Here is a 288,358-nt window from a genome sequence, read left to right on the forward strand (position 1 = left end):
AGCTCACGACAGATCCAAGGGACCAGTTTAGCACCCTCTCTGTTAGACGCAGATGAAAGGAGGCCACAGGAGAAACATTCTAGGCCTGGACTTCTAGGTGGATATTTTGATGATACTTACAGAATAACATTTTGTTTCAAATGGAAGATGGATTAGTTGATGACTCAGGTATATTTTATTTGGTTTCTAAAGGGAACAAAGTTTATGTAATTATACTATTTGTCTGTCAATCCCAGACTGTGTTCTGGGACATGCCTTATTTCAACCAAATCTGACAGACAAGAGATGTCTCAAGACTAATGATGTTCCTAACACGTTTGTTCTGTGTTAGGGTTTGTTATGTTTGTGTGGTTGGTTTTTTTTTTTTTGACAAGAGATGTCTCAAGACTAATGATGTTCCTAACACATGGTTGTTCTGGGTTAGGGTTTGTTACGTTTGTGTGGTTTTTTGTGGGGGTTTTGTTGTGTTTGTTTGGGATTTTTTTTGTTTGTTGCTGATTTTTGTTTATTTTGAATCAGAGATCATGAAAAGAAGAAAGAGTTTGAGGTTAAAATTTCATGCAAGAGACACAGAAGAGTTTGGTTAATAATTGAATTCAGAAAGGGAGGGCTGAAGCAGGGAACATTATCAGTACTGGATGATGTTTCCATGTTATTTTTGAGGTAGGTGTCTGATATGTTCATAACCTGAAATCTGAAGCACCTCCAACTCCAAAATTTCCCCTTAACTTTAGATTTGACCTCCCATTTCATAGCTCTGACTACAATTCTTGTGCAAAAACTGAAGATACAGGTATAAAGATTTCATATTGTGCTGCATAAGATTTGACAAAGAAACAATGCACAAATTATTTATAAATCTCCATGTAGCAGTCTAGCTTTTTTCTTACTTTTTTCCTACTGCACATCTAGTGACTTTTACTATTCTGACTTTGTGCTTGGCTCTGTAGGACATTGCACTATAGGGGGAAAAAAATCTCTATTTTCTTTCTTTTATTTTCCCCTCTCCAGTCCTTCCCTATTGCAAACCCATGTTTCAATGATTGGCAGCTGCTTCCAGGATGTAGTAGCAGATAGGCTTGGAGACACGGCCAGCATATCAGCATAGAGGACACAGCCTGCTGCAATGGGTTTTTTCTTTGTAGGCTGGTGAATTAGGGGAGCTAGGAAGGAGCTGGTGTTTTGGTAATTCTAAAAATTGTTTGAAAGACGATTAATTTAATCTGGAACAGGCCAGTGTTATTGGGAGGTTAAAAAGATCTGCCCATTTGAGTGTTTTGTCAATTCCTAGAGAAAGCAAGTTAGGCTGAGCTAGGTAAGCAGGTGACAGTTCCCTTCCCACCCGGCTGCCAGACCCAGCACTGCTTCTGGAGCTGATGTAAGTCACAGTGCTCTGACTGGACAGCAGCTGAAACCTGCAAGGCAATTGCTGCCTGCTGTTTTGGTCAGGTGTGGTACATTCTAAAAAGTGGGTCAGTGCTTGTGTGCAGCCCAGCTCTGCATTAGAAATTAGTACTTTGTATGGAGGCTTTGAATCTATTACAGGTGCATGCATGCAAGTATTGCTATGCAACCAAAATAAAGTTTTGCTATAGGAGTTTTTATAGTTTTAGGTATATGTCATTTCCTGATAAAAGGTCTAAGGTTCTTGTACATATGTTGAATCGCTAGAACCCCTTCATTAAAAAAAAATGTGTTTAGAAAGCTGGAGCACAGGGAGGAGGTCCTTTAAAATTTATCTAGATAAGATTTTTGGAAGAAATAGAAGCTGTCTTTTTAAAAAAGTAAATCTGTTGAAGCCCTACCTACATGTTTCCACTTATATCCTAATTTTCTTTGTATTGGCCTGAGTTAACTCTGCCCCCTACAGCATTCATCCTGTTGGTATAGAAAATGAAAAATTCTGTAGATTGCTTTAAAGGAGTTCCTCTGAATCTTGATAAGATGGGCAGCGAATTGAAGAAAATTGTAGCCTGAACCATGGTAAGGTAAAATCATATAATGAATGATATGCATGACTTGCATCTATTGCTAATTATATAATTGTGATGTTTGTAATTTCACTCATCCTTGCTGCTATAGTCATCTGGGTTTGGAAGCAAAGGGCCTTGACAGGAGCAGGTGTTTGGGTAATTCTGAAAATTGCATAGAAGAGAAAGACAGCAGTTTAATCCAGCTCATACAGCCAACTGAAATTGCTTATCTACTACAGAACTGATTGAATTTTAATGAGTTGAATTATCTTTGAATTAAGTTGGTTGATATGCTTGTGGTTGTTTGAACAAAACTAGGGTGGGGTTTGCATAGATCTAACCTGGAAATAAACTGGAAAACAAAATCTGGAAAACAGCTCTTTACTCTTTTCAAATTAGATTAATAACCATGTATTCACTAGGGACTGACATTGTATTCTTAGCTTATTACTTTGCCTGAGTAAAATTTTTATGAAAACACAATAATTTATAGTCATTAGATTACGTTTTCCCACTAGAAATCTTTTCGGCTTGGGGTCAGCAAGCAAGAAAGGCTTAGCAAGCATAGCTTGTTCGCATGATTTTAACAGACTTTTTCCAGGCTTCTTTTTTTGCCTTTTCTCTCTCATTCCTAGTGAGAGTAGGACTGGGATAATAATAATGTTGGCAGTAGTAGTAGTAGAAAGCAGCACACCTACATGTCAAAGAGGGCGTTTGGAAAGAGAAGCAAACTCTCTCTTTATAGCCTAGAGGCTAAAAGCAACTTTAGGACTCCATTATCTGGCTGTCCTGGAAAGGCAGAAAGATGTTCCTCTGGCAGTTGAGAAGGTCTGCTGGTAGTTTAGCCAGGGAAGGTAGGATAAATTAACCCTACCCAATAGCTAACTAAAAAGCCTTAATGAAGTACATATGGGGGAATGACACAATGCCTTGTACTCAAGTAAAGTGGCACATTGATTCTGTTACAGTATTAAGGGATGGGGAGCAAAGCAGGTGGCAACTGCAAAGTGACACTAACTTTTCTTTATGAATAGCTGCAAGCAGCAAAACCAAGAAAGATCAGAAGGATAAAGAAAAGGTTGAAGTGCTTCAGGTACTGCTAGACAAATAATGTGAAAATTCTTATGCAAAAGCAGCATAAAGCAGGCTCTCCTGATTTATAGCACATGCAGTTTTTCTAAGAACACTATATATATATGTATGTATATGTACACCTGTTGGGATATTATATATTTGAAGAAACACAGAGGCTCTTTTGTTTTCCCTTCTTTTCCTTTCTTCTGACTGAATGTATGCATTTATTCCAGTCCTTTGGGAATAGGTGCATGTATGAGCATATAGAATTCCTAAATGGGCGTCTGCAGCTCAAGATCAGTTCAGCAGATCTCTAATCAAGTTATTCTGTGTGAGCTCAAAACTGCTGCAGCTGAGATGTGCCATACATTAAATCTCAGTGCCTTCCAGTGTGTCCTGCATGCAGCAGGATCACATAGGTCTCATTCTTGATCCAGGTGTTTTGAGGCTGTATTGACAATCCTGAAATACCTACATTTCCTAACTGAAGAAACTAGAAAGTTATTAGAAAGAAAACTACAAGCCCTTTATATTGGTGAGTTAAAAGTATATAATATTGATGGTTCTGGTTGTTAGCATTTTGTTACACTCATTTTTGTAGTAGTATTTAGGTAAGGATTTTGAAATTGTGTTTCTAGTTTTAGAGGAAGATGCTGTAATTTATGTTCCTATCAAACCTCCACTACTGTTCAGTTTATTTTTCCAGTATTTCACAAATATACTAGTATTATCTATTATAAATAACCCTCACTTATGAGTTATGATGTGAGTTTTGCCTTATCTTTACAATTTTAACAGGAAAAAATTAATTATCTGTCTGGTTTCTGGCCGTTATTTTACAGTAATAAACCTTAAATCCAATCATAAGGATATTTTAAATTTGCCTTTTCATCAGATGGAAGTAGCGCTCACTGTAGATCAAGTGATTAGCTGAGGGCCCCTCTGTAATTTTTGCAGAAATTTGTCTGGTTGAACTTCTTTACCATTCAAAGGCTATTATCAGTTAACTGCATTCGAGTGTAGACCTCTAGTTCAGCATCCCTTTATTAGAATAGCGACATCAGTGTAGTTGGGTAGCAGGGAAAAAAAAAAAAATCTGCAGATGCTGATGTATCAATCATACATACTCAGAGTCACCTATTTCCAAAGGACTGGAATATATGCAAACACTTGCCTGATGACAAATATTGACCAGGAAACTGAAATGTTGTTCTGAGCTCCAGTAAATATTTCTTGATGCGCAGTGTGAGAAAGTTTTCTTGTCTATGCCTAATATAGCTTTACAGAGTGTGTGGGCAATTAGCGAGGTGGCTTTTCATAGTGTGAAAAAGGAAAGTCCTTTTTTCTGCTGAAACACGTTTGTGCTAAATAGCAACACACATCAACTTCTACTAAAAGAGGTGGCAGCGGACTATAGAAACCACCCTAGAAGGTCTTTTTATTTAGTGAGAGAAATCCTAGATGCAAGGGATCTACGAATGTGGACATCCCAGCGACCTTGTCCATCGGGACCACAGAAGAGGTTCGGTTCCTGAGGTCTGGTGCCGGCTGAGCCGCTGCGGCGGCGGGGGCTTCCAGGCGGGACTCGGAGCCGAGCCGGGGCTTTCTCCTCCTGGTCAGGCGAGGTGCGCTCGTGGCTGCCCCGGCGAAAGGGCCGGCAGCTCGGTCTGGCTACGCCCGAGAGAGCCGTGAGCCCCTGCCCAGGGAGGAGGGGACGCGGTGACGGCGAGGTGCTGCGGGAGGGAGAGGCGGGCGCGGTGCCCCGGCGGCCGCAGCCCCGCCGCCCCCGCCGGCCGCGGCGGGGCCGGGCGGCGTGAGGGGCACAGCCCACCCCGGGATGCGCTGGGCAGGGCAGCGGGCGGCGGCCCCGGGAGCTCCGCCGAGGGGAGATCGGACAAAGGCTTCCAGGAGAGGGAGTGGCAAGCGGCCGCCCAGCCCTCGGCGGGCTGCGGGCGGGTCGGTGCCGCCGGGACGAGGGCAGAGCAGACGAGACAACTTCCCCAGGGGTACGGGGGGCCCCAGGAGGGCGGCGGCGGCAGCTCCTGTCAAAAGGAAGGGGCTCTCCCGTGCCGCTGGCTGCTCCCCCGAAGGTGGCTGCGGGGAGGGGAGGCGGGGGAGGAGCCGGGCTCATCCCCAGGCGGGCGGCGGCCCCTCCACTGCGCCAACCTGCAGGCGGGCTGGAGGCGGCAGCCCCGCCCGGCCTCGGCTGCCGGGGCCGCGCCGCCCCTCGCCTCCGTCCCGGGCAGAGCCGCAGGCTGCCGCTTCCCGCTGCGTCGCTCCTGGACTGCAGCTTCCTGGCGGCCAGGGCAACAAGCAGCGGCATCTTGGAGCGTCTTCTTTCCCGAGTGCCCCTTCATCTCTCCCAGCCCGCTCCTCTCTCGTACCTGCAGCCTTCCTTTCTTTCTCTCTCCACTCCTACCTTATCTCTGCTTGTCTCCCCCTTCTCTTACCATTTTCTGGTTTTAAGGGATTTTTTGATTTCCTTTTCTTTCTTCTTCTCCCATTCTGTCCCTTTCTGGACCATCTTCGTTTAGTACCTCTTAATTTCTTGATTTCTTCTGATTTTTTTCCCTTGGACTTTGCCTTGTCATGTCAAGATGGAAGTCAGGCATGACTGGCTCTCCTCATCCCCCCATGAGGGCTTCGAGCAGATGAGGCTGAAGAGCAGACCCAGGGAGCCTTCCCCAAGCCTCACCAGAGTAGGTGCGAACTTCTACAGCACTGTCAAGCAGCAGGACTACAGTGCCAGTGTCTGGCTGAGGAGGAAAGACAAACTGGAGCACGTAAGCCAGCTTCTTTGTCCCCCCCACTTTTTATTTATTTATTTATTTATTTTAATTTCTAGGTACTCTGTTAGGCTGTCTGTCAGCTGGGACTCCAGAAGAAAAGTGTTGCTCCAGTAGTTGGGCATGGCATTTCCCAAATGATAGAGAAAGGAGCTATTTAGAGGTCCCATAGTGGTCAGATCTGAGATGAATGGGATGTCAGTACTGTTCCAGACTACATGCAAGTCTCCTTCTAATTGGAAATATTTTTTTAACATTCTTGGCTGATTCCTTCTTCTACTCCAGCAAATTCAGCACTGATGTGGGAGGAGAAAGATTGGGATTGTGCAGATGGAGGTTAGAACATTTATCTCATGGTGATTATAATGTAGTTCTAGAATAGCTAAAAGAACTGGTGGTTGGTTTTTTGTTTATTTGTTTTGTTTTTAATTTTAGATGTGATTTTCATCTTCCCCCTCCCCCATCTTTTCCTTCTCCGTGCATGGGACTTTGAACATGCTCTACCTATGTGGGGTAGAGATTTCCTTCAGGACTTTTCTTGCTGCAGCAGTAGTACATGACTTAACTGTGTTTGAGGCCACAATAGGACTGATACTGTGGATAGCTCTAGTGAATATTTTATGAGAATTTAAGGTGCTTCAAAGTGTTCCTGTCTCAGATGATGTTTGAAAGCATTCTTCATGTTACTTGTAACAGCAAGGAAATGGATTGAGATGACCTGCATGCTATGTAAGTTTCCTGAATAGCTTATTAGGTGAAACCCATTGTTAGAGTGTACAGTACAATCAAGACAGGAAAGTAGCTGCATTTACAGGGATGCAAAAGAATGTGGATGGGCTTGCATAATGCAACAGTCTGCTGTTCTTTACATTAGTAATTTGCAATCACAGTCACATTGACTTCAAGAGGCACAGGAAAATATTTCTTCTGGTACAGCCACCTCAACTCTCTTTGAATAGAAATGGTCTGATAAGAAGGATAAATTGTCTTTATTACATGAAAATCCTAGATGGCATAGTAGAGTCCTTTAAAGAGGAAACCTGAAAGAAGGTCCTTTACCAAGTAGTTCATAGACTGTAACCCTCTCTTCCCCCTAACCTGCAGAGAGTATTTTATCCCTCTTAGTGAAATCTCAAACTTGAGTTGTTTATACTTCCAGGGAAATGACAAGAACTGATGATCTTTTGGAAAGATCACATTTCAAATGCTGAGGAAGGTACTGAATTCTGTCTGCCTTTTAACACAATTTTGTGATTCTTGACACTGACAAGCCTTCTGTAGTAAGCTTGTGGTTGAAGTATTCTCCCATTGTCAATCAAGAATAAAGGTCAGTGCCTTATCTTTGTACAGCTAAAACATCAAAAGCACAGAAATCTGAGCTGTGCCTTTTGTAACAGATTTTGCTACATGTTGATATCTGTGATCAAATTAATAATTATTAATTGCAGGGGGGATTAATCTATCAACAGTTTGATATCTGGTAGCTGAATGGTCAGGTACCTGTATATTTAACCTTATCACAGTATTAGCAGGAAGAAAGAAAATAGCCTTTAACTTGCCTGAAGATTGAAAGTGCAAAACCTTTATTTTGTGAGTGGTTTTGTTGCATTTTTTTTAGTTGTTGTTGTTCCTGGGGGTTATTATTATTTTTATTAAGTCAGTATTTTGTCACAAGAGTAGTCCCTGCAGCATTTGTGTGAAAAGCTGTTTCTGTAATCTGTAATGCATGTTCTTCTGGGGGTTTCCCTCTCATTTGATCCAGTTATTTTTACTCCCACAGCCTATTTAAACAATGCAAAGAGAAACAAATTGGAGCACTGATATCCCTTGCTTCCAATAAAATATTTATTTAATTTACATTTATTGTGACTACCCCAAAGTACACTGATATGCTAACAGTAGATACATGAAAATACTTTTTTTATTATTTAAGGCAACTGTATTACTCATGAGTGTTTAACAGATAGGCTATTGCATGAATATAAATAAAATGTCTATTTAATTATAAATTATATTTTGCTTATACAGTTTTAGAGCAAGGTTATTTTTTGTATTCAGATGAATTTTTGAGGGTTTTGAGTGTTCTCTTGCAAAAGAAGTTATTTCCTACACTCCACTCTTCCATTCCAGGAGACAAACCAATTACTTTGAGACACATCATTTTGAATGGATAGTCTTTGACATATGATCGCTTATGGCCAATAATGAAGATATTCATATCCTCTATCCACCTCACAAAGTTTGCATAACATTTCATTACAGCTCCCTCTGAGATAATCATGTTACTTGAAACCTACAAAGAAAATCAAAATCCAGGAAGTGAGCATTCATGGAGGCACTGAATTTAAAAGTGTATAATCACAGACTTGATGCTGTACAATGACAGGTTAGGCAGAAGAGGGGTATATAGTGAGTGCAAGTCAAGGTACACATGAACAGATTTTGAAGTTTCATATGTACTCTTTCAGTATTGTGGAGAGGATTGAGTTTTACTTCATTGAAACGATTTCTTAAATTGATTTCTGTTGTAACAGGGATGAAATTGGGCCAGCATCTTTTGTTCATTACTTACAGTAAGACCTTGTAGGCCACAGTAGGTATTTTATACTGACTTTTTGTCGAAGTGAATAGCCTAACTTAATCATGTGCAACACTTAGTAATCCACATCCAGTTCGATGAGTTAAAAAACATCTTCTGATGCCAATTTGTATCAAATTGTTTATGTAAAAAGATTCTCAAATATAGAAACAGTTTGTTTCTAGATCTCAAAACTGTAGCAAAGTTGTGGGGTTTGGTGTTTTGGTTTTTGGTTTGTTTTAGGCTTTTTCTTATACAGATGTCAAGTTGAGGACTGTGATAGGTTCAAGAGCATGGTAAAGAGGTTCAAAATTCAACTGTTTTATCTCTTCTGAAAGCACAGGACAAGTTCAGATGAACAAATATGATCTGGTTTCTTTAAAACTGATCAATATTTAATTATTGACTGACCACAGAGGAAGTAAAAATCTGTAACATCCTACTGGTGTCTTCCTAATTAATTGTTCAAATGGATCTTAATATAGTGTGGCTCATTGGCTTGCTGATTTTGTAGGGTTTTCTTTTTCCAAGTGGCAGCAACACAGCTTGTACTATAAAAGATTTGAACACAACCCACCTCTGTTCTTTTGTGAACTCAGATGCTGTATTTAAGATTAAATGAATTTGTTGCAACCTGTTTGAAGGCCCAATGAGGAGTTTTTGCTGAAGTGAGGCCTCAGGGTACATGCATGCTGTACCCTGAGTGCTGAAGAGCCATTCTGTTAATGGAGGAATTTACAAGAGATGTGGGGAACTCCAACTGTAGATGTGGCCACAGTGATGTTTGCCTGAAATTCCTGCAGAGCTGAAATTGTTCTGATTCCATGTATTTGCTTCAACTAGTTCCTTGTGCTTCTTAGTGAAATTGTTTGCCTGGTATTGGAAGTGTTGGAGAGAAAACGGATGAGTGAAATATTCTTAAATTCTTCTTTGCATAGTATTTTTTTTTTAATTTGTTTGTTTCTTTCTCTTTGTCTGGAGCCTTTTAAAATTAATTGTGAATTCATTAAGAGTAAAAGGAGGCGGTAGGGATTGGGAAAAAGTAGCTAACGTGGTAAGCTTTGGCTGATAGGAGTTATTGGGTCTGGTTTAATTTGCAGCAGCTCTCCATCATGTCCCTGCATCCCACAGTAATGACAGTTATTGAATAGCTGCTTTCCTGGTACCTCAGCAAAGAATTCTAGAGAACTTAATTTTAGATAATAAAAGGTTCAAACTGGACAGATTTCTTTCTGAGGTACAAGAGAAATGCTTCAAGCATATATTTGTTTTTGACAAATACAGGTATTCATTCTTAAGGATGTAGTGGTAGTCTTTCTCTAATAATGTCTAAATTTAATTAATTGCTTAATTATGCTAAAGGATTTTAAAAATTTTCTTTTAAGAAAATGGTTCAAAACTAACTTCTGGGGAGACCTGACATTAGGACAGTGTTATTTCCTGGCAATCCTCAGTCTGTTGTTTTTGAAGAATCATAATTAGGAGAAGTTATTGACAATTACTGTATAATTTTTTTTTGTTTTTTTTGTTTTTTTTAATTGAAGATCTGATCAGCAGCAAGGGCAATGTTGGATTTTCCAATTCTAAGTGCTCTTGCTGTTATTTGACCAGTTGATGTTGTTGCTCAGCACACTGTTATGCCTTTGACAGCATTGCTGCCCAGGGAGAAAAGTGGCCATGAGGTACAGGGATAGCAGTGTCACTTGGCAGCAGAGGCAGATATCTAATATGCAACTGTTAGGCTTAAGACAGTTTACAAAAGTGCCTGACAAGCGTAGCCAGAATATTTCTCAGAGATGCATGAGCAAATAATAAATAAAATACAGCTTTAATTCACCTGTCATAATACCTTTATAAAAGTTGAAATTCCAAATCCCATTTTGCCAGTTCATTTTTATTATTCAAAAATTAGTAAGTCTGTTAGGCAGCTTTTGGTTTTCTCTTCTTTTCTTATGATATTGGAAATCCTTAACAAAAGCTTTGTTGGACAGTTTCCAAGTGCATTTCTGCTCTTACATTAAAATTAACACTAATGTTAAAAGTCAGAAGACAGATTTGTAATCTCTAGAAGGATGCAGAAGACATGATGTGCATAGCTATAATTTGCAATACCTAAACAAAGAAGGTGGACATAGTTTGATGTGACACACAGCAGGAGTACAACCCAGTGGAGCCAAATCAGTTGCTGGACAGTGGCAATGGCTTCAGTTTAAGGAAGAATAATGCAAGGATGTAAATCAGATTTCAAAAAACATTCCCATATTCCCAAAACGGCCCTAGTCTTGAAATAGATGCAAACACATGTCTTCCTTTGAGTTAAATGAGTTCATAGAATCACTGGCTATCCTGATATGGAAATGATTCACAGGAATCATGCACAAGTCCAACTCCTGGTCCAGCACAGGACACCCCAAGGTTCACACCAAGTACCTGAGAGTGTTGTCCAAACGCCTGTAGAACTCTGTCAGGCTGGTGCTGTGACCACTTCCCTGGGAAGCCTGTTCCAGCCCAACCACCCTCTGGGAGAAGAGCCTTTATCTAATATCCAACCTAAACTTCCCCTGACACAACTTCTGGCCATTTGCTCAGGTCCTGTTGCTGGTCACCAGAGAAAAGAGCTTGCTCCTCTCCGTCATGAGGAAGTTGTAGATGGCTGTGGGGTTTCCACTCAATCTTCTCCAGGCTGAACAATCCAAATGACCTCAGCCACTTCTTTTATGGCTTTCCCTCCAGGCTTTTCACCATGTTCATTGCCCTCCTTTGACTCACTTTCGGAGCTTTATATCTTTCTTATATTGTGGCACCCAGAGCTGCACCCAGCACTCGAGGTCAGGCTGCAGCAGAGCAGAGCAGGACAATCCCCTGCCTTCCCTGACAAGCGATGCTGTGCTTGGTGCAGTTGTCAGATCTTTTGCACCACGCAGGTATAAATAATTTGTCATCTGCAATAATGTTAGATACCAAAGTGCATGGCTTGTGCCATGTAGGATACATAGATGGGGACAATTCAGAGGGTTCTACAGAGTTAGTTTCCAATATTTGAAGCTTTTTGATGGTGTGGTTGCAGATTATAATTTCAAATATCTGTCTAGTCCTGGAGATAGATATCTATATTTAGGTTTTGTCATTAAAACCAAAGGAACAAACTCAATTAAGTTAGAGGGATTTGGGCTTTTTCTCAGCAGGAGACTGGTATGTGGATTGCCTGCCTGGAGCAGTGGTACTTAGCATGAGTTGTGACTCTTGCTGAAGTAGTAGCATGCAGTTTGCTTCACTGCTGACAGACTGTGTGTGGAGGGGAATTTTTATGTTGAAATGCTGATTTCCTTGCAGGTGTCTTTCTTCACGAATGTTTTGTAGACAAACATAATTAGAGAAAATAAATGTTCAGAAAAGTGGAAAAAGGGGACCAAAATAATTGAGTAGTGTTGGGAGATACTGAATAACATTTTAGAGCAAAAAAATATAAAATGCTTTCTTTTGAAAGTAGTATGGAGGATTTAAAATCCTGAGTAATTTATTACTGTAGTTGCCACACACAAAAGTAATTTTGTATTGCAAATCAGTGAAAATACAATACCTAATAGTTTGGTTTTTTTCTCTTTTTAGTCACAGTGGGTTAGCCTTGGTTTTCTGCCAGCTTCCCACCAAGCCACTCTCTCCCCCTTCTCAACAGGACAGGGGGAGAACATGAGATAAAAAATCTTGTAGCTTGAGATAAAGATGGAGAGATGACCAATTACTGTCACAGGCAAAACAGACTCAACTTGGGGAACATTAATTTCATCTCTTTCCAATTAAATATAGGATAGTGAGAAACAAGGACAAGACTAAAATCACCTTCTCTCCTCCCCCAATTTTTCCAGACTCAGCTTCAGTCCTTTGTTCCTGAATTGTCGACCTCTTTCCCCTCAATGCCCCAAGCGGCGCAGGGTATTGGGAAATGGGGCCTGCAGTCAGTTCATAACACTCTGTCACTCTGTCTTCTTCTCCCTGATGTGGTGTGGGATCCCTGCCATGGGATATAGTCTCTCTCAAATGATTCCAATGTGGGTCCTCCACACAAGCTGTAGCTCTTCAAAAGCTACCAGTATGGGTCCTCTCTATGGGGTGCACTCCAGGAATGGACTGCTCCAGCTTGGGCTGCACTTCCTGCTCCTTTGTGGGCTCTCCACAGGCTACAGCTTCCTTCAGAGCGCATCCACCTGCTCTGGCATGGGCTGCAGTGGATTGCTGCTCTACCTGCTCTGGTGTGGCTCTCCATGGGCTGCAGGGGGACAACCTGCTCTCTTTGTGGGCAGCAGCAGAATCTCTGCTGCAGCACCTGGTGTGCCTCCTTGCTGTTCTCCTTCACTGACCTTGGTGTCTGCAGGGCTGTTTCTCTCACATTTTTCTTGCTCCTCTCCCATAGCTCCTGGACAGCAGGTTTTTTTATCCTTATATGTGTTGTCAACAGAGGCACCAGCCTGTCCTATTGATGGGTCCAGTTTTGGCAAAGAGCAGGCTTGTCATGGAGCCAGCTGGAACTGGCGGTGGCCAGCATGGGGCAGCCAATGGTCTCACAGAGGCCACCTCTGCAGTGTCCCCTTGCCACCCAAAACCTAGCCATGTAAACCAAATACACTAATCCTAGGAGCAGCTCTTCTTTTTCTGGTGTATGAGAAAATCATTCAACATTGCATTAATTTAACAAATCAATTCTGATGATTTCAACATCAGTCACTTTCAAAGTCCAAATCTCTAAAGCTAAATTTAAAATATTTGAGAGGCATATTCGCTGTAACAAGCTTAATTTATAGTGTCTGACTATGTTGTTGCACAGGAATACAAAATAAAGTTTCAAAGTTGTTTTTAGAATTAATTTCTATATGCATATAGAAATTAATTTATAATTCAGTTCAGCCCATTCAAGACTTCTTAGAAATGAAGATTTCTGGTTTCTGGAAAAAACCCATATATCTTAGTCTACAGTTCTTCCAGATGTTAACTTCAGTGTATGTATAGGAAAGGTGCTTTCCCCTACTTTGCTTGTCCTAATGCTACCAGCATTAAAGAAAATCCAAATTAGTTTGTTGCTACTGTCATAATTTATTTTAACAGCATTTACCATCCTTGTTTAAGCATTTTAAAAAAGGAGCTGCAGAAACTTGCAACTTAATCTCCTTGTCTGTTACACAACCAAATACTCTGCAGTCTTCAGTGATTTGGTCTTGTAGCTGACCATTGACTGTAACACACCTAAGGGTAGTGGCAGTATTTATAACACTGGGAAGATTATGCTTCATGAATATCTCCTCACAGATGCTATCAGTTCACTGTCTGTGGATGATGCCCAAAGAAGCTACGTGCTATGACTGGTTGTGTGTTTAGCTTAAGCCTTCTTCCATTCCATAAGCAGGAATGCTAAAATACTGAAGTAAAATAACTTTACCAGACTATCAAAAGGATGGAAACAACTGGCCAGCACATGCCAATGATTAATAAACCCTGCTTTATTGCTGTTCACAATGGGAAATCATAGACTCCTCACTGCTCCTGAAAAAGTCCTGTGCTGGCAGTAGACTCTCTAGATCTGTTTCCCCTGATGGAATGTTTTCTTGAGGCACAAGAGGTGGGTTTCTAACAGCCCACCTCTTGCTTTGCTTTTTTTGTAACACTATTTCAGGTCTGATTTCCATGCCTTTTTATAGTTTCATTACTGAGAGGAAAAAAAAATAGGCACCCTGCTAATGTCTTACAAGGTCCATATATCCATATATACCAAATAGCTCCTCTGCTGCATTTCAGAGTCTGAAAAGAGGTTTCTTAAAATGAAATTTGGATGCAATTTTTAAAGATTTTGCACTCCTAGGTGACAGCTGGTAGAGTGAAAAAGCGTAACATTCATTTTCCCATGCAGTGACACTCCTCTGATGTCAGTAAGATTGTGTAGTCTGAGTGGACAACCAAGTTGTTTTCAACTTGCCCCTCACAGTTTCTGGGAACAAAAGTAGATTGCCTGAGGATCTGTCTCTGCTAGGCAATAAGTGTCTGCTGGGATCCATATTCCCTGAGCAGCCAAATCCAGCACGTGTGCTGCTGCTTGCTTGAGATCTGCCTGCCCACGTGGCAGAGGTGAGCTGGGTGTGTACCTAGGTGCCCCCTTGCCTGGTGGGGATGCAGTTGATCCATTCATTGACAAATGAGGACTCACAGATTCTGTGGTCATTTGTGTTTCAAGGGAAGGCAGTTAACCCACTGTCACCTCAAGTGACAAACTTCTTGCGGTTGCTTGTGGGCAGAGTGGCCACTCAGCTAAAGAAATGTGTGCAGAGAGAAGCTCAGAAATTCAGGAGGGGGAAGAGAGGAAATGAATGATTGGTGCCTCTTAAGTGCACTGATTTAATCAGAAAATATTTTTTATTAGATTAGAAACTTATTCCTAGGGTTTGTTTGAGTGCTTATCCATCAAAAGTTAGTTTAATTTTTTTTCTTAATAGGATTTTCTCCTCAGAATTCTTTAACTTTTATAAAGGCTTTCCAAATATAACATAGGATTTGAATATTTTTATAGGGATTTGTCTTCTTTTGTTTTGATCAATGCACTGTGAATTTGACTGTGTAGATAGCATCTAGCCCTGGACAAAGAAATATCAGAGTGGTATTTTTAGTAATACTACTTTGGCTTGTCTCTGAAGATGAAAAAAATTTCCCTATTTTTCCTCACTTTTGCGCAGCAGGTAAAATCCTCTATGTGCAGTATTTGTAGGTGAATTTTATTAATTTCTCATCTTAAAACCAAAATTTTGAGAGAGCTTCGTAAGTCTCATTTTTGGCTGCATGATGTCAACATAATCAGCAGCTTATTTTGTGACTGATAAAGTTGTTGCAGCTCATAAATACCAGTCATTCTATTTTTATTTTTGTTGCTATTCATGTATGTTTATTTACAGTTGTAATTAAATGTTTAATGGAATAAAAAAGCGCATTTATTTGAGAATTGCTGCTAATAAAACAAATAGGGATTTAGATAATTCCTGGCATTCTGATACATTAAATAGGCTGGATTTCCCTGAGGCATTTTTTAACTGTTTGGGGCAGTAATGTGGAGCAGTGACAAGATAGTGATACTGACCAGCTTAAAATTTGTGATCCTGTTGTTACTGCAGGAAAGGCATATGTACTTGGGGTTGTACTCTAACTTAGTTTTCTAAAAGCCAGTTTATGCTGTAAAAAGCCTGCCATAATGAGCAGATTTGTATTTGTTTTGAAACACAGGAATGTGTAATAGTTAATAAGGTCTTCAGCAGTTCCAGCCACAATAAACATGCCTTACTCTGCTTTTCATGTTACAGAAATTCTGCTGCTGTCCATTAACTTTCATGACTGTTCTTTTCTAGGCAGGGTTTTGTTTTGTTAAGGGAATATGCTTTATGGGCTGAACAAACTTCAGGCGTTACCTCAGCTGAGGCTATTTGCTTCTGAGAATGGTGTTTAAGGTGACACTATTTCCTAAATGCAGCTTGTGCACTTCTGTTTGATTTTGTTCCAAAACCATGATCCATTGACTTCATTACTGTGGATTCAAGTTGCGTATGAGCTCCTTGAGAGAAGACTGTAAAGACTACATCAGCTCGGCTGTCATGGATTTGGAGCTAAAAAACAAGTTCAGTATCTCATGCTAAGCAGCTGGAGGAAAAATCTGTTTTGGAATCTTCACTTTTTCTTGAGATTTAAGGCTCAGGATCATCAGGCTGATTGCTGTATAAATTATTTGAGAACACTTTGCAGTTACCACAGGGCCATCAGAAGAACAGAAGAATCCCAATAGAACAGAAGGGATGTAAAAAACAGAAATATCTATGTGAATATGAAAACAAATATAGATTTAAGCAAATTTTAAGGTGTTTCAGAAAGGAGAATATACAAGGAAGTCAGATGGGTACAGGGTGCATTTGAAACTGCAATTATGTGCCAAGAGTAATGAATGGATATCTTAAGACAACTCAGCAAAACAAAGCTACCTGTGAAATTATTTCTTTGTTCCCCAGTAGAATACTTCTGTACTTCTGTAGAAAGTGTAAGTGAAAAACAGTGCTGATCATGCTAAAAAGCAAATCAAACCTAAACTGGAATATAATTGCAGATTAATGATAGCAGGTATAATCTGTTTTCATGTTTTGTGTTCATTTAAGTAGAAATGTTCACCTACTTCAATGGTAATAATTGGGGGGGAAAAAAAGACAGATAACCAAAACACCCTATTGACTCTTGTGAAAAATTAGGTGAGCAAATAGAAGAATGTCCATTGGAGTGGGACAATAAAGATGGGGTCCGAGGTTCTGCTATTTCCCCATAGTTATTTGTTAGAGAGCACACATGAACATCTAGGCTTGTATTCCTGGAATGTTAAAAAGAAACACAAGTAATATGGGATCTTATAGAAATTATTGTGGCTTTCTGGCAGCTGCTGCCAGAAGTTGGCCTGTTTAGTCCCTTCCTGGGCTGTGATAAAATAGCCAGCATAGAAAAGGTTGGGAAGATGAGTGAAATGCACTAAGTTAGAGCTAATGCTCTGCTCTAGAGTGGGAATAGCTCTAACAGCCTTTGTAGTACAGTGGGTGGGGATTTCTGTCTTCTGAAACAGAAGCTGATGTGCATTTGTAACCCTGTGCTGCCCATTTGCTATTACCTTATGGAACAAAGTGTTTCAAAGGTTCCAAGCCAATGGGTTGGCAGAGAGTGCACTGTTTTCTTTCTTCCCCTGACTCAGTGCATTCCATAACTTCTTCCTGCTTATTAAAGAATTGTCTTAGGCCTGCAACTGTGTGTTTAGCCCTATATGCTCTAATACTGAAGGCAGCTTTCTACTTACTTTTGTGATCTTGGATGCCTTGCGGAAAAATAATTTCCCTGAGTTTTCAACAGGATACATAATGCTAAATTCGGGTAGCATAGTGATACTTTGCATCATTTAGATGTGGCTTCAGTCATGGTTTGAAGTGTTTGCTAAACTGTACAAGTTCTCTCCGTATCTTTTCTTGGAAAACCAGTGAGGTAGTGTGACATCTGACTTTTGCTATTGTCTAGGTAAAGAGTTGCTCTGAGTCATGCATGCAATCCTGTACATAAGTGCTGCTTAAAACAATATGGGATGAAATATATTCAATTCTGCTTCTCTGTTGGAACTGTGCTTTTCAGATCCTTGAGAAGATGCATCTTTTGAGTAACTCCTGTTACATCAATAAAGACTACATATTTCCCCTGATTAGTGCAATGGATGAGATGGTTATAAGAAAAGATGACTTGAAAATTAATTACTTAAAACATGCAGACAAAAAGATTGTTGATAAATGAAAGCCAAACAATTTTGAAATTATTTGCAATTTTAAACTATTTTTGAGTGACTTATTTGTAGAATGTGAACCAAGTCTATGATGCTGAAGACTGATTGGTGCTTATTTGGAATGTTGTGAGCATCAAAATACATCAATACACCAAATGCTGTTTTCAGGCTTTTACAGTGTAAACAATTTATTGTTTGAATAACAATTCCTTTGTGTCTAGTGTGAAACAAAACCCTTAAGTGTTTTGGACAACGTTACCCTTTTGAACAATGCAATTTCCTTTGCCAGCGTGAGCTGCTGGCCCTGCAGACTTTTCTTTCAATTCCCCATTGGGCTTGTGGCGGGCAGCTAACCCCTTCTATGTTACTTTATCCCATTTTCTGCAATATTGTTCTCTTTAAGCCTTTTTGTCATGGCTTAGCTGCATCAGACTCCTGCTGTGGAAAGGTGGAATGTGCCACACTGTATTCTCTGGCTCTGTTTATATGATCTTAATGCACATCAGCCTAGATCAGTTTGTTTCTGCTACCATATGACAACTGAGACCTTAGTCTGCTGGAAATTTCAATTTTTAAAAAATACTTTTTTTTTCCGTTTATGCACTTTGTTCCTCTAGTGTGTGTCTGTGCTAGGGCTCTTTCAGGCATTCTGTTTGTCTTTAAATTACTGTTGCTCATATCTATTTTTTACAAGACACTGTGTTGCACAACTGTTTCCATTTTTACTTCTCCAAGGTTGGGTTTACCTACCCAAGGCCCTTGTTGTTTTTTGTTTTTTTTTCCTATTTATATAATCTCATTAATTCTTTCATGATGCTTATTTTTAAATTATTTTTCTTTATTCCCTTGTCCCCATGCTCTTGCTCTGTCATCTCAAACTCCTCTAACAAATCCAAAGCCTTGTTTTGATATTACATGCCATATTCTGCAATGCACCTTGTGTGAAACACCCAGGGAAAATATGGTGAGCAAAATATATGTAGAATTTGCAAGAATGAACTTCTCTTACAATATTTATACATAATTTTTGTGCTGGCAGGGCAACACTTTCTGAAGTTCATAAGTGATTTAAGCTCATAAATCCCAAATATGCACTTCTGAAAACCCTGAAGTTGTGAGGAAGATGGAAGTTTGAGTTGTGAGTGTGAGCTGGCTGACTGCCTTACAAGTGTGGTCTATGGATCTGGTAATATAAAGGGCAATGATTACCTGAAGAGCAATAAAACTTTTCACCACCACTGTGACTTCATCGTGTCAGCCAACAGCATGTTCTTTCAGAACGTCTTTTCTTTTAAGTAAATAAGGATTCTGATTTTTTTTTTTTCAGAGAAATACAAGCAATTATACCATTGTGTCTTGAAAGGGATGAAAAAGCTGTTTCTTTTTCTTATGGAATCTGTTTTTCAAGTGATTGTACATTTATTTCTGTTTTTCAGGAATAGAAAACTGAGAATGCATCTTTTCAAGTTAGTTTGTGCAGGTAGTAAATAGGATTTTCTCTGATCAAGTGAGAAATTTGTAGCAGATGTAGAAATACCTGTTTATTATGGAAGTACCACGGTATAGTAATACCTTCTGATTTGCAGGCCACAGTACCTAAGACACACATGAAGTACTTGAAATTTTTGTACGTTTTAGCTCTCAGGTTACCACTGTATGTTGTATTTTTGTTGTTTTGGGCTTTTTTAATATATTGCTTTATAAGGGGGGGTGAGCAGTGTGGTTTTTTGAAAGGCTGTAAGATCCCTTCCTGTTTGGACTAAATCTGCTTGTTGTATTTGAGCTGATGCTCCCTATGATTTCTTTTTTGCTAAAAGTCTCTCCCTAACAGCTGTTTGCATTTTGGGTTTTTTAAATATGTGTTTCTCCAGTATTTGCAAGATTAAAAATATTTTATGAGAACCTTTGGGAATACTTGTTGCTTTGTTTATTTACTTTATGATTCTGTGTGGCATCAGATGTTCTCAGTTTATTTCTGGGCATTATTAATTTTTGATAACATATCTGGCTAATTTATTCAGGCTCATAATGTGGAATTCCTGACTTGAGTACAACAGCTTGATGAGGAACCAGTTACTGATGGGTGTTCAATTGTTCCCACCATGAAGGAAACACCTTCCCAAAACACCATTCTAGATAATAATTGCAAGTCTAATTTGAGATATGATGATGGCATTGTAGTCTGAAAACAACAAAACTGCTGGCAGTGCCCTCTCTTCTGTGAGTTACTTTGGTTTTACAGTAGCTTGTTCTAGCTCTACTTAATTAAATTTAATTTCTATATATGTGCATACCTTTAATTATTGAATATTATATTGTAATAGTTAGCTTTGTTTAGTTGTATTTATTGCATATTTACTATTCATTGTGTTGCTTTCTTCTTTTAAAAACAAAACAAAACCGATGGCTTGGCAGCAGAAGAAGGGTTCTCTTGTTATATTGTCCTGGCTCTGCTGTGAAGGGAGAGATGAGTGATTTTTTGAAAGCAACTGAGCCATGAAGGTCAGAGAAGCTTTTAAGGTGGAGGTGGGGCAGGCAGAGAGGGAGAGGAACAATGAAGCTTGAAAAAACCAAGAGAAACCATAGGCTGGAAGGTTGCTGAAAGGAGCAGAGAACTTGCTTGTAGGAGTACACAGAAAAATGCTACTCCCAGCTCTTTTAGGGTTCTGGAGTAGAAAACATGATTGCTCAACTCAGCCTTTGAAAGTTTTGACTTGGATAGCCAAATCAGAGGAAAAGACCTGCTGTGCAAGATGAGAAGGCCAAAATCTGGATTTTTCCAGATTTTTCCATGCAGTAGATTTGCGTTCTGGATTCTGTTTTAGGTTAATACATTTGGGGAAGCAATTAGAAATAGAATTGTGTAGGTTTGGTTTTTGTTTTTTTTTCTTCTTGCTGTTTGGTTTTGTCTGTTCTTTTGCTATACTCACAGTGGCAGACTCACTGATTTCCCCTGAAGGCTCTGCCTGAAACTCCACCATTAATCTCCACATACAAACTGGCCAAATATTGCAACAAGACAAGAACAGCAAAAGCAATTTTTGTGGTTGACTCCTTGGAATAGTGGGCTCTAAAAACATACATGGATGTTGATGTAGAGATTGATTTTCTTTTTTCAATGTATTAGTATAATGGACACTAGTATTTTCCTGAGACATGTGGAGTCATTGGTTCATTGAACCAACTTCTGTTACATACTTTTAAGTGAAGGATATGGAAGCTACAGGAACCACCAAAAAAGGGGAATATTAAGTATTTAGAGTGAATAGGGGTCACTCTTACTTTCTACAAACTGGGGATATTCTAATTGTGAGTTAATTTTATCAAAGTCATAATGCATTTGACAAGTTCTTTAGGATTTTCTGATGGTTTAAATTATTTATTTGCAGTTTTCTGCGTATGACTGGACACAAATAATGCTGTCTTTGCCTTTCTCTCTATTTTTTTATATTTTCTGTTTGCAGAGAAAGCACATGAGTAATTTCTAGATGGCCATATGAACGCTTTAGACATAAGTCTTTGCAAATGTACATTTGCGCAAACATTTCTGAGGTGAGGTCTTTTATCAGCCCTAAAAAGTTTGTATGTATGGATGCCACCTGAAAACAGAGGTAAAACGTAATGGTGTCACCTGATTTATTTAAACATACTTATTCTGAGATACAGGGTTTTTGGTTTCTTGCTGTGGTCTTTATGTCAGGCAAGTTGTCATTTATTTATGTAAAGATTCATTCAGTTTTCATACCACTTTGCAGTGGTAAGTCTAATTTAATCCTACATTAAAAGTAGAATTTCTTTCTGAGGACTCTAAAGCAAAGATTACGGAAATGAAATAGTAATTTTTTCTTTGTTATTGTCTACCATATAGTCTGTAAGGTTGTTGTTCTACTTGAAGCATGTAGGGCGAACAATGCAGTCACTTCAGTCATGATTTTTTAAATGTCAATAACCCATTACATGCTATGACTAGTCTCCTTTTGTCATTTGAGTGACAACATTGTCTTTCTGAGAACTGAAATGCCTTCCTTTCTATGGTGTTTCATGAGCACTTTCACTTGATAAGGGAAACAGGAGTTGATGCTGATATTTCAGATAATCAGGAAGCTTTTATTTTCTTCCTTCCTCTCCTTTATGTTGTGGGACAGGAAGATATAAAGAGTACAGATAAGAACATCAGGCTGATGGGGAAAATGTGTTTTATGACCTAGAGTTGCGCCCAAATACAGTATCGTATGTGCATATGTCAATAGCAAGGGTTTCAAATCTTATATTGCTTTCACAAAGTTTGCATTTTAAATAAAATTAATTGTTGGTTGCAGATAAAAAGCATTGTAGTTCTTTCATTTCCTTTCAATCCCAAATTCCTGACTGTGTATGCATCCTAATGGACTAATTTCAGAGGGAGGGGAAGGTATTATTTAAAGTCCAACCTGTTTGCAAAAAGTTCTTCAACACTCTTAGGAAGCTGTGTTCTCCCCTCTGTAATAAGGTTTGAGGGAATAAAGGTGTGCATTTCAAACTGGCCTTTTCCTTTTATCTTGTCTTTTGGGATCTTAAACATAGGACTAGTTTATTTTCTTTCCTATTCCAGAGGCAGACTATCTTATTCTTGCAGACCTCAAGTTATCTACCACTTGGAAAACCTCTTCCTGAGATTTTTTAAAGTTTTGTTATCTGATTTAATTTGGTGTGCCTTTTAGAGTCTATGGTGTTGTTACACCACTGCAACTTTTTATACTCGTTGGATTGTATGGGAGACTGCCAGAAGCCTTGCCAATGTCCAGCAATGCAATAAGATTGCTTTCCTCTTGGCCATGGAGTTCACAGTCATATCACACAGAGGGCATTCAGGTTAGTTGAATACAATTTGCTCTTGGTAAATCCAGGTGATGTCCACATCATCTTCCTCATTTGTTACCTTCCCTTTTCAAGTGTGAAAACTCTGGCCTCTCAGTCTGACCAATTCAGTCTGGCCAATTCCTGAGCTTGACTTCACTTTGAATGTGGGCAATGTTTGCTATTTCCAACTCTAATAAAGAAGTGGGTGTCATTCCTCCCCTGCACCTGATCTTAAGTGCACCTGGCTATTATCTTTCTGAGATTACTCCCAAGGCAAGCTGCCTGCAGTTAGGCTGACTGTAACTTTGCTTGAGAGATTTCAGAACATTTTTGTGACTAATTCTTTTTGTAGTAGAGAAAAGAGTATCTAATAGTAGAAGTACTTATTTGAGAATCAAAATGCTGACCCAGTTTCCTCATATGCCAGAAGTTTCTTCTGTTGCAAAGTTAGCTTTGCTTAGCTTCCCTGAATTTACCAGGAAAATGGCTAGTCTTTGAAAGAGCGATGGAAATGAGCAGGGAAAGTATTACTCAATTTTCACTTCATTATGCTTTTATATTCCGTTTCTAGATTCAGTCTCTTGAAGTTGGCCTAGTGTAAAGAAATGTTTTGGGCATGGACAGGGAATAAAATCTCAAGACAGTATCTCAGGACTACTCCTTTTAAAGATAGAGTGGAAACAGGTTTTGTGTTTGTCTTGTGACCTTGGACAAGGTACCACACTCTTACTGCAACTTGTTTCTCTCTATATATAATGGACTATTACCATTACTCAGCTTTCTATAAGGGTTCTGGGGATGTATCCAGTAAAGATGATAAAATATACACATAGACAAGTTGTAAAACATGTGAATAATTACCAGCTCACCACAATAGATGGTACACTGGAAATTTTAGATGCAATTCTAAGCATGTCTCCTCCGTGGGTTGATAGTGAAATGGGGTTGGCCACATTCCTTGTGGTGCTGCTGGTGATCTTGTGACCAACTTGCTGACTTTTATCAAAAGTTTAATTCATTTTCTTGCCAAATGGAATTGCTTACTTTTTTTCAGATGGGTGAAATTATGTAGCATTCATGTTGCTGAAGAGTGAGCAAATTTGATGAAAAGAAGGGAGCAGGAATGTGAGAATAGAAGAGGACCTGATCAAAAACCTCCCTTTTGATGGTTGGTTGAAATGCAAAGCAATTTGGCATCTTTAGAGATATGTTTGACTTCATCTTGGCCTCACACAGAGTATGCTTTTTGGTCTCTTTTTTTTTTTTCAGAGTAGGAACCTGGATGGATGCCTGTGGCAGGCTGTTGCAGTACACAATGATATTTGAGGACAAATTACTTCAATTACTTGTTTGTTCCATGTCAATATGAACATTAGCCATTAAGCAGTTAGCTTTCATAAAGTGAAATTTGACTTACCCTAATCCAAAGCATAAAAGGTAAAATATTTCTCAAAGTGACAGGACTAGGTTATTTTTGTAGATGTGCCTACTGACTTTTGAGGTAGGGCTCTGATGTGCTTGGGACTTCTTGAATTTACAAGATGTGTCCTCACTGCATTGCAGGACTTGGGGCTAAGAGCAAATTGAAGCACATAATTATGTTCTGACAGGTGGAATCTTAAATGCTATCATAGTACATTTTAGCATTTTGCTAGGGCTCCTTCTTAGGCTTATTTATCTGAGCAAGGGCTTTTGTTTGGCTTCAGGGTAAAGGACAGTCTAGGTCTTAGTTTTGAAAGGCAATATTAATATTAACAATTCTTAATAACAGCTGCTTCAGAGAGCCTTAATATGATGTTATGCAAGTTCAAATTTCTTGTCTTCTAGCATACTGATTTAGCTATTGTTTCCTTTAAAGAAGGGTGAAACTTTGAGGCATGTGTTATTAGACTTTTTTGATTAAACTTGCATTGCTAGTACAAATTCATAATATTACTTACCAGTCACTTCATTTCCCACATAAAGTACTTCTTATCTGTCTCCTTTGAGGAGTGCACTTATTAAAACAGGCACACAGGACACACACGCTCCAATAACTTTGATAGCATTTATTAGTATTGCATATTCTGTGTGGCCATAGCTTCACACAGGTAGGACAGCTTATCTTCAAATACTTGGATAAACAGTGCAAGATGTCACTGGACACCTCTGATAACTCTCTGTCCATTGTCTTTACATCTGCTTCTCTTCAGACATTTTTACAAACTGATAAATTCCCTTAACTGTCTTCTTCATAGCTCTTTGCTTGACTCTCTGCAGCAGCCCCATATTTCTGGGGAGCCCAGGATTGGACACAGCACTGCAGCTGTGGCCTCACCAGGGCTGAGGAGAGGGGGAAGGATCCCCTCTCTTGACCTGGCAGCAATGCTTCTGATGTAGCTCAGGATACTGGTGGTCCTGTTAGCCTCAAGGGCATCTTGGTGTCTATCAGCATCCCCAGGGCCTCTTCTGCAAAGCAGCTTTCCAGCTGCCTGCCCCCAGCACATACTGACACAGGAACTCCTGAGGTTGTCCCTCTTCAGGCACTGGAATTTGCAGTTCCTTTTGTTGAACTTCTTGAGGTTCCTCCAGGTTGTCAGTGTTCCTCTGGATGGCAGCACAACCCTCCAGCATATCAGCCACTCCTCCCAGTTCTGTATCACCTGCAGACTTGCTGAGGCATACTCTGCTCTGTTATCCACCACCGCTCTCTGGGCCTGACCCTTCAGCCACTTTTCAGTCCTCACTGTCTGCTCATCCAGCCCATATTTAATCAGATTCCCTCTGAGGATCTTGCAGGAGACTGTGAAAGATCAAGCACCAAACCATGTTTACTCTTGAACAGATCTGTAAAATGGAAACAAATTACCAGCTCATTTAATTTTTCTCAAGTCATTGGAGCAATTTAAATCAACAGGTGGTCTTTAAGAGATAGTTTTTAAAATATTTAGTTACATTTCTCTGTAATTTTATAAAATACTTTTTTTTCATTAAATTGTAACTTACATATGCAAACAGTGTGGCACAGAAACCTATTAACTATTAAGCTGATAAAAGATCTGTGCAACAGCTGATCAAACTCAACAAAAATACATGTAGTAGGTGTATTTTCTGAGAATATAAAGGTTGCTTTGCTGGGAAATGAAAAAGAAGAAAAATTGCATAATAAGATAATGTATATACTTTCTGTCAACTTTTACAGTCATGTATGTTTTATAATTGGATTGCTGGAAGCATGCCCATGAAATATGTCCCTCTTTTAAGTAAATCATAAAAAACAAGACTGAAAGGAAGATTGGCAGTCACAAAGTTCATGCTTATACCTCTGGAATACATTAGCTATAACTAAGTGTAATACTGAATGATGGATAAGATTATATTATATCATCAGTGTAAAGACTTAATCATCAAGTTAAAGACTTAAAATAGTCGTTTCCTGTAAAAAATATTTAGAACTTAGTATTCTTGCATTTTTGCCGGAGTTATGACTAATGTATCTAATCTTTTTCATTACAGTTCATATAAAAATGGTGATATTTTGTTCTTTGCTTACAAAATTACCAAGTCCCTGTAGGTTATAATACATTTATTATTACTTTTTTATGTTTGGTTTTATTGTTTTATCTTGAAATAAGCTGGAGATCTTCAGTTCAAAGAAACTGCTGCCTCTTGCACGCAAATGTAGCCTGCAGTATAATTGTATTAGGATTTTGAAATAAAGCAGGTGTGCAAATTGTTTCTGAGGAAATAAAGTAAGCTCATTCTTACTGTTAATGTGTTTTTCTGTTACCTTGTCTTATATTCCAGTCTACCTGTGCCTGCTTATTTCTCTAGGACATAATCCAAAGCCATTGAAAACTCTGCTAATTCCAATGAACTTGAGATCAAGGCCTTAAAATTATCCATTTTAGACTCTGTGGGAAGAAATGTTGATGGCTTACATGGTGCTGATTACTGTGGAGCCCTTGTCTTGATGGCTTTAGGCTGTGTTTCATTTCCAAGTTTATATTCAGCACAGACACTGACTTGGTCTTTAATTTGTCATAGTTTGAAATGGAGTCCTTCTCTTTGTAAGTGTGTTGCATTACATTTAGGGGTTGGGGCTTTGGTCATGGTGTGCTTTTTGCATTTGTTTGTTGGTTTCTTTTCTTGCTATTTGAACATGAATGAGTAACCCTGTTCTTAAAGTATACCTTTCCCCCCTCTATTAAAACACTTTAATAATAACAGCCACAGAAACACTTTAATAATAGCAGAAAGCCATGTTTTATGTGAGGCTGTTAACACCTGACATAATTACATTACCATTTTTTCAGAAAATGAATGTTACCTTTATTTCATTTTAGAAAATGGTGCAAGTAGGGCATATAGTTTTAAGTACTTTTACACTTCCATGAGTCTGTATGCTAAAGCAAGCAAGTACTAGTTTGTGATTTTAAAAAATAAAATGTAAAAATATAACAAGATGACTTGTCCTGCCTGCCTAACACCTACCTTGATCTCTTCAGGTGATTTATAACCTGTTTACATTCTGCACTGTTTGCCATCTGGAGTCCCAGTGTTTCCAGTTCCTATAGGTTTGGAGTACTGCAGAGTAGGGGGTCATAGTGCAGTAGGTGAGGGACTGTATAAATCAGGCAGTATTCAAAGAACCTTTATGGTGGCTGCACTCCTATTCTTCAGAGAGATAATTCTGTTTATTTAATTTTTCAGAAAACTGAATCATTCAGTCATTTTTTAGTAAGATGGAATTTGAAAAAGCAGCTTGGTAAAAATGTATTGTTATCAATCAGCAATTGTAGTTTTTGTCTAAGTAAAAAAAGGTAGAGACTAGGTAAAAATGCATGAGTACAGTAATTCAAAGAATGATTGACTGTCTTGAGTTACAGGCTACAACAAATATGCTTTGCTTACAAAGTATATCAGACAACACGTGTTTTATGTTCATTCTTATCAAACTTCTATTACAGAAAGGGTGTTTTTTCACTTTGGTTGTTGGGATTTTTTTCATTGAAAAATAGTGATTTGATTTGTTGTACACCTCTGTGCAGGCACATATGCCAGTTAAAACAAAAAACAACCATTCTTGTCTCATTTGATAATGCTGTCAGACTACTTCGGGTTGCCGACTTCCTTATTTCCTATTTTTAAGGCTATATTTTCACTTTTTTTTTTTTTTTTTTTTTAATACCTGTTAAAGATACCTGTGCAGTAACACAGAGTTTGACAGTTTTTTACATTGCTACAGATTTGTCCATGTTGTGGTAGATGTCCAAAGGATCATGTTACAAATAAAGGCAGAAAAGTATGAAAACCATGCCTTTATTTTGGATAGAAGGAGAACCTGAACAATTTCAGATGATTCACTTTATCTTCACATTAAGAAAAGCCCCATAGCTCAGGAGACTGTGATAGCAACTTAATATAATATTTAGTATGTATTCAGGGTTGGAAAATGTGAAGGTTACCATTGAAGCATGTGTCTATTCTGTGAAATTGTTTTCTGGTTTTTATTCAACTGCAAAAGTTGCTTTGGTTCAAACTGAGTAGTAAACCTGCATTTAACTCTACGAATTTGAAGATATGCAGACATCTATCATCAATTTTGCAGTTCTAGTAGCAGTGGAGATGGAGGGACTTGACTCTGGGATTATCTTTAGAACACATTCAGAGATTTGGACTGGCTTCACAGGTCATAGCAACAAAGTTGGACAGGTTCCATGCTCACTGTATGACACAATCTTAATTTATGAACGTATGTATCCTAATCTCACAGAAATTGAACTGTTTAAAAGCATGTAGAGAAAGTTGGAGGTCACCTTTATGTTTTTAACAGCACATTGTATAATGTGGATTAGTATTCTCTACCAAGATTAGGGCCTTTTATGCAGCATGCTGTGCAAACGCCATGAGAGGCCTTGTCAGGAAGGCTGAGGAGGTGAAATAAAGGCAGGGAATGGCAATTTGTCTCAGTTTGTTTGGTTTGGATTTAAATTAGCTCTCTAACTCCTAGATTAATGTCCTAGCCACTATATTTCACTTTTGGGCTTGTTTTTCTTTATTGCGTCTGTAAGAAGAGGCACACTGCCCTCACTTTTCATCTGGCCCTGGCACTTGCACAGACTTATGTCTACAATCACAAATAGTACGAAGCAATATAAAATTCTAATTAAGGTACACTCATCATTTAGCTAGAAATAAACTCTTCAGGAAAACAAAGGGTGCATTTTTATAACATACATTACAATTTCAGCTCATGGGATTGAAGCTCTGGTACTTGGATTGGGGAGGACATGGTTTTGGTTTTTTCCCACAGAAATAGATTCTGTTTTCTTCTTTGATCAAGACTGAGTTAGCTGGAGATTCTCCTGTGTTCAGAGAGCTCAATAAAGTTTTGAAAGCAGCCTACTGAAAAGTGGGCAGAAGAGATTGCCAATGGGAATATGTTGAAGTATAACTTTCTTCCCTGAGAGACTGGTTTTCATGAAGTAATGAACTACCTTGTTTTGAGAGAAAGAGATAGAATATAAAACTGGTGTCAACAATTCCCTTCAGGTTATAAGAGATTAGAATATAATCCAAATGTAGTTAGTTTAATTGTAAAGATACAGCAAAGAAAAAATTCAAATATTTAGATCTGTGGGAAGAAATGTACAACTCAGACTAGTCTGATTTGTGGGTTTCAATAGTTCCTGTAATGTATGTTCATGCTGTGGCTTTTTCTCCAATTAGTGGTCAAATTATTTATAGCAGATTCAAAGGCTGATACTGTCTTAAGGAAATTCATATATACAGGAAGCTTTATTTTGTTGACTACATAAACATTACATGTAACTCTTGAAAATAATGAAAATTATTACATTTCCCTCTCTCCTGCCCAAAAAAGACTTACCAAGACAGGAAGTATTATATATATCCTACAGAAGATTTTAATTAATTTTAAAATGAAGTCTGAGCGTTGGATCTTTGAAGTTCTTTATTCAAGAAGATGCCTTTAGAGACAGGCTTTTCTCTGCTGTAAAACAATGTGTGCAGGAACCAGGTGCAATGTGGATGTGTTTCCAAGCACGTTTTTACTATTCAGATGTCTGACTTGTTGGTTCTTCAACCCCTTGTGTGAGGTATTGGGTCTGTCCCATTGAAGCTTATCCAGTAGAAGCTGAAAAGACAACATGAAACAAATGTAATATGGAGAGCACTACTGGATGCTACTTTAGTATGCTGTTAAATTTAGTAGTCATAGTTTTTGCATGTCATCAGGGCAGAATCTTCCAATACTTTGGAAGTAGTGGTGGTATTGCTCTTGCAATGTGTGGCATTCTCTCTGTGTATTTCTCAGTCCTTAGTTTTTCAAAGATTATTTTTGTTTTCCTGGCAGGTCACTCTCAATCTCACCACACCATATTTTCCAGCTGTGTAAACAATTGGAACATAGCAACAAGTAAAACACAGTAGAAACTCCTGAGACTGTATATGCCCTATGGCAGGAAAGAATTGGGCCAGGAAGAATACCTAGGCCTTAATTACCTCTGGATGCCTTAAAATCATTAGATGATTAAGCTATTAATGAACTTAAGCTGTGCCTTCGGTTCAGCTTGACCAGTAATAAGTTCATTAAGTTACTCATCACCCAACATTAAATTTCAGCTACACTGCTAAAAAGTGGGTATTAATTTAAATTACTATAAATGCATATTATTCCTTTATTCCTCTGCCAGTACAGTGTAATGACTGTATGCACCAGGCACAGTATATTCTTGTTTTTGTATATTCTTTATTTGTCTCATGCTGCACTGCAAAATTTTTTTTACTTTGCTACTCAACCACTATTCCACTGTCCAGTCACTTCCTGCTAGCCTGAAAAGCATGGCCTTACAAGCAGTGATCACTTTTCATCTGAAAGATACGTCCAGAGAAGTTAAGCAGCCTTGATTTTGGCTTTGGGTTTTTGCTGCCTTATTGATCACTTTTCTTTCTCACTTTTCTTTCCTAACTGAAGCTCTTACGTCATCCTACCAGCTGACTCCAGAGAAGCACTAGACACATTTCATTTGAGAAGTAAGCAATGCTTTGGCGACAAACAGCAAGTCTGAGAATGTTCACATATTAAGTTATATCTGATTTAATAATTTATTTCTCTATAGAGTCTTTTGAGTTCAACACCAACTCATCTATGGTCGCTTCAGGCAGATTGCAGCATTCTCTCTTTGTTAAGACCTGTCTAACATGAAGTTCTGCATATTATCCAGATTGCTCTCTTTTTCTGGTTGCCTGTCCTGACAATCAGCTTTCTTACAAAATAGTTGTATTGTGTCCATCTGGGATGTAATTAATTTTTTTTCACAGTGCTGTGTGTTACTGTGTTTTGGATATATAGCTAAAACAGTGCTGATAATGTACTAATTGGCTATTGCTGAAGAGTGTTTGCACAGCACAGAGGTCTTTGTTTCTTCATCTCCCCTAAAAATCAGTAGGAAAGTAGGTGGGGAGGAGGCTGGCATGGGATACAGCTAAGACTGCTTACTTGGCAATAGAAACTGGGGGTAAAAGAAGGAGGGTGTGGGGGTGTGTGAGTGTTTTCCATGGTGGTTGTTGCTTGAAGGGTATCCACACTTGTGGGAAGTAGTGAGTGACTTCCAGTCACTTGCTGCTTTGGAGGTGGTGTGTCCCCTCTTTTCTTAACCTGTCAAGCTGTCTTTATTTGATCCACAAGTTTCCTTGCTTTGTTCTTCGTTTTGTCTCCTGTCTGCCACAGAGATGGGGGAAGTGAGTGAAGAGTGAAGAGTATGGGTGTTGATCTTGGGACCAGTGTCATCCCCCCACAATAGTTTATGTAAGCATAAACCATTTGCAGACCTGTGGTTGGAGCAGTCTTGCTCCCCAGGCGCCTGTCTCTTGTGACTGTTAGGCCAAGAGTATCTGTATGTAAGCAGATGGTCACTCTTATTTGTGTGGGTCTGTACTTTGAAGCTCTTGGCTGTTAGACTGGCAGCTCAGTGCATCAGCCTCCAGAGTGAGATAACCTGTTCTTTCTCAGCAACTTCTTTTGTTTTAAAAACATAGATTTACAGAGTTCATTGTAAGACTATTGACTTCATTTTTTCATAGGTCAGAGTCTCTTACCTCTCAGGACATGGAATAATCCATCTTGTGATCCTGTGTGAAATGGACAGGTTTTAAGCTGGGTCAAATGAGTGAAAGAATTGGTCTGTTGATCTCAACTGTATTTGGTCTTAATTAGTTTAGGGTAAAGCCATAATAACTCACTGTTCCTCTATCTTTTAAGCCAGCGGTCCATCCCTTAAATGTTTTCTCCTTTTTTGCAACATGGATAATATTTTGGTGAAAGAATTTAGTTCAGAAGCTTGTGCAGAGTTCTTAGAATCTTTTCAAAGACCTTGCGACTAAAATCAGCTCTTCCCTATTCTTCCTTCTTGTATTCTTAGCACAAGTGAGCCAGATTGTCATCCACCGCTATGATCAGTTTTTCAAATGATCTGTCATTTCCAGAGCTTGTTTCTGTTCAGCTGTCTGGCTACTTGCTGTGTCTTTTCACAAAATGCTATCAGGTAAGGGGGATATTGAGCTTGCATATGTCTTTCAGCACTGTGCAGGTCCATTTTTTGCTCAGCCTGTGCTGAAGATGCATATTGTGTACACCTACACTTCTCAAGTTTTCACAAATCTGTAGCAGTCATTTGCCTGCTTGATTTCTTGCTCATGACTCTTCATTTGGAAGTGGGTTTAAATCAGCATCACCTGCTTCATAGTGTCTGGTACCTGAGCAAGTGCTGGTGCTGTTTCCATTTCTTTCTTAAGACTGGTTCCTTCCCTGAGAACCACTTGTGCAGACTCACGTGTTGCTTTTCAAAGTAGGTTATATCTGTTACTGAGCTTTTTGCACTGGAATAGTTTGGCACTCTCCTGGCCCTGTTGCTTGGGATTTGCCATGTCTGACAGGCACTGTGTCACACAGGAATAGAATATGAGCCTTAGGCATCCAGTTCCTTTCTGAGCATTTTCTTGTGCATGTGACTTTGCTGTAGTACTCTGCTGTGCCTCCCATTCCATCGGGAGTTTTCCAGAGCCATCCATCTCTAACATGTGTGTCAGGCATTTGCTTTCTTGGGACAATTTTGGAGAGGTGCTATGGTCAAGGAAGTCCAACAGATATAGGTCACCTTTATCTATAGTAACCCTGAGGTCACAGAAAGCTCTGAAAATCTCCTTGGAGGCTAATCCATTTTCTCCACTTCTGTATTTGACTATTTTCAACTTAGTGGTAGCGCCTTTTCTCTTTCTGCCATTTCGTCCCTCTTCCACCAAAGTTTGAGACTGGCATTAGGCAGAGTATTGCAGCAGAATGAAATGTCTTTTATGATCCCGTAAAATCATATTAACTGTAATTTCACATGGAAACAAAAGGTAATTACATCAACACAGCTAATGTTGTTACACGGGAGGCCAAATACTAATTGGCTATTTTTAGTGTCTGCATTACGTAGGCTCTTTCCATAAAACCGCTGCCTTATTAAGCACCCGCGACAGCGCGGTGTGGCGATGGCTGCTGCCCGGGCTGCGGGAGCAGCTCCGGTGCCGCCGGCGGCAGCGCGCCCGCGGTGCTGCACCGCCCCCCGGCGGCCGCGGGCCCGGGCCAGCGCGTCCGCTCCTCCGCTTCCCGCCCGCAATTCGGACACTTGTAAGGGAAGCGCTGTCCTGGCAACCTTATTTCTCTGTGACCGAAATGGATTGTTTGCTGAGTTACGCTGGTTGTACTCTCAGTGTTTAAAGGCTGTGTCCGATCTTCACTGATGATGAAAAAAGCAAATTTTTGTTTCCTTTTGCATAAAATTATAGGATCATGCTCTTTGTACTTGGCTTTTTTGTTGAAATGTCTCTTGAGCTACTTTGTGATGGAAGGATTGCTGCAAACTTGCAAAATGTAATTTCTGATTAGTGCTCAAAACACCATAAACTTCTTTAAATTTAACTCCTTCAACATCTGCTTTTGGCTTTAAAATATCATTACAGTGTGTGCTAATTTCAGTGGTTAGATCAAGAAATGCTGTGCTGCTCTGAGTAGTTTGACTGCAGCCTGCAGAGAAACAGTAGCATCGCCTCTGTTGGCAGTGATGACAGAAAGTGGAAGCTGCCACTGCTCAGAGCATCTCTGCATCTCGCTCTGTGCCCCATGTCCCCCAGCTGTCTCCCTGGAGGGAGTGGCTCTTGGAGCCCACCTGGCTGCTCCAGGGGCAGGAGTGCTGGGAGACTGAGTCTCTGTGCAGTATTCTCAGGACCTGTGCAGAGACGGGGGTCTATTAACTCTGTTTTCCTTTATGAGATTTTGAGGGCAGGGATTCATGTGCATATGAGAGAAAGAGATGAATTCAGCTCTGTTTTGAAGTTGATACCTGTCTCTGCTGTTTAGGCAATACACAGGCCCAAATCTATATGAAACTTGAGCTGGGGTGGTGTGACCCCTCAGAACAGTGGCAGAAAGAGATTGTAATTATTGTTTCTTGTCCCTTGGAGATTTCCTTGGCCATTGAATCACTGTAAAAATAGAAAGACTTTTTCCAGGCAGCTGGACTCTGGGAGGCAGCACTCATATGTTTTTTCAGCTGCATCAGTTAGATTAGGAGGCTTTCTATTTCTCTGTCTCCTTTTTTGTCTTTTTTTTTTTTAATGCAATGGTCTTTATTTTACAACTGTTCTTACCTTTAACTCACACCTTCAGCTCCTCAAAAATAAAGGGAAAATATTTTTTTGAAACATGTAAGCATTGTTTGTGCTTGATGGCAATGACAGCTCATCATCCTCTGTGTATTGATACTGCTCATTTAAGTAGCTGCCACCTGCTCCAGTTGTGATCTGTGAGCTGGCACATCATTTTAGGGCTGGGCAATGTTAAGCATCCAGGGCCATGTTTTAATCTTTGGTTACTGCTTGAGCAGAGTTGAATTGGTAAGGAGCCTCTTCTGTTCTGTAGATGCTGTACCAATTTCATAAGATCTGAATGTATTCCTGCTGTGTGAGGTCCAAATCTCTACAAGCAGAATTTTGCATGAAAGTTTTCTTTCCTGCAAGGCCAGTTGAGCATCTTAATCTTTTTTCTGCTTCAGAACATTATTTGAAGTATTTGCGGCTGTTCTTTTATAGGTTCTCTTGAAGAGCAGGATTTTACCACTGGAAAGCTTCATTGATATTCATATATGAATTGTGAGTGAGTGATTTCAGGATGTAGCTTATATCTGAGATTTTGGTGAAGCTTCTTGCAAGATGAAAGACTGCTGTGTTTGTGGAAGAGTAACAGACTAGGTTGGGATATCAGTCTTTGATTTTTAGTGTTGTTGGTTGTTTTTTGAGCTAGCTATTCATTTGTAGGTCTACCAAGTCTTGAAAGTGAAAATCTCCCAGACTGAGATACTGTGAAGTTCTGCCCCTCTATGCACCCTACCCTGCCCCTGCCAGCTCTCTTCTTCTGTCTTTCTGCTTTCTCTCTCTTTCTTTCCTACAACTTTTTTTCCTGCAAATCCTGTTGCTTTTTGATATTGCTAATGAAACATTCAGAGTGCACTTTGGACATATTTATTCACAACAAAAAAATGTCATCAAAGTCTTTTATTGATAAATTTCAGGTTTTGTCTAGCTGTCTTTGAAGTTTTGTATCTGTTTTGGTTGCTGACTTTTAGAATTCCTGCAGATATAGATAATCTTGTTTGTTTTCATTCTGTGATGCCAAATAATATTGCATGGTTTTGTCTTATTACTTATCAAGCTGTGGTTTATTTTTATCTATTTACAACAAATTGTTCATAGATACTTTCATTATTTTTTACAACTTATGGGGAGAGAAAATGCTTCATAACTCTAGGGACCATTTGGACAGACTTACAGAGTGCCCCAAGAGAGCCATAACTGTATGTCCCTGAGGCATTGTGGCATCTCAAGCAAATCCAAAACAACTCAACAATTATGCATTTTAATTTATGAGGATTTTTCATTTAATGAAAGACTGAATTTTTTAAAACTATTCTCTCCAGACAACAATCAAATGCCAAAATAAAAGAAATTCTATCAGGACAAAAATTCAGTTCTTTGATCAGTTGCTTTGTGTTTGGTACCAGTTCGTGCAACCATTCAGTTGTTGCAGATTGAGGGCTCCAGTCTGAGTGGTGACGTGTTGCAAAGAACACTTGTGAAATAACTTCTATTGCCATATCTAACCTATTTTCATCACAAAAGATAGATTACTTTTAATCTAATTTAAGTTTTTTTCAGCTTTGTAATGTATTCCTTGATCATTTAGAGCATTCAAGGGCATCCTTATGTCATCTAAATAAGTGTTTAAATTATGTGGCCTGCTAACTACATTTCTACAGGGACCTAAAGAATGTGTCAGATGCCTTTGAGAGCTTTATTTTTATTTTTGAAATAGCCTCCAAAGCAAGGAGCTCATATTGGCAGTTAATATGGTGAGAGGGGTGAAGTCTGGCAATAGGGTTGTAACCAGTCAGCAAGGATTAAAGTTTTAACTGTTTTAACTCAAACTTGGGAAGGAATTGGTTTCCTCATAAAAAGGAGAAATTCTGAACGTCTCTGGAAAATTTAAGCTCCCATTGCTTGTGAATCTTTCAAGAATTGAAGGGAGAGAAAAAAAATTAATCTTTAAGGCTCATAGGTGTAGAAGTGGGAGTTCACATTGAAACTTTTGCAGTTATATCAGTACATAACTCTTTCCCTTGGTGGTGACTTCTTTTTCTGTGTTAGGAGTTCAAAGTAAATGGAAAAGGTGGCTTTGTTTTGAAGCAGGTGTGCTAATGTTGAAGTTAGTCGACTTGAATTTTTTTTCTGCCTGTATAGGTGCATGACAGTATTTTTTCTGTATAGTAATATCTTTTAGTTGAATTCAGGAGGTGATATTTATGCTTGAATTTGGGAGGTGCATGTTTTAATTGTGAGAAGACTGGCAGAATTCATTCTGAAATTTGTGTGCATTCAATAATTAAATTTAAATTTTGTCTGATGCAAAATTAAAATTTTTCGTAAAAAATGGAAGTATTCTGGCTTCATTGACTGAAAGGCAGAGTTGTTGCATGTGTGCATAGGGCCATGCTACCCTGTCCCATACACATTTTATGTAGAAACATGCAGGAGCACTAATTGGCTGCATGTATTCATCTGCATCTGATCTCTATCCCAGCAGATATCTTTGTGACCATAAGGGTTTCATAAATTTCAGGGATTATAGGAAAGGTTTGTGTAGACTCATAAGATGACTGAAAACTTTCTGATGGAAAAGTTTTCACTTCTGTGGGCAGATTGACTGCAATCAAATTGTTTCACAGATTTCCCTGTTGGGTCTCAGTGAGTTGTTTATGGACACTGCCCGAGTTCTGGTGTGGCACTGGGGACTGACCAATCCATGCATCTTCTGCTCCTTCCATGCTGCTGACACTGCTCAAGACAAGGTATCTGTAGACAGCTTTCTGGTCAAACAATGAAACTAGGGTTGTCTACTGATTTTCTTTGTCCTGTAACCTAGCTTGTATACTGCTGTTCATTTTTCTTCCTGAAATTTTGTCTCTTGGTTTCGTAGAACCTGGTTTCCTTGTTTTTTTACCCTTCTATCTTCTTAATCAGCCTTTCAATACCTCTTTCCACTTCATCTTGCTATTTTTCTTAGGGATTGGACTGTGGTCCTTTTATTTGCATCAGACAAGTTAATCTGTAAATACAAGTCAAATTCATCTTTGCCATGATGCCTTGCAAATGAGTTTTTTTAGCTCTGGCTGAAGAAGAAGGGCCTGGAATAAAGAGAGCTTCTTGTGGCTGTTCAACTGGATGTCAACAGCTCAACATGGATAAAACAGGCCTCCTGCAGACTCCCCTCCTGCTGCTTCCTTGTCACTCTAGAAAACAACCTAATCTTGCCATGGTGTTCATAACACATGTCATTTATTACTTTGTTCTTTCTCTAAGTGCAGAAACTACACTGTCAGTGTTATTGATGATTAAATCTTATTTTTAATGTATTTTCTTGAAGTAAGTTCATTGCTGTTTCAACAAACATTTGAATATTCCATCCAGCTCTTCTTCACCTATTAAACAGGCTTGCCAATTAGTCTAGCATCCTTTTCCTTGCATTCTTCAGGTCAGTCCTGCACTTTCATGCCCATTCAGATTCAGTGAAAATCATTATTGTTTCCTTTTCCAAATAGAATAGAAAAAACCCACAGACATCTCTTCTGAATTTATTTTCCCTCCTTGCATAGAACATGGTCTTTGCTTTTCTAGACCTTTATAAACTCTCAGTTGTTGCAGAACCTTCACTCCATCCTCTTTCATTATTCATTAAAATTTCAGGCTCAGTTTTACACTCTCTTAGTACAATAATATGCTTTCTTCTTGAGAGCATCTCCAAAGTAGTCTCCATAGCCTTTTGATAAGCCTTTCTTTAAAATGCCATTATTGTAAGGCCCAAAAAGCTTGGGAATTATTCTAAGTACTTGTTAAACTAGCCAGTAATCTGACTTGGTTTCCTTTGCCTCCCTCTTTATCACATCTTACTGTGAGGTGTTATTTGATAACACCATGGAGTCAGGACTACCTACTTAGTTAGCTTTTGGGCTTGTGGGTTTTTGTATTGTTTTTTTTTTTTTTTTGTTTGTTTGTTTGTTTGCTTTGGTTTTGTTTGGACTTTTTCAAATTTTAATTTATTACACAAAACACAGAAGCATCCTGAGCTACCATTGAGAACATTAAGATGGGTATAATGTTAACTGAATAATTAATCATAGTAGTAGCATTGCAGGGAAATATGCTGTGAAATATGCTGTGTGAAATTTGTTCTTGAGAGGAGTGGCAGTAGAAGTGCCAGTTGATCGTTTCATCCCTTTGGAACTCACCACCTTATCTTTCCTAGGGAAAAAGGTGTTAAAAAAAAAAAAAAGAAAAGCCAACAAAGAGCAACCACATTGCAAATAAAAGATGCTCTTAGCTAATCTGAAGGGGCATTTGGCTGCCTCACAAAAACACTGTGTATTTTGGCAGTTAGGAGCTTTGGCTTAGGAAGATCCATGTTTGGAATAACAGGGTGTGTTGCAAGTCAAAATTCAGGTATCTTGGCTGAGATGTATGCGTAATCTGGCACAATGCCTTTCTGCACTGTGCCTGGCTATAGCAAATGCCAAAGTCCCTTGTGAACAATATATGAATCTCATTTTAGGGGAAAAAAAAGAGAAGGAGGGAAAAGGGAGCCAGGATTTATTTTAATATTTAGTGGATATAAAAAAACAAGTATCAAGAAGCAAAACATTTCCATGAAGCATTCACTGTGGAAATTCTGCAACTTCTTGTTGCAAACCTCTTTATCACTTGGATTGGCTGATTTCCAGAGCATCAAGGCTAGGAATTGAGGGACTGAAATATAATCAGTGGTGATACATTTTAACCACATAAAACATTCTCTGCTTCCAAAGCCTCCAGTGTCTCTAGTAAGCAGTGCAACAGCAACAGCTCCTTGCTGCTGAACTCCAGAGACGTGGAAAATACTGGATCAGGATGGTAAGAAGCTCTTTACTTTTTCACCAGATCAAGGTTATTACTCTGTAAAAAATGTTTAAAATATGATGAAATTAGTAAGGGTCAGTATTTAAAACAAAAAACCCAGTATGTAGATGCAAAGGAATTATGATTTTTTTCTGCAAGAGAACAGCAATGCAAGTTGGTGACAAATATATCTGGCACTGAACATGTTGTGCAGCTTATATAAAATCTTTTAAAACTGGGAAAGATTGCTGATGAGTATTTGATGTAAATTATAAGTCTGTCAACTTGGTTTATTTCAGAAGGACAGCTGTATGAGCTTTAAAGATGATTTTGGATTAATAATCTCTGACAGAGACTTTATGCATAAAAATATAAATAAACCTATGCAAATCACTCATGCAGGCTGTATGTTTATATGGTTTCTTTTGTAGGGGTTTTGGGGTTTTGTTTTTTATAAAGAAGCAGATCTGCTCAGTACATGTCTTTGACTATTAGAGAGCTATGAAGTTTTTATTTTTCTGGGTTTTCAGTCCATGAAAACCTGTTATTTACATTGTTTCTCTAGTGCATTTATTTGGTGGGAAAAATAACCAGGGAAAAGTTTTTAGAATAATGATTGTATTATTTATACCAATTTAAATATTCTGATCTAAGCATTGAAACAATAGAAGTAGAATATAAAGAACATAAATATGGGATCTAAATATAGTGTAAATTGATACCAGTGCTGTCAATGGTTTAAAAAAATGCCTGAGAATAGAATAAAAATATGCATATTAGCATTTTTCTACGTATTAAAGGATTGGAGGGAGCAAACATATCTTGGGAGTGTTTACTTCCAAGACTCATTGTCAAGACTGTTTTGTTGGGGTTTTTTGGGGGTTGGGGGTGGATGTTGACTGAAATAAACATCAAGCCCAGTCTCCTGTATGGAAACTCAGCTGTTCATTTTAGGGGCATACTAAGTCCAGGAATTTATTGATTAGTGCATTACAGTACATCATAGTGAAAGGTAAACAAATTACTAAATAAGTCTGAAGAGCACTGAAATACATTTACTTGACAGTCCAGTTTGATGTGTAGGGAATCATTCTCTTTGTGATTCAAATGGAAGAGAAGATTTTTACCAGAATAACTACGAGAGTTTGAAAAGTGTACAGCAAATGTGAAACAACATTAGATTTATATTTTCTATCTTTGTTGTGTATTTTGTTCTTTCTCAGCAGTACAAAAATTAAAAAACCCTAAAACTATCACTAAATTCTTTCTGATCTTTTCCTTTTCTAAGTGGTTTCACTGAAATAAAGTCATTAAGCCAATCATGTTATCGTAGCCTATATGTTTCATGTTAGACATTGCACTTTGGTGTGTTAAAAATTTATGGCTTTCCTCCTCAGAATGCAGAATAGATTGCAAAATCAATAATTGAATGGCAAGCAGGCTGTAAGGTTCTTGGAAAGATGTTTAGTGTGAATCTATGTGTGGTGGTTGTTGTTGTTATTATTATTATTAATATTGGTTGTTGTTGTTGTTAATATTATTATTGCTTTTTTTTGGACAAAAATCCCCTATGTTGAGTAACCATTAAACTGTACTGTTGTACTGAAGAGACTTGAGTATACTGTTTCTTGTCAGAGAAGACTGTGCCCATAGTTACTTCTATCTTGCATCTAAATTTTCTTACAGGAAAATGCTGGAGGCAAGAGTTCAGGCTTAATTTGCCTATTGTGATCACAGAACATAATTAATAACAAATGATGTTACATATATTTCCACTTTTGTGGTTTTCTAGTTCCTACATAAGTCAAATGCAGATGATGCATCTGTACCAGCAAGTTAATAAAAACATTTCTTCTAGAAAAATAACATTCATGTACTGCCACATACTTGCTGTTAATAAAGTTTTAGCCAATGTAAACTTACATTGTGTCTTGCTTGACATGGATTAGTTCAGTAACTAAAGCAGTGACTTCACAAGGGATCTATTTCTTTCAATTTGGATGGCCTGGGCAAGGATCTTGCATAAGTTACTGAAGGAAAAAAAAGTAAAAAAAGAAAATAAACCTACACCACACACATCTCCCAAAGGTGTACCCTAAATAGTAGTCAGCAATGTAATAAATTACATTACTAGTCCAGAGGGAACAGCCTCTCACTTAAAATTTTTAGATGATATGATGTCTTGTAGAATGTAAATAGTAAATGGTCTTCAAAAAGCCCAAATTGCAAGCTGTCAAATGCATTAGATATCAGGTTTAATTATTCAAAGTGTTTTTTCTAGTTAGTCTAAAGAACAAAAGTAAAATTATAAATAATGTATTGGCTTTACCGGAAAAACTAAAAAGTTGTAGACATGACTATCACAGTGCTAAATTCTAATAAAGTGAAATTAGTGAAAGGGATATGTTTGGCATGGCAAATTTCATTTGCAGTGTCTTTCTGGTGCAGAATTTAAAAAAGCTTATTCAACAATTGGATGTATTATTCCTCCAGATGAATTTAGGCTAAACATTTTTTTTTCATTTCAGTAACTAAACTGCAGTCTGATAATCTGCCTGAAAATGTAATCCCTATTTAAAGAGGTATATTATAAATATGTAAGATGTGGACTTTATATGTAATATAAAATATGTTTAAGGAAAGGAAATATAGCTTTGCATCTGCTATGAACTTGATTCAAGACTTAATAATATTCTCAGATTTTGTTCTTTTATGTTATTCTGCCAGTTTTCTGCTAAAAAATAAGTTTGTTCATTCAGAAGTACTCATGCTGACAGTAGTCAGAAGGAATCTGCTGCAATATAACTTTGTGCATGTGTTTGGTATTAACTACCATGTCCCAAGTAACTGTTGGCACAGTTTGGTTTAGGTTAAAAAACTGCTTGTCAGGCTATTTACCATGCCAGTAAGTCTGGCATCCTTCTAGAGTGAAATACACTCTTGCATACTCCATAAATATTGTTTGTGAAAGATGAAAATAAACCATATTGAACTTTTATTGAAATATAATGTTGAAATATCTCCAGATATACCTATGTATGTATTAGCATTTACATGTAATGAAATAAGTTTTTATTTTAAAATCTCAGCATCCGTGTTTATGGGGCATGAATACTTTCAGTGAATAAAATATATCAGCAGGCAAGGTTTATGCAAGAAGAGTATTTTTTTTTGGTGATGGGGGATTATGTTTTTAAGCCATTTGCCTTTTGATTCTACAATCAACCTACTATGCAGATCAGGTTTTGCTCACTGAAATCCATCTTTTAAGCTGTGCCATTACGCTGGTAGCATAACTTAAAATGAGTTGCTTTCAGGAAGTTATAAATTATTTGCTGTGTTTTGCATTATGTATTGGCATGCCTGCTGCATCTATGTTCAAGACAGGGTTTTATTCCTTCAGCCATGGGATATATGAAAAACTGTTTAAAATGGATGCTTTTAGCATTAGTCTGTCCTTTTGGCTTTGAGCTGGTTGTGCCATCAGAAATGAAATTGATGAAAATGAAGGCAGGGAAAAAGGTCATTCTGGTCTCTAGGTGAAATAATTGATGGGAGCAGCTTCCAGAGGAATACGGCTTTAGTGAGAAGGTGGCTGGATAATACATATTTTTCTGTATCTGCTTAATGTTTGCATTGTGGTGTTTGCAGTGTTTTGAAATATCAGGACAGAATTATGTTTCCCATATATCTTAGGACCCTCATAGCAACATGGTGTTTTGCCTCACATAATTGTTCTTGTACTTCATGACTATACTGAGAATACTGAAAACAATTAAGGTTGAGACTTACCATGGACCTTTTATGTAAAAGTCTAGAGAAGATAAAAAGGTACTGACAACTTTATACCCACCTGATACTGTACAGATGCAAGAAGAGCAAGTTATGGAGTTGTGCCCTGAAGGATATGTTTCCAGTGCTTGTGTAAGGTGTGTGCCCTAAGCAGAGCTGAGGATGGGTAATATGTAGTGGTGGGAGACATGGTGCAGTTTGGGTAGATTTTCTGGTTTGCTTCCCTGCACAGAGTGCTGATGAGAAGCTGTCATTTCTAAAGGAATTCTCTAGATGTTGTACTGGAGTTTTCAGTCTACTCTAAATCTGCTGTTATGAATATTTCATTTAGATGTTTTTCAGTGTTGTGGTGTGACCTGGGGATACACAGCCCATAGTCAGCGCTATTGTATCTTTTGATTATGAAGTTTCAGCTTGGAGGCGAGAGCTGTCTACTCCCCTGGCCCTGTGCTGGGGCACCACTTCACTCTTCTCACCAATATACACCTTGCATATCTGACTAGAGGTTTTGGATTCATTAAGATTTTTGGAACCCGCAGCAGAAGGTTGGTAATCTCTGGTGTTGATCCTCAGTCAGAGGTGGTAGATAAACCTGGTGGTGAAATCCTCAACACTTCTGACTCTATTACCATAATAGGGTCATTTTTTTAATAGCGATGGCTTTAAGTTCATAGTGCTAACTTTTTTAATAACTCAGAGAATTTGAGATCTTCTGTTGCAGCCTTTTTTCCCCTTATGTGATGTGGCTTTCATGACAGGACTTCTGTGATAATTTTCCCTGTCATAGGATAGGAGGTGGTGCATGTGTGTCAGGCTACCAGACTAAAGGCTCTAGAGGCTGCTGACATGTTCTTCCTGTTAACTGGACATACACATGTCTAGTAACAGGGAGAGCTCTATCTTAGCCATATAATGGGGATTTATTTGGTCAGGTAATGACTAATACTACATAGTCATTTGGAAGAAATGGCAAGTAAGAAGATGTTATAAGACTACACCTCTGATTTAGCTTCTTTTCCTGTAAATACCTACTTTTAGCAGGTTTTGTTGTGGTTCTTCCTTTTCAGAAAGAAAAAATTCTATCTAATGTGGTAGAGATTTTACCAGCAGTAATTCTAGATTAAGTTTTGAAAAAAATATATACTTGATTTGGGACAGACATGCTGTCTGGGCCATTTGGTCTTGAGTAACTAAAGAGGTACTGCAGACCTGTAAATCATTCACATAAAAATGATCTTCCAAGAACTCAAACTGGCCTACAAAATTTATGTCAGAAAAAGAAATGAGCCTCATGTATTTTTTTCTTTTCATTGAAGAAATAGAAGGGACTAATTTTAGAGAGTGCTTGATAACTTGAAAAAAGGTCTTTTAAGTCAAATAAACTTTTAGATTCTCTTCTGACTAAACTTGTTGTATTCACTACTGTTAATTTTCTTATTTTTCTCTTTGAAGGATTGTCAAAAGTATTAGGCATGTTTAAAAAACTTTTTTTTTGGTCCTGCTCCGCATTCCACTATTACAGAAGATCAATCACAAAATCAGCATTCTAATAATTCCTCTGGTATGGCACAGATAGAAGAAAAATGGTTTCCTTGTACATGCAAAGCATGAAAAAGTGAGTTCTATGTGAAGGATGAATACAGCACACTAGGGGTGTTTTAGGCAGAATATATGAAGGTCTCTAGAACATTTGTTTGCTGCAGAGGTTGTAATGAAATGATGCTTGTAGCTGGCTGTTACCTCTTTGTGCACCAGGTCTGCTCGTGGACTGCATTTCCTCTGCCCATCGATGCTGGTGTGGTCCTGTAGTCAGCAAGTTCCCTTTTCTCCAGCTGTGCTTTTTGTTTACAAGGTCATTCATATATTCATCATCCAAAGCCAACTGCTTAGTTTGGTCTTCTAGGAAGTTGAAGAAGAGCTTGAAAGACTGAGTCCCAAAAGAGTTTTCTGTCTTAGTGATCCTGGTGGGTTTGACAGGTTTGAGATTGACAGGTAATTGCCATGTTGCTAGGTTCCAAGAAAGGACCCAGTCATAATTCTGGGTTTAAGTGTGTTAAAACAAACCAGAAACTACTAGGAAACTTTTATTGTGGATATAGTTTTGTATGGTGTGGATTGAGAACACATGCTGTAGGGTGGCAGCAGTTTAATCCTTTGGTGCTTGCACTTAACAGCATTTGTTGTGTGCCATAGAACAAACATGTTGAGTGTTCTTTCCTTTTGAGGAAAATAAAAACAAAACACCTCCATGAGTTTAATATTTGTAACTTTCACCAAATGTGTATTTATGTATTTTGCTTCAGATAGGAAGTAGTTCCACAGCCTAATAAGACACATTAATTTAGAGTGACTTGCTTGGCAAAACATAAACAGATTTAAGAGTGTACAACCATAAACATGAATCCTTCTGTGGCATCATTTTCAGAACTCTTTGAAGTCATGGCAAATGCAAGACAAATGAATAAAACAGTTTTAATATAGTGCATCATAACACAGAACATGCAATTTATAAACTGTTATAGAAAGAAGTTTATTATACAATATTTTAAAATTTTATATAACTTTGTGAAACATTCGTTTTTGTAGCAGGTTTTGGGTTGTCAGCATATCACCAGTCCCCAAAATGCTACACCTCTTTTATAAATTTACTAATGGAGTTGGCTTCACTGTTGATTAAGTCTCTTTTTAGTAAAAAGAAATGTAAAAATATTTGTGGGAGAATCTAAAAGGTGAAAAAAGGCTAAAATACTTCAAATTCTTATTAATGTAGAGTGACCTTAATAGTTTTACTGGTTGTTTCAGCCTCATGGATTTTCTAGTCCAGGTTCATGGAAGTCATGCATTTGCTGTGGATCATTTTAATGCTCCAGTGAAAAATTCTCTCTGATCTGTGTCAGTGGGGGTAGGGAAGCACATAAAATATATGCTTCCAGTCAGTGATGAGAGAGTAGGAGGATTTTTCATGAACAATATAATTAAATTCATGCATGTAAAAGATACCTGAAAGATGCTGCTTGAGAAAGTACTTTATAGCAATAGATAATTATAGGGAAAAAATGCTTTCCTAGAATGATAGTACATAATACTAATTTATCAGTGGTATAAAGGTTTTCTAAGTAGTTTTTTTCCCATCTGTAACACAACTTTTTTTTTTTTTCTAATAATCATTGTCTTCAGCAAAAGAATTTTTGATCAAAATTTTTGTTGAACATATTACACTGGAATTTTAATACAGCCCTAATATAGGCCACTGTTGTAAACATTTGTTTCATGGCTTAGAATTGTTTTGCTCTTCCAGAAGTATGAGAACATGGAAATTCTCCAAAGTCTAGATTTTCCTGTACGTTTAATACAGTTTTAATTACATGCATATTTGCCACTGCTGTGGATCATACCCATGTTTGTTTAAAGGTATCCAGAAGAGGTGACGATGTTAATTCACCTGCTGATAAATACTCTCCTACTTAGAAAGTAACTCAGCAGTGACTCAGACTTAAGAAATGAAAACAGAGTCAGTTGCTTAGGGCAAGTGCTCACTGCTGGGCATGATGTGTTGAGAGGTTCCTGGGATTAATTGCATCCTAAGCCAAGAAAAAATGTGTTCAGTTCTCCTCCTCCTCCCCACTACTTCTTCATTTTCTGTGGGAAGAAAAAGGCTTCAGTAGATTTTAACTGTCTCCAAACGAAGCTGTAGGTAAGAGCTGTAGGTAACCACAGTTTGTGTGGTAACATTGTTTGTAAGAATGGACAGCTTAGATACACCTGGAAGTTCTTGGTCAAAAATACATGTTGTGGGCTGTGCTCTTAGTGTTGCTCAAAGAAATCCTTGTTGTGAGAAGCTGGAGTCTCCTGGGGGTGCTCTGTGATGCACTGACCCTCAGCTAGGAGCTCTGACAGGAGATGAGGGGCCAAGGCTGCCACTCTCTGCCCTGACCTCCTGGGCCCATGGCTGGGGCATCTTCACTGTGGAACATTCTGGTTCTAGGCCTGATTGAAGTGCTGTGGAGAGTATATGGTGAAAAGTAATTAGCACAGCGGTTAATCTTTGGGGGAGATTCATTGAAAGATGTTACTTTGAGTCAGCATTAATTTCAAGGAGGAATCCTGACCACAAACGATGAAGCTCATTTTTTTCAGGAATTAAGAGGCCATCTCACCTTAAAAAAGTCAATGCTGTTAGTTTTAATGGTCAAAGTGAGACCCACAGCTGAATATGGCAAATTTGCAGAATCTCTTCTATTTTCAGTAGTGACACGTATATTTTCTCCTGAGTCTCTGATCTCAGACAACGTTGTGTAAATGCAAATGTATTTTTTTTTAAATCAAAAGCACAATTTCTGAATGGACAGTGTAGTCTAAGGAAATAGATATAGCAGAAGACCATGCTTAGCTTAAGTTTTTTACTATCTTTAGGGCCTGGCACTCACTAGGCTGCAGTGAGAAGCATATTATTTTTTGTCATAAACACCCTTCTATGTTAAATTCCAAAATAGTTGTTTCCTGGAGGAGGTTTGGAATAGAAACTGATGTACCTGATAGTTAATTAAAATTCAGTGTTGTTTGTTCTTGCTTAAATTAGTGAAAAAACCCCAAACCTTGCAGGAAACACCACAGAGAATAACATTCTGACATTTCAAATTATTTTTAAAGATGAGAATTCCCATGGCTCAATTCTTTAAAGAGTTGGAACATAATTCAAATTCTTCTTTGCCACCTGCCACTTTTTTTTTTTCATTTTTTCATTTTTAGCATGTGTATTTTCTCTCATAGAGAAATAAAGGGAATGAACACCTCGTTTCCCTTTTTACACAGGTTTTTCTGAATCCTAGTTATTGAACTACTTGCACACATCACTTCTATTATAAGACTGTAAACCACCTGCACAAATGCATACCTAGCAGGAGACCAATTGTTTCATTAAGTTACACCAGAATCTGGCTGGTATTGTTGTACAAACCAGAGAAAACCATGTGTAACTGGTTTTGTTTGTAATGCGAAGTTACTGATTAGCCAGCTAATATTTTCTTTCCCATGCTCACAGCCTCCCACACACATAAAGATGCGAAAAACTAGTATAAAAATAAGGTTTTAAGCTATGACAATGAGATCTCCAGATGTCTGATTCCTTGGTTTAGAAAACTGCACAAGAGCTTATCTATTCTTGAAATAAAGATGATTTAGATAGTCCAAACCGTCTTTCACAATCTCCCATCTGCTAGGGTGTGCATTTCATTTTCATGTAAATAAAGTTTCTAAGTAATTCTTCAAATCCTTGCTGCACAGTTCATTACAGAGATCTCATGCTTGCTAATACTTACTGCCAGAAGGCAAAAGGACTGATAAACTGTGTGGAGCACTCATTGGAGGCTTGCAAGGCAGGAACTCTCTCATGAAGAGGGGAATATTACAGTGAATTTATGTCCAGCATTAACCACTTCACCTGTATTATTTCCCTGTTGTCCCTTTCAAGAAATGCAGATACCTAGTGAGTGGGATGGTAAAGGAAATTTTCCAGGCTTCATTTTTGTATTTCTGCCATGAATTTCACTGCTAAGTCAGACAACTGGATTTTAGGCTGTCCTTTCATGTCATGTACTCTCTCACAGTGGACTGGATTCATACCTGTGTTTAGGTAGGCAGACCTCTAGTCTTAATGCTTAAATTGAGAGTCTTATATTGTGATCTTTGCTTTCACTTCAGTCTGACAGTTTATGAGACATGTTGGGAAATCAAGCTCTTTTTGTACTTTATACCGAAGTCAAAACTGGAGAAGAGGAAGACTCATACTGACTTACATTTCCAAAACTGGACTGATTTGCTCTACTTTGATAGAGGTGCAGTTAATCAAAACAGCTGCAACTCAGAACACCTGGATGTTGTGCAACTCTCAAATGTCTAAATGTAGATTTTAAGAATCTAATTTTAAGCAGGCAGATTTGATCAGTTTGCCCCATCGTTACCCAGGAAACCACTTAATTACTATGCCTTTGCTTCAGCCCTCTGCATGTAGCTTTTAAAACATTTTGTTATATTTTTTCTTTTCTTTTGTCTTAAGCTAGTGTTTGTAGAAAGGGCTGGCTTGACAGCTCTGGCAAATGAAATAGTCTGCCTGCCCACGGAATATATGCTCCCTAGACAGTGGCAGTCCAAAATTCCACATGCTGTTTTTTCAGTGTGCCACAACTTTTCTTGGGGGAGTGGAGACAGGAGGGAGGAAGTAGGGCCCTTTTGCATTCAGATCTTTGCCACCAAAATGTGCAAGTGTCGTCAGGAAAAATGTCCTCTATTTTCCTTCTAGCACAGAAAACAGGCAGCTCAAGAATGGATGAGCTCAAGCTTTGGAAAACCCATAAGTAGTCTGTAAGCTATTGTCAAGATCACAAATTCAATCCTGCTGTGTTGCAGTTAAGCATTGATGACAGATGATCTTGTGAACTGAACAGAGTTTTCCTTGCTCAGTGCCAAGACAAAAGGATTTTTTGAAGAGTTCTGAGTTCTGCTGAGCCTTCAACAAAAACTCCAGGAGTGATATTTGCATGGATGTGGGAAATAGAGGAATTTAAAATATTAAGACTGCATCTTCTTGTGTTTCCCTTTAAGAATGCTAATCTTAGCACATACAGTTCATTACTTCAGTTTGTCTTGGTGATGACTTTTTTTGAGATACATGTATTAGATGAACTATGATAGCTGCAAATCACCTAGTGTTCCTAGAAATATCACCCAAGAGACAGTCAGTCTTTTCAGCACAGGACTGTGTATTTGATTTCCAAGTGGTTTACAGGCTTCCTGGTTCATTTAGCTAGTAGCCTGAAAATCATGGAAGATCACTGACAGAATCATATGGATGTTCTTAGTGATCAATGTGAATTCACAAATGTTTCAACAAAACTAGCAAGGCAGTACAAATTTAACATATCCATGACATCTTTCAATTTCAGAAATCTTTGCTCTGCTATGACTGAAAATGGAAATACAGGACCATTTACATCATCCAGAATAAAGCATCTGGCTTAAATAGCTACAATACTTCATAATCACGGTTGTTCTCTGTAGTTACACAAGAGGTTATCCAGGAATTTGTCAAGACCACCTCTACTCAAAGCAGCTGAAATGATTCAGTCCAGGCTCATGTTGCTGCCATGCCCCAGGCCATGCAACCCCATCCTTTTGTCCAGTCAATGCCATCGCTTGTAATGAACTAATTCCAGGAGTTGCTTGCTTGAAAACTAACCATGAGGTCTGGACTTTTGAGGAGAAAGACATTGTCTGCTGCGAGGGAGAGTTTTGCAGACTTTGATTTGGCAAGGAATCTGTGATTGGGCTTGTAAAGGCGAAAGTATTGCTAAGCAGAAATGAAAATGACAGTATGTTAAGACTGTGAAAGCACAAAAGAAATGGAATTTACTCTCTGGTCATGAAAGTCACTTGGGGTACTTTCATTCTCTGAATGCTGTTTTGACTTAGAGAATAATTTCTCATAGCTTTTTGTGTCAGACTATGCTAGCAGTCTGAGAAACAGATGGAAATTCTAATGGTTTTCCTTCTGCAGACTGTAAAACAAAGATGCTTAAATTACTGGTGCTCTGAACTAATGAACCTTTTCAGCATCTAAGTCCAAGATTCATTGCTGCTTTTAATGTTACTTTGAGAAATTCATGGTTCATTTATATAACTCTAACTGTGCTATCAGCATTGGTCTCGTACATTCTGCTCTCCTTTAAATGAAGAGAAGTAGGGACAGTGCATAGGAGAAAATGGAACACATCTCACTCATCGTCTGGATTATATAATTCCTACCTGAAGAATGAATATTTTAGAAAGCAAACAGCATTATGTTTTGCTGTCTTGATGCCTACGTATTGTTCTTAAGTTTTAGAAAGCAGTAATCCAGAAAAGATCTACAGAGTGAGTTTGCATTTGAAGGTATAAACAATATGGTTCTGTTGTGGATATGTTCGAATGTAATTATAAATTAGAATTGATATCCTTCTTCATAACACTAAAATTTTTCATTTTTTCAAACCTAATAAACCCTTTTGTGTGTGTCTGTAACTAATTTGTTACTTTTCTCCTGTTCAAATAGCTTCATTTTTTACTGGCTCTCTGATTCTAAAATTGTGGCTAGATAAACTCTGAATTATTCACAGAATTGATGTAGATTGTATGTTTTTACTGCTGAGTGGTTTGTCTACTGTAAGTACCCCTCATATCTGAACAAGCAAGAAAGAGACTAGATTTAGAGCATGGCAGTGCTGAAAAAATGCAGAACAGTCTAGAATATCTTCTTTGCTTTGTTGAGATTGGCTTAAGAAATAGCCAGAAATTGCCCAGCTGCAATGGATTGCCTGTATTTATTTCTTCTCTGTGTTGGTCAACCATCAGCAGATGCATTTTGCGGAGCCATAAGATGGTGATGACAGTTTTCTTCTCTAGGCAGTTTATTAGTTGCTAATTCTGTTTAGTAGGAACTTGGATCAATTACAGCCTTGTCAGGTTTCCAGTGGGACTAGCAGACCTTTTTCATTCACTTTAATGATATTGACATAGTGAATTTTGTGCCAGTTCCATTAATTTCTGTGAAACTTGCTTTGCCCACTGACATTGAGTGTATGTTTTGTCCTATTTGCTGAAACATTTACAAGCCTTTCATAATTATACTAACTTAACGAGCTTGAAACATATCCTTTTAACTGTTCTTTCCCAGTAGAGATGAGTATCTCTTCCATTTGTTGTAATCAGAATCTATTCAAAATGAGCAAAAACTGAGTTTGTGTTATAGGCAAAATAGAGATAATAGAGACTTCTCAGGTGGCTGTGGAGTACTGCCAAAATTAGTTAATCTTCTGTTATTATTTGGGAAAGAAGAGCAGGCCATATAGCCAAAGTACACAGTACCTTTGTGTATGCAGTTATTGAGACTCGTTTGCATTGCTGCTTGTGTTTATATGAAAGGTTTCTATAAATCACATAAACCCATAGATGTAAGAGCTCTTCTTATAGTGGACAAGTTCTACTTTTTCTAGATAAACTTAATTCTTAAAGTAGAAAGCAAGGAGAAAATCAGTCTGCTGTCTTTATGAATCTAATGTATTTGCTAGCTGGAAGCTGAGTTTTGGCGCAGAACACGTGGCAGTGTGTGGCACTGGGGAGCTCCAAGGTCTTGTACAATAATAAAGAAAAAGTGTCCTCTGAAGGCTAGGACTAATACATTAGTAGCTGGATTTAGATTTCTTCTTTGATGGATATTATCAGCTGTTGTTTGCATTACATCAGACAGTGTTAACTCTAGTTTTATTTTTTAACATATGAGCCAGTTTGTTGAATGTTGGTGCTGTTTGTATGTAGTTGTAATTGCTGTTGTTTTTACTGAAGTCATAAACTTTAATGAACCCATATAACTTGTCATAAATTAAATACAAATGGTTTTAAATTTTGACAGATTTATGTAAAGGAGTTTCTCTGTCTTTCTTCTCTTCCTATGTCACAAATAAAATCTACTGATCAGCTCTAAGTTTTAATTTTTCATACAAGTATTACTTCTCCTTTGTAATGGTGACTGGATAAAGCTGACAAGTTAATGTTCACTGTACTATGATGTGCAGGAAGAAAGTAATCTTGAAAATGTTCTTCAGAGTAGTTATGCAGGAGGGTAGGAGAAGGTATTTCCATGAAAGCCTCCTGGACAGTGAGACTTCAGGCTCACTAAAAGCTTAACACACTGATCCCTAATGACCCTCTGAAATTGTGAGAAATGCAAGACAGTTCAGCTAAACATTTTTTACCATTTTTTGCAATCTTAGGGCATAGAAAGAGTGTGACTTCATTGATGTGTTTAAGGTAAATTAAATTGTATGGTCATTCTTCATGTAAAACCTTAGGGCAGCTTACATGTCATCACTCAGCAGTGCGATCTCTGGATCCCTAAAGCAGGAGCAGCTGAGGCCTCGCTGTCACCCATCACAGCCTGTGTGCAGTGCAGTACCTCTCCTTTGTGCCTGTCCTCTGGTGCAGATTTTCAGGGATCAATGCCTGCATTGCCTTTCTGTGGGAGGTGTAGGCTGCTTTGTGCAGTGGGCCCCACTGGCCAGAGTGCCACATGTGCCAGGGGCACCCCTGGGAAGCAGAGTCCAGCAGGAATGGGGCTGTTACTGGTGGGGGTCTGTCAGGGCAGGGCCTGACGACCAGGCCCCCTCTCACCAGCCCAGCCAGGGAGGAGAGGGCAGCTCCATGTTGTGCTGCAGGCAGCCCTGGCTCAGCAGTGCCAGGGCAGGGCAGGGCTGTAGGGAGCTGGAGCCCAGCCCTGTTGGGGCAAGGACTGCCATCTCTGGTAGCTGACATGGGCTCCTGGACTGTGGGCTGGTAGGAGGAGACGTGGGGTCTGGTTGGGACCTGTAATATTCTGTTACATTCTTTGAAGCTCTTGAATGCAAATTCTAGAAAATCCTGTGTTTGGATTTTTTGCCATAAGTGACTGTGTTACTAATATTGAGTGAGCAGTGTGTCTTACAACAATATTGCCGTGAAATACAGTCTTGGAGTGTTTACCCAGAGTTGTTCTCCAGGAAAGGACTACCAAGGATCTCAAGAGTAGCTGTATTGTTCTGGCTAAACATCTGGCCAGCCTTGTATCCTATCTTTGACAAAACCCTGGCAAAGTGGGGAGAATATAGACCCAATCATGTAATTTCCAGTTTCTGGAGTTGGCATTTCTCTTTACTACCTCCCAGGGCTTTTCTTTCCATGAAAAAAACCCAAAGATACTCACTTTCAAATCTATGTAAGCTTCTCTCACCTGTGTGTCTCATGGCCTAGTGTTCTACAGCTTAACAATGCCTTGAGTACCCTTTTTTTGTTTGTTCATTCAAGCTTGCCAACAAAATTAATTTAATGCCCTCTAATGTGTTTATTGGAAGAGACAGTGAATAACTGTTTCATAGTCATCCTTTCCATGCTGCTTATGAATTTGTAGTTCTGTCACATTCCTCTGTTAGTCATGTCTTTTTCCAAGCTGAAGATTACCAGTTTATTTAATCTTTCTTTATATAGAAACATTGTATGCTTTGATTGTCCTTTTTACCTATTTCTATACCTCTTCCAGTTGTTCTGTGGTTTTTGAAACGAGTGAACCAGAACTTTGTGACTTTCAGTGTTTAGATCCACAAATGTGTAAAAATTCACAATGTGAAGAAATTTTCTTTGGTGTTCTGCTCCCTTTCTAGTAAATTCAGCTTGCCTTTTTTACCTCCAGACACTAAGTTGATGTTTCCATAAGTTTACATGCTAAATCTGTCATCTTGCTCATAGATGGTTATAGTTTAAAAATAATTTAGAGGCAAATAAAATCAGAAATGTTATGTGCGTTTTTCTGCACTATAAGTAGCATTCGATGTTGGACTGGTATTTTGGAATTAGGTGTCACTGCTGCATAGGTTTTTGTATATTATTATAGATGGAATAAGTTGTAAGAGTCATAAGAGCTGTAGTCATGGACTGGGACATGCTGAAACTATTGGAAGTTTCCAGGTGTTTATTGAAAATGACAATCTAAAATGGTAGATGGAAATTGCTTATGCTACTCCTCCTGTTTTGGCACTGTCCTGTATTCTTAGGGGACTTTGATGTTGTTTTCTGACACTTCTGACAGCAGTCAAAAATTTTTTGTAGAACATACTGAAGCCTTCCAGGCTATTTGAGTGAAGGTGTTGAGGCATGCTACAAAGCCTCAATGCATCTTTATTCTCCTGTGCAAATATATCTGTTCAGAGATGAGACAGGGAACTTGCTGGAATTGAGGGAGAATCAGTGAGTGGTAGCAAAAAGATAATAACATTGCAGAAGAAATAGCAAAATTTACTGTGATTGTTATATGAAAATATTGGAATTTATTCCTTGGTTGTGCCAGAGGAATACGAAAGGATACCTTCTGAAGATATATTAATAGAGGTATACCAGACACAGATAAACAGGGGAAAATAGATAAAAGAAATTTGTGCATAGCTTCTTTGTGGAAGAATTCTTTGAATATCAGATGCACCATGACAGGATTTTTTTTTCCTTCATTATGCTCTATGCTCCAACATCAAGGCCATGGAGAGTGAGCACGGTTACAGTAGTTCCTGTGATAGTGCTGAAGCCCTCATCCTGGGCATCCTTGGGGATACAAGCATGTGGCTTTAGATCTTTTGCTAGACTTGCCTGAAAGTCAGTATATCATTTTCAGGGAAATTCAGCAACAAATACAAAGTAATATTTTTGTAGTGTTCATCTTTTCACTTTTCTAAAAGTAGTTCTTTAAATTTACTTGTCTTAACACTATAGTTAGTGATACGCATATAACAATCCAACTTTTGTCTTCCTTTTCTTTTCTTTTCTCTTCAATCCCATAGACCTGCCTCATTCTAATCCACAGAGCAATGTTCTGTCAGAGAGGCTGAAAAGGATGGGTTGTAACCTGTAATATTACATACGGGAACCACATTCTTAATTTCTCTGTGTGTACCTTGGAGAAATAAATAATAAAGATTTTTCAAATTTTTTTCTTAGCATCACTGGTTGTTACAGACCCACTACCTCCCATCTCAATTTTAATCACCTCATAGAATAAGCCAAGATTACTGTTCAGAAAGATGGCCTTAAATGACTTCATTATCCTAAACTGCCTTTGGAATGCCATCATCCTAGTGAACATTAATTCACTTTGATGGCTTTTTGGTGTTGTCCTAAAGACGTTCCAGCTCTTTGAATAATGATTAGGCAGGGCTCTTCTCTTCCCCTGTCTTACCACAGCAGAGTGGCTTGGTTTATCTACACATTAGGTACCCTCCCTGAAGTAGCCCTGTGAGCTTTATGACAGCTCAGCATAGAGGCTGGAGAGGAGACAGGGCTTGCTTTTCAGAAAGAGTGCTGTCCAAATAATTAGTTAAATTTTTAAACAACTGTTGGACCACATGCTGTGTTCAGTCTTGTGATTAACTAAAGTAAGATGACTGCAATTTTTTCAAACTGTTTCTTGTTTTTGTATTTTTTTTTAATTCTGTTGAATGTTTTTTTAACCTTCAGAAAGTTTTCTTTTCTCTCTCAAACGTGTAGATCTTCATTCCAGTTGAGAAGGTTACCTGGGTGCTTTCTTTCAGCTTGTGATTCTTCAGAGTCTAACAGAGAACAGAGTACTGGAAAATTCTTGCATCAAGCCAAAAAACCTGAGATGCTTTTAGTCAAGTAATCATTTACAGTCTCTGAGCCCATTCTTACATAGCAAAGAGATAAATTGCCAATCTTGCCATCTACAAAGCAATTTGCACAGCTACAAAACATCAGAAAGGGAATATATTAATTTCTGCAGATATAGCAAATAGATGCAATGTCCTTGGAGGGATCTCTGGGTAAGCATGAGCATATTTATTGAATTTATAAATTGCTAGGTAATTTCCTTTAGTTTGAATTATTGTGGCTTTGATGGAAACTAATTATTTTTCCCCTCATGTTTAATAAAATAGTTTATATACTTCACTGCTATATATACTATCTATATACTATAGACTGCTAAGCTCTATAATAACCTTTCACAAACTAGTTCAGTTTATTATTAATATGTAGTTGAGATAGCAAGCTTAGTTAGCTTCCAGTTTACCCTTTTTTTAATGTAAGAATGGAGCTGAAAGCCATGCAAGAAGCAGATAGATCAGAATGACATGTATTTAAATGTTTGCATCTTTTCTAAATAACTGTATAGAAGTTGCAGCCATGAAGCAGCTAAGAACAAGGGCTGAAATCTGTTCATGGTTATATTAGCACAAGTTTTGAAGAAAGTCCATGAACTTTATAGGTTATTATGGCAGTACCTATATGATAGCAGTACACAGTTGCAAACAGAAAAAGAAGTTACTGTAACATTTTATTGTTCAGGTTGTTCACTTAGTAACTCAGCAGCTGAGTGCAAAGCTAATGTTTAGAAATTGAACCTTGCAGTCCTAGCAGACAAAGGGAGTTGTTTTGCCATTTGGTGTTTCCCCAAGAGAAGCAAAGTTGTCATAAGAAAAACATATCTAGAACTTTTGCATGTTGTGGAAAGTTTCCTAAAGAGTATAGAGAAGAAAGGGACAAAGAAAACTATAAACCTGTTAAAAAGTCTTAGCAGCAAATGAAAATGAAATTGCAGTCTATTCATGGTAATATGTCACAGGGTAAATATGTAATTGGGTAGTATCTAAATATTCCATGAAATGCCAGATGCTTTGAAGCATCAATTAAATTTTGATCAAGTCTTTTGTATTCAAAGTATAAATCAAGCTGATGACTGTACGCCATATCTTTATATATTTAGTGTAATCTCAAAATGGGATCAAGAGGTTTGTCTAGCAGAGAGCCATGTCAAACAGAATTGCTTGAGCTATGAGTGTGCCACCTGCCTGTATAATATGAATGTGGCAAAATGAATGTGGTAGATCATAGCCACAATTTCATGTCCTTGGAAAAATCTGAATTTGAGCTCAGTGACATGGATGAGTTTTAGCTTGGGCATACATCTAATTGTACACTTAGGGAAAACTGTTCATAGACAGATAGAACAGACAGGAGAAAAGGCAAAGAAATTAAACAATGAATTGCATATTACCCCTGAAAAGGTTGTTTTGAATGAGTGACTTTTATGTGATCATAGTCTGCATTTTAATGCCCCTGAAAAAGAAAGGCCACAGTTTTATTATTTGAAGGAAATTTATCACATTTTTATAGTGTATTTATGGCTTTTGCAATATAAATCCAGCTGTATTCTTTCTGAAGGTTGAGCTTAGCCTTGTTCCTTTTAAAGACAGTGGCAAAATTCTTATAACACACAGAGGCTTTTTCAAAGCCAATAGCAAATTCAATACAAAAGAAAGGTGGTAGCCAAGAAAGGCAGGAGCAGATGGGCAGTTTGCCATCAGTATAACAATGGGGAATGTGAGAAATGTCATAGATCATGGCTCATACTGTGAATTAAATCTGCCTTGGGGGAGTGCTAGCAAGCGTGGTGGCTGTTTAGTAGGTAAAGACAGCCTTTCAGAGCAACCCTCTCCCCAGTGACTCCTTACTGAATGCAACCAGTGTGGTGAGCTTAGAGCAAAGCAAGTGTCATTTTTAGTGATAGAATATTTTGGTGCATTTGTGGACATTTCTGTCTGTAATGCATGCACATGCACATTTTTAGGTCAGAGCTGCTACAAGATTTTGTCCTTTGCTGTATATTTAGAATACATGTTCCAAGCATCTCTGCTGTATGTTTGCAGAGTTAGGTTGTAATGAGGTCTGTGCATCTTCCCCATATCTCTCCATAGATAGAAGAAAAGGGAATTTTGACCCCAGATCATTAAGCTCTCTCTGTGAAATTTGTTTGGATGTAGTCTGGACTTCACTGATGACTTAAAAAAGCTATGGTAAGTGATCTGTAGCTGACCCCCTGAACTGTATTAAATATTACTGCTTACTTGACTTTCTTTGCAATTACAATTCTTTGATAAAAAAATAGTTGTGGGTTTCCACTGTAGCTCTTGATATTTGGCAAGGTTTCAGTGACCAAGAAAGTTTGGGAACTATTACATGCTTTTGATATACAATGACATTTTTCCAGAAATAAACACTGTAGGAAATATATGATATGTGTACACATACATAAATGCCAGCAAAGATATCTGTTGATTTGCGTGGCTACCAGGAGTTCAGTGCATGTCGGTCCACAAAATGAAACTTTTTTTAGTTTATGTTCCACGGCTCTCTGTGTAACTGTTTTTGTGGAAATCTCTTAATAGATTAATATGGGAATAAATTCCTATAATTAAAAAGTAATCTCTACATAGACATGAACATGGAGTATCCATCAGCTGATAATATGAGCACATGTGGCCTTTCATATAGCTTCTGCCCCTGTTCAAATGTTGTCTATTATCTCAGAAAAAAAATAATAGTTTATTTTCAATGTGCTGTGGAAGAACCACATACCTAGTGTGTCTATACCACTGGAGATTTTATTATTTTTTATAAATAGCTAGGAAACTAAGAAAAGCAATTAGAGTTACATTTCCTATACTGAGGGAATCTGGATGTGAAGAATTATGGAATCACTGTTGTCTCAACAAGTGTGTGCCAGGACACATGGTGACACAGAGTAATGTGGAAATGTTACCAGTTTATACTGAGTTTGCTATTTTTGAGAAGCAGAGTATCTATGTACATTGCTTAAAATTATACTTGTTAAAATATTACATATTCAGAAAACAAATATGGACCAAATTTTACTTGAATTTCATAGGTTATTTTAGCAGAATACACAGTAAACACTGTATTGATTTTTATTCATATGGAATATATTTAAGCTATAAGCAACATGTGCAAAAATTATTAGGACTAAGCATTTTTTTGTAAGTACAAGGTGCATGTGTTACACAGCTATTGCTTTCAGGAAATAATTTAAAATGCAAATTAATATGACAGTTTAAGATCTGCATATCTCCAAATATTTCCAAAATGCTAGGAATTTGTTTGCATTTTGCTGCTTTCTGAGAAGTGAGGAAACTTCCATATTTTGAGACCTCTTTGAACATTATTTTATGAACATTTCTGATAGTGTGGGAATATAAATGCAGATGTCTGTGTAAATTTTATAGAACTTAGCAAATTGGATGCTTTCTTCAGTGAGAGCGTCTAATAAATTGTTGCTATTACTTCTAGATTGGGAATGAGTCTGTCACCCTGAGACTGAAATTTCACAGATAAATCTCTTCATCTTTCTCTGGGTGCTTTGCAGTGTTACGGCTTGATACTGTTTGAAAACTTAAGCTGCACTTTATATTTCATTTTAGAAAGGGCTTGTACGGTATTGTAAGACAAACCTGTGCCCATAACCATTTGCATCAGTTGATAGCCTGCCATAATAGGCTTTTGTTCCAAAAAATTTAGTTTCTTTTCCTCCTAATAAAGTATTCTTGAAGAAAGTCTGTTGTCAAAAAAAAAAAAAAAAAAAAAAAAAGGAGAGGGAAAAAAAGTACCTGCACCAGAAAAACACTGGACTTCAGAGTAGGATGAAAGGTGATAATGGTTAGTGGCACTCTTTGGCATGCAGTCACTCTTTCCTGGAACTCTGTCTGGTCCATCATCATCTCTGTTGGTGAGGTGCAATACACCTCCTCTGCTTTCAGGAACATTGAATCTTCACTGAGGTATTTCTACCACCACCATGTCAAATTGCAGTGTGGCTGTTTTATATTCAAGGTTCATCTTCAACTCTCTCACTATTTTTACTTTTTTGGGATTCTCTGCTACAGAACTGAGAATAAGAAGACAGAATTTCACTGTACCTTCATCCCATGTTTTATTTTACAGAATAATTAAAATTCCAAATTGGCAATCATTAAAAAAATCTGTAGTGGTTGCCTACTTTAAAACAATAATAAAACTAGACACACATTCAGGTAGGCCAGAATGTTTTATGGTTTTCATGGAAACAGCCATGTCCCTGGACAGATATTTTAATTAATTTATTTTTAATCAGTAATGTATATTGGATATCGTATTTAATCTCTAAGATTCTCTTCCTATTGAACTGAGACTTTTGTGGTCATGGTTGCACACGTAAATATGTGTATTCATGTGAATTTATAGTTTTCCTTCTGAATAGCTTCCAAATTCATAGGTTGACTTAAACGTTATGTAATACAAAGGAGGAGTCCTTCCATTTTCAATTCAGATGTCATGATATTTGAAAGTGAGATGAGGGAAGGATATTCTCTGCCACCTAGTAATGGGAAATGTTTATATAACTGGGCTCTGTTTTATCTAGATTTTTGATTATTTGACTGCAAAAAACATTGAAGGACAAATAGAAAATATAGGAAGCCAAGTTAACATTTTTTTATGTCTGCCCAGTCAGTTATAATATTGATAGATTGCCCTTATATATCTTGTTGAGAAGCTTTCTATTTTTTAAAAATATTTTATTTATCCTATAAACAGACTAAGAAAATAAAAATAAATATTTTGTCTCAGTAGTAGAACAATGGGCAATAAGCCCAATTCAGTAGAATGCTATAGTAATATATTAAACAAAGAAAAGAGTAGGACAAAGACTTTTCCACAAAGGTAGCAAATGAGAAAAACAAGCTGTGAAATCAAACCTGACAAAATGCCGTAAATCAGGACACCTTGATATCTCAACACATCAGAAGGAGTCTGACCTTATTAATATGGAAATAAGGCAGCACAGGAAGGGCAAACAGCAGGGAGCATTGCTGCTGGTAGAAGAGGTATCTGGTAATTCCAGTGAGAGGTGAAAAGTTAATCAGAGTCCAGTAGTTTTCACTCTACTGCTGCAGGAACCTGGTTGCAGCTCTCTCCAGAAAAATAATCTCTTTGATCCTTCAAAACTAGGTCCTGCTGGTGCTGATTTTTTTTTCTCCCCTCAAGATATCCATTATCTTCTGCTGGTTCTGAAACCTGGTGTTGATGTTGTGCAGCTTTTGTCTGCACCATATGAAGGCAGAAACGTGTGAGATGGCAGAATAGAGTGGGGGTGGTTAGCTGGAGTGAGACAATGGCAGCAATGAATTGTTTTTTGCTGTTTGGTGAAACAGGGAAAGGGGAAAGGATTAATATAGTTGAAATAGTGAAAAAAGAAAACCTCCAGGAACAACCTACTTTGCCCAGTTAACTTGATTATCTTACCTTTATCTCTTCCACTCATAACAGTGTGTGCTTACTCCACTAGAGTAGAAAAAATACTTCTACAACAATGAGGACAAATGGAACAAATAAGAGACTATGGTAGAGGGAAGTAGAAGATGAAGGTCTTAAATGCCTGCTGCTGTTTGTTTCTTGTCTTTGTTTCTCTTGGTGCTCTTTTTTGCTTGCTTGGTATATATTTGTGTGTGCTTATGAATTTATTGTATTTGTAAATATTCAAATATTTGTTCATTACTTGTGATTCAGGGAAGCTGAAGTCAATATGGCAGTCCCAGCTTTACTCATAATATTACATATTACTCAGCCAGTAAAGAATTTTCAGTCAAGTAGAATTACTTTAAATATAGTATGAACACTGTCATTTAATTCAAATACAGAATTCTGTAGGATAAAACCCATGGTACCTAAATTACCTCTTGAGTCTTTCACAGGAAAGAAACCATAGATCGGATACACTTAATCACTATAATTAACTAGTTTACCTTTATATCTCTGATTAGCTGCAGATCATAAGCCTCTGTTTTCCTTTATCTCTCTTTACAGTAGAATATAATTCCTATTGTGAATGTCACATTGGTTGTGCTCTCTGTGACAATGGAATTAACTTCTTGGCCAGATGGCAAATCTATTAGTTCAACATGTACTTGCAGTGTAATTAAAAATTCAGAATGAGCTAAAATTAAATGCTTTCTATGCGAGATAATTTCTTTTCCTGAACTTGTGTTAATTTATGACAGAGTTAATAAAACTTTTTCTTTAAGTGTGTCTTGTCAGAATGAGTGAAAGCAAACTTTTTAAAAAATTAATTTGAAATATTCTCAATTTGCTGTTTACACTTTATGAAAGAGAAACCAGTAATTTGTGATTTATATGCCAAAATTTGTTAGTGTGTCCAGGTTCAGTTGCACCACCTGCCTTTGACTTACTGCTAAAGAATTATTGCGTTATAGGAACTTAATGTGATAATGCTGTAATTAATGGTAGATGCATTCTTAGCCTGTTCCAGTCACAGGATTAAATGCTAAAATCTCATTGCAAATCTTTAATGTAATGTATTTTGCCCTGCTAATTTGGATAAGAAGACACATGCTCCAGGTAGAGTGATGAATTTGTAATTCTACAGAACTGCACTTGAGCTCAAATTTGTGTCTAACAGCCTCCCTGATGGAGTCTATGTGCCAGTAGCCACAACTTTTTATTTTTAGTCTTTTTTTTTTTTTTTGGTCTTGTCTCATTTTGAAAGTATCTTAGCAAAACAAAGCTGTGTCTATGAAGCTTGAGCAGACTGTACATATGATCATTTAATGTGCCAAAAAGGACGTATGCAAATACTGTGAATAAACTTTCTTCATTGCTTTAAAATCGCGCTTAGTTTCTCTTAAAGCCTTATTAGAAGCACTGTTATATAAAACACTTTTCTTGAAAGAAAGTGACTTGTAGTTGAAGCTGTGCTGTTGGCATCTTGCATTACTTGAGTACATTACTAGAATTTTTTTCTATAGTTACTAATCATACAAAAGTAAATTATAGTCAATTTTGAGCATAACAGAGGCATTGCCATTTGTAAATTGGAGTATTGTAATGTAATGTAATTGTAATGTAAATTAGTGTAAATCAGTGTATTCATCTGTATAGAGTCTGGTCTGCCTTCATGCTGCTACTTCGCACTGCCTACTTCTAATTTGTCTTTGTGGCTTAGAGACAGATTTATGTTGGATGTTTATGGTCATTATTACAAGTCTGTGTGTATAAATATACATATTTAAGAATATAGATATATACACAGACACACACACAGAGATTAATAACTGTTCTGCAACAAGAATGCTCACTGATTTCAGGAACCATGGCACACACGTGGGTAAGACACACACAGATATTTTGGTGCTTTTTGGATGTGTCAGTGATGTGGAGTGATCTGTCACAGACATGCTTCCACTGATACTGTTAGGTTTACTGTATTTTCTTTTAAAAAGGTCCTTAGCACATTAAAATTTATTTATCCTGTGCTCAGAAAATAGCTGCCCAACATTTTGCTGATCTCCTTTGTCAGGGAGTCTGAAACTCTTTGATGTTGCAATGGTAGATACCATAGCTTGCCAGAGTACACCCTGTCCTCTGTTCCCAAATGCTTCCTGTCCTGTACTCAGCCTGTTAAAATATACTGAATATCTGGATGTTGCCATCTAAATAGACTGCCTTTAGTCTGGAATGTGCCTTAATAGCATGGCAGGGTTATCATTAAAATTTAGAACATTTATAGCTGTTATATATTGCTCCTTTAGGAGCCTTATCTGAAAACCTAAAGCGGTCTTAGTTATTGCAGTCCTGCCTAGTTTGGTGCAGAATTCTGCTGCCAGAACAGCATGTATTAAACTGATCCAGGGGAACGGGGATGAAATCCCTCTGGAGTCATTGTAGCCAATGTTCTATGTTCTAGCTCATTTTTGTATTCAAAAGCAACCAGATGAAAATAAAAGCTGAAATAAAACTTGAAATAGAAGCATGACTTCAAGTACTTCGAATGTGGGATGTCCTCACTTTTTTGATGAGACATTTAAAATTACTCTGAAATATCTAAGAGGAAAAGTTTTGAGCCTGTTTAACCGGCAACTAAGAAAAAATTACAATTTTCCCCTTCTTTTTAACTTAAAACATTCCATTTAAATTTTGTAGAAATATAATTAATCTTTAGATTAAAAATTGAACATATACAATAAACAATTAATTCCACAAGAGATTTAAGAAATTCTTGAGTTAGGGGTAGTACAAAAATGTGATTTTGATGAATGCAAGCAAAGTATGGAAAAGTGACTATTACTGTAGACTATTTTTTTTTTTTTTTTTGCCTGTTGACATTGAAAACAAAAGAATTTTTGCCTAGGGACAGATGCAATATGGCAAGTTACTGCAACTCCTTGTTTTATGTCCATGGAAGATTCTAATTTTTAGAGATTCTGATATTCCTGTCTAGTTTTTCGTCAGGAATTAAGACTTTCAGCATCAAAATTAAACTGAGTGTTGAAAGAAGTAGGCCTATAATTCAGAGTAGGGCTTTTTAACTGCTTGCTTTGCATGCTGTATACTCCAGAAAGATACACAATGGGTGTGAAATTTCAAAGAGCATTTTCTGCTAGAAAATGGACTTCCACAGGCCAGCCTTTTTATCATCTGCTATATACCCCCCAGTCAGTTGTCCTCTGATGATTATAATTTATTTTAAATGGACTGTTCTGCAATATATTAATGGTTTGCTTCTTCACGTAGTTATTAATCTCATTCTTTCTCAAAATACTGTCTTATGGGATCCACATCTTGATGGCAAATAATAGACCAAATGTTTGTTTGCTCAGTTATTAGTTGCTGGGTTTCACCTGATTTTTGAAGAGTTCAGTTTTTAATTGTATTTGTGAAATAAAGTTGTACAGAGAAAGTCTATCTGTAAAAGATGTAATATATTAAAGTACTGTATGTGGAACACAATTTTTTGGTGCTTTTTTTGTTTGATTTTGTCCTGGTGAAGTAATGGCTGTAATGCTAGCTGTGGTAGGAGTCTTAGAGGGTCCAGGTTTAAAGATGCGCAGAGATATTGGAATATAGAAATCTTACTTGCACTGTTTTTTCATACTAATGAAGAATTAATATTCTTCTGAATTGCCTGTTCAGGCCAGGTTCAGATTGTTCAATACCTTATTTATTTTTCTCTTTTCAGGAGACAATAGATTTGAGTAGAATGTTATTTTTAGGGTAGACAATGGCCTTTTTTTAATGTTGCCAAATTATAATACTGCCTTACATTATGCTGAAGGCTGAGTCGATATATCATGATGAGAAGTCAGGGCCCAATTTCGGGAAAATGGCACATGAACACTTAAAGGCTTTTCACCCCTTCTCTTATTCCAGTTTTGGTTGACAAATTGTATCAGAGGTTAGTTGGTTATGTGCTGGAAACCTTTTTTTCTTACAGACATCACGTTCTGAATGTTAATGTCTTTCTGCAGTATAGAACCCTGTGTGGAGGAGGTCCAGATAAGTAACCTCTGAAGCCTTGGATTTCTTCCAAAGTAGTTTATTGGTTTTCTATTTATAGCCTGTCCATGTGTTATGTGCCTGAGCTGTTGGATCAAAGGTTTGTTCAGAGAGCAGTGAAGCTAAAGCAGCTGCCTCACTGAGTGTGTGCTCAGGGACCACAGCCCCCACCCAGGACAGGGATTCTTCCTGCCCCTGTTCCACGAGGCTGCTTGCTGCTGAGCCCCAGCTATGGGGGAAGGCAAAACTTTGGGCTGTCTTTCCCTTGGTAGAGGCATTTATTTGTGTCTTTCTCATTCAAGTCTGCCTGCATATGTATCTTCAAAAATTTCTGAGATAATTATATTGTTTTAATCCTTCTATATGAATCCGATTCAAAAGAAACTGAGCAGACAGGGAAGCTGCTGGACAGTGTTATCTTCTTGTTTGTTTGGAAAACACATTAAAGGATGTGTTGTTTGAAGAATTAGTTGGTGATTCTCTTTTTTAAGTGGGTAACTATAGGACTAAATATTTACTGTTGACTCTGCTTTGGCATTCAGTCTTGAAAGGTAAACAAAATATGCCAACTTGAAGTAGAGGCTAAGGATTAGTTTTGCCTTGCATGCAGTTCAGGCATTATAGCAGGATATAGAAATTGAAGTCAACAGAATGTGACATGATGTGACATGATCAGGTTGTTCTCTGCTATAATTCTTGATTCCTTCTACAGAAAAATATAACTATTTAAGAATGTAGAAAATATATTCTGCAGCTCGCACTCACAGTGTGTCTAGTCCTGTACTGTGTGCCTACCAGTGGGCAATGGCATGTTTCCCATCATCTCTAGCAGAGGGCACATCCCGGCCTGTTTTCTCTAGCATCTGATGAGGATGTATTTTTGAAAGCTTTGTCTAATCTCTTTTTAAACCTCCTGCTGCTGTTTGCTTTCACGGCCTCCCGTGGCAACAAATTCCAGATGCTTAATATCATCTTCATAAAAAAGTACTTTATCTTTTTGAAACTTAACTCCTGAAGTTTGAATAAACATCCACTATTTCTGGAATTGTAGTACTTGGTGGATAATTCTGCCTTCACTATACCTGATGTTCATGTGTAAATATTGTACCCCTTGGTCATATTTCTTCTTCTCTCCAAACTATGAACTCCTACCCTTTTTTGGCCTGTCTTCCTAAAACATCTGTTCCAGCCTGTTAATAATTTTGGTTATTCTTTTTCCTAGTGGTTTCTCAGTTCCTATATATGCAACTGCTTTATCCTACCTGCTTCTAGCTCTTTTCCTTCATTGAAATGTATCATATTTTTGTTGACATACTCTCTAAAGAGTCAAGAACATTTTAACATTCTAACCTGGTCTTCAATTTGTACTGCTTTGGTTTCGATTGAAAACTTAATAAGCACTTTCCATTTCTATTCCAGAATTTAGATTGTTCATGGAGACATGAGCAAAACCAGATACAAAGCAGAATCCTCTGAATCCATTCTAAATGCAGAATCCATTCTAAAATGTCCTCCCATTTTTTAAATGAGCTTGATTTTTCAGCCAGCTTTATACCTCTCCTGTGATAATCTGGAAATAGTTGCACTGATTTGTAAGAAAGTTTTTAATAAAGGTGAGTGTATACATTATTTTCAGCTTCTCCAGCAGGACAATAGGGCTTGTGACTAGGAAAGATAGAAATAAGACTTGATCAATGTGACTTTTGCATGACAAAGCTTCTTACCTGCTAGATATCTCTAGATATTTTCTAGAGACTGAAGATAGAATAACTATTGTTTCCCAACCTCTACTCTCTGATCACCATTTTTTCCTGAATATGGGTAACACTTTTGCTTTTTCCAGGCTTCTGATACTTCACTCAGGCTTGTGAGTTTTCAGAGGCGAGTCCTAAAGGTTATGTTAGTTTCAGCCACTACCTTAAATGGCCAAGGATGAAACTAACTAGGCATAGCCAGTTTTAAAATATTTAATTTACCTTAGCAATCTGTTCCTTTTAAAGAGGATTTTAAGTGTTGATTGGCATTAATCATACTAGCTGGGAGAATCAAGGCTGAAATGAAGATTTTTAATGTATGCAGATTCCAGATTAAGGGGAAATAGTATTTATAGTAATGTTAATAGTAATACTGTTAAAATGGTAATAATGTTATAGTAATCTTATTAATAGTAATAGTAATGTTTTTCTCTAATAAACGCACATGACCAAGGGTAATCAGGAATGATTGCTAATTCTTCAAGTCCAGTTCCTTGCTATCTTTGGCAGGTGTATTGCATCACCCCATAGAACCTGACTCATAAACACCTCTTTGAGGTCTGTCAAACAGTCATGGGTGTTGCAGATGAGTGCTTTTGTTGTCGCATTTTTGTTCATGTGTGTTGCAGGAAGGAGCAGACTAATGAAATGACCAAAGATGTGAAAGCCTGCCTCTTAGAGCCTGTATTAGTGTGGTGTATAAGTATTGCTTCTTCAGTCTGTAAATAGGTCTAAAAAAATAAAGCACAAGTTCAAAGCCATGATATGTTCTGTTATATAGTCAGTTTTATCAGTAGACGGAGCATTGCAATTTCATGGTTCCTTTTTTTGGGAGAAGACATTCTTGTACTGCATTGGAGGAAGAATAAATTCCTGATTAAAATCCCAGTCTCAAAGAAATGCCTGTTGTTTGTGAAGAAGCTGAAAGCTTCAGGAGCCAATGTAGTGTTCTTAACAGCTTTTGAGCAATCTGTGTACAGTAAAGATGGAGACCTTTTTCTTGCTCTTATTCTCAATTCTGCATGGGTATCACAGGCTCTGATAAGCTTAATTGACATAGGCTATCCTTTCTCATAATAATAAACAACCAGGTCCTTCACAGATTAAACTTTAGTCTGAATAGTACTGTACTGAATAACCATTGTGCAGCTTTTGGCTTTTCTTCTCACTCTCTCCGTAGAGCTATAACAGCATGAAAAAATCCCCATGATTTGTTTTAGAAATTAGTGTTTCGGTGGATTTATTTTAACTTAGGTATTGTTTAAGCTAGTTGAGCTAGGTTAAAGAAACACATTTTACTGACAGTATTTTTGATAGTCTTTGTTCCTGTAGGAGTTTTTTCCCAATCTTCCTTACACCCCGAACAAATTTTTCTTTCATGCAACAGAATTTCTGTCCATCAGTATAGTCAAACTTGTAGGGGGTCTGGACCCAGGCCTCTTAGCATCTATAGCAGCCTTTAAATATGTAAGAGAGAATGAAATGCTCTCTTCACTGTTTTTGATGAGTACAGGAACGAAAAAAAGGATTGTTGCAGCATAAGAGACTTAAGTTAGGCATCAGTCAAGTGCTTAGATATGGGATGGGGTTGCCTGAAAAGACTACAGGATCTCTTTCAACTCTAGATTTTTTAGGACAGGCTAAATAAATATCTGTTGGAATTAATATTTGTACAAATTAATTATATATATGGATAGAGGGATGGCATAAGTTTTAGAGATCCCTATATTCTGTAATTAAGGGTTGAAGACTGAAGGCTTGAATGCTGGGTCATTTACTGGAGGAAACAGAAGGATAGATCTCATAAGCTCAGAGGGATCCCAATTGCCAAGGGGATGTGCAACAAGACAGCATCAAACAGTCTGCCCAAGCCCACTGACACAGGGGTCTGAGGAGCAGCCTAGTGGGTCCCTTCTACTCTGTCAGTGGTGTGAGCACTTTGATTTTGGATTCTTTAATGATGCCTGCTATTCCTTGCGCATAGATGCACACAGAGGCATGCATGGATGGTATAATAGATCAGGGATATGGTCTACCCTCATCTGTTTCAATTAGAATAAGGTTATTTTAAAATGGTCAGCATTATGGCAAAGTGTGTGAAAATAAAGACTTATTACCGTTGCGAAACGATAGGCTCAGAAGACTGATTTGATGCAAGTAGCTGTTTTTTATTCTTTCTTTTCTAGTATAAATATGAATTTTAGTATAAACAATTTCCAAACATTAATTTGTAATGTAGTATATGCAATGACAAACCCATCACTCAGCAGGAGTAAGTTCAACATGAACTGTGAAACTTTTTTAAATCTTCTTTACTCTCTTTACATTTTTTTTACTTGCTTTTACTTAACCCTTCAGACCTGTGGCTGAAAATGTAGAGTTAGGAGGATCACAAACGTGGAATCTTTGCTTTATGTTATTTACTGTTTTGCACTGTCTTGAGTTCAAAGAAAAACTACTGTCATCACAGGGGTTTTTTTGAATTTTGATTTAAAAGATTCCCTATGCTATTTGTAACCATACAGTTAAGCTGGTACTTAGGAAGAAGTGAGATAATTAATTCATTACACTTGTCAAAGACAACTGCATAATATAAAGGATCTGTGAAATAAGAGCAGTAAAATAGGTTTGTGTGGTTCTGTCTTTATTTTAGTGCTGGTAGAATAGCAGTGTTCTTACTAATGGTACTAAGCTTGTGCTGCTTGCAGTGAGCAGTACTCACAAAATGCAGAGCTTGACAAGCTGTATCCATGAAAAGACAAGGATTTAAACTTCATACAATTTTCAGCTTTGATACAGAAGTCAAGAAACCTTGAATACATTTCCCAAAATTATGCGGAATGGAAATTAAAGTTAGATTAGGAGGATCCATTCAGAATTATTTTGACTTCCCCTTTCCATAGTGCTTTACCATGAGCACCTAGAAATTGCTGCCATACGATTTCCTGGTATTTAACTTTAAGCATCTGTTGCAGATGCCCTTTTTCCCCCACACCCTCTCCTCCTTGTGATACCATGTTATTGTTGGTTCTCTGTAGGTTTTATATTGATTGGGCCTTCGAGCTTTAAGCAGGCTGAGAGGTTTCTAGAGGTGTGTTGTGACTTACAACACGGTGGCCACCTTTCAGTGAAACATCTCCTGCTGTCTCTGTGAGTACTGGCCAGCCTCGGAGGCTGATGCGGTCCCTGCTGGTCCACTACTCTCTGTGGTTGTTGTGCAGCTTGCATAGCAGTGTAACAAGATGGGAATTACTCCCTGGAGCAATAGCATGAAGTCTTTCTTTCACACAGTGTGGCAGCTAGGATGCTCGTGCTACAGATTTATCCAGAGTAACTCAAAATTAGTCCCAGTGTGTAGAATGGCGGCATTTAGCCTGATGTGGGAGGAAAAAGAGCCCTATGGTTGTGAGCCCTGCTGTGTCACATCCCCTGATCCTAGGGACTAGAAAACAAGCCCAGGCTCTTTTTGGTTTGCCGGTTATGGGAGTAGCTTTGCTGTATTGCTGCCAAGACATACGTTCAGCATGTGGAGGAACCTGCATCAAAGAATTTCTGTGAATGCACTTGCAGTACTGCAGAAACCTGCATGAGACAATGGTCATCCTAACAGCAGTCTGAAGTGTCCTGGTGAAGAAATGGCATACAGCCATGTCCCAGACCTGAATACCTGCTTTTCTTCGGCACTTCTTAGTTTTTCTTGCTAGTAGTATGAAGCAATGAGAGTGTTTAACAGCTTTCTCCTAAGTCCCACTGTGCAGCCTTAGTTCTGGACACCCAGGTGCAGTAATTTACAACTCTTTTCCAATGTTGCCATGATTCTACTTAGCAGCAGGAAAAAAAAAAAAAACTTTCCAAATTTTCTTTCATGAGTTGGCTTTGTTATGGCTGAAGAACATTTTTTTATGCTGTATTCTGGTAAGATTTTAGTTTATATAATAGAAATACAGATTTAAATATATATTTGAAATGTATAAAAGTGTCTAATATGTATTGCATTTAAAACACGCTTATAAACTGAACCACACATTTGGTATTACTGTTAAAAGCTACATTGGTCACTAAATTTTGGATGAGTTTTTCCTGTTTGTCTGAAGAAGTTGTTTGCTGTGTTTTGTATTTTCACAGATTAAAATAAAATCTTTATATCTTATTTATTCTGAAATGAAACATGAGCATGTTTCTCCTAAGAAGTGCACTAGCTAGGAAGTATTGGAAATTTTATTTAAAATAAAACTTAGACTTTTCTGTAGGTGTATGGGAAAATGTTCCTACTACTCTGAAACTTACTGCCTCTTAAACAAAAATAAGGAACAATGGAAATATTGTGAAATGGGTTATCAGCTGCTAGTGTAATGTTTTTTTTCTTTCCCTTACATTTTTCATGCTTTCCTGCTTTCCCATTCCTTTATGAGGCCTTTTCCTTCATGTGACATTTTAATTATGGAGCAATAATGAAAATTAAGAAAATTCCTATTGCAACAGAAATTAGACATTGATGTTTTTTATATATGGGTGTGGTCTTGTTTAAATTTACTTCAGTAGGAAAATGCACAGTATATTTGTTTGAACATTTGGTTTCAGAACAGAATGTACTTTATGTTTATGCAGCTATGTAAATTGCATGTCAAGAAACTGTCTTTAGGAGGTTTCACATTTATTTAGGGCGCTACCAGGTGCATCTGATTTATTACTGCAAGATTTCATAAGGTAGTGCTATGCCATGTTTTAATATTTAATCTGAGATGTGGAAGGCATTGCCTATTGTACTGAGCAACAGCCTCCCATTGTTTCCTTGAATCCCATTCATAATCTGTGAATTTGTGTTCATTATATTATAGATATTGTGCGGCAAGGACTTCCCAAAATGTCTGAGTGGCTGTGACAGTCATAGTGACAACGTCAGGTACTTTTTGTAGCAATAGGAAAAAAAAGACTTTGCTCTTCAGTCTTCTTGCAACGACATGTTTTATTTCAACCAAACACAACAAAATTTTAAGTGCCATCCCGAGTGTGTACTTTACCTGTGAGCTGCAATCAGAAAATACGTAGTTAATGTAGGAGTCATTATTTTAATGCGTAATGCTTTCCTTGTGGTACAAACAGAAAGCAGTTTAAATTATGAATATTATTTGTGATATGAATTATTAAACAGTGTCTGAGAGATTTAAAATACATCTCAAGGTGATACATGAAGGACAGTTTTGAGAGTGTTTTCATCTTGAGGTGTGTTTCATGTTGACAGCTATTGCAGTAAGGTCTTCAGAGAAATTTAGATCTTATGTAAAATTTCAGAGTCACAAGTCGTTGACTAGAATGTGCTCATGCCATTAAAACTTTTTTTTAATCTTAATCTCTTTCAGTCCCAGCAAAGATGCATTGTGATCTTTGCACTGGTATGCTGCTTTGCAATTCTGGTTGCACTGATATTTTCGGCAGTGGATATTATGGGAGAAGATGAGGATGGACTCTCAGAAAAGAACTGTCAAAATAACTGTCGGTAAGAGGTAACAAACAAAACTTCTCTTTTGGGGTGGAAAGGAACATACGTGTGTTACATAAGGGCATGAAGTAATTGCCATGGTCCTTTGGTGTTATTGGGAAGAGCACCTAACAGGAAGAAATGGTTTCTCATTTTGGAGGTTAGTTAAACAAAGCACACTTTTTGAAGTTATTTTTTGTGGTGTGTTTTGAGCAAGACCCTTATGTTAGATCAATTATTTTGAAATCCTAAGCCAAAGCACATTAAGTTTCAGTAATGGAGTACTGAGGTGGATCACATAGTTCCCAATTCTTTCATGTCTATTTCTCATCAAGACTGCCTCTTTCTTTCTTTCCCCAGAAAGGTCAGTGATGCCTTTTGACCTAAGATTGCTGTCCCTTCTGTGTAGGAGGAGCTTTAGCTTTTTATTTCCTTCTTGATGCATTCCTGTTATAGACACAGTGGCTTACCTACGAACTGTAGAGGAAACTAGTGATATTATCACAAAGATGAGTATTGACAGTGTTCAATTAAGATTTGCCTCAGACACCTGCCATGGCTGTGTATATCTCTTAACTTTTGGTCCTGTTAGTTTTAAGTAGGTGATTAGTTTTTTGGGCCTTTCATTTCCTGACTGTGAATTTCATTTTGCTGCTCCTCACTGTCAGCTTCCTCCATTAATCTTTTCATTAGTGATGACCGGTGCTTTTCCTGAGTCATCTTCTTGGCCTCTTCTGTCCACCAGGCAGATGTAAAAATCATTTGTAGGCTTCGTTCCCAGTTGTATTTTGTTTGGTATTTTATCAAAACTTTTAATTTCATACAGAGCACCCTCTCTGATCCACTGTGTGAAAAAACCCATCATTGTTAAATAATTTCACAAAAAATCCATTTTAATCTTATCATGGAATTGCTGGACTGGAGGATGCCTCTGGGCATCCTCCAGTCCATGATCCCACTCAGAACAGTCAGCTCCAGCAGGTTCCTCAGGCATGTGCATAGTCATGCCCTGTGTAGGTAGCTTCAAGGATGGACTCCACAGCCTTTCTGGACAGCCTGTTCCAGTGTTTCTGCAGAACCTGCCTTCCAATGGTTGGGTATACATTGGGTAGGAGCTAATTGACATTTGCATTTCAGAATAATTTAGTGAAGGATTAATGTTTCTTTGAGCTTTTGATCCTTATTTCTGTTATTCTTTGTTCATTTTGTGTGAAGACTCTTTTGGGACAGTACCTTTTTGTAATATGCTGCACCTGTTAAATTGCAGACAGCACTAATTCAGAATCCAGAAAATTTTGTAATGTCTTTTTAATTATAATGGGGTTCTAAAATATTATTTGCATGCTGCTTAAGAAAGAAAAAAACAAACCAAGAGGATTCTTTAAATCTGTATCTCCTTCCAAATGGAATATACTTGCAGCATCAGGTAGCTTTGTCCTGAAACCAACTGTCCATCTGGCACTTCTCGCCATAATTGTTTTTAGGTTTGGTTTTGTTCACTTCATGGTACTCCTACAGGTCTGGGCAGGCTTCTGATATCTTCTCTGAATTTTCTAGAGTTCAGCCAGCTTTCTTTTCTCCATCAAAGTCTTAAGTGTCTTTTACTGTGAGGTGTTGCCTTCCAAATTTTAGAAGATACTGCATGTGTCACCTCTACACCCACTGTCTCCATGTGTGAATCCTTGACAGAACTAGGTCAGATCAGGGGAAAGTCTTTCTGCTCATTGGCTTCAGTGTGCACACACGACTTCAACACAGTCAGAAATTACTGCACCATGCTTCCTTTTAGTTGTATCAACTAATGGTTCCCATTCTGTTCTGGGTAGCTGTGTAGGCCTAGCCAAGGAAAGACTTCATCTTCTTCACTTTTTATTCTTCAAAGGAGAAAAAAATCAGAGTAGAAGTAATACATAATACTAAGAAAAATGGGGATGTTAATTTTTTTCCATGTCAGAGATTGATTTCTTCTGTCTGTTTGTGTGGGTTACAGCAACCTGCCTTTCCAAAGAATGCTTACCTTTGCTTAGTGTTCTGTTGGTTCACATGTGTCAGTCTTGTCCCCTCCTGGATTGTGTTAGAGGAGCCTGAGACTAAATTCAGCACCTTGACTTTAAACATAAGAGTCAATTAAACTGCTCTGTGTTTACAGGGCTAAAAGTGAACCCAGACCCCAGCTCTATTTTAAGGTGCCTTTCATTGAGTGATTCAAGAGTGTGATCTAGCTACTAATGCCTGAACAAGAAGGCGCATAAATGCTGTGCGTATAAACTGCCGAAACCAGTTCTAATGACAGTATTCAAGTGCTGGAAGCTGCTACCTGCTAACATTGAGTCCTTCTCTCCACGATGAAACTGGAGTCTTTTATGTGTTAAATACATCACAGAGTTAGCTGAAGTATCACAAATCAATTGCTGCCAGTGGCATATATTTAGTACTTGGGCTAAGCACTTCTAAGAGTTTCTTACATTTCGGCTGTATGAGTACTTTCCCTGACATTCAGGAAGAGGTGCTTACATTTTCAGGATGTGCTGAGACTGAATGGTAATAGATGATTTCTTAACTTTTTTTGTAATGAAATGTTTGTCAAATATAAGTTTATATGCATGAGCCTATAACTCTTTTTTTGGTTTTAACTGATTGAATTTGTGAAGAATGTTGATGAGAAAGGATGCTGTGGATTTGAGAAGAACTTTGATGATAGTTTTTAATGGCTCTTTTCTTTGGAAAATTTAATTTCCATGTTTTTTATTTTAAAGGAAAATACACTTGAAATAGAACTGTGATCTAAAAAAGCTCTCTGGCTAGCAAGTTTTGGAGCTTGTGTGGAAGAATAGAATTTTAAGAGAAAGAAAGAGAATGTAAAAAGACTTTATAGAATCTAAATTTTTGCAAGTGGTGTTTTCCAGTAAAGCTTACATCTCTCTTTGTTATTGTGATTGGATTGTTCAGGAACACAAATGCAGCTCTTCTGATCTGCTTGTAATTCATCATGAGGCTCCTCTTCTATAAACCATTTCTTAAGCTCTTATTACATGGGGAATACTTACTGCATATGTTCCCAGAATGACCTTACTCTTTATTGATGTATTTATTTCTCTTGGGGGCTTTGTAACAAAAATAAGTCAGGGAATGGGAAATCAAGCTTTTTTGCATATCTTCTCTGATTGCTGGAGAGACTGATGCTACCCATCCTATTAAAAGGAATGTCAACTGATTGAAATTAAAGGAAAAAAAAGTAGCAGTGACTGTGAAAAGTTGAGGTTTTGCAGTTTGTGCTCGGTATGTGATGGAAATTATTCTCTTGAGACATCCACAGCAATGCTGTTCGGCAGCCCTGATGGATGAGACTGGTTAAGAGGATATGCTTAGCAGTCTGGGAATGTTGCCTGTCTTGCTGTGGGTCCATTAGACACTGAATCTATAAAATTAGATTATTGTAATTTGAAAATAGTACATTTTAATGGCTGATCTATTGTGAATAAATCTTGGCTAGCCTCTGATGTAACTCTGTGCAGTAAGACTTACTTAACTTTGTTGGATTTGACCGATAAACTCTAAAAACAGCAATTTGGGAAACTGAAGAAAGTACAACTATTAAGAGATTGTCTCTGCTACCCAAACTATTTGAACCAAGGTTGTTTTGATTTATTAATGGTAACTTGAGCTGTTCAAGGCTCAACTTGAGCCTCTTCTCCTGCTTGTTGATGCTGATAGCCATGCTAGGGATCCTACAGAGTTTTCACAATGCCCTTAGTTATCCTTGTCTCACTGGCTTTTCCAATATCTGTTGAAGCAGTGGTAGCAGCTGGCATAGCTCCTACCTCTGGCTGTGGGTTTGGCCCTGTCTCTTGAGAGGGACTACAGAACAAGGAAAAAAGGGAAGCAATGGTGGCTACTTTCCATACTTACCAAGCTAAAGCTAAAACTGTTGTAATGATATTTTTTTTCAATATTGCCTTTCTCTGATGATAATTGGAAGGATTTTCTTGCTTTCTGTTTTTGTGTGTTTTTATGGCAGATTCTGTCTTGCATTCTGTTCCAGTGATCCTCTTTTGATAATTTCTCTTCTCCTCGGAGTCATATATAATGAAGGCACTTGCTCTTTTGTGTTTGGATTTGTGTTGGAAGAATTTGCTGTTGTTTATGACAGGAGTGGCAAAGCCTATTTAGTTCACTTCTTGATTGTAGGGAGGCTTTAACCAGTGCTGCCCTATAACAAGTGTGCGATGACACCTGAGCAATGTTTGTGATTTCTTTAGATATTGCTTGGATTGTTTTGAATAAGGATTGGCATCCTGGGGAGGAGCTGAATATTCCTGTTGATGTGCAAAGCTTTAGAATTCAACCGTACCCTACAACACTGAGTTTTAGAGATTAAATCTACTTGTATACAATAATTACTTATATTGAACAATTACTGTGTGTTGCATGCATTGCTTTCAATTTCATTAGGTGATTATTCTCTGGTTGTGAAAAAGGGCCCACAATTGATTTTTTTCTGTTGCTTTATAAATCTTTCTTTCAACTACTCTGCTATTTCACTAAGTAGGGTTTTGCAGCACTGTTAAATAAGCATACTGCAGCACAGGCTTACATTCATTTACCTTGGAAGTGCTTTGCCCCTGGCTTATTGTGGAGGAGATTTTCTCTGTGCTGCGTGGGTTCTGAACATAGCAAGGTTTATATTGACTGGTTTCTATTTAATAAACAAAGTATGACAAGCATAATAGTTAAATGTCTAAACAGAACAAGATGCTCAGATTTTGAAAAGCCTGTTAAAGAGCAACTGAAGATTTCTATTTACAAAACAACTACTCCACTTGGCATAAAAATGCTTTCTGTCAACATGATGGACTAGAGGATCAAGTCTACCGTCAGTCAGTTTGCAGACACACTGATTGGAGCAGGATTGTTGATCTTCTGGAGGTTCTGCAAAGGAATCTGGAGAGTCTGGATCAATGGGCCAAGGCCAAAGGTATGAAGTTCACTGAGGCAAAGTGCTGGATCCTGCCCTTGGGTCACAACAACCCCTTGCAGCACCACAGGCTGGGGCAGAGTGGCTGGAAAGCTGCCCAGCAGCAAAGGACCTGGGATTGACAGCAGCTGAACATGAGCCAGTGTCTGCCCAGGGGACCAGGAAGGCCGATGGCATCCTGGCCTGTACCAGCATCAGTGTGGACAGCAGGAGCAGGACAGGGATTGTCCCCCTGTACTCGGCACTGGTGAGGCCTCACCCTGAATCCAGTACTCAGTTCTGGGCCCCTCACTGCAAGAAGGACATTGAGGTGCTGGAGATTGTCCAGAGGAGGGCTACAGGGCTGGTGAAGGGTCTGGAGTACCAGCTCTTGTGAGGAATGGCTGGGGTTGCTTAGTGTGGAGAACAGGAGGCTCAGGGCTGACCTAACTGCTCTCTTCAACCACCTGAAACAGGCTGCAGCCAGGTGAGGGTCAGTCTCTTCTCCCTCATGGCAAGTGGTAGAGGAAATGGCTTCGGGTTATGTTAGGGGAGGTTCAGGTGGGATATTAAAAACTATTTAGTCACCGAGAAGGTTATGAAGCATTGAAACAAGTTGCTCAGGAAAGTGGGAGAATCATCATCCCTGCAGGTAGCTAAAAGAGATATAAATACAGGGCTCAGGGCTATAGTTTAGTGGTGAATAGGGTTAACAGTGGTGCTGGGTTAATGGTTGGACTTTGTGATTTTCTTCTTGGTTTTGGGTGATACAGAGAATGAACTATAAAACCTCCTAATTTTTCAGATGATTTCTATTTGAGGTAATTTTTATTTTTGCATCCAAAGAAGGAATACTCTTTCAATTGAAGTTTCTTGGCTGGGCACTGCAAAGGCCTGGTGTACCTCCTGCAAGTCCATTCAACATCTGAAGCCGGGGAGGGAAATAAAAAATTTAACTTGCACAAGAAATTCTACTTATTCTACCTTTTATTTTTCATTTTTCGAAATGCATTTCAATGGAAAAGAGAGTGTATTAACAGTACAGTAGCTGTACAGAGTACAATTTTTTTCCTGTGTTTCAGCACAAAATACAAAAAACAAAGGATTTTTTGTTTTGTTTTGTTTTGCATTTACTTTCAGCTATAGAGAATGTCTTCACAGATAAAAAATGAGTGACAAAACTCATGATCTGTGTAGATCGTTTTCTGTCTGCATTACTCCCAGTAGATAGTTCATGGTTAATTACATTGTGTCAAATAGGTCTGGGCTTCCACTCATTTTATTCAAACATACAAACCTATTATTTTTCCTACTCTTTGTTCCATTAAGTCAAATTATTTTCTGTGGAGTTTAGGGCAGAGGGCTTTAAAGTCTCCTTAAGGCAGATTTTCCTGCCATGATACGTGTTTCTTAGGATGTAAAACAGAGATTAACATGTTTTGTGTTCTTGAAGTTGCCTTTTAAAGTATGTGCTCATTTCTCCTTTTATGACTTACAATTTGTGAATTGATACCACAGAGAATGTTCCAAGCACATAGAAATCAAATTCCTATTACTTTAAGGTTCCTAGATAATGCAGGTGGGATAAAGGAGCAATTAATGTGTTAGAGTAGCCTATCTCCTGTGTAGTTTTCTGGAGCTTCTCTGTGATTAAATATTTTTATTTTCTCTTTTTTTCCCTCTCTTTCTCCTTTCTCAGCTTAATTTGTTCTTTTCTCTTTTCACGTTAATGTCTTCAGAAGACTGAAATTATTTCATCCAAGCAGAACTCAAAAGATTTCTGAGGTCATTTTCTATACCAGATTGTAAGGCTATACTAAACAGAGTTATTAAATCTAAAATTACTGGTCATTCTCATGATCTTGAAAACCAATTTATGACATTTCAGAGAGGTTTTTATTCTGCCTGGTGAGAATAGCCACACAGCTTAATAAAGCTCCCTGTTAAATCGTTCTTCCTTTTGCTTGTGGGAAAGGCATTAAAAGTAGCTAAAAATTGTAGTAGTGTCTGTCTGAATTCATGCTCCATTTCAGGGTGACTTGTTCGTTCAGCCAGAGCTGACTTTGCATCAGATCCTAGCAAGCACCTGTTCCAGTGACACCATTTATTTTTAATTGCTTCTCCACCCTCACAGCAGTATATGAAAAAGATACTTATTATACTGTCAGGTTGCATTAGATGTATTGGGTTCTGCAGCTAATCCTAGGGCAGCACTGTGTGTCCTCTGGGCTACCGTGGTTTGATACTCCTCAGAAGTGTATGGTGCTGGATGGTTTTTGTGACGTGCCGAGTAGGTGGCTGAGCCTGCCTTTCCGAGCACCGGGGCAGTGCTGTGTTCAAGAGGAAGCAGGTGTGGTGCCTGCTGAAGCCCAAAGCCCTGTGCAGAGCTGGTGGGCCTGGGGGCCTTGAGCTGACTCTGCTGTTCAGCCACGAGCAGCTCACTTCCCTGTGGGGCCCTGAGGTTGCACACCAAGGGCAGCGGCTCCTGGCGTTAGTGCCCTGCAGGGAGGCATCAGGCAGAGCTGGTGGTTGCTGGCTTTTCCCAAAGCTCTTTACATTTGAGGAAATGTTTGGGGTTTTTCTTTGTTGTTCTGAAGATTTTCTTCCTGGTTTATTTTCCTCTGAACACGTGGGTGAAATCCAGGTGATGCCAGAGTCACCTCTCAGTGGTCTCTGATATGGTGTCCATATGTCCGTGGCTCTCTAGTTAGTCAGAGCATCGTTGTGAGTAACACTTCAGATACAGATTGCTCTCGCATGCTGGGCAAGATGTCAATTGCCTGTGTTAATCAGGACGGTGTGAGTTTTCTTCCTTTATTCAACCTACCCACATCCAATTGTCTTGACCAAGGGTAAAAAATGCACTGGAGTAATGTTTCATTAGCATTATTATTTTTTTCATTTTACATTTTAAGGTTTGTTTTTTTCTTTTTTTTTCCCATAATTAATTTGCTTCCTGCCAACCAGACTGAAACCAAAAAATATACTAATGTGCAAAAGCAGGTTTGGCATGTGCCAGATGCAGATCTGTCATTTGTTCTCTATTTAATGACCAGTCCTTTCCAAATAAGACTATTTCAAAATTATTATACAGCTGAGAGTTCTTATGACTGACAGCATCACAATGTGGTGAGTTTAAAGCTGATTTCTTTACATACTAAGTGTTGAAATGGCTCTTCTGAGAACCATCAGTGATTTGCATGCCTTCTGACATGAGGGGGAGGATTCATCTTGCCTCAGACTAAACTTTTAATGGATATTTGATAGCACATTGGAAGCGTTGGCTTTGACTTTTTACTCTAGATCTGATTGTAACTCTTGGAATAAGTAGGTGACATTCATATATATGACCATGTATGGTATCTGATATCTTCTGCCAGTTTGGCAGGTATAGAGTTAATTGATTTTCAGTAATTTATCAAAACATTTCTTTAAAGAACCTGTTGGGGAAATAAAGTGATTTTTAAAAATTTTCTTTGTTGTAATTTATGGAATAGCTCCTCAAGTTAGCTGGGCTTGAATAAGAATAATTTTTAGAACTCTTCTACTGGCTCAGTATTGGAGAAAAATGCACTTTTACCAGTAGTTTAGTAAAATATGAACATGCATAAGCTTCAGTACTGATCATGACACTTTAAGGCAAGATGAATGTGTCACCAGCATCAGGCAGGCAGCCGTGATTTGGATTTTGTTCAAACACTGTCAGAAACCCTAGTCCTTTTCTCAGCCAGTTTTGGATCACTTATATGAGCTTGGCAGTGCATGTTTTACAGTTCATTGCAGATGCTGGTGGAGCGTATGGTTCAATAAATGCACTAGAGGATACTTGAGGTGATGTATTTGGTCCAGTGGAGATGGAAGTGCTGGACTAGTGGAAGTGTCTCCTCAAAGATGCAGCCAGTGCCAGTGGGACAGTGACAGACTGCAAGAGCTGTCCCATCTGCTGTGTTTCATAAATGCATGTGAGACACCTCAAAGATATCCCCATACACCTTCCAGTTTTGGGCCAAGACAGGCTGCCAAAACTGGAGGCAGTCCATCACTACAGCAGCTTTGGGGAACAGTGCGGGAAAGCAGTAGAGATGTAACCTCTGTAGGACAACAGTCAATCTATTATTTTCCCTAGTGGTACATCTCTTTGCACGTGAAAAGACTTCTTCAGGACTGACTAGAGAGGAGACAACAATGAATTTTTCAATTTGATCTTGAGAAGAGTCACGCAAATACCTAAAATGGGCAGCCAACTGATCCTGTGTCAGAGGTACTGCTCTGGCCAGGTACACATGGCAGAATTTCCAAAGAAAAATGTGCTTCTCATATTTGAGGGGGGTTTTATGTTTTCAGGCCTTCTTTGAGAATCCAGATTTTGCTATTAAAATGTATTCCCATAGAGTAAATACCAATAAGTCAGTTAATGCTTTCTATTAAGACCTAAAGAGGTGTTTGGTTTAGTTTGTTGTTTTGGTTTTTTTTTCCCTTTGGTGTTCTTAAAACACTGCTTTATCAATCTAGATAGCTTGTGTCTGTTAAGGGAAGAGGTTCCTGACTTTGTTCATCTTGGCCAGAAATGTACCCATCAATTTTCCTTTATCCCCTGCCCTGGTTTTGACTTGAATGCAACAAGTTTATAAAGATGCATTTTTAATCAGATGCAATTCTAGATGGACCTAACTTAATCACCATTTAAAAAAAAAACCTAAAAACAAAGAAACCACACAACCAAAACCAAAATTAAATAAACAACAAAAGAGAAATACAAATAGATACCACATAAAGCCATCTGACAGTAGTTAAACCTATCTTAGTACTCCTGAGGTGTCCTGGAACCTTTCCATAGATTCTTGCCTCTGTAATTTGATCGCTGCAGTGTCCTTTGGGAATGGATACTTTAGGTACTTTATTCTTTTCATCTGTGGATTTTTATTACTGTTCCTACCTTGACTATATCTGCTGAATTTGCAGTGCTGATTTCAAATAGTTGCTGACTACAGTTTTTACCTTCAATTTTCCTTTGCTGTTTTGCAAAGCAGTTTTGTTTGTTCTTGCTGGACAGGAAGGGCATTAATTAAGTTTAGGGTATTGTTGGATTGTGTAAATGCCAACATCATAGAATATAATTTAATTTCTATTCTGGATAAGAGAGCTCTTACCTAGAAAATTCTCATTCAATTATTAACACCATAAAATCATGCTTATTTATGAGGAAAAAGAATATTTTGATTCTTGATTGGTTTCTACGACCATAAGCTAACACATTTATCCATTCCAAGTCACACCAAGATAATCAGAGCCTTTTAGAAAGATGCATGGGCCAAAAGAAAAATAGTAGCAATCAAATTCCTGCTTCTTGTGTATTGATATGTGATTATTCAGTCCGAATTAATGTTCCTCTTTGCAGTTACAAAATATGCGTATGAGAAGATCAGAGGTTGTGTGGAAGGAAATAAAAAAGCAACATAAATTCCGTTATTAAAAAAAAAAAGGCCTAGTTTTGTCTGTAATAATTTGGCATTTTCAAGCCTTATAAAAAGTTTAATATGAACATAGACACAAACTAAATGTAAAAATAAAATAAAAACATCTGGTTAACTAATTAATGTATATGAGAGGGACTATTTATACAATACTTTTTGTTCTTCTGAGAAGCTTTTTAAAGTTGTTATGTTAGGATATTTTAGTGTATTTTACAGATGGGTGAACAGTGAATGGGCTGCTGCTTAAAAGAGCTAAATAGGCATAACAGCTGATGAGGGGCTCTCGTGGCTGCTATATGGCTTTGTACAGGACTGACTAAATACCTCAGCTGTTGAATTTTACACAATTTAAAAGTCATGGTAATGGTATTTACCCAAGACGTAAACATGGTACAAACAAAGGAATGAGGCTGATATTTCTTCCAGTGACTAAACAGGTACCGAGTGAGCACTTACTGTTGTGCTGGGAAGTCTCAGCTCCTGATTCCTGACTGATGCACATGCAGGGTGTTTCCTGATGTGTGCAGCTGGGTTTCCTTAGCCATTTCAGGGGCAAGAGTGGCTTCACCTAAGGAGGGCAGCGTTGCTGTCCTCATTTCTGTCAGGAAGAAAGCTGCATGCCATGGACTGGGGGCAGAGCTTCCCCAGCTGCCGTTTGGGTGCATTGCCTGGAGTCAGGAAACAGGCACTTCATATGGGCCAAACTGCTGTATGTTATGTATTTGAAAGACTTTTTCTATAACATTTGTAGATAGTGAATGTTGAAAACAGCTAAAATTAAGAATTTATGAACAAATAAGATGTTGAGAAAACAAACTTGATAGTACGAGGGATTTTTATTTTTTTTTGTGTAGAAACTGAGGATATGTTAGAACTGTGGCATGAAAATGAAGATATTTAGAAGTATAGGAATAAAACTAGTCCAGCCTTTCTATATTCCTAGTAAGGGGTCAGCAATCTAACAGGCAAAAAGATATTAAATAAAATGGAAATTGGCTTGTCCTTTCTCAAAACTAAGGAGAAAGTGGGAGGAGTAAAATAGTGTGCTTAGTAACTAAAACTGACGTTTAAAAAAAGTTTCTGTTCTGATGGTGTCCTTGTCCTTTTAATGTCTAAAGATTAAACATGAACTTTTGAAAGATGCAGACAACACAGTTGTGTAGGTTTTTTGATAAGCATATCCTGGAGATCTTCAATTACAGTATGGTAGTGAACAGAGAAGACTAAATGATGTAGTGCCTCTTGGTTAATGGTATATATGGCATTCTAGATAATAAACAGACATGACAGATAGATTTGTTATTCTAAGTCCAACAGAATTGGGTCACCGTTTTTTGGGGGTTTTTTTAGTAGAAGTTTTGCAAAATGTACCTTATCTTTTTTCATTTCAATTCACCTCAGATCTTCAGGATCCTCATGTTTTTGCAGTTTATCCTTCAATGTAGCACCTAGCTGTCTACAATGTGATAATGTGAGCTACAGATCTGCTTTTTACAAGGGTAAGGTTTTAATTTTTTTTAAGCCCTGAGTGATGTAGCACCTTGATGTTGTGAAGACAGAGGCACTGTGGCTGTCGCATAGGCAGGATACTGGCAAGCCTGAATGCAGGGAATACTCTTCCTCTCATTAACATCAAACCTGAGAGGCAAGCTGGATTTCAAGAACTTTCATGTGAGTGTGGATGTTTTGAATAATGAATGGTGGTGTGTTAAATTGTTAATGCTTTATCTACAAACTCTGACTTGAAATAGTTCATCTTACTGCTTGTGTGTACTTCATTTTTCGTGACTTACACACTGATTAAATCTTGCATGCAACAAAGATGTTTCCTTATTGCTTTCTTACTTCTTGAGCTTTTTAAAATTTATTTTTCTTCCCCTTGACAGACATCTGTAACTTGTTTTCCTTCTCTCCTTCTTTACCTTGTCGTTTGGGTTTGGCTTTGTGAGATTCTGGTGGTGTGCTTGCCCTTCCCTTGGGCTTTTCATTACAGGCCTGTTTGTGGTCTTTCCCTATCCCCAGTGGTTTAGAAAGTGGCATAAACTCCTTTCCTTGGAACGTTTCCAGACTCCCTCCCACACACATGCGTGTTCCCTGCCTAGATGAGCTATCTCGAGTCTATATTTGGAGATTGAGAGTGTCTGGAGGATAAATCTGTGTTGGCCACAGTGCTGCAAATACCAAACAAATTCACAGTTTTAAGTACTATGTTAAGACAAGAATTTGGCTAATTAGTTTTGGTGTAATTATTAGAAGACTATGTCATAAGATAGCTAATCCAGTGAATATGCCTATGTGATGCCAGTTTTAATAGACTTGAAATCAAAATATATCAGCTCTTTTTACACCTGAGAAGGATTCTATTTCGTGACAGCAATTAGTAGGATTTAATAAGGTGTACTGACTGAAACAAGACAGATTCTTCATGGGTTGGCCAAGGGATGTCTTTTGGGGTGAAATGTGTAGGATTAGTGTTTAACTAAGAGACGCTGGGGAGAAGATGTGCTGTTCTGCTTTAAGCAGAGGGAATTGTGTTTAACCTGCTACTCAGACTTGGTTTCCTGAACTTAATTCACACTTTGAAATTGGGCAACCAGATGCTTGGTAACTCCCCTGTGGAATGGCAGCTCCTGGTACTGCGATACTCTTCTGGCTCAGCATGAAGCTCTTCCAGAGAGATTCCATGTGCTGATTAGTTCCTGGTATTGCTGCCACCTCTCACTCTGCCCCTCACTTGTACCTTTAAGTAATGTCCTTTGAAGAAGCACCCTTAAGTCAGCCATGCTGCTGTCCCCATCCCCAGGAGAAACTTGGGACCCTGTGGTTCTCTGATTTTGCTCTTACTTGCAGTAGTTACTGGGATCTGTGACTTAAACCCCATGTACTAGGTGCAGCTTATGGGAGTTTTTGTTTTATCATGAGTTCTTACAGAAAGCTGCTTATTTTGTTAAGAGCAAGGGGGAAAAAAAGTAAGGATTTTAATGTTCCTTGCTACACAGAGCCCATGGATCAGGAAAGGCCTTTGTTTGGGTACACTCATTGGAAGTGAAAGGTGCTGTTTGAATTTTCTGTGGAGTGTGAAGACTGGTCAGGTCAGCTGGTTTTTCCTGCCTCAGCAGCCTCAGGCACTTGTCTCTCAGCAGTCTGCAATAAGAATCCGCTGACCAGCTCTCAATTCTCCCCACAGCTGCAAAACCCATTAAAATGTTGTAGTGCTGACAGGCAGAAATGCTGTAAAAATGCAAATTTTCTTGTGCTGAAGGGCAAGATGCCAAGAAATGCTTTTCAAAATGTTTCACTGCTGCATAAAGATTTAGGGTAGTTGATACAGCTGTAATGCTAAGTTTTAAGAACTGGGAGGGAAGCTTTTACCGTTAGTAAGTTCAATTGTATTTTGGATTTTCAGTCACCTGAGGACTTTGGTGCAAAGGGTTTGCTTTATGTCCTTTGTTTTCAGTTTTATTTTTAAAGAGAAAATAACGGGCTAAAAGGTGATGTTCTGCTCTGCTGGTGCACAAAGGAAGGACTGCTTCCTAGGCTCACAAATGGCACTGAGGTCATCTGCCTACATGCAGTACTTAGAAGTTCTGTAGAAGAGCCCAGGATAGAAGGGTCTGCTGTATTTCAGCAGAAAATTTAGCTACTTGTACCCACTGATGCTCTGTAGAGCAGCGGCCAAGTCAAATGCACACAGTGGTGCCCATGACTCAGTCAGTAGAGTACTGAGCCAAGGAAATTGTTTTTTCTTTAAAAGCAAGATGCTTTAACTAAGATAATTGTGTCTTCTGTTGCAAAAGAAAGTACTGGTGAGTGCTTCGTGCAGATTTTAAAAAAGGCAGTAACAGAACAGAAAATTTAAAAATTATTTTTACTTCATCTCTCATCTGAAATAATCAACAGCTGTGTAACAGTTGACTATCAAGACTGTTTCAAAGGATGCGGTTTTCTTCCCTTAACCACGGTTTAAAAAAAGGGAGGAGTGATGTTGCTGCTTTTTCCCGCTGTGGTAATGTACTTTCTATTGAAACAATACAATAATTTCCTCCTCTGCTAGTCCTCCTTTGGCATGAATGAGCTGTTCAGGCATAATGTGCATGATAAATTTTCTCTGAAGTGCCGTCATCTGCATTGATGTGCTGTATCTGTGTTGCTGTATTTATGTTGCTGAATTTTGTCTTAGCTCTCAGTTTTACATCAGATGATGCATAACAAGGACAGGTAGGATTTGGAAAGGGCTAGTTTGCAGTTCAGCAAATTACTTTTCTGAAGATTGTCACTACCACCTTCAGAATGCTTTACACAAGTGTAAATAATAAGCCAAAATAATGTCTTTTCTGTGTACTTTTTTATAACACTACTAAGGTGCATACTGAGTGTTTAAAGAGCATCTCTTGATTCAGCAACATCAAGAACAGGAGGTCTTTGTAGTGAAATTTCTGTATTGATCTCAATAGTACACAAATATGGGATTAATATGTACACCTCAGTATTGTCTAATTTTAATCTGATTAGTCAGGAAAGGGGCATACAAGATTATCTCAAGTTACTAAGAAAAATCTGGGTCGCATAGAGCTGTCTGCAGTGTTCCATGCACAGTGTGGAAGTCCCATTGATGTGAGCAAAACATGAAGAAGGTAGAAAAAATTTTACCCTCCCACAGGGGAATGAAACTGAAAAATGCTAAGTGTGGGATGTTTAACACTGTTTGAGAACCTCAGTGGTGTTGGCACAAGCGTACCCTGAAGGCGTGCACTAATTACAAAAGAGTAGGTTGGATTTTTTTGCTCTCAGCAACCCCAGACTTGCTTATTTCTTTGTAATCCTTTGGTAATCAAAGACCTATCAGCTAGATAATCTGTTGCTATACCAAACTTGTTTATCCTTAAGCTTATCTGAGAATCCATATTGCAAGATAGAGGAGTTATCAGTGGGTCTGACTGAAGTTTAATTAGCTGTCTTATGGTATTAAAGTTGCATGCATTATTGTCACCCTCATATATTTGTGTAGTATTTGTGTGTTGCAATAAAAAAAAATTTTAAAAAATTCTTTTAAGTTTTCCCTATTTATATTGACCTAGTATGCTATTAGATAAATAATATGTGTTATTCTAAGAAAGTGTTAGTTGTAGATTCTTTACAAAAAAACTTAGGTTTTATTTGTTTCTATGGTATCTTTCATCTGGAAGTAGAATGGAACAGCTGTGCCTAGAGCCTTAACTCACAAATTCTGACTTTACTGTTTTTAGTTATAACCAAGATGAGTTTATTTAAAAGAAAATACTAAAGATAATAAAAGCATTTAGTCAAATTCAAAGACTTATCTACAAACAACAAATAGTTTGCTTTTAATTTCTTTGGGAGGCACATATGTGCAGTGTTTAAACAGTAACAAAATCAGAGTAAACATCCATTTTCTAAATGCAGCCTTTTATTTGGAACTAATTTATTACATGTGGAAAGTAAATTGTCCTCATAACAATCTTTGTTGTTGTTGCATCTTCTCTTTTCCTCTCCTTTGCTCTCTAGATCCAGCTATCCATCATGATGATGGTATGTACCTTTTTTTCCCTTCTTCCAGGTTTCAGGTAATTCCATTCTTTGAACTCATTCTGTGCTAATAATATGACAATGAAGAGGGACATTTGTTTGACATATTCAAGCTCAATGTACTTCCTATGTGTCTTGCCATCTAGCGAGGCAAGAATGCTGATTGGCCTTTTATTAATAATGACTCTAATGTGGGATACTCTTCCTACAGATAAGTGACAAGTTAGGAATACAAAATAGCTGGGGTTAGAGTGGAAAAACAACTAACCTTTGGTTATTGTTCCTCAGTCCCCAGGAAATATTCTGTGTTAGGCTTTGTTCAAGGTCAAAAGCAGTGGCAAAGCATTGAGCTCTCCTATCCATCTCTCTTTTTTTGTAATGAGGTGTGTTGTAAATATCATTGTACAGTTTAGTGCCAATGTTTTAGAAAGCTAACACTAGAAGGTCATCACACTCCTGCACAGTGGCCAGCCTTGAAATTGTGCAGAATACCTGATTGCATGAAATGTAGCTAAATAAAAATTACCCATCTCTGTATCAGAAAGAGAAAAAAGATAAAGAAAGGACATTTGCTTATTTTCTGAGAAACAAATTCCTAGCAGGGATTTTTTTACTATTATAATTAGTAAAGGCTCTTTTTTACTGTTACATTAGAAGGCTCTTTTCTGTTGTGTAAACAGCTTATGTTATGTGTTCTAAAAGCAAAGCACTGCTCACCTCACTCTGGCTTGGTGTGATGTTGGACCTATACTGGTATTGGATGAAAGTAGTTAGGATAGTAATCAATGGGAGCAGAGCACTGAGACGGAGAAACTGAATTCTCTATCACATTGCTAATGTGGCAGTCATGGTTGTTTGTGTCCCTCTTGAACCTTTAAATGTTACTGCCAGGCATTTTGCTTCTTTGGGAAACTGTGGTCACCTCTTTCCTAAAGTACTTCTCACACCTCCCCTCCGTCAGATCCCATGGGTAGGAAAGGATCAGGACTGTAGGAAAACGTTCTGTGACCACTGCTCACACCAGCAATGAGTTGGGGAACCTTGTCTCCATCTCCACCCTTTGGGTGCTTATTTCTTGTCTCTGAGTCTCTCTGCTGGAGTATTGCTAATTACCTGACTCTGGAATTACCATGTTTCAATGCAGTAATTCCTGAGCTGGAAGTTGAAAACACTGCTGCAAGTCCGTACTGGAGTAAAGAGTTTCTGCTTGGTCTCTCATTTGAAGAGAGAGTCCTCATCACAAACTGCTTCCAAATTAGTCTAAGACACCTGTGTTACCAAGTGTTTTCATTGTTTGAAGAGTTAATCTCTTAAATTTTAATTTTTCCCCCCGCATCCCCAAATTTATCTTATTTTAAATACTTAGCTGCTGCTTTTTTTTTTGTTTTTGTTTTTTTAATTAATATGAGAGTGAAATGAATATTTTTAATAACAGCATTTTCTCATTAAGACCAAAAATCAGTTTAATTTAGTATTTATTTAATATGAAAAGCATTTCTAGTAAATTCAGCACTACTTGGAAGTCTGTATTTTGGCATGGCACTAAAGTAGTGCAACAATAACACAAATTTTCCTATTTCATTGATTATTCAATAGGTTTTTAAAGAACACATCCCATTTGCAGTGAAAAAGAAACAATTTGAGATAATAAAAGATAAAGCATTTTCAAGCTGCTGAAACTTTACTCTGCATTTGAAGAGAACAGTGGGAAAAGTGATATTCATTACAGATGCCATTATTTGTGTATGACTACTAACTAGCAGCAAAAAGCTTCTGCTAATGCTTACCAGTATTTTGCTGAAAAATTGCAGTAATTTTCTTTTATTCATGTGTGTTCATTCATGATTTTGTTGCTTCTTGTAGTACAGTAAAGTCCAAACTCCAGGTAGTTAATAATTCAGCTGTTGAGGTTTTGGGGTTTATACATGAAGGTGCTTAGTGTATGTGATTTCTGGATTTGAGTCTTGATAGTTTTTGATAGAAAAATGTCTTCTGATGTCTTCTACCTACAACTTTTTTTTTTTTTAAATTATATCCTCATGGAATGCTTGGGAGCAAAGGCACCAAAAAACCCTAAGTCAGTCAATCAAGTGCAGCTCAAGTAGTCTTGATGTCTCACCAACACAGAATTAAACTATAAGACTGATAAAAGGTCCCCATTTTAATTTGTACAGAGCTTGTTGTTTTGAGGGGTGGTATGGGGGAGGGAGATGTTCAGCATAGGTTATTATGTCAGCAAGGCTCCTTAGTTTTTTTTGTTGATGAGGCTCTTGTGTTTGTCTGTTTTTTTGCAATAAACAACTATTGTTCTAATCCTCATTTTAGTTGCTTGTTGTCTTTTAGTTATTTGACTTGTAGGAGCAAGCTTGCAATGGCAGAACGTGTTTGCTTTTCATACAGTCCCACCCTCATGGGACAGTCTGTTTATGTGCTGAGGAGAAGACAACAATGCTTATTTTTGGCTTTCATATGCTTTGAAGCTGAAGTAATTTTTTTTCATGAGATCATTCTGTTATGGCTCACTGATACACTTCATAACAACAGTATAATTATAAGTTATGTGGCTATTGCTTCATGGTTTTAGTAGATGAAATGACAAAATATAATAATGAGTAAATTTTTCATGTTCCCATATTTTAACAAAGATGGATTTACACTTAGTAATGTGATTCTCATGTATTCCAGTTCAGACTCTCTAGGGCTGAAAACTTACTAAAACTTCCCTTTATATTATGCAAGATACGTTGTTATTTTAATTAACTAACATATTACTTCTTTGACCAAAGCTCTCAAAATTACAATTGCAATGCTGTTATTAAATACAGAATTAAAATTTAGCAATAATGAAGGAGCTAAGGAAGAACTGTCTAGAAGATATATAGAGTTAATAAATGTAAAATAGTTATTATGAGCTTCAGTTAATACTGAAAACTACTTTTCCATATCAGGAGCGGGGGACTAATACATTAAAATGTAAAAACAAATTACATTTTAAAAATCAAACTAAAATGCTTTATAATTTTACATTTAATTTGCCACAAACGCTACACCTGAGTTCTGTTACTTAATTTTTTCTAAATTAAATGTCATATTTTTTTAAATCAAATAATAACCAACAAAATTTGGAATTAATTTGATTCAAATATATAAAATCCTTCTTTGGTCTCATGCATGAGGCCTACAGAAAATCTTGCTAAGCATACTACGTTTTCTAGACTAGAATTACCGACATTTTTTTTACATAGCAAAATTATTTTTAAACTGTCTTTTCACTATTTTATTCTGCCATTCTCAGGTTTGGTAGTATTATACTATACTCTTAAGTTTTGTGTTTGATACAGCATACATGCATTCTTCCTTTTTGGGGTATCATTAGAGGTTTATTTATTGGAATTTGAGCAAGTTTAGGGACATTCAGTGTCTGTGCTAAGCTGTGCTCAGTTGTGTCTGAATGACACAACATCACTTTCATGCTACTGAAGACCATTTCTAATTTTTTTTTTTACTGGAGTCTATTTGCTACTGAAAGAGCAAATATTTTTTAAAGTATTTTTTTGACAAAATGTGCCCTGCTGTGTCATGCTGTTCACAGTGCTACTTTCTTGAGTCTGCATCTGATATTCCTCTGCTTTCATTGCCGCTGCAGAGTGGAGAGAACAGGAATAAGCCAAATCCATTTCCAAGTGTCAGCACCTAAAAGGTCGGTCCTAAACTTGAGAGCTTGAATGTACCATGGCAACTGGGAGAGCACCTCTGGCTTCTTATGCATTCTGCCTGTGGGGTTTTTTGAGGGGGTGGAAGGGTGTTGACAGTGTTTGCTTCAGATCTGTCTGTTTGCCCTTTTTGTTTTAGTAACCTCCATTGGAATTTGTAATTTTGTAGTTTTCATTGATCTTATTGAAAAGACATACTTACATGGTGACCTTTTTTTGAGTGTCATACTTACTTTAACTTTGTTCTTCCAGAGATCATAGTAGTTTCCCAAAGATTTAGTTATTTTCCAGACATGCAATTTATAGACTGATAGCTATTTTACTGTGTGTGTTTGTAAGGTGTTAAAAAAGCTCTTTCTGTTATAAGTAGGCTTGTGGTAAAAATTGTATTTTTCTGTTTGTATTTGAGCTAGTGGCAAATAAAACAGTGATTTTATTAATCTAGTTCTTCTTTGAAGCCAGATAGAAGGAAAAAAATATAGAGAGTATAAAATAAGAATCATTTAAATTGTTTATATCTGTTCTCTAAGTGACAGTAATGATTGTGTTATAATCCAAGTGCATTTTTTTGTCCAAGATAGACTTCCAGAATAAACTTTAAAAACCTGGATAATCAAATAAAGCAGTGAGAATGTGCCACCATAAACTTCTGAACTGAGTTGGTGACTTAATCTGTATTTGAGATTCTGTCAGCCAAGACCTGAAGGATTAAGGAAAATTGGTAAAGGAAGTTGTGTTACAACATACTTGGGGAGAAAAGGCAAAACCATTATTTGGCGAAGACATGTAACTTTATATTGAAATAATTATTTTATGAATGCTTTGTAAGGTAAATGAAATATTGAGAGGCATTCATCATAAAAATTGTGATGAATTGAGTCAGAGTACAACTAATGGGAGAGGACAAATAAGATAGAAACTGTCCAGACAAAGGAGTATTGTAAGTTATTTCCTTATCATCTCTGCAGTACTCAGAACATGGACAACCCTAATGACCTAAGACTTGGTCATGATACTTTAAAACAAGTCAGTGGAATTTTGTTATAAATTTCCCCAGGCACAAGAGTAAGTCCTGTCCCAAACAACTCTTTCAGCTAAATTAGAATATATTCTTTTCAGTATTGTTTTTTGAAGTTTTTACTCCTGTGGCCAATAAGTTTTTCACCATTTGATAATGCCAGAATGAGACCAGACAATATGCTGTGGTGGGTTGGCCTTGGCCAGATTCCAAGTGCCTGCCAAGGCTTTTATCACTCCTCTCCTCAGCCGGGTGGGGGAGAGAGAATGAGAATGTAACACTCATGGGTGAAGATAAGAGCAGAGAGAGATCACCCACTGATTACTGTCATGACCAAAACTGACTCTACTTGGGGGAATCAGTTCAATTTATCACCAATCAAATCAAAGTAAGATAATGAGAAATAAACCCAAAGTTTAAGAACACCTTTCCCCCACCCCTCCCTTCTTCTCAGGCTCATCTTCACTCCCAGGTTCTCTACCTCCTTCTCCCCATTGGTACTGGAGGGTGGGAAGGGACTGTGGCCACGTTATCTCTGCCATTCATTCTTCCTCAAGGGGAGGACTGTCACTCTCTTCCCCTGCTCCAGTGTGCGTCCCACGGAGTCACAAATCCTGGCAGCAAATCTGCTCCAGCATGGACCTCCTCTTTCCACAGTTCACAGGTCCTGCAAGGAGCCTGCTCCACAGGGTAACAGCCTCCTTCAGGCACATCCACCTGCTTTTCCCTAAGGTCCTCCATGGGCTGCAGGTGGATCTCTGCTCCCTTGTGGATCCCCATGGGCTGCAGGGGGGACAGCTGCCTCGTCATGGGCTGCAAGGGAATCTCACCTGTGTCGTCTGGAGCATCTCCTCCCACTTCGTCTCCACTGACACTGGTGTCTGCAGGGCTGTTTGTCTCACATATTCTCACTCCTCTCCACATCTGCAATCACTCTTGCACAATAGTTTTTGCCCCCCTTTTTAACTGTTACCCTGGAGGTATTACCACCATTGCCTTGGCTAGTGTTGAGTCCATCTTGGAGCTTGCTGGCATTGGTTCCACATCCCAAACCACACCTTGTGTACTGAAATGCAAATTTTGCAGGAATTAGAAGCTGAAGCCCAGAGTATAATCTACTTAACTGTTACCCTGGAGGTATTACTAGTGTTGAGTCCATCTTGGAGCTTGCTGGCATTGGTTCCACATCCCAAACCACACCTTGTGTACTGAAATGCAAATTTTGCAGGAATTAGAAGCTGAAGCCCAGAGTATAATCTATGTTGGGGGGGGGGGGGGAGTGGGTTGGGATTTTTTTTAATCTATTAAAAAAATGCTCTAATGAAAAATGTACCCCAACCAAGGATGCTTGTACTCTGCATTTCTAACACTGCTGCCTTTTTAGCGGATGTCTCCATCTTGTCCTTCAGCAAAATTGGGTTTCACAATTAAAATATTCCTCTGGGTAGTTACTGGTCTGGGAGATATGCTCAGATAAAACCAAGCAGAGCTCACACCACTGAGCTCATGACCCTACCAGGTGAGGATGTGTGCCTGTCTTTAGAGAGTGAGCAGTAGATGGAAAGCAGATGAGCTGAGCTGTAAGCTTTTCTTTGCATGTCCCCTTTTGGATGGGTGTCTTAATCACCATATCAGGGGTGTAGCCAGGTGTGTGTGTGTTGTGAGGTGTTTTGTGCTGTCTGTGGAAACTGTGGGTAGGAAATAAGGCAGAGTTCACAGGACCTGTAGAATGAGCAGCTCTGTAAAGAGCAAGTGTGTGATTTATTAAATTTTGTGTGTTATGTGTGTGGGCCCACTGATGAGGCTGCTCCTAAGTGGATCCTGTTCCTTACAGCAGCTATTACACAGCCTCAAATGGCTTTTTTTCTACAATGCTTTTGATTATCAATAACCATTTAAACTAGATTGTTAAAAGCATTCACTTGCAACTTTAATTCCTTGCAAACTGAACATTTGTAATCCTTCTACATACTAATTATTTAGTCCTTTTTTTTGTATGCATAAAATCATGAAGTGCATAAAATTGCTGGGCAAGAATTAACTAAAGTTTATTATTAATGAGATCAAACAGGCAGTTAATGGATTTGAAAAGTGAACCTCTACAGAATTCTTCATGTATATTTCCTGGAGGTTATTTGAAATGAATAAGTTGGATCTAAGTTCTGTTCCAAATGAAGTGTTAGGCATTTTGTTATTCACTTTAGGGAGCCTAGATTTTAATTTGTTTTGCTTCATCACAATCTACCATCTGCCTCCTCAGGTGAGGGACACATGAGAGATCTGTGAACAGTTTCCATAAACAGTTGGCTTGCACCTGGGAGGGCTGAAGGAAACCTATCGCTTTTGTGAGAAGTTTTTTCTTGCCAATGGACAAATAGGAGAGATAAAGAGGTGATATTGTGTTACCATTTTTCTTTCTCCCATCACCATTACTATAACGTTTTAGAGTCTCTTGTTCTCTGTGGTTTTGTCTGCATTTCTATCTTTGGAGCATCACTAAGGAGGGCTTTGTTTTGAAGGTGCTGTGCAGTTTATCAGTAATTTGTGTTATTCATTGTAGTCACTGAGACCAAGAGACAGAGACATGGAGACGTTTTTCCTGCCAAAGCATCTCCATTGACTGGTGTAGTTTGATTAAAGAGAGTCATCAAAATTCTTCCTTCAGGACAGATATTATTAAACACTTATAATCAGTTATAGCTGAAGTAGCAGCTCACAGAAACAAACTCCCCTGCTCCTTCTCAGCCCTGAGTTTTCTCTGGATTTGGGAACAGAGATGTGAAGTCTTTCCAAAACATCTTCTTCCATAGTGGTAGACTGGGGAAGTAGCTCCAAAAGATTGTGTGATGAGGTGGTAGGCACCTAATCTGAATTGTAGGTTTTTTGTTGAGGCTCCAGGTGTTTTTACCAGTAAAGCCTATGAACAATAAATTAGTCCATTTGTAACCTATTGTTTTTGTCTGTCCTTTCATCTATCTTTTCTATCTTGACATAGTCCTAAATCCACCATTGCCTATGGTGTGCAATGTATTCTTGTCCAGGATATGTTAGATACTGTACAAAACCAGGAATGACACTATCTATACCTGACAGAACTTAGTCTTGAACTTGTGAGAATGTTGGATGCAATAACCTTTCATTATATCTCTAAAATATCCAGCAGAGGAATTATAGTGAATTCCTCTGGTGGATACTTAATAGCTAGAGTGAATAGAGCTCCTGAGAAGATTGGCATGGAGCTATGCAATTTGTACCTCAAAATGTTGAATTTTCATTAGATGTTTCTATTTTACAGTGGAAAAGTAAAATTTCAGCAATGTAGACTTGTCAATCTTTATTCTTTGAGTAAGCCTGGATAAATTGTTTACTGTAAGATAGTACAGCACATAGCTTATGAGAAGTATTAGAGACAGAATAAGAGAATGAGTGGTAGTTTAGTCTATATGGGTACTGCAGGCAGTCCTGATGAACTTGCCTTGAGTTGTGTTAAATGAGAAACTTTAGGTCCACAAAATACCAGAAATGGCAAAATTAAATAATACTGAGGGTTTTTTATAGGAAAAGGATTAGCCTGAGTAATGAGTAATCAATAAATGTGGAGGTTTTTTCTCTTTTTGAATCAAAGTAAGATGGTTTCATTTCTAATCACTTTGTATTAGGCAAAATAATAGGACATTTTAGATTCCTCTGATCTTGAACCTATTTTTATACACAGATTTCTAGTTGTGAATATCCAAATTAATTTATAAGCACAAATGCTGGACTAGAGTATGTTGGGGAATATTTCTGGTTTACTACTTAGTGTTCCTATTGAAGTTCCTTTGGAAGAAGCTTTATTTTTGCTTTTATGTATCAACCTTTCTTGTCTTACAGTTGGTTTTGTTCTGTAATAATTTAATTAATCATCTTCGTACCTCTCATTTGCTATCGCAAGTGAATTTTCTACATCCCATCTGTATTGCTTTAATTTACTGATTATAATTTGCTCATTATAATTTATGATTAAGTCAAGAAAAATTCTTTCATCTGTTGTGATGAAAGTCTGGTCTCTTTGGAATAGGTTACTTGAAATTTTATGCTTCCCCAGGTAGTGTTTTTAAGTTAACATATCTTCTGCTTTAAAAAAAAAACCCCAGCCTGTAAATTTTACTTCACTGTTACACAATACTTTAATGCAGATGTTGGAAAGAGGGATAAAAATTCCCTTTATTTTGTATGAGGTAGGTAATCAGAAAAACACTGATTATAAGTGTTTTAATAATACAGACTAATGTATTTCCAGTGATAAGGTAATTACTTTAGCAAGGTAAGGTACATCTACTGATGTACTCTGAATCAGGCTGAGCAAACATTTTGGTGGGTGAGAAATTGCCACAAGGGAGGGCAGCAACGGTACTGTAACATCATGAGCAGGGAACGCACAGCAGGATTTTTTGAGAATCAGTGATGCTCACTGTTGCATATAGGTGAAGTCTTATGAAATTATAAAATAAGGGCCTTGTTACCCTTGTCAAATCATAACTCAGGCCTGCTGCTTTGGCTAAGTAGAAGAGGACTCTGGGAAAGTGACTCAGCTGGGTTAGAGGTAGAAAAACAAGTTATATAACCATTATGTGTTCACATCATGGTATGTAGTAGTTGGTTGGATTCTATTTGTTATGTTTAAAGCTATGTAACTGATAAAGGCCTAACTGCTTTAAAAGGCCTGGTTTTTGCAATAAAGCAGCTCACCTTTGCACTGCGTGGGGACTGTGCATTGCTCTGTGTCATGCAGCTCACTATCAATACTATTTCTTATTCTAATGAGTGTATTTTGTGGTCAATGATTAGGATGAGAAATATTGTGACTGACTGGAAGAATTTGGGAGTTCAGGAAAATATAGAAGGCAAGAGATGGTCTTATGGTCTGGAGTTACAGAAAAATCACTTATTACTGCAAATCACAAAATTATTCATTTGTAGATGAAAAGCAAGAACAGAGATGAGAACAAGACATCTTACTTTATTATTGACACAGGTTCTTTGACTTTTCATATACTGGGATTGAATGAAGAGCCTTACTCAGTTTCTTGGGTTGCTGGAAATTGCTGTAAAACATTAGCCTTTATCACACAATCTTGTTCTTAAATTTAAATTTTTCTCCATTGTTAGAGTGCTAAATATCAAAACAGGCACCCAGAGAGGATTGTGTAATCTCCATCCTTGGAGATACCAAAAACTTTACTAGACAAAGTGATGAACAACCTGTTCTAAGAGGACGTGCATTGAGCAGGAGGTTAGACTGAATGACCTCCAGGGGTTTCATCTAACCTAAATTATTTAATAATACTGTCTGCCATTTTGTTTGCTGGATTGCCAGTTGGAGCTCATTATTCTCTTCTGCAGTAGTATTCTTCCTTATAGTCCTGTGAGCTTTTTGTGTGCATTCTTTGAGGAGTGTTTGCCTTCCCTACAGTTCAGTATGACAGAGGTGATTCTGGCAGTCGTTAATCTCCTGTTAAGGATTAATCCTGGATCTTTTCAGCACAATTTCTTAGTGGTTTGGGGTTTTTTTCCTTCAGATTCCATCATGTAATTTCTTATTGCATGGACTGGGTTAACACCTCAAAATTGTTCTTCACAGATTTTCTGTATTTTTACCTTCTTTTTGTTGTCCTTGCTTAACAACATGTCTCCCATTTCATATCTTGTGGAGTTTATCAATCCTGAAGTTCTGAGGTCAGTCTGATCTTTAATTAGATGAAAATAATAATAAACATTCTTAGAAACAACTTGGAGAAAAAGCTACTTCACATGTCAGCTGTTTTATTGGAACATGTTGCTTCCAGTTTTCAAACTGGGTTGTAGAAAGATTTTTCTCTTATGCCTGTTACACATCTCAGTATCATCTGGCTTTTAGTTGGTTTACTTCTTTAGTCTTGGTATCTTTTTACTTTATTTTTCTCTTTGAGCTTTACAAATTACAGCAGTCATGCAGAAGCAGGATATGACAATAGTAGGGAATGGCAGCTGACTGTAGAGCTTCCTAAAGATACATCGCCCTACAGAGATCATTACAATTAAATTTGAACAACAAATAATTTTTTTATGAAGGCAGAAAATATTTGAATGATCAAAAAATGCCCTTTCCTCGTGCTGATTATAGAAAAATACTTTATTCAAATTGTTGATTTGAAAATATATATTTTGGTTTCTCATGGGAATATAAGTACTTCTTTGGTTAACAGTTAAATTTTTGTCACTCCCAAGCAGTAGTCCCACTGAAATTTTACTAGATTTTTTATCTTTCTGCTGTTTAAGGGAAACAATTCCTTAGGGAAACTGTAATAAAAGTAGATAGCATTGCTTAGAGATAGATGCAATACTATTAATATCTGGCAAGAAAAGTGCCAAGTATTTAATGCCATTTTGAAAGGCATCAATGATTTTAATCTGGAATATTGTGTGTAACTGACCATGGGTAATCAAGAAAGTTGAACTCATGCTTAGTAGGAGAAGGTTCTAGAAGTGAAAAGTTGCTTTAATAAGAAAGATGCTAAAAACACTTGGCTATGTGGGGTGAAAGCTAAAAAGAGAAATTATTGTCATCCATGAAAATAGCACAGGAGAGAGAAATTGCAGGGTGGGATCTCAGTTATTGAGGATGAAAGCTAGAGCAGGTAAAAGGATACGAAATGAGGCAGATTTCTGCCTAGGAAAGCAGCAAGATAAAAATATTCCAGTATGACAAGTGGTGGTAAAAACTCTTGCTTGTCCTTTTGTCTTTTCCTCATCTGGATGCCAAGGTCATGGATTCAATCCCTACAGAGGACGTTCACTTAAAGAGTTGGACTTTATGATCCTTGTGGGCCCCTAACAACTCAGAATATTCTGTGAGTCTATGATAATTTAAGAATAAAAGCATATGAAACATTGCCTGAAGTAGCAAGGAGAGAGACTTGATCACTCAGGAAACATTCTCCATTTGAGTTTGGAATACCTACTTAACGTCCTACACACTGTCCACAGGTTCCATTTTTAAAGCTATATATCTGGTTTTGTATTTGCTGCAGCTAAAGGAAAGTTGTAGGAAACTTCCAAAGAGTTATCATTAGAAATAGTAATTAGAAGTCTTAGTTGTTACTACTGTGTTTCTTGTAATTTGGAAGCTGCCAAGTTATCTCCAAACCCCATTAAAAAAAAAAAAAAGCAAAACAAAACAAAGAAAAAGCCATACACAAAAACCTGTCACCCAAAACAGTAAGCAAGATTAGACTTGCATGAGGCATTTTATGTAAAGAATTGAATGATGACAATTTAGGTAGCAGTATTAAAAGTATGTTGCTGGGTAATGTTTATTGTCAGCAGAGTTTTTCAGGAGCCTGTGCTGCTTCTTTCTAGTGTAGGCACTTCTAGGAATTTGCCAAAATTTGATCCTACTTTGTCACTACTGCGTGAGTAACAAGAAGTGCCACTAATAGGAGCTTTCAGTCTACCTGGACAAATCAGATGTGGTGGAGAATCAGAATAGGATGCACAGATGTGTCCTGCAGATTTAATAACAGTATTATGTTTGCTCATTTGGAAGAAATTTATTGAGAGGAAGACTAACTAGATGGAACAAAACAAAAGAGGTCATCTAGGCTTTAATACATAAAACAGAGAGGCAAGGGGAGAAGGAGCCATGAGAGTGGTAGAGTTCAAACCAGGATGCATCTAGAGCAAAAGATGGTGGGGAAAAAAAAAGATGGCACATGGTTGGAGCAAGCTTCTTTGATGCAGAGAATGCTCAGGAAAAAAATACAAGAGTAAGCCTATTGTCTTCAGAAAACCCAATGATCCCTACAAAAGGACTTTGCTGATTCCATTCTGGCTTCCTCCCAGCAGTTCTTTTCTCAAGAGCAAGAAGAAGGAAAATCTCATAAGAATGAACAGTTCGTTCAAAGGGATGCATTTTGAGCATTTACCAACAAAGTTTATTTTTCATTGTATAAAACATCATCACAGTAAAGGATAACCATGACAGAAATTGCCTTCACTCCCTCTCACAAAGTGCTCCACAAGGAGCTGGAATGAATAAGCATCTGGGGACAAAAATGAGAGAATTGTTGAGAAATATGGGAGTTGAAGAATGAAATAGTCATAGAGAAGCCAGTTAAGCTACTTGAAGTTTGACAGAGCAGATTTGAGCTCCTGAAGTGCTGTTGTGCCCCCGATAAATTTCCGTCATATGCAAACGTTGATATGACATCCTTTGTCAGGGATGAATTTTTTTAATAAGATCAAAATGCAAGCTGTTTTCCCTCTGTTGTTTTTAAACACTATTGTGAAATCACAGTCTGAAACGAAGTTATTCTGGCACGTGATAAGGTGCTGAAGAGTTTTGTAGCACGTTTTAGACATGATGAGGACAGGGGTGTATCACAGACAGATTTTAGAGCTTCTTGTCATGATTCGTCATAGCCTAACAATAGCCTAATGGAAGTGTCTTACAGAAAGCCCAAATATATATGAGGAACAGATGGCAGTTTCTGTTCTTAGTCTGTGTCCATTAAATAGATTTCACACATATCCCCAAGGCTTATATCTGTTGTGCATAAAGAGAGCCATGAGCAGAACACTGCAGCGTTTGACCTCTGTATTGTGCCTTCTTGTATGTGAAATTCAGCTACAGCATGCTCTGAAATGGATGATGATTAGTGTCTAGAGACACTATTGCTTTCTTTGACATAAAAGTGCCTTGATGTTTCATGTGAAAAAAAAATTTTGAGTAATTCAAACAGGAGATTGTGAAATAAGATTTACTTGAACCTTATGAATCTTTTTCTGATGAAAATATAGGCATTATTCCATTTTAAAAGGGCGCAAATCAAAGCTCTGACAGCAACCAAAGAATTGCATGAATCTAGAAATATGGTGTATACTGTCTTTCCTATTGATTTGATGAATTTTGAAAGGTCAGCTTCCATCAGAACATGGGGAAAGTGTGATGATGGCTGTGCCAGTTTGCTTCAAATAATGTATTTTTACATTTTTTGCGGCCTTATCAAACATTCCACTTTCCATTATGATGTTTAGTAAATGTACTTACCTTTGTGCTGAACTTTTAGGTAAAATATGAAAGTTGTGGTATGCTTCAGCACTGATTACTGATTAAATAGCACAGTGGGGTTTCAAGAACTGCCAACACAGGCTGGATTTAGATAGTAATGATCAAATGCTCATCAGTTCCTGCAAGATTTCACCTGAAGTTAAATGATTAGATACAACACTGAATGTGTCCTAAAATGGAAATCCATTCTGTGTCTTGGAGATTCAAATGTCATTGTCACTGTTGCAGCCCTACTTGTCACTATAACAAGTAGTTCTTCCCTCATGGAATAAGGCACTGACTCTCATAGATGAATATGGGAAAGCTGAGACAATAAGGCATAGTGTTGGAATAGTGTAGTGGTTTTCCAGTCAGACCAGCCTTAACTAAGTCTGTGGTTAATCTGTTGTTAATTTCAGGTATTAAGTGATTTTACTTTTCATTAATTTATACACAGAATTGAAATTAAGATCAACACTAGATCTCTATTATGTAGGTTTTAGCTTTATTATATTTTTACACTTATTTTTATTAAATGTAGCTATGCTTGTTTCTGGTTTGATGGGTTGGATGCTCAGCTTCATAATTTTCCTTAGCTGGTGTCAAAAAAATTCTATCCAAGTCATAAACAATGCAATATTTATAATTAGTCCATAAGATATTTATGTGTTCTGGCATACTTGGTCTTTATCTGTTTGACCTGTATATGTCTAAATAGTTACAGAAGGTATAAAAAAAGAGGATAAATTGTTGCGAGATTTGTATGTTCAGAACCTGTGAAAAAAACTTCTTTTACTGAATTGGTGAGAAATGCCAGACTGAAGTCTAGAAGACTAAACTCTGCATCCTGTCATCTCAGTAAATTAAAAGTCAATTCAGTAAACTAAAGACTTCTTTGGTTCTCTGCATTCTTATGATGATAATTCTACCAGTTAGAGATTTCAGAGTCTCAGCTGTTGATACTTTTAGTGATTACTAGTTCTCAGATTTATTTTGCTTGTATATGTAGACTTTAACAATCAGACAAGTTAATTTTCTTTTGAAATAATTTTAAAATATCTAATATATTTAGGTATTCTTAGACAGGAATGCTAGTGCTATGGTTCAGGCATAACAGAGCTAGAAACCTGAAGCAAAGCCACACAGTATTTTATTACTAAATGGTCTTTATATGTATTTTTTCGATGCCTTTCGATTAGATTCTGATTTTTTTTCTTCTTCTATGAGGGTTTTTTATTGAGTCCTAATGATGCCAAATAGTTTTATACAATGGAAACAACAGTCAATTTCGACATCCTTGTGTCAACGTTTATAGAGCAAAGGACAGTTGGTAAGGATTATTTTGGTATGCACCTGGATATGTGAAAGTGTAGGAAAAGATCAGTATTGAGTGGATTGTTCTGTGTAATTCACAAGAAATCCTAAGTCTGCACAAACCACATGAAAAGTCCTTAGGCTACTTATGGCTCTGTGCTCATCGTACTTTATTTATGTTTTTTTGAACTGAGGCAAGTATCAGTCATGTAAGTAAAATAAATGAAGATCTTTAATGTTTGCTATTAATTCTTTCTTGTGCTCCTTTTTTATTTGATATTTTATATGACTGCTATCTAGGTTCCAGTATTAAAATGATCTTGGCAGGCTAGATTGAATTTCCAACTAAGGTTCAGATTTGCTTTGACTCCAGGGAAATACTGTTCCCAGTAGGGTGAAGTGACATTGTGAAACATCTGGTCAATTCTTTCCCTCTTTTGCATGCAGTTTTGCCTTTGGGAACTGAAAGCTGCATCTGAAATGCAACTGTGAAAACTTCATTTTATCACCTAAAATGTGTTTAATTAGAAATCATTCACAGGTTTAAGCCTTGGATGGCTGGTAAATTTGTATAGTGGATCCTTCTTTTAAAACTTTTGTGCTTATGGTGTGTTACAACACAGCTACTGCGTTATTCTTCACAGACAGAGTTTATTATTGGTGCATTCTTCTGGAGATGATGGTATCAGAGGGGAGGGTATCATACTTTTCACACATGCATGGGACAGTCCAAAGAGAAGAGGTATTCTGGGAGTGTTTCTAGTTATTTGTTTTATAGAGCTACAGAACTGAGTCTGATCTTTAAGTGGTAAAACCCAATATTGTTCCACTGACATAAGTGCTGACTGAAAATCTTATTTTCTATATTGTACCAACCGAGAATGTGGGACATAAAATCTGCCATGATTAATGGATGTGCTGTGCATGTCCGCATGCTATATTTGTCTTCCAGACATCATGATGAGTGGGCACAAAAACAATTATGTGGGCCCAGCAGCAACAAAGTGATCTTCAAGTTGATTACAAACAACATAAAAAGGCCTAAGTGGTGAGGAGTTAAAATATGTTTTGAAATATAGTTATCATACTTCAATTGCTTCTGTGGACCAGTAAGAAAAAAAGAAGCTAAGTGCAAAGAAGAGGCAGCTTTAGAAGGGGAAACGTATAAGTTCTAATTACAGGAATCAACTGATGTGCTTACCACTGGACTTCAGTAAATACTTAAAGTTTGCAGGGCTTTTTCTTCTCACTCTTGTGCCACAGACACTTTCTGCAGCTGCATGTTTAAAAGGATCAAGCCACTCACTTGACTGAAGAGGTCTGTGTCTTCTGAGTCCAGTCCTGTTTGTGGTGTAAAGTTCTGGGACCCTTTCTTATGTCAGGGTGCCCTGGTGCTGTGCTAGCACATGTGAGCAGTGTGAGTGAGGAGTCACTGGCTGGCTTCTGTGATGGAGAGCAGAAACCCAGGACCGGTGTGCCCTCTTTGGCTTAAGGCAGCACAGCCTTTCATTTTAAACATCACTCTAGTCTGCTCTACCACATACTTGGAAATGTTCAAATGAGACTTTGTACCTTGCCTGTCTGCAGAAAAATATATTTAATATCATAAACCTGAATTTATCCTCATTCACCACAGATCTAATTCGAAGAATTATCTGGAACCAAGCAGTCATCATCCCAAGATTTTGTCTCTGGACATCAAAGTCTTCATGACTAAAATTCAAAAAGCAGACAAGTAAATGCCATCAAAGAGCTTTCATATTGTGCATGTACTCAGGCACTTGCACACAATCAAACATACACACAAACACACACACAAACACACACATACACACACATGCCTCACCAGTTGAGACTGTGAGAGCACTGTTACAGAACTTGTGATATGTTCTCAGATGCTAATAGTCCAGGTGCTTTTGAGCTCACAGCCATTTGTAAATTCTATCTTAGCTGCTTTGCATTTCACTTTTAGCTCTTGTGTTCTGTCTTGAATTCCTTATAATGAGTCAAAAGTATTTTATTTAAAATTGAAATTCATAGCATAAATATGTGATAGCACATTTTGTAACTTCTCATACTGGAAGAATTAGATGTAATTATCCAAATATACTGGATACCTTTATGCTCCCTTTCTTATCTCAAAGCAGACTTATTGCACTTGATCTTCCAAATCATTACCATTGTCTTTCAGTAGATTATCCAAATACAGTTGTGCTATACTTTTCCTATTTTTTTTAGGATATTTTCTCTGTGAACCCAGAAAACAGATTTTGTTTTCCATGTTTTTGAAGTTGTAACTGTACCCTGTCTAGAAGGGCATTTCTTAATCTCCTTCAGAATCAAGAGCTGGGGCTGTGATTCAGTTGAGAACTGAAGAGAAGTTTCTCTTGCCCAGGATGACAGCTAATGATTAGATCTGAGGGGGAAGAGTAGTAGAAGGGATGTGATGAAGAAGGATGTAAAGGGTTTGAAAGAGACTTGATGAAAGCCTTAATTGAAAGCACTGATCTGAGAAAGATGGTAGGTTTGGAATAAACATTAAGACTGGCATTATAAGTGGAACTGGAACTCTGTGAGTAGATGTGGTCCTGCAGGCCAGGGGATGGTGATTCCAGGGCTTCTGGGTTAAGAAACGAAGAAAAAGGGGTCACAAGAGGGTATCTTTAAATAAGACCATAGTGTAGGGACAGAACTCTTGTGCCTTTCTCAATTATCTTATTTTTTTTTCTGTCCCTTGTCTGAAATAGAGCAGCCTTATGTCAAAGTCTTTGTTCATCTTTTGTTTCTTTATTGTCTCATACAAATCATTGCAGTGTTTTCTTACTAAGTTTCTTCCCTTAAATGGTGAGTAAATTCAGATGATGTAGAGATGCTTAAGTGCATATGACTTGAGTTTTCTTTAGTGGATGACTGTGGATTGAGATAAACCAAAGGGAATAATGTTCCAGAGTTTATTGTTTTAATATGGTGTGAACCATCAAAAATATTCCTTTTATACTAGTAGAATTGTCAGAGCTACATTTTCTGACAGAGCTATAAATTTCTGCCAATAGCCCCAGATTTTTTCAAGAGACAGACATATAGCATCTGCCTATTTTCCCTGTCCTAGCCCTCTCTGCTTTAATTAACCCATGTGCTAAATTAAGAAGCCCTGTTTCCTTCTGAGGAACAAATGGGTGCGACATCAGAAACGAACCTTCTTGCTTTCTGACCAAAGAACTGTCAAAGATGAACAAGAATCCTTAACTGCATACAGAATTCACTTGGAAATGCTAAATTCAAGTCACAGCTGAGGTCAGAAGAGTCTTATTATTGAGGTCATGGTCTATTCTGTGGTAGGCATTAAATACCATTCTATTGCCCCATTTCTGTAAGCTGAGAGGAGCTTGGATCTCACTCTTGTTAGACCATTGTCTCTGTGTCTAACTTCACAGAAATTGTGTAACACTACTTTTTCAGTCTGTGTGAGGTAGTTTTGAGGATACTCAGCTGTAAAACTGAAGACACAAGCCTATGTTGGCATTATCACATGAAATAGAGCACCAGGAAATCAGTGAGGGGACGAACACCTTCCTTCAGCAGGTGTAAGGTTATCTGCTAATGATTTTGAGGATAGGAAAAATCTGTTTTAATCACCATGGTACAGTTTTGTTTTGCTTCGTTAATATGCCATTTTTGCAGAATAAATTATGTCGCTATGTCTAACTTTCCTCAACGTCTGTGAGTGACCTTCCCTCCTGGAAGTTTTTGTAATACCACATTTGAAGAATACTTCTTTGTGGGTCATACTGGAACAAAAATGAAAGCTAAATTTAGCTTATATTGATGGAATTGGAGCTTGCAAACTCAAATTTTTGCACAGAAGTTTTAATTAAACTCATCTTGACTAAGCACTGGAACTTTGCTATTGTGCCAAACAAAAAGGGAATATTATAAAGACAAAATCACTTAGTGTAAAAACTTGGTGCTCGGCTTTTTGTTGTACTTCTGAGCTTGGTGTTGGGTTTTAACACTGGAATTTTATGGCAGAATCAATTAATTATTAAAGGGAAATCTACTGGTGCTGTGACCACTTCCCTGTACTTGCTACTTGGTAAAATGGAAAAGTAGGAAAAATATTTCCAGATAGTGTCTGTTTTGAATAACACTTTTGTAAACTGGAATTTGGCTTCTACTGGACAACCAAACCCAAATTATACTATGGCATGAGCTGTGCAGTCATGTGTGTTATTCAGTGCTGGTCCCACAGCCTGGTGAATGCTGGGCAGATTTAGAAGTTGGGAGATGCTCTCCCCATGAACAGCAAGTTCATTCCAATAGTCGAGACAAATTTTCTTGGAAAGAGGCACCTTGTCCTTGGCAAGGGCCCTTTTTATTTGAGGTTGAGTTTCTTATTGTCCAATAAATTTCCCTTGCTACTTTCTTTGAAAAAGTAAAAGGTTTTAACCCATGACAAATGAGAAAGAGCCCATCTTTTGTGCATATCTTGATGGTATGTGTAACAAAATGTATGTGAACAGCAATGACCCACAACTCTTCCTGCATTTTAGCTTAATGCACAGCTAAATTAACTTGTATGTGTTTGGCTGGGTCAGGTCTGTCATCTCAAATATGATGAGTTTTGGGTTTGGAGATACTGGAGATATACAAAAACCTGACTGGATAGTGTCCTGATCAACCTGCTGGCATTGGCCCTCCTTTAACAAGGAGGGTTGAGCTACATGACCTCCAGATCATCCTAGCCCTTCTGTGGCAGGGTTAGGTTTTTGGCAGCTCTCAACTTGCCAGAGAAAGAGACAGGAGAAGTGGAAATTAAGCTAATGTTTTCCAGTGAGACACAAGTACAGCCCATAGGAAACACTACTAAAAGCCATTGGAAGTGACTGTGGCTGATTCATTAGTTATTTTCTGGGCTCCTGTGTAATTGTTTTGCATGGGTTCCACTAGAAAACACTGTGTATGTCAGGCAGTATTCTAATGTTGGGAAATTTTGGTCACTACTTGTTCAAGGAAGTGATGCGCACTTTTAAATTCTAGATGGATCAGAACTGCATTTGACATTATTCTATTTTTGAAAAATTATTTGGTATTAAGAATGTATTTGAAGCATATTCAGAATAACTCTTTACTGTATCTAGATGTGATTGAGTTGGGGATGGAAGATTTCAGAAAGAGGTCCATTCATTTCTGATCTTTTCAACTGGATTATGAGGGGGGTTTCATGTCCTTGTAGAGATCACTTTATCTTCTGAGCTTCAATTTTCTGCCCTTTGAAGGTGGCCATCCTACAACTCTCCATAAAAAGTTCTAAAACATGGGCATGCTAAGAACTGCAATATGATTTGTAATTTTAACTATTGAAAAAGAACAAAGCTTTCAAGGGATCTAACCAAAGTTTTATGAAGTTCTGTAACAGGATTATTGGCAAAAGTAAGCCTAAACATCTGAATGTTAGAGTAAAATAGTTTATTTTTAAATATTTTTAAAAGGGCTCTCATTTTTTAGAGCACTAGTTATTTCAGAAAGTTTGTAAACAAGGTAGGTAGAATGTTTTAGAATAAAATATACTTTAAAGACATTTAAAAATCTAGTTGTGTTTTTTACATTTTACAGCTTATTTGATGATTTCCATCTCCATTACTGCAATGCAGCCAAGTTAAATGTTAATAAATAGAATAGCGTGTTCAAAGGAAGTTGAGGAGAGTGTCATTGGTAATTGCAGCTTGGTGACATTGTTTGACAGATTTGGGGGAATAAGAGAACATGCAGGAGGACCTGTTCTGGTTTGAGTGGAGGGATTTTTTGCCAGGCCAGGAGATTGAGTGTGATAATGACCACGGGTTTATTTTATCACAATTCTTGTTGGGTTTTCTTAACATTGTTTAAGAGTACCAATCTTCAGTCTTTTAATGGGTTCTCTTTACAAACATGTTTGATATTCTGAAATAGCTCTAAAAGTTTCCATGTGAACACTCTAGGATGAACTGAATTAATAGTATATACTGCACTAATCTGTTTTTCTAAGAGTCAAAACATGTACAAATCCCTTTTACCCTGGAATTTTGTAATAATGATTTACTTAAAGTTTACAAATTATATTCATGTTACTGGAGTTGATAATTAACGCTATTGACAAGTACAAAACCAGTGTGGAAATGCTTGATGTACTTGTATATAGTAGAGGAGTGTTTTCCGAGTTCCTATTACAGCTTTCCTACATCTGGTTTGTATCATTCACAGTAGAAGTGGCAGATGCTGGAGGCATTTATATGAAAATTTATTCTCTTTACTTAAAGACATAATTGAAGAACTTGTTTGACTTTATTTCATTTTAAAATTCCTCTACTGAGCGTAGAAAGAAGCTTTACCTGCTGCACTAGCAGTGAGGTGCTGAATGAAACACATCATTTTCCTGAAGCAGAGGAGCATGTTTTGAGCTGACAGTTTGCTACAAGGCTTGTTTGGCTTCCTGGGTGTGATTGTATCCAAATGAATTTGTGTACTCTAATGTGAAAATGTTTTGAAAACTGTAGACAGTAAGATCAAAGAGCTTTCCAAAAAGAGCAAGAAACTAAAAGGTCATAATTATTTTTTTAACCACTGGGTCCCAGTTAGAGCCTTACACAGATACACAAAAGCAGAAAAATTGGGTAGCTTAGAGCAGTTGGAAAGGGAGAATTCATATTAAGAGACGTCAATGTAATAAAATGTCAGGTGTAAAAGCAGACCTAAGAGAATGCCAGGGAGTGTGCATCTTGCCACATTTCTTAGAGAGAAGAAAACATATTCAGAGATGAGAGTGGCAAAGCAAGAGGAGATCGTTTCATTCTTCCCAAGCTCACCTTAAGGACTAGTTCCCACTTGCTGTGTTGTAAGAAATAACCTTTTCTCTGTGTAAGCTAATTTTGCAGAGCTTTGAAAGCTTGATTGGCTTTGCTGCATTAGCAGTAGGTCACTTCTGCACTTCATTGTTCTGGGAAGTGTGGAGCATGACAGTCAGATGCTGCAGAGTTACAGGGTGGCAAACTGCTGAGAGCCTCTGGGAGCAGATGTTCAACCCCAGGCCCAAAATCTGAAGTTCTTTACAATTTGGAGCCTTCTAATAAAGAAAAGTACTTTTGTTAAGTGGTTATTTTTTCCTTATCTATTCTCAGGGTTGCTCTCGTGGAAAATATTCCTGAAGGGATCAACTATTCAGACAGTGCACCATCCCATTTGTCTCTTTTCCAAGGCTGGATGAATTTGCTTAATATGGCTGAAAAGTCTGTTGACATAGTATCTTCCCAGTGGGACCTCAATCACAGTCATCCATCAGCATGCCAGGTATGTTCTAGCCTAATGAAAGAGTGGGACTTAACAGACTGTTCTTGTTGTCAAACTTAATTTTACAGAACTAAAACCCTTCCCTGCAGCAGAACTATTTGTTTGGGTAGTCTAAAAATAATTTTCTTATGGGGATTTTCCTGCCAATACAAAAGTTTCTAAGAGCAGTGGTGTACTTGGACTAGGTAACGTTCAACATATACTTATAGCACTTCCATCTTAGGAAAGAAAGACATTGAGTAACCTTAAGAAAGCTGTCAAATTGTATATATGTTAGCACATCTACCTGTTTGGTAACATTCATAAATCTATACAATTATTTTTTTATTTGGTGCTATTGATGAAATAAAAAGGCAAGCATTTGGATTAATTCTCCAGCCAAATAGATGGATAGAATTACACTTACAAAGAACAATATTGTATCAGATGATTCATAGCTTTTCAAAGTTAGTCTTGGGAGGCAGCAGTGTTCAAGATTTCTGCAATTAAAAACAGCATGAAAAATCAATCATAGTGAATAAGGCAGACATGCATTGCAGTGATGCTGTGCCAACAAACACTTCATTCTTGAGAGCAATCCTCTTAGAAATATGGTCAGGAAAGGTTTCCATTTAGCATCACTTGTGAAACTAAAATACCAAAGAAGGGATAGGCTGAGAGTATCTTCTCTTTTCCACTAGATAGATTGTTTGCTGAAAGGAGCCACTCAGCTGACATGAAATGGTGCTAAAATGACAGCCAGGTAGCTGTAAGGAATCGACTCTGTTATACTGTGGCATAAATCTTGGCTTTCCTTACTAGTTCTGTTGATGCGGTGCTGTAAAAAAATGCCTTTTGGTAGATGATAGGCAAATCCTGGTATTCTCACCAACTATATTCTGCTTCTTTTGAAATAGACTCTAGCCTAGTTGAGCAGCATACATTAAATTTTCTTCAGAAAAAGTTTGCTGCATGTCCATTTAAAATACTGAAAATATAAGGTGAGCAGATGAATAGAAAATGTAATGCAAATCCTACATTTTAGCATGTTTATAAATATTGGAATGTGGTTTGTGAATAAATTTATGTGGAATATCAAAATATTGACTTTTTCACAATGTAATTGTGTGCAGCTAAGCTTTATTTAAATTTATTGCCTAAGTAGCTTCAAACCCATGTGCTGTCATTCAAGCACATGAATTCAAGGAGATAGGGCCTTAGATATTTCTAGGATGTGCATGAATTGATATGTGCATGAATCTTTCAAAAATATTTTGTCTGAAAAAAATTCAGCATGTCATTTGCTTCAAAACTGGCAGAGCCTAACAAATCCCAAACAGAGGGTATAAAATAGCAAAATTGAAATTGGGATTCCAGTAGTTAAGCATCAAATCCATTCCCTTTTCCACATTCGCATTGCAAAGCACAAACTGTAAGATACCATTCAGCTTGGAAAGGAACAAGAGACGTCTAAGAAGTGGATTTGGTCTTTTGTCTTCAAATGCACAGTTGAAGCCAGAAAAACGAAACATTTTTCATAATACTCTATACTAGCTATCTTTTTCTGCCTGCTAGTAGTCTTACAAAAATGAGTAATTACTTATGTTTAAAAGCAATTAATATTCCAGTCATTTTCTCATTTGTACAGCAGCATGGGCTGAACAGCTGATAGATCTTTCTGTCAAGCCTGTCTATTCATGCTAAAACACTATATTGTTACTGGCCAGTCTGATTGCTAAAAAATTGCCAAGAGGCAGTGTTTCTTAGCAAATTGCTGCCCCAAAAAATGTACACAAAGCTCACTCTGTGAAAGAGAAGGGAGAAAACTTGTATCATTACATCTGCTTTCTCCACTCCGTGAAGTGGAAGTGAAATTTCAGAGAAGCTTCAATAACTATAATCTAGTAATTGTTTGAAGAATAAGTCCAGTGTCCTCAAGTCTTTACAATCTGAGTTTGAGGAAATTTGCCCCAGCATAGCAGAAGCATTATGAAAGGTAAGGGGATGAAATACAAAACTCCCAGGTAGTAGAGTGCTTAGTGGATGAGTTCTAGTTGTTTCTTGAAGGAGTCTTGTTTTTTAGAAATTAAGGACATAACCATTTTCCATATGGACCCACATCCTGCTACATAATTAGCAATTTCTATTTTATGAATATTCAAGTCGTATTGGAGAGCAAGGTTCTCCACAAAAGCACTTGAATAGACATGGGTTTTTGAAGGAGAAAAGCTAGAGTTGGCTAGATTTCTTTTTCACAATTAGTTACAATGTTTAATTACATTCTCTATATACGTCTGTGTAGTCCCATGAGTAGATGCATGAGTACATGCGCACACACATATTGGCAAGATACATATTGAATAAAAATATAGCAGGAAATTCTGCAACTTTGTATGTACACATACATATATATGCCCAATATATATTGGGAATATATTGTCATCTGTATGGATATATATTGTCTGTCTTGTCCAAATGTGTATTGGACATACATAGGTATGTATACACTTGCATATATAAAATTGCAGAACTTGCTGCTGTATTTTTCTGTATTTTTGTTTGTGGGTACATTACCTGGTGTCCTTGACTCTTGCTTGTCTGTGTTTTGTTGTTACAAATCTAAATAAACATTCATTGCCAACTGAGCTGTCCAGGTCACAACAGCCATGCTCAGTCATCTGAGTTGATGAGTTTTGCTAAATTGGATTCCCTAAGGACAGACACATGATGAGACAGTGTTTCTGTTCTTCAACAGATAAAGCAGTCAAATAAACAAATATTTGCATGGCAAAATAGTGAGTTCTCTCTATGATGCTTGTCTCATTCAGAAAAAAATCCACATATTTTGGCGAGTTTATATTGTCATATGTGTGTTTTCAAATTGCAGGGTGATTGTCATGTAGCAGCATTGAGGTTTTAGTGAAATGTGAGTATGTGACTCTTCCTGTGGTAATCTATGTTTAGAGATAGTAGAGGAAAATGGAAATTATTTTTTTTTTGAGGGTAGCTTTTGATTAATTTTCAGTGCAAAGAGAGAGGTGAATACAAGTTCACAATTTTCACAGTTAATTTCCTCTGGGTCATCTTATGTTTTGAAACTTTAATTTAGAATGACCTTTTAGATTTCCAGCAAGTCCTTCACAAACTTCAGTTTGTTTTTCACAAATCAGAATCAATGCCATCATGACTTATTGGTATTGCCATGTGTATGACCCAGTTGGCCCTGGATGGATATTTGGATAAACATAAGATGATCAAGGGTAGATCTGCATCTGATTTTTTACAAGTATCACATAAAAAATACATACTTCTCATTTTATTCACCAACCTACTATGCAACTCCCATATGGCTTCATGGGAGAAGTCCCATCCATCTGATGCTCATGTGAGGCAGCTGTCCAGCTTTGTAATCTCTGGTGAGATGCCATGAGTCACTCACACACGCATTGCCCAAGGAGCTTAAGTGATTTGTTTGGTAGAACAAATGTTAGTGCAAGAGCTTAAGTTTCCTTCCTTGAAAATTATTAAAAAATGCAAATAAATACAAAAAAGTATATCTCCAAATCTAGCAGCTCCCAGTGGAAATTGGATAGGATCAGCTACAGAGGTCTACAAGCTTATCTTTACATAAACATCCCTCCTCTTCAGCTGGTGGCGTTTCCCTGGTACTGACTGAGGCATAGAAAATAAATTCAGTGAAAGGAGGGTTTTTAAAACTAAAGCATACTTCTTTCTTTTGCATTAGCAGTTTGGTGAGAAGATTTGAGGAAAGCATTAAAGTTTCTTTGTTCTCTATTAAATACCAGCTGTAAAAGTTAGGATTTCTTGATTTATTTGCTCTATTGGTTTCTGCCAGCATGCTATGGTTTTTAGTAGTGTTTTAGAAATATACCCAGAGGCTTGATTATGGGAATACTTGGGGACAATAGTAGAAATATATATATAAAACCAGAAGAAAAGTCTATGAGATAACCAGGCTTTTTGTGTGGGATTAAAAAGATAAATATTTTCTAAACTGCAGGAGTTTATGTTACTGAAGAATCCAATAATGCAATTTGAGTCCTTCAGTAAATACAGCAGTTTGTATCTCCCCATTTTATTTCTAATGAGGAACCTATGGTGACAGAGACAAAAGAAGACAAGGGAAATCAGCCAGGGTACAGTCAGCCTGTCTAGAGTCTGCCAATAAATTGCTTTGGGGGAAATTTCAGGACTTTTTGGTATTGACAGCTTTGGGGTTATTTTAATTCACCAGTTTTCTGTGGCAGGTACAGTTCTAACTGATGTTTGAGATTTATGTTGGTTTAAAGCCATGTAAAAGTAAATGTAAAAGGAAATTTGTTCATGTGATAAATACTTACTACATTCTATTTTGTCACTTTTGGTGTTTTTCAAACAGGCCAGCAAAAAGTGTAAGGGAATATTTTATCAGGATAAGCAGATTTCTGGTGGTATTGTTTGTTAAAATGCAGATTTTGCTACAAGGTAGCCACAGTTTCATAGCACTTGGCTGCTCCTATTCTCAGTCCTCCCAAGCTGGGTTTATAGCAGTGCTTCTGATCATTGTCACGTAGTGGTGCAGCAGCCTGCTATTGTCTCACAAAGGGAATGTGGTCTGAATGACAGCATAAGGGTTTTTATTCAACAGAAGCATTTCAAATGTTCTGACAGCAGTAACAAAACATTTCAGACCTTCTGTCCCATCTTTTTTCCTTTTCATAGAACAAACCAGTAAAATTGCAAGTAAACATGTCAGAAAGTGTAGAAACTGAGTTTCAAATTAATATTAATGGAGAAGTAGTCTAGGTTCTTCAGCAGTGTGGGAAGAATTTCTAGTAACCCTATTTACTGGAGTATGTACTTGCTTTTAAAAGCAAGTTGTGAATTTTTCATAGTTTGGTTCATCAAGCTTAAGCCTTGGGGGTATGAATGCCTGCTGAGGGATGATGAAGTGACAGGTGAGACAAAGGGAATTCTTTCCAATTTTGTAACAGGTGGTGGTTTTTATGTACCTGTATAAACACAAATACCTGTGGCAAGTGCACTCCTGGTTTTAACCATCATACTTAGAGATGCTTTAAATGTTGAATCAATCTGAGGTTTTACCATTCATAAACATGATTGGAAAAAAAATGCCATAATTGAATAGCTTGTGGTGTCCCTGATGGGAAAACAGATGCATTTCCAGAGGAGATGGTTTCATTGGAATGCAGGGCTGCACTCCAAGCAATCTATGAACTATAGGATGGGCTGTTCAGAAGGCAGCATGGTCTGTAGGAGACAGCTGTGTTGGTTACATCAGGGAAAACTCAGGAGGTGCTGCCAAATTCTTTTTTGTCCAAACTGCAATTAATACAGAAAGTCCAGGCTTGTTTATCAAAGCTTTTATAAATCATACATGAATGTAGTCTCCTGTAGAAGTGACAATAATATCCAAAAATAACTACTGTAGTTCCCTATATTAAATTAGGAGCCATCCCCTAAAGCAATTTATTTTATCAGTTTTAGACATTAACTTTCTAAGCATTTCTTTGTCAGAACAGTTAACCCATTTATTTTGTATTGATAATAATAATAATATTCCACTGAATTTATGAATGCATTTTCCATATTTATTTCTGTATGCCAGAGTTTCCTGCTGTTCTAGACAAAATCAGTTTTTACAGATAACCTAAACAAAAACGGTGTTTATCTGTCTATCTACTAAATGGAATCAACACAGAGAACCTGAGTACCTTTTCTACTTACATGTATATTAGTTAATGTGCATAATGCAAAAATTAATTTCCAAGCTGACTTTTGGAAAGATGTAGCTAATGAAAACCAAAGGTGCTGGACGCATAGGAAGCATATCCAAAGGCTGGCTGAGCTCTGACATGCTGGAGCCTGATGCTTCAGGGTAGCTGGGGGATGGAGCAAAGCAAGGACTGGGAATTTAGCAGACAGCAGGACAGCCATGGCTGTTCCCAGATTTTATTGGAGTCCAGCAGTGCCATACAGTAGCACTTGCGTGAGAAACCCTATTGGAGGGAGCAGGGCATGCAGGAACACCAGTCAGTGCACCTCTGCTCCTCCAGAGTCATGCTGGAGCAGCTGCATGACTCTATATGGAGCATCCATCTCCTCCACACTCTTATCCATCTCATTAATTCTTAAATTCTCTAGCATCTGCTCTTCTTCTTAAAAAGACCAAACACAATCTCTGGTGTAATAATTAAGGATTTTTTTTTTTAGCTTGATGAGGTATGTGAGGGAAAGCCACTCATTAAACTAGAAGAGCAACTCAGGACACTTGTGTGTGTGAGTTAAAATCATGCATGGTATTTCTTACATATGGAACCACCTAGTCACCTTGAGAAATGCTGAATCGGAGTAAAAGAAGCATTTGGAACTTCATGCAAGGAATTTTGTTTGTTTTCTGTTCTGTTAGCTATTCTTTAATGCTTTCGCTATGGCAGCATTGTGTTCACTGCGAGGTTCTTGTGAGCCCTGTGATGAGAAGGGAGCTGTACTATGGATTTGAGTGAGCAAGCAGGCATACATTACAAAACTAAAACAAGCAGACGTTCTGTTTCCATTGCAGCCTCTGGCATATTGGCAATTTTGAGAAAGCTATATTTTAGGGGGATGGTATTTTTATTTTGCCACATATATTCAAAACAAATGAATATTAAAAAATAGGTCTGTACTTTAAACAGGGGAAGCATTACTTTCTGTGACTATGTAATGCTTAAAGCCCAGCAAAGCTCAAAGTATCAATCTGTCTAGGCAATTACAGGGCAAATTTCTAGGCTTTCCACTCTCTGCTGCTAATGGGTTTTCAGAGTGTGGGGAGGGCCTTTGTCTGAGGTTTTGTTGGTCCATGCTGCATCATATTATATCAGACTGAACTGTTCTTGGTTTGGTCATTTTTGTTGAATGGAAGGATCATTTTAAGATTCTTAGTTTGTACGGAGGATTCTGTGAAGAGCTTTATCTTTGACCTGTTTGAAAGTTTATGTGTAGCTATTGCTTTTTTGTTTTAGGTTTACCCTGGGGCAAACAATGCATTGAATCTAAAGTGAACTGTGTAGGTGGGGCAGGCATTTTGTCAGGTGCATAAGCCCAAAGTCTTTTTGTATTGGACTGCTGATTGAACGTGGTGTCTGCAGTACTAGGTTAGAATAGCACCAAGGAAGTGAGCTCTGGTTCTAAGTGTAGTAACAGCACAAGAGTTTATTCTTCACATGGTCTAGTTGGATGTTACTGAAATTTTTAATTTAATTTAAAATATTCAACCTAAAATTTAAACATTTACAATACAATCAGAAGGTTTACTTCTTGTTTTTTTCTTGGATATGGAAAAACATGGTGAATAAATTTTTTGTTTTATATGAAATTTCTGGTTTGACATGTATCCAGCTCAGTATAACCTTCCTTTTCTTGTTCTGTGTTAGAAATAGGGTTTAAATAGTAAAAGTTTACAGCAGCATAAAAATTAAATGCTCATAAAATACCTATAGATAATTATTTTCCTTCTTGGAATAACTCATCTGAAGACAAGCATGCAACTACTTGGGAATGTGTTGTACTGTGTTTAGAACCACTTGCAAAAATATCACTCAATACAGGAAAAAATGTAATAGACTGTTTTCCTTGAGCTTTTAATACTAAGTCAACAGACTGTGATTATTTGGAAGAAAGTTAATGTCAAAATGTGCTTATGCAGCATAAAACCCCTGGACACTTCATTTTCTGCCTAACACCTGTCACCTTGTCAATATTGCACATTCTGGGAAAAGTAAGAAACTTTACTGGCCTTCAAGAACAGTATTTCTCCAAGAAAATGAAATTGAGTTGCAAAGCTTTAGGGTAGGTTTAATCATATCTGGGAACATAGTGTTGTTTATAATTTTTTTTTGTTTTAACATGCTATTTTAATATGTTGATATGCAGTTTGATCAACTATGTGTCTAAAAGCTTCTGCTTTCCTTTAATGTCCTTCCCAGGGTCAACGTCTTTTTGAAAAACTGCTTGAACTGGCGTCTCGAAATATTGAGATAAAACTAGTGAGCGATAAACTGCCCATGGAATCAAAGGTATTAAACGACTTGAAAACAAAGGGTAAGACCAAGGTCTTTATGTCGTTCTGCCATTGTCTGCTGCGTGATGCTCCTGTTATTTAAAATGCAGACTTGGTTGGTGCATAAAATGCACAGTACTGGTATTGCACTGTGACCTTCCCCACACTCTGAAATCCTTCAGCTTTCTCTGGTTCACAGATGTCAGAAGTCTGAAACTGTTACTGTAGCTGATGTTTGCAGTTTGCAAGCAAATAAAAAGGCAGTGTGTCAGAGAGGTCTTTAAATTCCCTGTGGTCATTTTAACAGTAGACAACATAACCTGAGAGTCTGGGCTAATACCTTGTGGGACAAGATGCTTTTCCTCTTTTGAGCAGTAGCAAAGTAAATTAATAAAACAACATGTGTATGGTACTGATGATCCTGAAGCACTGGAAAATAGACCATTGGTCAGATTTAACCAGCTGACAAGGTTCTTTGTGCTATATATATTTCTTTGGTCTCTACTTTCCTAATTGTTATTTTGAGGCTCAAAAATCCCTGTCCAAAGAGGGATTGCACATTGGCACTACATGAATGAACTTGCTTTATGTAAAACTGTGTGGAAAAATAGTAAAGAGAATTCAAGAGTTGCTGAAAGAAATTAGTCTCTCTTAGGTGTTCCAGCAATCTCATACACATTTCTCCTCTTAGTTATCTATATCTGAGAAAAGCATGATTTTAAGGGTGAGATATACTTTTCAAAGATCAAAAACAACGTGTTTTGATGGTGATCATTTTTGACAAGGATACCTGTATGGATCACAAAGGAAACTCTAAAAAATTTAATTAGGCAAAGGAGTTGATCTGTGTAGTAGCAGCCTAACATAGCATGACTGTTCATGATGAAGAATACAGGGCACCCTCTTCCCACAAAACTCAATCTATATTTGTTTAAATTCCTTGTAATCTCCTCTCTGCACAAGTAAAAGAATATTACTAATGGAAGTCCTTACCTCTGAGGGAAATCAGCTTTTAATCAAGATTGACATGTTATTTAAATTTAATAAACTTAAATTTAATTAAATAATTAATAACTATAGATCCTCATCATGTCATTACACTATCTATTCCAGGGATTTGATGATTTCTGCCACATAACCAAAAGAGATATTGATCCTTTGATAACCAGTAAGAATATATCAAATACTTTGTCAGATATATGTGGAATGTCTTTTTATGATGTGTTCAAAAGGAAACAGGTATTTTAATATCAATGGCAGTGAAATTATCTTTTGAAAAGTTGTTTCTTTTCCCTGTGATTCTAATATCCCAATTTCCTGTGAGTCAGAGAATAGGGGAGGTAGGCCTATGCATTCATATCAATGTACTGGCAGCAAATATTTTAAGTATCATTTATTAAAAATACCCAATACCAAAAGTAATCATGTTTCCAAAAAAATGAAGAGAAATTTTTAGCTAGAAAAGGACGAGAAATATTTTAACACTTCTTTCTATTTATGCAGGAATTAATCTAACCTGTGAGCTTAAAAAAAACTCCAGAACACAGGCTTTTACAATTTTACTAGCTTCAGTTTCCCTTATGCCTTTTTTATATTTCTGAGACAGGAAATCCTACAGTATTTAAATGAAATGATCAATATATTTGTGCTCTAAGCTACAAAGGATTGGAGAAAGTTGCTAGTAATTCTTGTGAGTTTTGTTGTCATCATTTTCAAACTCTGGAATTGTATATATCATTGTGTACTATTGGTCTTTCTCAAACATCAATATTACAACTAGATTTTCCTACTATGATTTTTTTTTCTCATTCCATTTTATGTTCTTCTAATTTCTGCACTGATATTTTTTATTAGAATGTCTTGGTTATGGCAAGGTGATTGCCAGCTCTGTTGCAATTCCTTCACTCATTTAGGTTTGCTGTTTATCTCCATGGAAGTTAGATAAATCTTTCTTTGGTTTTGCATCCCTGAAAATACATAAATTAGTTTTAATTCAGTCAGATTTAGTTGTCTTAATTTTATGTTGAAATGAGTAGACCTTGTATGAGCAGTTTATGGTATGTCCTGTTTGTGTTAAATAGAAGCTAAGTGTGAGGCTAGCTTAAAAACAAACCTAGATAACATTAATCTTTGCTATGCTGTCCTGGAAAAGCTATCTACTAAAATTATTAATCTTTTAGTTTGTGAGGGGCTGGCCACCTGCATCCTCTGAAATCCATCAGAACTGATCATTGGAAGGGAATTGTGCATTATCACTTGGACTTATATCCATGAAGACAACTATTTTTTTTTTCTGCAACTGGTCAGATTTGTCTTTAAAATATTCCATGCACCCTTTTTAACACCCTTAACCCTTCTCTTGGTGAAGAAAGCAATAAACAAATCAGTGGCTCAACCAAGCTGTGAAGCATCTCAGGATGGAGAACCAGAATATATTTGTCCGAGCAGACCCAAACCCTGACTTGTGGTGTCAGTCTGAATTAGGCAGCAGAGAGACCAAGCACTACTCTGGGGTTCCTCACCTGATAAATGACTCTGATTGATCCTAAGCAGCAAACATGCTTGGCACCCAAGCCATGGGCAGTATGGACAGAAAGCACATACACAGCCAGTGGGACTCTGGGAATTTCATGCCTGTCTGAGTCTGCCTTCACCTTGCTAGGTGGGCATAGGTTTGGCTCTTTTTTCCAAGGCAGATTGTATGCACGAGTCAGACTGTCTCCAAGCTGTTCTACTGAATATGAGAGAGAATTGCTATTGCATGAAGAGGGTGGAAGAGTTTTGCCTTTCTTTTCAGCAGGCTGAGTGATCAGAAGCCCTGGGCTGTGCCCTCATGTGGTGCAGACTGGTTCCTAGGGCCGGGACGAGGGATAATTTGGCTGTTGGCCATGGATATACCTGTTAATATATTGCCCAGGAACCTTAAGGGAATCTTCATGTAACATGCCCTGGCTGTTTTAAACAGCCTCAGCAAAGCAGAATCAGTTTAAACACATGGGATTGCTTGAAGAGCAGTACTTTGTCATCCATATGTTTTCATGCAGTTTTGGCTTTTTTTTTGTACAAGGAACCCTGGTAGGCTCCTGTACTGCTGCATCCTCACACAGGTCTTGAGACTATTTCTGCCAGACAGATTATTTCAGCACATCTTTCCTTTTTCTGGACAGTCATGCATTGAGTCCCCTTGCCTCTTCTCCCCATTTCTGAAGAACTGTAGAAAGCTGTTTTTATAGATCTTTTCCACCACAACGGTGCATCTTACCTGGAGTCCTCTCCACACATCCTTCCTCTGCAGCAGCTGTCCCTATTGATTAATAGAGGAGAAGGTTGAAATCTGACTTCGAATGTGGGCTGGTGGGGTAAGATAAATTACTTATGTGGAGGGGGAGCAGAACTGAACTGATGTGGAGCGAAATAAAATTCACAGTTGCAATGCTAGTGCAGACATCTGAGCTAGCTGTGAACCTGCAGGTTTGTCATCACTCCAGTAACTTTTTTTGCCCTGTCTATGCTATCCTGACTTACTTGAGGTAGCTGTAAAGCAGGGGAGCTTGATTACGGGAGTCCAGTGGCTGCAGTGTGAAACATGGATTGATTTATTGTGCTAACACATACCACACTGTGTCAGCTGTGGTGGCAGGATTCTCTGACTGCTGAGATAATGTACATTTGCCAATAATTGCTGGACTGTGGGAGTGTTACTTAGTTGCAAAACTAAGCATGAAAAAATAAGGAAATACTAATCCCATATCATATATTTACTATAGACTTTAATTATATTATCAGATTCTGTATTTTGCACAGAATACCTGGCTGGTACTTGTTGTAATATTACCATATTAATCAGAGGGTTTTCCCTTATATTGAATGAGAATACATCAAACATTTAATGCTTAAGGCAACTGATGTTCATTCAGGGGATATTATTTCTGCTGGTAATGGCTAGAATCTTTTTTTATCTTCATATTTAATGTATGTCTCTAGGCTTTCTTCATTGCACATCTGCCAGATCCTGCACTGAATGCAGAATGATTAATTTCCTTGTAGGCTGTTCTGTGCAGTTTCTCACTGTGGTATCTGAGTGCCCTGCAAATACAGTATTAATGAATTTCTTTTTACAACATCCCTGTTACGTGAGGTTTCTTGCTTTTTCTATCTCTTGGGGATAGAAACCAGTGATTATTAATGGCAACACAGGCACCAGAAGCCAGATCTGAGCATTTGTTTTCTATAGTCACAACTGAATTTTAAAGAAGCATATTAGTAATTAAAAACAAATAATCACATGTAAGTTCTCCCAGCTCACGTTTTCAAAATTATTACTAGACAGACTATAAACTGTGATGATATTTTTATAGGACATATGTGTATCCATACTATGCATATCTGTATACGACTCTTGTGAAAGGTAGGTTTGTCTTTAGACAAAATTTGGCTCATTATGTAAACAAACATGTTCTTCTTTATCCTCTTTGTACAGTGACAGTAGCTTATTAATGCTTGTTTTCATGGTTATTGTTTTAGCCTTTCCTCAGCTGGGGCTCAGTTTACTAGACTGAAGCATTGCTTGTAACCCTCCCCCTCCTTTCCCATAATTATGTACCAGTCTTTGTTCATCAGTAACATTTGAATAGCACTGTCTCCAATTAGCAGGTTGTTGTATTATTTCTCACGTGTATGGAATCTAAATCCCTTCCTAATTGTTATCTTATTTTAGCTGATAGTGTTCATGCTTTTTAAGACATACCAATGGTTTTTCCTGCTTCAATTTGCATTGCTTTCTTTCATTTCTATTATTTTTTTCTCCCGTACTCCTTTTTCATTAAGCATGTTTCATATATCTGCAGGGAATATTTTGTCTTTTTTTAGTGGTGGCAGATAAGAAAAGAGTCTGTCCACGTCACAGTGTGATTTTAGGAAAAAATATCCTCTATGTCAACTAATCACTTTTGTTTATTAGCAAGCAAACCAAAGAATAATAGGGAGTCATTGTCATAGGGCAGGACCAATCATTAGATCACATGTGCAGCTGTTATTCACTGAGCAGGTCATGCACATTTGCCTAGGATGACAGTCTTTCCTCATCAGATACAACCAAAACAAAGAAATTTAAAAAAATGATATTGCAGTTGCAGGGTAAAAATAATATGAGTAGATGGTAAAGCTCTAGAAAAGATAGTAAATAAGTAAATAAACGAGTAGATAGTAAAGCTTTAGAAATTTTTTTCTGCATTAAAATGTGCCCTTTAGATTACAAATACTAGCAGATACCATTCCATGACAAATTAAATCAGATTATATCTGGGCAGCTGCACGATCCCAGCTTCCTCTTTTGCTCTCCCCACCATATGTTGTCTCTGCCTTCTCTCTTGCACCAGTGATCATGTGGTGAGATGGGGCTGTTCAGGGGGCTGATTTGGCTGCTTTTTTTTTTTTACACACTGCTTTTTTTTTAGGCTAGCTTAATTGTCATTTACATTAGATTTCTGCATTACTCAGTGTGTGATCTCAGAGGGTGGGGGAAACACAGAGAAAGGAAACACGTAGCTGGGGTGGACAAGGGAGGAAGGACCATGGGAACCTGGGTGCAACGGGTTCAATCTGCCATGGCACCAGAAAGCTCAAGCTCATGTAATGTCAAGGGACCTTGAGAAGTTTGAGTGTTTCCTGTACTTTCCTGTAGAGTCTGAACATAAGTGTAGCACAATGGAAAACATTAGTAAATATGGTTTATGTAAATAATGAAATGTGTTTAATTCCATATTCTGTCTGCTTCTGTTGGCACACTTAAGGTGCTGTATATAGTGTTAGAGCTGGGATGCTTGTGGGGTGTGAGTTTTTACTGTTGGCCACAATCATATTCTCTTTCCCTCTCTTCTGGTGGAGGAAGGGAATATATAAATTTTATTATACTGTAGAAGAACTGAAAGACATTTGTTACGTCATAGAAAAGATGGAGATCGTCTGGGAATATCAGAACATTTTTTTCTTATTTTTTGAACTAGAGCCTTTGTATCCTGCAAGCCCTAGGAATGTGAAATTGACCATTCTGGAGAAACTGATATTTTTTCTGGAAAAGATAAAGCTGTAAGACTAAGAGGGAACATTTCCTGATTAGTTTCCTTGGGCCTAAAACTGTTTGGGGTCTGGGTGACTGAAGTTTTTTGACAGTTGTTGCTAGGGTAAATCATGATGACATGGATTAATAGAAAGCCTAAAATAATTGGTTTCAGTATTATTAAAAAAAATTCAAAATATGGGGGCAGTGGTCTGTAAAGACATTAGACGAGAACTATCACTGACAATTTTAAGAATAAAATAGACAAGCCTCTATGAGGAATGGCCTCATAGATCTGGTGCATGGGAACAGTCTAGATTGATTTCAAAGCTGGGTTTAATCATTCTGTAATGATTTGGAAGGAGAACATAAACATATGTGCTTAAGGACATTTATTTCAAGATAAGATGGAATTTTTTTTCAGTAAGAACAATCATTCACTAGAACAACCTTCCTCAGGGACATGGTAGAGTCTCCATCACTGGAGGTTTCCAAGATGTTGTTGCTGGACAGGGTGCTGAATAATCTCATATAGGCTCCCTTTTTCCACAAAAATGGGCCAGATGATCTTCTGAGGGCCCTTTTAACCTGGGATTTTCTGATTCTAATTAAGTCTCTAGTTCCTCTTCATGTGAAGATAATGTTTGGAATCAGTGTAAATACTCTGCAAAGACTAAGAAGAAAATACATTCCTTTCACATAATGAGAAGCTGGAATCCTGAAGGTGGATCTCAAAGATATTTGTGCCTGTCCAGAGGGCCAGTTTTTTGCACAATGTACCATAAGAATAATATTATCTGAAGCATGTTCCATTGGAGTGTAAAGAGTGCTCTTGACACCTGATGTTCAGTGGATGGTTTTGCAAAAAGCATTGAATGGATCTGTAGCTCCATTGCTTTCTTCATGCATTTCCTAGGCTGGATTCTCCAAGAGTGTGTGTGAGGGAAGGATGTTAAGATGGAGGAAGTTCTTGCAGCAGTACCAAAACCAGACTGGCTTTTCCCTATGATTTTTCATGAAGAAGTGAGCAGGATTTTTTGAGGGGTGAGTCTTCCTGAAGAAAGCAAGTAATTTGGATCTGAGTTTCACAGAGTTAAATAAAGGTGAATGTGAACAGAGAGCAAGAAATCTCTTCCATTCCTTTCAAATCATAAATATTATCATTTTTCTAAAACTCTAAGTCACATTTGAAAATACGAGAGTGTACAAAAGGCAGCTAATGAAAATTCCACTGACAACACCTTTGACATCTGATTTTAAAATTCATTTTTTAAATTTTTTTAAAATTTGTGTTCAGTTTTTATTATTAATTTAGACAACTTGGGAACAACAAAATAGTAGATGCATGATTTGATTTATTTTTTATTAGTTGCTATTGGAGAATGTTTCCTGATATTTTCTCAAAAACTTTAAGCCTGTGACAAGCAATCTTAGAGCCACTTACCAGATGGAAGATCTCATAACATTCTTTGCCTCTTAAAATGCATATGTAACTTTGACAGAGCTCTGTGCAGTGAGAATTACCAAGCTGAATTTCCAAAGTTAGCTGCATCCCATCTTAAAGGAAAGAAGCGGGTACTAGTTTTGCATCAGAGATTCAAGCGTTCATACCTAACATCTAGGCAACACTAGCATGCAGAAACTAGGTTTGTTTTTGGAGAAACATCTTCCTGTTTAGGCACCTAAACTGTCTTACCTCAGTTTATGTTGCACAATGTGCACATATCTTAATCACAAGGGAATGTTCAGTGCTGGTTTTATGCCTAAATCACATGAGAACTCATGTGAACTTATATGTTTCTTATTTGTTTCAGCAGGGGAGCTGGGTCCTGCAATGTAAAATAAGCCACATCCAACTTTATGAAACATGATTGAAAAGTGCAGGTGGGACTATTTTTGTTACATCCATGTCAATAACCAAACATCTTCAACAAGCTGAGTTGCAGAAGGTGATGTTGAAAATCTTGCTCTGTCTGAAAGTTTCTAAACTGCCAGTTTTTACCTTAGAGCTGTCTGCTTTACCAGGCGCCTGACAGAAAGCAAATCACTTAAGCTAATGTTGAACATCTTAAACTTCTCAAAACTGAGCTTGCAATCACAAGAATTTAGGAAGAGCAGAAGGTGTTTTGTAGTGTTGCTCCCTTGGTCCTTCCTGTTGAGTTCTAACAGTTTGTAGAAAATCTTTGCATTTTTGCATGTTTGCATTTAAAGATGGCTGTAGTAGTCACACATTCTTTTGGGCAGAAGAAACCTGGCTTCCAGCCCCTACTCTGTTTCTGCTCCTTCTATTGCCTCCAGACATATTTTGAAAGAAATGTCTTACCCTTAATAGTAACAGAATTATTTTAAGGTTCTGATTGTATGACAGAATTTTAAAACTTCATTGGAGAATCCATCCTTCTGTGCAATTCCAAGTGAGGAACTGGCATAAATAACATACTTTCCATCAGCATTGCCTGCTGCCTAGTTTGGATGTCTTTTAGCTCAAAAAATACAATAAACTAGTGATAATCCAATTTTTATTATAAGTTTTACAGAAAACTAGATGCCTAGTCTGGGAATTAAACTTCCCCTGGATACACAAATATTCTCATTTTAGGGACCATAATAGTTCATAATGTGAACAGCTTACTTTCTCTTGTGAGCCTGAAGCACACTAATTTTAAAAAGATTTAGGCATAGCCTGACTTACAGAATTTTCTAGCAGGAAAGCATTATCAGTATGAGGCTGTCACATCCACAGCCAATAGAGGGAGAAAAAAAACCAAAACAGACTTTACAATAATTTAAATTCTGAAGGCAGCCAGGACCTTGGGTTGTACTGGCTTGTTTTGCAAAGAGGAAGGAGGAAAAGGTTCACTTAAGCCAAAAATTCTGTCTTTTAGAGCCAGATATGAAAGCAATAAATCCTGATTCTAAGCTCTACAGCTTCTGTGTGTGTAGACTTAGAAATGCGTACCTTTGTTGAGAGAAATGGCTGTGTACCCAAAGACAGTACCATTGGTAATGTGTACTTTGACATTATGAAATACCAGTCGTGCTTTCCAGTATCTGTAGTCTCCATTTCAAAGATGCATAGGTAAATAATAATATGTTCATTTAAATAATTTAAATCATTTTCTTCATTAATCAAAGACAGACGTGTACTCTGACGTGTATTTTTTAGGGACAAATGTAATATGAGGCATATTTAAGATGTTAGGTGTTCAGTAGAAACAATATCGTAATTCTTCTGCTTTGAAATTTGTAATTGAAAAGGGCTTTCATGGTAGAGGATCAGTATTTTTGTACATAATTTCAGTTTGCAAATACTGCACTCAATTCTGGTACTAAGGTGTGTGTATTCATGGATTTAGCAGCAGTGGGCATTTTTGTATTTAATAAGCTCCAGCACAACTATGAGCATTTGCAATCCAGACATCTTGTGAAGAGCCATAGTGCTCTTGTCAGCTAGGACCTAGTAAGGTGCAACAGAGGAGCTTGTGCCACAGGGATCATCTTCAAATCTTGCTTAGTGGTTCACATGCTGGAATGGATTCTTCCCTTATGGCACTAGCTGCTTTGAATTGCTGACACTCTTTAGCACGGAGGAACCAATAACGGATGGCATTAGCAGAAATTAGTTGTGACATTTTTAAAACATATGGATAGCGTGCAAGTTCCTACCTACAGCTACTGAAAGAGTTGGTAAGAGCTGCCAGGGCCATCTGAGCTCAGAAATCATTTAAGTAGCTGTGCTCCCTTTGCAGAAATTTTGGCATCCCATGCTTTCTCTTGTATGCAATAACACTAACATTATCCTGAAAAGACATGAAGGCTAATGGTCCTAAAAGGGATCCAAGGAAAACAATTTAATTTTGGCTTGTCCATTAATGTGATTTTCACGTAATGTTCACTGGAAGCCTGTTTTCTTAGAACTGTACCTTGGTCAGTCAAAACTGTTGCTGGTATGATTTGGTATATTTTTGATTGCTGCTATTTTACAAGCAGGCTCCAGCCTTCTCAGCAGGGCTGAGAGCTTTGTCTCTTGTCCCTTGTTCAAGTTTTGTATGTGATCTAGACTGAAGTGTAACTTCAAACCTGGGCAGCTCTGAAAAGACCATCATCTGAAGTGACATGACAGGGACACTTGTATTATGTTCTTTTAGCTCCTTTGCTGCTAGCTCAATTTCTGCTTCAAACCCAATTAAATACTGTGTGCTCAAAGTTATATAAGAAGCATTAACAAATGCCCAAACCCACCTGGCACTCTGACCAACACCACTTGGTTTTCATTTGATGAACACTTTGGAAAGGCTACTCAGCTTGGGTTATTGTGTACAGCACAACTGTAGTATAAAGTAAACCCATATTACCAAATCTTGCTGGTTTATACAACATTAGTTGCCAAGCCTGATCTTTCTAACAAGGATTTGCCACTGCAATACTGATCTTTCTGGTAATTTCCTATAGCAGTTTCAAGTTAACCTTTGTTTCTGCAACACTTTGGTGTGTTATGAATTTTTACACAGCCTAATAGTTGGAAAGCAATTTACATTAAGATCCTTCTGAAGTTATTCAACTGGAAGCAAAGTTCTCAGAGTGATATCTCTGTGTTACTCTCCGTCTTTTCCATCTCTTTCTGTATGTCCTTATGGAGCAATTGTCTCTAATATTTACCCTTGAGAACATGTTTATCCTTGATAACAGAGTGATTTCAGCCCCTTTTCCATCCTTTGGACAAAATATTAACTTTCTACAGTGTGCAAGTGTTAGTAATTATGTAGTACTGAAATTGACAGTCATTTCGGTGACTCAAAGCAAAATAGATCCCTGCACTTGAAGCTTTTAATCTCAATAGTCTTGTTAGCATTAAAGTGATGGACAAAAGTGCCAGCAGTTATAGGACTACATAATAACTATACTAGGCTTCAAAATCACTACAAAAGAGCATTGTGATGATTGCAATGAGAAGCTTTCAAAAATAACAGTTCCTAAGCAAAGGACCACAGAGCAGCTGTTCTCAGCCATAAGACAAAGGATTGTAACCAAGTCCATTATTTGATATTTGGACTTCAAGTGCCTGTGCTGCCTTCTAGTCTTGCTTTCATAGAGATCCCAGCAGTCAACTGCAAGCAGTCCAGTTCCACAGCCCCTGTCCTGTACACTACTGCCATCCCAACTGAACTGGTCCATCTGTGTCTCTTATTGTCTTCAAGCTAATTCTGTCTGTTGCGTGTAGTTTGGAGTAGAAAAAGAAGTCCTACAGACCTGGTTATGCACCAGTTCAAAATGTCACAGGGGCGGTAATATACCTATATTCCTGTCCTTCACAGGAAGTTGTTGATGTTTACACTGGAGAAATGAAACAATATTTGTGGTCTAGTCCCTATGTGGTGCTAAAATCCTCTGTGATTTCATTATGCAGTTACTTTTATTGGCTGTATTATTGTGTGTTCTTCACTCAGATAATAAGATAGAATCTGTGGAGTTGTGGCTTCCTTTGTTTTGCTTTCTACATTTCAAATAGGCTGTTTGGAAGAAAGCCAATCCATGTTAAAAATCTGCTAACTGACAAGCTATTGATCTGTATCCCCTAGGTATTTCCTTAAATCAACACATTTTTCCCCATACACCTTTTGTTTTTTATCAGTCCACTGTTTGGAGTTTTCTGATTTTGACATCGGGGCATGTCCATTTTTTCTCTTTAAAATGCCTCAACTTAAATAAATGAATGAAGGATCAAGCCAGAATAATGAAGCTCTCAAAAATGCATTTGACAACTAGTTAGAACAATAGTAAATCAAATGTGAGACTCTTCAGTCTGCTACAGCAGAGCTGCAATGTCTCCTGTACGTGCTTATTTTGATAAAAGAAGAGGCTGTAGAAGTGTCTTGTTCTTTCAAGAACCTAAGATTCGTGGTAATAAAAAGCTCAGCTTCAGTTATTGTTTGGACTAAGAAAGCAAGAAAAAATCCCTGATTTCTAAATTGCAATAACTGTCAGAAATCTATGTTTATTTTGGCATGTATATAATGAGTTAATACCTGTAGAAGTCCTAGCACATGTAAATAAAGTAAAATTAGGACCAATCTGGGTATCCCAAAGCCATGGTTAGCCTTAGAACTCGTAAGTAAATGTATATTTTCCTTTCCACAGATTGATTTGTAAAGGCTTGAAGAATATACCATACTGCTTATGTAGTCACAAAATAAAATATGTTCCTCAAGTAACTGGAGCGAGAGGGACTGAATGAATAACTGGATGAATATATAATATAAATAAAACTATGTAAGAGTAGGCAAGGGCAAGAGTGAAATTATTAACTGAGTATGAAATGGAAGAGAGTGAAGGAGAGGAAGGATGAATGATGTTGGGGGGAAATAGTGGGGAAAGTGAGATAAGAGGGAGGAATGAATCAGATAAAACCATAGGTCAGAAACTGAAAACTGGGTAATTAATTTAGGAAAAGATCAGAACAGAATGTTGTCAAAAGGTGAAGCATGTTATTGGTGGACTTATGACAACATGGAGAAAAAAATAATTGCCATTGAAATAGGAATGACCTGAAAAAAATGTAAAAAAAGTCACAGGCTGACTCAGCAAGATAACAAGATAGAATCAAAGGAAGGAGGTGGGGAAATTTGCTTAGAGACAAGGTAGAAGTAGTGAAAGGAAATGTGTGCCACTGGCAGGCCCAGATTACTTCTGGCTGTGCGTCTGCTCTTCTTGTGTGGCCACCACCAGGTCAGCTGGTGCTCTTGGCTTTTGGTAACCTGCAGATAATACTCTAGTATCTCAGAGGCTGCTCAGAGAATCATCTAATAAAAGTTCAGGGAAACAAATAGATTCTGTTATGAAGGTATTGTAAAAATTAAAAGCAGTAGCCACTCGAGGAGACAAACTCTGCCCTCAACTCTTTGCCTGCCCTGCAGTTTCTCACCTTCCAGAACTGAGATTTATTTCTCCTTCTGGAGAAGGAAACTGGCAGAACCCAAAGCAGAGCTCCAGATGTCTGAGGAGCACATTTTGAGAATAATGCACAAGTGTTGTTACTGCTAGTCAGCATATTTAGAAGAAACTGTTGCCAATACTGATGATTTTAGAATATATAAATATCAGAATGAAATCATGTTGCTAAGTTAAAAAGAGAGATAGGGATAAATAGTTACCGCATTTTTCTTGGTAAAGATTTAGCCTTGTTCATTCATAAAAGGTTGTGATCCTAATTCCTCATACATTAGAATGAAAAAATGTCATTGAATTCTTGGATGTTTCATCCAAGAAGTATATAAATAAATATAGTGGTTCATAATGCTAATCCAAGTAAAGAAAAGTCTTCATGAGGAAGTGGGATAAGCAGTGTGCAAGTTTACTAATCTCTCTATTATATTTAAAATAGCTTTCTTTTATAGTAAAAACATATGCAATTATACTTAGGCAAAGAAAGAAAGCCAGAATCCAGCTTTAATAATGCTTTTACTGATTGTATTATAGTCTTCCTTTAAGTGGTAATATGCTTTGTCGCCTGAATCAACTAAGTAAGAAAATTACTTTTCCCAATCTCCAAAGCAATCGCTTTGATAGCTTTGTCTAGTAAATGAGCAGTCTACTCTCCAATAATGAAGGGCAAAAAAAGATGTGGATTTTTTTTTTAATATTCTAGCAAACTTTGTTGTATATGAGTTCTCTTACAGGCTCTACTGAATCATCAGACTCTCAGAAAAGATTTGTACTAAGAAAATGCTATTTAAAGGAATGCTGAGTTCTGCTAAGGGGAAAGAATTGAACTGATCATCAATTCTCTCATTATTCAAAATTTTATTCAAAATTGTATATGACTTGATATGAAATACTTCAAAGAGCTCAAAAAGAAGTAAAATTGATATAAAAATACTGATATCAGAGTCAAGGCAGTAAAAATGAGGATTTTGCTCAGGTTTCCTACATCAAGCAGCAGCAATTGTTAGAAGAGGCAGAAATGTTTACTACTTTTGATAAAATTACTAGATGGAAAGGAAAAGCTGTTTGGAGCTTTTTAAATTACACTAAATTCTTCTGCACAGGCTCAATTCAATTTTTTTAAAGACAGACTAAAATGGGAGACTTAGCTTTGGCCCAAACAGTAGGAGATTCTTTAGCAAATACAGTACAGAAATCCCTGGCTTCAGAGGCCACATCTACATTGGAAAGTGTAGAGTTGAGCATGTCCTTTCCTGTTGTGTTCTATGTAGTGAGCTATACTGTTGGCTGCTGGCATTTTCTACTGGGTGGCACCAAATGCCTCTCAAGGGCTTGCTGATGCCCTGGATTTCCGTCATGGGAGACCAGAGATCAGTAGTTACATGAGCTTATTCCTTCTTTGCAGTCTAAAATTCTGTGTGTAGGTTAAGTAAACACGTCCATGCATGATTTATCAGCTCTGAGGGTGGTGAGGCATTGGAAAAGGTAGTCCAGAGAAGCTGTTGATGCTCCGTCACTGGAACTGTTCAATGCCAGTTTGGATGGAGCTTTGAGCAACCTGGTCTTCCATCTGCTGGAAGGTGTCCCTGCCCATGGTAGAGGGTTTGGAGCTAGATGACCTTTGAGTTCTCTTCCAGCCCAAGCCACTGTATGATTCTATTCATGGGGAAGGTCAAGTGTTCTTCTGCTGTGTTTATTCTGCAGGTAAAGAAGGGAGTCTCTATCCCTGTGGTATTATATTTGTGATGGACAACTGGCTGTTTGCTGGTGAATCAGAAGTTAGGTGTAGCTGGGTGGGTAAGTAATACAAAGAAATACTGTCAGGTCTCTCTTTTGTCTGACCAGTGAGATGGGATGGGAAGAACTTTGGTTATATTTCTGGGATTTTTCTGCTGAGTAAATCAGCAGAAAAGGGCCCAGCAGGCAGCACAAAATTCACATGGAGGAGAGCTGTAACTCTCCCACGCTGAACTCTAGCTACAGCTGAGTACTTAGCTGAGAAATCAGTGTTTTGATTACTTGGGCCAGCAACAAAGGCCAACATTTCATTTCTTCAAAGCCAGTGTAAGGGTGTATTTAGATAAATGTTACTTTGGGAACTAACTAGCTCCCAAGATGCAGTTGAAGTTAAATCGGCAATTGCAAGAAATTAATTCTGACCTTTCCTTTGTTCTCAAAAATCTGCCATCCTGTATCCAGTCAGCAAACTCTGCACACATGGTCCCTGATGGGTCTTTTCTTGATTTTCTGTGTCACTGTGGACCCCTGTGTAAGCACGTGAAGAATGCCAACCCAAGCAAATGCTAGTGTTGCCTTCTTAGCTGCTTTGCACAAGACAAATGATTATGCAAGATAAAAGGCAAATGAATTCTGGAGCTTGCCACCTGAAATTACTGAGGCCTGATTTTGAGAAGAACGGAGGCTGAGACTATGTGGGTGTACCTTTAAATGGCAGCAGTGCCATAAGCAGTTCCTGCATCTTGTTGCACTCAGCCATAGCTGCTCATTCGACACTTGCTCTGTGCCTTCAGCTGTGTTTGAAAAAACTGTTTACTGCCATGTGGTGAGCTGGACTAGTGAATTGTTCTACATTTGAAATAACTTTCTTATTTTTATTTATGTTTAACCTGCATCCAATTTCTGGTCCAACTGATTCCCTGAAAAAGCTCCTTCAGCACAGCTGAGGAGGCAGTGGAGCGATGGGAGAAGGGTTGCTGAAGATGAACTCTGTTCATGCTAGTATTTTCTGGGGTAATTGGTGTTGGCTTTTTGGGGTTGGGTTTTTTTTCCCTTTTTTAACATGCCCTTTGTAATTTTCTAATACTTTGGTTTCAGTTACAGAGCTGGGTTTTGTAATGCTCATTTGTCACTATATTCCTTTTTCTTCCTGCTCTTTCCTGTCCACATTCTCAGCTCTCGACTTCCACAGCTGTCTGGCTGGAGCAGTTTCTGGGGCTGTACCACCTCACAGAAATTATTTCAACCCCATGACTGAGTAAAAAAACAAAGCAAAAAACCAATGGTGAGTGTAGAGGATATTTGCTCCCCTGATCATCCAGGGCAGAGCCCATCAGCATGTTGCAGTCTGCTGGGGAGGGAAAGGAGCCAGGAAGAAGCTGGCACAGGGCCTGGAGAGGGGGCTGGGAAGTCAGACGGCAGCAATGGAGACCTCTCTTCTCACGTCCTCAACTCCACAGGGAGATCCTTGACTGCAGCCTGTCTGCTTAGGAGAGCTCTCTTGTAGCAGCCTTCCTTCCAAGCTCCAGCCAGACAGGGACACGTGAGCTGGCTGGGGAGCGTGCCAGTGGAGATGAACAGCAGCAGCACACAGGAGGCAGAGTGACTGCATGTTGTCCCTGAACCACCCACGCTGCAGCCCCGAGCTGAGCCCATCCACTGCAATTCCAGTGAGTGCTGCAGGCACCTCTGTCTTTCCAGACAGAGAGCAGAGGGGCTCACGGAGCTTTGGTCACAGATTCCTCTCCTGGGCTTTGATTTCCTCAAAATTATCTTTGTGTCAGAGACCTCAGATGCTGTAAAATAAGATAGTAAGCATTACATTAAATATTTGTGAAAAATACCTACATCAGAAACAGTCCAGCTTTCCTAAAGGCAGTTTTGAGAAGCTACATGTGCACACAGCTTATGGCTGATCGTACATTGGGAGTAAGTGTTTCTCATGCAGGTAGGATTGAGTCTAAGACAGGCCAGGATGGCATGAATGTAAATATTATTGCAAAAGCTTTCTGGAGATTACTTGGACTTGTGCTAGAATGTAACTTCTTTGAGTAATTATGATTTCATTTTTTGCATGTGTGACAGTTGAATATAGAGCTGCTAGAGAAAAGACAGCAAGGTTTTGATTCTAGGCTGCTTCTTTTTTAAATTACTCTGTCTTTAGATTGATGAATAGCACATAATCTTAGAGTGACAGGATTCAGTCCTGGTGGTTTTAAAAAGGACAGGGGGATGTGTGTTAGAGAGAGAGAAGCAGAGGACAATGTAAACAAAACAGCTGATTCAAAGTTAAGGTATTACCATCAGAGATTTCCCTAAAAGTCCTTGAGTGTTCTCTTTTAAAATAAATCTGAATCATTAATCTTTCTGGGCTAGGCAGACTTTTAAATTGAATTTCAAATCCAATATTCCGTAAAGAGCACAGAAATAGTAAATAGTCTAGTTTGTCTTTTAATCATTCAGAGACTTAGTAAAAATAACTTTGTTTTCAACTTGTGCATTCTTCTGCTTTTGTACTTGTCCTCTTCTGAGTGATGGCAGGTCACACTAATGGGGCTTCTGGAAGAAGTCCATACTTTTTACAATCGGTTGGGAAAATTGCTGGGGAGATGATCCTCCACCTGGATTACTTGTGTCTACCCAAAATGAGACAGCTACTCCATCACTTGTGACCAATTGTATTGAAAACTCTGAACTTTGTCTCAGTAGAATAAAAATTGTATTTATTCATGGGGGTACTTTGTGCTAAAGGTTATTAGCAAAAGCTAATAAATGAAGTTAAAGCATATATTGTAAAATATAGACAAAGAGGCATTTATATCTATACAGACTTACCAGATAACTCTGGCTCTCCTTTTACTCCTAAAGTTCTCCCCCTTATTTTTCTTTCTCTCTGATTTCCAAAACACTATAGTTAAAGTAAGAAAGTTGTGAAGACAGAAGACCAGTTTTAGGCATGGTACAAGCAAATGCAGCTTCTGTTTCTTGGGCGTTATGTTTGCTAACTCGAGTGAGTTTAGCTTGTAAGTGGTACTGCTGAAAACTGTGGCAAGCAGAATTTGCATGTTTGCTTTCAAGGCAGCTGTGATAATAGCAGCCTAAATAGTTGCTCTTTCTGGGTCTTCCTTACAAAAATTATTTACTACCTCCACCAGTGAGGGGATTTGGCATAATGATGTTGCCTCAGTACAAGCACAATATCCTAAGCTGCTCACAGGTGTTGGATCCAAGGCCTGAAGAAAGTGAAGGCTTCAAAAGAAGGTGCACCTTCTCCAGACTATTGCATAAACTTGATGTGGAGGCCAAGTGGCAGCCCTGACTTGTGAGTTCTGACCTCCTGCCGTCTCTCCCCCAGAGAAGAATCTCCCAGTTTGTGTAGCTGTCCGGTGACATTGCTTGAGCAGCAGGAAAATCCACAGCCACAACACAGCTGCGCCAGGATTGCGTCTGACACAGGTTTTCATGATAGTGTGATGAGCTCTTGATCAAAGGGTCCTGCTTAGAGTTTAGTGCTTTGCCTCAAATCTGTAAAAGATGTCTAGCTTTAGGTTCATAAAATCATTAAATGGCTTGGGTAGAAAGGGACCTTAAAGGTCACCTAGTTCCAGCCCTACTGCCATGGGCAGGGAGAGCTTCCAGTAGACCAGGTTGCTTAGAGCCCCATTAAATGTGGTGTTGAGCACTTCCAGGGACAGCACATCCACAACTTCTCTAAGCAACCTGTTCCACTGCCCCACCACCCTCACAGTAAGGAGTTTCCTCCTAATATCTAATTTAAACTTACCCTCTTTCAGTTTGAATTCATTCCCCTTTGTCCTCTGTGCTTTCCAACATGCCCTTGGAAAAAGTCCATCTCCATCCTCTTGTAGGCTCCCTTCAGGCACTGGAAGGCCACAGTTAGGTCACCATGAAGCGTTCTCTCCGGGCTGAATAATCTCAATTCTCTTCAAGTTCCTATTCTTGAAGTCAAGCTTGCCCTGTAGCTTTCAGACATTGTTAGTGAAGTATCAGAGAGCAGGGAGCTAGACCAAACAGGAGGCTGCAAGGCTAGAAATTGTAAATGACATTTGCTTGGCCATCCGTCTTCTTTGGGATTACTTTGGGAATTGGATTTTTTTTATTTTTTTTAGTGGATGAAAAGTCAATCTTTCTTGCAATATTACTGATACTCTCTGTGTTCTTCTTCTCTTATGAGACAAAGCTAGAGGCTAAGTTGCTGTCTGGCACTTCCAGGGGCTATGTTCACATCACATGCAGAAGGTCCAGGCTCTCAATGGCAGGGTCCCCTCTATGCATCCCAACTGCATCAGTCATCTACCTTATACAGTGTGAAAAAATTCCCCACCCAGAAGACAAAGTACTCAGATAAATGTCTGTTACTTACAACATGCTTTGATCCCTACAGTGTCTCTTTTTTTGTGGGCTTTTTTACTGCAGAAAATCTGTAACCTGTCCCAGCCCTTAAAATGTACAATTTTAGGGAACAGACAAATCCACTTGAGTTTTAAGTGACAGCACTGGTTTTCTCTAAGTTCTCATCCTGAATTTTAATCTCCAGTGAAACAAAACAGTTAGATTTATTTGGCATGTTTATTAGCAATCAAGCCTACAAATGTGCCCTTCTGGTTGAACTCAGTAGACTCACAGCTTTGTGTAATTGAGACTGCAGAATGACAGAGAGTTCTGTTATGGCTTCACATATTGATCCATCCAATTTAATTTCCTCATGGGACCTGAACCACGCTAGGGATGGTGGATCGTGTTGAAGGCTTGATAAGCCTGTTTTAACAAAGCATCTCAAGGGCTTCTGGAACAGAGGCAATTATCAATACTGATACACGTTTCCTTTCTTCAAAAGGTAAGGGCTCATTAATAGCCAGCTCAACAGCTGCTGTTTGCAACAAATGACTTTTTTATTAATTAACTTGGAGATCCTGCTTCCTCACCTGTTCACTTACTAGTTGGCTGTTTCCAAAAGGAGAAGAAATTGGGTTCCAGATTTTGATCTTACTGGTATATGTGATAGCAGTATCTTCTGCACTGCTGTATTCACTATTTTGGTAATTGAAGCCTAGATTATATCTTAGAGTAATAGTCCCATCCCACTGCTTCTGCCCATGTCTGAACAACCCACGCCAACAAATTCTGGTGGTTTACAACTTTTGAATTTTGTCTTAAGTTACTGATGATGTCTGCTATTTTTAATGTTAGTATTACTGGTTAAATAGTCTCCTGTTACAGCTTTGGCACTCAGCATTTTTGTTTGTCGCTAATATTTCAAAAATGGTTTTAAATTGTCGTGTTTTTTAGACTCTCAGTTATGGGTAGGAAGCTTATTGTTACTTCCTATTGTTTTATCTTTACTATGCACAAATCCTAACATTTCATTTATAACCTGTTTGGTGTAGGTGTGTTGTGGGTGTTAAATTCATACTGCTCTTTAATGCTGCAAATTGGATGTATGGAAAGAAAACATCATCAAGGCAAACTGCTTTGTTAAACCTGATTTTAAGCACAGTTTTTGGATCACTAGCTGGAAGTTTAGTGCCTTACAGAATGGTCATCCGTAGCTAATAGCAGTTGCTTTTGTTTTGTTTATTCGCCAGGAAACAATTTAAACCATTTAATAGCTGCTATAGTGTTTTCTGTTTTCTTTTCCATTTCACACTCATTTTCTCAATAATTAGCACAGTTCTGCTCGTTAATGCATGAATTGAAACTAGCAGAAATACGTTGCAGGGAAATTGGAAGAATCTTTGTTTCTAAGCATAGATGAGTGTGGGTGAGTGAAACATACAAAAAATTGGAAAGGTAGCTGGGTTGCACCAAAAGCAATTGACCAATGAGACAAAGTCTGTAATGTGCTCAAAATGTAATTTTGCATGTTTGCTGCATCATGGTAAGTGGCACCTTTACCTGCTTTTTCTTCTTTTCTTGATGTCTGAACTTTTAGAATAATTTTTCCAAGGAAAGTTGCTGTTTTCATAATAATAAAGAAATATTTAGCACTGGTAGCTGTTGCCTAAAATTGCAAGTCAAATGTCTCTTAGGAGATAAAAAATAGGAAATTTGATGAAAAGATATACATTTAGTTCTCTGTCTATCCTGGAATTCTTTTAAAATTGTGAGTCATATTCAACCATTACTGGAGTTCGTGGTACTGGAGACCCCAAGAGTGTTTAATAGGAGGTGGCTGCTACCATCACTGTCCCCCAGGCTCTGTTTACTGTCACTTCACTTCCCTGGTTAGTCATGACTGAAATGTGAAGATGAGTGGGTTATTGTAAAATGCCTTCAGCAATGATTAATTCAGATTAATCACCTAATTTTGCAAACACCGGAGCACTGAAAGAACAGTAATGGTGTGAGAAATCCCCTAAACTTACCCAATATTAAATATATTCTGGATTTAGTTCTGCAAATATACAGATGGGGCCAATTCAGACATTCCTAGTGAGGCAATGGAGCCAACAAGGAGCTCCTTTGATTTCAGTGGCCTATAGTCATTAATAAAATTGTGCCATTCAGAGTGGTAGGTTGAATGTCACAGATTAGCAGGATTAATAGAGTTTCAACATAATTTATTTAAGCCTTTGCTTACTTCCTTAATTCTCCACCCATGTTGTGCTTGTTGGGGTCTGTTACATGCCACAACCACTGCAGATACCTGCTCAAACCATTGCACAGGGCAGGAGGAGCAGAGCAGAGTCTGCTTTTGAGGCAGGGGTTTTAATTGTGTTCATATTTTAAAGGTCATTACTGCAATATGTGGTTTGTGCTATGGAATAGAAATTTAGAAATGAACTATTTTTAGGAACATACAGTGCTGGAAAAAAATTATTATTTGATTCTAAAGTGGAAGGAAATTATCTAAACATTATAACACATGTGAATGTTCCCTATACTTGGGACATGCATTGCATAAATATTTCTTCATACAACTGAAATAAATGTTAATTAAAGTAATAAATATTGGGACAGTAGCAATGTTTATCGCTGCTTTTAACCTTAATGGTATGTTTCATTATGCCTCTCACTAATTTTGGAAAGTGAAGCCGTGAAATGTGAAGTCATTTCCTCTTTTAATAATGTAAATTATCTCATATTAAGTAATGCCATTTCTTATTTTATCCTTAAATCTCTAGGTGCTGAAGTGTTGTATATGAACATGTCAGCATATAATGAAGGTCGGCTTCAGTCATCGTTCTGGATTGTTGATAAGCAGCACGTATACATTGGAAGTGCCAGCCTGGACTGGAGATCACTGGGACAGGTAATTTAATTGAAAATCTAATCCTATAACCTTTGTGTATAATGAAAAAAAAAAAAGTAAGGTGTTGAGGACACTTGGATAGCTCTGTTTTCTGATAGTTTGCTGGCAAAAGTGCTGGCATCAAAAGCTGTACAGCCACAGTTCTGATGACTCTTCTGTATTGGCAACAATGTACTACTATAAATTTTGCTTCCTTTCGTTATAACAGCTGTCTTCCATGGTTATGCTTAAATTTTTAATATTTGATTGTTTTTATTGATTTCTGTTATGGTCATTGATTGCTCCAGTTTACTTATCAAAAAAAAAAAAAAAAGGGGGAGCAAACCCATTGGTAAACAAACCACTATGGAAACTCTATAGTAATATCATGGCCAAGTTGTAGTCCCTCGGATCTGCCATTTAAAAAAGCAAACACCAAATTTGGAAAGACTTCCAAAAGGATAGTGGGTATTATACTGGAATACCCACTGCCTTTGGAGAGGGTCAGATTTGTGGGTACAGAATGTCAAACAGCATAATGCTTTTGAAGGCTGAATGTATTAGAGAGAACTCCACATTTTTATTCCTCATAAACATGACAGTTGAAGCAGTGCTAAGAACTCTGTGCAGTATGTGACCATTTTGAGGAATTCGTCAGTAACACAGCTTATTTGCCTTTTTGTAGGTATGTGTGCCTTTTTTATTTCTGCAGCAGTCTCAGGATTATTAGTGGCTGTCATGTTCATTTTTGCTATATACCACTGTCTGTGTGAGGCTGCTTTCAGCCACACCTATGGAGTGAAACCTGTACTTTGAGATCTCAGTAACTGTAAAGCACAACAGAGAGGGAAGAGCAGCAGTCCTAGGTAGTTATTAGTTGCTATAAAAAAGCTTACTTTCTAAATATGAGCAGAATCTCAGAAACACAGGAATAATTTTGAACATGATGATGTTCTAATGATTTTGTAAAGAAGAATGTGTGTCTTGGTTGTGCTGAATAATAATATTTGTTTTCAGCTAAGGCTGGAAGTCTGACTAAAAGCAAATTAGCCAATTTAGTACAGAAAGTGAATAAATGCATTTTTGTTCTTCTTATTATATTAATTTACTTAAAAGGTATGTTTACAAAGGAATCTGGAACAGTGGTAGAAAAAACAATGTTGTTAGAGAAAGCCTTGGAAAAGAGAATGTTGTATTTTCAGTCAATGCAAGAAAATACAGTTTGGGCTTTTGGACAGTTCACAGAATGTTTTTACATTATCTCTGCCTCATGAGCTAAACTCTTCTGTCATAACAAAATAGCTCTTTATAGGATTTATTTGGTTTATAAATAGTTTGTCTTTGAAGCCTCTTCTATTTGGGGGATTGAGTACCAGTGAAAATAATAAATGTGGGGAGAAGAAGCACATTTACCACACAGATTATTATATTATTTATATATTGCTTATATATTTATGATTTTCATCACAGATTATACGATTCCATATAGTTTTGCTCTTCTCATGCTGAAGTAAATCTTAAATCTTGTAATATGCCTGTGTTAAACTTTCATGCCAGTTACTTGTAGGCCAGTGTTTCAAAAGTGATTCCTTGATGTTAATTTCATCACTCGTTTCTGTGTGCATTTGGACTTGTTTTAATCTTATTGTCATATAACAGTATATTTTTATATGTAGTTGTAAGATGAAACTCCAAAGATTATTTGTACAAAGCAAAAAGAAATCTCTCTGCGTTATGGAATAAGAGAATCTGCTTTCAGTTAGTTGAGAAATGTGTGCTGCAGTTCCAGAAGAGCCAAAGGAAATTAGATGCTTGGCTCCTGTTGATGCCAGATATGAGTGTCTGATTCCCTTATCCCAGAGCTGCAGGTTAATAAATCAGGGCAACTGTCAAAGACATCTGATATGCTGTCCTAAAATAATAATCTGTCTTGAACTTTCTTTTTCACAGAAGAAGCAAAATAAGCAAAAAACTCTGTAATTTTATTTTGAGTCCTTTCCTCAAGCAAAATGCTTTGCACATGTGTGGGACCTAATCTTAAAACCCACTGTGCGCTGAGTCCTCGCTGGGGAAATGTATCTCCCACGGGTTCTCATTATCAGAGTCTCAGTATAGCTGCAAATGAGGGATCAGCTCCCTCTCCTTCTCCCTCTCCCTTTCCTCTGTTGTCCCTTTGCCTGATACTAAAAACAACCAAAAAGACAAACCAAGTCTCTTTAGCATCATTTGTCTCTTAGGAGGCTAAATCTAAAGCTGAAACAATAATTTAACTTTTAACAGCTCCTTGGAAAACATCATCAGGACTTAAGTGCTTTAGGTTTGCAGTATTTGTGGAGAATTCTGTTTATAAGCTGGATACCAGAAATCAATCACATAGGAAGCTTATTTAGTTTTGTTGCCATTTTCTCGACTTGCCAGCACTGACAAGAAGCAATAAGAGTATTTTCTTAAAAGTAAATTTTCTACATCAAGGAGAGATTTTCATATGCTGCAGACATTACTTAAGAATGGCCTTTAAAGTTGCAGATAATCCTGTGCCTCTGCTGGCAAAGTTTTAATACTTGCCAGAGTCTCAGCTTTGAAATTATGAGCAAGGCTAAGAGCACATCATTATTTTTCAAGTAAAACTGTTTTTCAGTTCAGTTGAAAGTTTATCAAGACTAGTAGTTCTGGCTGAAATCATCTATGCCAGCTATCTGCTTCAGTCTGAAATCAAACCCCACAGGGAAATGCTAAGTACTGTTTAGAGTTCCTGAAGGCAGGATTTTACAAAAATGGGATTTTCTTTGTTCATAGTGGAATAGTTTGAATTTTTCTTTGTACAAGTCTAGATTTTTTGCGTCTTTTTCTATTGTTATCAAAATATCCAAATATTACCCAGTTACATAACCCATTGAAAATTGATGATTATAAACAACCAGAGTTTTGCCACTTTCTTAGATATAGTAAGCTCTGTAAGATTTTACCAGTGAAATCATCTAGCTTCTTGCTGATAAATTTATACACACTGAGAAACAACTAAAAAATTAGTCACTCAAACATGCCTAAGAGTTTGCATTGATTAACTATTCCTCTGGCTTGAACTACTAGAAATCAAGATGGCCATGGTGCTGTATTTTAGTTTCTAGTCCTTGACCCAGTAGCATATTATTACTTTTTAAAAGAAAATGGTTATATAAAAATGGTTGTAATCCATCAGCGAACAAAAATTATCATATATTTGTTTTATTCCATGACTCCTTCCAATAATTCCAGCAAAGCTTGAAAATGCATTTATCTCCTTAATTCTGTTAGGGAGCATGAAGTTTGTAATACATATGAACATTTCTGGAGCTTTTTATACTAGCAACATTTTTGGAAAAGTTTTATTCACACATGAATAATTGAATCCAGTGGGAAAACAACTGTAATGGATTAGTTGAACCACTTCAGAAAAATGCATTTATGTGCAATATATAATCAGCTCTTGGAAAATACTGTTACTGAAAATTCCTGAAACAAGTAAAATTAATCCTGTTGTCTTCACTGGAAGTGAAATCAGGCTAATATTATCTAGTCTTTTAGGCAAAAAAAAAAAATCGTTTAAATCATTAATATTGCCAGTGCCAGGTAGCTGAGTGTATGTGTGAAGGGTAGTGATGAAATTCGAGCCTTCAAGGTCTCAAGTAGAAGCTTGCTGTTTGCTCCCTGGAATTGTGGCGTCTGACTGAAAACATCTGGCCTGAAGGGAAGTGGCTTGTCTGGGGTGCCAGGAGGAAGTGGTCTTGACACTAAGGAGGGAGACCCAAAGGGAGAAAGGTGAAGTTCCTGACTGGAGGAAAAGTCCTTAAAATGGGAGAGATCCTAGAGATTAGAGAGCTGTGGGTGAGATGGAAGCTGGGGGATGCACCAAAACCGCTGGCTGGTGTTGCCCGAGACAGGTGAGCAGCCATGCAGCAGGGATGGACCCAACTTTCTGCTCAGCATCTGGGGCCAGCAGCCCCTTCCCTGCAGGAACATGCATGCAGGAACAAGATATGGATGGAAAGTGTGAAATATAATCAAGTAGTTGCAAAAGCTCCCATCGTGTTGATTCTTAAACAAACCCCAGTATCCAGATCCACCTTAGGTAGTCATTAGTTCTCTCTTGCCTGGCATGTCTTAAAAGCATTATCCCAAATGTTCCTGCTTAAATTTTGGCTCAGCTGATGTTGAGACAAAGTTCCTAAGCATGATTTTTTAATCTTAGCTGTGTAAAACTGCTTGCAGAGGATTTTTGTTCCTAAAATGCCTTTTAATCCCATGTATTTTCTGGATTGTTCATTCTTCTGATCGTTTAAATTCAGATAAATTTAAGCTAAATGGCTGCTAGACTTAATTTTTTTTAAGTACCAAAAACAATCAGGCTGTAAAAATCATAGGATAAATCACAGGATTTCTTTATCCTTTCAAAGGATAAAAAAACCCAACCAGACTGGGAAACATACTTCTTTAAGGACAAAAAAATAACCATGTGATCTTTTTCTCATTTCTCATTTGATTTTGTATCTCTTTTGGTTTATTTGTGTGATTTGTTTCACCAGTATAAGACTTCAGAAAGGCATTTGATTTTTCTTAATCTTAAAAATCCATCAGGATTTCCTTGTCAGTCAGTTTCCTCTCCATCGTCCTCTTACAAACTGCTAATTTTATCTACATAATTTAAGGCAACTGGGAAATTAGATAAACTGTCCCAACAGTTTTTGTCAGATTAGAAACAGAGAGTTTAATCTGAGGAGTTAGGCTTTTATTTGATGCACCTAACATGGTAAATAAATACCCAAGGGGGCAGAAGTACTGTAGGAGGTGAGATGTGACAGTGTGTGAATGAGAAACTCTGTGAACTGTTTTTTCCTTATGGTTATTAGTATTTAAAACATACTTGTCACATTAGTATTGAGTCCTACAGCTCATGAAAGCTGTAGCAATTATGAATTTTTCAGTTACATTTGAAGGGTAAAGGAGTAAGTTGCCCAGTTCATTTATTCTGTTAATAATTCAGTTGAATCAACAGTCAAACTAGCTGAGATGGAGATCTATGAGATTTATTCAGAAAAAGATCTATTAAGCATCTGTAGATACAGTAGATAAATTAAGTTTTGTCTTTTATGATAAATATGAATAATCAAGTGCATACTTACAGCAAAAGTATATTGGATTCTAAAATTTGTGAAATCAATAAGCCTATACTCACTAGGAAAACGAACAAAATGGCAGGCGAAAAAAGGGAGGGAGTAAACCCCAAACTTGGGTTGGTCAAAAGATAGACATTTTCTGTGTGTCCATTTTAAGTAAAAATTGATGAGCCAATATTTAATTTGTTTTCTTATGAGTCTGGTTTTTGAACTAAGCTATAGGAAGGCTTGCAGCAGGATGTCTCCAAGCGTGCTTGGAATGTGTCTGCTTCTCTTGCCTGTTATTTACCAGACAGGACAGAACTGGTTTGAGAAATAATGGTGTTTCAGTTGAGTTGTTCAGGCTGTCCTTCCTGAAACATAGAAAAAGGAGACAAAAGCCGTAGTCTAAATTAATCTGTACCATCTTCTCCTCTAATCTTTTGTGACAAAAAGACTGATAAAGCCCAAACTCTTTCCCATCCTACTCTGAAATGACAAAAGTTGGTAAATGATGGTATTTCAGGTATTAATAGCTGCATCTGAAGGGGCATGTTTAGAGCTATTTATATTTCTGGGAGTCTCAGAGGAGCAACCCTTTCATTGATTGTGGTGGGTAAAATCAATTGGAAGCAATCCACATGGTTCCTTACTCAAAACTCTCATCCCAGTTATAATGATGATACTCATAAGGAGGAGATATAGGTCAAAGGCCACACTTACCAGGGACAAAACTCACCTCAGAATTATCTCTTCTCTTGGTCTTCATTTCTGGAGATATGGATTCTAATAAAAAACTTACCCAAAATTTAAGAATCTCTGGAATGCTTCCAGGAGCAAATGCAACCTGTGTTTCTTTTTATGTATCTCTCCTAGGAAAGGGGAATGATGATTTCCTCAAATTATATCATCAAAGACTGTATTTTCTATTTATTTGTGAGGAAAATATTGCCCTCCAATAAAACCAATATGTAATAAATACTGGATTTCTATATATCTCAAAAATACATCATTATGATCTTATTTGTTTCCATCTTCCCCAAAATCTTGCCATAGCAGAGCCACCTTTCAAAACTGATCACTGAGACAAGATCTGCACATTTGCAATTTCTATTGATGATCTTTACAGAGCTCACAGAGCAAAAGCAGTCTATAATCAGTCAGTAGTTTCTCTGAATTTTATCTGAGTCTCTTGAAGTTATGTAATGGTGCATCTGGTCCTTTTGAGATAAGAAATTTTGTCTGACAGTACAATTGCATCTTTTCAGTCAAGCCGGTTATATTGAGACTTTCCATCTGATACCATGTTGTGCTAGTATGAATTACAGATTTGTCCCAAAGTGCACATTAGTTATTCCCATCTTCTTCTAATAATTTGCTTAATTTTCATACTATCCCAGTGGTGTTCAGTATCATATTGCTATTAGTAAACTGAACACAGTCTCAAGTGTCCTATAACATGAAACGAGGCTCTTTCAACTTCCTTGTCCACTGAGGTTCAATCAAGCTCAGATGGGTAAATACTAGGCTGAAAGTACAGGCAAGATAACACTGGTGTGTTCCATCTAAATTTGTATTTCTGGGTTAATAAATATCTTATAAGACAGAGAATATCTCTTCTAAAAAGTTTTGATGTGCTGTTATCCATGTGATTCAATCCTTAAAAAAAATCTTCATGGGTTTTCTGTCTATGCAATCATTTCCTCGGCTAGCTAATATTTTAAAGATAACAGAAAAGTGCAGCCCAGATCTTCAAGCATAGGTAAATGAGGTAATATGGGTAGAAAGCAGGCACAGGGAGATATTACAGAGCTGTATTGACAATTGCTTTTTTAGTCATTTTTTACTTACACTATTTATTACTTTTTTCTATTTCCTGCTGCATAGAAGTCTAGTTGTATTGTCAGAATTTTGCTATGGTGCTATTGCAGCTTGTCCTTCAAAGGACAAATTGAAAATACTTCTATTATTTTCACTAAGAACTTTTGGCTAGGGTTTTTATCTTTGACCAAATCTCAAGCACTTTAGTGGCTGATACATATCTCCAAAATTGCAGCTTTTCTGTTTTCTTTTCTCCTTTTCTTTTTTTTTTCTCCTTGTCCCCCAAAAGTTAGGGGACTGGGAGGAGATACTCTTGTAAATGTGGAGATCTTACAACATGCATTTATCATGGTGAAAAGTTTGCATTTTTGGAAGTAGAATGCTTTGTTTGATTCTTTAACTGAGACAGGCTGCCTTTTCTTGGTTACATCCAATAAATCAGGACAGTCAGTGTTGCCCATTATGCTTACTCTGCTTGAAATTTATTACCTATGCAACCAGTATTTACAAATAAATATCAGTGAAGCAAAAGGACTGTTTGTCTCTTGCTCACCATTGCTGTGCACTGCTCACAGAGGGCTGGTTAAAACTGGACAGGAATGTGGTAATGTGGCTGCTCCAGTTGCACTGTGTACGTGCTTCATTGCTGCCTGGTAGTGCCATTAGTTCCTCCTTACTGCTGTGGCCTTCTGGTTTTGTGATTTGCTGACTGAAAACAGCATGGGATCTGTATCTTCACCTTGCAGTTGGAGCCAGAAAGTCCTCTCAGCTTGGCTGGTTACTCTAGGTGGTGATTCTCAGCTCTGAGGAACTCGGAAGTTATTCTGTTTGTCATACTTCTCCCACTGTTGTGCTCCGTTCTCACATGCACCAGTGAATCATTTGCATTATATGTCTGTATTTAATGTAGGAGAGGGCAAAATACATCAACAGCTTGTTGCATGTTTTTATTTGATTTCTGTTGACTGTAGGAATATGCTCATCACTGTTTTGACCTTTGAAATTACAGATCTTGTCTTTTTAATTTTTTTGTCAATTTTTGCAGTTGCTCTGAAAGTTCTGTGAAACAGGTTTATCTACTGTTGAAATAATCAATAATAAATTGTAAATCAGTAAGTAATAAACCTTCAGAGCAAAATGATGGAATATTTGGTTTGAACAGATAAACTGATTTCCTTCCAGAGCAGCATGGCATATTCAGGTAGCTGGGTACCTGAATATTGCTGAATACCAGGTTTAGTGTGAGTAGATTTCAATTGGATTTTAGGAAGAAATTCTGCACTGTGAGGGTAGCGAGGCACTGCAACAAGTTGGCCCAGAGAAATTGTGACTACTCCATCCCTGGAAATGTTTAAGGACAAGTTGGATGGGGCCCTGAGCAATCTGGTCTAGTGAATGGCATCCCTGCCTATAGCAAGAGGGTCGGAACAAGATTATCATTATGGACATTTTCAATGCAAATCATTCTATGATTATATTTTCTTTTCATCTTTTTTTTTGTGCTGTGGAAGGGCTGTGAACAGGTTTACCTGCTGTTGGAGTAATCGAGAATAGAGTGTAAATCAATAAATAATAAGCCTGCAAAACAAAATTATGGTATATCCATTTTAAATTGATAGATTGACTTCTTTCCAAAGCAGCATGGCATATTCAGGTAGTTGGATCTCCAAAACCCAAAGAAAAATAGAAGGTTCTTTCTCCAGTAAAACTAACCTCATAATCATTTGCTTGCCTTTTAATGCATACCATTACTGTCTTAATTAAGAGTCATGGATATTACAAAGAGAGAGTGATTGATTCTGGTTTATTACTGGTCCCTCAGATACTTGATAAATAATAACAGTTTACTAGCATTATCAGACTTGAGAATTTTAGATGGGTTCTAAAAGTGTTTAAGGAACTGGAGGCATGCAGGAATTTGCTGCCAGAACACAAACTGTACACCACTGCACACAGGATAGAAAATCATCCATAAAAGTGCATGCACAAAAAGGAGACAGCTTTTAAAACTTCTTCTGCTATCTCAAAGCAACTACTGGTGAATAGACAGCACTGGTGAGGTGTGCTTGCATGGGTCTATAGTCTAGGGATAAGGCACAGTAGCCTAAGAGTTAAGCTGTTGAAATTTATCAAAACTGTTTAGGAGGATCTCCCAGAAACTGCATCACAAATAGCTCACCTGGATGTTGTCTTGCCTCTAAAAAAAATAAAAATAAAAAAGACATTGGTCACAGAGACGAAAATTGTTTCTAGGCACATCTCTGCAGTGATCCACCCAGGGGTAGTCTGAAATAACCAGTAAACTTACATGGGTATAAAAAAGGCAGTAAATCCAGCATTTTCCAAAAAAATTGATTTATGTTTGACTAAAAGAAAACTTGTTTGTTTAACCCAAGCTGAATCTCTGATAGGGGAGCTAATGCACCACAATCTATTCTGTCATCTTCCACAAGAATTTGCTGGCAGCTAGTCTTGGTCAGCAATGTTAACAAATGTAGACAGATTTCTCTCAGAGGGATTTAGTTATTAGCATACCCCATCAGATCAATCTTGTTCAACTAAACAATTAAAATAACAACATTAAAATAATCATGAAAGTGTATTCCCAATATGTGATTCCACCCACGCACACGCACTTTGATATTGCACAGATGACAGTTCCCCCCTAGAAAAATGTCTTCATTCAGAACTGCTTCAACTCCAAAAGGTTCCCAGATGGAGCCCAGTCACCTTCTGCTTGAAAGTTTGAATCCTTTCATGGAAAACTGGATTTGGTATTGTCCTGTGAAAAAGACACACAGTAAATCAGGCTGAAATACCATGGCATAAATATCCATGAGTCAGGGTAAGGAAGGACAATAATTTCAGTCATTTTAAAAAAGACAAATGATTCTGCAGTTCAGAATAAATTCTCATCTTTCTATACCCATAAGTCATCAAGCAGAAAAAAAATAGGTTCTGACAAAGCATTCCTTCCATATGAATGTGCAGCACTAATGTCATCACTAACCTTTTCAGATTTTTATACTGTCGTCATAAGCATCAAGGCCTGGTTTAGAAGTCATCATTCAGTCACCTTTCTTAACTTTTCTAAGTAAACAGCAGTCATCAAAAGAGTGAAGTCATTGATGTTTCCCTGGAACTGTTCAGTGGAAAACTATTAATCCCTGCATGAGGGAGGTTCATTGGGCAGGCAGCCCCTGCAAACAGAATTGCTAAGTGTGTTTTCAGAGAACTGTGGAAGTCATAGGAATTGTGATAGTGGACAGGCAACTTTTTCAAATCAGTAAGATGAATTACTAGGCATTTCTTTCAAATGTAGTGCTAGAGCACCTCACAAGAAATAGCTGAGGAAACTCACCCTATTTAGCCTGGTGAAGAGATGATTGAGAGAGGATTTCATCAATGTCTATAAGCATCTCAAGGGAAGGTGTTGAGGATGGAGCCAGGTTCTGTGTGGTGGTGCCAAGTAATAGGACAAGAGGCAATGGCCAGAAACTGATGCACAGGAAGTTCCACCTGAATATGAGGAAGAACTTTACTGTGTGGGTGTCTGTGCAGTGGAACAGATTGTCCAGAGAGGTTGTGGTGTCTCCATCACTGGAGGCGTTCAAGAACTGTCTGGGCGCTGTCCTATGCAATATGCTCTAGGATGACCCTCCCTGGTAGGAGGGAGGCTAGACCAGATAACCTCCAGTGGATCCTTCCAGCCTTACACAGTCTGTCCTTCTGTGTTCCCAATTGTACTGTTAGAGTCAGGAGGCAGAAATACGATGTATTAATTTAACTACCAGTTTTCTTCCTAAGGGCCTTTATCGGGATTGTATCTTTACAAGAGAAATTGCTTCCATGTTGAAGCAGCAGAAACCTCACAAATATCTAAGATGGTTACTCAAGAAAAAAGGACAGAGAGCACAGTGGATTTTTAAAATAGATTTTCATATTGACTAGCCATTTTTCTAGGGCTGCCTGTGTACTATTTGGCTAAATTGCCTTATGTATCTAAACTGCTTGGATTTCTAGCTTACCTCAAGGTCCTGTACACTGAATTTAATCAAGGCTTGGTCAAAAATTAATTGGTGCCTTTGGCCCTCTACTTACACCAAGAAAATAGGTTTCTTATTCTGATCAGCTAGTCTGGCAAAGCTCAACAGTTACAGCAATAATTCATATGCAATGTCATTGTCCCGGTTTGTGTCCCCAGCATGCCTGCTACCAATCTCTATTCAGTTTGCAAAAGGAAAACCCACTGTGTGTGTCAGTAACGCTATAAATAATGCATCCAATTAGTCAACTACATGCTGTTGCATTTCCCTGAAGGCCATGGATCTGAAAGCCCCAAAGAAACTGTGTGCTTTGAGAGAAATGTTTGGACATAAATACTGCCCATACTCTGAGATGAGCCCTTTGCACTCTCCTCTCTCTGTTGCACAGCAGAAGACGTGTGCAGGCTGCCCTTTGCAGCATTGCATAGGATGAGAACAAATGCTAAGGGCTCCTGCTGTGATGATTTCCTGCTGCGTGAAAAGACTGCGAGATAAGGGCTGACAGGACAGGCTCTGGTGCAGGGAAGATGGGAAGAGGCTTCAGGGAGGTACACACATGTGCCTGGTGAAGGAGAGTCCAGCCCGTTTCAGAAGCTAGCAGGGTCTTTCACTTCACCTGTTAGTTTTCTTGTGGTTCTGCTGGAGAAGGGAATTTTTAATGTCATGTGAATGACACCAAGACTGAAATGTAATGCAGCTTGCCAGCAGTGAGATGGGAGCCCAACACAACACAATCCTTTTCTTTCCAGCCTGCACTTTTCTTTGACAAAAGGAACAAAATTGTTTCAAAAGAGAAACAGAATCAAATTAGAATTCACACTAATTAGATTTCCTGCAGTAAAACAAGAAATAAATCAAACATGATCTTGGAAAAATGTTTTCTTGCAGTTGCAAGTTTCCATTTCCCCTAAAGAAGACACTTGTGCCTGCTTTGAAGGGGTAATGAAACTATAAACTGAAAATTCGTTTGAAAATTATAAATTAAGCTGTGATTATGCCAAGTGATATTAATTATGCTGATAGATTATATGGCAACGAATTTTTAACTGATTCAGTTCTGCCTTCTGGCTTGCTCTGACAATTGTGTCAGGCTTGGTTTGTTAGTGAGCTTAAACAACAGCAGTAAAAAGCCCAAACTTGCACTCACAATTCTATGGTAGGGTCTATGTAAACATCATCCCAGAGTGGTCCATGGTTTAAACAAACTATACTTGATTTTTTTCTGCAAACAAATTTATTTTTGCTGAGTTTTTCGTACCAATAGAACAGATGGCTGAAAAAGAAAAATCATGATGGGGCTTCTTCCTAATGTGATGAGGACACGGGGGATTTCTGCTTTTCTGCTTTGAATATGCATTGCTACCTCTTCATCACAAAATTCTTTTTAAACCACACCATTTTAAAACAAGCTCTCTTCTGCCTGGGTGCCTAACTTGCTTTGTGTCTCAGCAACAATACTTTTCAGCAGAAATGAAATGCTAAGCCTATCTTTTTTTTCTCAGCATGATTTCCTTTAGATCAGGGTGCAATGAAAAATAATGGTGCAGCTGAAGTGAAGTGGAAATTAGTAGAGCATCACAATGCAGTTCTGAATTCTTTGCCTATGGACCACTGAAAAAAAGAAGGGAATACAAAAATTAGCAGCTCATCAAAGATCTTCTCTGCCTTATCATAGCAGCTTTTTGTTATTAGGTAATATTAGTAAAAATAACATATGAAGTTGTAACTTCTTGGGACTTCTATTCTGCATGATCTACAGCTCCAAATCTATCAAATGTACTTTCTAAAGGTGAGAATTAAAGACTGGTGGACTCCTGGTGGCTGACAATTCAAAGTTATCAGCCTCAGTGGTACAGTCAGTCCACTTATACCACTTCCTTTCCTTTGGTGAAAACTTGTCATGGTTTTATAGTGACATTCAGTGCAAATGCTGGGTATACTGTCTATCAAAGGCATCACCTTTTCTTGGTCACGTGCTAACATTTATTTCCAGCACAGTGGCTTGAGTGACAGTTTTCCATTTTCAGTGATGAGATTGAGTTCCTGGCTCAGGTTGAAATTTTATTTTTTTGTCAAGTGGGAGGGCTTTTTTTCTTGTTCATCAGAAATTCTACCTGGCAATTATTTTTAAATTACTTAAAACCTGCATGATAGAAAATTAACCTTTAGCCTTAGATGACAGAAATGTAAAACCTACAAAACTGTAGTACATAGGCCAGGCACAAGAGAGATCCAAGTGCAATATTCACAAGGTAATTAATTTGAGAATGGTTGAGAGCTGAATGTAAGATTTTAAAAATACCATTTATTCAATGAAATTGTCTTTAGAAAACAGGAAAGTTGCACAATTAAATAATGAAATAGGTAGTCTCAAAATTTAATCTGTTTGAATTCTGTAAGTAATATTCAAAAGCAATTCGTGGCTGTCAAAATAACAGGGAATTCAAGTAAAAGCATTTATTGTCCCCTAGATGATTTCTGACTTCCAAAGATGCTGTTAATTTAGATTTATTCACTTTCTGATACTTAAAGCTAGACAGAGTTTTATTAACTTCCTAGGAAAATAGTGCTTTCCCATTTGTATTAATGTTTTCTGGTTAGTATTTTCCAATATCAATGTAGCTCTCGTATTCTTAGCAAAGGAAAAGTGGAACTTGGAGCAGAAGCAGAACTGTGCTGGATTTGAATTTCATTGAATTACTTTTGATTTTAACATAACAAAGTGTGAAGTCTTTGTACTGTATTACTAGCCAACCACAGAAGGAGGATTTTTGTCTCAGGAATGTAAGGGTAGGTTTCAGTGTCTAGTGAAGTGGTAGCTGAGGCACATCCTTTTGCTGTTGTGGTGGACTATAATACCTGCCGAGGTTTTGTGAGAGAGCTGCTAAGCAGTGCTACAGTCTTCTCAGCCTGTTCAGCTTCAGGTTGCACATTTGGTTTACATCAAAACGAGGTCTGCCTGAATGGCGTGGTTACACCGAGTGCATTTGCCAGCCTCTTCCAGCAAAGTGTGCTACAGCAGTCACAACAAACAACTCTACACAGAGAAACACTTACCTTTCTCAAATCTCCGACTCTCTCTCTGTTGATGGTCACCCCCACCAGAATGCCACACTCCTCCTGCACTGCCGAGGCCACCCCTCGGCTGTCACCTGTGCCTGGCATGCAATGGGCATGCACATCTGCTCAGCAGATATGTTGGTATATATTGGTAAAGAGAGATAAAGAATAGCTGCATGGAGACAGCCTTCAGTTCTGCTATGTATGACTGGGGAATATTCACTCAGTATTAAAGGGTACCACATGAAAACATAAGGGAGATCTGCAGTAAGGATCAGGCAAGCCTGATAATGAAAAAGAAAGTATGTTTGGAGTGCTGGGTAACTGGATAATTAGAGGATATTTTATAAAAAGATTAGTGTAAATATCTGTGATTTGTCTTAAGCTGGTAATGAATATACTGTATATTACTTTCCTTTAGAAGCTATTGAAATTGTAGGTTTTAGTAATTGATTTACCAGTATGGAGTGCTTTTTGTTATTCCATTAGTTTACCTTGTTGTGATTCTGGCTTTGCTCAGCCATTTATTTAGAAACTGGTCATTAAAAAAAATCAGAGGCTCAAATGTACAATTAAATATACATTTTCAAACACAGGCAAATGACAGATGCATACACTACCCTGTATACCAAAGGTCTACTTCAGTAAATTTTGTGTGCAATAGGCTCCCTGTAGTTAATCCAGAGTTTCTGTAGCACAGGCAATGGATTCCTGGCATCTGCCAGTGGCCAGAGCTTTTGGGTAAGAGGCAATTCCTTCCTGTTGTTTACAGGATCAGGTTTGGGTGTGAACAACTGCTAAAAACTTTTTCTTTAAGCAAGGGGTTTTCTAAAGCTTCCTGCTACATTTGCCACAGCTCAGATATTGCAAGCTGTGAACCAGATTGTGTCGCTCTTATGTAGGTCAAATAGTACCTTGCCTACACAGCGGGGTTGTCTCACAGAGTGTAGCTCAAGGTAAATATAAAATGAGCTGTCTCGTCTGCACAGTGCAGGATAAGGACACATTGAACACCCTCTCTGGCCCCTGACCTAAACAGACCAAAATAGTCCTGCTAACTCTGTTTCTCAAGGTAGGAATCTTACAGCGCTCTGTGTTCATAGCCTGCATTGTTCAGGTTCTTTTCCCATGTTTTTTCTTCCTTTTGCATAAGATGCCTATGAATGCACATGGAAAAAGTATAAGTAAAAATTCCTCTTTGTGAAATGCTGCTTTTTGTCCAATTTAGCAAGGAATTCCTCCTCTTGTCATAAAAAATTACTATTTTTCTATCTAGGCCATATTTATTACTTTTCATAGCTTAACTGAGTTCTGTAGTTAAAGTGTCATTGTACAGTGGGAGGAAACTACATTTCTTAAGCCAAGTATGATTATTCACTCTTCTGGTGCTTTAAGAAAGCCCTTATTGGCAGGGAAGTCAAACAGTAATTTGGTAGTCTTTAATAGTTGCTCTACACAAATGTAAATGGCATGGGGAAAAACAAGGAAAACAAGCTCCCATATTTTTCATTCTTTGATTTGAGTTCTTAACAAAGAGGAGAAGAATCCTGCTCAAGAGAGGACACAAAATTCTCTGTACAGATAGCCATTTCTCTCCCCAGTCCCTGGCACATGCCCTGGAAATATCACTCACAAGCAACTGTACAATTTACCTTCCAAAAACTTTTGTTCCATTTTGAGGTAATCAATTTGTGACTCCATATTTTCATTTCACATTTATCTTCCTTAGTTTCATTAAGCTTTTGCTTTTTTAAGATCTTCTTCACTTTAATTTTTAGTGACATTTTCATTACTGTATTAATTGCTCTTAAAACGCAGGATGAAGAAATACTTCCCTTGCCTGAAGAGCTTCTGCCCTGAAGGGTTTTACCTTAACAGATACCTCAAATGATGCTTAGCTGAAGATTTCCATGATGACAAGTCAGGGAGCAACACTCAGATTTTGATTCTTACAATATAGATGGTTTTTTTTCTGCTTCTCCTTGGAGACTACAAAAAAAAAAAAAGTCTGTAATGACAGCAGCTCTCAAACAGAAGAGAAAGACTTTTTCCTTATCTAGATCTCATACCACTTCATACTAAATCTATCACTACCTGATTCCTGCTGCCCCCTATGCCTCCAGGATTATAAGGTTTCATGATTAATAGGAAGAAGAGCAGTTTCTTCTCACCTCAGAGTATGGGAGTAGCTCAATGTAGAAGATGCTTCTGAAACAGGGTTTTGGGGGGTTTTTTGTCTCCAAACGTACTGGGGCTGTTACACAAGAAAGGAGACAGGTGGGGTTTTACTACAGACATGTATTGTTTGCATTTCAAGGGGATGTATCACCCCTAAGCTGAGAGGGTCACAAAGTGACAGGCTGACATCGAAACCGGTTTCTTACGGAAAATTTGGTTTGCGCAAGAAGCATCAGAGTTGCTGTTTGCCCTCTGCCTGTAGCTTTGAATCTACTGTTCAGGTTGAGTTAAATTTGAACTTAAGCTTATAAAAGCTTAATGAAAACAGGCAGCGGAGGATATCTGTGTTTCCCCAGCGAGGGAGAGGAGCCCTGCCTCTATCACGTATTAGGGAATCCCCGTGGGGAAAAGCTTCAGAAACAAGAAAAGCTTTGATCAGTTCTTTGAGAAGCCAACTGCAAGACGCAACACCTTGGGAAGGCAGCGTTCATTACTGCGCTGTAACCACATCTCTGGGTGGCTCCATGGCAGCCCCCGGTCTGAGCCTATTCCCTGCGGGCGGCCGCGCCCCAGCCCGGCATTCCCTCGGGAGCGGGTCCTCGGGAGGGGCTGGCTCTAAGGCGTGCCTAATGCTTCGCTTGGCACTCCGGCTAGCTAGTGATCTGTGAAAGTGGCGTTTAACAAAATCCATTAGTGCCCCTGGCTTCCTCCCTATCTCTACATGAGGAACCACTTAGGCAGAAGGGCAGTCTGGATTCTCGGGGAGGGGACTGCAGGCACTCCTGTTGCGAGGAGAGTTGCTCATGCAGATGCAATCCTGGCAGCTTCTGGTGTGCAATGAGGACCCTTTCATCTTTACTTTTAATAGAATGGATAAAGTGGAATGGTAATAATGGGACTGATAAATGAAAGGAAAAGTATAACCACATAATTATGTCAGAATCAACTAACAGCCATGAAAAGCCGATTAAACCACATTATGCAGATAGATGTAACAGAGTACTATTAGCAAGTCCTCTGCAATAGCATGCCTGGCAATTAAGAGAGCTGTATTGGCAGCACACAGTGAAAACAGTGCTAATGTATAGTTAAAAATATTTGGAGACAAATAGTGCCCAGACTATGGGGACAGCCTAGAGCTGAATACAGGAGCATCCTCGAAGATACCAGCACCCAGGAGAAAAATTAAAGATGTTATTTCAATAGATTCTTCAGCTAGGATGTTGGTCATATTTATATTTATCATAAAAATTAATTTACTGGCTTATCCAGAAATGAAAGGCTGCAGTGCAGTATGGCTGTTTTTTTCTAATTGTCTGCAAATTTCAGGTTGTGCAGGCTAACAGATTAAAGAAGCTTGCAGAAATATTCTGATTTAGGTAGCAATAATATTAGGTCTTCTTCCTATGGTTACAACTATTTGGCAAATATTTAGGAACAAGATAGCTCAGTGTTGTGTATTCTTAGGGATGTGGTATTTCCAGGTCGGGGACATGAAGAATGTGTCACCCATAGCATTTCCTTCTCACTGGAGTATTGTGTTCACCCACCACAGAGGGAGTCAAGGTTCAGTTCTATCCTTCACTTTCTCTCTGCCCACTCCTGTAGAGTGGTTCACATCTGCAGTCAGGGAGAATTGCACTGGAACAAGCTCTGAGATATCATCAGTGTGGGGTTCAGAGTTCCCACAGGCTTTACAGAAAGATACGCTTTTACCAGAAACTCGTCCGTGTAACTGTGGAGATCTCATCTAAGGGAATAGCATCAGTGGGAATATTTTGGAGTGAAAGGGTAAACATGCTGGAGAGTTCATATCACCCTTGTTTTCTTCATCATGCCAGGCAGACTTCGCAGAGAGTTTGCCTGCAAAAAAAAGCATCGATCCTTTAAATATTTATTGTACAAATGGTTTTCCAACAGATACATGCGGATTTTCTTCTTGCTTTGTTTTAGAAGATGGCTGAACTATTTTTAAATACAGGTAATGAGAGGTCAATAGCATCCAGACCCACACCAGTCCTTTCTTGAGCTGTTCTAAAGCAAAGGAAGGGGAGAGAATGAGCATGTGGTTACATTTTGATTACAAAAGCCAGACAATACATTTGAAATTGAAATTCTGTCAACAACTTAGCTACTGGGGGTGTAAAATTAATGAAATCTCTGCCAAGACAAGATTTATGATGATCAGGAGACATGCCTTTACCTAAATGAGAAGTGGGATTGTGCCTGTTGAAGGCTAAAGAAGTTAATTGTACTCTGCTGTCTGTATTTACTTGGACTATTTTTCCTCATAATTTATATGTGAGAATGTTGATGCTTGTTATGCTTACAGAGTACTTTCTGTGAGAGAAAAGTATCATTATCTCCCTTTTAACATGTGAAGAAACTGACACCCAGAAAGCTGGGGCACCCGAGGTGAGGTTTTTGTGTTCTTGCTGCATACTTCCACAGATCCATCAAGGAAAATATCACTAATGATCCAACTTTTAATTTCACAGATGAAGGAACTTGGCGTCATCGTATACAACTGTAGCTGCCTGGTCCTGGATTTACAAAGGATTTTTGCCCTGTATAGCTCATTAAGGTATAAGAATAAAATACCTCCGAGTTGGTCTAAGAGACTCTATGGAGTGTACGATACTCAAAATAAACTGACACTGCAGCTGAACGAGACAAAATCAGAAGCTTTTGTGTCGGTAAGTTCTGAAATGAGTTCCAGGGTGTGGTGGGGGAGGATAGGGAAGAAATGTACTTAACCCACAAGATTTTTGAAAGACCCGGAAATTCGAAAAATCACAATATTTATTTTTTGTTTAGTTCTGGTTTCTATGATATGCAGTTTGTCAGGACTTTAGATGCTGCAGGATTTCATTTGCGTATTATTCAATTTCCTTTTCTTTGCAATGTTCAACACTTTTCCAGTCATGTTCAGAAAACAATACAGAGACCCTTCAAATTAAATTATTTTATTTATACTAATAGATAGAATGTGAATGACTTGGGAGTAAATGAACAATTAATCAGACATAGAAAATAATACAGAATAAGCAGAGTTTGCATTTTTATCAATGTAATTTATAAGAATTCACCCTATTGCAAAGCATTTGTACTTCTGTACAAGATCATCTATTTCAACTTTATTTTTAAATGACATTTTAAAACTTCTAAAATCCAAGCAGTGATCCTCATGGAAGCACTGTCTGTGCATGTCTTTTTAATGGAAAGAAACTGAATCCTCCATCTCATCAGTGATGTAGCAAAACTGGAAAAAAGTACCCAGTGAGATAGAGATGATGGAAGATGTGGAGTGTCATTTATTTTAGTGGTAATTACGTGAGTGTAAACTGCCCCTTCAAAGTCAGGAATATAGATAAAGTTGCTGAGAGTAATTTTCCATTCTCTATAAAACAAGGGCAAAACCACCATTGCTTTATAGCCACTTTTTAGTTGTACAGCCACTGGCATCAGACAGTGCAGATGAGTGGTTATACAGGGCAGGGTTCCCCTTCACCTGCTGGGCACCAGTGGACAGACAGAAAACTATTTTGGAGTGAAAATGTGGAAGTGCCTAGGACAGCCAGAATAAATAGTGGTTTGAAAAAATGGACACTTCCATTGATTCTGGAGAATCTTAAGGACTAGCTTAAATGAGACAGTGTTTTGGACAGTTTGCTAATGCACTGTGAAATGAAAACCTACTCCTTTCTAAGAAATCTGTAAGAAATGGAGAAATCCTGCTGAAAGTCGATCCTGGAGGGGAACACGGAATTGAAAGCTGGTTAAGGCCCAGTTTACGGAATCTGGGATCCTAGGCAAAGGCAGATGGAGAGAGACTCTACCTTTTTTTTCAGTTTGCAGAGTGTTCCCTTCCTCTGTGACTTTTTCCTTTCCTGTAGGCATGGAAGCCTCTTCTCTTGGTATTTCACTTCAGAAAACAAAAGGAAGGACTCAGTAATACTCAGGAGCACAGATCACTGAAGTCCACCTCCAAGAGCTACCTAAATTTGTATCCACAGCCACTTGGGACTTGCCCCTCTTAAGTGCAGTCCTAGAGTTGCTTGGGACTGTCTCGATGGACCAAATGTTAATGCTGCTGTGTGTTCTCCAGCTAATGATCAGAAGGAGTTTCCCAGGAGCCAGGCAGTTCCCTTGCTGCCGTGGCAGTCCTGCCTGGGGCAGAGACAGGCTGCTGCCTCCCCGTTAGTTTGGGATAGCACACCCCAGGAGCAGAGGCATGGAAAGGTGCTGTTCCCAGCCAGAATAAAGGCCTGTTCCTCGTAGGTGAAGAGGAGGAACAGGTGGGTGCTTGATCAGAATGGCAAGTGCTACACGACATGGAGACGAGTCCTAAGCCAGTCCGTGGCTGTGGGGCAGGGATCAGCTGTGCCACGGAGTAACAAGTGGAATGCCAAAGCATAGTGCTACAGTTAGAGATTTTTCTCCTAATTATCTTCAGGAAGTCTTTCACTTTCAGATGTTTGTATTGAACACATCTGAAGAAGACAAATGCATGACAATTTCTTTCTTCAGCTGTTCTGTAACTTTAAAGGTCAAGAAAATAATACAAGTGTTAAGAATAACATCTCGGAGCAATTACCTCCAAAAAGTGTCAGATAATTGAAATAAATTATATTTAATATTTTAACTATATTTAAATCATTTTACACTTTTTTCTTGAGTTGAAATTAATTTTTTGAAAACTTATTTCAATGTTTGTGCTATATAAAACAAGCGTAATATACAGTCATTGAATTTTTTTGTTATACTTGGGAATCGTAGCTTAGTGTTGCTTAGCAACAAACTCATCTTCCAGACTGGCTGATAAAGTGTAAAAGGTTTTGGTTTTTTAGTGTTCAGGAATGGATCTGGAATATTGGTCTTGAAATCTTGCTACAGTTAATTTTCTAGTATTTTCTGTACTTAGTTGTAGTAAATCCTTAAGAACACTGTCAGTAATTAGAAAACACTGTGACAGGCAGTGTACTGAAATTAAGGAAGACTAATAAAACCTCTGGGATCTTTCCCTAAAGGAAAGATGCTCATCTGGATGTCAGCTGCAACCCAAGCAAGTGACAAAGGTGAGAAGGTGCTACAGTGGCAGAAAAGCACATGTTCCATCTGGGTTAAAGTGCCTTCAACAACCTCTGTCCCGGAAATGAAGTCATTGCAACTTGAAAGGGGGATTCACTTTTCTCTCCCTGCTTGTGCAGCAGAGTAGAATGTCCTGGGCACATCTGCCACAGATGAGCAATTTCCACTGGTTTCACCTTGCCTCTGACACCCCCAGAAGATTGCAGAAAAGCTGCAACCTGGGCTTCTACCAGCTCTGTACTGGGAAATTCATACCTGAAGCTTTGTTTTAAAGATAAGTTTCTTGCAAAACTGCAGTGTCTCCCTGCAACTGATATAAAACACTTAATTCCTGCTACCAAGTGAAGGATCACGCTCATGTGGCAAGAACATATGAACACTCCATCTAATAGAAACCAGTTCTGGGGCTCTTTGGACCAAAATTCCCTGAAATGTAACTTCAATTACAGCTTCTTTCATTACAATAGATGTTTTGAAGTCTGTGTCTTTTGCATTTTACCAACAGTTACACCTAAATGTTGAGGCTTTTGAGGGCCAAGTAAGCAAGTAGCTTGCCTTTGTAGCTTTGAGTATTCTAACAGGAGCAGGACAGCTGAAGTTAATAATCTCTGCTAAAATAATGGATACTACTTCTCATCTCAAGACTGAGGGGGAGAGAAAATAAATAGTTTTTAATGCCATATTTCAACTTTTCATTTCACAGAACTCACCCAAACTCTTCTGCCCCAAGGACCGAGTCCTGGATATCGAAGCTATCTACAGCGTTATTGACGATGCCAAACAGTTTGTGTACATTGCTGTCATGGACTACTTGCCCATTGTCATCGACACCAACGCTAAACGGTGAGTGTCCAGCTCCAGCTGGTTCCCATAATGCCAGCAGGGTCTGCTGGAGAAAATGAACTCACAGGAGGTTAGTTACTACTGTGCACCAGTTTCTTGGGGCCCAATTCTGCTCTTATTGAAATCAGTGAGAGTCCTACCATTGACTTAAATGGGAGCAGAATTGGGACCTAAGAGGACATTTCCAGTTCAGGGTCCTAAGCTTTGGATCTGCCTGTTGAAGGAGATCAGAAATTGTCTAGTCTGACCATCTGCATGGGACTGGAACCCAGGAATATAAGTCTGCTTACACATTAATCCTATTTCTTGCCCTATTATATTGACTATTCTGAGCCCACAACTACTGGCATATTATGAGTATCATGCAGATATTCAACATGACAGTGTGTTAAGAGAGAAATAATCTGTATACTGTGTGGGAAATGTCATTATCTTACTGGCATACACATATAAATGAAAATTCCCAGTTCAGAATAGATTACATTTGAATGATTTCACAGTTTGGTTAACTGAGAGGTGATAAAACCAAACAAAATTACATAATGTTTGAACAGCCAGTTTGTATGGACCATTAAAAAGCATTCATGGGTCTAACACTGGAGCCAGAGTGCATCAAAACCATCCAGCTCAGGAGGCAAGTATCCACTGGTCCCTCCTACTCTTGATAATGTTCACAATGAATTTAGAACCTAGCAAAGCCTGCTGTTCCATCTTTGCATTTTATTTGAACACAGTTAAGCCAAACTAAGCATGTGGTTGTGTACTCTTTTCTATTTAGAGCTGTTCTGTTCAAAATTTTCAAAAAATAATTATCATGTGACTGATACCAAGCATAAACTGTTTTAAGATTATGAGATAGTTTTTCCAATAAATTCATTATGTACAGCCTCCATCACAGGGAAAGAATCATGGGCAGTGCTTTAGGAACCACAGTCTCATGTTATGTATGCTTCCTACTTCTCCTTTATCTTGGAAAGCATCTTAGTATGTAGAACCACTACAGTGTTGTATGTTATCTCCTATACTCCTCCTTACTTTATTCTCATGGTGGAAGCATTCAGAAATCTACTGGATTAGGGACATGAAGGAAGCACCTGTGTGAATTTGTCAGCATTTTTCCTTCATCATGGATTTGTGTTTGAGGCACTGCCCCAGCATCTCTACGTTGCCAGCTCCCAGTTTGTGCTTCTAAGTTATTTTCTGGCATGGTAGAGCTCGGATTTCATTAGCCCTGGTGTTTTGATGTTGTTGGAATGTAGAAAACATGCATTTTTCTTTGTTTAATTCTCCCTGCCCTGCCCTGCTCCCACCAAATGTCAGGAATACAAAGCTAACTGTCAATTGTGAGAATAGCACCGTGGAAGCCACCATCCCATGGCAGAATTTCTGCACTCCTATCACATAGCATCCTCCATAAGCATCCCATCTCATCTGCTGCTCCTGAAGGACACAGGCACTCTGCACAGCAGCTCTGTTTCCCAAGGAGAAATCACAGAAGGCATTCCAGTGCCCAGGCTGTGCTGTCCCAGTGCTTAGGGGTTGAACAAGGGATGCCAGCCAGGGAGATGCGGTGTTCCAGTTCCCTGACCTGTGCCAGCAGGGAAATGCTCTGTGGCCATGTCTGGGCTGGCCAGCAGCGCCCTCTGGCAGCGGCTCTCCCAAATGTTTTAAAGTTTTAAAAGTTCTCTGCAAACGTTGTCTTCTTTCTCCACAGGTACTGGCCGTATTTAGATGGGAAGATAAGAGAAGCATTAGTTTTACGAAGTATTAAAGTACGACTTCTCATAAGTTTCTCGAGAGACACAGATCCCCTTACTTTTAACTTTGTTTCATCTCTGAAAGCTATTTGCACCGAAGTTCCAAGCTGTAGTTTGAAAGTTGTAAGTATAATCCATATTACTTTAAAATATATGATAATCCCCACCCCCCAAAAAAGAATCAAGAAAATAAAACAACTGAGAATTTTTTCTGTTATTATCAAAGTCTTTAAATTCAATTAAATATCAGGAAACTTAAAATATTGAACAAATAATTTACTCCTAGTACTAACAGAATTCGAAATTAAGACAGAAAAATACCTTGGTGCCAAAAGGCAGTCAGTGTGGTGGACAGCCTGTGCAAAACACCTGATGTGGTCTCTCACAGTGAAACCAACAGAGGGAACTGTAGCCACTGGTCATGTTCATACTGTGAGATAAGAGTCAATCTGAGAGAACAAAAATATGATTTAGTCTGCATTCACGTAACCTTACTGTTAAGATGTGTAAGCATCTACTTTTTTCTTCAGTCAAGTGAAAATTACAAGAAAAAATAATGAAGATTTTACATTAAATTCAGGCTGCAAACTCAAAAATGTGAAGACCAGAAACACCACTCTGGGACCACATTAGCCATGCATGAAAAGTACAGGAAAGTGAGAAATACCATACAAAAGTATTAGAGAACACAATGCATATTAAGTGCTATTTCCAGTGTGACACACTTGACTTTTATGAAATGAGGCACACTGGAAATCAGCCACCTTGGATCTTTGCCAGGGAGGAGGTTGTGGGTTTATTTGGCTTTGTTTTGTTTTGTTTTTTTTTTTCAGGTAAAAGTTCTAAATAATCTGCTGAATTATTTTGATTTCCTAACTTGATAATCCTGTAAATCCTTCTGGCGGTTTGAAAATTGACAAAAATTCTAAAAAGGAAGTACTATTTCTTATACACACAATAAGTGGTATTATGCATATCTAGAAATAGGGCTTTTTGTTATAATATATGTTGTTATTATAAGTTTCCTCAGTAAAAAAGCAGCATAAAGTGTGGTTTTAAGTAAAAAAACCCCATACATAGCTGACTCTGTTTAAGACACTTCAATTTTAAATAACTTCTAGCTTTTTCCATATTTATCATCAAAAATCTATTTATATATTCAAAATTTTTTTTTGCAAAGTGGTACCTAATACTTATATCCATTGCCATCTATTTACAGCAGATAAAATCTTTTGTACAGAATTTATCTTGTCAAGAACTAAATGGTAAAAGGAAAAAAAAACCTGCTCCTAAACATCTGTTCTAAATAGTTCAGGTAGAGTCTCTGCAGTTAGAAAATACAAAAAACAAAAACAACTTCAGGAAAAAAATGAGCTGCAGGGAGTTGTAAAGGTACAACACTAAGTCAGTTACCTCTGTGTGTGCATCAAGTTTCCCAGTCTGGGTGAACCACTGCCTTAAATAAACCTTGTTATGGGTAATAGCCCAAGGGTCAGAGTTTGCTGTTATCAATTTGATTTTGGCTGACAGCAGTGCCATAGGCTCCATCTCAATTCTCTTTTAATTTAAAAAGCATGTCAGGTGAGCAACTGCGTTTTAAAGATGCATTTCTTCTGTATTCATCCATTACAGCCAGGATCAAAGTGAAACAAAACTATGTGTGTTTATGGAGGGGAAAGAATAGGTTAAAAAAGTAAAAAACTAAATTACCTTTTGAACTATTGAAAACATTCCTTTTCCCTCTTGGTTCTGCTTTGGCTGTGAGAAAATAAACTAACCTCAGTACAAAAAATACTGTCTTGCAGACATGTATGGTGTGTGTTTATATACAAATACACTGAAATTTTAAGAGAAACCTGTTACAAATTCTGATTGAAATTGCACTTAAGGTTGCTAGGCTGCCGCAATACCTCCATATGGTCCTGACCAAAATGCCACACACACCTGCACCACAGGATCTCCTATCCCCATGTTGTCCTGTTCTTTTGGGGATCCTACAAAGCATACTCAGTAACTTCTTATTTTTCATTCAGCTTTTGAACAGCACATGACCTCCTATCCCCATGTTGTCCTGTTCTTCTGGGGATCCTACAAAGCATACTCAGTAACTTCTTATTTTTCATTCAGCTTTTGATCCTTGTGATATGCCTTGTCTTGATTGTTTTCCTTTATTTTTTTTCCTTATCCCTATGGAAAGACCAGTTTGGCTTGAAAGTTTGCAGTGAGTGCTAATGGCTGGCTGCAGCTGCAGGGTGCACTGGTTTGCTAGTGGCCATCCTGGAGAAGGAGATGCAGATGTAATTTCTCTGTTGGATGAGAATCTCCTCCTGGTTTCTCCTGACCAGGCTATTGCAAATTCTGGTATTGCCTAACTGCAAGTACAGAGTTAGGGCACTGCAACCCTGTTACACCTGGCGTGTGCAGCATCTCTGAGTCCCATTCACAGAAGCATTAATGATTACTGGTTTCAACTGAAACTGTTTTGAGAATGCAAACTCAATACAAGTACTCTGAAGAAAATGACCACTAGAAGAACTTGCACCTAGAAAGCTTTGTTTGAGAGCTAACTAAATGCTATAAGCTCACAGCCATAGGGCAAGGAGTAACCTGCATATCAAACTGCTGCTGAAGCAGGGAGCTCTGTCCTGTGCACAAGTGGTCATGAAATTAAAGCTTGAATCAGAAAGGGCAGACTCAAGGTGAAGAGCTCACCACTGTGCTTCTTGGGACCTTAATTTCTGTATTCCTTACATTTTGTGTACTTGACCCTGTAAATGTATCCTGTGTGTGCGAATGCCTGCTCTAACTCTGAAAGGAGCAGCAGGAAGGGGCCAGCTCTGCTGGGTGCAGTGCTGAACAGAGGAAGGTGTGTGCTTTGAAAGGGCCTGCAGAAGTTATGACCTAGAACAAAATTGTCTCTAGACAACTGGAAAACACAAAGGAGTGGCAAGAAGCATCTATCTACAGCCAAGTTATTCTTGAGCATCCATGTGAATCTATTTTTGAGTTATGTAGGTGTATTCTTGCTCACTTTTGTCTGTTACTGATCAGACGAAGAGTGCATATAGCTCTAAATTTATAAACAGATAAACAACCAAATAAATAAATAAATCTTGCTCATACTTCACTCTCCAGGGTAAAGCATTTTCCTCTTGTTGCCTGGAAAATTTGATCTCTTTATACCAAATTCAATCCTGAGAAGCTTCTAAATTTCTGAAATCATAAGTTTCCTATTGGAAACTATGCAATGTGTGATTGCAGAGGTATTAATTCAGCTGTTGTTGTGTCACTGATCCCAATCCTGAAGCAGACTTCAAACCCCAGCATCCCTTGAAAAATGAGGAAATTAGTTTAAAAAAGTTCCTGGCTCTTACATGGAGAACAGATTTATTTTTTTTTTTCATTTTACAGCCTTTACTACCTGGCACTGTATTGCTTTTAGCATGCAGTAGCCATATACTTTATATAGTTCAGAATGCCAAGGCAGGAGTATCATAAACTATGAGAATTTAATTAGAAATGCAATGTGCAGCATTTTATTAAAAGTAATACTTGGTAGTAAAAACTCAAGCTGTTCTCTAGTACCAACTAATTTTCAATAAAGATTAGAGAACAGACTGTATTTTTTCACTCTCTTGTAGAGCAATTCTCATTAACCTGTGTTTCTTTCTATTTCATGGCAGAAATTCTTTGACCTTGAGGAAGAGAGTGCCTGCTTTCTTAAAGAACAGAAGAACACTTCCCTTCCCAAACTGAATCGTAACAAATACATGGTGACTGATGGAGCTGCGTATATTGGTAAGTAACCACACCTCAAGAAATTCTAGTTTGTATCCAAAAGCGTGAAATAACAACCTTTTGTAGAGGAGCAATCTGCAGCTGATATGTTCTTTAAGTGAAGATAATAGTTCATTTATTTGGGTCCCTGGATGATGACTGAACTTTCTGATCTAAAACCTGTTCTTCCCCTCTGAATCAGTTTCTCAAGACCAGCATTCTGCTTTCAGTATCCTAAAACAGACTGAAAGCACAAATACAACACAATTTATGAAGCAGGTATAATTATTAGCATATTCTCTGGTTCTGCAATCCAATGAAGATGGAGTGTTCTCCTTTCCCCATGTTATTACTAGAGCTATGGTCAATTCTGGCAAATACTGTACAGATGCTCTTCATCCTCATCATCCAAAGCCTTACTCCATTTATTATAATGGCTTTTCAGACACCCTCCAAGTACATACCTAACTGGTATTTTGGATTAAAAGTGTATTAAATGTGTATTTAACTAAAATTTCTGTGTGGCGCCTCATAAAAGTTTGGGATTTTTTACTTTTACTTGAAAGCATAGGAAAAATTGTCCCTTGTGACGAGGTTTCAATTTACCATCCTTGATAACTTTAGAATTCTTAACATTTCCTGCTGAAGTAACAGCCTTGTTTGTCCAAGGCTGTGTTTTAAGTGTATAATTTAAAATACAGTTATAGTGAAATAAAGAAAAAAAGTAGCTGAAGCACTTGATTTACCTGCTTTCCATTAGTCCAATTAACCTTTTTGCCCTGATATCCCCAGGATTCAAAGTGCTTACTTGTTACCTTTGATTTCCACAAAGATTGTAATAACGGGCATAAACCAGTAAAGTCTCTTTCCTCAAATAGTATCTATCAACAGGTAAGTTGTAAAATATCTACTGGTTTGGAACTTTGAATTGTTTATACAGAAAAAAAAAATCATTTTTAGCATTGAAAAGGCCAGTGAGGAAAGTAAATGGAGTAATAATGTAATAGATGTAAAAAGAAGAGCAAATTAGTTTTGAATACATAGAAGAACCTCTTTTCACTTCTGAAGGCTTAGAGCTGTTAAAACTTCCAGAAACAATCTTCACTACGCATGGTATGTATTGGAGCTTTTTTTCCTGCTGCTATTAAAAAAAACCCCTAACTTATTTACATCTCTACATTGGGAAAATGGTAGTATTTCGTTCTGGATTGCCTTGAAGGAGATTGGTTTTTATTTGGTTATTTTTTTACTGCTAGAAACTCACTGTCTATTCCTGCCTTTGCTTGCAGGTAATTTTGATTGGGTAGGAAATGCTTTTACGCAGAATGCTGGAGCTGGCCTTGTTATCAACCAAGCAGACGCGGGGAACAGCACAAGCATCATTAAGCAACTCAAGGCTGTTTTTGAAAGGGACTGGTATTCACATTATGCCAAAAGTTTACAACCAACAAAAATCCCAAACTGCTTTAACCACAAACTCAATAAAGGAACTTCAAATAAGACTTCCATGAGCAATGTGAATTAGAAAGACTATTTTACTGTTTAGTATGGCAATGAAGAATTATGTTGGGGTGTAGCCTTCTTTCATATTTACAGACAAAAGACTTAAAGAAAAAGCAAAAAAAAAAAGAAGTTTGGTTTGGGGGGGTGTTTTTAGGAAAAAGCACACTTATATTAAATCTGTCTAACCTATATTCTCTATATGGATTATTTAAGACTTTCAAATTTGTTACTTCTGACACTGAATGTCATTTCCACTTCCATGTAAATTTTAATGTTCCACATTTAAATTTATCAGCAATTTATGAGCATGTGTCAATGTTTCTGTTTTAGGACTTTCCCCAATTGCCAACCTGGTTAGAGCAAACCATGAGGCAAAATGAAGATTTGAGCTATGAAATGGCATTCTAAGATCAGTTATTATTGACATACAGATAAATGGTAGGTTTACTGTAATAGAAAATGTAAAGGAGTTAGCAAAGTTTCACCCATAAAATAATTCCTTTTGAATAACTACTCTGTCATAAAAATACTTACTGCTTTTGAGCGTTTACTTTGAGTATCACTATTCCATGTCTTCTAACTAGCCTTAAAATACATTGGAGTTACAGGACTGGTAATTCTTTCATCTCCTAACAGTATGAGAAATTTTTGAGGGGTTGGGGTTGGCCTCATCAAGTTTGTCATATTCCCTAAAGCCTCTCAGATTTTTTGTCAAAGTACTGTGGATTCCTTTCAACAGAATAGTTATTTCTAATTACATGCATTTCATCTAACAGTGAAAATCTCTGGGTTAATAGCTAAAACCTAGAAATGGTTTTTTTATGTTTTTGTAATCTGAAGAAAATTTCTTCCCCAAGTTTAATATTTGTCACGTGTGAGTCAGCAGATATGTGATGACTCATTATTGAGCCAATGCACATCTCAAAATTAAATACTGCTTTTTAGAAAGGCCAAGGGTTATGCAAAATCATGCAATAATTGTTGTTAAATAATCATACAGTAATGTTGTTGATTTTTACACCTGAAGAATTTGATTTCCTAGCTTCTACTTTAAAAAGAAATAAAAATTGCGAAGTGACATTTTTTGTTAAAATATCATCCATATAATTAAATACATCTGCATGAACAGAAAGTGATGCCTTCATTTAGACCACAGTTTTAGTTGGTGTCAAAAGTGTGCCTCTACAATCACAACTAAGTTGCACCAAGAAGCAACTGGTCTATAAAAGTGTGAATTTGCTCTTTAAAGAAATGCACAGAAATGTTTGATGACAGATTTTTCTCCAGTCAGAGCTGTAATAGCAGAGTTTCATAACAAAAATGTTTCACTACTATGCCTCTGCTTCCATTGAAGAAACACAGCCATGAAAGCAAACTGCATTCTGTGTTTTGTTAAATATTCACAGAACTTTTTCCAAAATGATGACTTTTCTTCTCATCTCCTGAAGGCACACTTCAGAAGCAGAGGGCAAAAAGAGAAAGAAACCCAACCACATTCCAATGTATTAATCTTACAAAGAAGTTAAAATGCATCTTGACTTTCAAAACATATCTTACACTTATAAGGTGAAAAAATTCAAATTTATTTCCACAGTGACCACAGCTTAGGAAATTCTAATAAATTAACATATGCACAACTTCAGATTGTCTGCTAGAGATACCCCACAAGACTAATTATGACCCCAAAAGGCACACTTTTGACAAAGATTTTTTGTTTATTTTGCAATTGCAAAGATTTACATCATCTCACTGAAAATGATAAATCAAAAAAGATTGTCAGATTTTACAGAAAATATTTTGCACAACTCCAATAGTCAATAACATTTTCTGATATTCAGATAAACACATGGCATGTATTAGTCTCACACACACATAGAACAGCATATAATCTATTATACTGATAAGAAACAAGTTTTTTAAAAGAAAAAGGTTTCCTGTGTTGCTATGAGGAAAGATCTTTGTGAGTAGAAATTTCTGGATTTTCTTCCTTCTGTATTTAATTTAGAGTATGTATAGCATGTATGGGAGAGAGATTCTAAGAACTTAACTTACTTGTTGGGGATTTTTTGTTTTGTTTAAGAAATGAGTATTAGTCCAGATTAATTACTGATGAAAATTTCAGCTGAGTTGTACCATCAATAACTTTAGTCTTGTGAGTCAAAAACCCACAAAATGAACAAACAAAAAGCCCACCACATTTTTAAAAGCTGGTTGAGATAGTTGTACAGTTTCGAGGTCCCTATGGATAGGTGACCTTAAAGTTTGAGATAAACTTAATACCATGACCTTACATAAAACACAAAATAATTCATGCAAACAAAAAAACCCCACTGCCTGTTATATGTAGCACCTAATGGCAATAATACACAGTAATCAATCAGTGTAGGGGTTTTTTCCCCCTCTAGCATTATGGATACTACATAATTTTAAATGACATCTTGTATAACAAATGGAGGATCTGGGTGGAACACAAATTTGTCAGACGATAAATCTAAGTTGGGTTTACAAAGCAGGGTTTATTGATGAAATCAAACTGACCATTGACTGATTTAGTATAACAAATGAATGGTAAAATAACTTTACTGGACAGATCCTAGGAAAATGCAGATCATGAATACTAACAAGGTCTGCTGGTTTGCAAACATTTTATTATTGGCTAGATAAACAGATTCTTGGTGCTTCAATGACCCCCCTGAAAGAGCAGATACATAAAAGTACTTTTTAAAAGTGGTAGTATATTTTTGTTTTATGAATGGAAGAATTTAGGTGGTTTTGAACAACTTTCAACTCAAAATACTGGCCAGCCATCCTATAAATGGAATGGCAGACTCAAATTCCATTTGGTATAAAGTATGGATCAATACTGTAATAACTGTTTAGAATGGCGTCAGCTCCAAAGTAGTACATAAGACCTTGACCTATTACATTAGCCAAAAGACAAAGTGCATCCCTGAACTTCAGCAAATAGGAAATTTAAAATACCAGATTATTTTTTGAAAACGTATAAGGGGATTATTGCCAATTCTTTGGCCTGGGCCAGCGCTATTACTGTTTAACTAGATTTGCTAAAACATCCTCAGTTTTGGCTTCAGATCCTTCTACCACTGTAATAAATGGGAAGCAAATCCATTACAGTGATTTCACACTAATTTAGCTGGGATCAGAATCTAAACCAGTTTCCTCTTGCTTCCAATCTCCTGAGTAGCACCACTGCACAGGCTATTTCCTAATGTAACAGGGATTTGCATTCAGGGGTTTCTTACAGACCTCACAGGCATAACCCAAAAGATGCACTTTCTCTAGGCCCTTCTAACTGGCATTGGTAACTCTGTCATATTAAAGGCAATTTCCTAAACAGAACGGTTTTATTCTTAAAGAATATAGACTGTAATTGTTGTTTGCTGCAAACATTTACTAGTGCCTTATTCATACAAGTTTTTGTTTAACTGTTCCTCACATGAAGTCCTGCTAAAGATCCTGTACCTTGTAATGAGGCATAGAGCAAACTTCCTAAGTAAGAAGACATTGTGATGTTTACAGTTTAGTACCTAAAACTAGTCACAAAAAGACAAAAAGTGGCTGCAAGATGTTGGTCCAAACCACAAGCACGTCTAAACTGGAGCATTTTTATCCAATCCCTGTTCAAGAACTAAATTTCACAATTTACTCCTGGCTTCTTTATCCAGTTATCTACAACACAGTTGAATTAGTCTGTCCTGCCAAGGTATAAAATCTGAATTCCCCCAACATCTGGCTGCTATCAAAACCATAATCACAGAAATTTCTGTAAGCACAGGTTGAAGCCCAAATGTCACACAGTGGCTACTTTCCAGATCTTGCATGTTAAGTCTCAAGTTGTTGTGGGCCAGCTACTTTTTCTGCCTGAAGCATGAACTAGTATCCACAGCTACTCTCACCTCTTGTTTGAAGACCAGAAAGGCATGGATTGTATGGTACAGCACAATGGCTATAGCTGTACCCTAAGAGGAAAATATTTAGGCTTTACCCAATGTAGGGCCAGGTATTCCTCCCAGAAAATCCAGGCTGTGCTGGTGGTTCAGAAGAGAGCTTGAGAAACACGTAGAAATGCTTCCAAATGCTATTTTTAACACCTACCCATTATTTGCTATACTACCAGCTGCCTAAATTCTACTACTTTGTTGAGATTTGCACACATAAAAGCTGAACAAATAAGTTCTGTTATCTGCCAGTTAACCCTAATCTAAGAAAAAATACAGAAAATTTATAGGGGTTTTTTGTGAATTTAGCATGTAATTACTGGAAAGAGTGATTAGAGTGCACTCTCATCAAGATGGTAAAGACATCAGCTGGCTCTTCCAGTTCTTCAGTCTGAAGTTCTAAATATCCCTGTCTCAGATGGTTATACACTTGACTCCTGAGAATGGCCTCATGGAGTACACTAAGTTATCTTCAAACCTTTCTGGTCTTCAAAATTAACTCATCATTGTAATACAAATATACTGACTAAATGTTTAGTATGTTTCCTGATGGTAATTTCTGGTGCTGTGTTTTTCTTCCACTCTTACCCTTTCTCTCTCTGCAGCTATAATATATTCATGGTTTTTCAGTCATCATTATTCCAATGCAATCTGTATAAAGAAACCAGAATGAATCCTTGGTGTGTTTAAAATTCACAATGATGCCTCCCGAGTTAAAGGTACCACTTCTGACACTGCTCCACTTCTAACACTGCAAGGTATAGCAGCTCAACTGATACTGTAGGAGATTGCTTTTCTTAGCTGTAGTTTTTCACTTTAATTACTGCTGGATGTTATTTATTAATTTCTCAGTATTGAATCAGGTTGCTCTTGGATCATCACTTTGCACAAATGCCTTAGAAGCTTGCCAAACTAGCATGTAAAAGAGACCTCATTCAAAATAGTTTAGACAAGAAAAGAAAAACTCATGTGCTTTACACTCTGAAGGGTGCTGAAGTCAATGGATAAACTCTGGTCCTATAATAAAGTGGAGCTTTCTATTGTACCTCCGGTTTAGATTAATCCTGCATGGGCTTCCAGGAAAGTCTGTGAGAATTGTTTGTTTGAATTACCTTGGGATCAGGAATTTACAGAGAATCTGAAAATAATCCAGCTGTATTGAGTGGTTCAACACAGCAACAGAACTGGGTTCTCATGAAAACACATTTATATTCCATATGCATACAATTCAAACTGCATTAACATGCTAATGTCAGGTTTTTCCCTACAGTTCAAAAACATGTAGGACAAAAATCAAGCTACAGCAACCTATTTCTGAAAACGTTATTAAAAACAGATTTTAAGAGCTTAATTCAACTCTGGCTGCAAATTATTCTGCTATACTAATGTAGTCAACTCTATTTTGTTCACAACAAATTCTACGCTGAGATTTTACAGGAAGACTCAGTAACTTTTTAACCCTATAAAATAAGCATGATCATTCTCCCTTTAAGAACTGAAAGAAGGTTGATGGCCAATTCAGGCTACAGAACATAACAAAATATAATAAAATGGCTGGCAACTGCAGTATTCCAGAGGATAATTTTGTGTTATTTTGTGTTGCATGGCCACAACCATGAACAATATGAATTACATGTATCACAGTGGTGTTGCGTGAACACATGGTGGACATTGAATACCATACAGTAAAATCCATCCCTCTTGTAACAGCATAAAATGTAGAAAGATAGAGAGGAAGGGGCAAAAAGAGCCAGAGGCAAACTAACTTGGATCAGCTTGAGTTAATGGACTGGATGCTGACACAAAAGCTCTGGATTGCATTTTTATTTTGTTCCTTTCTCTGCAAAATCCTGTGTTTCTTATGCATCCTCCTTGCTTATCTTGATACGAGTGAAATCCCATAATTGTTTTCAGAATGAGGAAAGAACCTTTAACAACCACAAACTTATGCTGAATGGAAAGAAATCAGCACAAATAAAAGTCCATTGATTTCTCTTTAGCAGGTACCAAGTAGTAAAGCACTATTTGAAATGGGATTCCTCCTTGGACATTAGAAATTTCTAGTACAATATAAGCAAAAAATTGACAACATAAAAGGCACCTGCAAATTTCACATCGCACGCAGCATTTGCTTGTGGTTTGCTTGTTCTCTCAATGTACAAGTACAGTCATCAGACAGATACCATTCTGAACTATGGATAAACTGGTGAAAACTAAGCACAAGTATCAGGCGATCCAACTTGACACACTCAAATGAGGAAAAAGAATCCTCCCAGAAGAGCTAACTGTATAAAGTTTGTAAGTCGCTTAGAAGCTAGAATTGTTTTCAAATGTAACTTTGAGGGACTTAATGTGGGTTTTAATGGGGAAGGAATCTTTATGTTAAAGATTAAAGGCATGCACTGTTATATGTAGTGTCTAAGCAAAACAGCATATAAAATGTAAAATGAGAAGCTCTTCAAATGGAAGTATGTAGACTAACTTTTTATGGACTGACCTGCTAACAAGTATTTTCTAGTAGATTTCAGTCTAGTAGATCTCAATGTTAAATTACTTCACAATAATCTCTTAAATTACTCTGCAAGTATTCCTTGTTTGTATTTCTTCAAGTTACACTGTACCTGTATTCAGTATTTTACTTGAAACTTGACAAAAAAGCAGGATGCTTCTGGAAGTGATAGCTGTTTCTTTCTAAAGTTCAGAGGACTTCCTCTCTTCTAACTTGTCTCTTATTGTCTCTTACTTCTTCAGCAAGCCAGTCCAGACATTTGTCATGGCCTGAGTAGCAAAGAAAATGAAATGTTTTTAGACACCTGCTGTTTATGAAAACTGCTGGCTGTTCAACATGTTCTTGCCCTTTGAGAGATCCCTCACCTAATGAGATACTAGAAGTGTAATAAAGGGGGCCAAGCATTTAATTCCAGGTGCCTCACATAATTCTTGACCTCGAAAGACACATATGCAGAATCTGGGATAAGAGATGGAAGGTGTGGGTGGGGGAGAATGCTTGGCTGGCTTTAAATTAGGTAGATGGTCTTCTGATGATATAAATACCTCTTCTGGTGAGCTTGCTTTATTCTAGAATAAACCATTCTTTACCACACAGCCAGATTTGCAATGACTGAAATGTGTGGCTAACTTTAGCATGAAAAGGTGAAAGGTCAAATGCCCCTCATCTTTATGAATTGAACTAATTTCTTCACTATGTGAGAGGTAGAAGAAGCAGGTAACATTTGCTCTTCTGAGGGAACAGGCCAGGTTGCTACTAGAAATAGAGCTGATAAGGTTTCTAAAACAAGCAAAGATCTTACACATCTGACTTCTATTAATTCTCACAAGATGGTGCTTCTCTGTGGGAACTTGGGGCTCACAGCTTTTGTACCAATTTCTTTGTGGCAAACTGTCAGACTTCTCAGGAGAGCTCCTTTTCCTCCTTCTCACTATGCTCAAGACAGTTGTGACATCTACTTTTAACAATCTCCACATTCTTCAAAGACATTTCTAAACTAGGCTATAAGAATTTTCCCTGTGAAAAGGAAAAATGAAGGGCAGGTTCAGTGAGGAATCCAAAGAACCTAGTACAAATATTAAAATACATAAGAATCAGGATCAAAACCACAAGGCATTCTCATTTTTGCCAGCAAATGAGACTTGGGAGGGTAAATGAAAGGCAAATGCAGTACGTCAGATTAATAGGACTGGAATTTATAAACCAAAACTCTTACTTCTATGGACAGTCCCCACATCTGAACTGCTGCTCTCAGTATGCAGAAATGCAGTGAAGAATCAGAGAACTGCTTTGATGTGCTGTATAAATGTTTCAGCATTCAAAGTCTTATGTCCATTTCTCAGTGTATACAGCTTAGAAGGTAGGCTAAAAAATGGGATTCTGTGTATATTTATACAGATCTTACTGCCAAATAATCATTGAAAACCAGTCACTTCTCACAGCAGTTGTGTCTTCAGATGTCACCACAGAGATCTTACGGAACACGTCTGGAGAAAGAAAAGCAACATCTGTGGCAGCAAGTAAGCCAACCAAAAAAAGCTGCAAGCCCATTTCCAAGTGCTAGTTGATACAATAAAAGCATTCAAGTACCCCCATCCAGATCAGATTCCAAATGTCCTTGTATCAGATTCCAAATGCAGACTTGAGGCTCCTCACACACATTCACTCAGAGACATATCCTCAAAGGAAAAATTAGTATCTTTGCTAGAAGAGCTTGGAACATCTCTAGCACAATTACTTGTTCCACTGCTGTCCTACTCTTAAATAAGGCTGACAGGAAATAGTACAGTTTTCTGGAAAGGGCCACATATCCTTTACTAGAAAATGCAAATATGCACACAAAGAGACTCAGAATAATGAGCTACCAAAGTGGACTCCTGGCTGCACACAGAGGGACATCAGTGTCACCATTTCTGATAGCATACACCAAAGCCATCTACTCACCTTGTCATTCCAACACTGCATGTGGGCCAAAGCTCACTTTAAAAAAAAAAAAAAAAAAAAAGGCAGTGTTTCTCTCTGAATGAAACATTCCAGAGAGGATTATACCGTTTTTTTTCTTTTTTCTTTTTATTTTAATAGAGAGAACAGCAATCACTGCCCCACTTTTCTTCCCTTTCCACACTCCACTTTGCAAATTAGCAAATGTTTCCACCATCTCTGCCTCATCTGTATTTTTCCTTTCCAAGCTATTTCCTGAATGCTGTTTCTGAATCCCTTGCTGCTCTTTGTACATGAGGATGAATTCCTGCAACTTGCATTGTTGGTGCTGTAACATCCTACACGGTTACTTCCACTAGCTTTACCTGAAGTGCTCAGAAGAAGGAAGTGCCTGCACACACTGTTTAAAGATACACAAATTACTATGTACAAAGACGAGGGGAAGTCAGGGCAAAAGCAGAATGCAGGCACTACTGGAAAAATACCTGGACAGGGAAAGGGTCTAAAGTCATACTCTTCAGTCCAATTCCGCCTTGGCACACTCAAAACCTGTATCAGGATCTAGAGCTCGATTTTGCAAACCTTGCACAACTAACACAAGCCTTGCCTCCAGGTATTCTGTTTGCTGTTGGCCTGGAGTCACACTCCAGGTTAACCTGCCAAGCTAGGCAATAGCATAAGCGAGTCAAAACCACAGACAGCTTCAAGCCACATGACCTCACCTTTATCCTCCAGATGGCATTTGGCCACGGAGGGGGTCTAACCTGGGTACTTGTCATCTGGTGACAGTTAAGTTGATCCAAGCTCACCATCATATATAGCACCACCACATTCAAAAGAGCAAATGAAGAAAGATATCTCTCTGCAAATGTATTTTAAATCTCCGAGTGTGACTTTAGCACTGCATTGTATTTTCCAACACAATCTAAAAGTATCAGGAGTCCTGTGTAGAGTTTGCAGAGCAAAAAGGATGTGTACTATATGTTTCCTACTATACCTCTTCTGATGGAATAAATATCAAATAGAAAAATCAGTCTAAACTTATTTTGAAAACTGCATGGCCAGCTTATGCAGTAGCTAGATATGTGGCAAGGTTACAGCATTACTCTCTAAGGAGAATACAATTAATATGCGTATATATTTTGTTCAATTCAAGCACTGTGTAGTCTCCAAGTTCTGCTATGAGAAGTATGGATCACTTCTCGTTATCCTTCCTATTCCAAACCACAGTATTTATCACAGATGTGTACAATGCAGCGGCATAGCTTAGGCCTGTTATATAGGTCAGTATCTGCAATGCACATGAGAACATAGTTTGCCACTGCAAAGGAGAGTGGCTGCAAAATCTATTTTGGATAATCCAATTTATATTTGAGGAAATCAATGTGTGGTCATTTCTAGAACTGTGAATATAAGGCAACTGCTGCATGCTTGTATATTTGATAAGTTTTATTATACTATATCCTTATATGAATGCCTATGCAGTGTAAATGCTTTAATATAAGATATTTAATGGTTTTTTTACACATTATTTTATAAACAATGTTACGTTTTACTGCATGTTTATTCATCTTTTTGTGTTGGTACAATGTGCAAGCTGCAAGACACATGATTTTAATAACTTGCACAGCAGCTATTCAAATCCATTATAAAAACATGTTCTTATGTAAAGACTTAATTTGGCAAGAAATGTGCTTCCTTTAGACAATGGGCTTGGTTCACAGCAATACCTGCGTACTTAATGTTTATTTAGTAAAAAAAAAAAAAAATACAACATTATCCCTGAATCCATAAATGGGACCATTGAGTCTGCTGCGAACCACTGTGTTGGTGTGCTTTTGTATCTTTGAAAATGTAAATCTGCATTTACTAGGAAAACAGATGACCTGTCCTGATTGCAAGGTGTAATTGAAAAAATCCAATCCTGAGCAGCCACTGTCTTTGGTGCTGCAGGATGACAATGTATCAATCTTTTTTTTTCCTTTAAACAATACTTAAAGTTCATACTCATGACCTTAATTTAGATAGTTCATGTTACTTGATTGTGAACTGGGCCCACTGTTTACAGTATTACTATTCATAACCAAAGTTCAATGCAATTAACAAAATTGATCAAATTCATTTGCTTGGAAGAAAAAAGAGAAGAGGCTGCTTTTGCTGATGTTTTGGAGAGCTGGCTTGGTACAGAGTGTTGCTTCTGTACCAATGCATTTTAATGTAAGGAAATCACTGGCTGAAAGACTGATGGCTAAGACAGCATTGTCAGTGGTAATATACTGCTGGAAACTAAGTTACCAATGACATAACATAAATCAAGGTAGTAATTAATTAATTTAAAGATATGTAAATACTGATTTTAATGCTGCAGCATCATAGAGATCATTTTTCACTGCTTTGATATCCAAGGATTCCTAGTACTACACAAACGTATTTTATCTGCTCCATTTTTTAGGTTCGGTACTTTCATTCAAAGCAAAGTAACTCCCATTTCTTTGTACTGCACTGAAATAAAGAATCTTGTTTCAGTACATAATGCTTTTCTTATTCTCTCTGGTCTGTTTGTTTCTATGAGCACAAAATCCGACATATTAGCCCCTTCTGTCCAGCTCCCAGTCCTCTGTACAGCCCACCCCAAAGGCAGACCAGGTAACACGGACAGACCACCTGGTGCCTCCATGCAGGGCTCTGCAGAGCCTGAGCAGCGCTGGCATTGCTGCCAGACCACTGGGACTTCTGCAACAGAATCATCTTTCCAAGTAGATTTGCATTAAAGTTCTGGTTGGAATCTGGGAAAGCAGGCCCTACCCTGGATTTCTCATTTCTCAGGAGACACACGGAGTCATTGTGATTTTCTGTTGCCAGGACTGCTGTCACATTCTGTTAAGACTACAGGAGTCCTAACCAAATGAACATAAATTCCCCTCTGATTTGCATCTGAAAAGCTGCTACCAGGTTTAGAATTTACCAAATTCTAAATAATTCGCTCTATGGAGACTCATGTTCCAAGTAGTTTGGAAATGAGAACACTCAGCAGCAAACAACACTCAAACAAAAAGGTGGAGACTGATAGGGGATGGGAGGAAGCTGGATTTCCCAAGATAAACACCGGCCTCAGTAGCATGTGCTTTTTTAAGAGCTGTTTTATGTTGCAACAGGAAGGCAGATTTTGACCGCACAGGTCCCAGTGGGGTGAGCAAGAGCTGCTGCCCTGTGACCCACAGAGTTTCAAATACAGCACCTGAACAGATTTCAGGTGCAGCAGGAGTGGTGAGGGCAGAACAAGGAGAAGGAATCAATTCCCAGAAGAGAAGCTTTACCTTAATTCCCAAACTACTTGTGTCCCCACTTGTTGGGGTTTTTTGACAATATCAGAGCACCTCACATTTTGTCTGCTTTTTGCACGACAGTTATTCTACTTGATTATTATTTTAGCACCCATTTTCATTAAAAATGAAGTATATGCTTAACAAAAATATGCATTTAGGAACTCAATATTTTTTTCCACAGATGCAGCTTCACAACAATCATATGAAGCAGGAAACAAAATATTAGTCCTGTTTACAGACAATTAGCAACTATAATTGCTTACTGTGCACTGTATCACTACAATTAGCCTGCAAAATACACAAAATTTACATTCAGCTGCTGACATCTATTTTCATGTTAAATTTCCTTTCCAAATATACATTTTCTCTGGAAATATGATTTGAAATGTTCAAATACATTCCATAAGAAGACAAAAAAATTTGAATCCCAGTAGCTGAAAAGAAATCAGCTGCAACGTCACAGCTACAGTGCAGGCCACTGCCACTGGACTGATTCACAGAGAAGGAAGGGATTTTATCCTACTCCCTGCCTTTGACCACAACAGGATTTGTGCTCCTGTGGAATGAGATGATCATGGTGAAATGATCAGGGTGGATCCCCTCTCCATTCAGAATCACGTGCACTAGAAAGGCCACCTTTCAAGTAAAGCAGACAATCCTTCTTTACAATACTATAATGTTTTTCATAGGATACATCCTTTTCAGACTTGATATCCACCTCCAAGTTAGCACATACATTTTATCAATTAAAGTAGGGCACTGATCCTGAAGATGTTGACATCTCCAAGAATTTCACAGTTTCCTACAAAAAAAGAAGCTCTCCCCACCCCTGATTCTTTTTTGAGTACCAATACTCATTTCTCATGGAGTGCCACAGGTATTCAAGCAATGCTGCATGGAAAGCACCCAGCAAGTGGCAGCACCTGTACCCAGTAGGAACAACACCAAATCAGCTGTGCTATGCTCTTGGACTTTGCTAAACCCTTTGGTGCCAAGTGACAAAAAGTAGAAAAGCCATTTTCTTTCACATATGGGTTTCTTAGCAGTAGCCATTTCTTAGCCATGGTTTAACCCCAGCCAGGAGCCAGGCCCCACCCAGCCCCTCACTCACTCCCCCACCAGCGGGGCCAGGGAGAGAATGGGAAGGGTAAAAGCTGGAGAACTCGTGGATTGAGATAAAGAGAGTTTAATAGGGAAAGCAAAAGTCACACACACAGGCAAAGCAAGACAGGGAATTAATTCACCAGTTCCCCTGGGCAGGCTGGTGTTCAGTCATCCCCAGGAGAGCAGGGCCCCATCACAGGTGCCAGTGACAAATTCCTTCACTGCAAATGTTCCCCTGCTTTCCTCCTCCTTCCCCCCATTTTACATCCTGAGCAGGATCTCATATGGGCTGGAATATCCTTTTAGTCAGCTGGGGTCACCAGTCCCAGCTGTGTCCCCTCCCAACATCCCATGCACACCCAAATTCCTTGCCAGCCATGGCAGCACAGAAAGCAGAAAAGGCCTCAGCTCTGTGTAAGCCCTACTCAACAACAACAAAATCATCTCTATGTTGTCAGCCCTCTGTTCAGCACAAATCCAAAACACAGCTCCTGGGAAGAAAATTAACCCTACCCTGGCCACAACCAGCACAAGCATGCTCTCTAAAGTAGCTGAAGTGCATAACACACTAGTAGCATGCTGAGACAGACTGTCCCAGGTTAAATAACTCCTGAACATCCTATACTTGTTGTCCCAACACAAAACTCCAGCCCACTTAGAGAATTCTGCTAAATGTAACCCAGGTTTTGGAAATGTATTATAAACAGAAGAAAAATATTCAGAACAGGTGTTTGGCTCACTGCAAGAAATCTTCCAAATCACTTCATTCCTGTTGTCCCACAACCAATGGTGGAAAAATGCCATCAAAATGATGCACAGGAAGTCTGAAATCAGAGGGCAGAGAAATCACTGAACAGCAATAACCCACTTTTCAGGCTCCCATGTCTCAATTTTTATCTCTGAACCAAGTCCTGTTTTGAGACAGAGAAGGGATGTCTTTCTTCAAGCCTTGCACAGCCTTCTGCAGCCTGCAGTTTTAAACTCATTCATGATGCTAGAGAACACAAAGATGAAAGCACAAATCATGGCTCGGTACCAAAGAGTCATGTCCCAGTCCCTACTCTGTATCCTTTTTATGGATATAGCCACTAATGAACCAATATGGCAGTAAGCCCTTAGGTAGATTTTACTGGTGGTGTAACATAATATTCCCAAAGACTGTGTTCAGCCTGCCAACAGCATGCCAACACATCCCCAAGCTCCCAGAAAGGTCATGTCTTCTATAGCAGAACCAGCTCAGTAAGCTCTGTTTTGAAGGCTTATTTAAAACCAAAGGATTAGCACAATAATTTTTGTTCATATTGATACAGAATTTAGAGAGTTGAAAATACTGAGAACCACTGGGATGGCCCTTTCAAAATGGGCCCTGGTTGTATTAGAATCACAGCAAACAGATACTTTACAGATAACCAAAGCAGCAAAGTCTACATCCAGTGGTTTTCAGTCCAGAAATACTCTCCTGAACCCCTTCAATTAAAAAAAAAAAAAAAATATTCTCATCTAAGCAGAGGAAAGAGACATGAGCCAGGCTGTGGCATCAGCTTAAAAAAAAAAAATTTAAAAAAAATTTTAAAAAGGCAATATAGGCCTTTTTCATATAGGCAATGAAAATAGCGTCCCAAGATGTGGCTACCATCCTGGAAAGCTTGGTCCCCAGCTCTAAGTATCAAACTCTCAGCAGAATAATCTTTCAAGAATACCATGTTTTCAATCACCTGACTTGGAGAAAAAAGTTGTTCTAACTCGATACAGTGGATTCACCCATGTCATGGGACACCCAAAATAGACAGAGTGCTGCAGCCTGACCTCCTTAGGTCTGTACATCAGTGCTTGCAAGGAAATGGTGCAGAAGAGTCAAAGTCTGTACCTCATCACTGATCCATACCTAAGTATACAGTAAAAGTCAGTTTTCACACTGAAGGGTGAAACTCATCTCAAGGCCTCACTTTTTTTGCTGTTAAAATGCCTTGTCAGAATTAATGCCTGCACAATGGTTATGGTGTATGTATGATGGAGGGAGCTACCTGACATGGAACCTTCTTTCTGGTGACTCGATGAAAGTCACTCAAAGTCTGTATTGTCAGGAATTCACATTGCTGCCTTTGGCACACAGTGGCCAGACACATCACAATAATAATAAGTGCCAGGACTAGAAGTTCAAACAAATTGGAACTTGTTCCACTGCCACTTCTATAAGGAGGAAACAGAAAAGTTTATTCATATATCCTATAAGCCTGCTTATTTGCAATTCCACTGAGTTTTGTTAGCCTGTTTTGCATTTCATTAGGTTAATAACATGGGAGAGGGGTTTACTATCATTATGGCTTCTGGAATGTCTACAGGAATTGAATATAAATTATATTAACAGCAAAGAAATTAATGAGAGAATCAGGAGCTGCAATCTGGAAGTGAGAAGCATTAATTTAAGCTACTACCCAAGTGATGCCTCTTGGTCTTCTGCCCGCCTGATTCTCTGCACCTGCTGTACACAAAAGTCTCCTTTAGAATAAAGCAGATTCTGTAACAAAACCAGGACTTTGAAGAAGAAAGTGCACAGATTCATCCTGACATAAGTCAGCATTCCCACAGGACCCGTACAAGTTTACAAGCAATGAAGGAAATTCTCTGCTAGGACCAGAGAGGTTTCACTTGCCAGAGTCAGGTATCACGGTTCAGTTTTGGATGGGTGCTCAAGAGTCCCCAGCTATGGTGGCACAGGGCCCCAGGGGATCTGACTGCAGCCTGGCCAGTGGCCATTAGACCAGTTTGTGGTGATGGATGCTCAGAGCCCCATCAGACACATTGCTCTACAGGCAGAGGCCAGAAAATGCAGTCAGTAATGGCCTCTTCCAGAGGCAGAACCTCATACTCCTGCAGCAAAGGTGTCTGGTAGCAATTTGAAACAATTTATGTACTCCACATAAGCTTAATATCCCTCTCTTTATCTCCATTTGTGATATTTTCCTCAAAACTGCATGCAGGCTTCCTGACTCCACAGGCAATGTGCCCATAATTAGGCCTGTCTGATTTCATAGCTAGAAATTTGGGGCAAAAGAAACCATTTTAACATTTTAGCCTTACTCTGAGGTCAAGCCAAAGATCTTTGGAGTGCCTGTTGATCAAACTCAAGTCCCAGTTGCCCAATGACCTAAACACTGTGCACAGTAACTGCAAGCCCCAGTGAGACTGTGTATCATCCTGCTGGATTAGGAATTCTTTGCTCTTAAGAGTAACACTTGAGAGATTACCAAAGATTGGTTCTTTCATAGCTCAAAGAAACAGCAGCTTGCATGAGGAATTTGTATGTTGGTCTGCCATCACTAGAGTACTCAGTGACAAAAGTCTGAATAAATTCACTGCACATCCTTTAATTTATCTGGGTTATGGTAGGTCATAAAAAGCATGAGATTAAATCCCAGTCAAAAAAATTACTACACCTTAGAGTACCAGTCATTAAAGGTGTGAGTGTAATTAGACAGAGGGAAACAGAGAGCAGGGTTTTACTGCTCATTTAGTCTCTGTCAAGAATACTTCGAGAAACTGTTTCTTCATTGAAATAACAAAAAGAAATGTTTGCACACTGTGAAAAGGGAATTATAAAATGGTATTATAAAATCGTAGAAAAATAAACAACTTTTGTTGTAGCAGCAGTATGTGTAAAGAATTTCTAAGATGTCATGGCTGATAGTGACAGCTTTCTCTGGCACGCTGAAGTATTCAGGTACTTCCAGATGGCACAAAGATATTCTTAGGCATTTTTATTTGCCCTGGAACTAGATAAAGTGTTTTATCTCATTTCAATCTCTCCTCAACTTGCCACAGCAGGGGATACCACTTTTCTGCCAGGTGTCCTAGACTTGTACACAGGTAGTAAAACTCTTTTCCTTAAATTTGCTGGTGTTCCCAGATGAGCAAGCCTACAGGTAACCAAAATTACTTTGTACTTACAGCATCATGGATGATGAGCAGGTGATGAGCAGATAAAGTGCAAAGCCAATAAATCTATGAAGTATAAATGACCTAATATACCATGAAGTTCTTAACAGGTCTTTTTCTTGCCTCCGTGGCAGAGAACCACCTCACTTCTCACCAGAGCTTCAATTCAAATCCTACAAGATCTGCTAAGATACTTTCAGTTTCCAAACACACATTGTCCTGCTCCAATGCTTTCTCTCCCTGTAACAACAATGGAAAATTATGGGGAATTGATAAAAAAACCCTGCCAATTTGAGAAGGATTTCCTTCCCTGTCACAAGCTGGCAACATGTATTTTAATATTGCTTTGCTTTACACAAGGTCCAATCTTAAGCAAAGAAAAACATCTATTTGTCAGCACTTCATGGTGCTTTTCAGCTCACAACCCAGCACACCTCCACTGGCCTGCCTTAGGGGCTAGGGCCAGCATCAAAATGAACAGTTAGTAAGTGCTGTTCCTCAACATTTTAAAACTCTTAGCTCCTGAGACAAAGAGAAGTACCAATAAAGACACAAAGGTGTGCTCTGACTCAAGATGTTTTCTGATCACAATTGCCACATAAGGGCACCAGACAGAATGTGCCTACAAATGAGAAAGGTCTGGAAGTCAGTTCATGTAGCATCATTCTCCTGAGCCTTTGTATGTCTCCTTGAAAGGGTGTTACTATTTCATTTGACTACAAACCCATTTAAAAACCAAATAAATCTTTAGAAGAGGGACCACACACAAAAGTCACAGCCCATGCTGGCATCCCACCAGCGTGGGTGCTGAAAGGGGGGCAGGTGAGTCCAGCAGCTTCTCAGGTATTTCCTGTCAAAAAATGCAGGTATAGTAGTTCGACAGAAGAAGAAGTAGTTCTCAAGCCAAATGAAAAACTAGGCAGGTGCCACCCTTCTGCCAAGCTGAAAAATGGCCCTCACAGCAGAAGCGTTGCGTGGAAAATGAATGATTCTCCCAGCACAGTTATTTGCTGTGCAGAAGAGCAGCCCGTGCAGTCCACTGGCCTGGGTACACATCACTGTGACAAAGAAATCCATGCTGTGGGAAAGCTTGGTATCTGAAATGTAAAGAAAGGAGAAACCTACATAAAGGTGATCTTCCAAATGGCAGCAGTGCTTTCTGCTTGATGTCACCAGGGCCACGGTCACATTGCTCCCGTGCTCCTTCCGTGCCCAGGGGGGAACAGAGAGCAAGGCACGGTCACTTTGCCTTTCATACCTGGGTCTCTCGCAGTCTGGAGCTGCTGCCAGTCCTCTTGGAGAGGGACAGAATACTGTCATTTTTTGTGGAATAGGTTCCTTTGTTTCTGGCGAAGATATATTCATATTTCATTTCTCTGGGAATGAACAAAGACAGTTTCTCTGCAGGGTTTTAATTTTAGATCTTTTTAGTCCCCAGACTTGCTCAGGCTATTGCTCTGGGCAACAAACTAGTCTATTGAAAAGCGTACAATGAAAATCTGGCATTGGTGAGGTCTGTTACAACAAGCAGGAGGCTCTGGAGAAATTTAACAAACATGAACAAAGCACAGGAAAAACACTGAAGGGAAAAAATCCTTTGCTGGCCAAGCTGACACCATATGTCATTTGCCCTTAAAAACCTGTGGCCTGTGCAGACCTGAAGCCACAGGGGATAACATCACAGTAAGTCTAGAAGGCAATTCAATAGGTTATCTAGGGCATTCTTCTCCTTGGTAGGATTTAAAGTCCCTTTAAATCGCATGTGCCAGGTCAGCACTCACTACCCCTTCCTTTACCACAGCAGTGACCAAACAAGTCCCTGTTTATTCACACCCCTCAGTCTTGATTGAGACAATCTGAAAGATTGAAGAGAAACTGGAGTGAATTTGTTTCATTAAGTAATTGCAGAAAGTTCAAACCGAGTTTGCAAACCCCTTTAATGATGCTAATCACCTTCTTATTTCTGTCTGTGTTTACTTGTTTTGCTTAGCATTTAAATGCACAGAGTGCCTTGCCCCTAGGTGAAGTTCAAGCCTGCACAGAGCATGCCTTAAACCAAAGAATGAGGCTGCAAAAATGATGAATCCTCACACATTGCTACTAACTAGGTGCAACCTTGCTGTGCATTCACTGCAGCTCTCTGGGGACAGTTAGAGGATAAGGGGCTCAGTGCCAGCTTTACTCTATGCAAGAAACTTCATGAAGCTAGATGCCCTTTCTGCTATCCAAAGAAGGAAGCCCAGAAGTCCTGAATGTTTTCCTTTCATGTATATGTTTTGTGCTGCCTTGAAAATAGCTAAGAGTTAGGGTATTTGCAGAACTAACTTCAGGTTGTGCCATTTTTAAATTTCAGAGCAAGATCACTCCAACTGACTGAGCTGACTCATATTTCATCCTCCTCAAGCATCTGAAATGGCTTTTCTATCTGGAATGTATGCATGTCCTACAAGGGGCAAAACAAAGGCTCCTACCATTATGCAATTTTGGGTTGGAGTTAACACATTAAAAAGAAGAAAGCTGTCCATGAGATATAAGAGTTTTCCCTTGGCAGTAGATCTTTTCACTTAACCTTTTCTGCCTTTGTGCAGTGCTTCTGTTCACACAGATGCAGGGAGACCCACAGATGGTCACAGTGCTGCTGTGATACAGACCATAGCCAGCAGAAAAATTAGCTCTCAGAGAGTGTTCACTGCAAACCTGTGCTGTGTTTTGTGTAACTCTCTGCAAATGACCCTTAATAGTCATGGAAATTAGTTCCATTTGGCATGAATCACAGAAGCTGCCAAGTGAGGGCCTCTAAAATGGGCCTGTTAGGAAAGAGAAATGCTGAGCTCTTGTACTCTTTTTTTAGCATTCATGCAGTGGGACAGCTGCTGTTTAACAGTTAACTGGAGGAAATAAATGCCAAAAGTCGTAGATACTGCAGGTAAGGAAGGCTACCTGCCCTGTATCTGAGCAATTTCCATATCAGACCAGAACCACAATCAAAGGTTGGTATTTTTTGTAAACTATCTCTTAGTGACAACTATCAGGTATGGCCATTACTACAAAGCTAGGAAATGCATCACATTAAAATCCTCAAAAGTTGTCACTGAGAATTCCCAGCCAGGCACAGTAGTACTAAGGAAGCATGTTGTGTGCCATTTCAGATCTAATATAATCACCATGGCTGGAACCTCTGGAGTGAGAGCCCTTAAAGCATATGTGACATGCAGCTCATAATCCCTTACCACGCATCCCAAGGCCACAGGAAGCTTCTGCTGCAGGTGGACAAACACTGCACCTTGCTGCTTTCACTGCAAGTAGCTCTGAGTGCCACTGGGGATTGCCTCCCTCACCTCCCTGGAAAATAATGAACAGAGAGCTGATTTATCAGATATCAGCTCACAAACCCTGCTACAGCTGAGAGGCAGGAGCTGTGATTTAAATCCTTGTGGGCAAGGGCAAGAACAAGAGCCAGATCTCAGCTGCTTATGCCCTGAACATCAGGGTCCTGGATGCTCCACGGGGAGCCATGTGCACATGGTGTGATCTGAGCATCCTTTCTAGATCAAACCTCTGAGGAGGAAGAGCACCTAGTTTGAGATGTTTGTAGGTGTGCAGTAATGACTAAGCTACTCCTCTCTAACAGACTCAGGCAGCTGAGGCAACAGGTTGCCTAAAACCTTGCCTCCTCAGTAAAAAAAAAATAAATTGAAAAATACAGCATCTGCACTCAGGGGAATTTCTTCCAAGTGTGTTGTCATCAAACAAAATATATATGAAGAAACCTCTCATGGGAACAGCTTGGAAAAGTTCCCAATTCCTCATCTATCCTCAGGTTACATGGCAGTTTTGTGTTAGGATAGGATTTGAACTCAGAGGAGTCTGGCACTAGCATCTTACACTTCTAATCATATAAGTGACCTCAACCCAACCAGCAAATGTGTATCACAAACCAATACGCTTCTGGGATCATACCTTTGGGAATTGTGGTGAGTAGGAAATCCTACCTGCTAGTCAGAACATCAATTTCATAGACAGGTCTATCCTATCACTGTCTATCCACTGCAGGAATGACAAATGCACTATTTAATGCGCCCTGGACTTACACATGACACAGCAGTGAACCCAGAAAGTCTCAATTGCTCTTTAATGATACCACATCTTTGGTTTTCATCCCAGAGGGAAAAGCTTACAGCAGCAATAGCCAGTCTGAATGTAGCACAGGATGTATATACACTGTCATACTCCATGGCAATGTGTGAGGCAGTAAGGAATGAAAAATCTCCAAAACCTGCTTCTATTAAACCATATGTAGTAGCTAACTGCAAATGTAATCTCATTCAGTCTGTGCTGACATGGCTGTGGGGCTGCAGGTGTTTTCTAGCTCTGCTGGACTTGCATCCCAAGTTCATTTGCACTGCCTCCTCTGCCAGAGCGAGGCCCAGAAGATGGCATTGTGTTACAAGGAAACATTACCCTGGTGCCAGTCGCCTTCCCCTCTGCTCCACAAGTTCAGAGGGGAAATCTCTTGGCTTGGGCATATCCCTGGCTGCTTCTTGCTCCCATTGTTTTGCCAAGACTAGCATTGAGTTATGACATTTCAGCTGAATGTAAATACAGAGGAACAAATTCAGAAAAAGAGATAAGAAAGTTTTATGTGACTTTCATCTTCATTCTTTTAGCTCTGTTTCCAAATTGCTCATGTCCTTGCATTCTTTGAGGCCAGAATAATCTTCATGTCAGCCCCAGCACAGTATACAACAGGCTGATAATAACTGTTGTCTCTCTTGATATTCTGTAGTGTCTTTTCTAAGAGCCAGACACTAAGCAAGAGTAAAATCTATTCTGAAATACCTCTGAGTTCAGATGCCATTGAGACATAAAGGTTTGATCACAGAAGCAGCCCCTCAGAACTGGTGCAACTGCTAGCACTGGTACTCAGTTCATCCTCATCTGCCCTTGCCTCCATTTCACCAATTCCCTGCTGATCCAACTCTTCTTTGTCTTCAGGACTTCTGCTTGGCTGGCTTTCTTCCTAACACTAGAAACCATCTCATGCAGATGGAGCAAAATGCTGCTGTGATTCAAGCTGCAGAGGTTACATCAGCTCAGTCCATGCTCCTGCCTGCTGCTGAGCCACACTGAACTGGTGTGCCCAAGCACAAGCAGCTGGACTTACCATGATGAAAACCTGGTGGTAACTCCTGTGACCCAGCAGTTGTGCAGCACCACACAAAGACACAAGGGTCTGCCATGTGAGATATAATTCCCTCATCTTTATTACACAGCTAGTACCATGAAGGATCGAGCTCCCTAAGGACTGTAAAATCAGTGAGTAGAATGCATCAGCAAAGGATAGGACTAAACAGAATAATTTAAAAAGGAAGATATTTCAGTGTAATCAATCTGCTCAACTGTGAAGATACATGGAAGCAATGAGATCAGGTTAGTTCTGATCACTAGGTAGTTTCCTCAGCATCCACTTTGCCTAGTACCCTGCTAGGTTGCTGTAAGGCCCCCCAAAAATTTGCCCAATAAGGCTCTCAAAAAGGCTTACATTTATTTATGTACTCTGAGTTAGATGCACAGGAGAAATACTGGCACCATCTTCTCAAGAGGTCAAAACAGCAAAAAACTTTACTGGCAACTTCAGAAAATCAGAGAACTTCAGCAAAAGGTTTAGAGAAGCATTCAATCAACATAAAACATTTCACAAAATATTAACGTAGTCCATTTAACTTAGTGAACTACAAGCCTGTCTGATTTTAAATTACTGAAAACTCTAAGAAGAAGGAATTAGAAGAAGAAAGAGAAAGATAGAAACACTATAGAAAAGAACAAATATAGTTACCTCTCCTAGTTCCAGCAGTGTTCAGCTCAGAGAAGTTCTGAGAGGAGGAAAAGCCAAAACTGGTGCTTGCCTCACGCCTCAGTTTCAGTGCCCTTTGGCTTTCCTGGGCTGTTCCCCCAGGTGGGACTTGCTGTCACCTGGCCATTCTGGGGCTAGGTGGGAGCTCCAGAGGCAGGTGAGGAGCATTGCCCGAGTGTGCCAGGGATTGGCAGCCACCAGAGCAAAGCCCCACCTGCCCCTTCCCTCACACCCACCCACCTGAGATGTTTTGAGCCAGCAATCTCCTCCAGCTGCATGCCCTGCTGAATTAATGCCTCAAGTTCAGATGCTTATCTGATACATATTAAAACAAATAATTGTAAAATGCTAAACAATCATAAGAACATAGTTGAATTTACAGTAGAAGGAAATATGAATTTTAAAATTCAGTCATGAGAGAAATTAACAAATTAACAAACATTGAATTAACTGCTGCTTTCCAATGGTTATATTCTCCTAGGAACAGCTCACTTAACTTAGCACTACAGACTTGATTTTGTAGAAAGAAGACATGCACGCTTGCATTACTTGCATGCCCATCACACAATTCTACTGCATTTTTTAGCCTTCCTAAATATTAAAGAATACAGTGAATTTTGCTTCCATAACTGAAGAAGTTCTACTACTTCACTTACAAAAAGAAATGTAATAAAGATGAGTTCAGTGACCCTCTGCTTAGGGTCATGAAAATTAAACTTTCAGAGTCCTTTTATCTAGCAAAAATAAATTGAAAAATAAAATTATATTTCCTCCTCATGTGGGCTGTACCTTCTGCATTTATGATGCATACATCAAGATGTAATCACATAATTCAAAGACTTAAATCAGAAATAATTAGAAATAATTATATCAATTGTTAGCAAGTTATTTGAATAATTGATTGCACATATAGGAGTGAGGACTTCTATAGAAGCAGATTGTAAATCAAACTTTTTCTTTTGCTGTATCTGATGAGTGGGTGGGTTAGGTTTTCACTCCTAGTTTTATGGGTTTTTGCTACATTTGGGTACATTTTTCATCTTCAATGTCTGTGACATGCAGTGTCACTGAAGTATTTCCTAACTGATTAGCAAGTTCCCAAATCAATGTGAAAAAGACAGAGAGAAGGTTGATATCAAAACCTTCTCTCCCTTTTCCAGGCTGTGAGCAGGTAAGAAACACAACCTTCCAGTTTGCAGCCTCCTTACCAGAAGGACAGTCACAGTAACTCAGTAGAGAAAACCCCGCTATTTCTATCCTCTCCCTTCTCCTCAAAGCAATTTTTTGGCAAAGTCATAAGGTCATGAGTGATTACAAGGGTACAGTTACCACATGCTGCAGGGGAGGAGAGTTGCACCAAGCTTACAAAGGTTGTAACAAAGTGGTTTTCAAAAATCCTCAACAATTCCCTGACATGGCCCCTTTTCTGATATATGACAGATTGGACTGAGCTTTGAGTAGCACCAAAGGACAAAATTCAGTGTTCCAGGATTTAAGAGGCAATGCTAAAGGAAGGGTATTAGTTAAAGGAATATGCAGCAGCTGAGAGGTAACAGAAGTTCTGGTACAGTGCAGGGACAAGCCACTCTTTCTTTGAGAAGGAATTGTGTACAGATCATTTTGTCCCACAATACATTCCTCCCTCCTACATACACATACACACTTGTACATGATTTGAACACCTGGCACCCAAACCACTACAGCCCTTTTTGGCAGTAGAACTTGGAGCAGTGTGTGGTTTGGTGTGGTGGTGCCGTGCATTGCAAGACCACAGGTGATGCTCTTCGGAGTCCCAGCCATTCCTCCTCAGCTGCCAGACCCTGGCCCCGAGTCCATGGCTACAGAAAGACAGCCAGGCACGGAGGAGCCTCCCCAGAGGGCTGGCCAGGCATCCCCTGGGGCAACTCCACAGCAGAGTGAGGCTGTGAGGGGTGGCAGGGCTCTGCAACAGGCTGCCAAGGGAGGTCAGGGGGCTCTCCCTCTCTGGAGATGTTTAGAACCCACCTGGATGATTCTCTAATCCTACCAGATTGCCTTGCCTTGCCTTGTGGGGCCAGCACAGGTGTGCCCAGGGTTCATTACTCACCTCTGCCACAGGGCTTGGCTTTGCCCTCACTCCTGACCAGTTGTTGCTGCACTTCCAGCCTGGCACCTGCACTCTGGCTCTTATGGCAACTAAACCTCACTGCTTTGTTCCATTCCCCCAGCCCACACCAGCTGGGGAGGCTGGGATTTGACCCCAAACCACGGACCTGAGGAAGGGTTCTGGCCCTGCATGGCCCTGTGGGCAGCGCTGAGGGGTGGGAGCTGCCAGGGAAGCAGTGGGAGTTACACAGCAGGGCCTGGTGCCAGCAGGAAATCCACCGAGAAATCCCTGCTGGTTGGGAGGGCCCTGTGCTTTTCCACTGTTGGAGACTGGGGATATCCAGGAAATTGCCACCATGGGCATGGCCTCTTCTCAAATTGTTCTTGAGCTTCCCTTCTGGCCACTGACAGAGGCAGGGACTGGGCTAGAAGGACCCATTTCATGTGATACATTTGCATCCAATACAAGGAAGCTTGAAACATGAACTTCAGCAATTTTGGTGGGTTCTCTTAGGACACTTTGCTGTCTCCATCTATGGAGAAGATAGGGCAATGGTGGGTCTTAGTCATAAAAATTAAATTGTGAGACTGCTTCAGATGGAAAATATTTCTGTCCATGAACTCTAAGTAATAGGGAAATCTGTGTTGCCTTATTCCTAAGTCTGAGGTTCTGCTTTGCAGTCAGTGAGTTTTAAGGTGAAAGAAGAAAAATTGATTTATTACCGGGTTTTGGTTTTTTGGTTTTTTAAAGTGTGTAAATAAGGACATTTTAAGGCACGTAAATATAGTAATTCTTTTTTGCAGTTGAACTGGGACCTTGAGATCCATGACACAAGTGGTTGTCTCTCAAACTTGAGGACTGACAAAATTACACAATCAAGGCCACTGCTGTACATTAAGATGTGCACTGCAAGGTACAATTCAATACATTTATCATCAGTATGGCTTGTTGCTATTTACCATCCATAAAATCTTGGAATTGAGACTTTTGTGTTTTTCCAGTGCTGGTAAACAAGCTTGGTCTACTGGTGTTTGTGCATGGTAAAGAGTTAGGACTGAAGACATTAGTCATTTTCAACCACATGATGATAAAGCTAAACATACTGGCATAAAATATATCAAAAAATAAGTAGTTTAAGATTGTGAAGTATTTTTTGAAGGTTTAAAATATTGTGCTGATAATCCTGTCCCCAAAATTCTGAGAAAAATTGCAGCCAGAAAAATGGAATTGTTGCAATGTCTTTGCTGTGCTTCAGTCGAGGAATAGTTGCCTTTTACTGCAGAGGACAGGATTCCTATCAGTGTGCAATGCCTGAAGTGGAGTCCCATCATCAGTGAGCTCTGTGATGATTAGGTCTTGTACTGTGAGTTCACATGCAGCCACTGTGCCATCCAAAAGAGCCATCAGCAAGAAAAGTTTGCAAATCCTTCACCTGGTTGAAGTTCAACTTATTGCTACATTATAGCTATTTTTGATCATGGCTACTCTTTGGATTACTTAGCTTTAACATTGTATTTCCCAAACAAAATTCAGCACTCTTGAGGCTTCTTGGAAGATGGTATCCCCAACTGCAGAGGTACTGAAGTTAGAAGACTTAGAGAATTATTAGCAACTAGAGGAAAGAATTACAGCCCATGTGGAAGGCAGCTGAGGACCCTGCAAGGTGCCAAGGTACAACAGACTGTGATGTTTCCAGGGGACCACAGCAAAATTCTTACATTCATACAAGACCATTACCAAATTCTTACTCAGCACCAGGAAAAAGCATAAAGGCTGGGGGAAGAAGGTCTGGCCTAAACATCTTAGAGTGAAATTATCTGTACAAGGAACGTGTGAAAAGAGCCAAAAGAGCTAGTTCATGCTGCAGAGAAAAGATACAGGTTGCTGCTCTCTCTCTAAAAGATTCTGAGAATCAGAAGACATTTTATTTCAGATTTAAGGGATCACACTAAGGCCATTAATGCCCTGGGGCTAAAAGGCAACAAACTGATATTGATAAATGTGAAATAGCTGAGACATCAGGATCCCGTCTACGTACATGCAAGGAATGTGCAGGAATTTTGTGGGAGCTCTGGTGGACAAGGTCCTAGAAAAAATCCTGCTCTGGGATGCTGCTGCAGATTCTCTCGTGGAAAACAAGATTTTATTTCCCTCTCTCTTACAACCTCTAGTGGCCAAAATGCACAAATCCAGGCAAAAACTACTTGCTGGAGTCAGCAAGGCTGCCTTCTACTGGATTTGATTCATGTGACATAAGTGGAAAGGGGAATCCCACAGGAAAGGAACTGCACAAATGTCTCAGAGCATCTCCCTGTACTGGAGCAGGACTCCTTAGCGAAATATGTCTCAGCAAATATGTTTTTAAAAAGCCTCCTAGGAGCACTATGGGAAAGTTTTCTGCTTCTGTCACACTGCTGTGATTTTCTGGTGTAGCTGCTCTTCTGGAATGGGAAGACCCCCAACAATAACAAGAAAAAGAACAAGATAACCAGGAGAGAGAATAATGTTTGATATACCGTATCTTATTATTGCAGCTCCATCTAAACTTTCAGTTGCTCAGTTGTTGCCATCCTGTAGTCTCTTTCCAACTGGTGTAATTTTATAAGGGGATTTAATATGTTTCCATTGCACAAGTCACATACTAACAGAAAGCTTGTTTCCTATGTTTTTGTATCACTCTTGTCACTGATCTGCAGGATCACCCCTGCAGCAATGACAAAAAATGTGCACATGGAACTGCATAAAGTATTTTTTCAGCTGGTTTAGCAGCTGGATATGAGCAGGAAGAGCCAAACACAACATAACCTGCCAGGTCTCCCAGGACCATTCACTGCTGCTGGAAAAAGCACTCAAAGGTCAAGCAGGAGTTCTGCAAAATGCTGGGTGCTCACTAGTGGGAGAGAGGAGTTCATAGTATACATAATTACTTTTTTTTTTTCTCTATTCAGGCACTTTCTTTTTTTTTACTTTTCTTGTTTCTCATTTCCAGTTGCATATAATCATAATCCATAAAGCTCCATAAATACTATTAATACCAAAACCTGAGACAGAAGAAGGAAAGCTGGTTGTTTCTGGTTATGAAATGAGCTCAAAAACACGGGTAAGAGTGGACCACAAAAGCTTCAAGCACAGCTCTTTTATAACCTGAGATGCTGTTGCAACTCAGAAATTATTATTTTGACCTTTGAAGTCATTGCAATGCCCCCACTGCATGTTATGGCCCTGGCTGCAATGTGCTGGTCTTCATCTTACAGCTTGAACACTTGGCTGCATAATTTTCTTGTTTTATGCACAAAATCAAGTTCAGTGTCTTAAGTGACCAGGGAGCAGATGGTGCTTAGAACAGGGGACGTTTATGAATAGCAGGGACGAGCTCATCTTCTGAGTGGCCACTACCAGTGTCTGAAAATTTAAGATCACTCCTCTGCACCTCCAGGCTTCTGCAACCCTGCTTGCCTCATGATTTCACTCTGAACTTCACCTTCTTCCTTTGCTTTTAAGGAAGGTCCTTAAGGCTGACAAGGCTTTCCTTTGCTTCACTGGATGTTTGTTCCCACAGTCCAGAGATTCTGAATGATGCATTTCCCTGCATAGCTTCTGAAGGGGAATGGTCCCCAAGGTCCAGTGAGTCCAAGCTGGGACTGTCCATACTCCCACAGAACTCTTCTCAATTGGTATTGTATGAAAAAGCCCTGCCCAGAAATGGAACTGCATGGGAAAAATCAGAGAGCTTAGCACATGTTGCTGTGTCCTGGGGATTAAGGAATAGCCCCAAGCACATCACCATACTGTCAATGGACGAGAAAGTGTTCCCCCTCCTTGTAAGGTCACAGGACATTCAGCTGGTTCGTGGGAGACTTGTTTTGCACCCAAGTCTACTCCAGTGCTGAATGGCAGGCTCTGTCCTCAGCCTCAGTGATCACACCCTCAGAGGAAACATTGAGCTCCTAAGCACTTCCAAGCTGTTAATTCCTGAATCTTATTAACAAGAGCCAGCTCAAACATCTGAGAGCAGATTGCAGCAATGCCTCGCTCCTGTCTCCACCAGCAGCCAGCCCACGAGGCCTCTGTGTTTCTCCACAGTGTTTTACATAAAACTCAGGCTGCAGGAGCAATGGACAACTCTCAATGGATAATCTCTCTCACTCCCTCCTCCCCCTTCACAAATGCTCTTTTCTTGCCTAGAAAGTTCTCGTAATTTCTACAGGTACCTTCCCTCCAACAGTTTCTCTCCCGTCCTCTGTTCTGCACTGCAAGTTGAATAGAAGTGAATGTTTTCCCAGCTGGGAACGGCCCCTTCTCTGCATCCCTTATTGTCACGAGACCTCACAAATGTTTCACTGCTACCTCCAGGACTGGCCCCTTCTGTTGCTAATTAGGGGAGCCCAGAGGTTCCCCCAGGCACTTCCCAGTGAAACCGAGCCCATTAAATGAATGGCAGGCAACATCTCTGGGGGTGGGGAGCCGAGTTACACAACAGCTGTTTGGAAACAGCGTTCTGTTACGTGTGCTGGACTTAGAGACGTGGCATCATTAAAAACAAAGGCAACTTTCAAGTCCAAAGCAGTGTATTTAGGTCAGTGATACCGCAGGGACAATCTCAGGGGTATTGGTGATGGGAGGCGGGCAGCAGGCACCGGGAGCCCGGGCTCAGAGCCGGGTGTGCAGAACGCCATGGTCCCAGCTGTGCAGGCAGCCATCACTGACAGCCGGGTGCGCAGCTCCTTCCTGTGCTCCGGGACACATTCGGCACACAAAGAGTGCTAATCCTGGAGCATAAGGGGAGGCAAAGCCCTCTTGGGCCTGGACACATTGCTGGCATTTTGGGAAGCGTGATGGAGGCTTGCGAGCTTGTGCACCAGCTAACCCTGGTGCACAGCAGCCTGGACACAAGGAATTGCTTATATAGAAGGAAACTCCATCCAATCAGTAGAGAAACAAATTTAAACCCTAGTCAGTTTTGCCATTTTTATTGTCTTACTGTCTTAGCAGGGCACAGTGTAACCCCTGAAACCATTGCTCCAAGCCATCTAAAAGTACCATCTTGCAAAGAAAGCAAAAATCATTAAAACACATAATGCAACTGGTCAAATGCACTTGAAGGAAGGGCTAATCCTAAGATCTGTGCAACAGTATAGCTATACATTTCTTATGGAAAAGAATATCCTGGGTGATTTTTCATTATTGTGACAGAAGTATTGGTGGCAGAAACAAAGGCCGTGTCTTCGACAAAGGGTTGCTGATCAATCAGTATGTATAGGGGGTCTATACTCAATCATTTATATAATTTACAAAATAAAATCCAAAAAAGCAATTATCATATTTGGCTGAGTCAAAAAGAAGCAGCAGAGAATGACTGCCACCCTTCTCAAAGGGAATTACTGCTGCTGAGGATCCTTTAATAGTAACTGTTATCACTGGCCAGATCCCAAGTTCCTTTTCTCCATCCTGATCCTGGCAAACTCCAGGTGTGGCTTTTGGTGAGCATCAGTGGGATTTGTGGGATGTGAGGGATAGGTGCATTGCAGAAGGGAGGCAGGTTCTCCGTCCTGTTGCTGTGCCATAGCTCCTCATAGGCAGCTCCCAAAACTAGCCCTTACAAAGAAGGGCTTCGGAGAGGAAAGGAGATTTAAGCATGGTTTTGCAGAGGTATCAGCTGAGCATTAGGCACCCACAGAGCTCCCAAAATTGATTTGGGAGGCAGCCAAGAGGCTGCTGGAGCGTGAGCTCCCTTTGCAGGCCTGAGGAAATGCACAAGAGAAGATGTGTGTTTTGAGAAGTCGGTCTCATGATCTGTTCATTTCAATGGAAATTTTGGAGACTTTTCTGCTCTGGTTCTGTGCATTATTTCCTCCCCTTTTGGGAACTGCACTAGCTATCTGGAAATGCTTCTGTGGTCTTCTTTCTGAGTAATTATTTATTCTCTCTGTGGTAGCCCTGCTGCCCATTATTAGTTGTTATGCCGACATTGTATAACAACAACAACAACAGTAATCTGAAGAAACCCTTCAGGTCCAGAGGCATTAAGAAAATTAAGACTGAGTCAGCTGAACTTCTAACATAAGGATATGATTTTCCTTTTTCATTAAAAACAGCTAGTCTGGAAAACCAGGCATGTTTGAGTATAATGCAATAACAGCACTGCAGATATCTCACCTAAAGAAAATAGCACTATGGATCCTGAGGCCTATATGAGGACCCAAAATATAGCTGGGAAAATAGGTAGGGATTGTTTTTCAATGTATCTGTCTGTGTTTTTTAATGTACCTTTTTACTGTATTACTGAATACAGTTAACAAGACCCAATCAACAAGTCCGTAAGCATATTTTTTTCCCCCTTCATCTTTTCAGCATTCCTGCAAAGACTTAGCTAAGTCAAATCCCAGCATAAATAACTGGCCCTTCCAAAAAGGTACAAGGATAAAGCCCTTTGCAAGTGGCTCTTAAGAAAACTTGGCAACAACGGCTTGCAGGATGAATCCTTGCCAAAGATTAATAATCAGTTCCACAAGGAGCAGAACTAATGAAGCCTCATTTTCTACATGTATTTGCAAAATGCAGCTACTATTTGCAAACACAAAGACTTTGTATTTTGCAAGTACAAACACAAAAACTTTGTAACAGAGTTGTTCTAAGACTTTGTTCTCTCTAGGTGTGTATATAAAATTCCCTCTGCACCTCCCAAAACCATCAGTTTTCATGAAACATGTAGAAACATCTTTCAGAACTATTTTTGAAATCTCTGCTTGCTGAAGTTGTTGAAATTGGCAAACAGATCAAGACATTGCTAGGAGGACACACCTATAGACACACCAAGTTATTGTACAAGCATTGGTTCTGTGGGAAGTAAGGAACTAAAGTGAGGTTGTGAAAGAAAGAACAGAAGAAAGCATCCATTTCTCAGCACTTAGGGATTGATGGGATTTGCAAGGCAGCTCCCACGATCAGGGCTGAGACACAGTAGCCAAGAGTGATCCAGTTCCTTTGGCTTCAAAGGCAAAATCTTTGGTGCCATTAGGGAGATTAGAGTTACTTTTGTGCCATATCCAAAGGATGAAGTGTTCAGTGAGGTGACCAAATCTATGTAATATAGGAATGATTGGTAAAACCTTCCCTAGGCCCTAGTAAATGCCACTCCTTTTAAACCAAGTGAGAGTTTTGGCATTTGCATTCAGTGGGAATGAACCAAAAGTTAGATAAGTGGGACAAAGTGATGGCAGATGGACGTTTCTGTGTGCCAGTATAAGTTAAGGGAACCTGGAAAATTGTATTTCAGTTACCTAATATTTAAACGAAAAAATTGGGAGTTAGAGCTGATGTGCAGGAAAAGCTCTGGGCACCTCTGTGGAGAACAGTGCAGTCTAGAGAGAGGATGCTCAGTGCAGAGCAAGATAAAACCAGAGCAGATTGTCAACTATTAATGGGTCAGGAATGTATACACTACCATAAGAACCTCTAAACAAATCAGCTGTGTTGAAATCAGTGATAGGCATGATCACTTCCCTAACAAAGGGGCAGAGAGGAATTGAAAAGGCTGGAAAAAAAATAATCAATACCATAATCAATGAGACAGTGGAGGCTGTGATGGGAGAAGAGAATGAGTGAGAATTATGGTTTAGCTTTGTGAAGAAATGGGTCAGGGAAGAGACAGCATGATTAGTTTCTAATTAGACTTTTAGCAAAGTCCCTTGTCACCTTCTGGCACCTTCCATGACTTTATGTGAATTATAATCTAGGAATTACACAACACCTGGTGTAATAATGAAAGAAAATCTGATTTTATGATAAATAGAGCTTTGCGACAAAAAGAATTACTAAAAAGTCTCACCAAGACCAGAAGCTGTAGTGATAAAATTAGTATTAATAAAGCTATTGATGGTGAAAGTCTCTCAATTCTTGTGCCTCTTGTCTTAGGGATCCCTTTCAGCTTTGTGCAGCTCACCAAAGCTGAGCTTCTTCCTGATGCTCTTTAAGCACAGCAACACCCACATTAGAAAATACATTTAAAATGGATGAGGATCAGAAAAAGCCAGTGTAGTCCTGGTTTCTTTGCAAAGGCACCACTTCAGAGCACGGAGTTACCCTTTCCACAGATCCTGTGCTGTTACAAATCTGCCCTGAAATAGCAAAGGTTTTTTTTCAGGCTGCATTTTCTCTCTGGAGTAACCACCTGAGGGCAACATCACACACACAATGGGACATGCAGGGCTCCTGTGGCTGGAATATTGCACTCATTGGAATACTGCTCTCATTTTGAGGAATCCCATTTACCAGAAAAATCATGACAAACGAGAAGCAGATAAAAAAACAGAAACCAAGATGATTAGGAGGCTGGAGATCCTATGCAGAAAAACATTCTAAAAGCAAAATCTAGTTTGCCTAAGTCTAGTTTGATTAGGAGCAGAATCCTGGCCTCCAAGTATCTGGAGAGTGACGAGAAATTATCCAGCACAATATAGGCAGAGAGAACTGAGTAATTGGTGGCAACAAAGCAAGAAAAATATGTGTGGTTTTTCTCTTGTACTTTGCCTTCATGTGAGATACGAGGCTGTGAATGGGAGGTATTCATACTCTGCTTCTCTAATGAAAGATCGAGGCTCTGTCAGAGTAAGCACAGTATGGGCCAGGAATAGCAAATCTTGGTCAAGAGGAGCAGCTCATAGTACACTTGACTGTCAGGAGGTGACGAGTGGGTAAAGCCAGGCTGTGACATAGTTCAGGGGGTTGGTTCTAGGCAACACTGATTTCACACGAGGGCTGCTTTTCCACTTTCCAGTGCTGGTGTTTGAGCCCTTGGTTGGAGCAGTCCGTGGGACACATCACCATTTGCTCTGACTCTGGAGAATTATTTTTCTGGTGAGGAGGGGAGCCAAGTTCCCTTCATGGATTTGGGATTCGTTATCTTTAAAGTGTAGAGATATAAAATCTTCATGGTGATCTGAGGCCACTGGAGAGCCCTGGAAAGCCTGTCTGGTGTGCAGAATGGCACATTATACCAGGACTTTGTGGAGGGATCCACAAGATATTCCTTTTTAAAGTGCAGTTAGAGAAGAGAATGGTGCACTGCCAGACTCATCTAACTCCAAGTAGTCAGGATGTCAACAGCAGTCAAGCTGCAGCAGTGTGGTCTAACAAGCTTGCTCAAGCCCCTGACTGGACTTGACAATGGAGGGATCCACAAGACATTCCTTTTTAGAATGCACTTGGAGAAGAGAATGGTGCACTGGCAGACTCATCTAACTCCTAGTCAGGATGTCAACAGCAGTCAAGTTGCAGCAGTGTGGTCTAACAAGCTTGCTCAAGCCCCTGACTGGACTTGACAGGCCTCCCTGGACGTCTGTCTTGCTGTTACTTCATCCCTGTTGGAGTTTATATGCAGTTGCTATGCTGCAATTAAACACTGATGCTGGAGTAGGCATGCATTGTGTGTGACAGAGCCTGAAAATTGGGGAAGCAAAGCAAACTTAAGTAACTAAATTGCCTCCAAACACAAAGAAATAGAAGACAGCAATGCCTCCTTCCCTTCTTAGACCCACATTTAAGAAAGGAAATCCTAATTCTTCTAACAGTACCAGTATGGGCCTGAACTATATAAATGATCACAGGTCTTAAAAAAAAAAGAAAAATAGAGGGAAAATCTTTTGTCTTCTCTCAGAGAAATTATTTGCCAACACAGCTAACCAGACACCTTTCCTACAGTCTGAAGCAATATTTTTTTCCCCTGAGATTGAGAAGTCAACACTCAAATACATCAGCCTGTATCTCAGATCCTGGAGGCACTAATGCACCATCTCTAGTACAGCATTATCCCCACAGTCCACTGTTTACAGGTTTCTGTTAAAGATTAATAATCAAAGAACAAACAGCTTTTGTTTTGACTCTAATACTGATTCAAGCCTTCTGTTTAAGCAAAAGCAAATCAAGTGAGGGTTCACTTGTTCTGAGAACCACTGATTCCCAGGAAAGAAGACAGATTTCTCTTTATGTCCTTTGGATAGCTGGTGTGGGAAGCTCTGTGGACAAAAGGCTTTCATACCTCCATGGCACAGGAGCCAGGACACAGAGCAAGTAAGTTCATATGACATGTCCCTAACCTGCACAGTCAGAAGCAATTGTTAGGAAAAAAAAAAAGGCAAAATTATTTTCCAATAGAGAGTACTAACCCATGTCCTTTCTGGTAAGTTAAAGCCCCATCTGTTCTTTATCAGCATGCTCTGCAGGTTCCCAAACTGGCTATCTCTCAGGGGAGAATGAGAAGCAGGAAGGAGCAACCAGTACTGAAGTGCTCATTCCTCTGTGTTTGTTTCTCCTAGTCTTACATTCTACTCTTGCAAAGCAACATCCAAAGGGTGTCCGGCATCCAAGTACCTGATCTGTGCAGAGACATGGAGTAGGAGATACAAGCTGTTCTGTTATGGAAGACATGGCAGAGGTCTCCCTAGATGGAGGGGAAGTCACTGCTAAGAGACTGTTTTGTTTTTCCTGGCAGTTCCTTCTGGCTTTGTAGGGTCCTTGCCCACAGGCTGTTTTCCTGGGAGGAGCAATCAGAGAGGTTCACTTGATGTCATCATATCCTGTTTTCACTGGCTTCTGGAAAATGAAGATATCATGAGCATGAAAGAAAAATCCAAAGGGTTGAGCCCTTGAACACCACCCATGGAATAACAATAGCTACCATAACTATGTGTGCTCCCCAGCCATCACAGCCTCCCTGCTGTGCAGATCCCATGGGAACAGGCATGAGGAAGTCCAGCATCCTCCGCCCAGCACAGAGATGGGGACAGGAAAAGGTGCCCAAATATCCACTGGTGCATCATCAACAGGTCACAGCCACCACTGGCTCCTGCCTCTTGGATGTGTGAGCAGGTGTCATGGTTCAACTTCATGTAGGTAAGAAACCTTGTGGGTTGAGATGAAGGCAGTTTAATAGGGAAAGAAAAAGCCACACCCACAAGCAAAACAAAACAAGGAACTTATTCAGTGTTTCCCATGGGCAGGCAGGTGCTCAGCCATCCCCAGGAAAGCAGGGCTCCATGTGCACAGTGGTGCCTTGGGAAGGTGAAACACAGCAACTCCAAATGTCCCCACTTCCTCCTTCTTCCCCCAGCTTTATATACTGAGCACGATGCTGCATGGTGGGGAATGTCCCTTTGGTCAGCTGGGGTCAGCTGTCCTGGCTGTGTCCCCATCCAGCTTTGTGTGCACCCCCAGCCCCTGCTGGTGTCAGGGGGTTGAGGATCAGGAAGGACCTCGATGCTGTGCAAGCCCTCAGCAATAAAGAAAACATCCCAGTGTTATCAACACTGTTTCCATCACAAATCCAAAACACAGCCCCATACTAGTTACTATGAAGAAAATGAACTGTATTCCTGCCAAAACCAGCACAGCAGGGCAAGCAGCTCAGCTTTCCATGTCTTTTCTTGCTCCCTTTCCCCTTCTGACTTCAAGAGGAGAACACATCCACCCAAGTAGACATGCTGGGCTGAGTGATGTTGGTTTGGAAAATTTGGAAGCCAGCAATTCCCTCTGCTTAAGTCCTCATGCTTTATTTATCATTCCTTGCCCTGAGTTTTGGGACTATAGATCCAGCCAGTTTTGTCTTAGAGCTGGACATGGAAAAAGGTCATTTCACAATCCTTTGGAGCTGGTCTAGGTTACTACCCTCCAATATCTGTCCCACTGTGTATTCCTGACATCCCTTTACCATCTGAACTGCCCTTCCACATGTGATACTGCCATCACTACTACTCCTGACTGCAGTGTGCACTCATGCAGAAGCTGGTGCCTCACTACTTCAGCTAAGTTCACTGCTGTGTATGTTTCTCTTGCTGGTGATTTCCTGGATAACAAACATTTGTAAGGATCCCACCCCTCATGTTTCAAAAGGCTCAGAGGTGGAAGGTGATTTGTATTATCCTTATGCTTCCCAACCTGGAGGAGTTGCAGGCACACCACCAAACACCAAGGCAGAAGGAAATTATCTGGAATTTCATACATTTCTTGGAGAGAAAAAGCCTCCCCTCCTAAAGTGTGTCTAAACCCTTTGTTCCACAAGCCATCACCCTCCAGGCTGCTGCCCTGGATGCTGCTTTGCCACTTCCTTCAGGAAGGGGTTAAATGGAGAAATATGCCACAGAGTATCTGTGACCACTCTTTTCATCAAAAAACCATCTTTAGCTCCTTTACCAGGGTCTCAGTAAACTTTCTGAAGCAATGGTGGAAGCTGAGACAGTACAAGGCCTTTGTGGAAAACGAAAATGTACTGTTAGTACATTTTTTTTCCCTTCCCATTCCTCCTAAAGCAACTGAGTGTGTTCAGTGGCACCCACACGAGGTGAAAAGCACCAGTGGCTCCAGGTGAGTGGACCCTGCAAGTGCTCTCCTTGCAGACACAGGGTAACAGGGTGTGCACGAAAGGAAGCCCTGAACACTGTCCTGACTTGCACCCCTTGTAATCAAAACAACTGGAAGCAGTGACATGAAGGGGAACCAACTTTCATGGTTCAGCCTCTTCCCAATGGGGTCTGGTGAGCCCTGGGAATCCTGCCAAGCCCAGGGGGCAGGAGGAGCTGGGCCATCAGAAACACGCTGGGGGCTGTAGCCTGCACCACCTCCTAACACATGCCAGCCTCTGAGCTCTGGCAGCACTGCCTGCCTGAGGAACCACCATCCAGGACAGTGGCTGGGGATGTGCCAGAGCATGCAACTAATTATGCACAAAGAACAACACCAAAACATAAAGGAACATAACTGATTAAAGGGGAACAGATGTTGGCTGATCTTGTCCACTCTGCTCCTGGGAGGCAGCCCAGTGCAGCTGCTGGCTGCCCCAGGCTCTGCTAGATCAGGACAGCAGGGCTGGGATCCTTGCAGCTTTGCATTGCTCCTTGAATGACAGTACTGAGTGTAGCCCTGCTGGTGCCCTTTTCTGGTGTGCCAGCTCGTTTCACATCCTTTTTGTGAAAATGCATTTAAATGATCCCCCACCATCACTGTGGGATGCTGTGCCCCACTGAGGTGAAATGCCAAATCCATCATGGCAAAGAAAATCTGAGACTCTGGGTCACTAGTCCCATGCCACGTTAAACCAGGCATGAAGCAAAGCGTGGCATTAAAAAAGCCAGAAAATGCTACTGACACTGCTTGTCTGTATACACAGTTCTGCTGCCAAGACTCCTATTTCTCACTTAATGCATGAACTATTATTCCCCATTTTTGTATCATTTTCTCCTGTCTTCCTTTCATTGTTCATAGCTTTTCTTTCAATACTTGATCTATCGCTGCCTCCCTTATTTTACACTGTGCTCTTTCCATTCAGTGGTGAACTTGGCAGTGCTGGTTAACAGTTGGTCTCAGTAATCTTAGAGGTCTTTCCAACATAAATGATTCTATGATTCTATATAATGTCTTGACTCCCTGTCCTCATATCCTCCTTGCCGACTCTCATGTTTCCTAAATCCTCAGGGAAATGCTGCCACCAACACTGACATCTCTGAGGAATTTTTGAAGGTGTCTCAGCCAAATCTGGAAAACCTACTGTGCCATCTTGTCACTTAAACTGTACAAAAAGGCCCAGTTTTCAGTCATTTAAATTTCTTTCTCTATGGTCCTGATGGAGAAGGATGAAAAAAACCCTAACCTAGAAGAATCTCAAACTGAACAGTTTATCCTTTTCAGAATATTCTCCCTCAGTGTGTCTAAGCCTTTTCTACTGTTTAGTAATCCCTCCCTTCTGCCAGTCCCCACCACTGGGAGCTATTGTCCAGCTAATGCAGAGCAGACCCTGCCAGTAAGCTCCAGCCAAATTCAAACCATTAGTTGTAATGTGTCTACCACTAAAGTATCTGCAAATAGCTGTGAAATCCCAGAGAATTAAGCCTGAACATTAAACTTCAGAACCTGGCCTCTTGGTTTTTTTTTTGCATGTAATGGCTCACTCAAACACATCTGATAACTGAGGAACTGCAGCTGTAACTTTGCAGCAGAGCTCAGTGCCTTCCAGCCCCTGACAGCATCTTCCCCACAAGTGTGTCCTGCATCCCACCTTCCCTGTTCCCATTAGAAACAGGAGACAGGGTCAACCTTGGTGGTGCACCTCTTGCACTGTCATTTGCCCCCCAGTATTGCACTCACAGGGCTCTGCTGAAAGCCCAGTGACACAGCTACAGCTCTGAGGTGGCACTCTGCCTTCCCCATGAGAGCACCTTAACAGCTCACCAGGTACCCCTGCTCACAGCTGGGCCTTCCCCAGCACCCAACACCTCCAACAGCACCTTTCCTGTGTCCCTCCTGATACAGCATCAGAAGCTACCTGATCCTTGAAAAAAAGAACATCTTTCTCAGCAGGTGTCCTGAGCCCCCCAGGAAGTGTTTGCTGTTCTCTGTTTGCAGATCTCTTTCCATTTATCAGGCCAGCCTGGTCACTCATCACCTCCTGATGTTAATGCTGGAAGATAGGGCCACTGAGTGCAAGAGTGGCAAAGCTGTCATGCTCCAGCTGGGCAAAAGTGGAGCCTCACTCAGTAAATATTGACATGTCTGCAAGCAAACAGAAAGCAGCTTTCAGCAAGCAGCTCTCAGGCTCTCTGAGCTGATGCTGGACCAGAGATGCCTGATGCTTTGTGGTTATGAGCTGCTGTTTACAGAGGGCAGGATACAGGAATGGATGTCCAGCAGCTGTGATGACAGTGGCAAATTGATGGACTCACAGGAGCCACCAGCTGCATGCCCACTGCCCACCTGCAACACAACAAGTGGCTGCAACCACTTCAGCTTCTGGAAAAACAAGCTGCCTTTTCCATCCCTCAGCAACTTCCAGACAGGCTTTCTTCATGAGGATATTCAAGACAGTCTTCATTAAAAAATAGGTAGCTCAAACCAGATTTTTGTTCCAAGTATTTAGTTCCCCCACTTTTCTGCCCTAAAACACTGCCATTGGTATTTAGGTGATTGCACATTCTGTAAACTGTCAGATTTAGGCAAGTCACAGGTGCAAGAGAGTATAATCTGAGTCCTTCTCATGGATCTATAGAACTGAGTAGCCAGTCATTAGTAGCATTAGCTCTTACCCGTTACAAAAACTACAATTTAATCTGCATCCTAAACTGGGAGGGTTACGCTCCCATTCAGACTATTGCCTGGTAGCTATATCACCACATTCCCTGCACAGGTGGAGCAGAGCCCTTATTTAAAGAAGAGATGGGATTGCAAGCAAAGGCTAGTGATGGATTGGGTTCATTTCCTGACCCACCCTCTCTATGACTTTGAGCAAGTTATTTGATCTCTTAATGCTCTAGTTCCCATACATGAAAAGGAAGTGATAATGCTTTCTTCTCTCCAGGGCTTTTTAAAAAATCTTCTTAGACTGAAAGAATTTTTTACTTTTTGTTTTTTGGTGCTTCTGTGTTTTCTGTTTGTTTGTATTCCTAGAACAATTAGATTCTGATACACAGCACAAGTTCCCTAGTACAGCAGTAAATGCAAATAATTGTCTGTTCTCATTTGGAGTCTGTGGGCACCATGAACAGCCAATAAACAAATGGATGACGCAGATCCTTAACTGACGCTGTATGGATCTTAGATACAGGACTAAGGAGTGGAACAGTAAGTTCACAAGTAAATTCCAGAAGTCACCATGCATTTAATTCCTTTCAGCTTTCATGAATGTGCAAGTTAATTCTTCACACTACTTTTCCACTCCCTAGTTTGTTCCTACTACCTGCTGCTTGCCCGTGGAGTAAAGACAACAGCTAATCCCCAGCTCCTTTCCCCTGCATGAAATAAACACTCCAGGCAATGCTCCGGGGAGAGGGCAGGTGTCTGCCATGGAGCACATCTCTTCTCTTCTTCCTCCCATTAATCACTTCTAAATCAAGCTGACAATTTCTTAGAGGAAGGATGTTGTCTGTGTGAGGCATCAAGCACAGTGTATCTATAGCACTGCCATATGCTTGACAGGCCATTGGTGTGGCAGAGTTTCTCATTTAGTAATTACCTAGAATATGTCAGTCACGCAAAGTTTTCTGCCAGATAGCTCCTTCACTGAGCCACGTGTTGGGTGACAACAAGTACCAAAAGCATGGAAGAGGTGGGTGGAAACCATAGCCTAAGGACAGTGGAAGGGAGACCAAGGGTTTGGTGCAGGACTGGATGTCTCACTGCTACAACAGCTGCAGCCCCAAGCAGGGCCAGAGGGCACCTAAGTTCTGCTTCATCAGCACTGCTCTTCTGCTCCAAACCTCAGCTTAGACAAAGAAACTTTTGGTAGCAAATAATTTCAGCTGTCCCTCTCCTTTGGTCATCCCTGCTCTGTGGGGCCTCTGCAGAGCCCTATAAGGAAACCCACAGCTCCAGGCTGGGGTCAGTTCTTTCGCCAAGATCACTGAAGATCACATCAAAGTCAGTGCCAAAACTTGTGTGTGCCTCCAGGCCTGGCAAGCCCAACAGTACAAATGAATTGCAGGGAACAAACATTACAAAGCATATTTCTGGAGAACCATGGGAAGGACAGAGAGAGAAGAGAAAAACACAGCAAAGGATGAACAGAAAAGAAAGGGACATAGCAGACACAAAATGGACCTATGGGTTAATAGAAGCACAAACTGGTGATATTGACTTTTGTCAAATATTCATTGAAGAATGGTTTGCACAATCACAGCCAGAGGCAACATTAACAGCCGGCACTGACACACTGCTGGCAAGCTGCATTCTTCTTCTAAAAGCCACCCATCCCTACCACTGCAGAAGTATCAGCCGAGCTGTCAGTATATGCAACGCAGAAAATTATTCCAGGAAAGTTTTTCCTACAAACTGCTTCCATTATACACAGGTAGAGAAAATACACCAGATGCCACCTATGCATTGAAGACAAAATGCACAATCCTGTTATTTAGTCACTGGTCTCTCCCCTCAACACCGTAAAAAGTGGGTCTGGACTGCACCTCTGCCTTCAGAAGAAGATGAGCAGTAAATAATTTATTTGGAGGCTTTTTCTGGCACAGACAGATGTGTATAGACAGAGAAGGGAAACACTGCTTGTGGAAAGGTCAGCAGATACTGATTATGAGCAGGGGAATGTTCTCACAGGAAACACTGAAGACTGTGCAGAAGTAAACATACCTCCAGTGTGGAGTGGTGTGGCGTGGTGATCCAGCTGAGTCCCCCTCTGGGGACTAGCTTCCCAAGGATGATGCACAAGGCCCTTGGGGTATTTACACAGCCTGTTTTCTAAAGACCAGCTGCCACTCAGCACAGTTTATCTTCTTTTCCTGATTATTCAATCTGTGTTTTCTTTGCTCCTTCTGGCTGCCTCCTCCTCCAGTTCCTGGAACTGTGAGCAGCTGAGGCCTCAGTAGCACCTGTGTGTGCGCCAGGCACGGCAGCTGCCGCATCCACGGATGTGCAGTCTGTCCACCACACACATTTCCACACCACAGGGCAACAGGCTACTTTCAGATTCTTCCCATGCAGATTTGTTTCTAACTCAGAAACTTTGGAGTGTGAAAACTCTTAGCTTCTGGTACGTCTGCATTTTGTGTTTCTTTCAGTGAGGAGGGCTTCCAAAAAGACCCATCCTCTTGTTGCTACCAAAATTAGGAGAGGAGGGGCATTTCCAGCTTGTGACAAGCCTGGCTGAACTCTAGCAGAGGCAGAGAATGTAAAAAGCGAGGATCTCACTGGATCCTTGCATTTGGGTTCCTCAAATGCTCCAAACTCCAAGAGCCTTTCAACAGAAAGAGCATTTGAAGCAAACACAGTTCTGGTGCTCCTACAGAGGGTCAAAGCCCCTCTTCTGCTGGCAAAGGCTTGTGTGTCCATGTCTGACAGATCTCCCTGCAGGGACACAAATGTCTAAGCTCAGATATTTGTTGCAGTCTCCGTTTTGGCCTGGAGGAGCTCTGATTTGCACAGCATTTCCAAACACACAAAGATTAAGGAGGAGGCCAAGTTGAACGGCTGGCATCCCTTCAACATAGTTCTTAGCTAGAATTTTGCTTATTTCTTGCAACAAGGTTCAGAGTGATGCACTCTTCTCTGTGGAACAAAGAGGGCACTGTGTACCAAGCTTTTGCTGGACAAATCAGTTCCGTGAAATTCCCATTTGCTGTTTGCCTGCTCCTAGGCTGCTCAAAAGGCCTGCTGTCTCCAGTACCTCCACTATTTTTTGATCCAACAACTGTAACAATAAAAGACGTCAAAAAGTTGCCCATAGAACACAATTCACATCTGGTTTTGAACACAGTACCTGAGAGAGAGATAATTTTTTATTCACTCCAGATCTTTTCTAGCCATAACCTTGCAAAGAAAAAAATCCTTATAAAATATGATTTTAAAAGGAGTTTTAAAAAGCACTTACTAAATAAACAAACAAACAAAAGCTTCCCTTGCTACCTTCAGGTTGTATTAGCATTAAATTTTCTGTTTAAAAACAGTGGAGGGGAAGAGAAATAGTAATGTTACTTACTATTCATGATTGTTCAGACTACCCAGGGAGATGTTGTTTAAACTAAACAAAAAGAGATTTCTTTCATTCTGCCTTCTCCCAAACCACTTCCTATAGGGTAGGAATGACTGCTTGATGTTCCTACTACTGAGGAAGCAGGGGGCTGCTCTGGTGGGTGCAAAGCCTGTGAATATTTACCAGGTAGGATTTCTACAACATACAAGGGAGTTCATCATCAGCCAAGGTTACTTCTGGCTTAAGCAATCAGTTCAATGGACTTTAGTATTGTTATACAATTGTAACCAGAAGTCCTCTGGGAGTTTGAACCATGCTGTTGTGCTCTCACAAGTAATTTGTGAGGAATCTCTCCCCTTAGGAGTCTGCTTTAGTCAGTAATGGGAGACAGCTGTGAGTTTTCTTTGGGAGAGAGGATCTCTCAGAGGCCAGAGCCCAGGCCTTGCTCTAATCACCCATGATGTTATCTTACAGCTTCTCTTCAGAACAAGTAGACACCTCAAAACCACTTTTAACTTTCTCATCAAGTTCATACTGTAGGTTTTTAATTTTGTTTCTCCATATGAAACATTGACCACAGCTGCTTTACTGCTCTTTCTGCAACTGCAGTTCCATTGACTCCGCATTTGCACTTCCAGATGAGATGCTGATCCAGCAAAATCAATGAAAGCTTTGACACTGACTCCTGCTGGACCCAGGCTTCAACCAATAGTTTCTGGCTATTGTTAAACCTGTATTTTAACCTACTCCTTATTTCAGGTTTTTTTCACAGCACTATTCTTCCAACCAGTCAGCAATGCACATGTCCAACACCATACCTGAGATCCTATTTCTCTTTACATCCAGTAGATGATGTTGAGAAAATGGCTGCAGCGTGTTCAAATGAAAAGGAAAGTTCAGTTGGTTTTGTATTTTAAAACTGATTAAGCATGTGCACACAGAGACCCACTCTGAAGTCCTAGAACTAGACAGATTGGTAAGAATTGACCCTAACAGCCCTCTCCCAAAACAATTATACCTTAGCTCATCCCTACTGGTAATGGTAGCTATAAAACAAAGAATGCTTGAGGACACCTCGTGGTGGTTGTCTGGGAAAGGAAATTTGGTTCAAAAGCACTACCACAGTCCCAGTCTGCAGGTCTCAGGTGCTCAGAAGCTGGCAACAACCCATCCCACAGCGATTCTACCATGCCAGGTCAAGCTTTGCAATGTGTTTTTATTAGTCTGAGGTGAACTGTGTGAAATTCTGAGGCAGTCTAAACCAGGAGTCCACCACACCACCCACCCTCCTGCCCTCAATCCGTTTTCTTTCCAATGGAAAGCTGGAAGCATGGGAGGGAGGAGAGGGAAGAGAGGGCAGACAGTTACACACCCGGGCTGCATCCTGACAAACAAGCACATGTGACTGCAGTGCACATCTGGGCCTCCAAGCTGGAAAACAGCCCCAGGCCTCACAGTTCAGATGCACCTCTACGCCTCACAAGTTGTTTTAAGCAGGAAATTGCCCTGTGGCTGGCTATGAAGCCCAAATGACTGGCTGTGAGAGACCCACACCATCTTTCATGGGCATGCTCTGTGCTGCTGCATGGGCAAACTCACGGGGGGGACTTGGGCATGTGGTTTTTCTTATTGTCATAAGGAAACTTCCTTGGCTCAGATCTGCAATGACCTCCAGACCTTGCTGGACAAGGTCACTCTGCTGCAGGAAATTCTGAGGTAGGGGCCGGTGGAAGCAAAGGCAAATGTAACAGTTAGTGCAGGAAAGCAAGCTGGTACTTATTACTGTGACACCACTTGTAATCCCATACAGACTAAAGGCCAGACTGGGAGGAGGATTCATTCTGCAAGGTGCCCAGCAAACCCAGAGTGAACTCCAGCCTTGCAGCTGTGAGCTGGGCTCAGGTAAAGGAAAACCTCCAAAGCTGCAGCATTTACTTGTTCACTTTTTTGGTTTTGCTATCAATTGTTTAAAATCAAAGAACTGGAAAATAGATGAAGACAAGAAAGGCAGGAGTCTGAAAAGAATGTGGCTCAGGCCTACAAATTATGATTTTATAGAGTAGATCAGATTTTGGGAGTGATGCTGACAGTGACAAACAACTCTAGACAAGAAGGAGACAGGTAGGAAATAAATTTTAGGGGATTAGGACTCTGGATCAGGTTATTAAGAAGAGTCTTCAGGCATGCCCATGACATCAAAGATTGCATTCTCTCTTTAGACCAAATAGAAGCCTCTATGCAGACAAGAAGGAAAAATACCAGAGCTCTGTAAATAAAGAAACGTCAATAAAGGTTCAGTTGTTAAAAAAATTTCCCAATGCAGAGAACAAAATACTTTTTACATGGTGGTCTATTACTTCTTTCAGTGACAACCCTATCCTCTCAGTTTAAAATTATTACTTAGCTTTTCAATAATAGCTATGTTGGAGGCACATATCCATTTAACATTTGGAATTTTTCACATGTAATTCCCTTACGAATGGGAAATGTGTGTTTAAGATTACTAAATGAATAGAGACAAATTCTGCCCTTTGAAAATTTGAGGTAAAGTATCTGCCCTAATATAGGTTTACACTTGTAGTTAAATCAGAGTAAATGAGAATAAATTTTGGCCTCATGATATTCAGCACAGTGGTAGGAATGCAACACAAGAAAGGGTTACTTTCTAACTGCTTGCAGGATTTAAGGCAGATAAATAAATAATAATAAGCCTCTGTTTCTGAAAGGAGATATTCAGTCTACCCAAAGCACCATCCAAGTCATTAAAGGATTCCCAGGTGCCAGCATTTGGAAAGGGTATTATCTATTCAAACAGTTTAGGCAGAGGTCTCTGCTGCTCTCTCTCCTGGGTCATCTCAGATTTCCTCAATCTCTGCCCAGAGCTGAGTTGAGGCAGGAAAGAAAAGCTGGAAATTTCAGAGGAGTAACATTTTCTCCTGAATTAGACAGAACATATTTTTCAGTCTTGCAGTAAAAATGAGGAAACCCTTCCTTTGTTAGTGCAGCTGCAAGGCTGCCTGGGTGAGGGCCACACACTGCATGTGAAGGAACAGCCTCTGCAGCAGATGATGTGCAAAGAACCCTCTTTTCCTTCCCTTTTTCTGACATAATTTACCTGGCTCATCTCTATTACTGGGAATAGAAACCACATATAAATGTCAGCACAATGCAACTGGGTTTTTGAAACAAAGTAATTCAGCAGCAGGTGGAAGAGTGAATCAACACAAAGGCAAAAGCCTTGCTGAGGAGATGGCTAAGCTTTGATGGCAAGAGTCAGCGCCCCAAAGATGGGGATGCAAACACCTCTCTGGATGTTTGAGGCTTGGAGGACACAGACAGTTGTCTGAAGCTGCACACCTCACCTGAGCTAGTCTCAGGCTCCTGTACATTTTTAAAGGTTAAAAGACATAAGCAGGTGCCTCAGACTGAGTAGAAATTTCTTATTGGAAGGTATTTTCTGAGGGAAAAAAAACCTGTTGAAAATGGCAATCACTATAGAAAGTGACACTGAGAAAAGGCCAGTGATCTCTGACTATCTGGCAAAGAGAGACACCCAGATGTCTCCAACAGGAATAAGCTCTGCCTGGATAAAAACCAAGACTGCTACAAGAAGAGTATTTTCTGGAAACCTTATCTTTAGTTAATGAGATCTGCCCCATCAATCGTTCTGATCCCAGAGCTCCCTGCATGCACTTCCTTACTTCTGCTCTGGGCTCTCAGGTGCTAGGCCAGAAACACCCATCCCATCATCAGCTTGCCACATGCATCAGGCATCACCTGAGTCTTCATTGCTTTTTTTTGCTTAAACACTTTAGAAGGATTCTGCCTGGAACTACCTGAAAGCTTCAGACTTGTTGAGCTCTCTTCCAAGGACAAGTTGATTAAACCTTGTTACACCAAGACTGTAGTTACTGCTGGCTGCTGATTCATTACACTCCATGATGTGCAGTCTTGGTCATGGCTCTGAAAAGCCTAAATCAGTCAGATCCCTGCATTGTAAGGCATGCTCTTCTACCATTTTGATGTAGCAACTGCAGCTGGTAGAGTTGAGTGTCAGCCCTAAAAACTGAATTTACAAAGACCAGGGAATGTCATCAGCAGGTTGCTTCCAGGGAATCGCCAAGACAATTTAGCAGTATTCCATGCACAGCCCATCCTTGCAGGATGTGTGAAAACCCCTCTATTAGTTATTTGTAAATATATTAAATCCTAATGCCAAGACACTAAAATGATAGGTTGGATAATACCCATACTAATGTGGATAACACCTATACCAATGCATTAAATCCTCCTGAAGCCTAACCACAGTCAGAACTACACTGACAAAGCAATTTCTCCCTGTGCTGTTCTTTCTTTCCCAGGATTCCTCAACAGCACATTCCTGCTCAGACTGTCAGCAGTCCGACTGGCAGCATGGTATGTGCAAAGTCACAGTGCTACATCTCACCCCTCTGGGTACCTGAAAAACAATCAAGACAGACATGTGTGCTCAGCTGTCACCTAGAAGCATCACAGCAACTCGAGTGATGCCCAGGCAGGATGATGTAATCAGCACATTGGTATTTCTTACCCCAGTAAACTCTCCCTGCCCTCTGTGCCAAGAGCAGTCAGTATGATAGATGCCGTTAGGGGAGTGATGAAAAGCAGGAAACAAACCTTAAAGACATAGAAAATTTCATGTCACAAAATGACAAAGCTCTTTGGCTCTCATGCTTGTCTTTTCCTGAGTAAGGCAGGATAACCACTTTTTTTGGGCATATTGCCTGCCCAGGATTATGCCAAAGAGAATCTCCAGGGAAGGCTTGTGACAGTCATCCTGCAGATTTTCTCTGTATCTCAGCACAGCTGCTCCCATCCTGACCTACTAGCCAAATTTCTTGCTGAGTTGTTACTGAGAGCTACTGCAGGCATTCCAGAAGTGGAGGAGTCCAGTTCATGGCACACACACTGTATTTTCACTCCCTCCTCTCTGTGTCTCCCATGACTGCACACAGCTAGCTCAGGTCCCACTAATGGAGAAAATGGCATTGGTCCTGGATAATCCAAAAGACCCACACTTTTTTCCTTTGAACAGTGTGCAGTCAAAATATTTCCAGCATTTTTCCCTGTTTAGTACAATCTCCAAGACAGAGGAAAGTGTCTGTACTATATCAGGTAGGGACACTCCTGATCCCTTCTGTTGCTGTTAAACCATCACTTGGCTCCAGTTCCTTACTTTTTATGCTCAGCATAGCTCAAGGCTTCACTTTGCAGTTCTTGAAGTTTGTTCAGCTGTTTGTTATCCACAGTCTCCTCCTCTTCTGACAAGCAGCCATCTATCTTTCTTCCTTGTTGAGAAAAACCCCATACTTTTCTCTCTTGCTTACTATTTTTTACTATCCTTAGCAGTAATGACTTACAAGCAGGAAAATTATTCAAAGCTGAAATGTTTATGAAGTCAGAGACAGTCTGAACTTTTGAGATGATTTCAAGGAAAATGAGATTTTATATTCAACACACCTGGGAGGAATAACCCGTATCCATTTTTCTGCTGCATCAGAACCAACAGCAGATTTGTCCCCAGAACACAAAAAAGCAGGTGATGGATAGCACTATACCTTGTGATCAGTGTCAGCCCAATGGATGCCCAGGACAGTGCAAGACTTGTTCTGCAAGGGGGTTTTGAGGACAGCCTTATTAATTTGTACCAGCAGAAACAGAAGTGACATAGCTATTTTTCTTTCTTTGGAGATGAGGTATACTAAAGGACATGTAGGAAGATGAGTTCACTACATCACTAAAAGTGTTTTCACATGTTTTGTGGAAGGTGTGCAAGCATCCAGGAGCCACTGTGCACACAGCAGCAGCTCACGTGTATTTCAAGGTACTCAGTTCTGTAAGCTTTGCTACCTTGCCTGGGATGAGTGGAAGGGAGCCTGAGACTGTTTTCTCTCCTGAAAGGATGCCAGCTCTAAAGGATGGAGCTGGGAGAAGCACAAGCTGCTTGGCACACAGGTATGTGCATGTTCTGTGCCAAGGCAGGAGAACTCAGTCCTCTGATGGGAGCTGCTGGACTGTGGACCTTCCCTTGCTGAAGCAGGTGTCTCAGACACCTGCCACCTCAGTCTTCACCACCTAGCCAGCTTCCAGCTGAATGATGCCTGATGCCTCTCTTCTCTCCTGTCTGCCTGGTGCTGAGAAGCTCCTTGTTTCAGTCCGGGATGGCAAGGAATGGGAGAAACTGCTTTCGAACTGTTTAATAACAGTGATGGTAACCTTTGACCTTACTGAATAGCAGTGCTTTTGACCTTTCATTTGTTAAATAATGCAACCACTTACTTCCCGATCCTTATCAGTGTTTAGTAATTGGGGTCAAGACAAAGGGGAGCAGAGTTACCCACCACACTTTACTGAACCAGGAAGAATTTCCTTAAGCTACAGATATTCTTTTTGATAATCTTCAGTCAGGGCAGGCAAAGACTAGAGACTAGGTGGCTTGGAAGATCCATAACAGGCTAAAGAGCCTCTCAGCTGTTAGCATCTGGTTTGAATCCAGCTGTGGTTGACAGTGGCAGAAATTCATTAGGATCTTGGGTTGCCTCTCTGACTCATGTGAAATGAGTCTGGCTTGCAGTTCTGCTGTTCACTGGACAATCATAGCCCTAACATAAAATACTAACAATACTCCTAGAGAAATCAGTGATTAAATGAGTCTACAAAGCCTGAAAATTCCTATTTCACTGAACAAATCAGGCACAAGCAGGTGGCAGCGTGGACAAAAAGTCTGCGATCACTCCTGTGTGTCCTGCCTGATTCCCGTCAAAGAGAAGGTGGCTAATCTTCAGGAATCTGAGTTGCCTTTTGTACAGGGTAAGTAAAGCTAATGGGTCAGCTTGTGTGCTGTACAGCCCATTAAACATCTCACTTGACAAAAAATCAGGTGACAACTGTTACAGGCAGCGGTCCCAGGATCAGTGTTTTCCTTAGAAGTGAACAGGAAATGGATTAAAAAGAAAGAATTTATGACTTTACAATGGATTTAAATGTAAGTGCATGCACGTATTTATTTATATAACACACATATATAAAGGCTTAAATTTCCTGAAGACGTCAAACAGAAATTCTATTTGTCTAAGCAGCTGCAGAATCTCATTACTTATTTATTGTATTTTGTGTTAAGCTAGACGGCAAGATTTTTAGGGCAGGAGCTGTTTCCTGGATGTCTGTGATTCAGCAAAATACGCTGCCAAAGAGCAATCCAAATGCTGTAATTTATAAATAACCCGTATATTTATAGAGGTACATGAGCTAGATAAGATCAAAGAATCATGGAATGTTAAGGATTGGAACGGACCTTAAAGCTCACCTAGTCCCAACACCCTCTCCTATGGGCAAGGGCACCTCCCACGAGACCAGGTTGCTCAAGGCCTTACCCAACCTTTTCCAACACTGCCAGGGTTGGGGCTCCCACAGCCTCCCTGGGCAACCTGTTCCAGTGTCTCACCATGCTCACAGTAAAGAATTTCTTCCTAATATCTAACCCAAATTTCCTTTCTCTCCATTTGTACCTGACAGCCCTTATCCTATCACTACAGTTCCAGATGAAGAGTCCCTCTCTGGCTTCCCTGTTGGTAGTGGAAGGTTGCTATGAAGTCTCCATAAAACCTTCTCCTAGCTGAAGAGTCCAAACTTTCTCAGCCTCTCTTTTTCGGGGAGGTGCTTCAGTCCTCTTATAAATTTCGTGGCCCTCCTCAGGATGTGTAAGAGTGACATTGTAACCAGTCAAGCTGGTTGAATGAGTCATGAGCTTCAGAAGGGGCTTTTTTCCCTGTTTTCCGTGTAAGAAATAAAGCAAATGGAGCCTTTTGTGGCATCCCGGTGAAGGCGCAATGCCACTGTATGCCCGCCTGCGTTTTGGACTTGGCCTTGGATTTAGGCCTCGTGAAAGTGAGGAAGCCGGCGCAGGCAGACACCCGCAGCCGCACCCGCACCGAGCTGCGGTGTCCCGGCCGGGGTGGGCCGAGCACGGCCCCTCCGCCGCGTCTGTCGCTGCTGCGGCGGAAGCGCGGCCTGACCCCGGCGGGAGGGCGGGCGGGCCGCGGTCTCCCGGCAACGCGGAGCGCGATGGAGGCGCTGTCGGTGCCCGCGGCGCTGGCGCTGGTGGCCGGCGGCGGCGCGGGGCTCAGCCCGGAGCTGCGGGCGGCGCTGGGCGCCTCGCTGCCGCTGGTGCAGCGCGACTACCGCTTCGAGCGGGTCTGGTTCTGGGGCTGCATCCAGGGCGTGCGCGGCTCCTACTACATCGCCCAGGGGCTGGGCCCCGACCGCGCCGCGCCCCGCAGCCGCCTGTACAGGTGCCCGGGGAGCAGGGACCCGCAGGGCCGGTCTGGGGCTGTGCGAGTCGGGGGTGCTGTCCGGATCTGGGGAGGGAGTCTCAGGGAATTCCCTCGGGGGCCTGGCGAAGGTGCCTCGAGCGCTGTTCTTTACCGGGCTGGGCCCTGAGTCGCGCTTGTCGTTGGCAGCTTGAACTGCTTGGACTGGAGCCTCCTGACGCCAGCCACCCAGGAGATGCTTGCACTGGCTGAGCAGGTGAAGGGCCGCTTTCAGGGGGATCCTTCTTTTGAGTACAGCTTGGCTGAGATAAACCCAGAAGCTGCTGCAAGACTGGTTGAAAGTGGTAAGGAGGTAAATACAGCAAAACGTTTTTGAACTCTACATTTGTGCCCCTCACGCTGCACAGGTGGTGGCTTCTCCCCGCTTGTAATGAGCAGCATGAGCGTGTGGTCAGGCAGAGGATACACAATTGGTTAGAGCACAAGGCTTGTAACACCAAGGTTGCAGTTTCAATCACTGTATGGGCTGTTCACTTAAGAGTTGAGTTTGATGATCCTTATAGGTCCCACCCAACTCAGAACATTCTGTAACTCTGTCTGTAATTCCTCGCTGTCATTGTGTAGCAAGAGCTGCTTGATTGAATTCTTACTTCAGTTTTTGCTGGAGTTCAACAGGCCTCAGAAATAGTAAATATGCTTTATTATGCACAACTGCTGCAGATCCTCACTGTGGTTTCTGAAGTTTTAATAGTAACTTCAGGCAGCAGTCTTTGTAAATGAATATGTAAGTCATAAGTACATGAATTGAGAGGGAGGAAAGAATAGATGAAGGGATGGATAGTTAGATCTCTGGTGAGTCTAAACTGTCTGCTCCTAACCATGTTTTCTGTCCTATGTTATGAAATGTCTTTTGAGGTCCTCTTAGTGCCATTGGACTCCAAGATGATAAGTCCATTGTGTCACCTCAAGTTTGTTTTCAGAAATGAAAACAAGGAAAGCCCTGCCTTTAAAATTTCCCTGTTTTTCTTTAAAGCCTGTGATCAAGGAGGAGGCCCGCCTCATAGCTACGATAGAGCACATAGACAGAGCAGTTGGTGTCGTCCCCCGGGGGGCATTTGTGAAGACTCCTCTTGGGTCTGTGCATGAAAACAGACTCTTTGAAGGTAAATTCTGATTGTCTTTATCAGGGTCAACTGTACTTTGATCGTAAAGGCTGTAAATTAGGATGACTTTCTCTAACTGATGTTTTGATTTCAGTTGGTTTTTTTTCCCCCTTGAATAAGATGCACAGGGAGGAGAGAATCCAGTGCCACTAATGTTCAGGTGTATGATTCAACTCTGGAAGGTGGGAAAAGAGTCATTAACAGTTCTGAGTCATTAAACTGAGTAATTTGTCTGTATAAACTGTAGTTTATGGCAGTTTTAAACAATTGCAGAAGTAGTGCAGAATTGTCCATTTAGATACAGGATCTGGCCAAATGGGCACAGAAAGTTGTCCTCCAGTCGGTACCCATTGGTTATCTGGGGCTGCAGTCAGTGTGGTCTCCAATGCACAGCAGCAGGGAGTGCTGACACCTGTTTCTCACAAGGCTTCTGTGGACTCTATTGGAGAAAGATTGTGATTCTGTTCTGGGCTGTGGGCATTAGAGAAACAATGTTATACTCAACAGTATAATGAATGTTACCCTAGTTCATTCATGTGTGTAGTAATGTTCACCAACGGCTGTTCACAGGTCTGTCTTTGGTGGAGGCAAAAAAGTTAAGTTCCTATTTCCATTTCACTGAGCCTGCTAACCTGAAGAATAAAACCCTGATGGAAAAGGCTGACCTGGACCCATCCACCGACTTTCTAGATTCTCTGGAGCATGATATCCCACGAGGTAAAGGTAGCAAAATCAACAGATGAAATGAGAGGGAAGGCAATAGGGAAGTTTGAGTAGCCTTGGAAACACTGAGGGGACTGGTGTGGGTTACTGTAGAGGTGGTATGAGAAACTTCTGTGGCTCGGTAAAGGAACTTTATCCTTTACTAAATATTGTAGTTACTTCCTGTTTTAACCAATTCTAAATGCTTAAAATGGAAATAGGTAAGTGTACTACCAGGCCTGTCACATCCTCTCAACAGGTCTGGTCACATTCTGCCTCAGTGCCATATTACCTCCTGACTTCTGTAAAGCCTGTGGCAACTGGTGACCCTATTGGGAGAGATAACTCCATCAGTGATAGAGAGAATTTATGTGGTTTGAAGTATTTCACACCTCTTGATCCACCCAGTATTTCTCTTCTTTATCTAAATGGGCTCTCATTAACACCAAGCTGATATCTCCAAGAGGCTGAATTCAAATGTCCCTTGGATAAACTTTGTTGGAATAGTCTGCACTGTGGCAGGATTGTACACCGTGAAAGGAGAAAAAAATACAGGCATACTGGATTGTATCTTCAGTTTACATTTCTTCTTATGGACAACTGCAAATATATTAAAGTCTCTTCCAAGGATCCCTCTAGCAAGATATTTCTCTAAAGAGATGGGAGTGGCTTCTTATTTGTTTCTATCTGGTTTTACTGATTTGCTGAAATTTTTTGGATTGGACCAAGTGTTTTCATGTCCTCTGTCTAGGGAGATTCCAGGGAAACAATTCAAACTTAGATTTTTTATTTTATTCCCATCAAGGAGTGGTAGGATAGGATACTAGGTGACCTGTGTCAGATGGAATTGAATGGATGGACAGTGAACTGCCAGTGTTGAAAATGGCTTTTAAGATTCTCTCTCCCTTCTTTCCTCTCTCTTCTTACCCTCTCCTCCTGATCATCCCTTAGGCAAAAAAAGAACTGGGAATGTGAGCTCCTGCCTGAATTCTGAACATTTTTGACAGAGCATAAACCACTAAAATCTAAACCACTCTTCAACTTACTGGGAGTGTCCTTATGTAGTCATTTTCCAGAGGTGTAGTCTGGACAGACTGCACATTTTTATGTACACTGGCTCATCGAGGTGGCCCTTTTGATTCAAAGCAGAATTGCAAGAGGGATTAGTTGCTAGATAGTTCCTAAAGAAATTTAGCTGCAGTTTTGTATGGTAGTTCAGGTTTTGTTACTGTTTGCCTTCCCACTGCTCTCCCCTCTTTTTTCCTCCCTCCCTCATGGTGGGGAGACACACCTTGTGTTAGACATAAAGATGGTGGTTTTGTTAAAATCTTCAAATCAAATTCAATTGTAGCTGTATTTTACCTGGTAGCAGATAGAAAGTGGGGCTCAACTGTGCCACTGTCATGATTGTGTTCCTGTGGCAGATTGATGTCTGTGCAAGCAGGACCCTTTAGCCCCTTCCCGGGTGGATGTTGCTGTTAGTGTAGATTTCAGTATCCTTAAAAAGTTGCTTCTGAAAGACTACCTGAGTTGAAGTGCAGCTGAGTGCTTCTTAATGCAAGGGAAGAGTCTTCATGGTGCCTGTGCAGCTCTGCCTGCTCTGTCCTGAATTTGGAGATGAGGTGAAGGAGGTGGGGGAGGTAAGACAGGAATTGGTTACAGGATCAGCAAGGCATGTAGCCTCTCTAATTGTATTCTATCACATGCAGATAGGAGCTCTGACATTAAAGAAAGATCAACCCAGCCTCCTTTAACAAGCATTCAGTTTGCCTAAAAGTACTGGTTGCTAGTGAAAATGTGGGGGGTGGGGGTGGGGGGGGAAACCAGGACAGATACAGGGTTTCTGCTGATTTTATCAGCATGGCTTTGCCAGATTCACTCCTGGTTGTGAGATACTCAAACTCTGGTTCTCAGATTACTTTCCTTGAGCTCTGGTAGTGCATGTTGGTCCTGACAGGGAAGAAAAAGTAGACAGTGCTTTTTCTATTTACTGACATATTGTTCATAGTTCTGTCAAATCCCCTCATTTTGACCTGAAGTTTTTCTTGCCTTTCTTGGTTAGAGCCTGTCTTGAACAGTTATTGTCAGAGTAGAAGCAGGAATTCTCAAATTTATTGAATCTAGAACTGTGATTGAAGCTAGAATTTTCTCTTTTCTCAATAAATACATAAGAAGTGATTTGGAGGTAAGTGACATTGGAGTGATGATGCTCCCAGCCTGCCTTGGCTAAATTCCCCTAGAATCTTAAAAGACCTAAAGAACAGAACTGAGAGAGATTAAGGGTTGATTTTAACCTGTCTAAAAGTAACAACTCTGTTAGAATAGTTTTCTCTATTAATTGGAGACTTAGCATTTGTGATGGCTGTCAAGGGGGTAACTGTCATAAGATATATGGTGTGTCATTATAGGAGAGCAGAGGTGTCTTACAGAATGGAAAGTTGGAGGCAGAGAGAACATTTTATATGACAGCTGAGAGGTGGGAAGAAAGGAAGTTAAAACTGGGTTGAATAAAGGCAACAATGGTAAAAGCAGGCTTCAGTGCAAAACTGGAAAACCTGGAGTTTTGTAACAAAGCTGACTGCCATTATTATCTTTACCAGTGATATCTGTGGTATTTGCAGGTTCCAGATTCTGTCTGTGTGTCTATCAGGTTATCTGTGCACTTTAAAAGTTCAGAATATGTTGCTGCTCCTCCTTTAATAATTCTGTCTGTTTTTCTCTTGGTATCTCAGCTCCCACAGACAAGTGACTGACTTAGCATTTTTTTTAAAAAATGCATTTTTAAAATGCATCTAGAGAAAAGTGGGAAATGAGAACCTTGTCTCGACAGCATGAACATGGAGGGGTTGAGATACAGATCTCCTGTCACCACAGTATCAGATCATGTAATGCTTCATCCTGATCCAAATGGCCAGCTGGCCAGAACGTTGCATGCTGGGATCTGTAGGTTTTGCTGGCCATATGTCTGCATTAAAGATAAGCTTGTTTGCTCTAGTCTAAGCAGACAATCTGCTCAACTTTATGCACAATTAGATGTGGCCTTTCAGCTGCTGGCACATTGCCAGTGTTGTCCTTTCTGCTGCATGGAGTTTGGAACCCTGGACGTAGTATTTCAGGAACTAGGGCTGTGGCAGTTTTACATCTGCTTGTAGATAATGGAATGGCAAAGCAAATAGCAGTAATTCCTAGCATGCCTACAGCATTTTCACTTGATGACTTAATGTTGTGAAGATATGAAATAATAGACACATTTCAGGCACTGATAATAATGGGGGAAGTGAAAATGGAGGGGCAAGGTTGATTTCACTGTGACCCTGGTATCAGATCAGACTGTGCCCCATTCTGCAAGGATAAAGAAAGGGGATGAGTGAAAGCCTGAGGTAGGAGTGTAGAATGGAAAGCTTGGAAGGAAGTGAGACAAGGGATAGAGAATTCAGGTCTTTGGAACTTTCAAACTGCAATTCAGAAAAGCAATAACTTGACTCTGAGGGTTTGTTACAGATTACTGAATCAGATCACTTTGATATGGAGATAAGAGACACCAACAGAACACTGCTAAAAACTGATGTAGGTGGGGAGGTATGTCTAGATAGGAAAAGATATGAGTGGAAATAGGACTTCTATGAGAAGACTTCTTCAAAAGTCATGACCCCCAGTCAGTAAATAGCTGCTTTTGGTTGAAAACCTACCACAGTTCACTTGTAGATTAAGAGTAGAAATTAGAATTAAAAAAAAAAAAAAACAACATATAAAAGGAAATGCAGAAGGTGAGGAATGATTAATGGTTGATATAAATTGGAATTTATAATGAGTAGAGAATGACAAAGGGAGCCAGAATAACTGGAGTAGTCTGTGACAACGTTTTTTTTTAACTATATTGAGAAGAAAAGAAAGCATAGTAAAGGTGCTGGAAACTGTCAGTAAATGGTGATGGTAAAAAGGCTGAAGAGCTCGATTTTTTTCCTGTTTTCTTTTTGGAAAGAATATTGTCTTTGCTTCAAGCAAAGACAATAAAGTACGGTTTCAGACAGTTTTCAGACTGTTTGCTAAGGGAGGGTAGAGTTAAACAACATTTACTGTGGATCAAAAACATTAAAATGGCAGAGTCAGATCAGTTACTTCTGAAATCATTATCTCAGGAGACTTGTGGCATAATAATCTTTAATAAATCCTGGCATTGCAGAATTATTCCTCTAAATTTAATCTTCCTCAGCAGCTGTGATTCAGAATTCAGTGAATTTGTGTATTTCTGGGAGAGGTCAGAAAGAGACCAGTGCCAATATGGATATCCTTCAACTTATTTATGAATGATCTAAAGTAAAGGGCTGGTGGAGAGACAAATAATGACAAGGCAGGATTGAGACAGAGATCTGCAAAACTGGGCTTACTTAAATACAGTACATTTTGGTGTACATACCTGCAAAGCCAAATGAGGAAAGTAAGTCAGACTTTAGGAATTGTATTCTAGAAACTGTGGCTCTGAAAGGAAATCCAGGCACAACCCACTGAACATCAGCTCCCAGGCTGATCCTATGTCTTAAAAGGGTAACTTGATCTGCAGACACATAAACAAGGGCATAGCAACTAGGAACAGGGGGGTGACTTTAGTTTTGCATATAGTGTTAGTGGAATCATAACTGGATTACTGCACATTGGAAAACTGGAGAGTTGCAGAAAAGACTCACAAAATTATTCAAGGGCTGGTGAGAGACATAAACAGTTCAATCTGTTTATCTTGAAGAAAAGCCTGTGAGAATGGTTGTATTACACTGTGTAAATACTCTGTGGAGTTTAAGTATTAGGTACTGAAGATCTATTTATTATAGCAGAGAAAGGCATAACAGGAATCAGCAGCTAAAAATTATATCCAGAACTAAAATGAAAATGTGATACAATTTCTAAGAGGGAAAAGATCACCAGTTAGCAAGGTTAATGGATGAGCCTATGTCTCTTGGTATCTTAACATCATGCTGGATGTCTTCCTGGGAATTGTGTTTCAGTCAAATGCAAATACAAGTTGATAGTCCCAGATATGCATAAGTGACTTCAGTTTAATGGGCAGTGGTATGTAGGAGTCCAGATTCCTGGTATGCCTGGCCATAAACTTGATGGCAGCCATGGAGGGTGATGTTCAGCTTGGACTTCTTCATTGTCAGTAACACAAAGGTGACAGTGGGTTCCAAGTGCAAGTCAGCTCATTTCAGCTGGCATTGCTTTCTGAACTATGTGAGGGCTCTAAAGGGGGCTGAGGAGATTCCTGACTTACTGCCATTGTGGATCTTTATTGCTGGGAGAGATTTTATAGCATCAGTCCAGATGGGTATACAGTGGCAGGGTGAATCAGCGAGTCTTGTCTACTTGCCATTTCAAGATGAAGGTAGGGTAGAAGAAGTGCCTAGACAGAAGATCATTCCAGCTCCTTTACGATTTGACTGTGGAGAAAGTGACAGCCACTTGAATTGTAGCTTTTTCTTCACCCAAAAGTGCAGTGGTTTTGGAGCACTGCTTATACAGCATTACAGACAAAGGGATTTGTGGCCATTTCTTTGGCTGAAAACTTTGAGCACGAGTTTTTTCTGTAAGCTTGCTGAACAGTAGCCTCGGTTAGAACACTAACCTCCTGTCATCTGAGGTTCATTAGCACGGTCTTTATCGGTTTAGCAAAAGCTGGTGCCTAATGGGTCCTTGAAGATGGAGGGGCTGCATTTCTAAGTGGAAGATGGTTTCCGTGGCTGCTCTCCAGGGCCATTTTGGTAGCCCCATCATGGCTGTCCCAAAAGTCAGGGTGCAGGAAGGAACAAGGCCAGGAGGCACGACCCTGCTTTATCTCCATACATTAACACAGCTAATTAACTTGCTTTCGATCCCACTCCCCCCTCCCTCCTCCCTTCAAGGCGATTAATCCCCTATCAGCCTCGGTCTCCAGCCATTTGAAGAGTCTGTGTCTGCAGAGGTATTTACAGCCCCCAGCCAGCCACCAGAGGCAAGGGCCCTTTATCAGGGCTCTAAGACAAATGGCTGCCTATCTCCCTAGTGGCCTTGCAAAATCCAGGGAAGTGCTATGCTGTGCTGGCCACCTACTTTCACCCAGCCTCCCTTCTCCACTAACATTTCACAGATGTGACCTGAGCCCTCCCCTTTCATTGCTTAACAATAAGCAGCACCTCCCCAGCTCTGTGAAAGCCGAGAGCAAGAGCACTTTACTCCTTAGCCTGCCAAGAGCCACACGGGGACAAGGCTTTTCAAGCTGTCTCACTGAAATCCAAACTAAAAGACTCATAATAAATGAGAGGGCAGTACTTGATGTTTGCAAGGATAAAAAGAGGTAGCGAAAATGTAGACTGAAATACCTACCATGGCTCATAGCTGTCCTCATTCCTCGTTAGGAGATGTGAACATTAGGCTTGGTGAATGTGTGAAACTGAGCTACAGAATCCCATGGAGTTACCTGACATTAATACAAGTAGTTTTGACAAACAAGCTTTAAAATACGATGTTAGAGAAGGAGAAAACCAAGTAAGTGTTTATCACAACAGTAGGATTTCTGATCTGAAAATCGAACCCAGTAGCTAGATTAGTGGATTGGTAGTAAAAGCATTGGTATCTGAATTTCTCTGTTCCAACTGAAGTCGGCCATCCCTAAAATAATTCCAGGATGACTCTAGCTGCTGCCTTCCAGCAGGGTGCACTATGGTGCCAGCATTGTCAGTGCTGAGCACAGAAAAGGAAACCACGAAAAAGTAAAATGAGAAAAAAAATCACCAAGAGCAGTATCAAATCAAGGAAAAGATATGTCCTGAGTTTCCAGACTGTGTGTGGCATTCTGGCCTCCTGAACTGTAGGTATAGCAAAGATGTTGTCTGCCTTTCAAGCTTAGCCAATTTCTGAAATGGTCACTAAGCTTTTCAATGGCTTTCTCAGCATCCTTAGAGAGCGCATGCATGTGAATGGACGTACACAATATATAAGCATGTCCCCTACATTCTTCAAAAGTAGGGTCACTCTTAATTTTTACCAGTGATGTGTAGTGGCTGCTAAGGCCATTCCTGCAGTGACCCAAGAAAGTTGCCTGTGAGCAAGACAAGATGCTGTCCTTCCTACGAGCTGGGGTGCTGCCAGCTCAGGAGTTCAAGATCAGACTGAACCTCTCTTGTGGCAGCACGGCAGGAGGACTCCTGGGCCAGCTAGTATTAGAGCTTCTGACAGGCTGATCATGGTCTGCTTTGATTCCTGGAAAGGAGCCTGTTTTCCTTGGGCTTTGTGTCTATGGGTAATAAAGCAGCATATTCACTGCTTTTGGGTCCTGGGTCTATATCACCTCAGGGCTTTGTTTAGTCAGACCTTGGATGAGTTTATACTGGAGCAGGGCTGCCCATCAGCTGAAGGCTGTGGTGGAGTCCTTCACCCTCCAGACTGCTTTAGGGAAAGAATGAGGACAGAAGCAGAGTTTTCACAGTAACTTTCCAGGGTTGAAAAGGGTTTTTTTAAAAGTTTTTTTTCTCCTCAGTGAAAGAAATCATGACCCACCCTGTCCTCATTTAAGCTCCTGGTTCCTTGAATATAATAAGGAGATTAATTTCTTGCTAAAATGATGGGAAATGCTGGTAAAGCCTTATAGAACCAGAAGCTGCAGGTTTATCACCACATCACTCTGCCTTGGCCTAATCTTTTCTCTAGGAAATTATGAAAAATTACTTGTGGGAGAAATCCTAGGACAGTTAGTGTGTCACTGAAGTCAGAACAAGGTCAGCTTTTGCTAGGAGTGATCTGTTTCTGAAGGGGCTCCAAGGAGTGGCAGCTCCTGCTTGTGCAGTCATTGGCATTGGTGCCAGCGCTGCATATAGCTTTGCTTTGTTGTTTGCTGCCCATTTGGCCACAGGGCTTTTGAAAGGAAGAAGCCAGTTAGCATAATCTTGGTTTACTGTACACAAGTATGATATGGACTGAAAATCTGCATGCTGAAGGTGTGTGTGGGAGTGTGTAAAGGGAAAAGGACAAGGGACAGTTCATCTTTGGGTATATTTGTACAGCAGTTATGCTGAGCAGAAATAGCTAGGCTATCACAGGCATTAAAAGATGCTTAGCCTTTAGTGTTCAGATTTAGCACTGCACTGTGCTATGTGGAAATGCTCAGTGTGACATTATTCTCAGAAACTGGTAAACTCTTCGGGTAATTTGGTCCAGAATTCGTATCTAGTTTAGTACAAAAACATCAACAGTTTATAATCCGTGCCATCTGTTCCTCATCCCAAGCTCTTTTAACTAGCCTTGCTAATTTGATGATGAGGTAAGAACTACAACTGGGGGACTGACAGGGCTTGTGGACTTGCCCCTCCTGCAGGAGAGTGAACTGGATGTGCTCTAAGCATTTGGTGGGTTTTGAATCCCAGCATCGACTCCTTTGTGTTTTCTCAGAATTCAGAGATCAATGTGAGGTTCTTTGCCCCTAATCCAGCCCCTGTTCATCATTATCACCTCCTCAAAGTGGCCAGTGCTTTGTTACCAGGAGAGGAAAAATCTTACAAGGTGGCCATAATCTCCTCTGAGAGTCAGACAGATATTCTCCCGTGGGTAAGAAAGTGACAGTGACCAAAAGCTCTAGGGGAAGCAGGCTAGAACAAAGCTGCCCATTGCATCCTTTCATCAAACTGTTAATCTTTCTTTCAAAGACATCACATTTGTTTGGTGACAAAAGCCCCAAAGAAGCTGAATTGAGCCTGAAATCCTGTAGCAAGATTTAGAGGAAGCGTCTTTCATTCCGAGCAGGGAGGGGCGAGAGACTCCTTTTTCTTCCCACCAGCCAATGGGCTCAGAGAAACCCACGAAGGTGACGGATTAATGCAGGGGCTCCCCAGGTAGATGCTACGTGACTCCTGGCACGCTCCAAAAACGTTTCCACAGCGACCAGCTGAACAAGAAATATGGAGTGTGATGAGACCCAGCATAAACTTGTGCTTTGGAAGGAGGTGATTTGCCACTCTGAAAGATTTCTAAATTTACTACAGAAAACCCAAGATTCAGTGATCTGTACTGTAGTTGTCAGAATACAAATAGGATGGATTTAATCAGTTTTTCCTACTCCTTATAAGTTTTGATTGTATATGGTCTTGCCGTTTCCTCTAGTGCACAGCCCTATTCCAAGCCTTTATTCTAATCCTTTTTGTGCAGTCTACATCTTTCTCTTAATTAGAATCTTTTTGGTATATTTTGTTTTGTTTTGTTTTGTTTTATCAGGTGGATTTAGGACTAAAGGGCAAACTAACAGGGCTATAAGGAAGGCTCTAATTTGATATGTATTACTTCAGTGCTAGCTTTTTCAGTCCTTCCCATCCTCTGGTGCTCATTTATTTCTGTGTATTGTCCCTTCTTTTGTGTTGGCATTGCTGGCTGTGCAGCTGGAAAAATAATGTTATTTCTCTCTAGTATATTTTTCAGCCAGACTATTTCCCCTACCTGACTCACTAAGCAGTAAATAAACACTTTTATGGTCTCTGTGATGGAAGAATGATGAGGGTGGGAGTAAGGGTTTGAGGGCAGAGACTGCTTCAAATGGATTAAGCAGCACTGTTGTCAGAAGTCTAAACATGGCCTGAATTTCATTTTTACTTGGAGGTACCTGAATACCATGTATCTGGGACAGCACTGCAATCTCTGGGTGTTCCTTGTTAGCAGGAAGCAGGTTCTTCATGTGTAAATGGAAGGCCTGGGCCTGTCAAAGCAGAGCCATCCCCAGAGGGAGAAGATAAGCCTCTAAAGTATGACCATTTTACTTTGGGTTTTGGGCATGGTGGTACGTGTGTGTCAAGGACATGGCAGGCATTAGGACCATGCAAGAGCTGCTTGGCAGCATCTGACTGTAAGCTGTGCTTTCTTGGCTCTGGAGGCTTTTAAAAATAGTACTGAACCTGCAACCAGTCTGTGTTTTTGTTTAATTATTATTAAATAGTTATATGGGGAATTGGAAATATTGACAGCAGTGTTAACATATGGGGTGCAGGTGGTGTGTCAAGCAAATGGAAGAGATTTAGTTTGCAGCCAGTAAGTGGCACGAAGGAGTTTGGGCCCCACATAGGACTGTTTGGATGTGTCCTTATGGCTGGTAGGCTGTGTGTGAAATGTCTGTGTGGCACAATTTATTGAGAGCCAAAGCACGGTGACCTTTCCTCACAGCTGCTCTGGTTTGCAATTTGTCTTTGTTCCCTACAGACAACAAATTAGAAGTAGGAAGCTCTTCCCTGTGTAGGATTTTCTGTTGGAGGGAAATGGCAGCTAAATCCCACGGGTGTAGTGAGGCTTTGTCAGCTCTAAGTGCTTGGGGTCATGCAGCCAAGCAGCGGCTGCTTTTGCAGAGGGAAATGGTTATGTTGCCCCTCTCGGGGTGTTAATATTTGTCCTGTGACTCCATACTTCACTCTCATTCAGGACTAACTGCAGCAAGAGATGTTGTAACCTGCTCTTGTGGCAGCATAATGTGTTAATGGTAAGTGCAACCACGCTGTGGCTGCTTTTCCCTTGAGACATTTTCTCCTTTGAAGAAGAATTGATAATGTCACTTTTATGACCCTCTGTGAGCTTTTGCAATGTGGAGCCTCTCTATCAGGCTGTCTAGCTCTTAAAGCTGTTTCTTCTCAAGCTTGCCCTGAAATGAGGCACTGCTGAATCACCTCCAAAGCAGCAGTGTTATGAGAGGTCATCCTGCAAGTGGACCAGTTACAGCAGGAAAGTTCTTCCCTCTTGGAAGGGTTTTGTTTAAAAGCTCATGTCTCACGCACCCTATTGCTTCTGTGGATTACAAGATTCAGCTCATAGCTGAGGCAGACATGGGGGATGAGACAGGGATTTCTATTGGCGACTGGAAAGGAAGAAGAAGCTGAGAAGGAGGTTGACTTTTGAAATTCAGCCCTGGTGTTCTGGCAGCTGTTGAAGGGCCATAAAAAAGGCAGTGGTTTAACATGGGGTGAGCATCAGGATCTTCAAAGGACTTTCTTGTTTGGGAAAGATGTAAGGAACTCCTCAGAATTCCTGCCTGTGTTTGGAGGGGTGGAGGCTGCAGCCTGATCCAAAGAGGGAATAGGAAGCTCCAGATCTTCATCCAGCGGATACTTTTCCCATGCTCTTTCCTCCCACACAGCAGCTCCCTCCCTTCCCTTCTGGAGCAGCAACAGGCAATAGTTTCAGCACAGAAAGCCTGCTTGGCTTTCTTAAGTTTGCTGGGTGCAGCTTAAATATTAACTTGCTCTTTTAAGAAATGTATTTTGAACTTTGGGAACCTCACCAGAGCAGTGTACTGGTAGGAATCTCTTGCGTGAGAGCAATGACCAGTTCCCTGCACCTTAGTGAATTTACATGATGTGTGCAGTTAACTCTGCTGCCTGATTTAGAGACAGCACACATGGAGATGCAAGTTAAAATTGGTATTTAAGTCTAGGAAATCCAACCTTAACTTGCTGTCTCTTAGTTTTAGTTGTATTCTCTCCAATGAAAATAATAATATTTTAAAGTCTTTTTTCTTGACAACTTTTATCTAGGAATCTTGGTGTACCTTACAGACTGATGCTTTGACCTTCCCAGTCTCTCAGTTAGAGACATATTGTCTGACACAGGGACTGCCATGGAATATTCTCAGCCAGTGATGGAAAGGATTTGGACCCACCAGCCCAATTCTACATTTTTACAGTAATACAGATCTGAAGCCATTTATGTGATGGCTTTACCCCAACAACCATCTGTAATAGCACAGAAGTTTAAAAAACAAGAGAGAACAAGAAAACAAAAGGATTAAAGTAGCCTTTAATTTTCATAGTTCTCACTTCTTTTTATATTGCATTATTAAATGCATTTCTAAGTCTTTCTCTTAAGGAAGAAAAGGTGGCATATTGGCATATTTGTTTGAAGCTATTATTGCCTACTGTCCATTAGTTACTGTTTAAAGTACTTCTAGAGTGATTTACGACATCAGTATTTCAAACTCCGGCAAGAAAGGTGGGCCTCCCATAAAAAAAGCATATTGTTTGAGTATAGTGAGGTTTGAGCTGTGATAGCAGACAACCCAAGTATCCTGTTTCTTTTTGGGAGAACATCTTTCTCCATGTCTCACAAGTTCAAATTTTGTTTTATGCAGCATTTCCTCAAATACAGCTGATGTGATGAGGTGTGGGAAAAAAAAAAAAGATAATGGGTTCTAATTTTTCCCTTTATAAAAAAGTCCAAAGAACTCAGAGAGGTTCCAGAACTTTAATGTAATCACTTCTTAGAAGATACACCAGTGATGTGTATCAAATGCAGTTTCTGAATGGGTTTTGTGTGTTGCAAAAGTCAAGTCTGGAAAAGAATGTTGAAAAAAAATCACCTTTGATGATTAGGTTAGAAAAATGTCTCTAGGGATCCAGTTAGAAGGTGGAAGGTGACACTGTTGCTACTCTTTGGCTCTGCAGAATAAAGAACAGCTCTAGGATTAATCATCATTCTGGCTGAAAACAGGATGCCAGTGAAAATGACATTACAGTTCCAGACAGCTTCTTGTAATTTTTTCCTGTTCTCAACCTATGTTGTGCTGGTCCAGATGGGATTGCCCTTATGTAACCTGCTTGTTTTTGTGCAGGCCCTCATTTCACAGGAAGGCTTATGCAGCATCAGCAAAAGTTTACTGTTCATATTTGTGTAGAACTATATGCAGAATGAAGGGCCAGAGAAGAGTTGGAAAGTATAACAATAATAATTAATATTCCCCAAAGGTCTCACATTTATGAAATGACAAATTTGAGCTCTTTGAGAGTTGTCAGCTTGGACAGGCGATAGGGAAATGAAGAAACATTTCACACCTTTCAGAGATGTAGTGTGAAAGTGAATGGAGCCATTTTCAATTGCATCTGTCCATTTCTGCCAGGTGTGAAGGTGCATTGAAAGTTCCTTTGATCAGCGGAGTTAACTGCTCTGCTGAGATTGATAAACCTGTGTGTCACTGGGTAAATGTTCTGAGATCATGGATCCATGTACTCTATTGGCCCAGAGCACAGATATGGGGATTTAATTATGCTGAACTTGATTTAATCTACCTCCTCTGTGAATTTATCCAACAAAAAGATGTCTAAATCCAGATATAGTTCCTAAGAACATTGAAAACCCTGTTTTCCCTCTTACCTTTCCCAGTTGTCATGCTCCAGGCATTTCTTTTTGTTCTGTGTAAATGGTTTGGGGCAGAGGGTTCATCTGTGTAGGTGAACATATATAAACAAGCTATCACACGTACCCAGGTTGTTAGCTGCTTCCAGTACACTGAGAGGTATTAACAAATTAGATAATCCCTAAAGGTTTTCACCACCCAGCAAGGCAAGGCATAGTCCTATTCTTGACAGACTTGCTTCTCAGAGAACTGCTCCTAAATCAAAGACAATGAGAGTTCCTCATTGCATTATCTTTTCGTCAGAGAAACTTTATGAAAAGTTTATGGCGTCATCATCCCCTTCCCCACAAACCAGTGTGTAAAGCTGCAGCAAGTACCACCAGTATTTGGAGGAAGACTTGTAGGTCATTTATACAAATTCAAGCTGACGAACTATGTGCTGGGAGCAGTCATTCAAATGAGAAATTAAGAGTTACTTGTCACTATTACGTTCAGATCTAGTTGCCTGCTACTTGTTGATCAATGCTCCTACACATGGTCATACTACTATCACTAGCAAATGCTGGAAACTTTTAGAGACAAAGTTCAAGAAACTGAAAGCTTGTCCTTTGACAGCAAATGGCTGTAGCTTCAGTCACATGATCTGCCTTGTAGCAAAGGGTTCCTCATCAAGGTTTCCATGATATCCAAGTGATGGAATTTCTTAAGAACATGCAGATCCTCTCAGTCAGGATTTGCAATCCCAGTGGCTGAACCATAATAGGCATTTTTACTCCAGGTATGAAAAAGATCCGGGCCAGTTTGTGTCCATATGAGTGGCACTAGAGAGACTGAATGGGAGATTGGGGTTGCCTTGTGTGTGAAACCACTGCTTATGAAGATATTAGCTCATGTTGGACCTAGGACTTGTGTAAAGAATGTCACAGTGCAAGGAAGGTGAAAAGATGGCACACACCTGTATTGACTGTCTGATATTAAGTAGTCCTCTGCTTTACTGCAACCCCAGTTGTTTGTATTTAGTGGAAATGTGGAGTAGAGTGAGTCAGAAGTTCTCCAAAGCAGAAATCTCCTGACTGTGAATGTCTGTTTTGTACTTCTGTCCAGCAGCTCGAGTCAGTCTGTCAGAAAGGAGGTAGGTATTCTTGCTGTTCACTGAGTTCCACATTTGCACATGACTGAAGAGGATAATTTGAAAGGTAGCAGATCAGAGATGACACAAGACTTGCATATTATAGTATAACAAACATGTGGAACTTGTTACTGAAAGCGGCAGAGGAAACAGTGGTGTCCAAGAAACTTCTGAGAAGTACAGAAATACAAAGTGAGGAGTTAGGAAACAGGTGAGCAGCACAATTCAACACACCTGTTTTACAGGGTTTTGAATTGTATTGTTCCTTTCTGATTCTGTAGCCACCACATTAACATTTCCCCTCAACTTCCCTCCTTCCCTCAGCTACTATAGTTTGCCATGAACTGCACGTGAGACAACACCTACTGCAAGGGAGCACGCAAGAGCCCAAGGCTGCACGGATGCAGATTGCCCAGCTAGCTGCTGCTTTGTGGCTGCCAGGCAGGCCTGACAGCCTGTGCTTCCTTGCACCTGCTGGTAGACCACAGCTCCAGGAGCTGCAGTCAGCCCTTGGGCCACATCCCAGGGAGACCTGCTGTAGGAACCTGGGGTGGTTTGTCACTCTTTGTCAGATGTGACTAAAATTGGCCAAGAGTCACGAGCGAGTGGGAGCGGGAGGACACGCAGCTGACAGCAATCACAGAAGCCCTTCCCCAGGCTAACCGTGACATGAGTAAGCATGAATCATAGCATAAATTGATGAGTCTAAAATTAATGAGCCTAAAATTATCTACAAAGATGAGTACTGCCTAAATAGCCCAACACATTATGTGCTTTCTGCTTATTCTGGAATTGGCAGATTTTGGCTTTGGGTACAGATAGGCTGACTGCTTGACTCTAGGCCAATGGTAGCCTGACAGTTCCAACCGCAGTTTTTTAATTTGGACCTACTCCTGTTTTTTTTAGATGGAGATTCAGGAAGACCCTTCTTCCCTATATTGTAGCCTCTAGGTATTACTGCTTTAGTGCTGAAGCTGGTATTTTCTTCTCCTGGCAGGTCCTTGCCCTCCAGCACTGAATCCAAGCTGATGCTTCAGCCTCCTCCCTCTGGCACAATTCCCAAGCTGTCATGTCAGATGCAAAATAAATACTCAGAGGCTCTGAGCTCCTTGTATCCAGAAGAAACTGCATTTTCACACTGGCTCTGAACGTCTTCTGTGGAGCCAAAACAAAATTAATGTGGAAACTAATCCCTTTGCCCCTACCACGCACATCCTCTTCAACGGTGGAGCCAAGAAAGACTGAAGAGAATTAGCCTTTTCCATCTATTTCTCAGATAGGAAATACCCTACTTTTCATTTTCTCATTTTTTTTCCCAGTTGCTGAGAGAAACCAGTCTTCTCTGAAGGAGGAAAGCACCTTCTTTCTATTCCCACTACTAATGCTAGAAGTTTATTTTAAGGACAAATTTCATTCCTATGCAGGATTGCTATAACTCATCTTGGCTCTCTATAGCTATTAGCTACACCAAGTAGGTGGCAGAACTTGTTGGAGTAACTGCTGCCCACTCAGATAGAGCCAAGAATAGCTGCAGCCTCTCCTGGGGATCAGCTATACCAGTCTGGAGCTTGAGGGTCCCTTCCTGTGACGCATATGACATTACCACCACAGCCATGGGAATATGCTACTATGTGAACCCAGACAGACATCTGGAAACCAGGGCAGCCTGCAGTGCTGAACTGACAAAAGGAAAACAGGGCATCGAGGTTTATGTTCTCCCCGACTTTCCTCCTTTCAGGTGTCATAAACTTCAGTGCAGCCTTGCACACTGTTAACTGGTCAGGCAGAACCCATGGCAGCCCTTCTCTCAGCATAGGTTAACTTGCTGCAGGAGCACTGCCTCTTTCTCTTTTCCAGTGATTCACTTGCACATCTTCTCACACAGGCTCCTGGAGTATCCAGGTGGAGAAGGGAGGCACTGTGGTGGTGCTGCGGAGCCTGCTGTGGCTGGGACTGACATTCTACCACGTCCCTATGACCAAGCAATTCGGCTACGTCTACTTTGGCACTGGTGAGAAGAATCTTGATCTGCCCTTCATGCTGTGACTCTTCTGTCTGGGAGAAGGATTCAAGAACTAGAAAAGATCTACATTTTATACTTAGGAAATTTTGTTTACTGCTTGTTCTAATAAAAATGTGAAACCTCTGCACTTTGAGCAGGATTTTTCTGTGCCTGGATGCTGGCCCTAATTCTTTTCCTAGGACTTCACTGTATGCAATCCTCCCTGAACTCCAGATGGAATTCAGAGAATCACAGAATATTCTGAGTTGGAAGGGACCCACAAGGCTTGTCAAGTCCAGCTCCTAAGTGAATGGCCCATATGGGGGTTGAACACAACCTTGGCGTTATTAGCACCAAGCTCTCCCTGTAATGTGTCACTGTGGATCTTTTAGATAGTAACAAATGGCATTTTCTTCCCTGACAGGCAAGCTCCAGGTCAGAAATCAAACCTAGGCCATCTGTGTGATTACAAAAGGACCTTGCTAAGAACTAATTTGGAAACATGAATGAATGCCTGCTGTCATCTATGAATGACAAACTCAGAGGGAGTCAGGGCAGAAAGCAGATGTATACTGTAAGAGATCTGTATTAAACCCTGAACTCTAAAAAAGCATACTGAAGAGAGAATTTTGCTTTTCAGATGTTAAGATTTCATCATAATTAGAGGGGTCTTTCCAGCTCATGTCACTAAAATGTAGGAAAAAAATAGCTGTAGGCATCACCTGGTCTTGAAAAATATGCTTTTTTAGGTTCATCTCAAGACAATGGTTTAATCCAGTGACCCTTCCTTTAGCAAGGCTCATTGAGCAGAGCTACCTGGGCTAGAAGACAGAGTAACTTCTGTATGTATGAGAATAAAGAAAAATATTTTCCTTTCTGAAGTGCTGTAGCTTTCAAAGCTTTATAAAACACATACAGTCAGCCAGAGATTTTATCTCAGTATGGTTAATGAAGTCTTGGCTCTGTCTCCCAAAGCAAAAGGTCTTGGCCAGCTCAAGGGGCTGAATCTAGGGCTTTTATTTCACAAAATAAGGCTAAAAAGAACCATTTAAATATAATTTGATTTCCTGGATAATACAGGTTTATCCTTACCTTTTGTTCCTGTCCATGCTGATGGTATTAGCAGATTATTCCAATAAAAGCAATATAAGGTTAATTGGCATAGTAGTACATAAAAATTTTCTATTGATTTTTAGGCCCCAGATAAATACCAAAGAAATTGAGCCAAAACAATAATGACCATGATAAATTTAATGAGCCTTTCATACCAGGCCTATAATTAGCAATGGTCAGTAGGTGGAAGATCTGTATGTGTACTACACAGGGAGAGAAATGGTGCCACCTTTTAGTTACAGGATAGATAATCAGTTCCAAACTATCCCAAGAAGCAACCATATCACTGATGTGGAAGATTTAGGAAGAATTTATTTGCCAGGGGAAAAAAGAACCAGGCGGTCATCAAGGATGTCAACACTGTGTATTTACCAGATTCAGGAGTGAAGAAGAAGCCAGGAATTCTTAAGGGGACATGTAAGACACACACCTGGTTGCCACTGCCACAGGTGTTCTGCTGAAAATGATGGATAGTACAGATAATAATAATAAAAAAATAATTGCAGTAGTCAGTAACAATTTCTGTTACTGCTGAGAAAATACAGTGCTGCAGAGAAATTTTTCTTCCATCTGTGTCACACGTACAAAAGCCCAAATGAGGCAGATCTGTGTTGAAACACACATTAATGGGAACACACCACTCACTGCTAGGAAGAGAAGGAAACATCCTTTTCCAAACCTGTTTGTGGAACATAAAGAAACAAAAGCCTACAGATCCTTTCTGGCTTTGAGGTAGAAGTCTTTGACCCTTGCTTTCCTCAAATCATCTTGCACACTGAACTTTGCTTTGATGGCTCTTGTATTCTCCTAGAGAAAAAGATCACAGCTGGACACAATATAGAGTACTAAAGACAATGTTGGAATACGAAAATTTGAGATATTGACAAACTTGAAAAAAACCCCAGCAGAACAGTGGACAACATGTGCTTACTGACTATGCTAGTTCTGGCCACTAGTGGTTTAAACAGAGAGGCTTTTGTGTATATTTGATATTATCCTTCAGCAAAGGGTGTCCGACTGGAAAGGGCTTTTTGCACCACTTAGGGCCCCTCGTCCAAATGGGCTTTGCAGATCTGACGGGCCAGCGGGTCAGGTACCTGTCAAAACAACAAAAACACATTTCAGTTTGAGACTGATCACTGGGAAAATGTTCCAGCTGAAGCAGAAGCAAGGCACTATAGCCTTTGCCTCCTTAACATGCCTCTTTGTAAAAGGAATAACCATGAGCAGAGCTCCCTCAATTCAGAAGGGACCATTGGAAAGGAATTTTTGTTTGTTTTGGAATTTCTAAGCTCATCTCTCTACTGAACCCACCGGCACCTGCTTGACTTCCAGTTTCACAAAACAAATCAGGTGTAGTCTCCAGGCTCCTGGCAAGTTGTCCACCTGCAGCTAAACTGGAGTGCCAAATCCCTTCATTGCAACCAAGTCCAAGACTGAATGCATCTAGCCTCTAGGGGAGTGTTATTTCAACAGCTGGTCTCAATAAGGTAAACTAATTACAAAGGCTAAATTCTGTGAGAAAGCTTCTAAAAATGAATAAATTTACTTTGAGGGGATAATTAGTTATTACTTCTGCATGCACTGGGTTTCTGGCCTAGTCTCGTATTTTTACGTCCACATTTGCTCCAGTGTTCTCTGTACAGTACTATTACAGCTTGCTAGTGCAGGAAGTCAGCACCTACAGTGTAAGAGGTATTAAAATGGAATTATCATCACAACTACAAATCTCTGTGAAGAGCAGTGTCTGGCAAATATCCTCTGCTTTTTACCATTTGAAGTTTTAAACTTGGCTTTGCAAACAGGCAGGGGATTTCAGATCCAGAATCAGTTACTGGAAATCTTACCCTGTGGCTGGGTGGCCTGGAGTTTTGTTAGGCTTTAAATCTTTTGCTACCAGTAGAGAGGGGAATAGAGGTCCTTAGAGAAAGAGGAGTCTTTTCAGACAATAACGATCCAAAGTAAAACCTTAGCATAATCTGCACAAACAATGCTCCAACAAATTAGAATTTGGAACAGACCGATAAACTTTGTCCAGCGATGTTTGCACGCCTCTGTTGAGTAATCCCATGGTCTTAATGTAACCTCACTCGCTCATCCTCCCCACTAAAAGCTTTGTTACCTTTTATTTGCATCGTGCAAATTTGAGATATTAAGAACTTTGGACAGAGACATTTGTTTGAAGGCATTTGGCACATTCCTGAGAACTACAAAGAAAGCCTGCTATGCCAGGCAGCTACAGACTGCAGAACAGCAGCCCATTTAGCACTTTTCTTACTCAGTACTCCCTAACAGCACAAACTGAAAAATGAATCGCATGTGGAGCTTTCTGCCTTTGAAATCAAGCCACTTTCAAAATGCTTTGCTTTGAGGAGTTTATGACAGTTAAAACACCTAGAAGCACCAGCAGAAGGGGTCTGGGTGACGACACATAGCAAGATGCAGCCACTTGTTTTCCTATACGTGCATTAAACTCATCCCTTCTGACCTGTAGTGCTATGCTAGTGCATTAGTGGAATCCCTTACATAACAGCATTGGGACAGGAAGTAGGAGAGACTTTCCTGTCTCTAATTTCACATGCAAGGGGAGTTCAGAGAGACCAAAGGGAGGCCCCCAGTTTGGAATCTGGCAAAGGACCATGCATGGCAAGGCAGCTCCTTTGAGAGAAGCTGTAGAGGTATTAGATGAGCACATGGGCTAGGTCCTCCTCCTTTTCATATTCCCCTTGCTGCAAGGGGGGTGCTGTAGCATAAATTTTGGTATTGCAAGACTACACTTACAGAAAAGGAGGGAAAAAAATCCCAAATTGTTTTAATGCATCAGCGTGCCAAGTGCAATTCTGGTCACGTGTCCACACAATTACGGGAAAGTGCTCCTGTGATAATAAATGATCTCACTGGGAGAGTAGTGAATGTGTGAATGTGAGATACACATCAATGCCGTATGCAGGTTTAGACAGACAGTGGCTTTTTAAGAAATCCCTCTGTTTCTGTGTGGGGGCTGGAAGTGCACACCCCAATTCTGCATAGGAAGGAGGATTTAGTAATGGCCTGATTTTAAAGCTTTTGTTATTTCTCTTTTGAGCAGGTCTAATCCAGCCCTCTGGTCCAGGCTTTTGGCTTCCTTTGGGGACTGCAGGCTGGGGCTTTTCATTGTTAGCTGAAACAGACATTTGGACGCTTTCCCTTCCTGGAGCACATTTGCTTTTAGGGCTTTTAATACTTGCTTTGTCCCAAACTCAAACTTGTCCTATTTTGTTTGCTGCCTCTTTTTTTTTTTTTTTTTACCTTGATTCAGCAGTGCAAAAGCCTGATGCCTGGGAGCAGTCAGTCTACAAAGTTCCTTCTCCTCTTTGACTAACTCCATTTCCTACAGATTTCACAGATTTGGTTTTGGTTTTGTTTTTTTTTTCTGTGAGTAAAAACAATCCACAAAACTCACAGAGGAGAGCTTCAAAGCTCAGCACACCGGACTTTCCTACAAAGTCTGCCATCCCTGTAAGGTAGGGTACACCCTTTTCTCACCAAGTGCCCCTACTTTTCATTGAATCAAATAAGATTTGTCTTGGGGAGGTTTTATGATCACCTACAAACACACACTGGCAGAGTGTTTGAATTTTCTCGAGTAGCTGAAGGTTGTCAAGACAGACTCTTCAGGTGGAGAACAAACATGGCTGGTCTGCAGTGTCCTCACCTGTCACTTCAGCATGCAGAGCTCCCACTCTAGGCTAAGGGGACATAACTGCCAGTCTTGGGAATTGTGACTCACCTCAGGGCTCTGCTTGCCCCCTTAACTATGGCAGGGTCCTGTGCAAGAACAAGAATTCCTAGACTCCAAGTGCACAAATGAGTAATTTATGCAAAAGAACCGTGATAGGAACCCTGGTGGGATTTCCTTGATGGGAAATGGCAAGATACAATCAGGATGAAAACAACTGTGGTTAATTCACCTGCAGTCATTGTAATAGCCTAAAATCTCTGTAGCATGTGGAAGTCTGTTTTCATGGATTCTATTCAGTGGACAGGCCTTCCCACTTGGAGGCTGCCACTTTAGACCTAGGAGTAGCCACAAGGCTTTCATGTGCAGGGTAAGGGAAATGGGAAAACCACATACACAGCTCAAGCAAAGGCCATGCTGGTACAATTCAAGTCTGAACTTCTGAACCCTCACTGAATTTTTTCAATATGGCTTTTGTTTGGATTAAGAGCAGAAGGCAGAGGGCTACAGACTGCAGGAAGCACTCGATCAAAGTGCTGGCGAGACTGCCTCCTCCCTGCCACATCCCTTCCCATGACACCTCTTGGCTTTGCTCACCTGCAGCCCCTCTGGCTCTTTGCTTTTGAATACACATGCTATGCACAACACAGTTCCCATGCAGATGAGAGGAACCACATGCTGCTGGAGTGAAATGCTGATAGCAGAGAAACCAGATTCTGCTCCCAGGGACGAGAGATGTCCACAGAGCCTGAGAACTTTGTAATTCATGAGGAATTTGTAGGGAGCCTGCCTCTTACTTAACACAGAACAACTCCTCCAATTCACGTGATGGAGGTGGATACTATCTGTGCCAAGTTATGCTCTTCCAGTAGGAAGCTGGACATGGAGTGGCAGCTGAGCACTCAAAATCAGGTACTCCATAATCTTACAGCACCTCTTGCTGACAGACCCCAGAGTCAGGGAACCTGTGATATCCCCTAGTCCTTTTGGATAGGGAACAACTTCACAGTGTTGTGTTTCAACCAATACTTTGGAACTGTCAGAAGAACATGAGTGCTATATTCATATTAAAAGAGCATCTAGATGCTGGCTTGAATTCAGGGACTGTTCTGTGGACTGTTAGTCCACATTTTCCATGAAAAAACTTCCATGCTGAAAACTGCTGAGCTCTTCAGGTTTCCATTACTAAAAGGAAGACGTTTGACCTACAGCTGAGCTTGACTGTTTCCCAAATGGTTCTGGTGTGTGGTGGCCTGCACATACATGACTCTGGAGTATGGGAACAGTCTGTCACCCTACACAGCGCTGGTGAAATCACTTAGAACTTCCTCAGCCTCACAAGCTAGTGAAAATATTTTGTTGCTGCAGCACTTAACTGGAGCATGCCAGGCTGGAGCATGAGCAAATGCAGAAAGTTTTGAAAGGGAGAATACAGGCTGAGGATGAGGGAACAATCCTTGGCTGCATGACAAATTTGCTTGTGGAACGATCCCCTGGAAAGAATGAAAGCCCCAGACTGGGCCAAACATGAGGAAAATGAACTGCAGGGAGTAATTCTGCATTGACAGGGTAAGCTTCATTTGTTTTCAATGTCCAACTTCTGCAGACAAATGATACGTAAGAGAAGGTGAGGACATGAGACTCAAGAGTTCATGGATGATGTGGGTTACTCCCACGGCCATTTCTTCAAAAGAACCATAGCTAGTAAAGCAGTTAAGTGGTAACATTCATGAGCTATCACTGTCAAAAACAAATCAGGCAGAAAGCAAAAGAACTGAATTTCAAGAAATGAGAAATACCATGGCAAGTCTCACCTGGACAGTGTCCCAACTGCAGGGGATAGAAGAGGGAGATTTGAAATGCTCCCCAGTTGAATTCTGACCACAAGGTGTTCTTATATATCTCCTACCACCCTCAGCTTAACTGACCACAAAGCTTAGCATTTCACTTTCATCTCATGCCTTCTTCTGCAGTTCCCAATCTCCTCCTCTGTGTTACATTACATCACGGATGAATGTTCCATACTATGCTAGACAGCTGTATAACCAAGTACAAGGCAGGATTTGCAGGTCAGATATTCTCAAAGCATTCTGCTCTTCTTGAATTCCAGTAGTGGAAACAGGATAAGCAGATGGAGTGGGTAGAGGAAGGCCAGCTGCCAAATGACCCAGCGCAAAGCAGGGAAATCCTTATCTCTTTGCAGAGAAATCTGGGGCATGTGGAAGGGAATGTCCAAAGTTCATACAATTGAGATAGTACAACCAGTTCAGAAAACAGAGCAGGAATTCTGCTTTTTGGAAAAAATCCTTCAATAAGCACTAGAAGAGTACCTTCCTGAGAGGCAGAGGGGTTCTGCATGATAAATCCACACTTCACAACACTAAATCAGTGGCATGTCAGCACCCCTGACCCTTGTTAAAACAAGGCAGTTTGCTGATAGTTCCATATGGTGGCATGATACCTTTTAATCCTAGCTAGGTGCTAGCCAGTGCATGCCAGACTCTTTGGATTTGAAGCAGGCTCACTTTAATCAGGGTGACAGTGACATGGGCCAAACATTCTGGCCAAGACAGCCACAACTGCAGTAAAAATATAGCTGAGGAACAGCTTTTTTTTTTTTTTAGTTCTTTCAAAAGTATACATTAATGCAGCTCCTCAGCTCTTTATATACTTCCTTAGTACATTTGCCCAGGAGCTGTAGAGTTCGATGTAGCTGGCCTGTACATTGTCTAAGGGACACATCAGCTTTTCATCAGGCTCATTTATCCTTCTTTTGGCAAAAAATGAAGCTGCTCTCAAAAATACTGACACAGCCTCGGAAGAAGCCTGGCCACAGGGAGCACCAACTAGAACTTTGTAAGACAGGAAAAAAATGAGAGGGATTGCTCATCCAAATGAAGTAATCTGCCAGACTTCAGCCAGGCCAGAGTTGCTGCTCCAAGTCCACATGCAGTAATTCAATGCTCAGGTCTGTATCATGGCAGAGGCACTGGACTCTGAGTTCCAACTGACACTGAAGTGATGAATCTCCTTCAGTCTCAGGTGGTGTGAGTGGAATCAGTCCCTAAGGCTATCTTGGGCTTTAGTCCTGTCATTCTAGCAGCTGATGGTGTAGTATGTCAAGAGTTCTACCAGAGCAAAACATTCTTCAGCTCACTGTAAGATGGCAGGCAGCTCCCAGACACTACAAATTCCCACAGAAGTGTGTCAGGTAGTATCTGGAGTACACGGTGACTTCTGAGAAGCCCTTCCTTTACAAAAGTAAAAGCTTTCTCCATTCAGAGCAAAGAGAGACATCAGATTGCTTACATTACCTGTGCTTCTGTCTTGGAAAAGCTTTAACAAGGGGCTCAAACACATTATGGGGCATCTCAGCTTCTCCCTTTTGACATTCCCAGGGCCATAGCAGCAGTGCAGAAAGGCACTACTACCTCTCATCTAAGCAGAGTGGTAAAGATGGCTAGAACAGCCAATACAGCAATCTCAAAAAGAGATGAAGCTCAAAGATTTGGAAAATACATCACTTAACTGTGTAATGCACTGCCTGCTATAATAGGCTCTCTTTAGATCCTGTTCATCTCTTTTTGAACTGGCACTTAAAAATCCAGTAGACATAAATACAATGAAGGAACAAGCTAAAACAGTTGAATAGCCCTGATATTACATGTTTAGAGGATGATGCAGACATGTTCTGATGGCGTTGAACAAGGCAGCTTGTTTGACTCCAGTGTTCAAGCCCACTTCTGCCCCTTTTCTCCCCTGTCAGTTTACTTGCATTTGGCAGCACCACAGATTGAGTGCTTCCCAAGTTACTGCAGGCTTACAGGAAGCTTTGGAAACAAGTACAGAGGCAAAGACAAGGTAAGCTTGGACAAGTCATTTATGTGGGAAACTTGTGATAAGAGCTCTGGCTTCATTCCCAAAATAAGTACCAGCTAAATGACTTCAGTCATTCAGCATGTGGGTGCACTTCAGGCTACAGGAAGGAAGCAATTTGTAACTCCTGCCTTATGCCATGCCAGCTACTGCTCCACAGAGCAACGAGGGAAGTATGGGTGGGGGTTCACATGGTCAAAATTCATACAGAATGGCCAAGATTTTGCAAGGCTCCACCACACAGAGCTCTCCCCTTCCAACAGGCTGATAAGACAGTATCATGAGGGACCAGGAGAACACTCCTGAAGTACTCCTGCGCTTTATCCTAGCTCTTGGGACTCATTTGTATAGTGTCAGCCCCACCACCAAAACTTTCAATCCCATTTCTTGATCTTATTCTCTTGTCTCCACTCAGACCTCAAAGTCTGCCTAATTCAATGCTACTCCACATGGTCAGCAAACAGCTCTGCACTCTTTTTCTAAACTGCTTCCACTGGGCCTGCTACATTCCCTCTTTGGGTAATGTAGGGAGGAGCTAGCAATGCAATAATCTCCAATTTAATTAATTCAGAGGTGCAGCATACCTACTTGCATGCAGAATGTATCTGGAGGTATTCATTCTTTGTTCTTACTAAAGATCTAGAGAACAATTTGTAAGAGTCAGGGCATCAGATCTGGAGTCCTGGTGTGATTCCAGCAAGACACTGCATATGCCATTTCCAGTCTCAACCTGCTACTCAGTGTTGCAATGTGAATGCTAACAAGATAATATGCTCCACCCCACAGCTGCTAGATAAGACACAGATACTAAAGAATCCTCAAAACTTGTAAAACAGAAGGAAGAAATTATTACAGTTGAAGTATCTGATGGCTACAGGGCTGCATCAAACATAGAGTCCTCTAATCTGACCCTCACTGATACTCATTATGCAGCCTGCAGTCAGCATTTCCAGGAGCCTCTCTCAAATCTCCACTGTAGAGTCAGACCTGAAATGCAGGAGTCTCCAGCCATCCTCAGCCTTGCAGTCTAAGCTCTCCCAGCGACAGCCCCATGGCCTCTGGTAACCCCATGGTTTGCTAATGCGAGGCTCCTACACGCTCTGACATCCCCATGGAAACAAAGTGTGAGGTTATAAACAGGGGATTAGCACCTCCAAGCGCCCAGCACAGAGCAGGAGGTGGCTGCAGGCTTTCCCTTTGCCCACCAAAGGCCAGGGGCCATTCAGGTTGGGGAGGGGGAAGAGCAGGCAGAGGGCAAATCACTGACTGGAGGAAATTGAGATGGGGTGGAAGGTAACAGGCCTGTGATGGGCCCCTGCTGGCTGCTCAGCCTGCCCTCCTCACTGCTGGTATCACTGCCTGGGCACCCTCCTGCTGTTGGGGGCTAAAAAGGCTAAGAGAGAAGGGACTGCTTAGCCTGGAGAAAAGAAGGTTCAGTGAGGTCTTACCAATGTTCCTAAGTACCTGAAGGGAGGGTGTAAAGAAGAGAGAGGCAGGCTCTCCTCTGTCACTGGTGCTCAGTGATAGGACAAGAGGCAGTGGGACAAATTAAAAAAGAAATTATGTCTGACTATAAGAAGCACTACCTTGTATGAGGCTGGTTCTCTGAACAAGCTGCCCTCAGAAGAATCTGGGGAAGGTCTATCCTTGGATATACTCAAAACCTGGCTGGACATAGCTCTGAGTAAGCTGCTCCAGGTGACTCTGCTTAAGCAGGGAACTTGGATGAGATGATCTTCAGAGGCCTCTTCCAACCTCAGCTATCTGTGGTGCTGTGACTCCATCTGTGGCATCCTCCTGTGACTGCCTTACTGATAATTAGTGATGAGGAGGTGAGCACAGCTGAGGAAGGGCAGGCAGACTCTAACATGCATGGCAGTTTTAATCTTGTGTGAATAAATGGTTAATGGAGATATGACTTGTCCTTAAAAGTCTGCCAAAGGAATATTGTGACAGATCTTCTCCAAAATGCTGAGTACTCTTTATGAACCCTGCTGCCTGAGGCATTTCTCATCCAGTTGTAAGCAACTGCTTTTCCCTTTTCAATTTATTCCTGAATAAGAGAAATGTGGAAAGACAAGACTATTCACCTGTTCAGCTTGGGTTTCTTGGGAACATGCCCTTCAGGAAGTGGAGGCCTGTGGTTTGGCAACAAACCTGAAACAGAAAAAGATGTGAGAATATTCTGCGGTGTCTCTGGTTCTATTGCATTCAGAATTCACATTACACCTCATAAGCCAGGCAACAGCACAATGAAAGCTCAAATACATTAGAAAGGGTATTTTATCTTCAGTCACTACTGAACCTTCACCCCAGCCAAAGAAGCTGGGAAGTTGTGCTGGGTATAGGGAGGAAATGTACACCAAAGACACTGTCACTTGGGCTCATCACAGAGGCTTTTACAGAGGACACAGGGCACTGGTATCAGATTCCATCTCCAGGATGGAAAATCTGACTATTAAAATTTTCAGTCCATTTAACTTGGATACAACTCAGGTACCAGGCATAAAGATCAGCACAATACTCTTGACTGTGTCAACCTGGGTCCCACTCCCAGGGAAAAGTAAAAAAGTCATCACATGGCAGATGGCAGAGTTGCACATTACTAATGGAGTAGGTCAAGCTTAGGTAAATCAAGTAATTTCAGAAGCAGGTGTTTAATCATTAGTAACTGGAGACTGAGCCACTTCCTAGATCTTTCTGCAACGCTTGTCTCATTTACAGGGATAAATGTCGGCTGTCAAGGCAGGACTCAGGACACAGAGAAAGCAGAACAAGTAGCCTCTGTTCCATCACCCTGTCCCAGCACTTGGGCTGTAACAATTTTGCTGGGTGACCAGACAACGTCATCTCACTGAGCCATACCAACTGGGCAGGAGACCCCTCTCAAGGGGTTCAGTAGGTAGCCTACAGTCAGGGTTATCTCTGGCAGAGTTACGTACCTGCACGGTGAGCCATTTGCACACAGACAGCAATCTTCTTGTGCTCCTCCAAGCAGAGGCCTGTGACCCTTCGTGGCAGCATCCCTCCGTCTGAACGGATAAACTGACTCAGCAGCAAGACATCCTGAGGGAGAGAGAAGGGCAAAACCATCAGCTACCTTAAGTGCTGTGACTGCAGGTGTTGGGCTGAGCCTTGCGTTGTGTACAGAACTCAAAACAATGTAAAACAAACAATTATTCCTCCCTACGCATTTTGTCTGAAGCTTGGCAACAAGTGGCTTTTACTTGCTGTCACTGCCTGCCAGTTTAGCTTAGTAAGGTCACTCAGATGGTTTGAGTCTTCCCCTGACTTCACTAGTGTAAACACATGATGTCAGCTGCAATCCCTGCTCCTTCACTGTTTCACTACTTGCTCCAAGATTCTTGCTAAGATAATGTGTCCTAGGTACTCAAAATTACACAAGACCTACAGATGGATATTGTTTACACAACTTGAAATGCCATCACAGCTGTTGTCCTAAAGTTCACAGATATGTTAGATCACCTCTGACTCCTTCCTTGTTCCCTCAGAGCAGGACTGTTCTCTGCTATCTACTCCTCAAACTTTTATCTAGTTTCCCATGTTGGAGCTTCCCTCAGGTCTCTCCGGAGGGGTGGAGGGCAGGGAAATAGTCCAAGATGTTGCATGAAGAAACTTTATATAAGAAAATAATACATTCTGATGAAAAAGGACTAATAGGATAGTGTGCGTGTGCGTGCAATTGTGCGTGCATTAGGTGGGCTGTGAAAGTCATGGTGGACAAAAGGAGCACTTGAAGCATGCTGAGGGCTTGTCTGTGATTCAAGAACAATTTAGACTACGCTGCTGTTGACCTTTATAATTAAAAACCCTAGAAATGTAAAGCAGTCTTTTTAATAAAAACAAAATTAAAGGGATCTCTAGGATCAGATAGTATCACAGGGCTGGAATGACAAATTTTTAAACACAGCAGCAGCAGCTGTTGCACAAGTGTCCCATTAACTGTACACAGTACAACAGCCCAGGATTCAGATCCAGGCTCTCCATTTCCACACACACCACCAGTGCAAAGATACCCCTCAGGCCAATATAAGCAGGCATTATTGACATCCTGACATCAACATAAGTTGGCCCAAATGGCCTCCAGAGACTTCCCACTTGTTTTTTCCCCTTCAACAGACTTGCTGGTTGCGAGTTTACTTCTCCACGGCTGTTGTATGTTCCTAGCTGAGGCAGCAGGACTATGCAGAGGCTGCCTACAGGCTGAGGGATCAGCCAGCAAACATCTGGGCAGAGTGAGTTCCAACAAGGCATGGCAGAACTTTGCACCCCTCAGCCAGGGCAACAGGCAAGAACAAAGAGTAATTGTTGCTTTTCATGTTGGGTGATACTGACTGCCAGTTCACAAATTTACAGACCCACTCCTAACCCCCCACCCTTACAGTTCTACAAAGAGCTCCCTGGAGCATTCTTACCTTCATTTACCAACCTTGCAAAAGCAAAGAATCATGAGTGAATATAAAGTGAGTATTCAGAAATCTAGCTAACTGGGAATTATTCACCCACCCCACTGCACAAGACCAGCTCAGCTGTCAAGGGGGCTGCTGGAATTTAGAACGCCCTTCTGGTAATGATGGATTCTGACAGATGCTGTCGTAGAATCAGGTTTGGGTTGCAAGGGACCTTAAAATCATTGAGTTCATGCCCTTCCCTTGCCCTGCTGGGCACTCTTTGTTCAATGCACCTCAGAACAGAATTGGGTTTCTAGCTTGTGAGTGCATATCGCTGGGCCATGTCCACCCTCTCATCCACCAGCACCTTCAAGTCATTCCCAGGGCTGCTCTCCATCTGTTTATTCCCCACCTGTCTCAATACCGGGGCTGCGCTGACCCAGGTGCAGCACTTTGCACATGTTCTTGTTAAACTGCATGAAATTCCCACAGGCCCACTTCTTGAACTTGTCCAGGTTCCTCTGGATGGCATCCTACCCCTCCGTTGTGACATCTGCAAACCTGATGAAGGTGCACTCAATCCCTTTGTCTATGTCATTAATGGAGGTACTAAATGGAACTGGTCCCAGTAAGGACCCCTGAGGTACACCACCTGTCACTGACATCTATCAGACTGAGCAGTTGACCACTGCTCTCTGGATGTGACTATCCAACCAATGCCTTATACACCTAACAGTCCAGCCATTGACTCTATCTCCTGCCAATTTAGAAAGAATGATATTGTGGGGACCATGTCAAAGGCTTTTTGAAGTCCAGATAAAGGGCTTCAGATGCCCTTCCTTGTTCACTGATGGAGTCACTCCATCACTGAAGGCCACTGGGTTGGTCGGGCAGGACTTGCCCTTGGTGAAGCCTTATTGGCTGTATCAAATCTTCTCCTTGTCATCCATGTGCCTTAGCACAGCTTCTAGAGGGATGTTCTATGATCTTCCTAGGCACAGAGGTGAGGCTGATAGCTCAGTTCAGTTCTCAGGTTCCTCCTTTTTACCCTTTTAAAAAATGTGTTCCAGTCACCTGGGACAAAATGCTGGTTACAAGTGTTAGAGACAAAATGTTGAGGGTTTTTATTTGTTTGGGGGTTTTGTGGTTTGATTTTGTCCTTCCCACCCCCGTTCAACACCATCCTCACTAATACAATCATGACACACAGTTTCCCTCTTCCTATAATTGTCTTGCTTTCTGTATCCTCCTGTCTACAGTGAACACGTTCAGACTGATTTTCAGATCCAGCTCCTTTGAAAACATGGCATGTCACGTAGGCCCACTGACATTTAGACACTTGCTATAATATCTCATTGGTACAAAATTACTTATCAGGCACCCTACATAACAATGCTGTATCCAAGAACAAGAAAAGCCAATGGGAGCAACTAGCAGTGGGCTCCTGGGAGGCCATCCATGGTTAAAGGAAAGCAGAGTATCCCTCAGCCCAGCTAAACATGGCCCTGCCAAGGAGAACAGTAACCAGGGCATCACATGGTGCCAGCTGCACTAGTAGAAACTGGAGGGAGGCCAACCAAAATGTCCAAGGACACTGACTTTTGATCACTCCTAAAATACACTGGATTGGATTCAGAAAACCAGAGCAGGACTCCATCCCCCTTTTCCATCTTCTTGAGCTGTCTGGATCTTCAAATCACCAACAGTTCAATCTGCCATTTAGCACATAACACTTCCCTAAGTGTAAAAGGATTGTGCAGCTCCAAGTGCCTAAAAAGAGAAAAACTTGCAAGACTACGCTACTAGCCTGCTGCATTACTCTGTGGAGAAGAGGAAGAAGAGAGCTGATGGCAAATTTGAGGCAGTTTCAGTCTTTGCAGCCATGAAAGCCTAAGTAGGCCACACTTGTGAAGGGTGTGTGTGTGGTCCAAGTGATTTCTCATATTACCACCACACCTCATGGAGTCATAGGCTTGTTAGCAAGTGTTTCCATGCAAAGGGGGTGGTGGGAAGCAAATAGATATAATATTTTTCTTCTCCCTGTGGGAAAAAGAAAAAATCAAGAGAATCTGTTCTCTGTTATCATCTCTGACCAACAGTGTCACCAACTGACCAACACCCTGGTGTGGCAGTCATTTCTTGACTGAAATCATCAGTCATGTCCCAGCTGCTACAGCTCCAAATCACAGTCACGCTGCTTGGCTTAAAATGCTGCACACTTGACCAAAGGCTTGTCCATTTCTGAAGATTCCCCACAGTTAACAGGCCAGGTGCCTCTCCCAGAGTATTCACACAGATGTATCTTACCACTGGGACAAAGCAGACAGGTACAGCCAACTTCATAGGGCAGCTGTGGAGGGAAGTGAACAAGTACATGGAGCGGTCAAATTAAAAAATATGTCTGGCAAGTTCTCATGGTGCCGTCATGTTCCATGAAATTCACATTTTGTGCTAGTGGACAGCCAAGTCTGTAACCACTGATTTGCTTTAATCACTGGACAGCTCCCTTGAGGCTGGACCCAGATTCCCACCCCTGTAATCTGCAGCATTTGATGAAAACAACTTGGACTGAATTAATCTAGGGCTAATAGGCAAAGCCTGCAGTTTGATTTCCCCTAACTGTTGCCAAAGCAAGATGACATATTTACTGCCTACTCAAACTAATGATGTTTGAAGTGGCTAAGGGGGGGAAAACGAAAAAACAAGTTTAGCCTCCACTCCTAAAAGGGCTGGACAAACTTGGTAGATGGGGCACTATGTACCACGTACTCTTGTGAATAGATGGTAACCAAAATGCAGAGGCACCTGCACTTCAGTGTCTGCAGACACTTGGAAAAGCAGGATCCTTGACTGACATGTGATTCATTAAAACTTTCATTTACCACAAGAACAGTTCTATCTGTGCAGCCAAATTACTACTAGGCTGTATCAGACAGGTCTGCCAGTCATTATTTCCAGTTATACAAGAGTATAGTTTTTCCTTTCTCCCTCACTCCTGGGAGTTGTACACCATTCTCCACGCATTTTGTAAAAGAATTTCAGGTTTCAATCCAGCTGCATTATTAGAATAACCAAAATGATTTTTTTATCTCCGATGGATATGAAAAAAAATCAACTGAGATCTCAGTTTCACTGGACAGACAGACACATGCAGACCACAAACTGTAGGAATTTATATATTAAGCTCTGTTATCCTGAGCACAGCAGAGGATCAGGATTGAACTGGGAAAGACAACTGCAGCCCTCTACACCACAGCTGAGGCAGGTTGGAATCATGACCTGCTAGTGCTCACAATGCCTGTTCAATTGATTAATGACTTAGGAGACACTGGTCCCCCAGTTCTCTGACAGCCAGAGTAACTCATTATGCCACTACTTTAGACTGTGCTAGCTGCACATGACAAAAGGAAAGTCCTGTGAGGTCATATTACTCAACTCCCTCAGGGGCTAATTCAACACTTCCCTTTTCATAGTGCCTCATTCAGTCCAATTACAAGCGTCCCAAGCAAAAAAGCTCACACTTTCCTTTCTGTGCAACAGACTGATCTCAGCTTATCAATCTCAAAGAAAACACCATCTATTCCAATCTTTCACCAAACTCATCTTATAGGTTATGCTGTATGAGCTAGGCTATATCTTTAACAAAAATAGCTGCTCTCAATTTACAGATATTTAGGACAATTAACCATCACTGACAAAAATGTCCCACTGTTTAATTGCCCACAGAGTTAAATGCCTGCACTTCACTACTTAAGCATCTCAAGATTCTGTTGCTCACCACAGCTGCAGCAGAGAATAAAATAGCAAAGAGTACTTCAGTGCAGAAAAGGAAGATTTTTATTCACCTTTTTATTCACTTTAATGCAGAAAAGAGAGATTTTAACATTTGAAAATCCTGAAAATATGCAACTAGTACAAAACATTCAAAAACATAAAGGACAAGTAGAGAAGTGGTCTACTCCAGAATTAAAATCTCTCCTAGTTCTAAATCAGCCCCACAGAGGGATGCTTCCAAATATGAGGTAAGAAATGTCTGCAATTTCAAAATACCAGTTCACAGTGCTCTCTTTAGCTCTTTGTCCAGAAGGAGCACTGGATATATACACACTAGATGCACATGCATTCAAAATCTGTGTGACAGCCGAGATGGACACATTCATAGATTGTCTCTCAGGACCACAATTTCTTAGAAATTATCTTAGCAATGATTCTCAAGACTGGCTGCAGAATCTCTCTTCACATTTACTTTTCTCTTGCCTCCTTAATGCACAGAAGTCAGGATCTAAGAATCAAAGTGAAGTGTGGAAGAAAACTCATAACTTAGTTCACCCTACAAACACATGTAAAACTCATGTTTCACACTGTCTGGTGTGACCAATTTCTAATCCTGGAACTCAGACTCCACAGAATCACATTGTCAAAATTTCTTTGGTTCTTGATGGCATTATCTCTACAGATACTCAGTGGAGTCTTCTACCACACATGGCAGCAGGAACTGAATTTATGTAAGTCTACACATAAGTTTTCAATATGTAATCCACTGCTATAACTTATTTCATCCCTGAACATCACTTTATAGTTTCTCAAGGGTTGTTAATGTGTGACTCATGGAATGCTTTCTGTAAATCTCTAGAATTACTGAGTTTAATGATGCTGTTTACTTCTTGCATTTATAAGTCACATAAAATGATATGAACCTTAAAAAAGTATTTTCCAGAGTAAGTACTAAGTTGTTTTTCATCATTAACAATTCAGCAACCATGAAAAAAAATTACAAGGAATATCTGCATTCAAACACAGGCAACACAAAACAGACATGATCCAGTTCCGTAGCTTAGCTATTTGTCATTTCACCTAATTTATTATGATCTGCAAACTCACTGTATATCCAGGTTTCCCACATTGTTGAGAAACCAAGCCAGGAAACATTAGATACTCCCCTGCCCCCAACTTATTTCACTGTTGAATATTGCACCCAGCCTGAATAAGAATCACTGACAACAGTAGATTCTAAATGCCTCCATTTCTGCAACACAGGCTTTGAAAGACACTAAACATATTTCATTTACACCTCACATCTGTTGCTTCACCTGTCTGGAGTAACTGAAAGTATTTTGTCTGATGCTATTGCCATATTCATTATTCAGGAGTCTTAATTAGTCCTATCCAACAGGTTATTTGCTTTTACTCCTAGCTGACACCTTTTGTTTGAAATTTGCAATGATTTATTTACCAATCAGCAATCATCAGCATCATTCTCCTTCCTCTCCTATCTACTTAGTATGTCACTTGCAGTTTTCAAATCATTTGGTGATTCCCTAGGATTTTTTATGCTTTAAAAAATCCTGTGAGTGAAGTAATGTATTTGTTAGCTAATTCCTTCAAGACCTTGAGGCAACATGCAATACAGCCCTGCTGGTCTGTACCTAATTCAATGCTTAAGTTATTTCTGTATTTGTTTTTTCCTGTTGTTTTACATTTGCTGATTGCCATCAATATACAGATATTAAAACATAATTTTTCCTTTGCTTGTGTGCACTAGGACTACACACAAGCAGCACAGTCATTTTGCAACCAAAGTGGTTTTCAGTCCCCTTCTCCTCTCAATAATGGACTTTCTCACAAACATTTCTTTTTCTCCAACATATTTGTAACCCCCTCTCTAATCCTATTGACATTAGCTTATTCTGAGTTTTCTGTTGCCTTATCTTAGTAACAGCATGTTCCTGTCTGTTTTTCTTCTTTTCTAATTCCAGTGATGGGTTTTGAGCACGCAAGGGTGGAACTTAGTCCTTTTGTAAACTCTGTTTGAGTGACCTCTTGTAAAGTTGCATTCTGCATCTGCTATATCATGCTTCTTATTCTGAAGTGTTTGTGACTGTTGTGCTTTTGTTTTAAAGCACTACAAGATTTCCTTCCCACATTCTAAGTTTAGTGTTGTTAGTTATCCTCTCATTAGTTAATAAACTTAGTTAAAATTAATAAAATTAATAAAATTAATAAAATTACTAAGTTTAGTGTTGTTAGTTAACCTCTCATTAGTTAATAAACTTCTCATTAGTTATTAAACTTCTCATTATTTGCTACAATTTGCTTGAATAAAACCTGTTTTTTCTCTTGTAGGTAAGTAAAAATGTAAGCTCCTTCATACTCATGAAGAGTTTTAAAAGCTGTATGAAACAGTTACTAACTTAGTGAACAATGACAAATAAGAAATTGTAGTGCTTGAAGTCATATAAGTGACCTAGTCAAGTTCTTCTGGCTTCTCTGGACCTAGGCCTGCATCCACTGACTAAACGCTACATCCCACTTTGATTCTCTGGGAAGTGCAATGGTGAAAGGCAGCTGGGCACAGAAGGGCTATACAGCCTTTTCAGATCAGATGGCCACATGAGTGATTCCAAATCTCCTATTTGATACAAGCTCATCCTTTTACCCAGAACACCATCAGGCAAGGCAATCAATTACTGTGTAGGAGGCTCTTGCTGCACCCAAGAGAAGCAGAGCTGGAGTTAAGCATCTTTACTACAAATAGGAAAAAATAAGGGGGGCAGTTTATGGGGTACGTAGATCTGAGAGCAATACTTGTCTAATGATGAGGGCTGGGGGAACCCCCTCATTAAACTTACCACATAATCATACTTATGCTTCAGGTTCCAGCGACAGATGGGACACTGGCCAGAGGGGTTTGGAGGAGGTGGTGCTTCAGCTTCCTCTATAATTCTCCCTTCAATCTAGGAAACAATTCAGAGTATGTGATGATCAGGCACAGCTTACAGCTCTACCTGCACCCGTGACTCAAGGAATACTTTTCGTCAAGTCCACAGTACACTGAACAGTTCTGTGAGGATGTAAGGTGAACAGTACCTGCATCATTCAACTTACTTTTACAGAGATATAACGAGCTCTTTGATATGCTTATGCCACAGACTATGGGGAGAAGGAAAAATTCAATGGGCATAGAAAACCCTTTGGCAAATTCTTGTGCATGTTTTTCTAAATGTAAACTAGCTGACAGTCAGTGTGCATTTCTCATATTCACCCGAATTCCACTGTTTGCAGTACTCTTCTGAACCACCATGCCTTTAAAGTGTAGAGGCCCTTTAGCCAAAAGCTTTAAAATAATTTTTGTTCTGGGAGTATGAGAATGTCACAGAATAGTAGATGCATGTTATAGCTGAAAATATATAGGGGCTTGCTGGATTATAAATCAGCAGAAGGGAAAATGCTGAGAAAAATTTAAATTTAAGAAAGGATAGTTAGGAAATGTCTGTGGGGCTTGTAGATTTATTTTATAATACTTATATTTTATCCCATTTAATTCTTTGAACAACTCTTCTACGAGATTATAAAACTATATTTTGTACATCTCTATAAAGTGGTGGCATCTAATACTCAAATTTTCCCACAAGTAACATGCAAAGAGATGTACGAGGTGTGTAAAGGAAGAACTTGACAAATTTGTTTCCTAATCATAAATGTGTTAGAAATACAAAGTCTATCTGCATGTGCACGTGTCTTTTTTTTTCCTTTTTTGAGAACTTACTAATGGAAACAAGAGCTATTTCAAATTGCACCCAAATGAAGAGACGATAAAACTAAGCTATTTTTTCCTCCAAGATATTTTGGAGTTTCCTCTGGTCAAATTAAGATTAAAAGCCAATTATGAACTCCAACTGTCAGCCTCAAAGAGTACAAGCACCAGAGTTTGAAAAGAAAACCTGGGCAGAATGCAAGATTACTTTTAAGAAAACATCAGGTTCTGTGCCTGCAAACCTGGGAAGAGAAAAGCATGACCTTTCCTGTAAGTGTGCACTGCCAAGTGGCATCCAGCTGAACTCAAAGAACTATATCATATGCCAGATTTTTGTCTTTCTGATGATAAAACAGAAACAGGTAAGTTACTTGTAGTTAAAGCATCTCAGTACCTCACAGAGAATTGTGAATTTTTAAGTAAGATTCCTCCCCGCACAAGTACAACAGCCAATTTTACAAAAACACATACTTAACTATGAATATAAGATGTAGGCCAGTATCCAATTTTCTATTAATCAGTAACGTTATTTTCAGGGAAGCCGGTGTATTTAGTCTTGATTCTTGCCAGTCTGGCTTCAGAGTGTACTAGAACTGTAATTCCATCTTGGAAATGAATGAAGATTCAGAATACTACATCAATATCAATTTTTCTTGAGATAAATTTCAGTGTACAAGTTTTGGCAATTACTTCCCAACTGCTGAGTACTTCTATAGTGTTAATTCACTCAGTTGCTATTTTTCTATTAAACATCTGAAAGAGAGTGTAGGGGCTCTACATTCTCAGTATGCTGATGAAATCTGTATTTCTCTGTGATTTATTAACTGGTTCACATCACACACTTCCTTCAATACTGATTAAAAATAAGGACACAGAAAGATGAGTAGGGAAATATGGATTCAGGGAAGACTGATGTAGAATTGGTAGGATAAATGGAGTGACCAATGGATACACTGAGAAACATATCAGCCCTTTGGTTTGCCAATTTACACCATCTTGGACAACATTTCTCTCATCTAGGGGCACTGATGGATTCCAGACTGATGCTAGGATATTACAGCAAATACATTCAGATGTCCAGGAAGAGTTATTTTCATAAAGGGCTCTGCTAATTTAATGCTTACTTTTTCTACTTCAAGCCTCAGTTAATGTTTTGGACTTTTGAGAATATAATTTTCATCCCCTTTGAAAATGATTGAGTGCAAAATACAGCAATCCACTGAGTGTGTTTTGTTGGTGTGCACACTCCCCTCTTGTTTTGGTTAACACAACCTCAGGTCACACGTGCAAGCTCTTCTCTTCAGGTTTCTGGGCAAAGATTAGTACTTTGGCACTTGAAGGAAAGAAATAGATACTTTCCATCACACCTAATGTCACACCTTATTTTTTTTGACAGTCTTATAACATCTGGCTAAGTGCCATATATTTTAGATATGTAATATATCAAACAGAGTAACTAACCTGTTCCATGCAGGTTTCAGACATGACAATGTCTGCTAGCACAAATACAACAAAAGTTTAAACAAAATATATTTCTGACAAAAATACTTAAAGAGTTTCAGAGGCATAAACAAGCAGGTTTTTTCTGTTTCATTAGTAAGCAAAATGGTCCATCCCCTTATTATTTAGTATATATAGATTAACATTTAAGTGCACTCTCTTCTAGCTATTCCCAAATTCCTTCTTAACTCTCATCTTTTATAAATATATATATGTATAAATTAAAGTATCTGTGTTATCTCTCTCCAGACAAGGCATATAGTGCTACTGTCATATGCAATGTGAGCAGAATAATGCAATCTCCTTTCCCCTTCAGTAATTTCAGTGCTTCTAAAAAATGACAATTCTCTTGATAAAAGTATAGTACATTAGATGGTGCTAACTATGTAAAGCTCTAATTCTACTGCTTTAATCTTTTCCTTCCTGCCTTAAACTGTAGCTAAGAAGATGCTCTTCTTCACCAGTTACTTCAGACCTTCTGTTTCTTTTTTTTTACTGTGTGTGTTACAAGATGGAAGCTTTGTATCACCTGAAGTCAGCATGGCACACACTGCAGATAACAAACAGAACACAGATCAAAGGCACGGTGTGTGTGGCATGTAGGCAGTACAGACACGTCCTGCAATGCCACATCGCACTGCCAGCGCAGGATGAAGTGACAAAGGCAGTGGCAATCCTCCCTAGTGCCTGTCCACGTCTGTTTCATTTTCAGGAGCAGTTTTCCTTTAGTATTTAAGGTCTTCCTTTGAAAACACCCCTTTCACTTTTTTTTTTTTTTTTTTTTTTTTTTTATTTTTGCAATGCCACATCGCACTGCCAGCGCAGGATGAAGTGACAAAGGCAGTGGCAATCCTCCGTAGTGCCTGTCCACGCTCAAGATGATGCCAAATGGCACCAGTTTAGGAAACAAAACCATCTAAAAGACTGGCCTCTAGTGTTTTAGATCCTGAATGCCTCTGGTCAGGGATTCCGACTTTAGCCGGGCTGCAGCGAGGGGTTTGGGGCTCACGAGTGGCTCTGACTGGAGGCACCTGTCACCAGCAGCAGGGTGATGATCCTGTCTCCTTCAGCTGCCAAACCCTCCACTGCTTACCTGCTCTCACGGCAAATCCCTGCCCTGGCTCTGCATTCACACCCTGAGAGGTCTTTCAAGCAGAAAAACGTTCCCTTTTTTCCTTTACTTGTCGGGTAGGGCAAGGACACACATGGCTGAAGGAAGGAGAAACCATGGCAGCAGCAGCTACCAAGGAAAAGAGGTGTAGGGACTTACTGTGGTCGTGTTGCCTTCAGTCACCTCCACGACTGCAAAGGAAAAAAAGAGACGGGAAGCCACAATGAGACCCATGCAGCATGAAAGAAGTAGCACTTGGGGGGGGGCGGGAAGAGAGGGCAAATTACAGTGACCGCAACCATCTCTCAAGGACAGCGGCGAGACAGGGGGGCGCGGGGCCGTGCAGAGCCCCCTGCGGACTCACCCTGGCGGAGGGCTCGGGCCGGGGGCGCGGCCCGGCCGCTCCCCAGCAGCCCGGAGAAGATCCGCCGCAGGCCCCCGCGCAGCAGGCTGGGCGCCGCCATCTTGCCGCGGCCGGCGCTGCCGTCACGCCGCTTCCGTCCGCCGGCGGGGGCGGTGCTGCCGCCGCCATTTCGGGGCACGTCCCGCCCGCCCCGGCGCCCGCGGGGCAGAGCCGGGGCGGGGAGCGGGAGTGTGTTATCATGTCCAGCGTGTTCTTGGCTGTGTGGTCCTCCTCATTGTTTTCGTTTGTTTATTTAAGTTTATTGTGGGCTTGGGTTTTTCCGGTTTTTTCCCCCCTTTGTTTGTTTGTTTGGTTTGGTTGGGTTTTTTGTTTGGGGGCTTAGATTTTTGTGACGGTTGTATCAGCTTGGGATCACAGCATCAGAGATTCAGCTAGGTTGGAAAACACCTCTGAGGTCTTGGAGTCCAGCCCATGCCTGAACGGCCCCATGGGCGCTGGACACCGGGAGTGCCACATCCAGTCTTTCCTTGAACGCCTCCGGGGATGGTGACTCCACCACCTCTCCGGGTAGCGCATTCCAGTGTCCGATCATCCTTTCTGTAGAGGAATTCCTCCAGCTGTGCAACCTGAACCTCCCCTGCACAGCCTGAGGTTGTGTCCTCTTGTCCTGGCACTGGTGGCTGGGGGAAGAGGCCGATCCCCGCCTGGATAAGACCTGGGAGTTGTGGAGAGCAATAAAGTCATCACTGAGTCTCCTCTTCTCCAGCCCAAACACCCTCAGCTCTCTCAGCCACTCCTTACGGTGCTCCAGACCCTTCACCAGCCCCTTGTCTGGCCAGGCTCCAGCCCCTCAATGTCCTTCTTGCAGTGAGGGGCCCAGCAGTGGGCACAGCTCTCGAGGTGTGGCCTCACCAGTACAGGGGGACAATCCCTGCCCTGGTCCCGCTGGCCACACCATTGCTCATCCAGGCCAGGGTGCCATCAGCCGCCTTGGCCCCCTGGGCACAGGCTGGCTCATGGTTAGGAGGATGGAGGTTTATCTAGTGGTAGCGATGCCTTTGTGTTGTGGAATCCTGAGCTACACTCCTGCCACAGCTCCTGAATCTCCGAGCTCTCCGGTGAGGGAAGGCTGGGAGGTGGTTTTACTGCAACTATATGGCTCCTCTGTTTGGATGGGCTCTGGAGTGCCTTCCGCATCAAGGAGGGTTTCAGGCCAGCTGTGGGATTTGGGGAAGGGGTTGGTTTTAAATCACCATTATCACATCTGTATGTTCCAGGGATCCTGAGGTTCATGCCTGTTCCTGCAGTGTTTTGTGCATTTCAGCAGGTGACAGTTTTAAGCAGTGTGTTGCCTGGCTGTAAGCCTTGTAAACAGTCAGTCTAGTTTAAGCACTTTCCATTTTAGTTTGAATATCACTTGTCTTTGACGGTTTGAAGGCTGCTGAGAGATCACTTTTCCTATCAGCTTGCTTAGCATACCTCATCGCTTGACTTCTCACACCTGCCTTTGGTGCAAGGTAGCCTAGAGGTGCTTGCTCATACTCACATAGTCCACTGGGATTTCAGATACCAACAAACAATTCGTCTTAGATGGTAATGCTGCATCTTCGTGAAGAGCATACTTGAGTTGAACTGTACTTGAGAGCAAAGGTCATTCATGGAGTTTCTCCAAGTGCTTGTTTGTTTTCTGTCATTTCAACTCTTTAAAAAAATCCAGAAAGTGAAAACTAACAGAGTAAATTAAAATCACTTGTGAGTCATGCACACTGATGGACATTCATGCTATTCTGTTTCATCAGTGGTCAACAGTGCTCATCCAAGATGTTCTGTATGTTTTTCTGAGATTGTATCTAAAATGTGGTGCAAAATGTAAACTGCAACATAAATGTAAAATTTATTGTAAAATATAATTTGATCTTCCTGTTACAGGAGGTCCTTCCATTTCCTTCCTCTTGTGTGTTACACTTCTTGTTACAGTCTACTTTGCAAATCTCTTTCAGTTGCAGGTCTAAGCTCTCAATTCTGGGACTTTCCAAAGAAGTGGGAATGAAGGCAGGGCTTCTGTCCAGACTCATGTGCTTTATGCCAAGCAGTGAAAGCAGGGCCGTCCCATTTATTCAGAGAACAAATTGAGTAAGAATGCTTGGAGGAAGAGAGCTCTTCCTCTCTCACCGCTTTATGCTATATAATGATTTCTAGAATCAGGGTGATCTTCAACTTGTCCAAAAGCTTAAACATAAGAGCCAAACAAAATATTTACTGCCATCCAGTCTGGGAATTATTTCCTTATGAGGAGAAGGAACATCGCTGGGCACAGTGGTGTAGTGAAGTCACAATTTTATGAGTTGGTTGTTGTTATTTTTTCTTTATAAAGTGAGTTTTATCCTAGGGGAAGAAACAACCTAACAGAAGAGTTTATTCAATGGCTTAAAATAAATGCAGTTACTTCTGTCGACTTTGTTGCCTTTTGTGATTGGGAAAACTTAATTTATGGGATGGAAATCAACAGTTAATAAGCGCAGTGCTGGCTCACCATGGTAAAGTTATGTAGGCAGAGGATTAGAGGCTGTTAAAAAATTTCTCCATGTCATGGGACTTTTGAAGCAGATACTTAAGCAGTAGTGTGGCTTTTGGTCAAACAGAAAAAGACCAGCGACATGGTGGTAGTTCAAATGCAGTAAGTACTCCACTTGCTTGCCTCACCTTCAATCAAATGCTGTCTCTAAAAGAGTTTTAGTGACAAATAATTTAATGCAAAGAAGGAAGATCATTGCATTCTTAAAAACCTGCATGCTTGGGTTGAGCGATTTGTCTCTTCTCCTGAGAATTATTTTTTTTTTGTCTTGTGAATATTTCTACAACTGTTAGCAGTGCAGACCATCGAGTCCCAAGGAGAAAAACAAAGCATGTGCCAATTTGAGTTGAAGCCCATAATCTTTTTCCAAATTTGGAAATTTGACATATTTCTGATTTCTTGCAGATAATTTTTGAATGTGTTTATTTCATCAAGCCCTTGCGTTTAGAGAAGAAAAAATATAGCCCTGAATACGATGTCCCCGTACATGAGAGAAAATAAAGTGATTTTCTTTCTGTAAGCTGGTTCAGATGTAGTCTGTGATTTGTCAGCACTGTGGTGGGTCATCCAGTTTAGCAAGAACTGGACGTTTCCAAGGAGCAGAATAGGATGTCACTGGCAGTTGAAGAATTTGTCCTTTTCCTTTTGAATAAAAATTAAACCTGTGCTCCCAAATGTGGATCTGCTCAGGAGCAAGGAAGTACCATATTTTAGTTGAGAAACTTGTGCCCTAACTGCTCACAGCCTCCAGAGATTTTATGGGACCGTTCTCAAAGAAATTGTGTTCTCTTGTTTGAACTGCTTTGGGATTACATATTGTCGATGGTCTGTAAGGCTTCATTTTTCTTTTCATACTAATTTATGCTCTGTTCTCGTCTGATGATGGACTATGTTTTGTTATTTTTCTTGTTTCTTGTAATGTATTAGTGTATCTGCTCCCATCTACAAAGAAACTTTTCTGGTCCTCTGAGCCTTTTCTGGTCCACTGGACATTAATGGATGACACGTATATTTGCTCCAGAGCCTTACCCATGCAAATAGCTTCTGAAGGCTGAGGCTGTTCCAACCAAACATGATTAAAAGTCATAGGAATCAAGATGGAAAAAGCTGTTAGGTCAAGTAGTTCCCACACGCACCCCCAGGACCAGTGCAGGTTTGTTTCCAATGGTACATTCTTGGTGCTTTCCAGAAGGGGTCAGTGCAGGTCAGCGCTCACTTTGCATCCAACAGCCCTTCCCCCTTCTTGAAAAATTAGGAAACCTGAATCTGGTTACAAGTAGGTTGCAAAACGTCTAGCATTTATGTTAAAGTCTATAACTTGATGGTGGGTGATCAAAAGCCAAAGAAATGTGTTCAAATCCAACAATTGATCATCCAGGATTTTAAATCAGGAAAATTAGTAAGCTCTTCCAAATTACTTGTTAGGTATGTACATACATTAGATGTTACAGATCCTAAGAACCATTCTGGGGATGCTTGGCTGTAATGAGAGTGACACAGATGCACAGGCTTATCTTGGTGAGTTGTCCATACTTAGAAACCACATATTACTACAATATTTTATAGTTACATAGACAAAAGCCTGGATAATTCAAAATTCTGGTCATAAAAGACAAATGTGACGAAAACTCTCATAAGTCTAAATAAGGGAAGAGAATAAACATAATCCTGCACCACAATACAGTTCATGCTACTCAACCACGGAGATACAGGAATGTTCTTGAAGTTTGTCTAGTCTCACAATTGTCCTTGAAGATTGTCCAGTGCCCTTTTGGGCATGGAGGCTCCTGAAGGATTCATCACACGTGAATCAGCTGTCTCATCAAGAGTGGCCAGATCTCATCAGCAGGAAAGGCTGGTCCATTCCACACCACAACAGTGTACCCCAAAGACCTGTGTCCATGAAGAAGTGACAGCTAGCTTCTCAAACTGACTTTAGATGGTGGAGGAGAATAATATTGGGACAAAAATTAATAGTTGGAAGTGTGAAGGAAGATGAAAAGGTGGCTGGAGGTGGTAAGAAGGAAATGCTGCAAAGAGAGCAGAGAGAGCAGAGAGAGATGGCACTGGGATAGAAGAACGAGTGACTCACTTGAATATAACTTGTTTATATTTTTAAGGTTTTCTTATTTTCCCAGTGGATATGGCTATTTTTCAAAGTAAAATAACCAAGGAATAATTTCATTACGTTTCCTTCCAAGATTTCAAGCTAAGTGTAAACAAGAAAAATCCACTGGGAAAATTAGTCCGACTTCCTTTTGCGAGAGCATTTCAGTTCTGTTTCTCCCCCCGCCACACTCCTTATACTTTTGCGCTGCTACTGTTAAACCCAGTATCTGTGGCGTTGCTGACACCAGCTAAAATACCTCAGTGATGGCATTTATTAGAGGGAGAAGACTTTAGGATCACTCAAAATTACTTCTGATATAGAAATGATAAGTTCTGAGCTTCTCATTGCTTAAAAAATACTGATGACTTTTGATGCTTTGGGATTGTTCCATACAGGCAAGTTAAAATGTTGGAAAACAACTGAACCACTTGCACTGGACTTGATCTCTGGCAATTAATATTTGGGCTTCATGGAAGAATCATAAGGAACAAAAGCTCTGTAACAATACCATGGCAATCAGACCGGCAAACTTCCAAAAGCTTTAATTTTTCCAGATGTTAAGTGCCTTGATTTTCCAACCCAGGTAAAGGAGGGACTTCAGAAAAACAGGCAATAAAAAACCATTAATTTTGTAATGGTTGGCTAGCATAAAGACCACTTCATTGCTGAGTGTTCAGATACCAATGTTCTGAAACACAAGCAGTCTTAATTTTCATTAAATTAAATCAGAGGTTTTATCTACGACATAAATCAAGATACATTTTATAAGTTTTAAAATACATTTGTATGTTTTTATAATAAAAATATTGCTTCCTCAGATGTTTCCAGGCTGCACTGTAACAAATGCTGCATCTGCCTTCTACAACAAACATGCTTGTAAATGGCCAGGGTGAGCAGGAGGAGAGCGGACTCCTCTGGTTCGTTCACATTAGGAGAGCACTGGGGTGGTCTTGCACTGGGGAGTCATGGAAGCCTGAAGACAGCTGTTGGTGTCAGTGTTCTGTGCTGTTGGCTGCAGCACGTAGAGCCTTGACTCAGTTTCTCTCTTGTTGCCACCAAAGCTTGAGATTTATTGGAGAGGCCTTGGGATAACATGCTTTGTGAAAAGAGTAGAGGCTATGTCATAAGGATGAACTTTTCAATCCTCTTCTTGCTCATCTTCCCATATTTCACTCCATGAGATTGGAGTGGGGGAAGCCCGTGCTGTGCTCTGATGTTGGACCATGATGGGACGTGATGGGGAGATCTCCAGCAGGGTTTTACTCTTATGGCTCCTCCAGCCAGATGGCTTCAATCTACTGACCAATTCTCTGTGCTTTGTGTGAGGTCTGTATGCAATTTAAATGGAGCCTGTTCTCAGCTAGTTTTGCCTTTTCCTTGTCCCCCTCCCCCACATGCACATATATTCCCAACTGACCCCTTTCATGCTTCCCTTTTTCTTTAGCCATTCGGGGAAATTATGCTGGCACCATATTACAAATATATCAGCTGGATTCGCCTCAAAGTCCTTTACTTTTGGAGATTTTCAGTCATCTAACTCCTCCAAGTATTTCTGAGAAGTGTGCTCTCTTAGCCAACTGTGCTGTTGATATAGTTCTCAGAATGGTATTTCTTTGTGATGCTGCTCTTTTCCAGCTGCATAGAAATTTTAAAACATGGCACTTCTTATGCACACCTATATGTGCTACTATTCTGAGTCTCAGCAGATTTGTCTAATCCTCAGAGAACTCTTATCTGAATCTTGATTTACCTTTTCATTCTTTAAATCTGGAAAGAATGCATTTGCTTTCTAAGTTTTTGGTCTTTTGTTTTGTTTTTTGATTTAAAAAAAATTTCTGGTATTGTTCTACATGAAAAGCCTCAAATATCACAACAAATAAAAGCAGGGAATGTTCTTCTTAATGCGTTTTTATCACTTAGCATCAGAATTGCAGTGAGTAGTAAACAAGAGGGGACAGTCTTATTAGACAGTCTTTTAAAGAGAAGACAATAGAAGAGTGATAACAGTGCAAGACAGTAGGACATCTCTGTTTTGTTTTGTTTCACTCATCGTCAAGCTTGCTTCCTGGACTGGTATGTTGAAAGAAAGGTTATATGAGCTGAAGTGATTATTAGTGGTCCATTAAAATCAGTTTTACTTCATCTCTAACTGTACGTGCTTTCTGCTTTGCAATCTGTTGCATTGCATTTTTAGTGAATTCTTTACTTTTATTAATCATCAACTTGGAAGAGACCTGGAGGCTGCTGGAAAACTGTAGTGATGTCCTCCTTGCTATCAGGTGAAAATACAATACGATCTTGCATTTTCCTTCATCTTCTAGAGTGGATGGCTGGATGCCTGACCTGTTTAGAGACAGACAAGGGAAAAGAGAATTTCCAAAAGAGTCCTTTTATGACACATTCTAAATCTCTTAATACATTGGACTGTAGGATCTACATAGGTCATGTTGTGCAGCTCAAAAAGCTGTTCCACTGCTGAGGATTACCAAAGTGTATTGCAGTGCTTTTCATTTAATGTCTGTCAGTTTGTTTTTGGGAAAAACATTCTGTGCCTGTTTGTGTGAGTGATAATGACAAACAATTCCTATTTTGACATCCAATACATGGAAATAAAATCCCCTCCTGGCCCCAAAGATACTTGTTTCTGGTACCCTGCAGATCTAGTATATAAACTAGGAATTTTGTTTGTGTGTGTCTGTGTGTGTGTGTGTTTTTCCCCAAACAACAAAACAAAACTATTAACTGAAATCTCACTGAGTGCATCAGAGAAGAATATGAGTTTGGCATGCAGAAAGAAAGCTGAGGCAGTGCTCGGCAAAGATGAAAGTGAGACACTGATGGCCATAGTTTAATTGGGTTTTCATAAAACATGCTGTTCTTCACAATTTGGCTAGCGCTTGATAGTTTATTTTTATGAGTCTGGCAAGACAATCAAACTTCAAACCATTTGCTTTGCAACTGGAAAAATGAACCAGAGATATATTCAGAAGAGCACTAGGACTCTTTGTCTCTTGTATTACGAAGAAGCAATTCAGCAGCAAGGGAATGAGAGCCTCCTGCAAACATACAAGCACAGTTTAGCAGTAAATCAGCTCAGCTGCACTCCTGACCATGTGATATTCTGTAGTTGCCACTGGGGGGAATTCTGCTCATCTCCAGACAAGATAGCCACTTGAGTTTAATATTTATTTCCGTTTTTACAGATGTGCTGTCCAGTGATGGATGGGGTGTGTTAACCTTCTACTTTTTCACACCTGGTCCACACCTGTTTGGGATCTCATTCTCTGTCCTACTGGGCAGCAGCTCTTGAACTTTGTTGGATCCTGGATCTCAGGCCAGTGGAGGGTGATAAACAGCTTTGAAACTCTTGGCCAGAAGGCTTTTTGTTTTTAAAGTCAGAGAGGTTGGTATGTTTTGTTTTGTTCTTGACTGAATATTCATTCTCCTGACAAAAACATTTCACAAAAAGCTGTTTCCATTTGACAGCTCTTTGGCAGTACGTGTGAAATAAGTTGTGGTTTTTGTAGTCCAGTTCCTAGTGAGCGAGAATATCCCTTTCTCTAAAAGACCTTGTCATTGACTGTTTAATCAAAAAAGTTGTGGACTAAATGTTACTCAGAGTCTAAACTCACTAGGGAGCATAGAAGTTGATTCTCCAGCACACTGTGAAGAATCTTGTCTTGCCTGTGCAGCTCCTTTTGAGTTTAGAAGGGGATTTTGGTCTCCAGGGCTGTGGATTCAATAGCATGAAATTCAATACCAAAATTTTAAAACAAAAACCAAATAGTATTGTTTTGAATCCTTTTATAGCATATTTTTTTCATTTGCACTGCGTGAGCTTTAAATATTACTGTGTGAGCACTAGCCAAATTTAGGTTGACTAAAACTAGAGAGGAGTTCAGAGAGACCCATCTAAAATTACTGAAGAGAAGGCTCCATGGCAAAGAAGTTCCCTGTAGAATGCCAGGAGACAGTGCATGGTTTGAGAGAAAACTCATTTGTTCAGACATCTTGAATTGCTCTAATTTAATTCTATTAGTTTAGGAAAAGACCTGAGTAGCGCTACTCAGTGCACTTATAGTATTACTGTTTACTTGGTTGGGCAGCGTGTGAATGGCAAGTATGTGGAGAATCACTGTAGTTATTAACAACATAATTGAAAGCCAGAATAAACATGATGTTTCAGGCTTTTAAGCTTATGTCAATTCAAATTCAGATGGTAGACAGGCTACTAAGTGGATTTTAAACCCTCCCCTCTCTAGTCTGGTAGCTTTTTCAGGAGGAAAAATGCTGAACTATGGAGACATTCGGGCTGATACAGCAGAGGGACTCACATGTACCACATCTGCTGGTTTCTGTCTGTATGGACTAAAGAAGGTGGTGCAGTGGGACTGAAGTGCATGGAAGGAGCTGTGCTGTGAATGAGGGACGTTTGAGGGAAGAGAGGGAGGAGGAAAGAGAGACATGAGGGAAGAACAGTTGGGATGTCATAAGCAAAGGCCCAGGAGTGCAGCAGAGATGGGTTGTGGGATCCCAGAGCTGAGCTGTGATTGATTTTTGAGTAGACCAGCATGTCACTGCCACACTGGCTGTGGATCAAGGCTACAACACAACTACTGGGGAATATATTGTGGTCCCAGGGCTGAAACAGCAGGGAGAGCTGCGGGTCAGCAGAGATTTTGTGGGGACATCAGGGAAGAACAGAGAGAGGAGGGGAGTTGCCAGTCAGGAGTGAGAGATATTAGCAGAGCTCAGTATTTGGACTAACTGGTTACTGATGAGGTGCTTTCTTCTTCCTTGGATGCCATTATGTGTCAGTTTTTCCAGGTTTTTGGGGTTTTATTGTAATTTTCCTTTAAGAATCTAAATCTCCTTGAGCAGCAGGTGATCTTAAGTATATTATAGAGGAGTAAGCTTGGGAAAGTTTTGTTAAAAGAGAATGGGTTACAAAAACAACCATCTCTGCATGGCTTGAACCTGTCAGCGTGACGCTGCCGACGCTGCAGCTGGAGGGGAACGCGACAGGCTCCACAGCCCTGAAACAGAGCAGCCCACACAGCCTGCAAATGTTATGGGCCCGACGTGGGTTTGGGGGAGGTGTGCCTGCTTTGCCAGGTGGGCCATGCATGGAAGTCAGATGCTTAAGTAGCTGTAAGCCTGTAATTAAAGCAATAATTTTGAATCACAGTTCTGCCAAGAGTTTGAGAGGGGTGAGGAAAGCGCCTGAAAGTCCTGTTGGTCTCATCTACAAAGTACAGCATTCTTTTGAGTGTCTGGTTTGGGCCTAATCTTTTGACCCCTTGCTAGATGAAGGAACTCTTTGTAATGATGGTTCTCGCTGCAAATGGCTGCAGCATGCAGTTGTGCTAGTGTCCAGCCCTGAGGCAATCAAATAAAGCCTAGTAGGAAGGTGGCCAGAGGCTGGGAAGGTTTGTGTCTCTCTGGCATGGCCTGCTGGTCTGCCCAGGATGTCTTGGTGTCTGGTCAGATGCAGTAGCCTTAGAGTAGGGGTTACTGTGAACATTTTCATCCAGACAAATTGACTCTGTTTGTTCCTGTTGGCTTTGTTCCTCTCTCCTCTGTGTTCCAGAAAAGGAGAATTTACCCTCTGCGAATGCAAGGCTTACACACAATTTTCCTGGAGCTCAGTCAGTCAGCCAAATCAGCAGGAGCTTTTGGAAATGACAGGAGCCAACTGAGGTCAGTTTTGATCTGGTGGGAACTTTACTAAACCAGTATTGGTTAGGAGTCAGTTTCATTAGACCAAATCAGTAGGAACTGCAGAGAGCTGGCGGAAAAGGTGTAATTCCTGAGGAGCTCTTGGATGAAAATCACCTCCTAGATGGAGGAGTCAGGGCCATGCCCAGTTATTTGCTTCTAGGAGTGTCTTTGTTCTTGACCAGCTGAGCTAGACTAGTCTCTTCAGGATTTTTTTTTCAACTTTCCTCATTGTATACTAAGACCCTTTCCAAACAGGCAGCAATGGCTGTACAACTGTTGTGTAAGGAGCATCAGAAGTTACTATGCTCTTTGTGGGTGTCCAGAGGCCAGGCTGAAACCTTCTCTGCTCTCAGCTGCTGTCTCAGTCCCACTGTGTAGTCATCACTCTGGTTGTGTGGAGGCTTCTCTTGATCTTCAGGGATAGTGCAGGAGACTCTTTGCTCTCACTGTCCTCAGAGCTTTCCATTTGGAGAGGAGGTGTCATAGCCTGGCATGACATGCCAATGTAGGTATTGTTATCCTGTGGAATATTCAGCAAGCCATGTCTCTAGCCTTGCAGCACCGTGTGTAAGCATGCCCTGGAGTCTGTTTGTTGAGGTAGCTCATCCTTTCTCCCAGGATTATTTTGTGTTCTGTTTTCCGGATTGTTACAATCTAATGGTGGCACAAATTTTCTCAGGGTGCTTCTAGGCTGTCCTGCTTCTCATGCCTCATTGATCCATGTTCTTAGGTGACTATATGGGGACACAGACCACCTGGCCTCAATTCCCTGCTTTTCTACACACTTTCTGTGACCTTGAAAAGTCATTAGGTGATTTTTCCAGCATGTTTTTCTTCTGAGCAGTTAAGGGACACATTTTTAGAAACCAAACTCCAGGAGAATAGCAAGAATAAACTTTTGCATTCATGAAGAAGAGAATATCTACAAAAGTGTGGTTTTAGTGGACGAATAATAAGTTAATTACTCTGTGATCAGAAGCATAACAACATTGGCTGAGCAACCTAGGGGGAATATGATCTTCATGTCTAGAAGCTGGACTGGGCATTATTTACTGCCTTCTTTTCCCAGCCTTGGGCCGTTTCCTTGTTTATCCAGTGACAAAAATTAGGACAGTATAGGGTTGCATCAGTTTGGAGATATCTGCATGAGAGGTTTTGCTGGCACAGTTACATCAGCAGCCCTCTGGCTGAATGACCTTTGAAGTGCAGGACAAGCCTTAGTCTTTTGAGTTCGTCAGGGACTTAATTATAATTGGGACATAAGTGTGCCTTTCTCTCCTGTAGGTCTGTATAAAGATGAACACATTAAAATTAAGAGTTGCACAAACTGTAGCTGAAGGGACCATTGAAAAACTTGGATAGGTGCAGCATCATTTAACCAAGACTTCATAAAATGTACGATTCATAAGATGACTTGAAACGTGCACTTGTTAAGTGGAAGTAAAAACAGGCAGAAGGTGGAAAGGTAGATCAGTAAAAATATTTCCCTAATTATAAATATACTTTGCTATGCTACTAAGACACTTATGTTTGTATAAAAAGAAGGAGAATGTAAAACAGAAGAGCATGAAGGTGATCTTTTTACTTCTGGCTACTCACCTGGCTTTCACATTGTTTTGGTTGTTGTCTTGTCTCTCAACCAGTAAAATCGTTGATTTGGGGATTATCAAGGGACAAGTGTGTATAATGACACTTTACTGCAAATTTGAGGCCTTTCAGCTAATCTTTATTAGTCTGTGCTACAGGGCTAGTAGTTCTGAGACTTAGTAAGCAATTAGGTTTCTTCCAAAATAAAATTGTGAAATGGATCCAGCTTTATGCTTGAAAGCTACTGCTGGAGGAAGTTCTGTGACCTGATCCATTTCTCCACAGACCAGACTCTGTTATAGGAGTTTTTTACAGCATGGTCTGTGTAAAAGCACCTCTTTCTCATTAGCCTAAAAACTCATGGTCCAATTGACGTACCACTTTTGGCTTCAGGGAAAGGGCCTGATCCCACTGGTTCAAAAAAAACCCCACCATTCCTTATGGCTACTTCCTAAAGTCAGCATTTCACATCAGTGCATACTTGGCTTTTATATTTTCAAAGTTTTTTGGTTTTTTGTTTGTTTTTTTTCCCAGATACTTGGGAACAGGAGGTTCAGAATGTTTGGTGATGCAAGAGCAGGGTGATGCCAGGGGCTGTATTGCTGGCAGCATAAACACCCTTGATGTATAAGCTGCTGCCAAATGAAGTTCTTAGAAAGCCGCAGAAAGACTATCTGGAAAATCAACAAAGGTGTAACATGCAAATTAGCCACCTTCCTTTTTGTAGCTCTCAAAACAAATCCTTCTTGTGCAAGATGGTTTGGGCATTTTAGGGAGTGGTAAGTGAACCACACGTCTTCTTCCAAATTGTTCTCACTGACCCACCACTAGGCCTTAATTCTGCCAAGCAAAAGTCTTTTAAAGTTCAATGTCAACAGACAAGTGTTGTCTGTTCTCTGTAGGGACACCATGTATCTGAGTGATCTAAAAATAAAATTCAGTGTTGAGAACAAGAAAATCTGTGTTCTTTATAGGGACCCAAGTTACACGGAGTAAGTGAAATACAAAAATTATTAATTTGGTCCAATAATTAATTGCTGGTAGCATTTGAGGACGGTTTTCAGGAAAGACCAGTGTTAATTCTTGGTTTCCTGAACTGATATAATAGAACTGTCTGTCCACTTATCTGCCTACCTCTGCTGGACATGCATGAGATTATGGTGAAGAATACAGACCTGAGTTAGATTCTTTTCATATCAGATATGCCATGGACAGATGGCTGGGGGAGATCAGGAGGCCAAATGCAACTTTCTTGTCATATGGGACAATCACAGTGTGAGTGTGCTATGGGCAGTTCTCTCTTATACTACTGATAGTTAAATTCCATGGATTCTTATTCTGATGAAAAATCATGTAATAAAACAGAATCTGTGAAGACTTCTGCCCTGTTAAAGCATCTCTTCACTGTCCCTTTACACTCAGAGTCCTGACAATATGCATTGAGTTATGCAGAACGCCAGGGATGGAAAAAGACTGATGAGTGGTATGTACTTTCCAGGCAATTTATCCCAGCCCAGAAGTCTTTCCATCACACCTCACTCCCTATGTTTTTATAAATGGCAGTGAGGATCTGGACTGTAGCATCGAAGTCATGTTACTTTCTGTTGGTTTTTCTATCAGTATACATTGTACACTGAATTGTGACATAAACTGCAAATGTTCTGTAAAGGGCTTTTTTGCCCTTCAATACAAAGATTTCAGTCTGTGCCCCAGTACAGCTCTGCCTCTCTCTTTTAATGGGAGGCCTCAACACGGGGAAACACATCCTAAGAAAGCAGAACAACAGGGTGGGAATTAGTCGGATGCAGTGGAGAGCGGCTCGATACTAATGGCCAAATAGGCTCTGACAGCCTCACACCAACGAGCCACTCTCTTCTATGGGGAGTTTATGAGGCCTTGGCTTGTGTGGCCACCTCCACTTATGAATTAAAATCAAAACCAGATTGATGCCCCCCTCCCAACAGCAGCTGCCTGTTTTTTTGCATAAATCATGCTCCCCGGCCCCTCTCCAGGGGAGCTCCATAAAATAAATGGAGTCATTACATGCGGATTTCCTTTTCCTTCTTCTCTGGAGAAACAAAGAGCCTATTAGACACAATATGGAAATGCACATACGCATGCACACACGTGCAGACAACATGAAAATGTGCACGTGCACATGCACTGTAGAAGCTCCCTCCCATCTCCCTACATGGGCAGCATAAAAAACATGGGCAAAATCCCTTCTCCTTTATGTGCACAGCTCTGCCGAACACACAAGCCTGTATTCATTCATTCAGATCTGCAACTTGAATTCTAAACTAACAAGGACAGGAAAGCCCAGGGCAAGTTGCCTCCTCCCAAAAGGTGAAGGACTGCGAGTAAGCTGAGTGGGGCTTGCTTCCTTTTGCCAAATCCTCCCCCCCGTGCCCAGGAGCTGTGTTTTTACCAAGAGCGTAAGGGCTCCGTCCTTCGCAGAGCAAGGCTTGCAACAGGCTGCACTCATGGGATACCGTAACCACAGAAGCTGGGAGGCTGCCAGCTCTCCCTCCAGCTGAAATAGAGGAGGATGCCTTGTGGCTGAGAAAAGGGAGAGGGATGAAGGTAAGGAAATGGCTGGGAGCCCTTCATTCCTCTCATCTCCAGGTGGCGGCAATACTGGCACAGAAAAGAGCTGGAAAACACACCTTTCCTGGAAAGCTGTGCCTGCGTGCAGCAGCCACAGATGCAATCTCACACACCTGGTACCGGGGTGAGGGAGGCACTGGAAACCCCTCGCTGAGCAGTTTACACAAATTTAGGAGATGTGTGCATTCACTTCCAAGATGCTGCTGTAAGATGTTGGCCCCAGGACAAGATTGTAGTATGTGGGCATGTTCACACTGTATGCTAAACCTGGGTTGGAGCCTGAGCTTGAGCATTAAATTGTTTCCTGTGCAAATTATGAATGCCCTAATCCCAGGTCCAACTCCAGTCAGAAAGCCTTTGGGGTTCCAAAAGCCCATCCCCAAAAGCGTGCTGTGTTGTAGAAACAAGACCCGAATTGCAACAGCAGTGGAAAACTGGTTATAACCTTTACCAGCTCTTTACCTCTGCTAATCTGACAGGGGAACCAGGAATGGAGGGGAGGAGAAAGAGGAGAGCTGCTTTTGCTGCCTGGCCAGGGGATGCTGTGCCCTGAGACAAGGGAGAGAGACACAGAGCTGAGCTGGATGCAGACACAACATTTGCTGGGACAAAGCTCAGGGCCACACTGAAGACATTACTAGTGTCTGAGCTGGACTGAGTTTTGATGTTCAAGGGAACATCAGTCTCCCTCTTTTATCCAGAATCCATACTGCTCTGGAGCACTTTTTAGCCTTTTAGCCTTTTTAGGAAGCAGCAGTATAAATTTAGAATGGCAAATGGCATAGCAGCAGGCTGGAAGCAAGAGAGATCCATTCAAATAGAAGGCTGGGGAGAGCAATGTTTCCAGCAGAAGGAGTTCAGATGCATGATCCAAGACCTGAATCTCTCAAATCATAAACGTCTCAGTGGTGTAAGAAGATACTGGTGCTTTTCTCAGGCCTTCAGTATTGGGCTTTTGGGTTACAGTAGGGCTCTGTTGCTAGCTTTTCCTGGCAGCTATAAGGAGTAGGAACTTTTCCTTATATGATGTAAGTTTTCACATAATTGAGTGAGTCTGAGAGCTGGAGCTTTAAGAAAAACAGTGACTTCAGCAAGATGTCTGATGAAATCTAGGAAGTCAGCAGCATGGGGGGAGGCAGACACTGGAGAGCAGGGCTTCTGAAGAACTGCTGAGCTGCTCTGTAACTGAGAGAAGCTAGAAAGAACTGAGATATGAGGGAGCTTACAGCAGGGTACATTGCCTTAAATTCAGTTTAAGCTGGAGTGCAAAAATTTGTGATAACTGTAAAATCATGAGCTTTGATAAAAGAATAAATGCAACATGTTATCTCTTTACCTTGGTTCTGAGCCTTAGAGTTGCCTTTAAATAGCATTTTTTTAGTTTTTGTGCACAGTGAAGACTATGAGAAACTTTCTTGTATAGAAAATGTGTTGCATTAGTATCAAAATTTTCCATTTTCCTCACTCACAGACTAGAAACTTGTCTTATGCAGATAATGTGTTTCTCACCTAATCATCTGTCAGCAGGTTCTGGAGCTTTAAGGAAAAATGGGAACAGTATAATGAGATCCATGATCCATCACAAACAATGGCAATGCTACTTCAAATGTCTTTATTTCCTTGGTGTCTTGCAAGGACTTTGTATACACAAATATGGAGATTGCAATCTTGACCCTGAAACACTGGAACCTTGAAATGGTCAAACTGGGTGAACACCAAAATCCATTTATTTCCAGATCCTGTCACTGGTTATCTGATGCTTTCTCTGATGCCTTTGCCAGATGCTTCAGGGGAAAGTGCAAGAACATTGCAGTAGGCAGATGTAACATAATCTGTTCAACACTTAACATCACTTTCTTGTTGTTCTTTGTTGAGATGGGATTGGGACTGGGAGGATAAATTTTAGCATATTTTACAAAAGTGTTGTTAGCTATCATTAGTGTGCTTTTTTGTTTCCTCTCATTCACATCATTATCCAATCTTTTTGTAAGGTTTGCTAATTCTTGTCTTCCACATCTTCTTGTGGTTAAAATGGCTGGTTAGTCCAGATGAGTGAAGGAAATCAGTTACTTTGATGAAGTTTGGGCTGGTCGCTTCCTCATCTAATTGAGTATCTGTTTGCCCTTGTGTGTCCAAGGACAGCAGCAACACCCAGTTGCCTTTCTGTCTGTGAGTAATTTGTACACTTTCATCAGGATGCCTTCTTGTTGCAAGAATAAATGGTGCTGGGGATTTGTGCCAGGGAATCTCTTTGCTCAAGTCTGCCATGTAATTTGCTTGCTTTCTTTTACAAACTCTGCTTCTCCTCAGAGTTTTTCTCTCCCTAGTTGTGTTACCCTATAGCTGAGCACTCAGGTTGGACTGAGACAGCCTCTGATGCTTCCTGCTGGGACCTTTTGCATCAACATCTGGTCCTCCTTAGTCTGTAAGCTCTGAGGCAGGGATGAGTTTCTGTGTTTGTGTCTCTGCCTGCACACCGTGATTTCCACTGGAGTCCCTCTGTTCTGCTGCAGTGCACACAGCAATTGGTAACAACTCACACCTAAATAAACCCTGCTCTGCAGTTCAGAGGGTTAAGTTGCAAGCTCCTTCTTTGTGACCTGGTGTCCAGGCTGGGTAGTGGGGCTCATCCCTGGAGTACAAGGAGGCCAGTGTCTTGGAAGGGATGCACGATGCTCCTGATTCTTTTTGGGAAAACAGAGGGCATGCTATTCTCTCTAGAAACTATCCTGCCTCTGGTCTCCCTCCTTTACCCCTTATCTCCAAGGGGATTTGTATGCAAATAGGGTCAAAGGCTCAAAGACGTGACACAGACTGAATATTCAAGTGAGCAAAGAGGAAGAATAGAGGCAGGGGATCAATCCATAGCCCTTCTCTGACAGTCACCCTTCTTTCTTACACTTGGAAGGCACTTGCTGCCACTTCTGGAACCAATACCTCCCCTGTGAATGGAAAATCCAGCTGGAGATGTGCCTGTGATATCTGACACTTGTAATTCATGGTATGTTGGTTGGTTCTGCAAATTGGATTGGGAGCACAAACATCCCCTCATGACTTGTCAGTCACGTGTGGAATTCAGCAGTCACACTGTGTGTGGGCTCCTTGGAGAGGAGAAACCTTCCCAAGCACCTGTGGTGAGGGCAATGGGTGGGAGGGGTGATCTGAGCAAAAGGGCAGGTGAGGGTTGGTAACTTGCAGACTTGCTCAGGTCCTGGAGCTGGTGAGGATTTGGAGGTGAGGAGCTGAGTGGCTAGCAAAGGAGACAATCTGATGGAAGGAGGAATGAAGATTTTGTCAGTGCTTGTGTAGGAATTTTTTGTCTTCCTTCTCACTGCAGTCTGCCTCTAGAATCTGGAACTGCAGCTGCTACCACAGTTCAGCCTGGGCCTCTTCTTGAAGAATAACTTGTGGCTTTGATCAACCATAGCCGTGTGCCTCCATCCCTGCCTGCTCCCTGAGCATGAAATTCATCTGTTCAGACAAGCTTGGCTGGAGAGGGACATGGGCGCTGCTGCTGTGACAGCCCTGCCAGAGCCAACACTTGCTCTCAGGACAAAGAGAAAGATGCTGGCTGGCCCAATTGCCTCTAGTGTTCAGCTTCAGTATATCAACTCTGTTGCCCAGACAAATCCCCACATAGGAGGAAAGGGCCAAAGTAGCCTTGGGGACATCAGTGTCCTGGTTCTTAAGGGAGACTGGGATGGTTTATAGGGTGTGACAGAGACAAAAATGATCAAGGCAGCTGGAGGTGACCATGCTGTTTCTGCCAGCCTCTGCCTTCTAAGCCTGGCCTACTGAAGGCAGCAGAAGGCTCCTCTTGTGTGTATGCCATGTCTTGGCAATTTACCTGTGTGTAGTCATTCCTCCCTCAGCAGCTGGGGCGTGCAACAATAAAATCTGTCTGCATTTCAGACAGGGCTGTTTTCAGGTTCATCTATCCCTGTCCCAGCTGGTGATCCCTGGAGAAGAAGGATATAGTAATGATGGGATGTTTACAGTCTATGACGATCTTTCCCGCCCTTCACACCCATCACGTATACTATGCCGTGGCACATTGGAAACCACTCCAGGTTGGATTCTTTGGGCTGCAGTGATACTTGGGTGCTACTCAAATTATTGAAGGCCTGAAACCTCAAAATTTAGTGCTCCTACTGGCTCAGCCCACATCCAGACACAAAGCCACATCTATCCTCTGGTTTGCAGACAGGATGTTTTTTTCTCAGTAGTTTGAAGGTAGACTTAGGTCTGGCAGCCTGCACAGCCTATTAAAAAACAGCCTTATAAAATATGAGCTAGGAAGCAAAACTCAGCGCTGTAAGAGAAAGAGGAGGAAACCACCAATTAGGAACAGCTCCCGAGGGGATGTTTTCTTAGGAGCCAAGAGGCACTTTGCCAACAGGGCTTTTGGAATGGCATGGGGCTGGCTGGGGAGGGTAGAGCCAGGGGGTACCTGCCTTGAACAGAGCTTTACTGCACTCAGGAGGGCTCGTCCTGCAGCCCAGGAGCCACTGCCCCTGAAGCAAAGCAGCAAGGGATTGCACCTTGGCTGGGCAAGTACTAGCATCCAGGAGTGGGGAGGAAAAGCAGGAGGAACACCAGGAAGGTACAGCCCTTCTTAGCCTATGGCAACCAACTAGCAATGAGGAATTCCTTCTGCCAGAAAGCAGCTTTGCCAAGGTGCAGCTGGGAGCAGCTTTCAAAGCTCTCATGATAGCCAAGCTTCCCACACAATGGCAAACACGTGCATGACCACAGGGCGCCTGCAGGCAGGCAGAGGCTCTGTGGCCCTGCAGTGAACAGAGAGGTCTCCTCACAAAAAATAAACCCACAGCTGATGCCCAGCTCCAGAGGAGGCCTCTTACACCACCAGGTATAGGTTGGTACCTGGTGGTGTAAGAGAAAAAGGACACGAGCTTTGTAGTCAGTGCATCCTTCTGGTTGTTTGGTAAATGCTGGGGGATTACTGTTAATGTCTTGGCCTGCAGGGCTGTGTTGGCTGTGGGAGTCAGGGTTGTTGTCTGTTGGTGGTGTCAGAGCATGATTGGCTCTGGGGGCTGCACTCGCTGCACTTGTGTTGAGACACCAAGGGCTGAACAACCAGGATGTGGCTTGTGGACCGTGTGCTTTCTCGTGGAGAGGAGTGGGTGTGCAGTGTGCTTTTATTTGCTCCAGTCTATCTTGTTCTTCAGCTTTTGTGGAGATGACAGCTGTTTACCAGCTTAGGAACCTGCTTAGGCAATGGGGTCTGGGGGATGATGAAGTAAAATACTTGCTTGGGGCCACTGCCTACAGGGACTGTCCATGGCCTGTGAGGAGAAGGGCCTCCAATGGGAAGCCTGAAGCACCTGAAATCCCATCTGCTTTTTGGGGTGCTAGTGGAAGCCTTTCAGGAGATTTAGGCCCTATTGTTTTCTCAGCAATGAAGTGAAACAGTTTTTAATATCTGTGGTCATCATTCACTACCCTGTAGGGGTTCCGCACTTTGCTTCAACTCTTTTAACAATTGGTTATGTGCTTTGAGAGCAGCTCAGCCGTCCTTACTAATCCGCTGAGTGATGCATGAGCAGGGCTTCAGGTCAGACCTGCCAGGCACGGGTCACTGCAGTGGCCACCCAGAGCATTGTGGGCAATGTGGCACAAAGTATTTTGAAGATGCTGTGTGAGAGTGTTTAAATATTTGCTTGGATTGAAGCAGGGACTGAGATCTCAATCTTTAGTGTCCCAGACATTTTTCCCATCCTGCAAGTTTCTGTGTGGAAGTGATCTCCCTCTTCCCAAGGAGCTGTTTCATGTTATGTAAGAGATTCACTATTCATTAGGTGAGGGATTTGAGTACTGGCCTCACCCTGGCAGAGGAACCACAGCAGCGTAATGAATCAGTCTCTCTCGTCCATTTGATGCAGACTGTGAATCTGGGTCTCCTGCATCCTTCTTGCAGACCCAGCCTTGACCCATGTGATCTGTCAGCCTTGATAAATTTCCACAAAGTTGTTAATGTCCAGTAAATTGATTTTTTTTTTTCAATTAAAAATTGGCAAGAAAACTTGCTGAGAAATATCAGGTAAGATGCAGTCTAGACACGTCAGTCTCCCACTCAGAAAAGAATCTGTACCAGAAATCATCCTGCACCAGATGAATCTCATAGAGAAAATATGCGCTGCAAGTTACTTAGTAAGCCTTTTGCCTACTAGTACACACGCAAGTGAAATAAAAAACCCCAACAAAATGGATCTTTAGTTTGACACACCAGGTAACAGAAATCAGGCTGTGTAATATTTTCTGCCTGACTACCCTTATCTAATATGAACAGCATGGTGAAAAGGGAAGCAAGAAATTGATAGAATTTAGAAATATGTCTTCTGAGTCACTGTGGAGTGAACAGGAAGTCCTGATGATTCAAGATTTGGCACTTTCTCTTGCTGAACCCAATGGCACATCCTAGTACTAGGAGAAACTAGGGTGTAGGAAGTGCAATCTTTGAGCTGAAATAATAGACCTGTAATCTTCCTCTTCATCAGTAATGACTCCAGTGGTATTTTTCATAAGAAAATAAAGCCCTGTTCATAGTATCCTGACTAAGACTGTGTGTGTAAGTCTTCATCATCTCACTTTCCAAAATGTCATGAAATCTCTCCTCATTTCAAGCATATCTTGCTCTGTGATAATCTGCACATTGATCAATTTGTTGGTCTATTGGAGGAGCTAGTTATTTTGCTCATTACGACAGATTATGTTTATCTTCTTTATTTTGTTACATATAACTTTAATTTTGCTCTCTTTTTCAGGTGTTGAGGCGTGGAGCCACTCTCATTGGCTATTTGTAGACAACACCATTGTTTGGTGTGTGTATTTTGTTCCAGATAAAGTCAAATCTGTGCTCATTTTAACTTTCTTTTGGAAAGCAACATTACTGGGAGAAAGAGTCTTGTGGCCTCTTGTCTGCTTAATGGATTCTATGGACCAATGTGGGATGTGATAATGTTAATTTATAATGGCAACCATTATTCTTTCTCTGCTGTTCATTTTTTTGAGCAGTGCTCTGCTATTGTGCTTATCCAGCTGTCTCTCCTCCTGTCTCTTTCTCCTTCTCCTCTTTTCCCTTTCTTCTCTACTCATCCCACTAGCCTACTGTCCAGGTACCTTTGGGGAAGCACAGATGTGTGTACATCCAAAATCCTGCTGTGAGTTGTTGGTAGTATTCCAGCAGTGGTGAAAACCTTATATTTCATAGCCAACTTAACAAAAAGGATGGGCTCTGCATGGATGACTCATTTCATTTCCCTTTGCCTATAGCAGAATCAGCTGAAGAATTTCCAGTTTGTTGCTCCTTTAGCCAGGCTGCCTTGATGTAAGTGTGTTGAAATTGCATACGTAGCAGCAGTCACAGTTATTGCACTGGTGAGCTAAAGAGGGCACTTGAGGCTTTTGAGCAGCAAAGATGGACTCCTGAGGAAGAACTAACGTGGAAAGCATGCTGACCATCCCCAGGCTGCTGGCTGGTCTGGGCCTCATCCCCATTGCCTCTGCCAAGCCCGCCCATAGCAATGATGTCAGTGAGTCGCTCTGTGGGGTTCTGGAGAGCAGTGAAATGCACCCAGTGAAGTCAGTGATGACATTTCCAGTCCTGGGGGTTACACAACCATGGGTTGCCCCTGTGAATGTTCTGTTGGATGCAGATCTGGCAGCAGGACCCCTCAGCTCCTTGAATACAACTTGCTATATCTGGGAACAGAGCCAAGGGGAATGAGGGAGACTTCAACTGGTGTCAATCCCGGCTCCATCTCTGCTTAGCAACACAGGTTTTTATAAAATACATTGTCCATGGCTTTGCAATCTCTGCTTATTTTTTTGCTGCAAGAAGAGGCCCATGTGGGAGCTGGGGCCACCCCTAGGACCACTGAGTCACTGTGGTCAAGAAAGTTTTGGAAATGCTAAATCTATCAGCCACTGAGCACTAGCAGCCATTTCCAGGTGCTGCTCCTCGTGGCTGAACAGCAGTGATTGCCATGGGTCCTGCAGCAAGAAGGACAGCAAGTGTCTGCTCATCTTCCTAAGCAGCCACCCAGTGTCTGCTGCATTCTGGCTGCATCTGCTGCAGTGTGTAAATGCCAGATGGAAGAGACTTTAAGATCAGACAAATATTTGAGGAGAAAAAAAAACTTTATATTAGAGATAATGTTACTGTACTTTCAGTCTGGGTCAAAGACTCTTTGTCCACTCTTCTAGGATGGAAGTTATATACCTCAGATCCTGTTGGTGTTAAAGTGGACATGAGCTGAGGACCCTATGTCCATGTTTTGAAGGGGTCATGTGTATGGACAAAGTTAGTGCCAGTTTTTGCTTTACCTCTAGGTGCCTCCACAGCAGGGTTCCATGGGTGCAACAGAAGCTCTTCCAAATACGAATGCCAAACAACCAGAGCAGGACTCCAGAGCTTCCCTTCCTCCATTAGGAGATGAATCGACCTAAGAAGTGAAGCAGGACTGCTGAAATCATGTCCTAGCAGCAGGAAGGGTTGAGGTTGGCCAGGAGAGGGGATGAGAAGCCAGAATTCCTAGGCTGTAGCTTTACCCTTAATGAAGAGTATTTTTCTGATTGTGGTGGCAGAGAGCTTGGGTTGGGACTGATCAGTATTATGGACAAGCCACCCAAAAGCTTTGTTTGCCTTTGATTCCTGTCTGGGTTCCTTCAGCTTTCGTCTGAAGCCAGATCCGGTCCCACTCCTTTCCCTTTGAAATGGTTTTCCGTTACTGGTGTAAAGGAGAAAAAAAATGACTCAATCATCTCGCTGAGTAAACAGTTCCCACTCCATCCTCTGAAAACAAAAGCTGAAGACTGATTTTCCTCAGGACCCACAGCAGATGAATCAGAAGGCTAGGCTTTTTGTGTGTGTGTGTCTAAGTGGGCTGACAAGAACAAGAGCCAAATGGGTATGGCAGAAATGGCATCAGGAGGTGGCACCTCTGTGCACTGAGAAAGCACCATGTGCTGGATGGAAACACAGCAGGAGGAGGGCCACTTCCAGCTCCTGGCCTCCAGATAGTTCAGCTGTCGAGTCAGAGGCTTTACAAAACAGCAAGGGAGCAAGGGTGAGCAACAAGCCAAGAGCATGAGTGTGCAAGAAAGACATTTCACCTCTGGCAGCAGGCCAAAGGAGCAGTCACTGCAGCCCTTGGAGACACGCTTGCACACACATGCTGGCTTGCACAAACACTCGCTCACACACACTACCACTAACAGCACAGGGAGGCTGCTCCCAGAGGCCAGCCCTGCTTCACACTGGTCCCTGTTAATGACCAACATCTGGTGAGGTAGCTGGGGTGGAGAGACAGCTGGGGCCCGGCGAGCCCTTTCGCTGGCAGGGAGTGAAGGGGAGGGCTGAGGGCTGGCTTGGGTGGGCTTCTCTTCTCTAAAAGCAGCCTGCAAACACTCACTTCTGCTTCCTCTGTGGAGAACAGAGGTTGAGCAGCTCTCTACTTTCATGTTTTGTGTGTTCAAGAGCTGCTGAAAGACAATCATGTGAAACCCCCAAACCAAGTGTCCCTAGCTGTGCCAAGCCATAATAGCCAGGGCAAGTTTTGCCAGGCCAGCCTGATTTTACCTGGTTTTAGCTTTGATGCACAGCACAGGAACAGATATCCTCAAAATATCCTTTTAGGAAGGATGAAATTCTTTTTCAAAATGAATGTGGTCTGTTTACAGATTTGGGTTTCTCTGACCTTACTGTTGGCAAAACTGGGAGGAGGCAGCATCTATCCCATGGCCCTGCAGCAGCCCTCCCCACAAAAAAGCAGTGGTGTTTTGGCAGCCAGGGAAGGATCCTTCGCTGGTGTGAGCTGGTGGGTGATGGTGATACTGCCAATGGGTCTGTGGGTTTGCCCTGCTGCTGCCTGTCCCGTGCCTTGTGTTTTCCCTAAGGTCTGACATTAACTGAGGTGGAGTAGGCAATGTACTGGTAGAGAGATATAGGAAAACTTTGCATTTTTTAAACTACAGCCATTCTTCA

The 288,358-nt window shown here is 40.0% G+C and overlaps 3 protein-coding genes and 2 long non-coding RNA genes across 7 annotated transcripts; 2 read left to right on the forward strand and 3 right to left on the reverse strand.

The window, feature by feature from the left end:
• The first annotated feature begins 5,245 nt into the window (after window positions 1-5,245).
• Window positions 5,246-170,636, forward strand: PLD5 (phospholipase D family member 5). The gene is made up of 10 exons (XM_039698051.1): window positions 5,246-5,830; window positions 72,755-72,891; window positions 111,118-111,286; window positions 119,254-119,368; window positions 141,210-141,337; window positions 160,052-160,249; window positions 163,348-163,487; window positions 165,202-165,367; window positions 168,928-169,042; window positions 170,311-170,636. Exons 1-10 carry the CDS (start codon window positions 5,645-5,647, stop codon window positions 170,544-170,546), a joined length of 1,590 nt encoding a protein of 529 aa, XP_039553985.1. The 5' UTR covers window positions 5,246-5,644; the 3' UTR covers window positions 170,547-170,636.
• Window positions 164,512-193,271, reverse strand: LOC120497029. 2 transcript variants are annotated; one of them, XR_005626414.1, is made up of 3 exons: window positions 193,136-193,271; window positions 165,566-165,693; window positions 164,512-165,204 (listed from the first exon to the last, which is right to left on the reverse strand). It is a non-coding gene; the product is annotated as an uncharacterized LOC120497029 (long non-coding RNA). The 2 variants fall into 2 exon arrangements; XR_005626415.1 differs by lacking the exon at window positions 193,136-193,271 and adding an exon at window positions 166,955-166,984.
• LOC120497030 lies at window positions 187,043-190,631 on the reverse strand. Its single transcript, XR_005626416.1, has 3 exons — window positions 190,530-190,631; window positions 188,558-188,675; window positions 187,043-188,396 (listed from the first exon to the last, which is right to left on the reverse strand). It is a non-coding gene; the product is annotated as an uncharacterized LOC120497030 (long non-coding RNA).
• Window positions 193,272-221,777: 28,506 nt separating the features above from the next.
• RSPH9 (radial spoke head component 9) lies at window positions 221,778-242,102 on the forward strand. The gene is made up of 5 exons (XM_039697928.1): window positions 221,778-222,026; window positions 222,195-222,357; window positions 223,039-223,168; window positions 223,739-223,885; window positions 240,008-242,102. Exons 1-5 carry the CDS (start codon window positions 221,800-221,802, stop codon window positions 240,166-240,168), a joined length of 828 nt encoding a protein of 275 aa, XP_039553862.1. The 5' UTR covers window positions 221,778-221,799; the 3' UTR covers window positions 240,169-242,102.
• On the reverse strand, window positions 241,532-263,895 carry MRPS18A (mitochondrial ribosomal protein S18A). Of its 2 annotated transcripts, XM_039697930.1 has the most exons (7): window positions 263,753-263,895; window positions 263,548-263,579; window positions 259,873-259,977; window positions 251,774-251,897; window positions 250,922-250,988; window positions 242,169-242,334; window positions 241,532-242,044 (listed from the first exon to the last, which is right to left on the reverse strand). In XM_039697930.1, the coding sequence occupies exons 1-6, from the start codon at window positions 263,850-263,852 to the stop codon at window positions 242,190-242,192; spliced, it is 573 nt and encodes a 190-aa protein (XP_039553864.1). In that variant the 5' UTR covers window positions 263,853-263,895; the 3' UTR covers window positions 241,532-242,044; window positions 242,169-242,189. The 2 variants fall into 2 exon arrangements, with proteins under 2 accessions (XP_039553864.1, XP_039553863.1); XM_039697929.1 differs by having other exon boundaries at window positions 241,532-242,334; window positions 263,753-263,894.
• Between the last annotated feature and the right edge of the window lie 24,463 nt (window positions 263,896-288,358).

The sequence above is a fragment of the Passer montanus genome, unplaced genomic scaffold (assembly GCF_014805655.1).
Source record: "Passer montanus isolate IOZ18808 unplaced genomic scaffold, ASM1480565v1 scaffold12, whole genome shotgun sequence".
In the NCBI taxonomy this organism is placed as follows: domain Eukaryota; kingdom Metazoa; phylum Chordata; class Aves; order Passeriformes; family Passeridae; genus Passer; species Passer montanus.

Coding starts and splice junctions, on each gene's coding strand:
- PLD5 (XM_039698051.1), top strand. CDS start 5,645: ATGGAAGTCAGGCATGACTGGCTCTCCTCATCCCCCCATGAGGGCTTC. Junction 141,338..160,051: donor ACTGGAGATCACTGGGACAG/GTAATTTAATTG, acceptor TTAATTTCACAG/ATGAAGGAACTTGGCGTCAT. Junction 160,250..163,347: donor AATCAGAAGCTTTTGTGTCG/GTAAGTTCTGAA, acceptor TTCATTTCACAG/AACTCACCCAAACTCTTCTG.
- RSPH9 (XM_039697928.1), top strand. CDS start 221,800: ATGGAGGCGCTGTCGGTGCCCGCGGCGCTGGCGCTGGTGGCCGGCGGC. Junction 222,358..223,038: donor TGGTTGAAAGTGGTAAGGAG/GTAAATACAGCA, acceptor TTTTCTTTAAAG/CCTGTGATCAAGGAGGAGGC. Junction 223,886..240,007: donor GGAGCATGATATCCCACGAG/GTAAAGGTAGCA, acceptor CTTCTCACACAG/GCTCCTGGAGTATCCAGGTG.
- MRPS18A (XM_039697930.1), bottom strand. CDS start 263,852: ATGGCGGCGCCCAGCCTGCTGCGCGGGGGCCTGCGGCGGATCTTCTCC. Junction 251,898..259,872: donor AGCATAAGTATGATTATGTG/GTAAGTTTAATG, acceptor TCTCTCCCTCAG/GATGTCTTGCTGCTGAGTCA. Junction 242,335..250,921: donor AAGAAACCCAAGCTGAACAG/GTGAATAGTCTT, acceptor TTGTTTTGACAG/GTACCTGACCCGCTGGCCCG.